Source organism: Acipenser ruthenus, chromosome 5 (genome assembly GCF_902713425.1).
Source record: "Acipenser ruthenus chromosome 5, fAciRut3.2 maternal haplotype, whole genome shotgun sequence".
Taxonomy (NCBI): domain Eukaryota; kingdom Metazoa; phylum Chordata; class Actinopteri; order Acipenseriformes; family Acipenseridae; genus Acipenser; species Acipenser ruthenus.
The window spans coordinates 58,491,516-58,774,015 of NC_081193.1; the positions used below are offsets into that span (position 1 = coordinate 58,491,516).

Below are 282,500 nucleotides of genomic sequence, written 5' to 3' on the forward strand. Positions count from 1 at the left end.
TCTAGAGCAGCAACATCCTTTTTGTAATGAGGTGACCAGAATTGAACACAATATTCTAGGTGAGGTCTTACTAATTCATTGTAAAGTTATAACATTACCTCCCTTGATTTAAATTCAACACTTATCACAATATATCCGAGCATCTTGTTGGCCTTTTTTATAGCTTCTCCACATTGTCTAGATGAAGACATTTCTGAGTCAACATAAACTCCTAGGTCTTTTTCAGTTCCCTTCTTCAATTTCAGTATCTCCCATATGATATTTATAATGCACATTTTTATTGCCTGCATGCAATACTTTACACTTTTCTCTATTAAATGTCATTTGCCATGTGTCTGCCCAGTTCTGAATGCTGTCTAGATCATTTTGAATGACTTTTGCTGCTGCAACATTGTTTGCCACTCCTCCTATTTTTGTGTCGTCTGCAAATTTAACAAGTTTGCTTACTATACCAGAATCTAAATCATTATTGTAGATTAGGAATAGCAGAGGACCTAATACTGATCCCTGTGGTACACCACTGGTTACCTCACTCCATTTCGAGGTTTCTCCTCTAATCAGTACTTTCTGTTTTCTACATGTTAACCACTCCCTAATCCATGTGCATGCATTTCATTGAATCCCTACTGCGTTCAGTTTTAGAATTAATCTTTTATGCAGGACTTTGTCAAAAGCTTTCTGGAAATCTAAATAAACCATGTCGTATGCTTTGCAGTTATCCATTTTCAATGTTGCATCCTCAAAAAAGTCAAGCAGGTTAGTTAGACACGATCTCCCTTTCCTAAAACCATGCTGACTGTCTCCCAGGATGTTGTTACCATATAGGTAATTTTCCATTTTAGAGATTATTATAGTTTCCATAAGTTTACATATAATAGAAGTCAGGCTTATTGGTTTGTAGTTACCTGGTTCGGTTTTGTCTCCCTTTTTGTGGATCGGTATTATGTTTGCAATTTTCCAGTCTGTCGGTACAACCCCTGTGTCAAGAGACCGTTGCATGATTTTGGTTAGCGGTTTGTAAATAACTTCTTTCATTTCTTTGAGTACTATTGGGAGGATCTCATCCGGCCCAGGGGATTTGTTTATTTTAAGAGCTCCTAGTCCCTTTAACACTTCTGCCTCTGTTATGCTAAAGTTATTTAAAATTGGATAGGAACAGGTCGACATGTGGGGCATGTTGTCTGTGTCCTCCTTTGTAAAAACCTGTGAAAAGTAATCATTGAATATATTTGCTATTATTTTTTCTTCATCTATGATTTTGCCATTTGTGTCTCTTAGACCTTTAACCTCCTCTTTGAATGTTCCCTTGCTGTTATAATATTTGAAAAACATTTTGGAATTGGTTTTAGCCCCCTTAGCAATATTGATTTCTATCTCTGTCTTGGCCTTTCTAACTTCCTTTTTGACTTGTGTTTGCAGTTCCAAGTACTCTTTCTGTGTACTTAGTTTTTGGTCCCTTTTAAATGCTCTGTAAAGTGCCTTTTTTCGCTGAATATTTTTTTTAATTGATCTATTAAACCATTTTGGCCATTTTATTTTAGATTTGTCTACTTTTAGGATGTAATTGTTTTGCGCCTCTAGTACTACATTTTTAAAAAACAGCCATCCTTTTTCTGTGGATGTTTTCTCTATTTTACTCCAATCTACTTCTGTTAGTCTCTGTTTCATACTTTCATAGTTTGCTTTTCTAAAATTGTAAACCTTAGCTTTAATCATTACTTTTCAAGTACACTCTTCTGTCTCCCATTTCAGTGAATACCCACACCCTTCCACAATGCTGTGTTGGCGTTCTAAAAGTAATGTTTATTTTAGATTTCTTATTGAAAGATCAGTTTTTTCAAAAAAAATTACATGTACATAATTTGTTAATAGGTTATGGTACATGTACACAATTAATAACTTTTGCAAACATTAACATGTGTTAAAAAAATATTTCTGATCTATATGTACAATAAATGTAATTTATTATTTTTTTTCTTATGCATAACAGCTATGTGACCTTTTAAGTTAAGCAGCCATCAAATTTTCGTAAATACTGTTAAAATGGGACACATTTATACGACTGAACCAGCAAAAAAGAGAAACTTGAAACCACTCCCTATTTGCCATATGGTGTCAGAGTGTGTGGGCGCCCCTAGAGACCCAAGTATGAACAGTTTGAAGGAGTTGATCGAGAGGATCAACCAGAATACAGCTGTGCAAAAAGAGCAGAATGAGAGATGGGAGAGAGAGCTGGGAGAGGCCCCGTTGGAAATACAGGAGCGGGAGCCGACCGAACTGGAACTGCTGCTCCAAAAGTGGGAGCAGGCGGGAGAAGCAGTGCTGTCTCCTGAGCCAGAGGGGGTGGAGCTGCCGTCCCGGGAGCCAGAGGAGGTGAGGGAGTTACCTCCACCACAGCCCCGACCACCACCCCTGGAAACCAGTCCGGTGCTGCCGGGTACGGTCCCTTACCCCTTGCTCCAGGACACCCTGCCGGTCTGCCTAGACCTTCCGGTGCTAGACCTGGAACCCAGGAGCCTACACCATCAGCCACAGTTCCACACCTGGTTCCCCACTCCGCTCTCCCCGATCACCCAGACGTCGCTGAAGCTCTCCCTGTTCGCTGCTTCGCTTTCCCTGGGTGATCGGACATCACTACGCCGGTCCCCAGGTGAAGACCTCTGCCCGCTGCTGCAGTCTCCAGTGTCCTGGTCGTCGCTGCAGTCGGCCCTGTCATCCCGGTGGGGTCCCATGTCGCCGGGTCGCGGTCCCTCCCTGGCAGCGCCGGAGGGACCGACCCACCCTCAAGCCTGCCTGTGGAAGATGGCGAAGATTCAAGAAATTGGACTTGAGGGTGGGTGGTCTTTTAAGGGTGGAGGGAGGTGGCCGTCGAATGACCGGTGTCTTGGAAAGACAAGGGGGGGATATGTAAGACAGCAGGGAGGGGGTTAAAATCCTACCTGCATAAAACACGTGCATATGCCCCAGTGGCTAATTGTTTTATTGTTTATTATCCCCTGCACCCGGTGGCTGTCCGGTCCGTTAGTTTAGGTTCCTGTGTGTTTAGTTAGTGCTCATTTAAGAGCTAGGTGTTTATTTTGTGTTTTGATTTGTTTTTTTAATTAAAAATAGCGCGTCAGCGCGTGAAAAATCCATTCTTACGCCCCGGGGTCTGATTTTAAAGGGGCAACGAACTGTGAGTGGTGCGAGTCGTTTTACAGTATCTTATTAGTTATTCCTGAGCTTAATAAAGCTATTGAACAAAATTATGCTTTGTAATGAGTCAGAAACTGTTGTATCCAAGAATTAATGAGGTCGCTATTGTAATGTATTGGGTATACATTATAATTGAACAGTGTTAGGCTGTAATGGTTAGATACTGACATCTAGTGGTTACTAGATGTAAGTTAGAGACAAGGGTTACTAGCCTGGGGTTCCGGATGTTGTATTCAGTTTTACTGAGAGTTAAGATGGCGATCACCAGAAAATAAACCATGTTGTGTTTATGCAATACCGTGTCGAGTAAATCCTTTAAGGTATTATCAAGGGTACTACATTTTGGCGACGAGGATGGGATAAAAGGATTGCAGAGATTAAGAGAAGACATAAGCCTGAAGTCACACATCAGAAGAAAAGTGAAAAAAAAAAAAAAAACGGGTCAGAAGAACAAGACGCTGCAAAAATGGCGCACATTGGAAACATTGTCGAATATAAAGAGTCACAGGAGGATTTTGAATCATATTTTGAACGACTAGAGCAATGGATGATTGCAAATGAAGTGAGTGAAGAAAAACAGGTTAGTGTGTTTCTCTCAGTAATTGGGCCTGAATGCTATCTTTGTTGAAAAATTTGTTAGTGCCGGATAAACCGAAGGTGAAGTCTTTTGCTGTGTTAACGGGGACTTTAGCAGCACATTACAAGCCAAAACCGCTTGTGATTGCAGAGCGTTTTCGATTTCAGAAGAGAAATCAAAAAGAAGGAGAATCGGTCTCTGATTATGTAGTAGCTTTGAAACAGCTTTCTACATATTGTGAGTTCGGGACTTTTCTAGAAGATGCGTTGCGAGACAGATTTGTTAGTGGGTTAAGAGTAGAAGCAATAGAAAGGAAGTTATTGTCGGAAAGGACTTTGACTTTTAAAACTGCTTGCGACATCACGTTTTCAATGGAGTTGGCTTCTAAAAATACAATCGAACTTTCAGGAAGGACAAAAGAAGATCCGGCCATGGTGAATAGCCTAACATTGGGAAAGCCTGCGTATGCAAAACAAGTAACTGAAGAGAAGCAGATGGAAAATGCAGTTAGAAGAAACATGCAGACAGATAAGCAGAGGCAAGGTAGAGGAAATCAACAGTGCTACAGATGTGGATGGCGACATTCTGCACAAGCCTGTAAATTTAAATTGGAAAATTGCCATTACTGCTCGAAGTAGGACACATAGCAAGAATGTGCCGGAGTAGAACATTATCACTACAGACACAGTATGTGGGAACTGAAACCAATAAAGAGGAAGATGAAATGTTCGAAGTTTTCACAGTTTACACTGCTTCAGATGGAAAAAAAGGCATTATGGTGAAGATGTACCTGGATAACAAAAACGTGGATATGCAGTTAGACACAGGCGCAGCTGTTTCCATTGTTTCAGAAACTCTGTATCGGAAAACCCTGTCGCATTTACCTCTGGGAAAAACCAACATGAGACTGATAACTTACTCTGGAGGGAAGATTCCACTGCTGGGACAGGTGAGAGTTCCGGTTAAATATGAAGATCAGAGTGCTACCCTACCCTTAGTAATTGTGAAAGGGGACAGACCTGCTTTGTTAGGTAGGAATTGGCTAAGGAAAATTTGCTTAAACTGGGCTAGCATTTTTTCTGTGGAACGTGCTGACGTGTCAGGCGACAAAGCAGTAGCAAGAGTAATAGAAAAGCACCAAAAAGTGTTTCAAGAAGGGCCCGGCACCATTAAGAATTTCAAAGCGAAGATTCGTACTCGTCCAGACGCTAAGCCAATCTTTCATAAAGCCAGACCAGTTCCATATGCGCTGAAAGAAGCGGTAGAGAAGGAGTTGTCGAGGCTAGAAAGTACTGGCATCATTTCCAAGGTAGACAGAAGTGATTGGGCTGCACCAATTGTCGTAGTACCAAAATCAAATAAATCAATTCGCATTTGTGGGGATTATAAAGTCACCATCAATCAGAGTGTGGAAGAAGAAACGTATCCGTTACCAAACACGCAGGATGTGTTTGCCACTCTTGCTGGAGGGACTTTGTTTAGTAAATTGGATCTTTCACATGCGTACCAGCAGCTCCAGCTGGATCCAGATTCAGAGAAATATCTGACAGTAAACACACACCGTGGGCTGTACAGATATCACCGTCTTTCTTATGGTGTTTCCAGCGCACCTTCAATCTTTCAAGCTGTCATGGATCAGATTCTGCAAGGCTTAGACCATGTTGTATGTTTCCTCGATGACATTCTTGTCACTGCAAGTTCCAAGGAAGAGCATCTGAAGACTTTAGATGAAGTGCTAGGACGACTGGAGCAATATTGTGTGCGAGTAAAACTGTCTAAATGTAAATTCATGCAAGAGAGTGTCGAGTACTTAGGACATCTGATCGATTGCTGAAGGTTTGCATCCAACATCAGAAAAAGTGAAAGCAATCACAGAGGCACCAAAGCCTAACAACCTGACGGAACTACGTTCATTTCTGGGTCTCTTGAACTATTATGGAAGATTTTTAGCAAACCTGTCAACCACACTGCGTCCATTACATGAGTTGTTACGGCGGGATGTACCATGGAGATGGACACCTGAATGTGACATAGCTTTTATAAAAGGGAAACAGCAGCTACTGAACAGTAAGGTCCTGGTTCATTATGATACAGGGAAACCTTTGAGATTAGCGTGTGATGCTTCACCATATGGAGTGGGAGCGGTTATATCACACATTATGGAAAATGGAGAAGAAAGGCCGATCGCCTTTGCTTCAAGAACGCTGACTGATGCAGAAAAGAAATATGCACAGGTGGAGAAGGAAGCACTTGCCATCATTTATGGAGTAAAGAAATTCCATAAATACCTGTACGGACGTAAATTCAACTTGCTTACTGATCACAAACCACTTCTGACAATATTGGGATCAAAATCATCAATTCCCACATTGGCAGCTTTAAGAATGCAATGTTGGGCTTTGATTTTGTTAGCATACACCTATGACATTGAATATCGCAAGTCTGCGGACCATGCCAATGCAGATGCTCTCTCCAGATTGCCAGGGCAAGACACTGCAAACACAGTGGAAGAAGGTAATGTCTTTTATTTTTCCTATGTTGAGGAGTTACCAGTAGATGCTAAACACATTGCAGAGGCCACAAGAAAAGATCCACTACTGTCTAAAGCGTGGGATTATACAATGCATGGCTGGCCAAATTTTGTGGCGGATGAAGCTCTACGCCCATATGTCACAAGGAGAAATGAGCTCTCAGCAGAGCAAGGCTGTATACTGTGGGGAATGCGACTTGTTATACCACCTGTATACAGAGAGGGATTACTAAACGACCTGCATGAAGAACACCCAGGTATTTGTCGTATGAAGGCTTTGGCTAGGTATTATCTGTGGTGGCCTGGGTTGGATGCGGATATAGAACGGACAGTACAGAGCTGTAGAACCTGTATGGCGGTACGCAAGATGCCAGCTGTTGCTCCTTTGCACCCGTGGAAATGGCCTACCAGAGTATGGCTTTGCAGAGAAGGACAAGGAGCATTTCTTGGTGGTGATTGATAGTCATTCTAAGTGGATGGAAGTTTTCCACATGTCAACAACCACAGCAACCAGGACCATTGAAGTGCTACGGGGACTGTTTGCTTCTTATGGCTTACCTGAAGAAGTAGTTTCAGACAGCGGACCGTAGTTTATCTCATCTGAATTTGAAAAATTTCTAAAGTGGAATGGAATTAAACAGACTCTAGTGCCTGCTTACCACCCTGCATCAAACGGGGCTGCAGAGAGGTCAGTTCAAACACTGAAACAAGCTCTTTTGAAGCAAGTGATCAATGGGGATCAAGGTAGGAAATCAGTTCCGTTACACCATCGCTTGGCGAACTTCCTGCTGATGTACCGGAGCACACCGCACACTGTGACGGGACGCTCTCCTGCAGAATTGTTTTTAAAGCGTCAGCTCAGAACGCTCTTCACCCTGCTTAAACCACATCTCGCTACGACTGTGGAAAACAAACAGGAGTTACAGAAATTACATCATGACAAAGGCACGTTGTCACTGAGAGAGCTTACACCTCAACAACAATTACTGGTTTGAAATTTCCGAGGGGGAAGAGAAAAATGGAATGGTGCAACAGTCATTAAACGCATGGGTCCAGTGACATACTTAATTCAAGAGGGACTGAGGAGACGTACAGTCCACATCGATCACCTACTAGTTAAAAGGGAGAATGTGCTTGGTAAACCTGCAAAGGCACTTGAGCAACAAACTGAGCTGCCGTTGTCTACGGAGTTTTCACTGCCTGAAGTAGTCAGTCAGTTACCAGCCACGCCAGCTGTTTCAGAGGAAATCGAACCTACTGTGCCGGTTTCAACACCAGAGGGGGAGGAACCAAAACATGCAACTGAGACTGTTGAACCTGTAGTAATTCCTAGAAGAACTCCTTCAACTTCTGAAGTAGCTGCGAGGGAAACCCCTGTTCACAGATGGCCAGGGAGAGTTAGGAGTGCACCAAAGAAACTGAATTTGTAGTATTTAGGCACTCCTATTCTGAACTTCTATCAAGAAAGGGGCAGAATAATCCCCTGGGCTTGTTGTAAGGCAGAGTAGTCTACCTCTACCTTACTAGATTTAAATTGGCAATTTAGAAAAACAATTATTAAACTGCTGTGTTAAGGGTTAAAAGTCTAAGGGGGAGGAGTGTAATGTATTGGGTATACATTATAACTGAACAGTGTTAGGCTGTAATGGTTAGATACTGACATCTAGTGGTTACTAGATGTAAGTTAGAGACAAGGGTTACTAGCCTGGGGTTCCGTATGTTGCATTCAGTTTTACTGAGAGTTAAGATGGCGATCACCAGTAAATAAACCACGTTGTGTTATGCAATCCTGTGTCGAGTAAATCCTTTAAGGTATTATCAAGGATACTACAGATATGGCATTCTTAATAACATAATGCTTGCAGGATTTTGTTCCCCTGTTGCAGCCTCTCACCATTGGTCACCCTTGAAAAACATTTCTCACACTAGGTAAGTGGTTATGTTTGTGTTAATTGGGGTGACTGCAGGACGTTGCCATACCACATGTGTATTAGTTTCATAACAGCATGCTTTATACCATACCTTTGTTAACCATTCTTTCTTTGTAACCACTGTCTGATATTGGTATGGGGCTTGCAAAGCTGATCAAACATAAGACCATCCTGAACAAAACATAACATGTGTTAATACCATATTTACATTATTCAAAAGAGTTTTACACTCTGTGCCAATAATGATGTCTTCCTCCAGTAGGGGTTGCATTATTGGGCACTCCCTTGGTTGGTCATTTTTGCAAGAGGTCAGTGTTATATTTCGAATTGATTTCCAAATGCAATTGTGACTGCTAGAGTACCATTATTTGACCATAGCCTTACCTCTAACTCCAAACATTGTTGGGTATACTGTTTAGTGTCATTGTTTACAATTGTGGAGGCAGTCTCTATGGTCAAAGTTCATGCTTGATTCATTTAGTATAAGGTGACTGTTTATTATTCTCTTGTTCTCCTTTTCTCCATTAAAGATGTGCTCAGGTTTTCATCTGGGTCTCCACGACTCCAGCCGCAGGATGCAAGTTCAAAGCCTTTTGGCCGTGCCTGTGGTCCCAGTGCACGCTTGAACTGCAATAGTACATATTGTCCTTGTTTAATGCACTGTGTCTTCTTCACCATGGTCGCAGGAGGGTCCCATCTGACTTCCGTTATTCTGTGGAGAGAGAGAGATTGAGTGTAGTTTCTACTGTTATGCAGTTCTTATAACTTTCACTTGTGAAATGTGATACCATTTTATTATTTTTATTTTTTTGATAATGACTCCCACACACACACATTGACCTTGTTGGTTACCGTGTATGGACCATTAATTTCAGATTCTTTAATTGTTGCATATTTGTGGTTATTTTCAGCTTGTTTTATTACCAGCTTCAATTTTGAGCTATGCTAACCTGTTCTGCACTTGTGCCAAGTATTCCATTTTTTAAATTTTTTTATTTGAGTGCCTACCAGGTCAGTTGGATTAGGATCTGTTGGTAGCCTCATTATTCTACCTGTATAATATAACGCTTTTTTTTTTTTTAATTAAGTTCAAAACTTTTTAAAAATGTGTTAGTATGATTAATACCACTCCATGCATTTTCAAAAGTTTACAAATTAATCTGTTAAGTTATTGAAAAATAAAACATTTCTAAAACTTTCCATATAATTACTGCTCTGTTTATTTCATACAAATAAAATAAATAATTTATTACAGATAATATTTATTACAGTGGTGCCGTTCAAAAGTAAGTGTATGCAACCTAATATTAGCTCAAACTATATACAAGAAGATGGGAATTACCAAGATAACCAACAGAACCATTGTTATATTAAAATACCCTTTTTAGTTTCTGAGTTAAGGAATTACAAGGTAACTATGGCATTACAGGTCCAACAGTATATGTATATATATATATATACAATTGTTACAAGATATCACGTTATTGTTACATACAATTACATTATTTTTTATACATTATTTTTACATACAATTACCCATTTTTACAGTTGGGTTTTTACTGGAGCAATGTAGGTAAAGTACCTTGCTTAATGGTACAGCAGCAGTGTCCCCCACCTGGGATTGAACCCACGACACTCCGGTCAACAGTACAGAGCCCTAACCACTACTCCACACTGCTGTCCAGTATACATACATATATACATACATTGTATGTATATGTGTATATATATATATATATATATATATATATATATATATATATATATATATATATATATATATATATATAATTTGTAACAGCTTGGAAAAATAACAATCTCTGATTGGTTAAACAGCATCTCATGACCGTGCATATATATATATATATAGCGTATAGAATGGCTTGCATACTAATGAGCCGCTTCACACTGAATAAATCACTACGCAGCACTGCATTTTAAATTCCATGACAAACTGCCATTTTATTTGTTATTAGTTACAAAACCACTGCCAAAAATGAGTGACATTCCACCTATTTCCTTTAATATATCTGGGGATGAAACTCCAGATAACTGGTACAACACCAACTTTCTGAGTGAAGACAGCAGTCCACCTGAAGAAAAAAAAAAAAACACAAATACAGTGCCTATAGAAAGTCAACACCCCCTTGAACTTTTTTCACATTTTGTTGTGTCAGTGCCTCAGAGTTTCATGCATTTAAATGAGGATTTTTTCTACACACCGTACTCCATACTGTTAAGGGGAAAAAAGGTTTTATTGAGAAAAAAATTATATATTAAAAATACAAAACTGAAAGATCATAACTGGTTAAGTCTCCACCCCTTGAGTTAATACTTGGTGAAAGCACCTTTGGCAGCAATTACAGCTGTGAGTCTGTTGGGATAGGTCTCTACCAACTTTGCACACCTACATTTGGCAATATTTGACCATTCTTCTTTACAAAACTGTTCAAGCTCTGTCAAGTTCCTTGGGGAGCGTTGATGGACAGCAATCTTCAAGTCATGCCACAAATTTTATATTGGATTTAGGTCGGGGCTTTGACTGGGCCACTCAAGGACATTTACCTTTTTGTTCCTTAGCCACTCCAGTGTAGCTTTGGCTGTGTGCTTTGGATCGTTGTCATGCTGAAAGTTGAATTTCCGTCCCAGTTTCAGCTTTCTTGCAGAGGGCAGCAGGTTTTCCTCATGGACTTCTCTGTACTTTACTCCATTCATTTTCCCTTCAATCCTGACAAGTGCCCAAGTCCCTGCCGATGAGAAACATCCCCATAACATGATGCTGCCACCACCATGCTTCACAGTAGGGATGGTGTTCTTTGGGTGATGAGCTGTGTTGGGTTTGCACCAAACATAACGCTTTGCATTTAGGCCAAAAAGTTCAATTTTAGTTTCGTCAGACCACAAAACTTTTTGCCACATGGCTACAGAATCTCCTGAGTGTTTTTTTGCATACATCAAACAGGATTCAAGGTGGGCTTTCTTGAGTAATGGCTTCCTTCTTGCCACCCTACCATACAGACCAGATTTGTGGAGTGCTTGGTATATTGTTGTCACACTTTGACCAGTCTTGGCCATAAAAGCCTTTAGCTCTTGCAAAGTTGCCATTGGCCTCTTGGTAGCATCTTTGATCAGTCTTCTTCTTGCTCGGTTATCCAGTTTTGAGGGGCGGCCTGATCTAGGCAGGGTCTTGGTGGTGCCGTACACCTTCCACTTCTTAATAATCATCTTGACCATGCTCCAAGGGATATTCAAGGCCTTTGATATTTTTTTTATACACATCCCCTGATCTGTGCCTTTCAACAACTTTGTCCTGGAGTTCTTTTTAAAGCACCTTGGTGCTCATGGTTGAGTCGTTGCTTTGAAATGCACTACCCAGCAGAGGGAACCTACAGGAACTGCTGAATCTATCCTGAAATCATGTGAATCACTACAATTTAACACAGGTGGAGGCCACTTAACTTGGTGTGTGATTTTGAAGGTGATTTGTTACACCTGAGCTAATTTAGGATTGCTATTACAAGGGGGGTGGACACTTATCCAACCAAGCTATTTCAGTTTTTATTTTTAATTAATTTCCTACAAATTTCTAGAATATTTTTTTCACTTGGAAGTTGTGGGGTAGGATGTGTAGATAAATGAAAAAAAATATATTTTAATGCATTTTAATTCCAGGCTATAAGGCAACAAAAGGTGAAAATGTTGAAAGGGGGTGTAGACTTTCTATAGGCACTGTAAGTGCACCAGCAGCTGTCAAGAGTAGACACATAACAGTAGATGAGGAACAGCTGAATGAAATTGAAGAAAAAAAAGATTGAAAAAAACTAAACAAAATGTAGTTTTCATTTTACGGAAATAAGTAAAAAAAAAAAAATCTCAAAAACATAAGGGAATTTTATGCCAGTGCAAAAGTTCAACTGGGGACCAGTATTCAGTCTCCAGTTTTGTAACGCAGAGCTGGACTAAACAGATATTTTAACAGTAGAAGTTTTAACATCTCTGCTGACAGAGAGTTTAAAACCAACAAGAACGTATTCCTGTCAGTCATGAAAACTTTTAGAAAAGCAGGTAACGACAAGGCCAGACGCCACCCTCCGGCCTGGATTTGAAACGTCTGCGGGAAAGTGAGACACTGTCCCCTGACACCGCGGTCGGCTTGGTGCGTAAAGTCTGGTCTGATCTTCAACTTAATCTGGTACAATTTGGACGCAAGGGTGTCCGACAACTAACAAAAACATATTTTGAGATCTGAAAGGATGAAAACGGACTTGAATATGTGTGCCTCGCTGTCACAAAGACGGCCGGAGTGGGTGGCGTCAGACCAGATGCAGGAAATAAACAACAGAGACTTGGGGTTTTGGTGAGGCTGAGCGCGTGATCGCGCTCAGCATTTAATAATTAACAGACAGAACAGAAAATAAAAGGTTTTAAACACAAAACAGGACACGGCACTTGCGCCAAAATAAATAGACAAACAAAACGTACTAAACACTTAACAAACGGTGCACGGAGAGACAAACAAACACGGTGAGTACAAACACTTCTAGATTTCACTTTACTACTTTTACGTTCTCCTTCTCTCTCACCCGTTCTCCACTCTCGAACACCCAACCCCGAGTGACAGAAACGTGCATCTATATATACTGTTGTGCTGGGATTCAATTACTAATTAATTATTCACTTGAATCCCAGCACGTGAATTAATTCTGTGCAACCCCGTGCTCACATATTACATTTAACCAGCACGTGAAGTGATTTGTGCCCTCCTCGTGCCTAAATACAAATCTACACTAAATATTAAATCACACGTGAAACACAGACCCGTTTATATCCTGTGTACCAATGACTATACACCAACATTTACACACGCACGCAACACACAACACATAACACACAAATACACACAGGGGCGGGGCGCATTGCCACATATACCCCCCCTTGTGCGCAGCACACATGGCCTCAATGGCCACCTCCCCCCTTAAAAATCCAGCAGTCCAGAACAAAGTCTCGGGCTGGGAAGGGAGGCTTCAGTGGGCCCATGGCTGGCCATGCTGTCAGCACCCCTGCCGGTAGTGGCACGGCTGACAGCCTGCTGGTCCACGCCTGCAGCGAAATTGCTGCGGGGGATGCTAGTCTCCTGACCTCTCCCCCGATCTCTGGCAGCGAAACTGCTGCAGTGGGAGCAGGTCTCCAGACCTCCTCCCCTTTCTTCGTGGCCGACAGCTCCCCTTTCTGGGGCTCCGGCCACCGTACTCCCTGTGGTGGAAGTACGGGAAGCAGAGACAGCTCCTGCTGTTCTGCTTCTGGCAGTGGCGGAGGCAGAGGCAGCTCCTGCTCCTCTGCTCTTGGTGGTGGTGGAGGCAGAGGCAGCTCCTGCTCCTCTGCTCCTGGAAGTGGCAGAGGCAGCTCCTGCTCCTCTGCTCCTGGCGGTGGTGGTGGTGGCGGAGGCAGAGGCAGCTCCTGCTGCTCTGCTCCTGCCGTTGAAGATGGTGGAGGTAGAGGCAGCTCCAGCTGCTCTGCTCCTGGCGGTGGTGGAGGCAGAGGCAGCTCCTGCTCCTCTGCTCCTAGTGGAGGAAGCGGTGGAGGTGGCGGAGGCAGAGGCAGCTCCTGCTGCTCTGCTCCTTGCGGTGGAGGCAGAGGCCATGGGGCTGATGCTGGCCACTCAGAGGGAGGCTGTGGCGGTGCTGGCTCCCTCTGCTGTGGCGGCCGGGCTGGCGAGCGCCGTGCTCCCTTCAGCAGCATAACTAGAGGCTGCTGGGGGACACCAGCATCCTGCCCTTCTCCCCCCCAGAACATTTCAGGGGGTTGAGCCTGCAATTCCTCCCCTTCTGGCTCTTGGGACGGCAGCAGCAGGTGAACCAACAGGTATTCTCCCTCTGCTGGCAGCTTGGGTCCTAGGGCTGTGGAAGCCCCGACTTCCCTCTCTTCGGGCTGTGGACGCACCGACTCCTCCCTTTTGGGCTGTGGACGCACCGACTCCTCCCTTTTGGGCTGTGGACGCACCGACTCCTCCCTTTTGGGCTGTGGACGCACCGACTCCCCCCTCTTGGGCTGTGGACGTTCGGGCTCCCCCCACTCAGGCGTAGGACGTTCGGGCTCCTCCCACTCAGACGTAGGACGTTCGGGCTCCTCCCGCTCAGGCGTAGGACATTTGGGCTCCTCCCGCTTGGGCTGTGGATGCTCAGGCTCCTCCCGCTTGGGCTGTGGACGCTCTGGCTTCTCCCGCTCGGGCTGTGGACGCTCTGGCTCCTCCCGCTCGGGCTGTGGACGCTCAGGCTCCTCCCGCTCGGGCTGTGGAGGCAAAACCAGCAGGCATTCTTCCTCTGCTGGTGGAGACGGGGACAGCAGGCATTCTTCCTCTGCTGATGGACCTGCTACCTGGGCTGCTGTTCCACTTATAATTGCCTCCAGGTAGCTGAGGACCAACCCCACACCTTCCTCCCAGGTGCTTACGGTCTGTTCCCTCTCGTAAGCCTCCCATCGTTCCCTATCCATAAACCGCAGGAACCGGACGACTACTGGTATAGACTGGGCCTCCAGCCCAGCATTTTCCAGCATCCAGTCCCGCACTTTGATGGCGTCTTCTGCCATTTTATTTTTTTTCCTCTTTTTTTTTTTTTAATCCAAAAATGCGGTTCCTGCTCTGGCCTGAGTCCTGGCGGCGCTGTAGATCCCACACAGGACACCACGTGTCACAAAGACGGCCGGAGTGGGTGGCGTCAGACCAGATGCAGGAAATAAACAACAGAGACTTGGGGTTTTGGTGAGGCTGAGCGCATGATCGCGCTCAGCATTTAATAATTAACAGACAGAACAGAAAATAAAAGGTTTTAAACACAAAACAGGACACGGCACTTGCGCCAAAATAAATAGACAAACAAAACGTACTAAACACTTAACAAACGGTGCACGGAGAGACAAACAAACACGGTGAGTACAAACACTTCTAGATTTCACTTTACTACTTTTACGTTCTCCTTCTCTCTCACCCGTTCTCCACTCTCGAACACACAACCCCGAGTGACAGAAACGTGCATCTATATATACTGTTGTGCTGGGATTCAATTACTAATTAATTATTCACTTGAATCCCAGCACGTGAATTAATTCTGTGCAACCCCGTGCTCACATATTACATTTAACCAGCACGTGAAGTGATTTGTGCCCTCCTCGTGCCTAAATACAAATCTACACTAAATATTAAATCACACGTGAAACACAGACCCGTTTATATCCTGTGTACCAATGACTATACACCAACATTTACACACGCACGCAACACACAACACATAACACACAAATACACACAGGGGCGGGGCGCATTGCCACACTCGCATATAACGAGTACACAAACTCACCTGATAGAGATACAGCTCCATGGCAGCTTTTCCCCTTACTTCCTCGGTGTCATCTGAAAGGATGAAAACGGACTTCCAGCATCAGTGTGTGTTCAGTCTTCAAGTTTCCAGTGAGATGCCACTTTCGATACAGAAATTCACAATAAACAGACATGTGCAATTTATTTGCAATAAGCGAACAATAAAGAAAATTTAATTAAATTAAATTTCAGACTATATTACAGTGCGGACGTATACAGAATAAAAGTTTCTGGTTTTGTCTTAATTTAAAATGTGTTTTAATTATTTTTCTTCTCCCAAATGACAGTTAGCCGTGTTATAAGCGGCATAAACCACTTCAGGGCTGTGCGGTTCCGATGATATATACCACTTCAGGAGTTGGTTAAAGGCACACTAATAGCATCTACAGTAAGTTTGAGCTGGAGAGATATTTGGAGGAAACACATACAGATCAAAAAAGGCAGGAGCCTATGTCAATTCTTTCAGACATCCCACCTATCAATCCACCAGAATACCAAATGGAATACTGTGCACCTAAGTGGAAAGAAGTAGAGCAAGCTGTGAAAAAAGCAAGGGCTTCATCATCTCCAGGGCCTAATGGAGTTCCGTACAGAGTGTACAAGAGTGCTTCAGGAGTTCTACGAATCCTGTGGAAATTGATGAAAATGGCATGGGAAAAACAGGTTGTACCAAGAGCATGGTGCCGAGCAGGTGGGGTCTTTATACCTAAAGAAAAAGATTCTACAAGCATCAGTCAGTTTCGCCCTATCTCCCTATTAAACGTAGAAGGCAAGATTTTCTTCAGCATTACTGCTCAGAGATTGTCAAATTACCTATTAAAGAATTGCTTCATTGACACTTCAGTACAAAAATCGGGCATTCCAGGTTTCCCAGGATGCTTAGAACACATCAATGTGATCTGGCAACAAGTTCAATCAGCTAAAAAAGAGAGGAAGGAGCTCCATGTGACATTCCTGGATTTGGTTAATGCATATGGTTTAGTGCCACATGAACTTCTTTGGGCAGCATTTGATTTTTTCAGTGTACCGATGACAATAACAAATTTAGTGAAAGCATAATTTTGGAGATTTGCAATTTAGTTATTCAACTTCAGAATTTAGCACTACATGGCAATGCCTAGAAGTTGGAATAATGGCAGGATACACCATTTCTCCACTGGCTTTTAACATGGCAATGGAAGTAATCATTAGGGCATCAAAATGGGTAGTGGGAGGAGAGCGCTTGGCTTCTGGAATGCCACTACCACCAATTCAAGCATACATGGATGACATGACAACCATGACTACAACAGTAGCCTGCACTAATCGGTTATTGGGCAAATTAACCAATAACATTGAATGGGCATGAATGCAATTCAAGCCCACTAAATCAAGGAGCATCTATAATTAAAGGTAAAGTAGTAGATAAATGTTCTACATTAATGGTGAGGCAATGCCAACAGTGTCTGAGAAGCCAGTGAAAAGTCTTGGAAGATGGTACGACAAGGATCGAAAGGACATAGTTTGTGTGGGAGAAGTTAGACAACAAGCAGTGGAAGGGTTGAAGAGCATAGACAGCAGCGCTTTACCAGGAAAACTAAAACTCTGGTACTTTCAGTTTGGTCTACGGCCGAGGCTGCTGTGGCCGCTGTAAGCCTTAATCAGTTCATACATCAGGAAATGGTTGGGAGTTCCATGCTGCCTCTACAGAGTGGGACTTTATGGTAAAGGAATACTGCAGCTACCAGTCTCCGCTCTAACTGAGGAGTTTAAGTGCGCCAAGGTCCGACTGGAAATGACATTAGTAGAGTCACGTGACAAATGCGTAAGGGAGGCAGCACCTGTGTTGAAAACTGGAAGAAAGTGGGCGGCAAAGAAAGCTGTGGAGGATGCAAAGGCTGCCCTTCGAACTGGTGATATCATAGGGCAAGTTCAGCATGGAAGAGGGGGTCTTGGTCTCAGTTCAGCTCCTCCTACATGGCACAAGGCAGCCCCAGCTCAATGGAGGAGTCAACGAGGTGCAAAAGCAGGAGGAGAGGATGAGATGCATAAAGGCCATTTCCCAGGCCAAGCAGGGAGAATGGATGAGATGAGAATGGATGATGTTCTCCCATCACCACAGAACCTAAACCTCTGGGTAGGAGAGGATCCCTCATGTCCTTTGTGTTCACCACCTGCAACATTAAGGCATTTTGACAGGATGTAAGGTGGCTCTTAGCCAAGGATGGTTTTACTTGGCGCCATGACCAGGTGCTGCAATGTTTGGCCTTAGCATTGGAAGACAAGCGTAACATGACCAATAAGTTGCCACCAGTTCCATCAAAACATTACACACAAAAGACAACATTCCTTGGTGTGTGTGTATATATATATATATATATATATATATATATATATATATATATATATATATATATATATATATATTTAGCTCAAAGAGCCAGCTCTGCAAAAAATTGAGAGACCACTGCAAAATTATCAGTTTCTCTGGTTTTACTATTTATAGGTATGTGTTTGGGTAAAATGTACTTGGCTTGATTCATGCCAAAGCTGCCCGATTCCAGCCTTGCTGAAGCACCCCCAGATCATCACCGATCCTCCACCACATTTCACAGTGGGTGCTAGACACTGTGGCTTGTAGGCCTCTCCAGGTCTCCGTCTAACCATTAGATGACCAGGTGTTAGGCAAAGCTGAAAATTGGACTCATCTGAGGGTGCTTCAGCAAGGCTGGAATCGGGCAGATTTGTCTTTGTGAAGGACGCATGAATCAAGCCAAGTACAAGGTTGTCCTGGAAGAAAACTTGCTTCCTTCTGCTCTGACAATGTTCCCCAACTCTGAGGATTGGTTTTTCCAGCAGGACAATGCTCCATGCCACACAGCCAGGTCAATCAAGGTGTGGATGGAGGACCACCAGATCAAGACCCTGTCATGGCCAGCCCAATCTCCAGACCTGAACCCCATTGAAAACCTCTGGAATGTGATCAAGAGGAAGATGGATGGTCACAAGCCATCAAACAAAGCCGAGCTGCTTGGATTTTTGCGCCAGGAGTGGCATAAAGTCACCCAACATCAATGTGAAAGACTGGTGGAGAGCATGCCAAGACGCATGAAAGCTGTGCTTGAAAATCAGGGTTATTCCACCAAATATTGATTTCTGAACTCTTCCTAAGTTAAAACATTAGTATTGTGTTGTTTAAAAATGAATATGAACTTATTTTCTTTGCATTATTCGAGGTCTGACAACACTGCATCTTTTTTGTTATTTTGACCAGCTGTCATTTTCTGCAAATAAATGCTCTAAATGACAATATTTTTATTTGGAATTTGGGAGAAATGTTGTCAGTAGTTTATAGAATAAAACAAAAATGTTCATTTTACCCAAACACATACCTATAAATAGTAAAACCAGAGAAACTGATAATTTTGCAGTGGTCTCTTAATTTTTTCCAGAGCTGTATGTATATATATATATATATATATATATATATATATATATATATATATATATATATATATATATAATGTGTGTGTTTCAGAGAAGGTTGAACTGCAGTGTACAAAAATGAAGGTTGATAATATGAAAAAATAAAAATAAAAAATAAAATTGAGTTTAAATAATTAAAAATCATGAATTTCAGGACGTTTCACCCTTCTTCAGCTGTGTAGAAAGAAAAGAACACAGTGCAGTAAACTTGTTTTAAAAAATTCTGAGGATGATGTTAAGATGATGTCAGAATGGAATGTTCATTCCAAGAGGCTCCAAAGTTCCAAGTTTGAAGATAAGCTCACATTCTCTTTGCTTCCGAGTAGAATTTGTAACAAAACACTGACTTATTCCACAGATGGTGATGTCTTCAGCAGCGTGCTGGAAATGTGAGGTGTTGATTCGAATGCTTCGTAAGTGTTCCACAAAACGATCTGCTAAACGTCTTTTAGTTTACCTAATGTATAATTGGTTGCATTTTGTGAAAATTATGCAGTACACTACTCCTTTAGAAGTACATGTAAAGGGCTGGTGGATGTGGAGTGATGATTTAGGGCCTCTGATCTCAGTTTGGGAGTTATTATATTTGCATGTCGTACATCGTGGTCTGTTGCATGGGACTGTGCCTTTTAAAGGTTCTGCAGAAGAGTGAATTTCACTGTGGACCACGTATTCTTTTACATTCTTGTCTCTTCTATAGGACATTAGTGGAGGATCGTTTAAAAAAGGTGCTGTAGATGGGTCTTGCTGTAGAATTTTAAAACTTCTTTGCACAATTTTCTGTACTTCTCTGTATGTGAAAGAGAAATCCAACAAATCAATTTTAACATACCTACAAATCAATCTAAAGAAGAACAGACTGCACTGCTGAACTTACAAAACCGAGATGACATTACAATAAAACCAGCTGACAAAGGAGGAGCTATAGTTGTCTGGAGTAAAGACCTTTACATAAAAGAAGCTCGGCAACAACTCTCAGATACCATCTTCTACACTAATAATGATAATGGTATCACTCAGAAATTACAAGACATTGTGATTTCCACTATTGATAACGCCATCCTAAAAAACCTGTTACCAGCATCTGCATGGAACCTCACTGTAGTAAACCCTTGCTGCAGACGTTTCTATTTACTTCCCAAAATCCACAAACATAACAATCCAGGTCGTCCCATAGTATCAGCCTGTTTCTGTCCCACTGAACTAATCTCCAAATTTCTTAATGATATCTTCAAACCCATTGTTGAATCACTGCCTACATCTGTAAAGGACGCTACACATTTTCTACAAATATTGGACAATTTCAAAGAACACTATCACTGTGATAATCCTATTCAGTTTACAATGGACATTAAAAGCCTCTACACTGTTATCCCCAACAGTGAAGGTTTATAGCTTTAAAACACTACCTTGATGAACGGTTAGTGAAGGAGTCCCAAACAGATATCCTTTTGAAACTAGCTGAAATTGTGCTCACTCACTATTTTTTTTTAAGGACATTTTTACACTCAAGTAAGAGGTGTCAGCATGGGAACAAATTACTATGTATAAGATTACAATTTATTTTCGGGTATTATTGTTTTACTGGGAAAATAATTATATAGCAATTTGTTACAAGTTATAACATTTCTTTCAAAAAACCCAAATCAATGCCTAATTAAAAAGATTTTGTTTCTTTTTTACTTCTTTTTTTGTCAGGTTCATTAATGTGAGGAAGTGCTTCTTGGGGTGCCTGGAGTCTTCACTTCAGTGTATGTTTTCTTTGCAGGTCCTCCAGCATTTTCATCTGCTTCATTTATTCTTTTCCTTCCCACAGCAAGATGACTGTATTTTTGTTTCATATGCTGCACTTCAGTTAGAGCGGTCAAAGAAAGTACTTTTTTAAATTTATTTTTCATACTTTCAAGAAGAGTTTCCTAAAAAAAAAAAACACACAAAAAAACCAAAAACAAAAAAAACAGCAGAGGTTTATCAAATCATTTTTGGAAAACAGTATTGATCCTATATAGAGATATATGATATTCAACTCATACAAGAGGTAACACTTGATCTATGTCTCTTATTCCAGTGTATTTTTACATGGCATTGTTCTTACTAGAAAAACAGTAATATAATTGTCAGAGTGTATTTTTACTTACATATCCAGTTCCACAACCTTGGTCCCTTAAAAATGTATATTTTGTGATAACATCATTCATAACGTCTCTGTACTGTGTAGCAGTTGGGTACCTACAATTTTTAACTAGCAATATAAAGCTATAGAGCAAACTAATTGTCTACACAACTTGTAATCTCTGTAAACTAAAACCCCTGAAGACTTGCTTTGCGTCTCCTTATCCTGTTTTGTCTAGCCACTGGCATACACTCTCAGTACTCCAGTTTGAAATGGCATCCATAATGGACCTGTAAAAGACTACATCTATGAATATCTATAGCAGAGGCTCATTGTGAAAAAAGTGGCACTTTTGGGGAATAAGAGCAGGAAGGCAGGGTCCATAGTCCAACTGCCCTGCCACCACACAGGCTATAAATACCAAAAAATAAAGCTTTTAAATTCTTAAGTTAACAACAGTAATAACAACATTGAACTATCAGGAACTATTCACTAGGATGACACACCAGGGAACACTATCTGCACTATCGCTGTATTGGCATTCTCACGATAGGCTTAGATTAAGCTCAATATGGGCGAACTTCCGTTTTGAATGACCAAGGCCACGAACAGTGTATCTCTGCTGCCTGGATCCTCCAGTGGTGCAGTCATGACGTCATCATTATACTGCCGAAGGCAAGCTCATTCATATTGTAACGTTTTTGGATTCCGGGCCTATGGACTCAGACAGAGGCAGTGATTGTAGTGAACGGGTGAGGTCAGCTTGTATTTATTTAGAATAAAGGATAGAGGGGTGAAAGAGCACAGGGTAGGCAGAAGTATGGGGGGGAAAGGGTCAAGCCACACACACACACTCACACACACACACACGCACGCTGCTCCACAGCCGTAACCCCTCGGGCTCGTCACTCGGACTCCAGTCCTGCTCCTTCCCTCTGTCATTAATTCCTTGGTGGGGGGGGGGGGTTAATGGCACAGTTGTAGTTGGGGCCCTTCTCACGGCTGGCAGTTGTAATGGTGGGTGGTTCTCTCGCCCTCTTATTATCTCCTCACTCCTTTCAGTTCGGCTATCACTTCAGTATACAGTTTGCACAACTCATTAAAGATGCCCTGGTGATAACTGCTTTTTTGTGCATTATTTGTTAGATCAAAACTGTATTAATGACATATGCTGCTAATAAGTTCTTAAGTAATGTAAAAAAAGCCTTTACTTCAGAATAGGGGCTGCAAAAGTCTTTATTAATGACCGGAATGGCTGGGCGGTGACGTCACGGCAGAAGCAGGAAGGGAAACTGACACCAGCGACTGCAGTTAAAGGCGGCGTTTACAGTTTTATTTTTAAATACAAAATATAAAACAAAAGGTTTAAACAAAAAGAAACTTGCTCACAGAGTGAAAATAAATATTTTAAATAAAACAAATCACAAACACAAAATATAAATAAAACACAGGTCAGGCTGGGCAGATTGCCTTCACTGTTCCTATGTCTATTACTAATTTAATTTTCGTTTTGTCTCGTTCCTCTCGCTCTCTCCACTCTCTCATACACCCCACCCCGAGCTGGAGAGCTGCAGGCTTTATATACAGGTGACCATCTCCAGATTAGCAGCAAATTAAATCACCTAATTAATTCGGGAGATAGCCACCTTCTGCACAAGCTTTCTAATTGCTGTGTGGATGGGGCTTCCCATCCACGCTACTTAATACAAAAACAAACAAACATTCGGCTACGCCATCATCTATAAATACAATAATAAACAATAACAAAATCTGTGGCGCTTTGCCGTCTTCTATACATAATAAATAAATCATAATCATAATACAAAACAAATACAAAATAATACAGGGGCGGAGGCGGACCCCGTTCTAAAATAAAATAAACAAATCGATGTACAGGGCTGCTCGTCCTGTTCCAGCTTCTAATAAGCTCTTAATTAATAAAAACGAAACCTTCACTTCAGAATAGGGGCTGCAAAACCCTTTATTAATGACCTATATGTTTCTCATAAGCTCTTAATTAATAAAAATGAAACCTTCACTTCAGAATAGGGGCTGCAAAAGTCTTTATTAATGACCTATATGCTTCTCATAAGCTCTTAATTAATGAAAATGAAACCTTCACCTCAGAACAGGGGCTGCAAAATGCTTTATTAGTGACCAATATCCTCTTAATAAGCCCTTTATTGGAAACAAAGTCCAACTCTGGGATAGAGTGTTATCCATGCATGGTCCACTTTGTTTTGCTGCTTTATTACCAAGGTATTAATCATATACAAGCAGCTAGTAGGACCTGATGTGACCAAGAACAGTCTTCACTTCAGTATAAGGCATGCAAATCCTTTATTAATGTCCAGTAACCTGTTAGTAAGGCATGTTTGAGAATAAGCATAAGTACCTAACAACCCCTTATTATGAGGCTATACATGATGTATTATGTGCTAATTAGTCACAAATAAGTACATAATAAATGCCTAATATGTAGTGCTTAAAATAAAGTGTTACTGATTTTGGATTCAAATAAGGTATTATATGATTACAACTTAAACTTGTCCAAATACAAATATACCTTGCACACTACAGGGGCTCAATAGCGGAGTCCCAAAACTAGTAGAATAGGAGCAGTATATTTTGCCGTAGTTGTCCTTTGCCATTAAGGAAAATGGGTGAAATTATAGCAAAGAATTGAGAAACATGGAAACAAAAGAAGATGTTCTTTTGGGCGAGGAGCTTAGAAGCAATCTGAGCAACTGGATTCAGCTCCAATTTGATAAAAAAAAAAAAAGTAGCTACCACATTCACAGTGCAGATACAAAAAATGTTAACTTCATGTCAGGAGAATGCGTGCAACATTAAACCCTGTGAGACTCTGTTGCAAATATGCAACAACACTTTGAAAAAAAAATTGTCACATAACCTGTACAATGAGTATCTAAACCAAACACATCTCCTGAGACCCACTGTTGCATGTATGCAACATTTGAGTGCTGTCATCTTGTGGACAGAATCAAAACAACATGGCTGCACCCTTTTGAAAAGTTTTGTCTCCCTTTGAGTTTGAATTTCTCAACATTTCAGGTAAGTGAAGTATATAAAAAAATAATCTTTATAGACTGGCAATCAGGCACAACTAATGATCCTTGCTAAAAAAAAAAAGGCTTTTGAATGGTATTTAGTGTGCGCTTTGTTTATGTTGCATATGTGCAACATTGGGACTCGTGGTCATCCTGTCCTATGTATAGACCATAGACTTGGAACTAACTAGATATGTTGTGAGTGATTTCAAGTGCATAATCAGACATTTATTATTTCTGGATGTCCAGTACTAATAAGAGAGTGGTGTACTCAGTGAATGATGTACTAAAAGCTATTCATAATGGTGATGAGAGAGACTTTGATGACTCAGATGGTGAAAATGACAGTGACAGTGATGGGGACTTTGAAGCAAATCCTACTGATGATAATGATGAAAATGACATGGACTCTGAAGCCAACGACGATGGTTTTAGTGACAGTGATGACGAGCCCCTCATAAGAAAATGCACTCAAAACAACCAGGCACGACAACAACAGTATCATTGGCACACGTAAGATTTTGCACCACCACTGGCGCTGACATTGTTGCACCTCCATGTGGTCAGCTGGACTCACCTCTGGAGTTTCCGTCAATTGGTGTCAACACAGATGCTGGATCATCTGGTGAAAAATACTAATGAATATAGCATCCAGAAATGTGGTACAACTGTCAACAGCACTCTCAAAGAGATCGAGCAACTTGTCGGCATGTACCTGAAGATGGGCAGAGTTCCAATGCCAGGCAGATGTCATAAGCTGTAATCATTTTCAGCTGTTGCTCAGTCTTACATTTTGTTTACAACCTGGCTTTGTCAGATGATGATAAAAAGGTTCAATTGTAGACCATGGTTTGATAGTTTCCAAGCAAACTGCCTATAAGTAGTACCGTACCTGAAGAGTACAACTCTGTGGATGAGATGATGATCCCCCTCAAAGGGAAATTCAGCGGCATAAAACAATACATGCGTGGTAAACCGCATCCCTGGGTCTTCAAAGTTTGGGTAAGGACACGATCTCTGGCATTTTGGGTGACGTTGACATGTATCAGGGTAGTGTCAATGGCAAAAGGGCAAAATCTGATCATGGATTGTCTGGAGATGAGGTGAGCTTGATCACAACTACTCTTCATGAAGTTAAGAACTACAAGATCTTTGCTGCCAACTTCTTCTCAAGTGTTTCCCTGATCTTCAAACTCCTTTTGCGTGGATTCCACTATGTTGGGAGAGTTAGGTCTAATTGCCTGCCCAATTGCAATCTCATAGAGGAGAAGCAGCTGAAGACACAGGGCCGAGGAAGCTTTGATTCAAGAGTGGAACAAACTCACGGTATCGCTGCAGTCAGGTGGTTTGACAGTCGTGCAGTCACACTTGCATCATCGTTCGTTGGACCACAGCCAACTGACAAAGTTTGTCACTGGGATCAAAGTCAACATTGACAGGCCCTCAATTGTAAACAATAAATTCATGGGTGGCATTGATTTGCTGGATTCGTACACTGCCAAATACAAATACCACATGAAATCCAAGTATTAGTACATGTACCTCTTCTGGCACTCCATCATATTGGGGGTTGTGAATGCATGGTTGTTGTACTGCCATGACTGTGAAACTCTCCACATCCCTAAGAAGAAAGTGCTGAACAGGAGACACTTTTAAGCACAAGTCGCATCCTCCCTCATCATGGTGAACACTGCGAATAAGAGAGGTAGGCCATCAATGAGTGAGGGGAACCTGCCAACTCGTCCACAACCACCAAAGAAGATTCACACAGGTCCTCCCATGGATGTCCACTGGAACAGTGGAACATGTAAGAAATGTGATGTGCTTCACAGACCTGAAGAATTGCTTCCTGGAGTATCACTCCTAAACTTCAAACATGACATCTGACATGTTAGGTCATGAGTTTGAGCTTAAAAACAGGACTCAAATGACCTAGGCATAACGTTTTAACTTTTGTTACATCATAGTTTCTTGTTCATGAACATGGGGTAACATTACAAATGTTCAATTTGTAACTTTGTTCTCATTATGAAAAATGACTACTTTGTGATACAATTGTTACTGGTGTTGTTTGTTTTGATTTGTGTATTTTCAGAGATGCTGAATGAAAAGACCTTGGCTTTAATTCTGACCTTTCAGTCCCATTGTTGCATATTAGCAACATTGCCACAAAGTGGGCCAATATATTCAGAATTCCAAAAATTCACAATTTCCATCCCCAGAGGTTTATTACTATTAGTTTTAAAAAATGTTTCTTTTTTTCTCATTTTGATCAATTCTTGGGTCTCACAGAGTTTTAAACAACAAAATAACCGGTTACAAGACAATGTTAAAAATCTTACAAGGTGAACAGAAAAGAATATCTGATGTAGCAGTTAATGCTGACATCCATTTACATTTTAGAAAAGAATATGAATTCAAAGAGTAAATGAATGATGCACAGGACGCCATGAAGTGCAAGGCAAAAATCGCGGAGCTGCACACACACACACACTAGAATCAGAGGAGGTATGGGATTATAGTCAGCCTCAGACTTGAGCTATCACTCTGCCTATGGCCGAGTGTAGTGCTTTCGCAGGATGAATGGAACTGGCAATTTTTTTATTATTTTCTCCCAATTTACCGCTACCACCCCTGCGCTGACTCTGGAGCGGTGAAGAAGAACACATGGTGTCCTCCGAAGCGTGTGCCATCAGCCGACCGCTTCTTTTCTTACTGCAGACTCACCATGCAGCCACCTCGGAACTACAGAGTTGGAGGACAACGCAGCTCCGGGCAGCTTACAGCCAAGCCCGCAGGCGCCCGGGCAGACTACAGGGGTCGCTGGTGCGCGGTGAGCCGAGAACTATTAACACCACATTCTACTTTTCATTTGTATGTGCGTTGGGCTTCTTGCCACGAGAGAGATAAGGAGTCAGAAAGAGATTGGCTCAGTAACTATGGCTAGCTACACTGATAAGCAAGTCTGCTGGAGGCATGAATTTGACTCCTTACAATTCCATTTGCAGTGGAGCAGATCATTTAGTGTGGTTATTGTGAGCAACGAGAAAAATTGTTTTGCCAACAGAGAAACAAATGCATCATATCTGTGATTTATAAAAGGGAAGCAGCACTCACTTAGAGATTTTGTGAACCATAAAAGGTGAAACAAATCATTGTTCTGAGTAGCTGTCTGACTTTTTTTCCATTACAGAAAAATAAAGAATGCTGATAACCACGGGCATAGAGATCACAATCTTTAGAGTTACTTTCAGAGTACAGGCCTAGGCCTGAGGCTCTCCAGGTCTACTTTTGGATTCCACCATGAGGGTTGCAAACTGATATTTTATACTATGATCACAATATTGGGGGACATACACTCTGGAAAAAAAAACAAGACAGAATTCGGCAGCCATTCTGGTGGTTATAAAGGAGTGAAGGACCCCATTGGAGGTCAAAGTGAAAGATATTAACAAAAGAATAAATACCTCACTTGATTTTCTTCCAGGTTGGTTCTGAAATGAAGTAATTGTTGATTCAGACGGTGATTCAAGCGTTGGGAACCAGGGCCTTGGCAGAGACAATAAAGCTGGCAACAAGGAGCAGGAACAGTCAACTGACCATACATAACTTCTCACTTACAGACAATGGGGTTTACAGGTCTGTGACAGGGTCTTACTCGTGTCACGTGTGTGGGTAACCGCTGTTTAGCAACACAGAGAGACATTGGGGGGTGGAGTTGAAACGCCAGCACAGGCGCACAGGATTTATTAATATAAAACAAAAACGAAAGTAAAGATGGTCATGTGATGTTACCAGCCATGGTAACGCACAGAGAACACATACAGCAAGCTGTACAAAAATACAAAATAAAACACAGTGCAAAAACTACAAATAAAAGGTGCCCCAGAGGGCGAGCGCTGGCCTTATAAAACGAGGCGTCCCGCTCCAGGAACCGGCTACACTACTTAACCCTCGCTATACATCACATGGAATCACTATCCCCTAAACTAACCTACTGATAAGCCGGTATTCATACCACGACTCCTGCTGCTTCATACGGCCTTGGCTGAGCATTGCCTCCACAAGCACCGCCTGGAGTCCCAGGGCTGCGCAGCTGTCGTTCCTGCAGCGCGGACCCTCTCCTCCCGAGTATACGCTGCTCCCCTTTGGCATGGCGTTACAGTCGCCCCGAGCCATCTCCCGCAGATGTTTTTGAACTGACGGACACTCGGTCAAGACCCGCCCACCTGCTGATTGAGGTCCAGTACAGCCAATGACTTGCTGCCCTTCCCCTCAACCAAGCCTAGCAGGCAGCAAGTCTCAATCGAGCGTCCGTCTGTAAACAATAATGTAATCACAAAAATCAACTCCAAAACGACACACAATAAACCCATTTCCCCATACAAATTATATCAACACTAATTTACACACATGCAGGGCAATCACCCTGCTACAAGGTCCCATTGTTGCAATAATTCAGTACCATATTCAAATGATGTTAAACATGCCTGTTTGTATGAACCCCAGAATGACTTGCCCCTCTCTGGTGGAATGTAGAAGGTAAGACCTGGGTCACCACCTAGACAACCTAAGCAACCTAAGACAGATGCATTGCCATTAGTGTTGAAGATACCCCAAGTGTTTGCACAGGCGTATACATGTAGTCCAGCAACAAGACAAGATAATGACTGCAGGTGATCTGAGTTAATTGCAAGGAGCAATGTACCTTCAAGTCACAGAGGAAGTTACTAAGTTGGTTGGCTATACATGGTGGGTGCAGCAGGAGTTTGGAACAAAGAAACTCCTACTGGGTATTCATTGCATAACTCATATCATATGTAAATGAAACAAAGGTTAATAATACTGTACAAGTGGTAAACTATGCATACAAAGGTAATTGAGAAGGGCAATACAAAACCCATTACAACTCCAACATTCTCTGTATGTTAACAACTCTGATAAGTTTGATTTTGATACTGGGATAAGATTGTCAAATAAGTTGTTTAGCTGTGGTTATAATTTTTAGTTTCAAAAGTATAAGCATTAAGATGTATTATATCTGTTATATTTTGTATTTTACTAATATACTACAACGGTTTGTGAATATGAAAGGTCGGAATACTGTTCTTTCCCTTTCAAGGTGTGTACAGTAGCATCTGGTATTTTTGACAATTTTAGTATTTGTAATGTACTTTTAATAATCATTTAATTGACTAACTATTTCTTGCTGATAACTGAATTAGTTCAATACATGTAATGGCTGCTAGGAATGGGTAAAAGTGCTAGTCTTATTTCCATCCTTGTGTGTGTTGGCATCGCAGTTTGTGTTTCAAATGTCATTAGTGGGGTGTTGTGTCATTCATAGTGAATAACTGTTTCAAGTAATTTATCTTATGACTTATTAATTATTTAAAAATGAACTCGGGGGTATAAAATGAAACCGACCAACAAGTATTGCAGATCACCATGGCTGAAAACCGGGGGAGATGTTATATATATATATATTCATTCAGGCAATACAGCATATAGGGGATCAGGTGATGCTGCATATACTACCCTGGCTTAGAAACCCTACCCGTCCGGGCTGCTGACAGCTGCTGAGGAAGCATTCAACACAACGCTTGGGCAAATACGGGTAGTGGGCACTTGAAAGGGAGGTGGTGGATACTGATGAAATGGACTGAAGTGCAGCATTAGTTTGTTCCCAAAATTGCCACTGCCTACTGTATCCTGCACAAACTCTTGTCAACAACATAATGAGGTGTTCAGGAATCAGTGGCTGCCTGTGAGACAGACGGGGAAGGTTACCAGTGTTGCCAAGTCTCACGAGAAAAAAAAGTGGCACAAGCCCAAAACAAGCACAACCCATGTTAGAGTATGGGTGTTTATGCAAATTCCAACACGCGACTCTCATAAAACAAGCCCAATCCCGCTTATTATAAGCAGACTTGGCAACTGTGAAGGTTTACCTCAGCTGCCAGTTTCAATTGGACAGCAGTGATCTGGAGGCTCGTGCTGTCAGAGATTCTCTCTTTTAAGTCGTGTTGGATTTACTGTTGTGGGCAGCAGTGTGGAGTAGTGGTTAGGGCTCTGGACTCTTGACTGGAGAGTCATGGGTTCAATCCGAGGTGGGGGACACTGCTGCTGTACCCTCGAGCAAGGTACTTTACCTAGATTGCTCCAGTAAAAAAAACTGTATAAATGGGTAATTGTAAAAATCATGTGTTAAAAAAAAAATAAATGTAATTTAATGTAAAAATAATGTGATATCTTGTAACAATTGTAAGTCGTCCTGGATAAGGGCGTCTGCTAAGAAATAAATAATAGTAATGCAGACAAATAAAACACAATCAATATGTTCATCTGCAATTTTATTTGGTCAGTTCTGAGAGGGCATCAACAGCTTGTGGGTATATGTGTTGTGCTGTTTTAGGCGATCAAGCTGGCTCATGACATCCAGTTCACCAACTATATTTATTAACGTGGAAGGCGGACATGCGTTGTCTTCGGACATAGCTGGGATGAAAAAAAGGATGGGAATTAATTCAGTTAGACATTTAAGCAGCTCACTTGCTCTTCGTTTTTAACTTTAGCGTAGTTTTTACAGCAAGGGTATTCTCAAACATCTACTTTAATAATATAACAAGGGCATAGCGCAGTTCATGGTTAGTTTTATACAGAACTGTAAACCCACAAGAGATATACAACATGACAGCCCAGACACAAAAAACAATAACAAAAAAAAAACGCCTGCATTATCATTAAGGTGAACTACACCACTGCTATCCATAAAACTGCTCATCAGCCACTTACTTTCTGCCGTCTTGGAATCCACAGTAACAACTGACCGGCTGCCTTGCAATATTTATAGTGATGTTACTTAGGGGTAAACAAGTTCATTCACATTTCCACGTGAAATGTGGGTTTCCATGCGAAACTGGGCGTGGATTTTCCCGTGTTTTACATCAGTCACACGAGTAAATGAGTTTTACCCTATCCCTCTCTTTGGCCGTTTTTTTCGTCCACAAACCTGATTTACAGGAGTAAGTCTCCCAAAAGTGCACGCGCATCGCCATTTCACATGTAAATTGCCCCGCATGGAAACCCCATGTTTCTCTCTCTCTCCCCCCTCTCCACCAGATCTGAGAACTGTTGGGGAAGGTGACATATGTTTTGTTAAGTGAAGAGTTGCTGATAAGGAGAGGGGGCTTGTCAAGGAATATGTGTGCTGGGGTGGGGGTTAGATACATTACATGTGTGCCTTATGTGAGGGTTAATAGATAAGTATTTTACTTTATGTTACTCTGTATCAGGGCTAATTCATAAACACTAGTAGTAGTGAATTTCTCTGTATAATTCTACCTGTATGTTCATAATAAAACCTGATTACTGTGATTTGAAATTGTTTGTTGTGTCTGGTAACTTTTACTCTCAGGTCTCAATATATTAAGAAAATAGTAGGCCTTGTTTTCTTACAGTAGTAAGAGTGTGATAAAAGTACTGTTCTGTGGAAACACTATGCTGAGAAAAGGGGAAGTACAATGTAGACATAGGAGGTAATTTTAGCATGCCACATAAGCTTGTTTATCTGTCAGTATAAACTGGGAGTACACACAAACCTTTTTGAGACGCATTCCATGCCCTCCTGGTAACCTTGAAGGCGTGTGCAGACACACTCCCAGAGGGACAGGTACTTGAGCTCTGTCTTTACTTCTATAATAACTAGTGCTACATTATTTTGTATAAAGATAATGTTTAAATACTATATGTGTAACTCTTGAATATTGGAATCAAGTAAAGGAACTACAGTACACCCTCACTAAGGATTGGTATGTCGTATGTCCCACTGCCCCCCCCCCCCCCTCCTACATTCATCCGACTTTGTAGTATACTGTAGTTTAAACCAAGCTTCTAAACCAAGCAATGATACTTGCAATCTTAGCAGTGTCTGAAGAAGATCATTTCAACCGATACAGTATTTTGATAATGGGCTTGAAGGAAACTGTCAACGGCGCCTAGAAGTTTCAATATCTCAATTAAAATCTGCAGCAGGATAGTTTACTCTTTCTCAAAGTAGTTATGTTTAATATTTACAGTATTCAAACTTTTTTTTTAGGTAAGTGAATATTTTTTTTTGTACAAACTCCATGTGTAATAGTCATTAATTGGAAGCTTACTTAACATCAAATAACATACATTTTTAGCATAAACTACATTTTAATGGTGTTCCTATACACTATTTTATTTATCCCGTGCCAAAAATAAACCACTCATCTTTGCTCTTAACTAATAGCCTGTATTGGTAAATATATTTGTATTTTAAGCAATATAACCGATCATTCTCTAATTGTGTTTACCACCAGCTGAAGAAAGTACTTTATTTATTTTACACGATACAAATTTTCTAACAAACTGCTGCACCACGTTGTTTTGTGCAAATTATAGATCTTAATAATAGAATAATTCATACTGTGGTATATATTGTGCAACTTTAGGGTTCTTTTAAAGTTTTTAAAAGTCTTTTAAAAAATACATAATATTGTTATGCCTTTTTTCAGCTTTTTGGTGTAGTAAAATATGAAATGCGAAAGTTCAAATCATTGTGTGAAAGGAAGTGTTTGACAGCGCCTGGATACACAATCATTACACAACAGAAGCACATCGGCTCGGTGTGCAGTACTGGAGTTATTCTTTTTAATGTGGTGGTGGGAACGCAAAGGGTCTTGTGCAGGGCTAGTTGTTTTAAAATATTTTATATATATTAAAAAAAAAAGTTCCCCCTTCATCAGGACCCCCCTTCGGGGCATTGGGCCCCTTCCAACCAGTTAAATGCAAGGCTACTTATACAACGTAAATACATAAAGAGCGAATAGGAAGCTGAGCGATTGGCATATATGGCATGTTTGCCTGCTGTTCTGCCCCAGTAAACCACGTTGGGCCGGGCTAAGTACAGGTGTAGCTTGCAGTGGGGGTGCCCCTAGTTAGGTACCTGCAGAGAAATCAGCGGGTCGACGTGATTTAACCAGTTAAATTCAAGACTACTTCTTCAACGTAGACAAATACATCCATGCACTAAAAGCCTGCGAATAAGAAGCTGGCGAATAAGAAGCCAACTTCAGCCTTGTCTTTAAAACCACAGACGTGTGAAACGTTCGTATGTACATGGCATGTGTGTATAGTAAAAAAAAAAAAAAAATAATAATAATAATAATTATATATATATATATATATATATATATATATATATATATATATATGTGCTCTATTCCTAAACAGCAGTGTTTATATCTCATTAGGTGTAACACTGGTGTTTAGTCATTTGGAACTCTAAATAATTGTTAAACATTATGGGTCAATTGCAAAGAACTTGCAGAGTTAGTACGGAGCTGCGAACTAAGTTGCGTACTAGCTAGTACGGTACTATCTCGGGATCATCACCAACTGCGTACTTAGTACCAATTGCATCGAAAAAACAAGCGGAACAAAGTTGGAGACTAGCTGATCCCCAGATTTAGTACAGTACTAGGGATCAAGCATTGTTGTTGTTACCAAACAGGAACTGAAGGGGTCCGTGTACATTCTGGCCAATCGTTTTTGCATTCTGAATCAGAAATCAGAAAAACAGAAAACGACTTGTTTTTTCTATTTCGGTTTTTCATAAAAACAAAAAATCGACCTGTTTTTCATTTTCCAATTTCTGAGTTTAAAGTACAAAAACTGATTTAGGCTTGTTTCCCATTTTTCATATTGCTTTTTGTAACAAAGTATTTGAAATGGAATAATCTGTAACACAAAACTAAACGATAGACCATTTAAAAAAAAAAGAAAAGTACTGATGAGTGCTCTACTCGTATCGAATGTGTCTCATTGTTATGACAGCAGTGTGGCGTAGTGGTTAGGGCTCTGCTACCTTGATCGGAGGGTCGTGGGTTCAATCCTAGGTGGGGGACACTGTTGCTGTACCCTTGAGCAAGGGACTTTACCTAAATTGCTCCACTAAAAACCCACCTGTATAAATGGGTAATTGTATGTAAAATAATGTGATATCTTGTAACAATTGTAAGTAGCCCTGGATAAGAGCGTCTGCTAAGAAATAAATAATAATGATGTTTTCTGCATCAATACATTTGATATCTATATCTATGGAGATGCACCCTCCAAGTAAAACAAATTGGGTACCCGTGAAAGGTGAGCTCTAAACATACGCGAGTGCCCTGGACAAATGTGCTATGATAATATAATCCAGTTAAGTTCATAAAGTTAATTTATAATGCCGGATATAAATATTAAGAACCGTACCTGGATTTTTTTTCCCTTTATGTGAAGGCTTATTATTTTTAGTATTATTATAATGCACTGTACCTGAGTGATACAAGGATGATAATTATATTAACTTAATGTAGCCCCACGGCTGTATTGTAATACAGTACTTTATAACAACTGCTAAATTAATTAATAAACAATGTTGGTAAACAGACAGAACACTTCCACGACAATAATCACAGGCACGAAATTATTGCATCGCCATAACAGCGAGACACAGAGAGCTGGCCGTATCTGACCTTTTTTTTTAAAGGTCTTGAAGGAGCTACATAATTTTTAAGATAGGTTATTAAATGTTGTGGAGTGTTTTCATGCTGCAGTGGGGGGTTCTTTTGTAACAGAATATGGTGAAGGGTGGGGGTGAATTCTGTTTACAGTTCCGCACTGTATCGCAGTTCCGTCTTTTGTAAGAGCTGCAAACCGCAGGGAGAGAGGACATGTTAGCATCTTACAGAGCTTGCCAGAGGATCACTGAAGGTGGCTGGCACGCTTGGTTGAATAGGTCTGTCCCTCTTCTGATACGTTAGTATATCTATCATTGTTTAAGTGTGTACCTGTTAGAGAAGCATTAACATATTTCCTGCGAAGTATTGTCTCTCCAGATATCTGCTTGAATAAAGACTACCTTCTTTATCACCGACTCTTGGAGATTGATTTCATTTTCCGTCCCTGCAGTCTGTTATTTATTTTTTGTATTAGATTATTCCATTTCGAATAGTTTGTTACAAAAAGCAATATAAAAAATGGGAAAACAAGTCTGAATCAGTTTTTGTATTTTAAACTCAGAAATTGGAAAATGAAAAACGGGTCGATTTTTGTTTTTATGAAAAACCGAAATAGAAAAATGAGTTGTTTTCTGGTTTTCCGATTTCCAATTTAGAATGCAAAAACGATTGGCCGGAATGTACACGGACCTGAAGGGGGCTGTGATAGAGAGAGAAAGGATCGATGCTGAAAATCTCCCTCCCGATTAGAAAGGGCGCTGTGTAAGGGGGAAGGTAAGCTGCCTCCTAGATCTGCCACCTCGGTGGTAGGTGGAAACCGGAAGGTGACCATATTAGGAGGGGCACGTAGCTGTAAGTACTCAGGACGATTCCATTGCGGTCAGCTGCGGGGCAGCCCTCTATTGGAGAAACCATGGCGACGCGCTGACTGCAGGGAGGAGTTTGCTGGGTACAAAGGGGAAGCAGCTACGTAAAAACCTCCCCTTGCGCTGAGAAAGTGAGAATGACCAGCTGGAGCTAGTGTTTTGTTTACCTTTGTGTTACGTGTCTGTTTGTGTTTTAGTAGAGGAGCAGGAGGATGGGAGGCTGTAGCCGGAGAGCCAGCATTCACCCCAGAGCACGCCCCTCATCACACAGCACAACACAGCACAGCGCACGCACCACGATCCCCGGAGGAAAAGAGCACAGTTTTCCTGCACCATCGATTGGTAGCGGGGCTTATTATTATTTCATTTTTGGATTACTTTTTGAACATTCTGTTGGATTGTAATAAATACTGTTATTATTAGGAAACAGCAGCCTGGATATTATACTCTTTTTGCACTGTACCAGTCATCCTTACCACAGTTGGTGATCAGAAGAGGCATCAGGGATGGACGCCGCCGCATTGGGAGCAATACTGGAAGCGCAGGAGCGAAGACATCAAGAGGGAATGGCGACCATGATGGAGCGGATGCATTCCATGTTCCTGGAGGCCAATCGAGGAGGGGGACCGGCGACCGAACCAACGCCACCCGTTCCCAGGATAAGGGTGGTGAAGATGTTGCTGGAGGATGATCCCGAGGCCTACTTAGTAGCTTTTGAAAGGCAGGCTACGGCAGCACAGTGGCCTCGGGATTGGTGGGCTACCCAGTTGGGCCCCAATTTGATCGGGGATGCCCAGGCAGCCTACCAAGCCTTAACAAACGAAGACGCCCTCGATTATGATCGTGTGAGGCAGGCCATTCTTCAGCGACTGGATATCACTGAAGAGACCCACCGTCGCCGGTTCCGGGAATACCAGCGACCCTCAGGACTGCGACCCCGCGTGGTGGCGCAACAACTAGTGGACCACGTGACCTGGTGGCTCTGCCCCGGCACCAATAGTGTGGAGAAAGTAACTGAGCTCATCGCCATTGAGCAGTTTAGGAAGGTGCTGGGGCCGGACACCCGGACCTGGGTCAGTCGCCACCGTCCCACCACGCTGGATGCAGCAGTTCGATTGGCTGAAGGGTTCGAGGGTGCCCTCCTTTCCGCTCCAGTGGTCACCCTACCTGCTCCTGCCTATAGTAGACCGCGAGCGGCGGCACCACCACCACCACCACCACGCTTCACCCCCACCACCCACGGACCAGCACTGCAGCGACACCCCATGGGCGGCCTCCCTCCAACACAATGGAGAGCGAGGGCGACCCCCAGCAGGGTAAGAGCAGAGTACCCCTCCCCGCTGCCAAATCGGCAACGGGACGCGCGACTTTAATTAGACGAGCTCTATTAAAGGGGGTACCTTGGTGGTCACGAGGGGTCGTGGTCATTTCCTGTATTCATGGGGATAACAAGGACTACCCCCTTACTAAATTAGATTTGACAGTTGGATATCATGGCCGTCGCGTAATCGTGGCTGTGGCAGACAATCTGCCCTATCCAGTTATTTTAGGTCGAGACTGGCCGCATTTTGATAGCATGATTAACAAAACGGTAAAGCCAGTCTCAGGTAAGACCATGGTAGCAGCAGGGGAAACTATTGGGAATATTTTCCTGCTGCACACCGATTTGTTCCATTCTCGATTTCGCCCAAAAAAAACAAAAAGAGAGCGAAGGGTTGAAAAATGGGAAGGAACATTAATGAAACAAGGCTGGGGTTTGATGGGGGAAGCCTCAGGATCTGTCAAATGTAAGGGAAAGGGGGTTGGGACCCAGTGTGACCTGCAGGGGCAGGTTACTGAGGCCCCCAGTGCTGAAGCTACCTTAGCTCCGCTCGATATCCCGAAGTTCTGGGACCAAGATGTGGACCTAGCGTTGGAACAGAAAAACGATCCTTCGCTGGCACACATCTGGGGGCAGGTTCGGTCTATCGAGGGGAAGGATGTAGAGGATAGCCGGCCGCTTACATATCCCCACCACATTATTGTCGGGCACTTGCTATATAGAGTATCCCAATCCTCGAGCACAAGCCAGATTGTAACACAATTTCTCGTTCCCCAGTCTTTTCGGCGTGAGATCATGCGGTTGGCTCACGATGTCCCCTGTTCGGGCCATTTAGATGTTGATAAGACTCGGGAATGAATATTGGCTCGATTTTATTGGATGAGAGTTTTTGGTGAGGTGGCGCGATACGTAGCGGAATGCCCGGAATGCCAGCAAGTAGCGCCGGGGCGGGTTCGCCCGGCCCCGCTGATCCCACTGCCCCTAATCTCAGTTCCCTTTGAGCGCATTGCTATGGACATAGTGGGTCCATTGAGCCAGTCTGACTCTGGATATACACACATTTTGGTAGTGGTGGACTACGCGACCAGATATCCAGAGGCAATACCATTGAGATCCACTAGTGCCGCAGCCATTGCTAAAGAGTTAGTGAATATCATATCAAGAGTAGGGATTCCAAAAGAAATCCTCACTGATCACGGAATGAACTTCATGTCACAATGTTTGAAAGAATTATACAAATTGATGCAAATTAAGTCGATCCGAACCTCCGTTTATCATCCGTAGATGGACGGTTTGGTTGAACGTTTTAATCAGACCTTGAAACAGATGCTGAAGCGGTTTGTCAACCAAGAGCAAAAACATTGGGCTAAACTCCTCCTTACCTAATGTTTGCAGTGAGAGAGGTGCCTCAGAGTTCGACCGGGTTGGGTTTTCTCTCTTTGAGCTGCTGTATGGGAGGCAACCACGAGGTATCCTTAATCTTGTGAAAGAAGGGTGGGAGGAGCAAACAAAAACCTCTAAAAACATAGTCAAATATGTAATTATGTTAAGAGACCGCCTAGCATTGGTTGGTCGTTTGGCACAGGAGAATCTAAAACTAGCTCAGCATTGCCAGGAGCAACAGTACAATAAACAAGCACGTATTCTGACTTTTCGGCCAGGTGATAAAGTACTGTTGCTACTTCCCACATCAGAATCTAAGTTGTATGCTAAATGGCAGGGGCCATATGAGGTGGTTCGGGAAATTGGTCAAGTAAATTATGAAATTAGACAACCCGTTTGCCGAAATAAAACCAAAATTTATCATATCAATTTGCTAAAACCCTGGAATGAAAGGGAGGCCCTATTTGTAGCTGGTGACAGTTTGGAAGAGGATTTTGGTCCCACTGTCAATCCACCAGCTACAACTCATATTCCAATGGGGGAACAGTTACTTCCGGATCAGAAACGAGAGCTCTACCAGTTAGTGGAAAGGTTTAAAGATGTTTTCTCTGACTTGCCCGGCAGGACTAATGTTATTTCTCATGCCATTATTACTCCACCAGGGGTCAGGGTCCGGGAGAGACCGTACCGGATCCCAGAGAGTCTCAGGGTTCCTGTTCGCAAGGAGGTGGAGGATATGCTCGAGCTTGGAGTCATTGAACCTTCCCGGAGCCAGTGGTGCAGTTCTATCGTGATGGTGGGCAAGAAGGACGGCTCCACTCGGTTCTGTGTGGAGTTTCGAAAGGTTAATGCCATCTCCAAGTTCGATGCATATCCAATGCCTCGGGTGGATGAGCTCCTCGACCGACTGGGTAAGGCGCGGTTGATTTCGACCTTGGACCTGACGAAGGGATACTGGCAGATTCCAATGACTCAGAGCTCGAAAGAGAAAACTGCTTTCTCTACCCCAGATGGCTTGTTCCATTTCCGGACCATGCCCTTCAGGTTGCATGGAGCTCCCGCCACCTTTCAGAGACTGATGGACCAGGTCTTGGCTCCCCATCATCAGTATGCCGCCGCGTACATTGATGATGTGGTGATTTTTAGCTCCACCTGGAAGGAGCATATTGTTAGAGTTTCAGCCGTCCTCCAGTTTCTGAGGGAGGCGGGGCTAACAGCCAAGCTGGGCAAGTGTACATTTGGTAAACAGGAGACCCAATATCTTGGCTACATTATGGGTAATGGCCGGGTGAGGCCGATCGCCTCCAAAGTCCAGGTGCTGGTGGAGACGGCGATCCCGAGAACCAAGTCACGGGTGAGATTGCTACTGGGGTTAGCCGGCTATTACCGCCAATTTATCCCCGAGTATGCCACCATAGTTAACCCCCTGGTAGATCTCACCCGAAAGGCTGCTCCAAAAATAGTTAAATGGACAGGGCAGTGTCAGGAGCATTTGATTTGATCAAGAAACAACTCTGTCAAGCTCCCGCTCTGATTTCATCAGATTTCAGCAAAGAGTTCATCCTGCAGACCGATGCCTCCCACATTGGTCTGGGGGCGGTCCTGTCCCAACAAGTTGACGGGGTAGAACACCCTATTATTTACCTGAGCAAAAAAATGGCTCCTAGGGAGATTAACTACTTCGTCATTGAGAAGAAGTGTTTAGCCATCAAATGGGCTACTCATGCTCTTTGCTATTACTTGTTGGGGCGTTCTTTCTCTCTTATCACTGATCATGCTCCTTTAAGGTGGTTACATACGATGAAGGACAATAACGCTTGGATAACTCGGTGGTATCTGGCGCTGCAACCCTTCCACTATACAGTGAAACATCGTGCGGGTAAGAACATCAAAATGCAGATTTTTTTCAAGGGAGGGGGGACCATTGGGGAATGTAGAGTTTGCCGAGTGTTCCTTCGGCATCACTCTGAGGGGTGAGATATGTGATAGAGAGAGAAAGGATCGATGCTGTAAATCTCCCTCCCGATTAGAAAGGGCGCTGTGTAAGGGGGAAGGTAAGCTGCCGCCTAGATCTGCCACCTCGGTGGTAGATGGAAACCGGAAGGTGACCATATTAGGAGGGGCACGTAGCTGTAAGTACTCAGGACGATTCCATTGCGGTCAGCTGCGGGGCAGCCCTCTATTGGAGAAACCATGGCGACGCGCTGGTTACAAAGGGGAAGCAGCTATATTATTATTTCATTTTTGGATTACTTTTTGAACTTTCTGTTGGATTGTAATAAATATTGTTATTATTGGGAAACGGCAGCCTGGACATTGTACTCTTTTTGCACTGCACCAGTCATCCTTACCAGAGGGACTCTGAATCATTCTTTCATTCATTATCAGAACTGCTTTATCCTTTTGCAGGGAGCCAGACACGGCGCAAGGTGGGATGGCTCTGAATCAGAACATTTGAAATATTTGTAACAGTAATGTATGTATTTTACGATATTATGAGCTAATAATCATTTTTACAATGTTACAAATAGACCGACATTTATACATAAATATTAATTTGTCTCTAACATATATTTATATGTGTGCACGTAATAATTTATTTTTTTATTTAAGATATATATGCATAGTAAAATATTCCATATCAGGGCACATGGACTGCCTATAAAATATTCAACCAAGTGAAAATAAATGAAATAAACTAGCAAAGCTGGTTTAATTTTGAATTCTGTTTTTGATTACAACATTAGCTTTATACATGATACAGACAGTTGCAGCTCGTGCGGTGGGGCCCAGGCTGTTTTAAAGGGAGTAAAGGATAACCGTAGTCAACACACATGGGCTGTTTCGACGCCGTTCTCCTTGGACCACAACAAGTACAAAACAGGGAAGGGGTGGTATTCCGAAGAAGTATCATAGATAATCATTTCTAAAAACACCCTGAGAAGAGCACTGTTTATTTTATTTTTCAATGTGCCCCCAGGTCCTACTACGTAAAATAACACTTAACTCACATTCTACCCACTGTGTCCCTACTCCTCAATATCCCTGCTCGCCCCTAAGAACCATGTTGAGTCCCCTCAAATTAAAGGGAATGAAAAGACTTGCTGCCCCCCCCCCCCCCAAAAAAAAAAAAGGTCTCTCAAATGTGAAACCTACTATCGTATACTACAGGCTCTGCATGCATGACTGTAATGCTGCCGACACCTTCCTTCACTATTAGTAGTTAACAGTATTGTAGTCGTAATGTAATTTTATTTTACTATTACAATATCCGTACAGGCAGCAGATGCTTCAAATATACTATAGTGACGACATATATATATATATATATATATATATATATATATATATATATATATATATATATATATATATATATATATATATATATATATGTGTGACTTTCACATGTCTTCCACTATTCCACTTAGTACGATACAAAAATTCTTAGTCCATAGCAAGAGTTATACTAAGTTAGTCCCGTACTTAGTATCCTCTAGAGCAGGGGTAGGCAATCCTGGTCCTGGAGTGCCGCAATCCTGCAGGTTTTATAGGTATCTCTTAATTGTCAATTGCTAAATACCTGGAACACATGGTAATTCTAACCAATTAAGCCAATCATTAAATCAATTAATTTATTAAGGGGTGTAGCAGGGCGGTAGAAAGCCCTGCTGTGTAAATGTATTTATTTATTTTTAGAACAGGGTTTCCCCCTCTGCCCCTGTGTTATTTTATATTTGTTTTGTATTATTATTATTATTATTATTATTATTATTATTATTATTATTATTATCGTTATGTATTTATGTATAGATGGGTATTGTTTTTGTATTTATTTATTGTTTTGTAAATATGACGGCGTAGCCGTGGTTTTGTTTGTTATTGTTTTATTTAAAATGTGTTCCAGGAATAATTAGAAAACCTCGTGCAGAAGGTGGCCATCTCCAGAATTAATTAAGTGATTAATTTATTGCTAAATCGGGAGATGGTCACCTGCATAAAAGCCTGCAGCTCGCTGCACTCGGGGTGGGTGTTAGAGCGCAGAGAGCGAGCGAGGAGCGAGAGAAAACGAAACTAAAAGAAAAAACGTAAAGGATCAGTGAAGGCTATTGCCCAGCCTTGAATCTGCAGTATTTGGTGTCAGTTTGTTTTGGTTCCTGCTTCTGACCTGACATCACGACTCTGCCAGCCTGTCACAAGGTGCTTGGGTAAAACAAAAATCAGAAGTGTCTGTGGCACTCCGGGACCAGGGTTGCCTACCCCTGCTCTAGAGGGCAGCAGCAGTTATTTTTAGGTTTGTTGCAATTGAGACCTTTTTTTAGTACGCAGCTGGGGACTAACTTCAGCCTCCAAGTTCGTTTCAATTGGTATTTAACTTGCGTACTAGTTTAGTACAGAGCTGTGTACTAACCACGGGATCATCCCCAGTTAGTACGCTGCTTTCAGTTCGTTGCAATTGACCCTAAGTGTTTAATCTGTGACATTTTTGCTAAGTTTAATGTTTAGATGTTAAACACCAGTCCTGTTATAAATGCGTATGAATGTTTAAAAAGTGTTACAAATCATAAACACGTCCAAGAGTTTATAAAATAAACACCACACGGTGTTTAAATCCTAAACACATTTAAAATCATAAACCCAGTGACGTGTTTTAAAAGTGTGACAAATAAGTATTTTACAGTGTAGCTTTTATACTTTTTGCTCTATTTCACAATCACAACATTTTACCCAAATGTATGAAGGTCAGTCACCTGGTTTTGCTCATTACACACTCCTATCTTAGCCACTGTACTATATGTGTGTGACGGGGTACTGCCCCGTCTTTATGATCATGGTTGGGACTGGCAGGGAGGGGGTTAAAATTCCTCCCTGCCAGGAAAACATGTGAGAATGTGGCTGGAGCCCTAATTGACTAATTAGCAATTATTGATTAATTGGGCTCCAGCCACAGGGAATAAAAGGCAGGGGAGAGGCCCTGGCTGGGGGGGAGAGTTGTAGAGGAGAGTTCTAGAAGGAGAAGCAAGAGTGTGTTTGTGTGTGCTGTTTTTGGTAATCCAGTGAAGGCAACGCCCAGCCTGGAAACCTTTGTTTTTGTAAGTTTTGCTTTTTGCTTTGTGTTTATTTTATGTTTGAAACCTTTTTGTTTGGCCCTTGTGCCTATTTATTTTGTATTTTTGTTTATTAAAAACTTTCTTTTTGAACTTTTAAACTGTCTCTGAGTCTCAAACCTCGGTCAATCCTGTCACAGTTGGTGTCAGAAGTGGGATAGCGCCACCTGGAGGCTCAGAGCAGTATTTTTTTTTTTCTTTCTTTTTTGGGAGTTTTTTTTTTTTTTGGAAACTTTATTTAAATGGGGAAAAAGAGCAGACAGCGGCAAAGGCAGGAGATGCAGCAGCCGAAGAAATGTAGGCTGCTGCAACAACAGCCACCCCAGCTGGAGGACCCAGCCAGCCTTTTTCCCTGGTGCTCTTGGTGCGGGAAGGTGGATCACCAGTGGAGGTCCTGTCCAGATGGGCCACCAGCTGACTGGTGTGGGCGCTGTGAGGTGGATGGCCACAACTGGGCAGGATGCCCCCACAATCGGGACCAGGAGCAGCTGCAAACCCCGTCCTCGGCAGCCACCCCACCACTGCCAACATCACCGCCTTCACCACCATCCCAGGAAATATGGGACTGGTTGATGCACCCTGAGGCGGACCTCTTCCACGACCTCCCTATAGTTATCAACACGCTGTGGCGTCGAGATGGGGGGAGGTGGGAAAAGTGGGAGGAACAGCATCACCCGGCGTCCTTCGCAGAGCTTGCCCTGATGGTTGTTAACTACCTGGCGGTAGATATGGGAGATGCACCAGTCATTCCAATAAAGAAGGTGGAGCTGTCGTCCCGAGAGCCAGAGAGGGGTGAGCTGTCGTCCCGAGAGCCAGAGAGGGGTGAGCTGTCGTCCCGAGAGCCAGAAGGGGAGGAGCCGCCATCCCGAGAGCCAGAAGGGGAGGAGCCGCCGTCCCGAGAGCCAGAAGGGGAGGAGCCGCCGTCCCGAGAGCCAGAAGGGGAGGAGCCGCCGTCCCGAGAGCCAGAAGGGGAGGAGCCGCCGTCCCGAGAGCCAGAAGGGGAGGAGCCGCCGTCCCGAGAGCCAGAAGGGGAGAAGCTGCCGTCGCCCAGAGAGGGGGAGCCCGAACGTCCACAGCCCGAGAGGGAGGAGCCCGAACGTCCACAGCCCGAGAGGGAGGAGCCCGAACGTCCACAGCCCGAGAGGGAGGAGCCCGAACGTCCACAGCCCGAGGGGGAGGAGTCGGTGCGTCCACGGCCCGAGCGGGAGGAGTCGGTGCGTCCGCGGCCCGAGCGGGAGGAGTCGGTGCGTCCGCGGCCCGAGCGGGAGGAGTCGGTGCGTCCACGGCCCGAGAAGGGGAAGCCCACAGGCCCAGGGCTGAAGGGACCCGCAGGGGAAGAATACAGGCTGTTTCCACCGCCAGCAGATGGGGAACAGTCGGAGCTGTCTATCCCTCCACCGCCAGCAGATGGGGAACAACTGGAGCTGTTTCTCCCTCCACCGCCAGCAGAGGGAGACGAGCTGCCGTTTCCGCCTCCGCCAGCAGAGGGAGACGAGCTGCCGTTTCCGCCTCCGCCAGCAGAGGGAGACGAGTTGCCGTTCCCGCCTCCGCCAGCAGAGGGAGCCGAGTTGCCGTTCCCGCCTCCGCCAGCAGAGGGAGCCGAGTTGCCGTTCCCGCCTCCGCCAGCAGAGGGAGCCGAGTTGCCGTTCCCGCCTCCGCCAGCAGAGGGAGCCGAGTTGCCGTTCCCGCCTCCGCCAGCAGAGGGAGCCGGGCCGCCGTTCCCGTCTCCGCCAGCAGAGGGAGCCGGGCCGCCGTTCCCGTCTCCGCCAGCAGAGGGAGCCGGGCCGCCGTTCCCGTCTCCGCCAGCAGAGGGAGCCGGGCCGCCGTTCCCGTCTCCGCCAGCAGAGGGAGCCGGGCCGCCGTTCCCGTCTCCGCCACCAGAGGGAGCCGGGCCGCCGTTCCCGTCTCCGCCACCAGAGGGAGCCGGGCCGCCGTTCCCGTCTCCGCCACCAGAGGGAGCCGGGCCGCCGTTCCCGTCTCCGCCACCAGAGGGAGCCGGGCCGCCGTTCCCGTCTCCGCCACCAGAGGGAGCCGGGCCGTCGTTCCCGTCTCCGCCTCCCGAGGGTCCGCTGCTGCTGCCGTCGCCTCCCGAGGGTCCGCTGCTGCTGCCGTCGCCTCCCGAGGGTCCGCTGCTGCTGCCGTCGCTTGGGGTCTTCGGGGATCCTGCGTCGCCTGGGGTCGCTACACTGTGGCCGGAGCCCCACGGAGGGGAGTTGCTGACCATGAAGAGGGGGAGGGAGGTCAGGAGACCAGCTCCCCCAGCTGCACTTTCGCGGCAAGATGGTGTGTGGCCGGAGCCCCGGAAGAGGGAGCTGCCGGCCACGAAGAATTGGGTGGTGCCGGACGTCCCACCATGGCCACCCCCATGGACACTGTGCTTCCCCCTCTTCCGGGACTGAGACTGAGGGGGGAGGTGGCCATTTAGGCCATGTTGTGCTTGGCACAAGGGGGGGGATATGTGACGGGGTACTGCCCCGTCTTTATGATCATGGTTGGGACTGGCAGGGAGGGGGTTAAAATTCCTCCCTGCCAGGAAAACATGTGAGAATGTGGCTGGAGCCCTAATTGACTAATTAGCAATTATTGATTAATTGGGCTCCAGCCACAGGGAATAAAAGGCAGGGGAGAGGCCCTGGCTAGGGGGGAGAGTTGTAGAGGAGAGTTCTAGAAGGAGAAGCAAGAGTGTGTTTGTGTGTGCTGTTTTTGGTAATCCAGTGAAGGCAACGCCCAGCCTGGAAACCTTTGTTTTTGTAAGTTTTGCTTTTTGCTTTGTGTTTATTTTATGTTTGAAACCTTTTTGTTTGGCCCTTGTGCCTATTTATTTTGTATTTTTGTTTATTAAAAACTTTCTTTTTGAACTTTTAAACTGTCTCTGAGTCTCAAACCTCGGTCAATCCTGTCACAATGTGCTTAAACAATTTTTCTGTTTTCTTGAATTATCTGAAGTAGTTTTTTTCTTTATATCAGTTTCCCCTGCAAAATGTCTCCAAAACCATTACTTTGGTTTAAATCGACACATTACTTTGGGGCCAGCAGTGTGGAGTAGTGGTTAGGGCTCTGGACTCTTGACCGGAGGGTTGTGGGTTTAATCCTGGGTGAGGGACACGACTGCTGTACCCTTGAGCAAGGTATTTTACCTAGATTCAGTATAAACAACTGGATAAATTGGTAATTGTATGTAAACATAATGTGATATAATTGTGACAATTGTAAGTTGCCCTGGGTAAGGGCGTCTGCTAAAAAATAAATAATAATCATTTAAATGCAATCTGCTGAACTATTTGCATTTGACTTGGTATTTGTATATTCTGAAATATAAGAATTTGCATTTGAATTTAAAATCATGGGAAAGCTTAAATATTTCAATTTCAAATGCATTTAAATACTTTTCAATAATAATGCTCACAATAAAGTAGAGAGACATTTCAGTATTGCTGGTAAAGTTGATCAACCTGAAAGATGCAAACTAGAGGACACTTTTGAGAACTTCATATTTATTAAACATAACAACAATCAAAACAAGTAAAAATAATAATTGTGCAATGCACATATATATAAATATATACATATATCTCATCATTTATGTCAGTTTTTCACAAACCTGGTCCTGCGGGCCCACTGTGTCTGCCGTTTGTGTTCCAACTGAGTTCTCAATTATTAAATTGATCCCCCAATTGAACTAACAATTAGTGACTTAATGCAATGTTAGAAACTCTTTTGGCTGCTTTCACAAACCTTGATCAGCACAAGTCTTGGACTACCTTACCTGAGTTACATTAGGTAGTCCTAGATTAGTGCTAATTGAGGCCTGTGCAGCCAGCCATTTAAGAGATACAATTAATTCAAATGCTCTGATTAGACCAATTATTCATTCAATTGAGGGTTTAATTCAGTAATTTAAAGCTCAGTTGGAACAAAAATCAGCAAACACTGGGTCCTCAGGACCAAGATTGGGAAACACTGTTTTATGTAACTTGCTTCCTATATTGGTACATACCTGTTAATTATTATGAACTATGTGATTACTGTGTTTATGTTGTTATTATATAAACTGTTTTCCTTGTATGTCATCTTGGATAAAGGCCTCTGCCAAATTCATGTTAATAAATTAACATTTGTTGTATGGGAAAGTATTTGAAGTCTATATGTAACATGCAGCATAATAAGGTTGCTGTCTACTACTCTTAATTGAGTGGTAGTATGCCTGGCCAGGCTATATTCGTATGTTCTTAATATATTCAATCCTGTTCTAATAATAAAACTCTCTGTGAAAATAATGCCTTCGTTGGTGTATTAATGTTGTGTATATATACACATATGTATAGGTAAAAGAAATCCATTTGGTTTTCTTCTGTGTTTTTTGCCTTGCTGAATTTCAGTGCTGTTTCTCTATCCTTTTTCAAACGCGTTTTGCGCAGGTCCTTCCCTGCTTTCCTTAGTTTGTTGTGATTTGATCTTTGCTTAGTGCCGGGTAGTTTAAAAGGATAGAGAAGATTTGGTAAGGAGATCCGATTTTCTTTTGTACACATGTGATAATTGGGGCTTTGCGATCTATCTTTTAGATTTGGTAAGGAGATCCGATTTTCTTTTGTACTCATGTGATAACGGGGGCTTTGCGTTCTATCTTTTAGAACTATGGTTTAGTTTACCCATTTATTTTATACAGCTTAATTTTCGTTAGTCTGTGGTTAGTTGTAAGGTCTAATTTAGTAGTCAAACGCATTTTCTTTTCTTTAATCCAAATTGGTTTGACTTCAGACACCTACGTAGCTTTGTTTTTTGGTTAATAAGTTTATTTTGTTACTTTCTTTATCAGTTCTGGATCAGTTTGTTCTTTTTTCTTTGATACTTTGTATTCTTTGTTACGATTTTTGGAATGGTTTCTTTTTTTTCGCTTCAATGGTGGATTACAGCAGTTTTCTCCATCAAAGGATCAACCACATAGCTGCCAGTTTACAGACCGTGGTGAGATCTACCTAATTGTTTTTTTTCCAATCTGCTGCTAGATTACACATTTTTTGCGTTGAATGGACATTCAGTTTTGGTTGTTTCAGGAGGTATTTTTGGTTTTTTTTTGTGAGGATACTCGGAACTTTAAACATTAATTTTGAACTTGTGGGGTGGGGGGTTGCATTATTTTTCAACGTGTTTTACAGAACTGCATTGTTTATTTTTATGTTTGTTTATTTCACCGCTGTGTGATGCTGTATGTTAATTCTGCTGCTAGCTACAATTTCAAGATATAAGTAGTTATTTCATTGGGTCAATTCAAATACTATTTGAGTAGTTAGAGTGTTTAAAATCACGGTCTTCTTTCTCAGTATGGTATATTACTATAGTGTGTTTTTGTATACTATAGTTAAAATTGGATGGTTACTTTAGGGAAACAGCCTATTCTACTATATGACACAGTGATGTTTTGTTTAGTTATATTTATTTATCTAATGAGTACTGTTGAAACAAAATTAAACAGAGGGTATTTAATTACATGTTGGGTGATTATTCTAGTAGGAAGCAAATAAAGCTGGCATTTATCAAACTTAAATGTTTTCTTTATTGCTGTACCTGGTTGCTTTATAAAGATTAAGCAATCTGTTACACATTTAGCATTTGTCACATATTTGCATTTGTATTTAGTTTGGCAGTAAATGTATCACATTTGCATTTGTATTAAGCAAATTCGCAAGAACATTGACATTGCCACTGGTCTCATCAATGGGGCAATAGGGAAGCTTCAAGCTGTTTCCTACTATCTGGAAAACACAAGTATGGTCATAACCATCAAATTTAACAATGGAGTCACCCATACCTTTCAACGTTTACGCTCAAAGTTTGAAATCATGGATAGAGTCTACATTGTTCAAGAGCAGTTCCCAGTCATTGGTGCTCATGCAATCACCATTCACAAATGCCAGGGGATGACTCTAAAAACAGTTATGATGGATCTTGGTAACTCAATTTTCTCCTATGGACACAGTTTTGTTGCACTTCCAGAGTTACTTCCTTAAGCGGTATCCACCTTATCAACTTTGACCCCACCTGCATTTACGCATGTCAAACTGCAGTTGAAGACTACCATCGGCTCAGAGGAATTTATTATCCTAAGTTGATAAGCTTGAAGGAGACTAACACGCACAAGGGACACAAGGTAAAAGATTGTGTGCATTTCATTCACCGAGCCATCATTAATGTTCAGAAACAGCAAAAGCCTCAGTCTTCTAAGAGAACATTGCACTTACACATCCATTCAGAGGCTTGAGCAACCCCAATTTCACCTCATGCTATGCAAATGCAACACTGCAGTGCCTTCTTCACTTGCAACCTCTGAAGGATTCATTAAAACACAGTCAACAAGAGGCTATTAGGAGCTTTGTTCACAAATATGATCACTTGTCATCCATTGCGTCTCTAACTGCTGTAGACATTTGTCACTTCTTAGGAGAACCTTTCAATAGAGATGAGCAGCAACATGTTGCAGAGTTTCTCACCAAATTGTCTGGAATTTGTCCTGAAGTATCTTGCATGGTTTCAGTCACAATAAGTCATGACATTCTATGTACTACATGTAACTACTGCTCATCAAACCGAGAGGTGTTGTATATTTATCCTCTACATGTACCTGCTGGTACAGATTCCATGTGTTTGGAAGAACTCATTTATAGAAATGACAAATGGGCAATGATTCCTGGTAGCAAATGTAGGCAATGCAAAACTTCTCCAATTGTGAAACGTGAACTTATTTAATCAGCAGGAAGAATGATTGCAGTACAACTTATGCTTTGGGAAACCAAACCAGACAGGACTGTTACAAAGCGAACTAATTAGCTTCCATTATCATACACCAAGGACAGGGTGTTACTTCAGGACACTATGTGTTTGTTCTTGCAGTGGATGCTACTGGAAAATGGGTGTATGCAAATGACACACTCATTGGAGTCAAACCATGGCCAAAAAATGCAAAGGACATGTATATGGCCTTTTATGAAGAGATCTAATGCTTTACAAATGCCTTACATTAGACTAAGTTCAATACATTACGATATTTTAAAGCACTGCCTATCAAAATATAATGCAGCATTAATGTCAGCAAGAAGTGCTTACTTCTCCAGTCTTACTGCAGAAAATAAGAACAATGCTAGAGTCCTTTTCTCAACTATTGTAAACCCATCTCCTTCACCTGAATATTGCATTGTGGCCTCACCTATCAAGTGTGAAGAATTCCGTAATCATTTTGATGGAAAAATACTTAGTATTAAGGATCAAATTCCACAAAATGATTTTGAGCTCTGTGTGCCACCAAAAATAATCGAAACAGAATTACATTATTTTTCTCTGATTAACTTAAAAGTCTTAGTTATGCACATTAAATCTTCTACGTGTCTTTTGGGTCCTATACCAACCAGTCTCTTGAAGGAGGTGTTTAGTAAGCTGTCCAATGATGTCCTTGATATAGTTAATAGCTCTTTATCATCAGGAAGGTTTCCTTCTTTAAAAACAGCCTTAGTGAAACCTTTACTTAAGAAAACAAATCTGGATAGTTCAGTTCTAAGTAATTTTAGACCTATTTCAAACCCTCCTTTTTTAGCAAAGGTACTTGAAAAAGTCGTTTTTAAACAAATTAATAGTTTCCTTGGAAATAATAACATCTTCGAGAAATTTCAGTCAGGATTTCGCACTAACCGTAGCACTGAGACTGCACTTGTCAAAGTGGTAAATGATCTACGTATAAGTACAGATGCTAAGTGTTTATCTGTACTGATCCTTTTAGATCTGAGTGCTGCTTTTGATACTGTGGATCACAAGATTTTAATTCTTCATCTTAGAGAAGGGGTGGGCCTTTCTGGTAGTGTCCTAAACTGGTTCATATCCTATTTAATGAATAGAGTATTTTGTTGCCTTAGGAGAATCTACATCTGGACTAGCTAATATTACATGTGGTGTTCCGCAGGGCTCCATTCTTGGTCCCATGTTATTTTCTTTATACATGCTGCCTCTCAGGGAGGTTATTCGTAAACATGGGGTGAATTTCCACAGCTATGCAGATGACACACATATTTATATATCTGTTAAACCAGGTGACACAAAAGCTATCAATGTCCTGTTCAAATGTCTAGCCGATAATAGAAGCTGGATGTCTCAGAATTTCTTAGTTAAATTCCGATAAGACAGAAGTCTTACTTTTAGGCTCTAATCAACAGATGGACTCGACAAATATTGATCTAGGTATGCTAAAATCAAATGTAAAATCTGAAGTGAAAAACCTGGGGGTTATTTTTCATTCCGCACTTTCCTTTGAACCACATATAAAATACATTACTAGAGTGTCCTTCTATCATTTAAGAAACATTGCGAAAGTTAGATCATTCTTGTCCTTTGGAAGATGCAGAGAAATTAGTACATGCTTTTATTTTTTCTAGGTTAGATTACTGTAGACTTACAAGTCATGCTATGTCATGTCTACAGCTAGTGCAAAATGCTGCTGCTAGAATGCTAACTAGAACAAAAACAAGGGCTCACATTACGCCTGTGTTGGCATCATTGCATTGGCTTCCTGTGCATTACAGAATTGATTTTAAAATTCTATTACTAGTTTTTAAAGCACTGAATGGACTATCTCCACAATATCTAAATGATATGCTAATTCATTATCAGCCTGAACACACTCTGAGATCTGCAAATGCTGGCCTTTTATGTATTCTGAAGGTGAATGGTTAAAGGATGGGAGAGGCTGCTTTCTGTTTTAATGCCCCCCACACTCTGGAACTCCTTACCCCCTTTTATCAGAGATTCACCTTCAATTGCAATCTTCAAATCTCGATTAAAAACATACCTTTTTAATATAGCTTTTCCATAACATTTTTATGTTTTATTCTGAGTTTTATTGTTACTTCTGTTTAATAACTGTACTCTTTTCTTACTGTTTATTGTATTTTTTTCTTCTGTATGTAAAGCGCTTTGAATTGTATTGTACATGAATTGCGCTATATAAATAAAGGTTTATTATTATTATTATTATTATTATTATTATTATTATTATTATTATAATATCAAGGAGAATAATGTTTTTTTCCAGCATTCAAATATGTTAGTATGCTACCCTTTAGCACTGACATGCATATGTACCTTTTTTAACCATTCATAATATTGTAGTTTTGTACCTACATAAATATCAATATATCAATACCTACCAAAATAGACATATTGTTTTCATCACTGATGCAACTATAAGAATACAATGTTACACTTTCAATACTGTCCAAAAGTCCCTTCTACCATTATTTTACTTTCAAATCTTTTCTCATTTCTCTTATTACTATCTTGTAATGTCTGTCTATTTACTATACACATTCTTGAATATTTTTCCCTCGATTTATTCATTATTTGATGAACTAAAAAAAGAAGTGATCTCTATAACAAAATCAACGTAAAAAAAAAAAAACAAGTTAGAAAAATGCAACAGGTGTTTAAAGGGGTGATATCAAACACAAAAGCCCAAGTTAGGAGAAGCAATTGGGGCAACCTTGTCAAGCATCAAGCAAATAGGCACAATTGGAAAGGTGCTGGGGACCAACATTCACACAATTGTTGATTCTAACTTGGCTTCTTTTTTTCATCACTCCACTTTACATTGAAATGCTACAAAAAATATTGACAATGCACAACCAAAAAAAAGGCTCCAGCACCCCAGCCCTGGATCTGCAATGCCTGCCCCATCAACTGTCACTTCCCATACACTTACCTTGCATTCTCATTATCCCTTGCACTCGTTATTGGTCTTGTTCATCATCTTAATTGTTGGAAATATACTGCTTCATGCTCTTTGAGGTATTCTTGTATGTATGGGCTAAATGTCTGTCCATGTGTGCCCTCATCTGCCTGTGCCTTACCTGCATGTTGTCCGTGTGTCTTCCCAAAGCATATTGTCTGCACCCGTGATGACGCCTTTCCCATTCCCTGTCTGTCTTTCTCTCTGTAGTAGTGCTTGTAAGGATAACCAAGAACACTTCAGTCTGTGTTGAGCACTTTCCTTGGCACATGTGTCTTAGCATCTTTATTCTGGTTAAACCCAGCTGATAAGGGAATGAGCATTTCAATGTAAAGTGGAGTGATAAAAGAAGCCAAGTTAGAAGCAACAATTGTGTGAATGTTGGGCCCCAGCACCTTTCCAATATGCCTCTAATGAGGGGGCCCAGTTTAATTATGAGGGCTGTGTTTTTAATGATGGGATTGCAGCAAGAAGAATCCTCACTCAAACCCATTGTGTGAATTGTTAGCATTGTTAGCATTTACTGCCTTTTTTATAGAGATTTTCTTGTCTGAATGTTGAAATTAATTCTATTGTATGTGCTGTTTTATCCTGTCACTGTATTTATATGTATTGTGTCTTAATTGACTGTTGTATTGTTGGTGTTGCTGTTACCTTTCTTGGCTAGGTCTCACTTGATAAATAGGTTTTAATCTCACTGTGAGGTATTGTCTAGTAAAATAAAAATAGTAAATAAGTGTCTTCAGGTTTTCGTTACAACTGAGCTGTTAATTATTTAACTAAACCCTTAAATTAACTAAAACCCTGATTAATGAAAATAACTTATTCACTGTGGCAAGAATGACTTGGAAAGGAAAATTATGATTACTCGTCTGAACAAAATAGGAATTTTGAATATAACACTGGAGGAAATATTGGGAAATAAGAATTATTGGGAGATTTATAAGTATTGTTTATGGGGATAGAATATAAATGAGGTATGACACAGGCCTGGTTTTTGGGATGGAACCGCATAACAGTCTCGCGTTTTGATTGGTCCATGTCTGTCACATGAATATGTCGTCACACGAGTGGAAAAGCTTGCAGGCATTTTTAAAATTGTAATCGGAGAGAGTGATCTGCTTTCCACAACCTTACCATTAAAATATAATTTGGTATTACGCTGTACTGATATAACAAACTATGGGTGATTACTTTATATGAATTATCATGTTATGCACGAATGTAAGAATTGGCTTTCTGTGGTGGTGTACTTTTTTCTTTCAAGTAGCATATATCTATAATCGTTTTTGCGATATATTTTAATATAAAATGTATACACTATTGCAGTTTTGTTAGAGGATACATTAGTTTATCGCTAATGTAATCACAGTTGTACATATAGACTGCCCCTGTTTTCATTTACGTCGCAAATTCTGGGCCGCTTTGCTTTTCAGATAATGTCCCAAATTCTGGGCCGCTTTGGTTTTTAGATAACGTCCCAAATTCTGGGCCGCCTTGGTTTTTAGAGAACGTCCCAAATTCTGGGCCGCTTTGCATTTTCGAATTCAGCCCAGTTTTGGGGACTCAGCTGACAGCGAGTTTCTAAGTCATCCATGCACAGTTTACCATAAACTGGATCGTGAATTCATTTGAGAGTAACCCTTAGTATATGAATCAAAGTTAATGTATTTTTAACTCTCCCCAGAAATTTTTTTTTTTTTTTTTTTTTTTTTTTTATGAAAAAACAAATAATGTAAATGTTAAAAAAAAAACGTATTTCTTATTACGTGAAGAAACTACATTGCACTGAAATAGATACATGAAAATTAATTAAAGCAGTCGTTTTCCTTTATTAAAGGCTAATATTAAAACACATTTTTGGGACGGAACATGGTATTCCGAAAAAAGGACATCTCATTTTCTTATGTAACGTCAATATATTGTAGTGTTTCAGGTTCTTTTTGGACAGAAATGAGACTGCAACTGTGAGTAGATGAAGGCCGTTTATTTTGACAATAATTAAATAATCACAAAATAAAATCATAAAGTGAGGGAAAGGAGACTGGGAGTCGAAAGTGAAAATAAATGATTGTAGTAATTTTTCTTTTACTCTACCCTTCCCAGTCTTTTCCCCGCCCCTCTTTTGCGCAAAACCTGAACTCCAATTCACCTCCACACACGTGTACCACCATGCAACCCCGGCACGCACACACCACCATGCACTCCCTGCACGCACACACCACCATGCAACCCCTGCACTCACACATCACCATGCAACCCCTACATGCACACATCACCATGCAACCCCTACATGCACACACCACCATGCAACCCCTACATGCACACACCAATATACAACCCCTGCATGCACACACCAATATGCAACCCCTGCATGCACACCATCATGCAACCCCTGCACGCACACACCACCATAAGACCCCTACATGCACAGACCACCATGCAACCCCTGCACGCACACACCACCATAAGACCCCTGCACGCACACACCACCATGCAACCCCTGCACGCACACACCACCATGCAACCCCTGCATGCACACACCACCATGCAACCCCTGCACGCACACACCACCATGCAACCCCTGCACGCACACACCACCATGCAACCCCTGCACGCACACACCATCATGCAACCCCTACATGCACACACCACCATGCAATCCCTGCACGCACACACCACCATGCAACCCCTACATGCACACACCACCATGCAATCCCTGCACGCAGACACCACCATGCAACCCCTGCACGCACAACACCACCATGCAACCCCTGCCCGCATACACCCACCATAGCAATTCTTTGCAAAATATATTTTCGGGTATTCAGCCCCATTCATGTCTATGGCAGTGTTAAAAAACACATTTTCAGTCATATCTCTCGAACCAGACCACCTATAACCACCGTTCGAAGGGTTCTAGACCAGCTTGAATGTAATATGCCCAGTTTCGTAGGAATTCTTTGCAAAAAATATTTTCAGGGCGTTCAGGGTGTTCGGCCTCATTCATGTCTATAGCAGGGTTGAAAAACACATTTCAGGCATATCTCTCAAACCCGAGCATGTAGAACCACCATTCAAAGTGATATAGACTCAGGGGAGCACCCCAAACCACCCCCTAAAACGGTGTGGTGGTTCACCCAAAAACTCATGTAATGACGGAAAAATTCACTTTGCAAAGCCGTCCTGGCATCTGAACCATGAAAATGTGACTCCTTGTGTGGGACCCCATGGGGCCCCGCCGCAAAAAAAAAATCAAGTTCCTAACCCCCACAGAACCCGAGATACGCCCTGTCAAAAATGTCCAAAAACTACCCTTGTCGGGGTCATATCTCCATGATCCTGGGGCCTAGAAACCGGGTTGAACTTCCTAGGGTCATGTATGGGGGCCCTCTTTCACAGGGAGCCACCCGTTTTCAAATGGTACATTTTCAACAAATTTACACATTTTCAGCATGATGGCATGTCAAGTTTGCATTTCCAATAGCTTTTGAGCTCCAGTTTGGCAAAAAAAGTCTAAACTGGTGTCCTTTCTAGCTGGGGACACGTCGCTTGGAGGGATCGACCGGGGCCCCGAGGTGGTCCTCCGTACCGATTTCCAAGTCTCGGGGACCCCCGGAACCCGAGATATAGCACCCTGAAAAATGTCTATGGGAAATCCCATTATAAAACCCCTTTGAGGCAACGCCCACCATCTGGCGGTGAGGTGGCGTATGAACCCGTGGCTGATGTCTTTCTTTAGCTAAGACTCTTGTGCACGCAAAGAGTGCCCTTCTGAGTTCGCTGGCCCAGGGGTCGTGGAGATACGGGTACGATAAGAGACCACCCCCTTCCGTATGGCAAATCCCATTATAAAAACACCATTGGGGTAAGGCTCGGCCAATGGCGGTCGTGGGTCATACGAACTCGAAGGAACCCATTTTCTTTAGCTAAGACTGTTGTGCATCTAAAGAGAGTACTAGCAAGTTTGTTGGCCCAGGATTTGTGGACTCATGGGGTACGACAGGAGGACCCCCCCCCGACCGCGATTTCCTATAACAAAATACATACAAAAAATGTCCATTATATATAAGACCTGAAATGTGCACATTTTGTAGTGTAATTATGCAACAGAAGCACCAATTTAAGTCCATTCCAAGTGTTTTGTGATCACAGTATCAGCTTGAGTGTATCGGAGCATAGCATAGTTTTGCACCAAAAGCGAGCAGAGGCGAAAAAAAGCACTATATACCCTATTCTTTAAAATATCACTTTGCAGTGCAAATTTGAGGAACACAACCACTTAGCACCTTGCAAATTGGTACTGCAATTTAAAGGCCTGTAGTGTCAGACTGGTAGTCCCTAACTGATTCAAGTGTTTTTGGAATGATTCCTGCAAAGACTGATTTATAAGAAAAAAGAGAGATTGACAAACAGCATTTTGCTTTATATGCAGAAACGGGCAACTACAAGAGGGTGTCAAACAAGCTGTGAATGTCCTAGGAGGCTACAGAGAACCTCTGGGTATGAATCCAGATTCTCGCAGTTCCTGTTCTTAGATGTCCGAAACCACTGTATCGCTGTATAACTGTATACCCTATAAATATCACTTTTTATTGTGTATTTGAGGAACACAACCAATTACAAACTTCATTTGAATTGCTGTGCTATCAGAACATCAGTGTATAACTTTGCTGGGTATTGCAGTGTATGCTGGGTATCAAAAAGCCTTCTCTTTTACAAAAGGCTGTCAGAATTTAAAAAAGGCCGTCAAAGTTACAAAAAAATAGGTGTGCTCCTAACCCAATTCTGTGCATCCAAATACTTGTAGTTAAAAGTTTTAAGAATTAAGCCTACTATTTGTTGTTCTGTCCTAAACCAGCAGTTTGTCACCCAAATTTATTAAATAAACGGGGGGGGGGGGGGGTCATCAGATTATTCTCCATTTTATTGTAACTGAGGTACCATTCAGTTGAGCGAAAATTGTAAAGGGGTACTCGAGCTGAAACCTCCAGATAGAAGGGCTACAGTTTCAAAAAAAGGCTGAAAACCCCTGACCTACAGTATAAATGATCAGGAATAGATAAGGGAAATGTTGACTAATACAATACAATAGGATTTATTTGAAGTTGTTGAAGGGCACTGGTCTCTTAAACCCAGAAGTTCTGATAAACCCCTATGCCTCACTATACATTTATGGACATTACATAAGCAAATGAGATGTATTTTTTTTTTTTTTTGGTATACCATGTTCCTAAATGTTTTCTGGGGAGAGTAAAAATACATTAACTTTGATTCATGTACTAAGGGTTACTCTTAAATGAATTAACGGTCCAGTTTATGGTAAACTGTGCATGCATGACTTAGAAACTCAGCTGTCAGCTAAGCAGAATATCTCAAAAACTGGCCTAAATTCGAAAATGTAGAATTCGGGACGTTATCTAAAAACCAGAGCAGCACAGAATTCGGGACGTTATCTGCAAACCAAAGCGGCCCAGAATTTTTGGGACGTTATCTAAAAACCAAAGCGGCCCAGAATTTGGGACGTTATCTGCAAACCAAATCGGCCCAGAATTTGGGACGTTATCTAAAAACCAAAGCGGCCCAGAATTTGGGACGTTATCTGCAAACCAAATTGGCCCAGAATTTGGGACATTATCTGAAAAGCAAAGCGGCTCTGAAAAGCAAAGCGGCCCAGAACTAACAAAACTGCAGTAGTGTATACATTATATATTAAAATATATCGCAAAAACGATTATAGATATATGCTACTTGAAAGAAAAAAGCACAGAAAGCCAATTCTTACATTTGTGCATAACATGATAATTCATATAAAGTAATCACCCATAGTTTGTTATATCAGTACAGCGTAATACCACATTATATTTTAATGATAAGGTTGTGGAAAGCAGATCACTCTCTCTCTCTCTCTCTGATTACAGTGTTAAAAATGCCTGCAAGCTTTTCCACTCGTGTGACGACATATTCATGTGACAGACATGGACCAATCAAAACGCGAGACTGTTATGCGGTTCCATCCCAAAAACCGGGCCTGTGTTATACCTCATATAAATTCAAAAGCAATCATGCATGTATAGCAATTCTTACTCCAGTCCTGTAGGTGACAGTAATAAACCAAATGGGTTTACAAGCAGCCATGAATATAAATAAGAAATCCCACCTACTAAAGGGCGGCGTTTGCACTGAGAGACAGCAGGAACTGGCAGTTGAGAGACTGAAGCAGCAGTTCGACAGAGAAAGGGATACGTTAGTATATGGTAATCATTTTACAGTAATGTTATTCGACAGGGTTGACGGAAATAAAAGTAACTTAATAAATTTCCATTGCTGAATTGTTTAATTTATCTCACCTGATAGAGTCCGTAAAAGATAAACTGTGACATACTTGGGAAATTCCTCCACACGTAGCCAATCTCAATCAGCGGTCCGCCCAGTGTTTTTGGTCTTTTCATTTCCACTTCTTTTTTTATTTCATCAACCGTCCTGTTTACCTCCCGGATTAACAGAGTTCACAGCTTCGGTGACCTTTGCTCAGGCTTCATTTTTCTCCTTAACAGTAACCGAATTGTTCATTTTACCATTAAGCACTGTTATGTTTTTGACACTAAGTTTAATATAGTAAGCTTCTCGGTTTCAGAGAAATGAATCTTTATTTTCCCGTTAACCATGATATTAAAAACCTATCTAATAGTAATATTAATGAGGTTTAAAATTAAAGTCAATCGAATAGTAAACAGTATCAACTAGTAGCCTATTTTGAAATCTGAAAGAAAATAACTGAAAAATGCGTGTGTAGTGATTCTATCACTTATTGATATTTCTACTGCGGAAAAACAGTACAGAAATGTGAAATTGTGTTCGTAGCCATTTATTATCACTTTAGATTTCCTGTTCAAGTCCGGCTAGATTGAGTCTTTGATATTGCAACCGTTTCTCAAGCCAGACTTACCCTAGCCCGACTTAACACAATAGTCAGATTTGTAAGTCCAGCATGCAGTCAGACTTCAAGACCGACTTTATTGCAACTGGCCCCTGAAGAAGACCAAAGAGCGAGTGAAATGTTTCGGAGAGTGACAAAGCGGCAGAGGTTACGAAAAGACAATACAGAGTGGACGTTTATAGCAAGTGGACACAACCGCTGAAATCCAGAAAGCAGGACTGTGAGTACACAAACTGTAATTAAAATCTAGGTGAGGATCAATTCAGGCTTTTAAGCAGAGGTACCAAAAGTACCGTACCTAAGTGAGAAGGCTGAGGCATTGCTTTAAAGCACGTGTGGACCTGCTTCAAAGAAACCAGTGATAGCAAGTGTGTAGTGAAGACTGCAAAACCAACTGAGAGAGGTTTTAAGAAGACTTAAGCTAAAAGAAGGTGATACTTACCTGTATGTGTGTTGCATATCGAAAAAACACACAGCCCTTAGAGAAATAAACGACAGCTGAAACAAACGTTTTAAAGTGTTTATTATTACTTACTGCATCCAACCAGGGCAGCAGTGTGGAGTAGTGATTAGGGCTCTGACAATCCCCGGTGGAGGACACTGCTGCTGTACCCTTGTGCAAGGTACTTTACCTAGATTGCTCCAGTAAAAACCCAACTGTATAAATGGGTAATTGTATGTAAAAATAATGTGTAAAAAAAAAAAATATATATATATTTATTTTTTTTCAAAGTTTAATATGTAATTATATGTAAAAAATAATGTGATATCTTGTAACAATTGTAAGTCGCCCTGGATAAGGGCGTCTGCTAAGAAATAATAATAATAATAATAATAATAATAATAATAATAATAATAATAATAATAATAATAATAATAATAATAATAACACCGTGTAACAACATTTTTTTTTTTTTGTTCCTGGGTAGTAAGTGTTATTTCCTAATTGCTTATGCCTCAAAAGTATAGAAAATGGCTATTATTCCCCACAAACTTTGCTTTTGTGACCAGGACAGTGATATTTTGAAATTTACCTATTTCCAATGAGAAAACGGGCAAATTTGTGTCTTTTAGTTCACATAAAGTCAGAAAAAAACAACATATGAATCCAAATTAACATGTATTTATACTAAAGTAATACAAAAATGACTATAAAAGATTTAGAAGTGAGTAGTTTTTCGAGATTTATGATTATACTGTAAATCACTTTCACGAATCAGCCCCCAAATGTAGTCTCCCATCATGTTCTCGTTATACTGTCCTTGGTAGCGGCGTTCAAAGTCCAGTATATCCTGGATGAAAGTGTGCAAGTCGCAGATCAGAGGAAGCGTCACCAAGCTTTTTCCAGCTTCTTCATCCGTCAAGATGGGCTCTGCTTCTGCCACAATGTGACCAGTCTGTTTGAGGCAATCGGAATCGCCTGTAACCAGAATGAGTGGCGCCTCTTCATTGACAGCTCATCCAGGAGCCTCAAAGCCGTGCTGCTCCATAATGGTAACAAGTACCCGTCTCTTCCCCTGGCTCACTCGGTGCACCTCAAAGAGGATTACAACAGCATCAAGACCTTGCTGGACGCCTTGAAGTATGATGAGTATGGCTGGGAGGTCATAGGAGACTTCAAAATGGTGGCATTCCTGATGGGTCTCCAAGGCGGGTTTACCAAGTTTCCCTGCTATCTTTGCCTTTGGGACAGCAGGGACACCAAGGCGCACTACCACAGGCGGGACTGGCCACAGCGGACCGAGTTCTCTGTGGGGAGGAACAACGTCAAGTGGGAGCCACTGGTGGACCCCCGGAAGGTGTTGATGCCACCACTGCACATCAAATTGGGCCTTATGAAACAATTTGTCAGAGCTGTAGATAAGGAGTCGGCAGCCTTCAAGTACCTTCAAGACTTCTTCCCTAAGCTGTCTGAGGCAAAGGTCAAAGCCGGTGTCTTCGTCAGACCACAGATAAAGAAGATCCTGGAGTGCAATGAATTCCCCAAGAAGCTCACTAGTAAGGAGAAAGCGGCTTGGAACAGCTTTGTCGCAGTGGTTCGGGGCTTCCTGGGCAATCACAAGGCCGAAAACTATGTGGAGCTGGTTGAGACTCTGGTGAAGAACTACGGCACAATGGGCTGTAGGATGTCCCTCAAAGTCCATATCCTAGATGCTCATCTTGATAAATTCAAGGAGAACATGGGAGCATACTCGGAGGAGCAAGGCAAGCGTTTCCACCAGGATATACTGGACTTTGAACGCCGCTACCAAGGACAGTATAACGAGAACATGATGGGAGACTACATTTGGGTGTTGATTCATGAAAGTGATTTACAGTATAATCGTAAATCTCGAAAAACTACTCACTTCTAAATCTTTTGTAGTCATTTTTGTATTACTTTAGTATAAATACATGTTAATTTGGATTCATATGTTGTTTTTTTCTGACTTTATGTGAACGAAGTGTCACAAATTCGCCCGTTTTCTCATTGGAAATAGGTAAATTTCAAAATATCACTGTCCTGGTCACAAAAGCTAAATTTGTGGGGAATAATAGCCATTTTCTATACTTTTGAGGCATAAGCAATTGGGAAATAACACTTACTACCCAGGAACAAAAATTGTGTTACATTAATAATAATAATAATAATAATAATGATAATAATAACCTGAGTGCAATTTCAGGTTTGGCCAGTAGAGGTCCTCAGAGGCTGGGATAAGGGTGACCAAAATACTTACATGCAGTACTTATATCCACCAGCGTGTCGCCAAAGAGACGGAACAGAACCTGTGGGACATTAAACAAGAAAACACTTCAAAGAAATGGAATCTCGGAAAAGAAGCAAATACATGAACTGTTAAATCACATTCTTACCTGTGAGCGTTCCGGGGAAGAGAACTATCTGGATTAATGATGTGAAGAGTCAGGAAAGAAAAACAACTGTTTAATTTTCTTTTGTTGTTACTTTTGTTTTGTGGTTTGGGGCACTTCAAGAAGTGACTTAGTGCCCAAAAACTGGGTTAGGTTTTTATTTTTGTACGTTTATTTTTTTCTTGTAAATAAGAATCCCTGTTTGGTCATTGGAAATACTGTCTATCTGGTTTCCTTTTGCAAGAAACCGGTCAGAGATCCAAACAACCCGAACTAACAGTTCACACTACCTATAGCCGTTTTTTGAATTCAGGGAGAAAAAAAGACGTGTCTTTCATATACTGTATGGCTACCATGAGTAGCTCATGTTTACTTGCAGAATACAGAGCTGCGACTTTCAGGGGAGCTGGGATAGATGTAGAAAGATGTACTGCTTCTAAAATTATTAATTTTAGCCCCAACAGATTTTTTTTTTGTGCCTTATGTCAATTTCCTATCTTAGAATGATCGTCTATGTGTGTGTAATGCATACGCTTCCAGCACTGTAAATTTAAAAGAGACATCTTTCATAGACTAGGCTACCACTATTATTGCGCAGCCCCTGTAGAATCGATGTCTGAGAGACAACTGGCAATTTGGAGTAAATGTGCCCCCTTTACAGAACTTTGAAACTTTGATAATGACGCTATTTGGATTGGTATTCATTGTTATACATTTTTCAAGCGGTGGAGTTTTTGAATTGTTAAATACTGTAGTGTATCAGGTAATAAGCAGGATGCTGTAAAGAATACAGTTATCAAGTACAGTGCTAGAAACTATTGTATTATACACACATACTATAGCCGCACAGTTTCATGAAAAATAAAAAAAAATAACTATTGGCTAAACAAATAAATATTTAGGGATAACTGAATAATTTTAAAAGCAATACACCATTTCTAGACCTCCCTCAGCTCTCCTACAACTCTCAATAATCTATTCTGCCAGTTAGCAGGAGCTGTGGTATGTGAAGAATGTATATTTTTGTAACCCTCTGAAGGCGGAGAGGGGTGCAAATGCACCCCACAACATGTCGGACAAGGACATTCTTGGTATCACAATAAAGGTAAGCGATTAAAGTTTAATCACATGTTAAGATTTCCCACGATCTTTAAAGGGTTATTATGTGCACCCTTTGCTACTGACACTACTGCAGATCTTACTCACCAAGCGCTATAAAAATATAAAAATTTTAACATTAGGTTACTTACCGTAACCCTGGTTCCCTGAAAGAGAAGACGACCCCCAATGATATTACATATGGGATATGCTGCTTTGAGAGGGGCTGTCCTAGGGTACGTATACTGTGACAAACAAAGAGCTGGTCAGTATGATGCAGAGCTCTTGTCTTATCCACGTAACACCTAAATGCCTGCACCGCGCAGAGGAAATTCAATCTCCTATCCTCCTCCGAAGCACACAGAGGTGGATGGAAAGACTCAAATTCCACAGACTGATTCAGGTGGAAGGCTGTAATCACCTTGGGGAGGAAAGCAGGGTTTGTACTCAGTAACACCCTGCTGCCATCGTCCCAAATACGCATACAGGACTCTATGGAGTGTATAGGCTCAAACGGAGCCTTTGTGAGAGCCTCCAGTACAACATCAAGGCAGCATTCGGGGAGAACGGCCCTCCTGGGAGGGCATAGCCACTGAGCACCCTTCAAAAAATTAGTCGCTAGTATATAAGCGCCAGGGACACTGAGTCAATGGGGACATGGCATACAGATATGACTGCTAGGTACACTTTCAATGTAGAGGTGGATCGACCCGCCTCTAACAGATCTTGCACAGCCGACTGAAACTAGAGCCAGAAGTGGTTTTAATAACCGGCCAGCGGCTGCACACAGTGGCAGTTTAAACAAGTTTCGCTGCCATGTGCAGAGGCAAAAACCTCAGGCTAAGCCAGAAGCCCAGCAGCAGCCCTAGCAGTTTGCTGCCACAAGCCCAGGGCCCCTTTTCATGGAGCCACCTGGAGTATTGGCGTCATTGCACCATAGACATCTGGGTGTTTATTACTGTTCAGACCGGCTATTCTTTGCAATTCAGGCAACGTCCCCCTCCCTTTTGGGGCATGACTACGTTAGACTGGGCTATTGCACGGTACACGCTCTGCATTTGATGGAAGGGTTCTACTCCAGGTACTTCCTGGTGCCCAAGCGGTATGGTGGCCTCAGACCAATCCTCGACCTCAGACAGGTCAACCTGTTTCTGAGTCGATGGAGCTTGAAGATGTTGACCATGCAACAGCTATTGCAGTCAATCAGGCCGGGCGACTGGTTCACCTCAAGGACGCGTATTTCTACATCTCCATAAGACCAGTGCACAGGAGATACATGCGTACGAGTTCCGTGTACTGCCATTTGGTCTCTCTCTAGCTCCTTGTGTCTTTTTTAGGTACATGGACGCTATCCTGGCCCAGTTGAGACTCAGAAGCATCGGTACTCAATTATCTGGACGACGCTCATTTGTGCTCAGTCTCCAGCACATGATGAGGCCCACATAGAACTTGTCACCGGCCACCTTCATCGGTTGGGCCTGTTGGTGAATCATGCAAAGAGCCAGCTCACACCTTCACAGACAGCGTTATATCTGGGAGTGTGCTTGGACTCCAGGTCCATGCTGTCCACTCTGTCTGATGAGTGCAGAGAATAGCCACCTGTTTGGAGCTTTTTCAGCTCAACAGAGCGCTTACAGTAGTGACGTTCCAGAGACTTTGGGCTTGATGGCAACAGCTTCCCAGCCCTTAGGTCTCCTGCGCATTCAACCTCTCCCTGCCTGGTTCAAGAGCAGGGTTTTCAGCCCATCTACGCCTAGGTGTAGTGCTGGGCAGCGTCACCAGAAGGGAGGTCACCAGAAGGGAGGTCACCAGAAGGGAGGTGTGGGACCCCCATTGGCAGGGTCTCCACATAAATATTTTGGAGCTGCAGACAGTATATCTGACCTTGCAGAACTTTTTGAAGGAAGTTCAAGTGAGACATGTGTTTGTCCGGACAGACAACACTACCGTGGTGGCTTATATAAACCACCAGGGTGGTCTCAGGTCTCCCAGTCTCCATCACGTAACCCGCAAGCTTTTGCTGTGGGCACACAAGAACCTCCTCTCAAGGGGAGTTCCCAGTGCCTCAGAATGGCGGCTTCACCCCAAGGTGGTGAGCCTCGTTTGGGAGAGGTTCGGGAGAACAGAGATAGGTATCTTTCCCTCCCAGGTATCGACCCCCCAGCCCCCTTTTGTTCTCCATAACAGGAGGCGGGGATCCGCTGGCAATAGATGCCTTGGCACACTAGTGGCCGAGGCAACTGTTATATGCCTTCCCACCACTCGCCCTGCTCCCACTGTGTCTGGAGAAAATCAGCCAGGACTGGGACAGGGTGCTATTAGTTGCCCCTTATTGGCCCAAGAGACTGGTTTTCAGCTCTGATGCAGCTCCTGAGCGGCCAGCCGTGGAGTCTGCCCAAACGGCACGACCTCCTCAGTCAGGCGCGGGGGACCTTTGGCTGCCCCTGAATGGCTGCATTGAGCCGTGTGGGGCTTTCTAATAGGGTCATTGACACCTGCAAAATGCCAGAGCAGTGTCCATGCGTTCCCAGTACGGGTACAAGTGGGGCGTCTTTCAGACGTGGTTCTTACCTCAGAGTTTTGACCCCATGACCTTTCCCATGGCAGTTACACTGCAGTTTGTGCAGGACCTGTTTGACGAGGGGACATCGCTCTCTACATCTGGCAGCTATTTCAGCTTGCCATGTCAAATTTGACTCACTTCCTGGCAGGGCAATTTTTTAAAGGAGCTGCCTATGAAGGATATTTTTCCTTGCTGGAGGCTTAATGTAGTGCTTGAAGCAATGATGAAGCCTCCATTTGAACCCTTGCATTCAGCAGAGCTGAAATTCTTATCGCTCAAAGCGGCTTTCTTGCTTGCAATCAACGCTAAGCGTGTGGGTGAGATGCAGGCATTCTCAATTGTGAAAGTCTGCTTCATTTTTGCAGAAGCCAGGACAAAGGTTACACTTCGTACCAATCCTGCTTTTTTGACGAAACCTATATCGGCATTTCACAAAAAAACAGTCTGTGGAATTGGAGGCTTTCCATCCATCTACTCTCCAGTTTACACTCTGACAGCTCTATACATTCTGCCCTGTGCGGGCACTAGCTTATTATGTTTACAGGACACAAAGTTGGAAGCAGACTGAACAGTTGTTTGTCTGTGATGGGGCGATGTCTCATGGTCAAGCCTTGTCTAAACAGAGGATATCTAAATGAATAACAGTCAGGACTGTCTATGAGCGAGCCAACTTGCCCCCTCCTGAAAATCTCTCTCTCCATTCCACCAGGGGCATGGCAACTTTGTGGTCTTTATTCCAGGGTCCATCTAGCAAGGACATTTGCAATGTAGTAGTGTGGGCTACTCCCCATACCTTTACAAGGTTCTATAGACTCAACGTCATGGATCCACAAGTAACCTTAGCATTTAAACACCAGAAGTCCAATTACCCCTTTTTCAACTTTATATTAGTGGCTGTGTGTGCGTGCTTGCTTGCTTGCTGGGCAGGGCTAACTTTTATGACTGTAGTCAAGAGTAACTACTGTACCAACATCACAATTTTTTTTTAAACCCTTTCTAGTTAGTTTCACATATCCGTTTATATTTTAGATTTGTTTTTCCATTTTTTGAACTTCCTCAGGAGAGAAGGCAAAACTAAATAGATCTATCACATGTGATGCAAAGTTAGGTGTTTGTGTATTAGCTCATTTATGTTTACTTTTTCGATTCATTATTTATCTGTAGTCATTATTATTATTATTAGCTATGCATTTATTATTATTTTTAACGTAATATGTTTGTATTCGACATGTAAAAGAATGAGGAATAATTATTTTGTTTTATTTTTTATTATTGGTTCAGTTTTTATTTGTACTTTGTGTATGTAGCCTATGTAAAGAATAAAGACATTATTTAGCTGTTCCATCAAAACATTACACACAAAAGACAACATTCCTCCGCCCAGGGGAGCAACCACCAAGAAAAGGTGTTAAAACCAATCCTCGCCCAGGACAACTGGAAGCTGCTAGAGACTGGAAAATGCTGGCAGATGTTGGTCAACGGCTTATTTTTCCACCTGAGATTGCCACCACTAACCTTCGACCAGATATTGTCTTGTGGTCTGGATCAGCACGCCTTGTTCACCTGGTAGAGTTAACAGTGCCATGGGAGGATGCTGTAGATGAGGCGTATGAGAGGAAGAAAATGCGGTATGCTGAACTAGCCACTGAAGTGGAACAGCGAGGATGGAGAGTCCGGGTTTACCCAGTGGAGGTGGGTTGTCGAGGATTTGTGGCACACTCTACAACCCGGTTTCTCAGAGACGTCGGATTCAGTAGCCAGGAGTTGCGTCGCACAGTGAAGAACTTATCTGAAGCAGCAGAGGAGCAGCAACTGGCTGTGGTTGAGACGGAAAGATTCTGGCTGGGGATCTCAAGCACAATAGAAAGAAACGCTGATGTACGGGTAAGTAAGCTGGGCTGAGTTGAGTGGGGGACGGAGGAGGGTGATGCTGGGACGCCAGAATCACCGTCGAGCCCTCTTGAGGTGTCGTGGGCTAGTCGACGAAGCACTGAGGATGGAAGGTGCCCACTTGAAGACCCCAGAGATGTACCCTACTTAGCTCAATCCAGACGGTTGTCATGCTGATGCGCTAGGGAGACCGCACAGTGGTTGAGCCCCGGAGCCAACATCGCAGCCGTTGTGTGTGCTGATACACCAGGGAGGCAAGAAGCTGATCCCTGGAGCCAGCATTACACTTCAGCCACCAACACCAGACAGAAGGATATCTACATCATCATATGGAAGGAAACGCAAATGGATGGAGACACAGATGGATCACATTAGTTTACTGTAAAGCTACGTCTTAGTTGGTGCTTATCTTGGCAAGAGCCGAGTTCAAATCAGCATGAAGTTTTAACATCTACTCTCGTGTAATGGAAATCATATGAAGACAAGCACAGAAACAGAACTTATATTTTAACATTACATTCTTAAACTCCGTGAACATGTTAAAACTTCAATGTAAAGCCATACAGATAAATAAAATTACGAAATGCATTAATAACACCGTGTAACACATTTTTTTTTTTTTGGTTCCTGGGTAGTAAATGTTATTTCCTAATTGCTTATGCCTCAAAAGTATAGAAAATGGCTATTATTCCCCACAAACTTTGCTTTTGTGACCAGGACAGTGATATTTTGAAATTTACCTATTTCCAATGAGAAAATGGGCGAATTTGTGTCTTTTCGTTCACATAAAGTCAGAAAAAAACAACATATGAATCCAAATTAACATGTATTTATACTAAAGTAATACAAAAATGACTACAAAAGATTTAGAAGCGAGTAGTTTTTCGAGATTTACGATTATACTGTAAATCACTTTCACGAATCAAATGTAGTCTCCCATCATGTTCTCGTTATACTGTCCTTGGTAGCGGCGTTCAAAGTCCGCACTGTGGTTGATCCCCGGAGCCAGCATCGCAGCCGTTGTGTGTGCTGATGCGCTAGGGAGGCAAAATAAGCTGATCCCTGGAGCCAGCATTACACTTCAGCCATTAACACCAGACAGAAGGATATCTACATCATCATATGGAAGGAAACGTAAATGGATGGAGACACATATGGATCACATTAGTTTACTGTAAAGCTACGTCTTAGTTGGTGCTTATCTTGGCGAGAGCCGAGTTCAAATCAGCATGAAGTTTTAACATCTACTCTCGTGTAATGGAAATCATTATTATTATTATTATTATTATTATTATTATTATTATTATTATTATTTGGTATTTATTTTAATGTTTTACGTGGGTGGGTGTAAGCCAGAAAATGGATGGAGACAATCAGCTCTAGCATCTGGTTCAGTCACTGAAGAGGAGGAGGGGGCCCTGACTGAGGAGGAGATCAAGGGCATGGACGCCATGGAGGCTGACCTCCTTGATGAAGAGCTGCTGCTGCAGGAGGATGAGGAGGAGAGTGATCTGGAGGAGCCCCAGCCCAGCACTTCAACTACAGGGTAGTTTTGAAAATAAATAAATACAGCACAATATGGAAGGGTTTTTTTTGTCTCCCTCCCTCCAAATAAAATTCTTAATCTCTTGTAAAGTTTTATTTGTAATATGCTTTTTTTTAAATAAAAAAATAAATAAAACATTTTACTTGATAACTTGTGTGTTGCTTCTTTATTTTTATAATGAAATATAATTGTATCTCAAACAGGGCAATAATGTTTCCAATCTCACTTTTTGGCAAGTCTTAGCCCTGGTCTGCCTTTGCCATTTCAGAGGTTGATTTTTGTAAAATACAATGCATTATAAAACCTTATCTAGCTCTGCAGCTGTTCAATTTATATTTATATTTATATTTCAATTGGAAATTGTGCATGTACAATATACCTAAAGTTTTTTTTTTATATAACACTTGGAAAAAGGTTGAAATTGGCAATTTTTAAAAATATTATTTATTATTTTTCATATTTCAATCATTTCTGGGGAGGTGTAGGTCATATAAAAAAAAAAAATCACCCCACAACAAAATACATCACTGGTGGAAAGATCTTCTTAATGCCTTTCTGTAGGTGTATTGGGTTTTAATTTCTGATTTAAGGTTCCAAAACTACAAGCGCTTAAACACAAAGTGTTCATATTTATGACCTAAACTGAGGCAGATCTGCCCTGGAATACTGGCCAAGACGCTGCAAAGCCTCTTGTGGTGACCAGTGAGCTTCTCCAGTGGGGACAGGTTGTCTAGATCTATGCAATCCTGACCATGTCTACAATCCACCTCGACAGCCATTGTTTAGACAGGGCTTGTGAGTGGAACTTAGACCCGAAGCAAATAAACAATTGCTCGGACTGCCACCAAACCTGGGTGCAGTCAACATAATACGCTAGTGCCCTACTGGACAGAGCATATGGAGCTTTCTCTTCCCTGTCAAGACTGGAAAGGAGGTGAATGGAAGGCCTCCAATTCCACTGGCTGGTTGATATGTAAAGCAAAAATGCTTTTAAGGAGAAAAGTAGGATTAAAATATATATATATATATATATATATATATATATATATATATATATATATATATATATATATAATAGTGGCGGGGTAACCCTAATTTCTGTACTTTAATAACTTTGACCCTGTTCAATGGATTTGCATGAAAATTTGGATGTGTGGTCTGTTTGGTTAGATCTCTTGATGTGGGCAATTTGATTCTGCTCAGATATGCGGATTCCGAGATCCAGATAGTGGAAAAAAATAGTTTTTTGCTGTTGTCTCCAGCTCCAAAACGGGTTGGAATTTTTGTTTGACAATTTTAGGGTACAAGGGGACTGGCCCAAAATAGTGCCTTTTCTGGTTTGGTGAAAAAATATTAATCTTTTCCTGAGTTATAGGGATTTGAATTTTTGGTTCTGAGCATGCTCAGTACAGCTCTTGCAGTTAGATGTTTGATCTCAAAAAAGGAATTGGCCTCATGACAAAATATCCTTCTTCACGAGGGCCTAATCTTCTTTCATGAGAAAAAAAAATCTTTGGCGGATATTTTGTATTCAGTTTACTTTTTTTTTTGTAATTCCTGAAACTCATATATCTTTAGCAAACCATGACATGTCTGTTTATATTTGGAACTCCATAAGATTACTGTAACGTTGTCTTTTCATTTTGTGAGTCAGAAATGTGTTTATTTTATCTTTTTAAATCTTTTTTTGGCACTTGTCTGACGAAAAAGGAATTATTCTCACAAAAAAAGCAGCTTTTCAGGCGAAAATAGACGTACTCTGGCGAAAAAAGAATGTGGACAGCCACCGCTGAGTCCTCAGGAGAGGTTTGTCTGAGACAGACAGCACTTCCCGGGGCAGCAGTGTGAGGTACCTCCCTTACATTTTAGCCTCTGTTCAAGTTAGAAAGACAAGAGATCCCTCATTTTGTTCCTCTGCTCTCCTGGAATATAGTTTTTTTTTTTTTCCAGAGAAAACCGAATCATTAACCGTCTCCGGGTCCTTGGCTAATAGCATTATAGTGTAGCGGTGGGGCGGCCATGCAGAAGGAGACCAGGGACAATGAACTATACTGATTAACTTGGGGAGGGAAAGGGGATTGGAGAACTTAGGAGCCCGTTATTTTTTTGGTTGAATGTGTGTGGTTGTGCTTGTGTGTTACTGCTCGCTCTGTATCTCTCACTACTCATTATTTGTGTGAGGGGATTACGTCACTATAGTGTAGGGGTTAGGACGATTTCGAAATGTCACATTTTTAAATGTCAGTTTTTCGTTAAGTATGGAAAACTACAAAGCGGTATGTAATTCAATATGTTAACGTAGCATTATTCCACAGGCTTCATTTGACTCTGTGAAGCAAAATCATTTAATTATATAGGGAGATGCAAAACTTTTGGCCATTGCTGTACAGGTGCACTCCACTTATAACAGATCCTGTTAGAACGGAGTTCCATTTACAATGTATTGAGGAGGCATGTCCCTGCCAAACAACATGGGTTTTAATGGGGAATTACTCTGGTTAAAACTGACTTGTTTATGACGCCTATACTGTTTAATACGTACAGTTTTCCTGTTCCATATCTGTTCCATGTCTTTTGCATTTAATACATGTCGTTTAATATATACAGTACTGTTTTTTTAATTAGATACAGTTTTCCTGTTCCACAGGCAGATGTTTTGCGTTTAATACAGTGCCTTGCAAAAGTATTCAGACCCCTGACCAATTCTCTCATATTACTGAATTACAAATGGTACACTGAAATTTCGTTCTGTTTGATATTTTATTTTAAAACACTGAAACTCAAAATCAATTATTGTAAGGTGACTGTGACAAAGATCGAATGAGTCTTAGTGTTAGATCTCCCTCTCGACCTGTGAGAGCACGGTATACGAGGAACAGAGTACCCTTAATGAAATGGCACGACAATTTATTCCATAGGGTAGATGGAAGTCGGTCAGTTCGGAAGGGGGCGGAGCCATGGCACCCGAGCTCAGTGACCCAGACGGTAAGCGGCGTGGCATCCGAGGACTGGAGGAGCGGATGCGCTCGTTAACCTCGGGGTCATGGGCGAGGGTATAAATAGGGGGCATGGCTTGAGTGATCTGTTCCTTTGCATATGGTTAAGTTAAATAACCGAGAAGGAGCCCGTACCGTGAATAAGCCGTGAGTGTTCTGTGTCTGTGTATTAACACTGTGTGTCTTGTGTGTTATTTGTCACAGAAGATTACTGAGCACGATCCGGAGCTGCAGCCGCAGGCCAGCGAAAAACCCGGACTTCACCACTCACCTTTCACTACCAACTGTCTTTGTGTTTGCACCTTTTAGCACTTGAATCACGCACTGTCTTTTGTGTTCGTGTTTAGTGTGGGTGTCGGAACGGGACTTTGGGGTTGCGGGTCAAACCCGCGGGATTATAAATTAGAAGTGATACACGCCGCTGTATCACTTCCAGCACTATTATTATTTACAGGTTTTGCCTTGAGGCTCTGGACATTTACAAAAATAAATAAACACCCTTGCACCTGTACTAACGTCTGTCTGTGTAATTATTCTGCACTGCACTCACCTGCACGTCATTACCACTTTGCCACACGTGGTCGTCAGAAGTAGGAGATGGACTACGCAACACTGTCGGCGCTGCTGGAGCAGCTGGACAGCAGACGGGAGGGGGAGGAAAGACGGAGAGAGGAGAGGTACACCGCGCTGATCGAGAGGGTCGGGCTGGCAATACCTCCCACAGCATCAGCGGAACGCGGCTTCATAGCGCCCAAAGCCAGGACGCATAAAATGACGGCGGATGATGATCCAGAGGCATACCTGGTGGCATTTGAGCGGCTGGCTACCACCGCGTCATGGCCCCGACAGTTCTGGGCAAGCCAGCTGGGACCCTGCCTGATTGGGGAAGCGCAGGCAGCATACCAGGCAATGGGGGATGACGACGCCGCTCAATATGACCTGGTAAAGCTGGCTATTCTCCGCCGTCTGAATATTACGGAGGAAACGCACAGAGTGAGGTTCAGGGAGTACAGGAGGTCCCCGAACGTACGCCCCAGGGTGGTCGCGCAGAAGCTCTGTGACCACATGATACACTGGCTCACCCCGGCGCTAAAAACAACTGCCCAGATGGGGGAGGCCATCGTTATTGAGCAGTTTTGTCATGTGGTTGGCGCCGAGACCCAAGGATGGATACGGCGCCACAACCCCGACACCCTGGAACAGGCAGTCAAGCTCGCTGAGGACTTCGAGGACTCCCTGGTATCCGCCCAGACCGGGCTACTCACCCCGCTACCTCAACGGAGCAGCCGAGCCCCACCTCCTCTCTCTGCTCCATCAGCCCCACCACCAGGACCGGGTCAACGACCTCCGAGAGCACCAACCCCAATGGGCGACCTTGCCTCCTCTTCATGGAGACCAAGGTTGGCCCCCAGCTGGGGTAGAGGTGCTGCCCCTGCCCCGTTGCCATACCAGCAGCGGGACAGACCATTTAATACTGTGCCCTCCTTTCCCCCTACCTGTTTTAGGTGCCGCCAGCCGGGACATCAGGCTAGGTCATGCCCATCTGCGATGGAGTGTGACGTGGCCGTCTGTAATCTGGCATCTGAAGCGGGTAAGCGAGGGAAAAATGGTCGGGAGGGGCCTTGTATTGTTAAGGTGATTTTTGGAAATGTGAAGACCCATGCATTAGTGGACACAGGGTGTGGTCAGACCTTAATTAGAGCATCTCTCTTGGGCGGTATGGTGTGGCAGCCACAAGGTCAGGTGGCGATCTCCTGTATCCATGGAGACACGGCAACATACCCCACAGTAAAAGCATATTTATCGGTCGGTCCGATGAAACGTTCCCTGGTAGTTGGGGTAGCGGAAAGGTTACCACATCCCATTATTCTGGGTCGGGACTGGCCCAACTATAAAGATTTATTGAAATTAAGGGCAGTCCCGGCCATACACGCAAATGTGGCAGAAAAAGTAGAAGGGGAAATAATTGGTAATGTTTTTCCCTTTCAAGCGGAAATGTTCTCTTCCCTGTTCCGGCCGAAAAAAACAAACAAAGAGAGAAGGCTGCGGAAATGGGAGGGAGCGTTAATGAGACAAGGCTGGGGGCTGGTGGGAGCCTGTTATAACGGTGAAAAACGTCAGTCGAAGGGGGTCGGAACGCAGTGTGACCGAGAGGGCGAGGTTACTGGGCCATCAAGGGCAGATGTTACTCCCGCCCCGCTCAATATACCGGACATGTGGCACTCGAATGTGAACCTAGTGTGGGAGCAGGACAATGACCCATCACTGGTGCACATTCGGGGACAGGTCCGGTCCATTGAAGGTAAGGATGTTGAAGGCGCTGGGGCACTAGTATTTCCACACTTCATTATCAAGGGGCAATTACTATATAGGGTAAACCTGGCCGCGGGCACAGGACATCCTGTAACACAATTATTGGTCCCCCCGTCTTGTCGGCTGGAGGTCATGAGGCTGGCGCATGATATCCCTTTTGCGGGGCACCTCGGAGTTGACAAGACAAGGGAACGGATATTGGCTCGATTCTTTTGGCCAGGTGTTTATAAAGAAGTGTCGAAATATGTAGCCACATGCCCAGACTGCCAGAGAGTAGCGCCGGGTCGAGTGCGCCCCGCCCCTTTGGTCCCACTGCCGATTATTTCCACCCCCTTTGAACGCATCGCAGTGGACATAGTCGGCCCTTTGCTACCTTCTGACTCCGGGTATACGCATATATTAGTGGTGGTAGATTACGCAACGCGATACCCAGAGGCAGTTCCATTGAGGTCCACTAGTGCTGCTGCGATAGCCAAAGAACTAGTGCAGATTATGGCAAGAGTAGGGATCCCCAACGAGATATTGACTGATCATGGAACTAATTTCTTGTCAAATACACTACAGCAGGTATATAAATTACTAAAAATACGTCCCATCAGAACGTCGGTTTACCATCCACAGATGGACGGTTTGGTGGAACGTTTTAATCAGACTCTAAAGGCGATGCTGAGACGATTTGTGAATCAGGAGCAAAAACATTGGGCATCGCTTCTTCCCTACCTCCTTTTTGCAGTGAGAGAGGTGCCGCAGAGTTCGACAGGGTTCTCCCCCTTCGAGCTCTTGTACGGCCGACAGCCTCGCGGCATTCTCGATCTGTTGAGAGAGGGGTGGGAGGAGCACAAAGGCTCGTCCAAAAATGTAGTGCAGCATGTGCTCCTACTGAGAGATCGCCTAGATTTGGTCGGTCGTTTGGCCCAAGACAATCTCAGATCGGCTCAGCATCGACAACAGCAGCATTACAATCAAAATGCATTAATCCGAACTTTTCGACCTGGAGACAAGGTAATGCTGCTACTTCCCTCAGCGGAATCCAAACTATGTGCTAAATGGCAAGGGCCATATGAGGTGATTCGGGCTATAGGAAAGGTGAATTACGAAATTAAACAGCCAGATCGCCGTAACAAAAAAGAAATTTATCACATAAATTTATTAAAGCCCTGGCAGGCAAGAGAGGTGTTATTTATAGCCCCAGGCAATATAGAGGATGATTTAGGGCCCGAGCTAGAACTCTCTAGCACAAAGAACATTTCGATGGGGGAACAGTTACTTCCTGATCAGCAACGTGAACTACGTAGGTTAATTGAGGAATTTAGCGATGTTTTTTCTAACACGCCCGGTAGAACTAACCTCGCTGAATATGACATTATCTCTTCCCCAGGTGTCACAGTGCGAGAGAGACCTTACCGGATCCCGGAAAGTCGACGGAGTGGCGTTCGCAAAGAGGTATGGGACATGCTCGAACTTGGGGTGATTGAGCCTTCCAGGAGCGAGTGGTGCAGTCCAATTGTGATAGTGGCCAAAAAGGACGGCACTAACCGCTTCTGCGTTGATTTCCGCAAGGTAAACGCTATTGCCAAGTTTGATGCGTATCCCATGCCTCGGGTCGACGAACTCCTAGATAGACTGGGGACGCCGAGGTTCATCTCCACTCTGGATCTGACGAAGGGATATTGGCAGATCCCGTTAACTCGTAGGTCTAGAGAGAAAACCGCATTTTCAACACCAGAGGGGCTGTTTCATTTTACAACCATGCCGTTTGGGTTACATGGTGCGCCTGCTGCCTTCCAGAGACTGATGGACCAGGTTTTACACCCACATCGTGAATATGCGGCAGCGTATATTGATGATGTGGTCATTTACAGCTCCACCTGGCGAGAGCATTTGGCTAGGATCACAGCCGTCCTTCAGTCTCTAAGGGCAGCCCGGCTGACAGCTAACTTGCGAAAATGTGCGTTTGCCAAAAGAGAAACACAATATTTGGGATTTGTAATGGGGAATGGCAGGGTGAAACCCGTTGTCTCCAAGGTCCAGGCCTTGGTAGACGCGGCAATCCCCAAAACCAAGGCTCAAGTGCGGTCGCTACTGGGGTTAGCCGGTTATTACCGCCGCTTTATCCCCGAGTATGCCACAGTGGTTAATCCCTTAGTTGACCTCACCAAAAAGAGCGCACCAAATTTAATTAAATGGTCAGAAGAATGTCAGGGGGCGTTTAATACTGTTAAGCAGAGACTTTGCCAGGCCCCTGCTCTCATCACTCCAGACTTCACTAAGAGATTCATCCTCCACACCGATGCTTCGGATGTCGGTTTGGGTGCAGTCCTGTCTCAAATGGTAGGCGGAGTAGAACACCCTGTTCTGTATATAAGTAAAAAAATGCTCCCTCGGGAGCGCAACTACTCCGTCGTCGAAAAAGAGTGTTTGGCCATTAAATGGGCTACTCACTCTTTAAGATACTACCTGCTGGGACACTCATTTGATCTTGTCACTGACCACGCCCCACTCAAGTGGTTAAGCACAATGAAGGACAGCAATTCCCGGATAACTCGGTGGTATCTGGCATTACAGCCCTTCATGTACCATATGGTACATCGTGCAGGGAAAGACCACCAAAATGCGGATTATTTTTCCCGGGAGGGGGGAGTAATGGGAAAGGTAGGTTTAGCCGAGTGTTCCTTCGGCTCCACTCTGAGCGGTGGGATATGTGACAAAGATCGAATGAGTCTTAGTGTTAGATCTCCCTCTCGACCTGTGAGAGCACGGTATACGAGGAACAGAGTACCCTTAATGAAATGGCACGACAATTTATTCCGTAGGGTAGATGGAAGTCGGTCAGTTCGGAAGGGGGCGGAGCCATGGCACCCGAGCTCAGTGACCCAGACGGTAAGCGGCGTGACATCCGAGGACTGGAGGAGCGGATGCGCTCGTTAACCTCGGGGTCATGGGCGAGGGTATAAATAGGGGGCATGGCTTGAGTGATCTGTTTCTTTGCATATGGTTAAGTTAAATAACCGAGAAGGAGCCCGTACCGTGAATAAGCCGTGAGTGTTCTGTGTCTGTGTATTAACACTGTGTGTCTTGTGTGTTATTTGTCACAGAAGATTACTGAGCACGATCCGGAGCTGCAGCCGCAGGCCAGCGAAAAACCCGGACTTCACCACTCACCTTTCACTACCAACTGTCTTTGTGTTTGCACCTTTTAGCACTTGAATCACGCACTGTCTTTTGTGTTCGTGTTTAGTGTGGGTGTTGGAACGGGACTTTGGGGTTGCGGGTCAAACCCGCGGGATTATAAATTAGAAGTGATACACGCCGCTGTATCACTTCCAGCACTATTATTATTTACAGGTTTTGCCTTGAGGCTCTGGACATTTACAAAAATAAATAAATACCCTTGCACCTGTACTAACGTCTGTCTGTGTAATTATTCTGCACTGCACTCACCTGCACGTCATTACCACTTTGCCACAGTGACATTGATTTTATGTTGGGAAATATTTTTAAGAAAAATAAAAAACTGAAATATCTTGCTTGCATAAGTATTCAACCCCTGTGCTGTGGAAGCTCCCAGTTTACACCGATGAAAGAAATTGCCCTAATGAGGACACAATTACCTTACCATTGGCCTCCACCTGTGAACCATTAAAGTTGCTGTCACATTTTCTGGATAAAAACCCCACTGTTGAAGGATCATTGGTCAGGCTGTGAATCTGAAGGAAAATGAAGACCAAAGAGCATTCTACAGAGGTTAGAGATAAAGTAATACAAATGCATAGATTAGGGAAAGGGTACAAAATAATATCCAAGTGTCTGGATATCCCAGTGAGCACAGTTGGATCAATAATCAGGAAGTGGAAGCTGCATCACACCACCCAGGCACTGCCAAGAAAAGGCCGTCCCTCAAAACTCAGCGCTCAGATAAGAAGGAGACTTGTGAGAGAAGCCACAGAGAGGCCAACAATCACTTTGAAGGAGCTACAGAGTTCAGTGGCTGGGAGTGGAGTAATGGTGCACCAGTCAACCATATTCAAGAGCTCTGCATAACACTGGCCTGTATGGGAGGGTGGCAAGAAAGAAGCCGTTTCTCAAAAAGTACCATCTGAAAGCACGTCTGGAGTTTGCCAGAAATCATGAGAGTGACCCAGCTGCGATGTGGGAAAAGGTTTTGTGGTCAGATGAGACCAAGATAGAGCTTTTTGGCCAAAACTCAAAGCGCTATGTGTGGCGCAAACCTAACACTGCCCATGCCTCAAGACACACCATCCCTACAGTGAAGTATGGTGGTGGCAGCATCATGCTGTGGGGATGCTTCTCATCAGCAGGGACTGGCCATCTTGTTAAAATTGAAGGAAGAATGGATGGAGCAAAATACAGGGAAATACTGCACGAGAACCTGCTTCATTCTGCTAAAAAACTGAAACTTGGGAGGAAATTCACCTTTCAGCAGGAAAGATGATCCCACGCACAAGGCCAAAGCAACATTGGAGTGGCTCAAGAACAAAAAGGTGAATGTCCTACAGTGGCCCAGTCAAAGTCCTGATCTCAGTCCCATTGAGAATCTGTGGCACTATTTGAAAATTGCGGTCCACAAGCGTCGCCCAACCAACCTGAACAACCTGGAGCAAATCTGCCAAGAACAATGGGCCAAAATCACTCCAACACTTTGTGCAAAGCTGGTACATACTTACCCCAAAAGACTTAAAGCTGTTATTGCAGCGAAAGGTGGCTCTACCAAATATTAATGTGTGGGGGTTGAATACTTATGCAAGCAAGATATTTCAGTTTTTTATTTTTCTTAAAAATATTTCCCAACATAAAACCAATGTCACCTTACAATAATTGATTTTGAGTTTTAGTGTTTTAAAATAAAATATCAAACACAACGAAATTTCAATGTACCATTTGTAATTCAGTAATATGAGAGAATTCGTCAGGGGTCTGAATACTTTTGCAAGGCACTGTATGTACAGTTTTCATGTTCCACATGCAGGTATTTTGCTTTGAATGCGTACAGTTTAATACATACAGTACCTTTTTATTAGCTATAATGCATTCTTCTCCTACATAAGCAGTGCCCAAAACACTGGCATGCAGTAGGCCTCATACACCTAGTGGACTATGATGATGGATGTCTCTTGTGTTATCTGCAGAGTTGTATGTTGTTCGTCTTAACTGATGATGGCTCTCTGTGGTTGCTTGTGTTGCCTTGCCCCTTCCACTGCTTGTCGGTGGGAGGGAATGCAAAGTTAGGCATTTCCCTACTTTTGTCATTTTAATATCAACCCTAATTGATGCAATAACTAAGTTTTTTGCAAAGAGTATATATATATATATATATATATATAGATAGATGAAAGGTGCTAGGAAGAATAATATCGACTCTCGAAGAGCCAAGCAGCAAGGGAGAGAGCATGAAAAACTTCAGAAAGGGACAGAATCCCGGGGAAGGGGCGGGAGATCAGCCTGCTTCGCACAGCACACAAGGCTGCAGTGGGAAATAATCAGAACCTAGGCTAAGATATAATTATACACTTAATATTAAAGCAAAATTATTTCAAAATTGAAATGAGAGAAGAAGTGAGATATAAACTTATCTCCGTAGTTTTGATTAAAAAGTCATAGCGACAGTCGTTGATATCTCCTGGGGGCGGAGACAACGCCTGATGCCTGAGGTGGGGCTCTTAAAGGATCAGCTTTGATATAAGTGCTCAGGTAATTCGGGCTATAAGAGATATACCCCATTTGGTAATGGTTATATTTTGTATGACTGCAAGCAACATGAGATGTACTGAATGAAAGCTGTATAGCGGCACCGATTGAGATAAATGTTGATTAAGAGAGGAGTTACTGGGGGGCTGCTGTGACCGCAAAAAATCCTGCTGGTGGCCCTATGCGGCCACAGTGACAGACTTTGAGAAACATTGATCTAGAGCTATACTAACTTAAACCCCAAAGCGGTTATTTTTTTAAATAATAAAACACGCTGAGTTAAACATAATTCTGCATATGTAAATCAAATAAAGTACATTGACATTAATTAAAATCCTACCATTGTAACTGCTGATATGAAAAAAAAAAAAGGTCTACTGGATTTCATTGACTAATACTAAAAATAAAAAGGTTCGAAGGTTTGTTCAGTAGCCAGGAATTCGAAGGTAGTTCTAAACCTTCTAAGGTTCGTCAGGCGGCATTCACACGCTGTCTGATATATTTTTTTCTGTTAAATGCCCAGTCGACACAAAAAAAGTTGAATGCAAATGGCTCTTGATGTATCATGGAGGCACAACCAATCTGCTGGGTCACCTGACAAGCGGAAGTTCATTATTATCGTTATTATTTTTATTAGTAGTAGTATTTTCATATTTGTATTTAAATAATAAAAACATGATTACTGTTCTATATAATGTATTTTTAAACAACTTGTTAATGTTTTATTCCATTTATATGGATTGCAATGTCCATATGGATTATATGGATGAAAATAGGATTTTCAATCAAATATAAACTAGTAGCTATGGTGACGTCACCAGTACATTATGAAAATTAGTAGAAGGTTCAGACCTTTGTTCGGAAATGTGTTCCGAACAGTCGAAGTTCAAAATGTACCCTTCGTTACAGCCCTACTGATAACTATTCTTTTCAACTTTAGGTGCTGAATAGCTTCGCATCGAGTGTTATAGAAATTGTATTGACTCATATAGCTCATTCTGATCAGTGCTGAAAGGGTAACTTAATATCATATTTTAAATTAGTTTTATTTGAAAACATATTGTAAAACGCGCCTATTAAATTTTCACATGAAATGTTATAATTATATGTAAATATAGAATGAAGAAAAATGTTATGGTGGTTTTACGTTGGCAATTGTTGCTAATCAATCTAATCTACACTTGTCGATTTATTGCTGGAAAAATTGCTTGTAATTTCATGGCAATTCAACATGCCACTGACAAATTCAACACATTTATATTGGGTATTTAGGTAATATACTAAATAAAAAAATGAAAAGCTCTGTACTGTAACTTAAATATTACAGCGGTTTTTTGTTGTTGCTTTTTCTACTTTAATGGTGGTATAGATGACCTCAACATGGAAATGTGCTGTTAGCAAAATAATTAAATCAACTAAGTTTAGTTAAGGGATTTTTTTTTTCTTCTCCATGTAAGATTTGCAATAACATTACACTGTCTTTATCAAATATAATTTGTAAAAACCACAATTAGACCAATGTACAACAACCCAAAAACATCTAAAATAATTTTAACTCGCTGTTGTGTTGAATTTTAATGTAAATTCAGAATATAATATTTCCTGCTCGCCTTTTTAAATAATTGCAGTTAATAATAATAATAATAATAATAATAATTACTCCCCTTACTTTCCTGTCCCTGCCATTCCCCTACACAAAGCAGAAGTAATCAGTTTCACCCTGTGGTCTCTACTAAAGTTGGGGATCAGCTGACCCCAAACTTTTTCCCAGTATTTATTTTGTTACAATTGGTACTATAGAGGTGTAAGGACTAAATTCATTGCAATTGACCACTACTGACCACATAAAATACTATAACTTACTTTTTTTTTTTTTTTTAAATAAAGAATACAAACCCATTATTAAGTCATCTCTCTCTTTCCCTTTTGGCTGTCAATGTTAGAATTGCCAGTCTTGTTGATTTACAGATAGATATAAAACATGAAACTCATACATATTATATAGTGATGCCAATTACACATAAAACATACTATTCATATGGATATCATGTGAATACTCAGCCAGTTCAATTGATGGTTCAGAATGATCAAGTGAAAATTGTTTCTCTACTACAGCTGCAATGGATTGATTGTTGATACCTGCTTTTGAAATGTATTCACTTTGGGAAAACATACTGTGTTTCTTGGCTCTGTGATTAGTAAATACTAAGACATTAAAATGATAAAATATGGAAATATCTATACAACATTGGATTAATAATTAAAGGAGCCAAGTTTACATTTATTTGTAAATATGTAACCACCTGCAGAAAATGATGGTTTTTATGTTATTTGAAATCTGTTTGCAATTATTAAACACAGGATAAATGTTTACAGAATGTTTTTGAGAAAGGTTAACCTTTAGAACCCCTAGTTACATTACAGACATCGTTAAGAATGCAAATGTATTCCATTAATTTTTTATTTCTTTACAAACTTCAGAAAAATGCATACAAAATATCAGCAAGACTTCAGACAGTACAGAAAATGTGTATCATTGAACAAACAATCATATTGTAGTTAAAATATCAGGACTTGGATTGTTAACAGCCTCAAGATGACATTTGATGCACCACTGGTACTTCATCATTCTTTATGCCTTATTCCTTTCCTTCGTGTAGATGGATCATTAACACAACATCCACAAGTCCATTTGCCTAAAAATTAAAGAATAAAAAAAAAGTTAATTATACGTTTTTGAAATTTGCGCTATTTATTGGGTGCACAACAATTTGGCCCTTTACTACGTGGACATATTTTAAGAATCATAATACAACATTCATCTGTGTATATAAGTAACAAAAGGTATTTTAATATGCCTTATTATTTGTACAGGGTGCTAGCACAAGAATATTAGCGAGGTGGCTTAGTGTATTGCTGATAACGTATCTCTTCTAGCCATTCATAAAACCTGCCCTGAGCAAGCTGGGAAAGCAAGGTCCATTCAGCTTGCACAGGCGCTGATAAGCAGACCCATGAGACTGCCTTCAAATTCCCTTTCTACTAAATCAAACATAACTACAAAACATCAAAGTGCAATACAAAAAATTGCACTTTGTTAATTTGGCAAAGTTAACTTCACAAAACAACAAACCCCTTATTTTAACAAAACACATGAATTTCTCTCTCAGTCTATTATCAAGTATTGAAGTGTTACATTCATAAATAACCCCCGCCCCAGGTGAACCGCTAAAAACAAACAGTGTCATCAACAAGACTAACTTGCTGGAATGAACGATCAACAATTTCTATATTGTTTCACAGTCCACCATTTTCAAAGTATATACAACCCCTATTTACCACCCCTCCCTCTAACACAGGGCTTGAAATCTATGCTAGTGATCAATTTCCGAATAACTGATGTTAAAGGAGTTAGTATAATAGCTGGTGAGGTCTAACTGTAATTAAAAGCTAGGAAATGGGCAGCTAAGGGGGGATGGTTTTAGCACAGGAGGTCAGAGGGGAGGAGCATTCATTTATGTACCCAAGTAGGAAGCTCCTTCCCCGAGAGCGTAATTACGTAACTATTGAGAAAGAATGGCTGGCTATAAGATGGGCCGAGGAAAGTCTCAGGTATTACTTATGGGGTTGCCGTTTCACACTCGTCACCGACCATTCCCCTCTTAGATGGCTATACTGTCAAAAAGATAGCAATCCGTGTCTTACTCGCTGGTTCTTAACCCTCCAGCCTTACTGTTTTTATATAAAACACCAGGCTGGTAAGGAACACGTTAATGCTGACGTTCTGTCTAGCCTGCATGATGATTTTGTTCTGTTTTCCAGGGATATGCAGCCAGAAAGGGGAGGGAATGTAAGCCAGCTCATAGGTTCACCACCAGGAGGCACTTGTAGCGGGCTAGGAACAAGCCCACAGGTGCTTCTGATAACACAACAGATAGACCTGTTAGAGTTAAAGTCAACAGACTAACAGGTCTGGTTAGGTAGGGGATCAATGTTCTCACCTTGTTAGGACTCATTAGCCTCAATTGGCCCACACCTGTAGCCTGTAATAGCCCAATTCCTGGATGTTCACCACCCCTTTAAAAAGAGAGCGCCTCTGCCGCCATTTGTGTCTGTCTTCTGACCTGAGAACCTCGCCTGGGATTATCTACGCCCAAATTTGAAATGACCCCTTTGATATCCCCTTTCCTTTGCTGGTGCTGTTGGAGCTACCTACCATTGCCCCGGACTGACCAGACAGAGTTGTACCTGCAGGGCTGGAGCCTGCGAGTGGAGGTTGGCTGCTCTTCGGGGTCTTGCAATGCGCTGCAGGCTTGGATTTCCACCCAAAGGCTGGAGACGGACTTTGCATGTGTTCCCCCCCCAGACTAGGGGGATTCAAAACTAACCTTGACTAAGGGACATTCTGGTGCTGTTAGCAACCTGGTGGATAACCAGCTGAAAAAACTCTTACCCACCAGCTGGATGTGATGGTTTACACTGAAGGGTCACCATCATTTTTATAAGACATTAAGTGTTGTAAGGGATTGTTTCTTGTGCTGCAGTAATGGATTCTTTTGTAGCAACAAGTGGTGAAGGGTGGGAGTGAATTCTGTTTACTACTAACATAAAACAAGTTCTGCTTTCGATATGATCAAGTATTTTTTATAAACTAAAATATTTTGTAATCTTCAGCTGAATCTTCTGCCTAGAGATAAATGATAGCTATGATTTGAATAAGCTGATTGATTATGCTTCTTAGTACCCAATTTGGTGCTAGCATCTTACAGAGCTTGCCATAGGATCACTAAAGGGGGCTGGCACGCTTTTATTGGTTGAAAAGGTCTGTCCCTCTTCCGATACGTTAGTATATCTATCATTGTTTAAGTGTGTACCTGTTAGAGAAGCATTAATCAGATTGCCTGAGAAGTGTTATCTCTCCAGATATCTGCTTGAATAAAACTATCTTGGAGATTGATTTCATTTTTCGTGCCTACAACATTCTTTTTTTTTCTATGAATCCTGTTTGAACTGTTCATTTTATTTTGTCCTCGTCTCATAAACAGTATTGTAGGCCTTTTCTTGGGAGTTTCAGGACCCAAATAAAACTTTGATTTGTGTTGTAAACTACTGTGTGCTTCATCTCTGTGCACCTACACACTCACTCTGTATACATGTAATCATTGCAAAAAACTATGTTAATGCAGCAGTTAGGGTTGAACTTATCGTCACAAAAGTAAGGAAATGTGGCGTTAGGGTTTTTAAACCTAACTCGCCATTCCCACCCCCACACAGCAGCCAAAGGAACCAGACAACACAAGCAACGGAAGACTGCCGTCATCAGGTAAGACATAAAACATCAACTCTTTCCAGAACACACGAGAGACATCCATCATCATGGTCCACCGGTTCTGTAGCAATGGATATACATGCACACTTCAACACATACACACCCACTTCATATACTGTTTGTGTGTCATTATAATTACATTGGTGCATTTTGTTCTGTAATCCGAACCTAGCAGCACTCTGGAAAACGCCAACTACTACACAGGTCTGTATCCTCCCCCCACCGCTCCTGCTCCCACTCCTCCCCTCCCACACTCTCTCTGGTGCCCTCTGGAACTGTCACTCTTCTGGTAACAAAGCTGATTTCATCTCTGCCTTTGCCTCCCACCTCTCTCTCTTGATTTCCTTGCTCTCACTGAAATCTGTCTCTCTCCTGATAACACTAACTCCTGCTGCCCTGTCCTCTCTCTACATCCTGTCCCATACTCCACATCTTACTGGACGGGGAGGTAGGACTGGTCTTCTCCTCTCACCCTCCTTACTCTCTTCTGTCCCCTCTGACCTCTCCTCACTCTCTGTTAACACCTTTGAATTTCACGCTGTCCAACTAACCTCTCCCTGTCAACTCCTGCTAATTGTACTGTATCGTCCCCCTGGACCTCTCGCTCACTTTCTCGATGAACTCGATCTATCTCCTCTCCTCCCTCCCCTCTGTCTACCCCAGCTGTCCTGTTAGGTGATTTCAATATCCATCTCTCCAACCCCACCCACTCTGCCGGATTCCTTCCTCTCCTTCAACTTCTCTCTCTCTCCATCCCCTCCTACCCACACCTCACTATCTCCAGGGCGTGCTGCTCCGCCACCCTCTCTCAATCCTCTGGACCTCTCTGATCACCATTTCATCTTTTTCTCTGTCTCTCCCCGCTCTCCCTACTCCACCTACCCCCATTGTCACCTCCCGCCATAACCTCTGCTCTCTCTCCCCCTCTGTCCTTGCCTCCACCACTCTCTCACCTCCCTCCTATCGACTCCTCCCAACTCTGTAGACTCTGCTACCTACACCCTCTTCTCCTTCCTCACCTCCTCCCTCGACTCCCTCTGTCCCCTCCCCTCCCCTTCCCAACCCTGTCTCTCCTCTGTGCTCTGCTCAGCAAACTGCGCTCTGCTGAAAAGAAATGGAAGCGAACCAAACTCCCTGCTGCCCTAGACCTCTACCGCTCCCTCCTCTCCTCTTTCTCCTCTACTCTCTCCTCTGCTAAGCGCTCCTATTTCCAATCTATTATCCAATCCTCCACTAACAAGCCCTAGAAACTATTCTTTACCTTCTCCTCCCTCATCAACCCTCCCCCACTCCTCCTCTATGTCCTCTGATGACTTTGCCTCTTTCTTCTCCTCTAAAATCTCTGATATCCGCAAACTCTTTCACACCTCTCCCTCCCCAACCCCTACTAACTCACCCTCCTTCTCACCCCTCTCAGACGGACCTCTCCTCTCTCCTCCCTCCTCCAGGGCCACAAACCCACTACGTGCGCCCTGGACCCTCTCCCCACTCACCTCTTTCAAGCTGCTGCTCCTGCCCTGCTCCCCTTCATCTCCTCCCCTCTCTCCTCTCTGGCCTCTTTCCTTCTGCCTTCAAAAAAGCCTCTATCACCCCCTCCTCAAAAAACCTACCCTCAACCCCCACCTCCTTCCAGAACTACTGTCCTGTCTCCCTCTTTCTCTTCCTCTCTACAACCCTCGAGCGGGCAGTACACTGCCAGCTCTCTGCTTTCTTGTCTAACCACTCTCTGCTCGACCCTCTCCAATTTGGTTTCCGCTCTGCTCACTCCACTGAAACTGCTCTCCTGTCTGTCACCAACTGGCTATACTCCATGCTGCCTCTCTCTCCTCTGTCCTAATTCTCCTCGATCTCTCTGCTGCCTTTGACACTGTCGATCACTCTATTCTCCTATCCTCTCGCTGACCTGGGAATCTCTGGCAATGTTCTGGCCTGGGTCTCCTCCTATCTCTCCGACCGTACCTACCAGGTAACCTGGCGTGGCTCAACCGCCACACCTCACCCTCTCTCAAGGAGTCCCCCAAGGATCAGTCTTGTGTCCTCTCCTGTTCTGTCTCTACACCCGCTCCCTGGGCCCCCTCATGGCATCCTATGGTTTCTCATACCATTTCTATGCTGATAAGGCTCAGATCTTCCTCTCCTTCCCTCGTATCTAACCCTGATGTAACTATCAACACTGTTATCTGCTCTTGAACTGCCCCGATATCAAATTGTACTGTGTTTTGTATTTGCTCATTAGGACTGAAGTCAAGACTGAAGTATTTTGTATCTTGCTCTAATTGTACTGTAATTCTTGATATGTATTTTTTGTATACAACTGTAAGTCGCCCTGGGTAAGGGCGTCTGCTAAGAAATAAATAAATAAATAAAATAAATAAACAAATAATAATAACAAAGTACTCTCCAAACTAATCCAATTACGTGCTTGTAGTGTCAAATAAAGACAAGGTGACAGCAGAAATCAGCATAAGGGTCCACTGTTTTAGATCCTTGAAGAAGAATGAGAAGCCGCATAGTTTAAGAGTAGGGTGTAAAGTTCAGAGTTCCAGTTCTGTTTTTGTTATTGCTCATTGCATTACCATAGGTATTTTGCCTAACGCTTCTACTAATACATATAATAATACGCAATAATAAACCATTTTATTTTACTTGTCACAAAACTGTTTAAGCACTAATGTTATGTTATACTATATTTGCATCCTGAGCCATTCGAAAAAAAGGCATAATACCACAGTAATGACGTAAAAAAATCTTTGTTCCTCTAGAGGAAAATATCGTTGAACTTTGACCCATTTGACTCCTCGAGACTATCACTTTCAATTCAAACACAAAATGTCTGGTTTCCAATCACTCGACAACACCTACAGTACAGAAATGTTCATTAAATGATCAACAAAATGAGAATACCTTAAAAAAAATACTCGTGTGTTTTTGGGGCTTGAATACAGTACATTTACTGACAGTTAACGAGAGCTTATTAGGTGAGAGTTGGGAGGTCAGGGGAGTACTGTACCAGCGAATCAGGAGTGTATATTGGTTGCTATGGGGCGGGACAAGAAGAGGAGAGAGAACAGTAGTTGAGTGTGATGCAGCTGTTTTTCTTAATGAAAAATATTACTTCTTTGATTTCTGTTAAAACTAAAGTCCTACCTTGGTAGGGCCGGTGTGCTACGCACAAGAGGGAGGATATGTGTCAGACTAGGGGGAGGAAGAAGAAAAGATGTAGTCAAGGAGAGGCCAAAAGACTACATCCCCCAGAATGCCACGGGAGGGAGCCAGGATGGGATTCATCTGGCTCTAAATTATAATGCATATCACCTGCCTGTGATTAGCAGGCAGGTATGTTAAGGAGCCAAAATGTTTGTGCAGAGTGGTCTCCAGTCTGTGTGCTGGGAGGCTGTCACAGTGAAGAAACCTGTGTGAATCTTTTTGTTTGCGCTTAAATTCACTGTGTGTTTTGAAACCGGTAAACAGCTTAGCTGTCCAGTTTGTATAGTTTAGGTTCCTGAAAAGTTTAGTTGGAGCTCCTGTGTGGAGTTAGACTTATTCTTTGTTTTGTTTAGTTTTATGATATATGATATTTTTTATGATATACATACAGTATATATATATATATATATATATATAATTATATACAGTCCCGTGAAAAAGTATTTGCCCCGTCTGATTTTCTGCATCTTTTTTTTTTGTGTGTGCCGTCAGCCGCCCGCTTCTTTACACTCTGCAGACTCACCGTGCAGCCGTCTCAGAGCTACAGCGTCGGAGGACAACGCAGCTCTGGGCAGCTTACAGGCAAGCCCGCAGGCGCCCGGCCAGACTACAGGGGTCGCTGGTGCGCGGTGAGCCGAGGACACCCTGGCCGACCTAACCCTCCCTCCCCCCGGACGACGCTCGGCCAATTGAGCGCCGCCCCCTGGGAGCTCCCGTCCACGGTTGGCTGTGGAATAGCCTGGACTCGAACCGGCGACGTCCAGGCTATAGAGCGCATCCTGCACCCTAGCGAGTGCTTTTACTGGATGCGCCACTCGGGAGCCCCCCGATTTTCTGCATTTTTGACACTGAATGTTATCAGATCTTCAACCAAAACCTAATATTAGATAAAAGGGACCCTGAGCGAACAAATAACACAAAAAATTGATACATATTTCATTTATTTATTAAAGAAAGTTATGCAAACACCCAATGCCCCCGTGTGAAAAAGTAATCGCCCCCTTAGACTCAATAACTGGTTACGCTACCTTTAGCAGCAATAACTGCAACCAAACGCTTCCTGTCGTTATTGATTAGTCTCTCACAGCACCGTGGAGGAATTTTGGCCCACTCCCCCATGCAGGACTGCTTCAACTCAGTGACATTTGTGGGTTTGAGAGCATGAACTGCTCGTTTCAGGTCCTGCACAACATCTCAATGGGGTACAGGTCTGGACTTTGACTAGGCCATTCCAAAACTTTAAATTTCTTGTTCTTCAACCATTCTGATGTAGACTTGCTTGTGTGTTTCGGATCATTGTCTTGCTGCATGACCCAGCTGCGCTTCAGCTTCAGCTCACTGACAGATAGCCTGACATTCTCCTGTAGAATTCTCTGATACAGAGCAGAATTCATGGTTCCTTCAATGATGGCAAGGCGTCCAGGTCCTGATGCAGCAAAGCATCCCCAAACCATGACACTACCACCACCATGCTTGACCGTTGGTATGAGGTTCTTACTGTGGAATGCAGTGTTTGTTTTTACCCCAGACATAAAATGGGGCCCATGTCGGCCAAAAAGCTCCACTTTTGACTCATCTGTCCATAGAACATTGTTCCAGAACTCTTGAGGATCACCCAGGTGCTTTTTGGCAAACTTGAAACGAGCATTCATGTTCTTCTTAGTGAGAAATGGTTTCCGCCTTGCTACCTTGCCATGAATCCCATTTAAGCCCAGTGTCTTTCTGATGGTGGAGTCATGAACACTGACCTTAGCCGAGGCAAAGGAAGCCTGCAGATCCCTGGATGTTGTTCTAAGGTTCTTTGTGACTTCCTGGACGATTTTACGCCTTGCTCTTGGAGAGATTTTGGCAGGATGGCAACTCCTGGGAAGATTCACTACTGTCCCAAACTTTCTCCATTTGGACAATATGGCTCTGACTGTGGTTCGGTGGAGCCCCAGAGCCTTAGAAATGGCTTTGTAACCCTTTCCAGACTGTTAGGCATCAACAACTTTTTTCCGGAGGTCTTCAGGAATTTCTTTTGTTTGTGGCATGGTGTGCCTCTAGAACCTGTGTGCTGACAACTTCACTCTGATGGTAAGGACCAAAGTTAGTCAGATTTATATTGGGCAGGGCTGGCCCAAATCAGGCCTGGTTGTTAACCAAAGTACTCAAACAGCTGACCCTAATTATCCCTTTAATTGGGTTGAGTTAACTACGAGGGGCAATAACTTTTTCACACCTGAAGATTGCATGTTTGATTATCTTGCACACTAAACAAATGAAAGAAGCACCAAACTTTCTCTCAGACTCCCTCTATATACTACTACAACCCACAAAAAAATCTGACGAAATACAATGTGAAAAATGTGCAAAAATGCAGAAAATCAGATAGGGGGCAAATACTTTTTAACAACACTATATATATACACACACACACACACACACACACACACACACACACATACTTTAGTGTGTTTCGTTACCGTGAATTTATCTATTTTTTATATATTTTTCAGCTAAATTTTCTTTTGCACAGGAAATTAATGAAAACTTACCTGTTGTTGACATTTAAATACTTTTGTAGTTATGCCTGAACTACAACTTTCAATTCAAACACAAAATGTCTGGTTTCCAATCACTCGACAACACCTACAGTACAGAAATGTTCATTAAATGATCAACAAAATGAGAATACCTTAAAAAAAATACTCGTGTGTTTTTGGGGCTTGAATACAGTACATTTACTGACAGTTAACGAGAGCTTATTAGGTGAGAGTTGGGAGGTCAGGGGAGTACTGTACCAGCGAATCAGGAGTGTATATTGGTTGCTATGGGGCGGGACAAGAAGAGGAGAGAGAACAGTAGTTGAGTGTGATGCAGCTGTTTTTCTTAATGAAAAATATTACTTCTTTGATTTCTGTTAAAACTAAAGTCCTACCTTGGTAGGGCCGGTGTGCTACGCACAAGAGGGAGGATATGTGTCAGACTAGGGGGAGGAAGAAGAAAAGATGTAGTCAAGGAGAGGCCAAAAGACTACATCCCCCAGAATGCCACGGGAGGGAGCCAGGATGGGATTCATCTGGCTCTAAATTATAATGCATATCACCTGCCTGTGATTAGCAGGCAGGTATGTTAAGGAGCCAAAATGTTTGTGCAGAGTGGTCTCCAGTCTGTGTGCTGGGAGGCTGTCACAGTGAAGAAACCTGTGTGAATCTTTTTGTTTGCGCTTAAATTCACTGTGTGTTTTGAAACCGGTAAACAGCTTAGCTGTCCAGTTTGTATAGTTTAGGTTCCTGAAAAGTTTAGTTGGAGCTCCTGTGTGGAGTTAGACTTATTCTTTGTTTTGTTTAGTTTTATGATATATGATATTTTTTATGATATACATACAGTATATATATATATATATATATATATAATTATATACAGTCCCGTGAAAAAGTATTTGCCCCGTCTGATTTTCTGCATCTTTTTTTTTTGTGTGTGCCGTCAGCCGCCCGCTTCTTTACACTCTGCAGACTCACCGTGCAGCCGTCTCAGAGCTACAGCGTCGGAGGACAACGCAGCTCTGGGCAGCTTACAGGCAAGCCCGCAGGCGCCCGGCCAGACTACAGGGGTCGCTGGTGCGCGGTGAGCCGAGGACACCCTGGCCGACCTAACCCTCCCTCCCCCCGGACGACGCTCGGCCAATTGAGCGCCGCCCCCTGGGAGCTCCCGTCCACGGTTGGCTGTGGAATAGCCTGGACTCGAACCGGCGACGTCCAGGCTATAGAGCGCATCCTGCACCCTAGCGAGTGCTTTTACTGGATGCGCCACTCGGGAGCCCCCCGATTTTCTGCATTTTTGACACTGAATGTTATCAGATCTTCAACCAAAACCTAATATTAGATAAAAGGGACCCTGAGCGAACAAATAACACAAAAAATTGATACATATTTCATTTATTTATTAAAGAAAGTTATGCAAACACCCAATGCCCCCGTGTGAAAAAGTAATCGCCCCCTTAGACTCAATAACTGGTTACGCTACCTTTAGCAGCAATAACTGCAACCAAACGCTTCCTGTCGTTATTGATTAGTCTCTCACAGCACCGTGGAGGAATTTTGGCCCACTCCCCCATGCAGGACTGCTTCAACTCAGTGACATTTGTGGGTTTGAGAGCATGAACTGCTCGTTTCAGGTCCTGCACAACATCTCAATGGGGTACAGGTCTGGACTTTGACTAGGCCATTCCAAAACTTTAAATTTCTTGTTCTTCAACCATTCTGATGTAGACTTGCTTGTGTGTTTCGGATCATTGTCTTGCTGCATGACCCAGCTGCGCTTCAGCTTCAGCTCACTGACAGATAGCCTGACATTCTCCTGTAGAATTCTCTGATACAGAGCAGAATTCATGGTTCCTTCAATGATGGCAAGGCGTCCAGGTCCTGATGCAGCAAAGCATCCCCAAACCATGACACTACCACCACCATGCTTGACCGTTGGTATGAGGTTCTTACTGTGGAATGCAGTGTTTGTTTTTACCCCAGACATAAAATGGGGCCCATGTCGGCCAAAAAGCTCCACTTTTGACTCATCTGTCCATAGAACATTGTTCCAGAACTCTTGAGGATCACCCAGGTGCTTTTTGGCAAACTTGAAACGAGCATTCATGTTCTTCTTAGTGAGAAATGGTTTCCGCCTTGCTACCTTGCCATGAATCCCATTTAAGCCCAGTGTCTTTCTGATGGTGGAGTCATGAACACTGACCTTAGCCGAGGCAAAGGAAGCCTGCAGATCCCTGGATGTTGTTCTAAGGTTCTTTGTGACTTCCTGGACGATTTTACGCCTTGCTCTTGGAGAGATTTTGGCAGGATGGCAACTCCTGGGAAGATTCACTACTGTCCCAAACTTTCTCCATTTGGACAATATGGCTCTGACTGTGGTTCGGTGGAGCCCCAGAGCCTTAGAAATGGCTTTGTAACCCTTTCCAGACTGTTAGGCATCAACAACTTTTTTCCGGAGGTCTTCAGGAATTTCTTTTGTTTGTGGCATGGTGTGCCTCTAGAACCTGTGTGCTGACAACTTCACTCTGATGGTAAGGACCAAAGTTAGTCAGATTTATATTGGGCAGGGCTGGCCCAAATCAGGCCTGGTTGTTAACCAAAGTACTCAAACAGCTGACCCTAATTATCCCTTTAATTGGGTTGAGTTAACTACGAGGGGCAATAACTTTTTCACACCTGAAGATTGCATGTTTGATTATCTTGCACACTAAACAAATGAAAGAAGCACCAAACTTTCTCTCAGACTCCCTCTATATACTACTACAACCCACAAAAAAATCTGACGAAATACAATGTGAAAAATGTGCAAAAATGCAGAAAATCAGATAGGGGGCAAATACTTTTTAACAACACTATATATATACACACACACACACACACACACACACACACACACACATACTTTAGTGTGTTTCGTTACCGTGAATTTATCTATTTTTTATATATTTTTCAGCTAAATTTTCTTTTGCACAGGAAATTAATGAAAACTTACCTGTTGTTGACATTTAAATACTTTTGTAGTTATGCCTGAACTACAACTCATCTTTTTTCTCTCAGAAATTAAACAAGTGAAAAAAAAACTACAGTGGAACACAGTTTATCCACGTGCTTGGGGGGGACATAGGTGCACGGATGTGTGAAATCCACGGATAAATGAGGTGTCATTGCGTGTGACTAGAATGCGGGAATAAAATACAGAAACTAGAAATGTAAACCAAATTAGCATTACAAAGACAGAAGAATGTTTTCAAATTATTGTACTTTGACAGTGTTAGTCCTAGCAAAATCTTTTCAAAATGCGGTACACCTCCAACACAGTTTCCCTCGTTTTTTCTGTTACCAAAAAAAATAAATAATAACAATAATAAATAAATAAAAATACTACAAAGCTACAAGATCATAAGACATTTTATGATGGGAATAAGCGATTCAGCCCATCAGAGCTCACAATTTTCCTGTAAACTAAGTCGTGTGTCTAGCAGCTAGAAATACCACAAGGTATTATTGCAAATTTATTCCACACATTAATATTAAATAACGGTAGCTAAGTGTTGCTGGTTTTCTGGGATTTCAAAGAAAATATACAAATCGATTATTATTATTTTTTTTATTTTTTTTACTTCAAAACTAAATAAACAAGCCTGCTGTGTAATTTGAAATTTTATTACATTTCAACAAAATACGTACTAACGAGGGTTTGTTTTAAACAATTCACTACTGCAAGTCACTCTTTTGAACCTTGAGAAAGTCAGTCCACCAGTCTTTTGTTTCAGTGAGGAAAAATAAGTTTGCTGGACTTTAAAGTATCTCCCTCAGGAGAACACATTTTACAGAAACAGCATCCTTCTGCAGTTCATACCAAGAAATTAATGTTTGTGTGTGTGCGTGTGTGCACCGTGGGCATTAAGTCTACATTGGCAATAACGTACTGTATTTGAGAGATAAAACTCGTCAGGGATCCGTGGATAATTGAAGTCATGGATGAATGGGGTGCAGATAAATGAGGCTCTACTGTATTTTAAAACCATTCATACAGTAAAGGAAAAGATGTAAACAACATGGATTTCAAATAAACCGCTCATTCGGCGGAAATTGAGATACCGGTATCCTGAAAAGTGGCGTCACTTGGTGCAAGTAAAGTATAAAATGGTTCAATAATACTTTAGTGTGTGGTGTTTCCCTACGAGACTCCCCATGATTGGTATGTACATGGTTTGTTGTATAATATAAAATACACTTGATAAAAGGTATGTTTCTATGAGGTATGTCTCTATGAGTGTAAATTAATTTTATTTTTTAATCCCACGATATTGCGATATGGAAAAATTACCGATACCGATATTTGTGCCCATCCCTAATAGGAAGCATTTTTCACAGTGTTGAGTGTATTGAATGGGTTCCTAGTTACTAGTAGTCCAAAAGCGGTCTGGATGAAGTTACAGGAGCAATTAGCTATTAGGAACTTGACATCGTGGGGCCAGATAGTCGCTTTTGTTCATAACATTTCTTACGTTAATTATTTTGCCCTATGTTTGAATTTACCTACATTTTATACCAAACCATTTCCTGGAAATTGTAAAACAGAATGCATGATTGTTGTGTATGTTGACACTTGATTAGTTCAAAATTAAATAAGACTGAAAATTACCTGTAGGAATACCTTTCAGTCCCACACAAAAGGTATGATATCCACGGTCACATTCATCACAGAACATCATCTCTTCTTCATGATGGGGCTGCTGACAAATCATGCATGTCTTACACTCCATGCACTGCCAGGGATAAGACTTAGTAACAGCTACGAGCTCTACAGTCATATCCAAGCATGATGGGTGACCTGAAATAAAAGTACTCTGTGAACTTCCATCGTAGACCTCAAATAGAGCCTGACACTGGTGTCTATGGAGTGGCATTTGTGCCAAAACTATTTATCAATCAATTAATCAATTAATTAATTTGCCAATTAATCAATTCATCAATTAATTCTGCAATCCAGCAATGAATGCATCAATTTGTGTAGCAATTCATGAATTAATTTTGCAATTCATCCATATGAAGGGCTTGACAGGCTTCTGGGTGAATCGACTGCTCCACGATTGACCTGCAAATGAATGAATTACCATTTCTAGATAATTATAGCAGGCACTAATATTTTAACTAATGAGAAACCATTCCTCAAGCAAAACTGCTTCAGTCGATAACCTTGCAGCTTACTATAAAAGGCATTTCAATCACCTAAGCCAACAGCAAAAAAAATAAATAAAGTACTTCGATGATGTATACTGAAGCCCTGAACCAAAGATGATAAAAACACCCAAAAAACTATTTGTGGAGCAATCGATTCACCAAGTCGTCCCATCAAGCCTTTCGTATGGATTTTTTCTGTGACGAATTCATTTATGAATTGCTGCAAATTAATGTATGTATTTCTTCACGAATTGGGACTTACTGAACTAAAACAGGCTTGCTATGAAAATGACATGTAGTTGACAAAAGTCGGCAATAGAGTGGGGAAATAATTTAAAAGGCTAGAAGAATGCTTGGTTTTATAAATTAAGGCCCTGTGAAAATCGCAGGTATAGTATTTCGCGGAATGTGCACAGAACTATTTTATAAATTATGTGCACAGATTATTATTATTATTTTTTTTAAAACAGCAAATGGAGAGATGAATGCACTGACATCATCAAAATCAACATCAAAGTTTTCAAGCACTTTACAATAGTTCTACTTAAGATGCATGTTCACCATTTAGGCCTTGCAAAACAAATACAATGTGTAACCCATACTGATCTTGGGCATCAGTCGACTCGTCAGTGACCACTCACAAGCAACCAGACTGTTTTACCAATTCCATAATCTCCTGCTTGTGATACTCGGCAACTTCAGGTAAGTATTCATGTCTCAGCTGGGCTGATGAAGAATCACTCCAAAGAAACGCCTCTGCCAGGTCAAAATGTAATGCGTTTTGTGCTTCACGATTTTCAGTGGATTTTTGGAATATGGAAGTCACCGTTTTTTGTTTCTTTGCAAGTAAAGCCGTCGCGGTACTGCTCTGGATTTCCGCCTTTCTCTTTCGATAAATACTTGAATCTAAATGTCTGTCAACAGACGATTTTCGGTAGTGACCTACAACGTACAGAAGAGCTTACCTCCATCGCTGTGTAAAACAACTCCTGGATACTGCTTTACGCAATCTGTTGCAGACACATTTCTAACCTTTTTAGGAGACATCCATTTTCTTGTTTAGTGTGTTGTATTTTAATTTCCCATCTAGATTGCATGTAGTTATATGACATAATCATTACTATGTGCATGGCAAACTGTACACGCAGGGACACAGCAGAGCTGTACAGTTTCGTTAATGTGATTTTTATTCAACAAAATACATATAAGAATTATGAAAATGTATTTTTATTTCTTACGAATATTTAAATAAAATAAAATAAAATCGCAGTATTGGGTTAATTTCACAATTTCCGCGCAGTCCGTGAAACTGCGATTTACACAGGGCCGTATTTATAATCAATGATGGGTTACCAAGCCATGTTGTTTCTGCCGAGTCACTGGGATCTTGAAACAATAAACTAGACAAACTTCTGGGATCAATCAGCTACTTGGAAACGGACAAGTATTCATGTATTAATTGTACTCTCATTTGTAACTTAACTTATACACAACAGTACATTTAATCCAACATTGTGCTGTACTTGCTGCAGTTTTGCAAAGAATCGTACAGTACCAGTGAACTTTATTTTATTTTTTTTATATCTTGAGCAGTATAGGAGTCAGCTGTGTAAGTTTATAACATGGTAGTGCTCTATTACTTTATTCTTTTTTTTAAACTTAATAATTCTGTTAAACAAAAGTTGCAAGTTTAGAATCACCAACTACATTTTTTTATTGAGAATCTCAGCATTAATATTACATGACCAAAACAAATAACTATATATTTTTAAATAACTTACCGCTGTTCCTGCACTGAGAGCAGTGAATGAGAGCTTCAGTCTTTCCTTTCTTGTTGGACTCCTTACCCTTCAGACAAATTCCACAAAGAGCATTTGGAATGACCTTAGGCTGGAATAGTAGAACAGGACTATAAAAGTTATGGCTAAAGATCTCAGTGCATGTTGTGACAATGGGTTCAGCAGGAATACACTACAAACAAAACAGCTGTACCATCATGCACAGACTTGTCAACTGCCTTATTTACTAAATACAAGACATTTTATAGGGCATCCTGTTAAAGCATATCTTTCGAGCAAAACATCTTTTTAGATATTGTCAGTGCAGAAAGCTTACAAGTCTGACCTTAAGACTGGACTCTAAAATGCCAAGTAATAGGGCCTTATATATATAAATGTGTGGCAATAAAAATGCTGAATTACAACAAGCTGCTTTATAAGACTGTAGCTGTACAGATAGATAGCTAGATAGAGATAGATAGATAATTATAGAAAGATAACTGAAAAACAGCAAACAGCTCTATATTGAAGGAGATTCAGAATCAAACAGGATATTCATCAATCACTAGAAATACTTAATGAAGAAGAAAAGTAACTGGTAAAGTTAAAACTCACTATTTCAATAATTAGCTACATTTTGGGCTCTCACATTCTTTAGCTAGCATGGTAAAAATAGCTAGCTAAACTGATGTTGTCTTAAGTTTGAAAATTGCACATGTTACAGACAGTTCTGAGGTGGAGTTCCAATCCTAAAAGGATGCATTGTCGTCCAAGTTCAGTCCATGAGGAAATACAGTCTTAAGCCTGTGAACCCAGAAATGTTCACATTTATCTAACATGTTAGGATTGTACGCTTCTCAAAACCAGAGCTTTGCTGATACATGCTCATTAACACCAGCAACAGAGAGCGAGCTGTCAAACTTAAAGGAGTTCCACAACAAGCAACACAGAATTAGAAAACAAAATCTCACTCTCTCGTGGTGCATGCAGGGTGTGTGGGTCCTGGAGTGAGTGTGAGACCTGCCCACAGGTCTGTATTCTGAACTTCTATCTTTCTTGCTATGGCCAGTTCGGGGGCAGACATCCTAACTACCCCCTTTGAAAAGCTGACCCGTAGATATGGAGTAAAGATTGCCCCAGAGCAGTTCTGTCCCCTAGAGAGGTGTGTTAGCGGTGGGAGAGGTGGTGGGCTATAAGAATATCATGTCCCGAATGAACGAAGTGATAGTGCTATTCCTAACAGACCGATTTAGTAAATAAGACTGTAGAAAAAGGAATAATATAGTTTTAGTAGAGTGCTACACCTCGCAGCCCCGGCACGGAAGATCACTCTCTCCAATGTGCGTCTGTGCTGTGTGTCTGTCCTGTCATGCTCTATACCTCACAGAGGTTTACAGTTCTGTATAAAACCATTTACAAATATACCATGAACTGCGGTTTACACTTGTTATAGTATTAAAGCAGCTGTTTGAGAATACCCTCGCTGTAAAAACTACGCTTAAGTTAAACACGAATAGCAAGTGAGCTTCTTAAATGTTGGTTACTGAATTAATTCCCAGCTATGTCTGAAGACAACGCGTGTCCGCCCCCCACGTTAATAAATATAGTTGGTGAACTGGATGTCATGAGCCAGCTTGATCGCCTAAAACAGCACAACACATATACCAACAAGCTGTTTTTGCCCTCTCAGAACTGACCAAATAAAGTTACAAATGAACACACTGATTGTGTTTTATTTGCTCGCATAATTAATATTTAACACAATGGTAAATCCAACACAACTTAAAAGGAGAGAATCTCTGACAGCACGAGCCTCAGATTGCTGCTGTCCAATTGAAACTGATGGCTGAGGTAACCTTCCCCCTGTCTGTCTCACAGGCAGCCAATGATTCCTGAACACCTCATTTTGTTGTTGACAAGAGTTTGTGCAGGATACAGCAGGCAGTGGCAATTTTGGGAAAAAACACCTCCCTTTCAAGTGCCCACTACCCGTATTTGCCCAAGCATGGTGTTGATTGCTTCATCAGCACCTGTCAGTCGTCCGGACGGATAGGGTTTCATAAGCCAGGGAAGTAGTATACGCAGCATCACCTGATCCACTATATGCTGTATTGCCTGAATGAAAGGGAAATATATATAACATCTCTGCCGGTTTTGACCCATGGTGATCTGCAATACCTGTTGGTCAGTTTCATTTTATACCTCCAAGTTCATTTTTATTTAATGAGTCGTAAGATAAATTAGTTGAAACAGTATTCACTACTAACGACATGACACCCCACTAATGACACTTGAAAAACAATTTGGGCAAGAGCAGTAAAACATTAAACAACTAGACACTAGGTATTTAGAAATCGCAGCTTAGATTTTCTCGTGTACCAGTTCTCTGTGTGCGCAAGGAAACAACATTTTCACGAGCCATCTGCGAAAACAGCACGAGAACTTTACCCATAGCTAATTTACATATCAACCCCCACCTTTCCCATTCATCTGCATGACGTCGGGTAAAAAGCTGTGTTTTCGCGAGTAAAATAAACTGAGCGAATGGAAACCTGAAAAAGCATTTTGCACAAGACATTTTTCTCGAGCAAATGTATCGAGCTAAAAAAAAAAAAAACATGCATGGAAACTCCACCACTGTTATAATGGAGGACTATATTTTGTAGAAGGTTCATTTTAAAGTGCTTATGTGGAAGGATACATACAAATAAATGAAAATGATCATTAATTGTGCTGTAAGATTGACGTACAAAAGCCTTTTTAACCTGACTCAAATGTAATTGTTTTTATCTATTTAATTGTGTGTTTTATCTATTATTCTTATTCCTGTTTCTTAAACAGTTTTAATTTTTTTATTTTATTGCTATTATTTATTGATATTGTTATTATAATAAATTATGTATGGTTATTTTCCTATTTTTTGATACGGCAGACTTCTTTCTGTTTTACCCGACATGCAAAGCACTTTGAGATACTGTGGGATGAAAGGCGCTACAATATATAAATAAATACAATTGCATTGAATTGAATTAAAATACGTATTGGGCACTACAAGTAAATACAAATAAATAAATAAACAAATGACACGACAGGTGACTCACAAGAACCCAACCAGGGGACGTCAACTAGCTAAAGCAACAGAAGCAACTAGCTGCGGACAACTTGGAGTCAGCAGTATTAGGCGCCCATGAGCTTTAGAGAATGAGGGTACTTGCAAAGCCTCATATCAAACACAGGGCGATTCAGAAATAACTTGACAAATGGGATGCAACACATTTATTAATGGATAAAGACAGACGTTCAAGATATAGTTCATAATGCATAACATGGACCCAACTGTCCTCAGGAGCGTAGTTGGAATAGATTTTTACTGAGGCAAAAATCTAATTGTCTAAAAAAAAAAAAAAAACGCTGCATATCCTGTTCATGAAGCCTGGAGACTATTAATGCAAACTGCAAAGTTATGCAAGTCGCTAACTCTTTTTACCCAGTGACCCACCTTGGATGATGTTTGAAATTTCATGACACATTTTTTTTTTTTAAACAAAAGAAGAACAGAACTTATAAATATGAATAAGTAGATGGGTTTATACCTTCATTGAGACATGCGTTTAGTTCACTGCTACTGAAGTTAATGTTGAGACTGGTGACATTGATGCTACAACTGGAACTGGTAAGACTGGTGCTGCTACTGCTGGAACTGGTGCTGCTACTGCTGGGACTGGTAAAACTGGTGCTGCCACTGCTGGAACTGGTAAGACTGGTGCTGACACTGCTGGAACTCGTAAGACTGGTGCTGACACTGCTGGAACTCGTAAGACTGGTGCTGCCACTGCTGGGACTGGTAAGACTGGTGCTGCCACTGCTGGAACTGGTAAGATTGGTGCTGATGCTGCTGGGACTGGTGCTGCTACTGCTGGGACTGGTAAGACTGGTGCTGCCACTGCTGAGACTGATAAGACTGGTGCTGACACTGCTGGAACTGGTGCTGCTCTGCTGGGACTGGTAAGACTGGTGCTGCCACTGCTGGAACTGGTAAGATTGGTGCTGATGCTGCTGGGACTGGTGCTGCTACTGCTGGGACTGGTAAGACTGGTGCTGCCACTGCTGGGACTGATAAGACTGGTGCTGACTCTGCTGGAACTGGTGCTGCTCTGCTGGGACTGGTAAGACTGGTGCTGACACTGCTGGAACTGGTAAGACTGGTGCTGCTCTGCTGGGACTAGTAAGACTGCTGATACTAGTGCTAAGACTGATCGGACTGCTGAGACTGTATGATGTCACAATTAAAAACACAGATTTAGAAGGCTTTACTTTAAATAGAGTCTGCCAATCCTCCTATGGCCTGATCTATCGAAATGCTGTAACACTTCCTCCTGGGACATGTCTCTGTGGACATACAGCAGGGCAAGGCCATTCAGTCTATTTTCACCCAAACTGCTGCAAGAGCAATCAAACATATCGAAACGATGCACTCAGTTAAACTGTTTCTCGTCATGGACAGGGACCCTATGAATCCGTTTGTTGCGGGAAATACAGATTGTCCATATGCTGTCGGAGAAGGGTTTTTTTTTGTTTGTTTGATAATCACACCAATACACTTATCATATATAATCAACACAGACAAAGTTGCTTTAAATTTACGGAAATATATTTTAAACTGCTTCTGGTGTAGAGGTCAAGGTTGAACGAGGCGCTGTGCTGTCACATTCATAAGAACATAAGAAAGTTTACAAACGAGAGGAGGCCATTTGGCCCATCTTGCTCGTTTGGTTGTTAGTAGCTTATTGATCCCATAATCTCATCAAGCAGCTTCAACAACACAGGTAGGATAACAACTTATGTGCCGAATATATAAATAAATGTATGTTATATATATATATATATATTTTTACATTACTTTTAGTAAAAAAAAAAATCGGTTTTACAGGTTTGTATGTACCAGTTTACACAATAGTGTTCACTGGAACTGCGTCTGTGTTTACAACACAGCTCCTGGATACAGGCACAGTCAGCTGGCAGACGCGCACGCTCCTCCATAGAGTACAATGCAGCCGTCATACCGGAAGTATTGTTATATTTTCTTTTTATGTAGTATTAGAAACAATGATTTCGGTTTTATAGTTTTGTGTGTACATATATCCGTTTACACCTGTACACGGGTATATGTACATACCTGTTTCTTTTGAAATGTATATTTTATTATATTTCTTCACTGTTTGTAGTCGTGCTGTATGCGCTCATTTTAAAAAGAAATGGTTAGTTTTTATGTTTAATGTTCCATTTAAATACGGTGTTTCTGCGATGCAAATGTTAGATATGATGTTCATGATAGTATGTCTTTCATTTTCATAACGAAGCAGTTTAGAAATGCATGGGTCAAAGTGACACACGTAGCGGTTCTAGGTTTAACGGTTAACCGATAAATAAGCGTTCAAAGTTAACGTATAATACAAATTGATAAAATGTGTTCAGCATTTTGTGTTTTAAAAGTAAATATCCAAAAAACGTGATCTTTAGGCACTGCCTCTGAACTCTGCAAGTCCTTTGCCTGTAACTTTTGTTTTATTTGGCAACACATGACGTCGAGTTAGGCGTGATCAGTCGACTGAAAACATCTATCAAACTAGTCTCAAGCTGTTGATTTCCAGTGTTCGTACGCGGAGCACAGCAGCTGGCGTCAAAACAGAAAAGGGAGGAGTGTAAAGATGGAGCAGTCAAAACGAAGTTATATGTTGAATACCTGCGAAATAAAAATAAAAAAAAACATTTTAGTTTAAGAAGCAGGTACGTTAATATATTACTATTATTGTCACTTTACTCAATTGTACCCCCAATTTTTATTCAATTGTAGTCCCTCGCCCTACCTGCCTTTGTCTGAAAGTTCTGAACTGGTTACCTAGCAACCAACTTGCCATGTCAGCCGGATGCACTTCTGTAGTCGCTGTGATTTTTGTTGTGATGGGAGTTCAAAAAGTTCATTTATAACTATCAAACAATTGACAGTTTTCTGAAGAAAAGTGTTGGAAACGGGAGTAATGAAGGGAAATCGAGTGGCACTGCAGCAAAAGAAGTGCCACAACAAGGACCCGATCAGCAGTTAAAAAAAAAAAAAAAAAAAAAAAAAAAAAAAAACCACGATAAGCTTGTGCTAAATGGCTTGCTTTGCATGCTTACCTGGCAGATATTTTTGATCGCTTAAATATTCTTAACACATCACTCCAAGGACAAGATATATTTGTCTTTTCTCTGACTGACAAAATCGAAAGCTGGATCAAGAAGCTGTCCTTGTGGTACGACCGCGTAAACCGTGGCAGCCTAGACGCCTTGCAATTTTTAATTTATTTTTTCTGTTGACTGTAAAAAATATTGCGTAGTCATTTTTATTGATAGAACTAGGGTTCACAGTGCAGCACAGTATCACAGTGAACCGCTGTTCTATGATAACAGGACATTTTGGTTCATCTTTGGCGAGTACATTGGTTTAATTTTTTTTTTTTTTTTTTTTAAACTAATATGTTTTAGTTCAGTAGTTGTGGGCACAGTTTGTTAAAGTTGCAATTTATCTGTGGTCATTTCAAGCAACGAAAAAAACTTGTCTTTTACGTACTTGCTTTTAAAATGGATTCATAGTATTAATTCACAAGAATCTTGAAAATGAATTGTTGATTGCTACGCTAAGTTTATGGGATAACTTTTTTTTTTTTTTTTTAATGGTGTTTTATTTTATGTGAAACCAGTGTCTCCTGTAGTGGATCAAGATTAGCAAGGAGATACTAGAAACTTAGAAAGGTGTATCGGTACACATATCTTTAATGTGATACAATCGTGATGCAATTAAAGAGGATTTGTGCTCTAAGCTGCCTCTTTTTGTGTTTGGTAAACAAATGTCAATGCATGACAAAGACTAAATGTATGTGGAAAGGGTATTTATTTAAAGGGTATTTATTGTGACAGCGTAGCTACGGTTAAATGGTTAACCGATAGAAATCAAATACTTTAAACAGATTTTTTATTAAACAATATTTACATCCCCTCAGGAAATGTCATACCACTCATAACTCAGCTGCAGCCAGGTTAGGCTTTTAGCATAGGTACTGAGATGTGATGGACAGGGTAGCATTCAATGATAAGCACAGCAGTGAAAATGGCAGAGGTAATAAAATGAATTTTAAAACCTTAGCAACACCTTTAACAAGGGAAAGTTCCACTAAACAATGATAAGGGGAGCAGTGAAACATTTTCAAATATTTAGCAACACAATGAAAAGTTCAACTAAGCAATAATGACCAGGTATTGGTATCAAGGGTGTAAATAACCTTAATACAATATTGCAGCGTTTCCCAACCTTTTCTGAGCAGCAGCACACCTGATACAGTTTTGTTATGGACACCAAACATATGTTTTATTACAACTTACCATTAATTTGAAACCTGTGCCTCCGTGAGTGAGCACAGTCTCTTGATCCAGGCTGGAACAGTCGATAAGGCAACTCTTAGGTCCTGCTCCACTGACCGAAGGTGCTCCCTTCTGTTGTTCTTTATATAGCCAGTTAACATGGAAAAGCCCAACTCACACAAGTAGGTTGTGGGAAAAGGCAACATAATTGAGATAGCACAGCCTGCAATAGCTGGATATTCTGTCGGCACAAGCAGCCGAAATGTGTCCAAAGGCATCTCTGCAAACTACATTTTTAATTCCTATGTTTATGTTCATAAAACAGTTTCTGAAGTGACGACAGGTTCTCGCACAACCTATTAATGCAAACCGCAGCTGAATGCATACCACCAAGCCGACAGAGGACGCTTTATGCCTGTTGACCCTCGGCACGTAATGGTTATTGGCATTACAGTCATCTCCGTGTATAGGAACACCTCCTAAGAGAACACTTCACTTAAGGGAACACCCTTGTGGTGAAATTGATTTTTCCCACTGCAAATACTCCGGCTAAAGGAATAGGAACTTTGCTTAAAACACCTTCTTGGTACTGATAGCGATTCGTTCACAACAGATACAGTACGGTTTTGTAACCTGATAACTCATCATCATTATCAAACTTAAATTAAAATGGTTTATTCAGTCTCTTCAAAAGCGACTTGTCATCGGGAGAATGTCTTGAGGCACACCGATTGGTTTATTCAATCTTTTCAGAACCGCCGTCATATCATTGTCTCGTTTTGTATTCCGATTTCCACAAGTGCACCTCATCGCTACAAGATGGCATGTAAACAAACGGCGAAATGTGCTGTTGTTTCTCTTGCTATAAAAAGTTGGAAATTGTTCAAGCTCTTGAGAAAAACCTGAATCAGACACAAGTCCCCAAGCAATTTGTTGTTTCCCGTTCTGGTGAGTTTTCTTACTGTTCTGTTAAATAATGTGCATGTCTTGTGTATTGATGCTGCATTTTTTAACGTGTGTAGGGGTGCGGTGTTAATTTAGTTTGACAGTTAGTTTATTAACGTTAGATTGTCTGTCACTTCATTATTATAGTTTATTAACATACACTTGCCTATTGCTTTTCTTTTACTTATTCAGTTCATTTCATATGTTGATGCACGTGCGTCATGACAAGCAATACATATTTATTTACTTATTGATTCATATTGTGTCTAGTGGCTAACTCCGTCTTGGAGAACACTTCGGCTATAAGAACACTTCACTTGCTTCCTGAGGGGTGTTCTCTTACCTGGAGACTACTATATTATTATTATTTTATATATTTATATTTTTTTTTATTTAGTGTACCCAATTATTTTACTGCCGATTTTCTCCCCAATTGCATTATAGCAAATGCACGATAGTATTATGTTCTGCGTGTCTTCATGGAACCGGAGACCTGAGCGGAGTCAGCGTGTTGTAGTGCGTTTTGTGATTCTGTATTAACATTAACAGGTTGCACGAGAATTGTCTCAATTTGTTGTCACTTTGGAAACGGTTATAGGATAAGAAGAAACAGTCCAACGGTTTTTGCCTCCCACCCGCGGGAGCGCCAGAGCCAATGTGACGCTCCCTCTGGAATTCCCAGTGAAGACAGATGACTTCACAGAGTGGATGTACGTACCCTGCACACCACTTTGCCATGCCTTTACAAGGTGAGCCACTAAGGGACCTGATTAGGTTTTAGTATGTTTAAATATCCAAAAACAATCTTTAACCCCTTTACAGCCAAGTGTTTTGTCACAGATGTCATCCCACAGCCAAGCCTTTTATGATCGTTTTCGCTGCACTGTCTTTAAAGTGCTATAAAAAACTTTCAGAGTAGAGTGAAAAAAAAGTTCTAGACCTTTTGACAGCACTTCTACATTTTCATCCTGACAAAACAAAAAAATGAACATTTAAAATACAAGTGATTCTTATTTTATTGTATTCTACCTTTAAAAGGAGGTATTTTTCAACAATAGAAATGTTTTAAATAAATGATATTACCTTAGGTACCCTGGGATAAACTAAAAGGGATTTTTCTCACAATTTTATATTCATTATTGAACCTACAGTATAGTTATTATACTCAACATAACATACAATAGTAACGAGGATGTACCGTGCAAACAGCCGCTTTTGTAGCAGGGCTGTCACCTACTGATACAGCACCACTGTATCTCGCCGGGCCATGACAAATGTTGTAGTCATACCCCAAAAGGGAGGGGGGGCGTTTTTGAATTGTAGAGAATAGCCAGTCTGTACAGTATTGAGCACCTAGGTGTCTCTGGTGCACCGACGCCAGTATTCCAGGTGACCCCCTGAAAAGGGGCCCTGGGCCTGTGGCAGTAAATTGCTAGGGCTGCTGCTTTGCCTGTGGCTTAGCCTGAGACTTTTGAATTTGCGCTGGCCATCGGAATCTAAAGTTTCCCCTTTGTCCAGAAGTGGGTCAGTTGTGAAAACCCCCTCTGGCTTTAGCAGGAGCTGGTTGTACCGGTCTCTGAGGTTGTTGGAACCTTGGCCACCAGTTTGCTGCTGGTCTGCGTACTGGAGGAGCCCGTTTAGGAAGCAGGTGCACCAGCTCTTTTGTAGACTCGCGAGTGGTGAGAGTGCTGCAGTATGTCATCCATTGCAGGGCCAAACGTATGTCCCCGTGTAATGGAAGCGCCCAGCAGTGGTGTCTTGTCCCCAGTCACTCGTGCTTGACACAGCCAGAGCTGTCTTCTGGCTGCTACTAAAGCAGCAGGGTTCATGCCCACTGCCTGCCCGTTAAACTTAGAGATACAGAGCAGATTCTTATTAACCAACCGCAGCTCTTTGAGCTGTTGTGGTGTGGATCTGTGGCTCTGGGACAGAGACTTTAACAAGCAGTTCTGGTATGCTACCAAGATACTGTTGTAATTACCCAGCCGTACGGCAAACGCACCGGCTGACTAAGCCCGCTTGAGAATGCTCTCTGAAACCCTGCACTGTTTATTCGGGCAGGTAGCTTCTTTATTTAGGAGTGCTAGTATTGGTGCTTGCACCAGCGAGGCAATAGAGGTATCTCCTAGAGGAAAGTCATCCAAGTTGAGTTTCTTTGCATCATTACGTTGTATAGTGTCCCCATGGAACGTGAAACAACAGGTGCTGTAGCCGGATGACCCCAGGATGAATGGACCTCAAAAAGAAAGTCTGGGCGCACTGGGGGAGACAGGAGCAGGATTATCCTCAAAAATGTAGTGCTTCCGGAGCTCATCTACCGACCACAGAAGTTTTAAGGTTTCAGTGGCCCTCTTAATCAGCGGCAAAAGCTCTGCTGATAAGGAAAGATGCACCGCTGGTATTGCGCTATCTGAGTTTCCCTCCTTAGAGGGGAACTCTTGATTGTCCATCTCCTCAGAGGCGGCGATAGATAACAGATCCTCTTGCTGCCATTCTGCATCCGCTACTCCCTGCTGCTCCAAAGGCGCAATGGGAGAAGGTGGAGCAGTGCGCTCACGCAGTAGCTTGGCTAGCACTGTGCCCTGCTGGAAGACCACTGCCCAGAGCTTATCCAGCTGTCCAGAGCTCTCCAATCTTAGACCGGTGGCTCTTTCTCCTCCTCTTCTTAGGAGGGGAAGCAGGAGGAGGCGAAGGAAAGCTAGAGGAAGAGGAAGGGGACCTACATGATGCTTTCCTGCTCTCCCTTGGCACAGAGCCGTCAGGTGAGGATGCAGCCCTCTCTCTTTGAGATGAGGATGGAGGGGAGCCCTATTCAAGTGGAATGGACGAAGATTGCTCCACAGAGCTGCGAGACATTCGCTTTTCCAGCATGTGCTTAGAAAAGGACGCACAGAACTCACAAGAGTTGCGGTTGACGAGTGCCTCCTTTGCATGCTCTGGACCCAAGCAGGCAGCACATTTGCTGTGCCTGTCCTCCATGGGGGGACCCGTCTTGCATAGATCGCAAGAATGAAAACCTGGCATAGTGTAATAGCAGTGGTGTAAAACAACCGCTCAGCTGTACTACTATAAATGGTACTTACTGCAACAGGTACAGTATACAGTACTCGTAACCAAAAATGAACCTTGCCAGCAGCAATGCCACTATGTGACAGGCAATAGAACCTTAATAAGTTAAATCCGGTATTGTATCCTAAGAGGGTGACCTGAACCGCTCCGAGTACAAGCCAATGCAGCCCTAAGACTGGAGAAGGTAACGTTGTTCGTTGTACAAAGTACTGGCGGGAACAGGAGCAGGCCTGGACCTACAGTTACATAAGAAGCAATATATAAAGATGCCCACCTATATAGCTTCTGGCTAGCCAACACAGCCCTAAAAGTGGAGGAAGCCCATTGTCAGAGCCTTGACAGCCCTTGCAATGGTACTGCAAGCAGAAACCAGAGCGGCAACGAGACACTGCCCAATATTTTTTTCTGTTTTCCTCCCAAATTTTAGTGGTGGCTAATTCTATGTACATCAGTTTCTCAGGTCGAGCTTCCTCCGGTCAGCCTGAGGAGCTCCAGACCGCCGGAGTCCTCCAAACCACGTGATCCTAGATTCTCTTTTTCCATCGGAAGACTCCAGGTGTTAGACAGTGGTTCATGGACAATAATGTTGAAAATCTGCAGTGGCTGATGCAGAGTGATAACTTAAACTTAAACATCAAACCACTGTGGGACATTAAATGCCACCTTAGGCATCAGACCACCAATCCTTGCTGAAACGCTCTGAAGAAGAACTGGCATAATATTCCACCAGATATCTTTCAAAATGTAGTGGCCAGTGTTAGTAACGGGGCCCAAGCTGACCTATGCTCTATTAGATAGTGGGTCCTGTCACATGTGACCCTATAAACCGTTCCTCCCTTGTACAAGGTGCAAGCACCTTTTTGAGTGAAAGGTGTATGCCGCAGAGATGCATAGCTCTTTGATAGAACCAGCTTAATTTCTTTGAAGTTTTCCCACTGATGATGGGAATGAGAATGCAAAGATGGGAGCCTGGCTAACAAGGTTTAAGTTTTTTTGCAGGTATCAGGGTTTTAAAGACTGTCGCCTACACATGTGATGTGCAGATATGGATAAATGGATCCTGTGGTGGCCGACAGACTCACTGAGAGCAGAACCTGACCCAAGACTGTAACTCCTGCTGGAAGCAGGACATTGTTGATACAAATTGAATATATTTGAAACTGCAACGTTAAAATATTGTAATAACTGTACTGTGTTTTAAAGAATATAAAGCCAGCAGAAATACTACTGCAGCAAATTATGAGCAAGATAACAGGATTCTAACTAAGAAACACGCTTATAAAAAAAAAAAAAACACAACAACATCTATGAAACAAGCTAAGCTTTTCTCATCTGAGAGCTACCGGCGTGGAAGCCTGTGTTAACCTTGAGAGGAAAGGAAGAAATAAGGATCTCATTTAATTGGCTTGAGAAAATGCTCATAGTGAAAGTTCTTAACAGAAAAAGCAGTAACTTTAATTAGTTTGTAAGCCAAAAACACAGAAGCCTCTTAGGTATTGCAATTTATCAAAAGAAAAACAACCTCTGGAGATAGAAAATACGTTTGGGTAAATTAAAATAGAATATTTGAACTAATACAAGTGTTTTACTCGTTTTAAGGTTTTGCTCTAAAAGAAAACAAGTATTGTAACAGAAAAGAGGACCTTATTTAATTAACTTGGAAATGTGTTCATAGTCAAGTTTCTTATTTAGAAAAATAGGTAAACACAGGTATTCTAATCTAATTGAAACAAAATATAAGTGTAAAGGTTTTACTGTAATAGAAAACAGAAGTATTATAACAGAAAAACTGTTAAGTCTACAAATTAAGTGCAAAATGTGACCTAATTAGAAACCATTGGTGGATGCATACAAGTTGCAAGCTATTATCAGAAAACGTACTGAAAAATTTTTGCTTGCACGAGGAGGGCAGCATTAGACCTTCAGAGATGGCCCCGACTCTCTGGAAATCTCTCCTAGCTTTAGTGTGTGCAGCTCCCACAGTCGCTTGCTTCAAATCAACTATCAAGACCCACTTGTTCTCTCTTGCTTTCAATGCTGTTTAAGCCTGATATCTGTTATTACCCGTTGTCTAACTTGCAGTTTCAGGTTTTTCACTCCATCTTATTCGTATGATTCTGTATGACACACGCATCCACAATGTTTAGAATTCACATCCTAGCCCTGTATTTAATGTAATATGCTTATAGTTAATGTATTTGCATTGTAATATGCCTGTATTTAATGTATTTGCATTGTTTTTTACTGTTTGTATTTAATGTACTATTCCCTGTATTTCACTGTATTATGCACTGTTCCTCACTATCTTGTAAAGCACTTTGTGATGGTGGTCGACTATGAAAGGCGCTATATAAAATAAAGATTGCTTGATTGATTGATTGATTGATTGATTGATTGGTTGGGAAAAAATATTTTGGCATTAAAACCAGGATTTTGCTGGTTATTAATTCTTATTTATTAAAGTAACTGGCTGGTAAGAAGGGCCCCTCTGAGCCTTTATCTATAAATTGTCCAAGGTCTGTGAAGCAGGGGATTTTTAGTTAGTGAGAGAAGCCAAGTTTGTCGAACAAGTTTATTAAAAATATACTGAGAAGTGGATTTTTACTGTTAAGGAGGAAGTATATTTTAGACGAAGGCTGGAATAATTAACAGAGCTGGTGTTATATATTAAAAACATATCTCTCTATTACACATATATATATATATATATATATATATATATATAATGTACACCGCCAGCTCTCTGCTCGACCCTCTCCAATCTGGCTTCCGCTCTGCTCACTCCACTGAAACCGCCCTCCTGTCTGTCACCAACTCACTAAAGTCTGCCCGAGCTGCCTCTCTCTCCTCTGTCCTAATTCTCCTCGACCTCTCTGCTGCCTTTGACACTGTCGATCACTCTATCCTACTATCCTCTCTTGCTGACCTGGGAATCTCTGGAACTGCTCTGGCCTGGTTCTCCTCCTACCTCTCCAACCGCACTTACCAGGTAATCTGGCGTGGAGCAACCTCCACACCTCGCCCTCTCTCAACAGGAGTCCCCCAAGGGTCAGTCTTGGGTCCTCTCCTGTTCTCTCTCTACACCCGCTCCCTGGGCCCCCTCATCGCATCCTATGGTTTCTCATACCATTTCTATGCTGATGATGCTCAGATTTTCCTCTCCTTCCCCACCTCTGACTCCACCATCTCCTCCCGTATCTCTACCTGTCTGTCTGCTATCTCCTCCTGGATGCACTCGCATCATCTCAAACTCAACCTCTCTAAATCTGACCTCCTTTTCTTTCCCTCCTCCCCCTCCTCTGATCTCTCTGTTCCTCTGGAATCTACCACACTCAAATCCCACCTCAGCCACTGACTCATTGTGTGACCCTGAGTAAGTCACTTAACCTCCTTGTGCTCCGTCTTTCGGGTGAGACGTAATTGTAAGTGACTCTGCAGCTGGTGCATAATTCACACACCCTAGTCTCTGTAAGTCGCCTTGGATAAAGGCGTCTGCTACATAAACAAATAATAATAACATAAAATGAAGAATGTTGTTACTTTATATAAAAATCAGTATGCCAAGAGAGCACAGACCAGTGAAGTAACGTTGTTCCCTTGTTATCATTCTTTTGTCTTAAAAAGTGCTTTTCCGGAGGGGGTAAGTTAGCTCGTTGTTAGACAGGGCTTGACCACTGGACCTCGCCCCATAACAGACAAACAACTGTTCAGACTGCCTCCAACTTTGTGTCCTGTCAACATAAGCTAGTGCCCGCACAGGACAGAGCGTATGGAGCTGTCAATCCCTGTCAAACTGGAAAGGAAATGGATGGAAAGCCTCCAATTCCACAGACTGGTTGACATGAAATGCCGAGATAGTCTTCAGCAAAATAGCAGGATTGGTATGAAGCGTAACCTTTGTCCTGGCTTCTGCAAAAATTAAGCAGGTTTTCGCAATTGAAAACGCTTGCATCTAACTCACCCGCTTAGCAGATGTGATTGCAAGCACTAAGTTAAGCCTCCAGTGAAGAACAGTATCCTTCATAGTTGGCCGAAGCCGCCGAGCTCCTGGGGAGACTGAATCAATTTTGACATGGCAAGCTGAAATAGCTGCTATAGACCTTTAATGTAGAGGTGGATTTCCCCTATCAAACAGGTCCTGCACGAATTGCAGCATAACTGCCATGGGACAGGTAGTGGGGTCAAAACCCAGAGGCAAGCACCACGTCTGAAAGACGCCCCACTTGTACCCATACTGGGAATGCATGGACGCTGTTCTGGCATTTTGCAGGGTGTCAATGACCCTATTAGAAGACGGCTCAAATGCCGCAGTTCAGAGGCCAGATCTAGAGCCGTAGGCTCAATGGATTGGGATGCCACAATGTCCCTCGCATCTGACTGAGCAGGTTGCGGCGTTTGGGCAGACTTCACAGTTGGCTGCTCAGGAGCTGCATCAGAGCTGAAAACCTCCTAGACCAGTAAGGGGCTACTAATAGTGCGGTGCGATTGTTAGGGAACCACACTAATCCTCAGACTTAAAGCTATAAAGGTAGGCTGAAATCCTATCTTGGGATTTAAATGCAGACAGAGTTCAGACAGAGGGAAGGAGACATTTCTTCACATGGCGTAGTGAGGGTATGGAATGGGTTACCATATTGTCATTATCATACTGACATTTCTAGCACCTTGTAGACAATACTATCATAGCATCAAAAGGTATGAATACTTTGAACTAGCATTTTTTGAGTTTTGCGAACAAATTGCTTTAATAAATAATTGTAGACATCTATTTCTTGAAACTTTTTTTCCTCATGCACAAAAGCAAAACTTTTGCTACAAAAGATTTTTCCTATAATTATTTATTTTCGAGAGATTTCTAGAAAGTATAACATTTCCATTGGGGTATGTAAACTTTTGACTACAACTGTATAATGGGGATTGATTTTATTCTTCATACAAGGGCAGTAAAACGCGACAGATGAGTATCTGAGTAACGGACAGCGAGTGCTGTCTGTCTGTCTGTCCGTCCAGGGCTTGAAACCAGAAACTCACTGGTTCAAGTCCCACCTCTACCACTGACTGACTCACTGTGTGACCCTGAGCAAGTCACTTAACCTATTTGTGCTCCATCCTGCAGATGAGATATTAAATCAATGTCCTATTGTAAGTGACTGCATATAGTGCACAGTTCACAGCCTACCTCTGCAACGCGCTTTGTGATGGTGGGCCACTATGAAAGGTGCTATATAAAAATAAAGATAATATTATTATTATTGTGCTAACATTTATATATCGTCAAGGACTTGCATATAGTATAAAAATAATTTTACATTGTATTTGGCAACCAGTATATGATCAATCCCTTACGACCGATTCTAAACAGCAACTTAACAAAAAGTATCCTACAGTACAGACTACAGCAGGTAACTCAGTAATTGCTGTGCCCACAGTTTTATTTATTGTTTTAGTGTAACAAATCTAAACAATTTTATGTATTATTTGTATTGGTCATGTGTATGATGCGCAAAAAAGATTGAAAGTAAATGGTAAAAATGTCAGTCTCTGTAGCAGTCTGAGTTTCTCCAACAACGCACTACCAACAAAAGATAAACTACAAGTCAATGCACTAGCAAAGAAAGGTAAACACTGATGATGAATAATTTTTTATCAACATCAGTGTGGTGCATTTACTTATTCAAATAATGAAACAATTAAAAATAAATACATCTTAGGTTAGGTCCTCACTCATAAATGCTCCCAAGGCTGCCATAAATGCCTGTGCTTTCTTCATCTGCTGCATTTATTTCTCCTATTTTAGTTATCACCTTTAAGAGTCATTGAATATTATGGCAGTTTTTAATTGCTGTTGGTACATAAACAACAACATAATATGAAGGGATAGAAAATAAAAATGTACAGTATCACTCTCCTGTGTATTGTATTATTTGGTGACATTTCACACTTTAAATAGGAGGTTTTGCACTGCACATATTGTTCCACTCAAAAAACAAAAAGAACAACATTTCTGAGAATAAAACTTGTATTTTATTTATGTTATAGGAGAACCTGCAAGGGAATAGGCTCAGAGTTGGTTGAGTTCTGGTGCCACAAACACATTATCTAAAATGAGAAGAGAGTGTCTGAACATAGTCCAAGTTCCAGTCGTCCTAAAAGTGGCCTACCCTCCCCCAGAGGGGGCTCTGTGACTGCTTTGGTCTGTTTTTTTGCCAGGTACACACGTTATCAAAGCTCCAACACAGCAGCAAACAGGCACAGACAACAGCAACAGGAAGCTGGCATTATTACTCAGACAACTCTGACAGAACGCAGAGGATTCTAAATTAAAAACACTTATATTTGTGCAATAATGTAAATATACATTTAATAATTCGTGTAGGATAAATGTGAAACAAGCCACATTTTTGTCAAATATAATTTTTCACATATCTACAAACGTAAGCTGTGATTGTATTTTGATACATAACAATATGAGGAAATGTTTGGTTTTGTGGGTACCTCTATGTAGAATTAAACAAATCATTACAGTAAAGTCACTATGAAAATGAAAGGTTTCCTTCACAGGGTGAATACAGTCCTTTGATTAAAAGTAACATGCTTTTAGACCTGGGCATAGCTCTTGTTTCATTATATGCGTCACTGCACTAACAATTATACAATTTAAAAAATAAAGCCGCAAGCTTGTGGAAGTTGAATCAATTTAAATGTTTAAGCTTTATTTTTCAAAAAGTATCATAAGTGTCATGATGTGAATAGGGTTAATAGACATCCCGGAAAAAATGGGATTGTCCCAGTTTTCAGCCTTAATTTTTGTCCTGGTCAAAAACAGTAAAATTGTTAAATTGCCCTGGTTTTGCATTGTATTAACATTTTTTTTTTTTTTGATGTTCAAAACAGTATCTATGCACCATACTCTATTCACAAGACAACTGCTTAACCTTCAACATCACACCCAGCTTGAGGTGGCAAAGCCCTCATAATGTGCGCTAATATGCAGGAAAAGAAGGGTGTGTGTATATATATTTCACAGCATAGCCTGTGAATGCCTACTTGTGTCAATCAACTTTATGTTGAAGAGAAATGCTCAAGCTTTAAAATGATACCCTACTTGAGGTGACACATCCAGAGTATCTATCTGATTTCCCCCTTAGAATGTGAGCTAATATTCAAAACATAACTGTGCGAATAAGTAACTAACCTCAGTCCTCGAATCGGGAATAATAACTAACTTCAGCCCGGTCCTTCTGTAAAGCTCAGAGCCCCCATCCAGAACTCGTCTGTTGAGTGTCAGTTTTGGGTTCCAACTAAAGTTAGCTGTGATTGGCTGAACGTGTCGGCAGCCAGCAAGAGCAAGCCTAGATTTCCTCGATGGAAGTGGGAGAGGCCGAGGGGAATGATTGACACTTTGTGCGTGCACAGTTCAAATAAAACATATTTAAATAAACTGGAGCAAAAGTACACAGCTCAAATAAAGATCTTGCGCACCCTAGCGTAAATTGAATTTCAATTTAAGGGAAGCTGTTTTTTTGTACACAGCTCAAATAAAGAACTTCTGCACCTAGGGTGAATTGAATTTCAATTTAAGGGAAGCTGTTTTTTGTCCTTGAGTAAATTGAATTTCCATTTAAGGTATACTGTATTGTTGTTTTTTTGTTAATAGATGAGTTTGTATTATATTAATTTACTTTTTGTTACTTTCACCTCGGTGTGCTCAGCAAGTTAACAACAGGGTAGTGTATTAGGTTGTGTAACCATTCAAAATAAAATAAGATGAAGATTACCTGCACTATAATTTGAACTCCACACACAAAGTGAACTCCCAGGTCTCCATGTTGCTTGGGTGAGGAGAAACAAACCAATCTCTTACCCTGAGATCATTGTGATATAACACTTTTTGGCTCCAAAGTCAGTGTCCTCCATACAAACCCACATCATTTCAGTATCACTGTCCATTATATATATATTAGAGTTCATTATACGAGGTAAGAAACCATATTATAGGTAATCTTTGACTTCTTACCTCGTATGACTAACTCCACACAGAAAGTGAACCCTACCATAGGATGTAGACAAAAGGGTGACATGTCAGAAGTGAATCGAAGAAGCCTCAGATAACACAGAGTGAACAAAGGTAGGCTGACAGCAAGACACATTTAAGTTATAATGTTTAATAAAGGTCTCGAAAGAGGCCCAGTTAGCAGCATTGCAGATGTCCTAAATTGGGACAGATTTAGATTTTGCCCATGTGGTAGCCACGCCACTTCCCGAGTGGGCTTTGATAGGTCCTAGAACTGGTTTCGTATCAAGGCTATAACAGAACTCAATGTGATCCAGTTAGAAATGGTCTGTTTAGATACAGATTTGTCCAGTTTGTGAGCTAAGAGAGACAGAAAGATGATGGTCTAATATTGATAGTCCTGTGAATTTAGAAATTCAGGGCTCTCCAGTCATCAATTAGGTGGTGTCTGGCCTACTCCTCCAATTTTTTTTAATTTTTAATACCTTTTTTGGTAAAAATCAGGAAATGTCATGACCTGATCCAGATGGAACTCTGCTACCACCTTTGGTAGGAATGGAGGATTAGGCCTGTAGACAATCCTACCCTTGAAAGACTGGAAGTAAGATGCATCAATGACCAGTGCTTGACCCTTCTTGCTGATGTCACTGCCAGGTAAGGAATCTCTCGTCACATCACCATGGGCTCAAACAGAGGTTCCATGAGTTTATGAAGTACCAGGCTGAGGCTCCATTGCAGGGGCCTTAAGTGGTTAACCTCCCTAACAAATCTAGACACCACAGGGTGGGAACCTACTGGGTGATCTTCCCACCCAGGTAAAATACTGGAGATTGCAGAGATATGCACCTTGTTTGATGATGGTAAAAGGTGGAAAAGGTGGCTGAGGTAAGATTTAGATAGAATTTAGATAGAGAGATATCTGTGTGGTGAAGGGATTCTGAATTGCACCAGAGAACAAATTATCTCTATTTGCCTGTATAGGCTTGGAAAGTGGATGGTTTCTTTGAAGCAAGTAAGATGTTAATTACTTGTTCAGATAGTCCATTAGACTGGCCTTGTCTCTCCTTACCTTCCTGAGCACCGCTGGGATTAGTGGCAGGGGCTGATTAACCATGAAATGGACAGATTGTCTGTTGCCATGTCTACTTTCTGCTGAAAACAGGTGCAAGAGTGGTAGCTGGGTGTCTTCTGATGTGACAAAGAGGTCTACCTCTGGGTGACCTAGTTTGTTGAATACCCAGTGTAAAACATCTTTATTATAGCCACAGGAGAATCTATATGGCCTGGATCCTTTGCCACATTGGAAACGGACCTGCCATCCAAAAGATGATTGAATTGGCCGATATCTGAAAGACATGTGCCTGTTAAAGTATCCCCTACAGGAGGATGCGCCTCTCCCGGCTGTCGAGCAGGATCTGATGACCTGTCTTGCTTCATATGCGACAAATCCTTAAGACCAGTGCTGAATAGGAGATTGCCCTGAAAAGGTAACTCCAGTACTTTTGACTGTGTATCAAAGGTTAAAGACACCACCTCGCAGAGACAACATTTGCCACAGCCCTTGCATTGGTGTCAATGGTAACGCACACCGCTTGCAGCTGGAGTTTTGAAGCATTCTTGCCCTTTTCTGCAAGCTTCATGGCCAGTTCTATGTTTTGAGGGGTAAGTGTCTGCAGGGAAGCAGACACCTGGCTCCACAGCTTGTGCTGATATTTGGCAGCATATACCTAATAACTGCTTATGCGCATGCTGCAGGTGGGAAGGATTCAATCTTCTTACCTGCCCGATCCAGGAAGCAGATATCAATCTTCTTACCTGTCCGATCCAAGAGGCAGGTAAGAAGGACCTGTAGGATGCACCCACAGCCGGTGTAGCATGGTATCCATATCGGGCTGTTTAAAAACAGGATCTTTGCGGCCTGCAGGCACCCTGTAGAATTTGTCTACCGTGTGGAAATGCGGTGCAGAGACGGCAGATCTTCCCCATATAGCCCCAACAAGCCTCCAGACCGCCTCATGGTTCGGGAATCAATGATGCTCAGGAAATCGTCCTCCTCGTTACAGGTCTGGGTATTTACACTGAGAGAGGATGAACTTCTCAAAACAACATCTGCATTTGTGTATAAAGGTCAAGGACCTTCTAAACCCACTGGAACACCATAATCAGAGGTGGAGTCCATGATGCATCCGCAGAATATAATTGCTCCTGTACACTCAAGGGTGTTGCGGTACCAGAATCCGCCACATGGGCTACAGCCTGTGGAGGCAGAGCCTCTTTTGAGTCCTCAAACTCTTTTAACCACTGAAAAATAATATTTGTGGTTATCGGTGGCATCATTACCTGAGCAGTCGGTTGAGCAGCACAGGCTGGAATTTCCGCAGTAGCTGTAGCTGTTTTTGCAGGCGCGTCTTTCTCCCTTTTGCTGTGGCAATGTGTGTTACACGACCGCTTCCACGGGGGAGACATGGTGGTGCCCCGGTGCTCCCTGGGGCTGCTCGGTCTTTTATTTGTTGATCTTGATGAGGATGAAGAGCGGGTCTTGACAGATTGCTGAGCTGGGGGGGACAGAGCCCCTCCCCTTTGTGTCAGCATGCCCGATATAACACACATTAAACATAAATCCCTATTAGAGGAAAGTGAAAGTGGGGAACCACACTGAGAACACACAGAAGGCATGGGGAAGACAACACACTAAAAGGGAAAAAAACAAGGAGATAACTAGTTGAAAGCTAGAAAGAGGAAAGAAATATTAATTTTTTTACAAACCCTAAACAAAACAAATAAACGCAGTACACGAACGCCTATAAGAAGACAGTACCCAAGCACACACAGAAGAAATGTGGACAACAAATGACAGGGGTTTTATGGAGGAGGACACTGTCTTTGGTGCTAAAAAGGATTATATTACAATGATCTCTGGGTGACCAGGGGCCATATTACAAAAGCATTGTGGACATTCTTATCTTATCTTAAGAGATAGAATGTCCTAACTACAAGTTTAAGAGAGTTGATATTACAGAAAATGCTCTACTAACTTATTTCCCTATCTTACTTTAAGATATAAAATAGCATATTACAGAACATTCCTAACTTGGTTATTTCCCAAGTTTCTTTCCTAACATTTAGGACTTTGTGGAACCTTTCTTATCTGTCGGTTAGAAAAAGACAATTGTTAGTTTGCGAGATCTGAACAAACCATGCAAAAAACAAAAAGAGAAAGTGATGTACATGTATTATTGTTGTTATGCTTTAGATTTTAAGTTTTCTATTGCACTAATATTCTATAGTGAACCATAATAATCCATTAGTATATTTTGGAATGTGTACCTTTAACAGCAAGCTACATGTAAGGTCTAGATCTAGATCTAGCCCCACCTCCTGTGAGAGAAGGTGGTTCATCGTGTGATGTACAGGACAGCATGGAGGTGGAGTTATACATGCTCACAAGTTACTGTCGGTTATTATGATAATTATAATTGATATATCTGAAACTTTACTAAGTAATAAGATATGCAGTATTCTGTGTTGATTCTGTCGTGTTATTGTATTACACAGCAATCTAATGTATCTTGAAAAATACAAGTTTGGACACAATTATATTACACACGTTCTTTCACACCAGAGGCACGAACATCACAGTACTTATTCTTAGCTTTACTTTAGCCTGTGAGATAGTGTTTGTTGGCATTCCTGCTTAAAATACAATGCTGTTTATGACTGAATTTGAATAAATATTGCTTATTTGTTTTTAAATACCAGTATTTATTTATTGTTGTTAACTAGATTTTACTGTATATTCTTCTGCAATTAAAACCTTATTCCCTTCCTGAGTAAAATGTAGAGCCGTGCATTTCTTTGTCACAACTGAATCGAGTTTAGACACTGTAACTTAAAAAAACAGGTGTATTCTGGTGACAGTAACCTGAAGCTTGAGCTGTAACCTGCTCTATTCAGACTCGATCAGTCGTTTACGGATAAGATTGGTATTAGATAGGATTTCCTAACTGTGTTATTATAGGATAAGACACTTAGAAAATTGTAGCCACTGTTGACTTAGAAAATGCTTTTGTAATACTAATTTAGTAAAATCCTATCCCAGCTATGAAAGATAAGAAAGGAAAGCAAGTTTGGAAATTGTTCTGTAATACGGCCCCAGGCGTTCACTTTGTGCGTGGAGTTCATCAAACAAGGAAAAAAACAAAATCTTATGCAGTATGTATAATTCTGATTAAGTGTATATCACATGTTTAAATGGCAATAGTTGATCTATTTTTCTAATCTGGCTGTTTGTACATTTAATATGTTTTGATTAGATGACAATAGAAATAAAACAAGTTGTTATGATCTGCAATAAATACACCCAATGTTTAATTATGATTGTGTTATTATATACTGTTATTGTAACAGCTTCAGAGTTCCTACAGTGTCAGTGAACTCAGTTTTTAAATCTGGTAACCCTACCCTACAAGCACTTTCAAAACACCCCTAGAAAGAAATCTTTTGATTTATGAAAGGCTTTATTTTTTAATTTGTATCATTGATAGCACTGTGATGCGTTGTTAGTATATGATGAATAAACTTGAGTTCTGGGGGGAAAACGTACAAAATTGAAAGTTTCTTTTTAGCTATTAAACAAATGAGTTTCACTTTTGCTGAATAGCAAAAATAAGTATTTTTCTTGGGTACAAAAATAAACGGGAGTTATTGTTTACATGTACATATAGAAGCTGCAGTCACGCCCCAAAAGGGAGGGGGACCATACTCGTACTTGAACTGCAGTGGAGTAGCTGGTCTGAACGGTAGTAAGCACCCAGATGTCTATGGTGCACGGACGCCAATACTCCAGATGGCTCCCTGAGAAGGGGCCCTGGGCCTGTGGCAGCAAACCCCTAGGGCCGCTTCTCACCTTGTGGCTTGGCCTGAGGCTCTTGCTAGTCCCTGAGGCTGCTTGCACAGGAATAAAAACCCAGGCATTATGCAAATAGCAATGTACAGTTGCTGCCTCAGCTTGCTATAGACAGCAACTGGACTGTCAACAAGGCCTGCTTGGTACCAGACTGGGGGCAGGTTGGAACTCGAACAGTACCGCAATGGTACAGGGTCGGTTTGGTACCGGTTCGGTGCCTGTAGCACCGGGTAGGTAAATTAGTGCACAATGGGGGTTACACGCCCCCACTGCCATTCTAGACTGGACGCGTCTGTTCAAGCAGCAACACCGCTGTGTAACATGGTGGGTGCAGTGTACTGTACTGTAAAAAGCGCTGCCTCAGTAAAAAAGATCCAAACAGGGTGAGTCAAGGCTCGAATCAAGTCTGCTGGTACTGGACCAGGGATGGTGCCACTGTTTAACCCTAGTAGGTGACTTTTGAACTGAGGTTGAAACGAGCAGACAGTAATTTGAACTGAGATGAATGGATTGGTTCGGTACCTGTACAGAGCACTGGTACGGTTACGGTTACATGTAAATAGCAATTACTAATACAAAGTTAATAATATCGCATAATATAGGTGTAATACACAAAAGGAAATAAGTAGAGAAAAGTAAATTGTTACTTATCTGTTTGTAGCTCTCACGTCAGATTCAGATGAAATGAAAAATGATGACAATGTCTGTGTGTGCAGTCCAGTTATACCATCGGGGGTGGGCATGAGTGCATCACAGGCTCTGACGAGCAGTCTTTGTTATATCTATTAAGGTTACAGGGTCTTTAGGAGATAAATACCCATGAGGTAATGGTTACATTTGACAGGGAGCCCTGCTATTGAACCAGGCCTGCAGAGGGTGCCTGCGGAGGAGACCCAATGGAAGGGTCTGGGAAGCCGCTGCCATCAGGCCCAGAAGTTTCTGGAATGTCACTACCGTCAGCATTCTGTTGAGCTGAAAAAAGCTCCAGACAGGCGGCTATTCGCTATTCTGTGCACTCTACCGTCCGTGCTGACCCTGGAGTCCAAGCACACTCCTAGGTAGGAGGCTGTCTGCAAAGGTGTGAGCTGGCTCTTCGCATGATTCACTGTAAGGCCCAGACGTTGAAGGTGGCCGGTAACCAGTTCCGTGTGAGCGTCTGAATGAGCTGGAGACTAGGCACAAATGAGCCAGTCGTGTAGATCAACATTTCTCAAACTGGGGGTCCCGACCCAAAAGAGGGTTGCAAGGCTATTGTAGGGGGCGGTTGCATGACCGCATAAAAATACTGACATAACCTTAAGATTAGGGCTTCTGATTTTAACTATCATTGATTTGTTCTGAATACTTTAAGCCCACCCAACTACTGAGTGGCAGCAAATTCTACATTTCTATTGGAGACTCCACTTGCGAGACTTAAAATGCGATTACAATTACAGTAGAAGGCTTGTTCGCAGGATTTAACCACCCAGCTGCTTATCCTGCGATTTCCACGTGGAGCGCAAGCGAGTCCAAATGTGTCACTCCCGTGAGAATAGCGTGCAGGGGGTTATATGTGCAGCTGCAAAGTTTTTGACGTGCTTCAGTTAATAAATAAGTTGACAACAGAGTAAAGTTGTCTGCAGTTTTGTTTTTCACTGGCAGACGGCAGCAGTCCCTAAGAAATGCATAAGTGACAAAGAAAACGCATAAGCATTTTGGAAAGTAACTGAAACAATACTTTCATACAGTATATACAAAGCGAAAGCCCCTGGGGGAAAAAAAAAAAAAAAAGTAGATTTACATAAAACTCGAAAATAGATAAAAATAAAATCACCGAAAAATGAAAAAAACTAAAACAAAACAGAAGCCCTACTTAAGATTATAAAGTGCTAGCGCGGGTCAAAACCTTTTTTTAAATGTTCAGGTTTTTTTGTGTTTCACACGGTTTCTCAATTTGCCACAATCCTGGACAATGTTATGATTATTGCTACAATCATTGGCAAACTCTGTTGGTTTGCAAGCACTGTTCTTCCAGCTCCCACAACTGCCTATGTTGGCTGCGAAAGGTTAGATGCACATTTTTCAGACAGTAACACGTGTTTCTTAACTGTCTACAGACCCCTGAAGAAAGACTTGAAAGTGGAACTTAAAGAAACAGGCGTTATTTACAAATCAGGAGTCTACAAGCAGACAGTACCGATACTATATGCACGTTTTCGATGATTCGTTCCATTTATGATGGCAAAATTAAATATTATTTCACACAGAACAACCACCTTGAAGCAAGTGACACAAATTACAGGTTTGCTGTTGATTTAAACACTTCTGACACATATTATGCCATGGTTTCATTTTGTAATCACGGTTTTTCAAAACTTTTAATCTGGATCAAAGTGATCCGGACTTTTCAATCCTATATTTTGTGATCGAGATTACTTATCAGGATAATTTTGATCCGGTTTTTCAGAAAGTGTCACTGCTGGATTACATTTATCCAGATAACAAATAATCACAATTACGAAATCCAGTTTTTTGAGTAGGCTAGTTCTTTATTTATTTATTTATTTATTTTTTAAAAAGGGGCCTTATTTATCCATCCATCCATCCATCCATCCATCCATCCATCCATCATCATTAACCGCTTACTCCTTTACAGGGTCGCGGTGAGCCAGAGCCTAACCCGGCATACACAGGGCGCAGGCATACACAAGGCATACACAAGGCGAGACTACACCCTGGACGGGACGCCAGTCCATCGCAGGGCACCACACACACACACACACTTAGTCACTCACTCACACACACACACTCACAGAGGGCAATTTAGAGTGACCAATCAACCTGGACAGCATGTCTTTGGACTGTGGGAGGAAACCGGAGTACCCGGAGAAAACCCACGCGAACACGGGGAGAACATACAAACTCCACACAGAAAGTACCCTAGGCCGGATTCGAACCTAGGACCCTGGCGCTGTGAGGCAGCAGCGCTAACCACTACGCCACCTAAATTTAAATTATTTTTTTTTTTTTTTACTGCAGTCAAGTAAGCTGCAGTGCATTTCATTTTTAATTCACTTCAGCAGTACACTTCGAAATTACAGTCCCAATTATTTCTATGCGTTCTGCTTTCACCTTAAAATGGTCAGTTTGAGAAATAAACTTCGTTTTCCCTGCAACAGCTGACCCTGCTTTAGTCCAAAACTCAGCTACATACTGTTTTCATTATGGTAATGTCTTAAATTACATGCATGCTTCTTTGGCTGAGATATTATCAGCTCAAAATCTAACTAGGGAATCTGCTGCACAATTAAATGATCCTTAAACTCCTGACGGTAAACAATATAAACCAAATCTATTGTACCTGGGATAGTTGTGGCTGCTAAGAAGATGCAACAGACTAAATAAATCTGTTCGTGTTGACTCAAAACTTTACTTAGGCACCCTAAGACTTGACTGGCGAAAGATAATGTTGGTTTATTAGAGTTCACAAATAATTTCTTTTCAGCTTGATACGGTAAACCTTTTCACGTCTTTTTTTTGTTTAATTAATCGAGCTTTTTGCTGCATTACAGCCCTTCATTAAAATTATTTTCATTATTTTCACTGCATTTTGTTAATGTCGCGTGTCCAACACACAAACCTTAAGTGTATTTTTATTTTTCACTGTTCTTGTTCTAAATTTCTTCAATGCAACTGTTCATTTTAAGCTACATTTTTACACAACAGTATTACTCACACACATTTGGTCACCATCGCAACTGTTGCAAGAAACTGAGGTTACTGTGCTGCTCCACACTTGCAAGCATTTGTATATCTTCAGCTGACAAGGGATCAGCTGATATCCCACCTTTTTTCTTAAAGACGTACAGCCTCTATACATGAACTCCCAAAATGACAAGTACCTATTGCAGGGGTGTCCAATCCTGGTCCCAGAGGGCCGGTGTCCCTCCTGGTTTTTGTTCCAACTGTGTCCTAAATTAATTAATTGGACCAATTAAGCTTCTAATAAGCACTTAATTGGTCCAATTAAGTAATTTAGGGTACAGTTGGAACAAAAACCAGGAGGGACATATTTTATAATATAATAACAAAATGAATATGCTTTTGCTGGATGTGTATAGCTATTATATACTATGTATAGCTTTTATGTATTATATCTTGCAGTGTGATAATAGAACAAAAAAATGTATAGTGAATGATAATACCCGAAAATAATCATAATATTTTTTAATAAAAGTAGCCAGTGCAAATATAAATTTTAGACGGTGGATTGCCCCGGTCGCCGGCTTATTTTGAAAACCCTTGTTTGTGTGTGTGTGTGTGTGTGGGCACGAACATGTCTCTGTATATAGCGTTGTATACTATTAGGAACATACTGAGTTTTGCACATCGCTGCTTGTATGTAGCCAGTTTAAAATAAACCACCTATTCTTCCATTAAAAAAGTTAACTTCTATTTATGCAACTACCCTGTTTTACAATAGCAACACCATGGGAACAGGTGTATATATATATATATATATATATATATATATATATATATATATATATATATATATATATACACACATACACATACATACATACATACATACATACACACACATATACACACACACAGGCTAACTTTATTATAACGAACCCTTCTTCTAAAGAACACCTGTTTTTAACAATCCCAACAGCAAGAACTGATTTTTTCAATGCAAATTAGCCCTATTAGAACGATCACGTACAGGATCGACCCGGATAGAACGATCTCATTACTGACTGACACTGAACTTTCTCCAGTGTCAAGTGTGTTATTCTTGAAAACAAGGACCAAGGTTGACTAATTCAAAGATAACACTAATTTAAAGATGACCTATTGTATTTCGAATCATGCATGACGAATGCAATCAGTGCCTGTCAGTCATCTTCAGACAAACTGCAACCAGGCTACGGGCGTGAGGAGCAATCTACGCTGGATAGTTTTTTCAAGAAAAAGGACATGTAATTACTGTATTCAGCATATAAGTGTACATTCTTTCCCTTTTCATTTCTTTACTGTTTTCTTTTAAACATACCTGTAGCAGGGTGATTGCCCTGAACAGGGGAAATTAGTGTTGGTGTAATTTATATGTGGAAATGGGTTTGTTTTGTGTGGTTTTTGGAGTTGTTATGTTTGATCAAATGATTGTTTACAGACGGATGCTCGATTGAGACTTGCTGCCTGCCTGTCTTGTATGTGTCCTCTGTGCGTTACCATCGTTGGTAGCGTCACATGACCTGTTTGTTTACTTTCTGTTGTGTTTAATAAATCCTGCGCGCCTGTGCAGATGTTTCAACTCCAGTCCCACGGCTCTCTGTCTTTCAATGCGGTTACCCACACGTGACACGAGTACCTTGCCACAATACCGTTTAAATGTTGATCAATGTGAAGGAATCTTCATATAAGTACTATATACTGATGTTCAATTCAAATTTGCTGTTTTGTCATTATTCTGATACAGAAAAATGCCAAACCCTATTATAGTGAACACACTGATATAACATTTATCCAGGTCCCATGGGGGTTCGTTATAGTGAAGTTAGCCTGTATGTATGTATGTATGTATGTATGTATGTATGTATATGTGTGTGTGTGTGTATATATATATACACTTATTTATCCCCATGCGGTGCATAGGCTGCAGTATAGTACTCATGTCTTTACTGTAGTTTAAAATAAAGAAGCAACAAAGTTAGGCCTATTAAACATTTGCCATATGGTTGTGCTTTTTTGTTTTCTTTTTGCAATTATTCAATTTACGTTAAGTACTTTTCTAGTCATTGCACATTGTGTTAGTATTTTTATTTTTTTATTTTACAAACTATATTTGTGTTTACGTTAGAAAACCAGTCATGCTTTGCCAGTGTACAAATTATTTTCAAAATGAAACCATGACGCAAGTTAAAAGCCTAAGTATACGGTTTAAAATTAATACTTACTGTAACTTCCCAATGTACGCAGTGCTCACACAGATCATGTTTTACTCACGCAGACAGTTCAGTGCTGCTTACTGCTCAGTGCAGAGCCACTTCCTGCTTCATTGGGTCACGGATGAGAATTATGATTATCGATAATAATTTTTCAAAGTGATAATTATCGCTGCAAAAAAGTTGTGATTATCGATATTATCGATTATAGTTTTGTGTGTGTGTGTATATATATATATTATATATATATATATATATATATATATATATATATATATATATATATATATATATATATATGATTTTCTCTTCATAATGCAGACTTATTGAAAGTCACGAAATATACAGTACATTATGTTTATATGCCAAAAATCAAATGTATTTATTGATTTGTTTGCTTGCTTACAGTGGTGGCCTTCCCGTGGATATATTGGGTTTCCATTTCTCATTTAAGGTTGTCAAACTACAAGCGCTAAAACACAGTTGTCATATTCATGCCTGTATATGGTAGTTCTATTTAGGAGGAAAAGGGTTAAAACACACTTTTCAAAACATTACTTTTGACTCTGGTGAAGCTCACTTCTCTATCTGCCACATCCTTCAGAAATATAGTATGCACTTACAGCACTGTACACCGCTGAGCTAATTTTCTCTCATTAAAAGTAAACATTTGGTGAAATATGCTGCAATTTCAATATTATTTGTCAAGACATGATAGTTTGTTTTACAAAAAAAAAAAGAAACATAATATTTGCAAAAAAAATAGTCCACATAACCAGAAACAACACAATTTGGACATTGACCTAATATAGCTCCCTAATAAAACACATTATTAGGTGCTTGTTTCTTTAAAATATTTCAGACATTTTTGCTGTGACCTGCTTTCTTACAAGAAAGACTGCAATCCAGAAATCCCTTTAGCATCTTGTAGGACTCCCTTCTGTGTATGCGGAGCTACAGTGGTCAATAGAGTAATACACTCACATACAGCTCATCGTTAAAGAAACAGCACCTAAATAATGTATACAATTCTAAAAACAGAGAAACAGGTTGGAAAGCAAACATTATTTCAAGCAAACTCCCAGGTCTTGTAAATATCTGTATTACTAACACAAAATACCAAGAAAAGGTATGGTTAAAATTGCTTTGTTACCCAAGCTGGAAGGAATACAGATATGCACTAAAAAGGTATCAGAGATATTAGTTGATTGTAGGCAGTACCATGTATCAAAGTATAAATGGCTATTACCTTCAAGGCATAGTACCAAGACTACTTAATGTTAGCCCTAATGACCATCAAACAGAACATACTATTCCATAAGCCCCTTTATTAAGTTGTATCTTTAGAAGTAGGATACATTGTTCAATTGTGTACAGCATATCACCTGATTTGGTGAGAATGCTCCACCAGGCTACAAACTGTTAAATGGGGTTTAAAACACTACCAGAACATTTTCAATTCAGACACAAAAGGGTATTTGTAGGACAGATTCATGACATGTAAAAAATACATCTATTTTTTTTTATGTTAATATCCATCAAGAGCAAACCCCCATAATATTCTCTGAAAAACATAGGCATAGCTAAAAAAAAAAATACATATCACTTTTCTGATATTGGCATACATATACAATGCTCAGAAGACATTTATAAAACACATTCTAAAATAAAGATTTTCTGTCAGAGTGCAATTTATTTCCTATTCAAAATGTTGCACTAGGAAACCAAAACATTATTGCTTTACAAAACAGCTAGAAGAGTGGTACCATTGTCTCGCCTTGACAGATTCTGTTGTAAATCCACTCCATAGTTAATGTTATAAGAAAGCCCCAGGTGGAATTAAGCAGAAGAGATCAAGAAGCAACCAGAGAAGTGTCTACTTAATTCTAGAAAGAACTGTTTATCATGTCAACAAAGTAAAATATTGAATAAAGAGAAAGGTTCTTTAGAAAGAATTTGAGTCAGGGTCTTTTTTCTTCTACCTTGTACCCGGGAACTGATTTTGGAGGAAAGGAACGCTTGGAACCATCTTTAGCTGTTCTTGGCTTCAGCTTTCCTTGTATGGTACCTTCTTGGATTTCTGGGTGGCTGTCTCCATCAGAGGTGTTACCAGAAGAGCTGTCCTGTTAAGACAACACACTGAATGTTATATTTTCATTAAGTTTGTCTACCTCTCCCAAAACTGCAAATCAGGCCCAATTTTGATCACAAGGCAAGGCACCAATTCTGACATAAAGGCCATTGCCACCTGATTATGGGGTGCAACATAGGTTCAAGAGGATACAGTATACTCTCTGAAACAATTTTTGTACCATGCTTTGTGTCTGTGGCCTTCTGGCTACCCGGGTCATAATCCCAGGCAGTGTGAAGCCACATACCTGGGTCGTACCCAGGTTAACCCTGGTCCCAGCAACCCACCTCAGGATGTGGGTCAACACACTTTGAACCGGGTTGAGCGAGACAAAATGCATTATGGCAGACGAAATAACAAACAGCCACGCCTGCGTGAAGGTTTCACTTTCGCAAGGAACATTTTTGTTTATTCTGTTTAGCCATATTTTTGTTGCTTGGAGACACACCATGAGCCAGATTGCAGCAGGGATGAATAAATGTTTGCTCTAATCAACATTTGGGCCAGGGATTCAATCCAGAGAAGCTTGGATGGAAGCGTCTGTAACAAGCTGCTTCCAGGGCATTAACCCTTTGCGGTCCTGTCGGACCAGGTCCGACATTACAATTTTCCCTTTCCTGTCCGACATCATCAAAAAGACATAAAAAACAGGTCTCTAGTCGTTTTTTTCTCCGGGAAAAAGCCGAGAAAACCATTCAGTTGTCCGAGTGAGACTGATAAAGAGCCGAGAGAAACTGGGGAAAAAAAAATAAAAAATAGGGGCAGATCTGAGCAATACACACTGCCCCAGCACCACAGAGATAACACGGACAAACAAACTTTTTGAGATGTTATAGTAATAAAATAATTACTTGGATCGCATTATCCAGATGATTTATCGGCATGCACGACTATGAAGAGGTATGTGAAAAATACAGCGAACAAGGGGTGGGGCAGGGCTGGAGATGCAGTGCTGAGTGTCCTGTTGATACGCAGTGCCTTTAAAACCGGTTTTACTGTGAAAAAACACTTTTAAACAGTGTGTATAAAATAAACTGCGTGTGTGAAAATAAATTGGACCTGACGAGCCTGAGACACGCAGAATAAATGGGCCGCAAAGGGTTAATGCGCGAATTGCTTACATGAGTCTGTCACCCAGGTCAACCCTGCTTTATGTAAAGCAGTAGTTATCTCTAAACTGCCCAGTATCTTCTGTTGCAGACACACTGCTAATGTCAGCTGTAGTAAACAGTGCAGTTCAGACTATGGGTCAAACCAATGTTTGTGTTTGGTGCGTTTTATTGTGTTTTTTTTGTTCTTTTATCAATGTAGGACTTCTGGCATCTTCTGAATGACTTTCCATTTAATATTACATTTTAAACGGTTTAAATGCAAAACCATAACAAAATGATAGTGTGTATACACTGAGCAAAAAAAATGAAAGACCAAAATATATACATGTAGTTTGCCTCCCCTGTGCCCAATGGGTTAGGCACCTACGGTCTCAATGAAGTTACAGTTCAACGAGAGGGGGGAAAAAAAACACAACACTCTAAAAGATCACAAAAATCAAGTAGTTTTCCACAATAAATACCCACCTCAAACACACACACTTATATACACACGTAGCCATCTCCGAATTAACAACAAAATTAATCAATCCGGAGATGGCCACATTCTGCAGGGATGGGGCTTTAACCCAATCCACCCTGCCAAACAATAACAAAAAAAGAACACTTGTTTTAAATAAACATAAAACAATACATTTTAAATCATAACAGTACATCCCCACAAACCATTCTTTTAAATACACCCCAAAACAATACATTAATAATAATAAAAATAATAATAATAATAATAATAATATATTATTATTATTTATTATTAGTTTTATTAAATAATAATAATAATAATAATAATAATAATAATAATAATAATAATAATAATAATTACAAAAAACAATTTGAATAGATTATTTTTAAATACACACAACCATACATTTATCAGCAGGGCTTTGCCCTGCCCCTATTTTCCCCCAGGGCTCTACCCTGCCACATATTCCCCCTCGCCCCTTGTGTGCAGCACACACAGTCCCAACAGCCTCAGCGATAGGGTACCAAGGCTCAGTGGATGGGACGTCGGGAGCGCAGACAGACAATCAGTCGGATGTAGCCCCAGGCAGAGGTGCAAGCCCAGGCGACCATGCAGCAACATCTGGGCTACCCGGGGGAGCAGAGCAGGAGACCAGCGACCACTTGTGCCTGGTGATGCAGCAACCTGGGAGTAGACCTGGCGAACAGGCATCCCCAGGCAATGCGGAACCAGGCAGGAGCAGTCTCTTGGGAGGCTATGGCAGGAGTGGACCCTCGGGAGGGGACGGTAGGTGTCCTCACACTCCAGGTCCGTGTCCGGGTTGAGTCGGTTTCCAGACAGCTTTCCTCCTCATGCCCATAGCACAGGTAGAAGGAGAATTGTGGGACAGTGGCCTGGGCCAACTGGGACTACTCCGCCTCTCGCTCCTGGTAGACCCAGTCCAAGACCTGGGACATTGCCTCCAAGGCCTCCATCAGCCCTGGATATCCTCTGCTGATCCCTTTCAACTGGACTTCTGGCTTCAGCCTGATGAAGTCCAAGAGGACATCCAGATGGCTGTCCCCCAGCAGATGTCTCCCCTCCTTTCTCATCCACAGGGGGGTGCTGGGTCCCTCTGCCAGCTCTCGTATCTCTCCATTTTCTTCTCTCAAACAAAAAAAATCCTTCCTATTCTTCACAGGTACTGGGAGTGAAAGCGTTGGTGCACATATTTATTAAATACACCAAAATAAATCAAAAGGATGTACAAAAACAACGCTCACCGAGTAAATAGAAGTATAAACAAAAACTGGTCTGTCCAGCACAAGTAGCAGTTGTATTTTTTCTTGTTACTTTCACCTTCTCCCGGCTCTCTCGCTCCTCCTTCCAAACACCCACCTCAAATACACACATTTATAGACACGTGGCCATCTCCGAATTAATAAATTAAATCAATCCGGAGACGGCCACATTCTGCACGAGTTTGCAGGGATGGGTCTTTAACCCCATTCACGCTGCCAAACAATAACAATTAAGAACACTTGTTTTAAATAAAACAGAAAACAATACATTCTTTAACCACTTCAACACCATGACGTATGCACGTACGTCAAATGAAAACCCACTTACAGTACCATGCCGTATATGTGTATGTTAAGTTTCCCATTCTAATATATGATCGGTTTCTCAGTCTAGCGTTTCAGGTTTCATTCTCAAATTACTGTGGAATGTGCAATGAAAGTCAGGGGAGGGTCAGGTGACATTTGTATCCAATTCCGTGTCATGTCGCGATTCCAATCTACCTGTGGGCATTTAGAAGACTGAGATATATTGCATAAAGTCATTCAACTTTATATATATATATATATATATATATATATATATATATATATATATATATATATATATATATATATACACATATACATACACACACACAGTGCCGTGAAAAAGTATTTGACCCCCGTCTGATTTTCTGCATTTTTGCATTTTTTTTTTTAAATTTAGTAGTTGCCAATTAGTTTTTATTATTTTCTCCCCAATTTGAAATGCCCAATTATTTTAGGCTCAGCTCACCGCTACCACCCCTGCGCTGACTCGGGAGGGGCGAAGATGAACACACGCTGTCCTCCGAAGCGTGTGCCGTCAGCCGCCCGCTTCTTTACACTCTGCAGACTCACCGTGCAGCCGTCTCAGAGCTACAGCGTCGGAGGACAACGCAGCTCTGGGCAGCTTACAGGCAAGCCCGCAGGCGCCCGGCCAGACTACAGGGGTCGCTGGTGCGCGGTGAGCCGAGGACACCCTGGCCGACCTAACCCTCCCTCCCCCCGGACGACGCTCGGCCAATTGAGCGCCGCCCCCTGGGAGCTCCCGTCCACGGTTGGCTGTGGAATAGCCTGGACTCGAACCAGCGACGTCCAGGCTATAGAGCGCATCCTGCACTCTAGCGAGTGTTTTTACTGGATGCGCCACTCGGGAGCCCCCCGATTTTCTGCATTTTTGACACTGAATGTTATCAGAGTGATTGTTGGCCTCTCTGTGGCTTCTCTCACAAGTCTCCTTGTTTGAGCGCTGAGTTTTGAGGGACGGCCTTTTCTTGGCAGTGCCTGGGTGGAGTGATGCAGCTTCCACTTCCTGATTATTGATCCAACTGTGCTCACTGGGATATCCAAACACTTGGGTATTATTTTGTACCCTTTCCCTAATCTACTATGTTGTTACTATGTTGCCTGGGTGCAAAAAGATGAGCAATGGTTTCAATGCAATGCACACAACGCATCAGACTGCCTAAAAATCTGCAGGATTCTTACATGATCTTTCTAGAAAGAGTGGACAGAGCCATACAACATGAAGAATAACTGCCCTCAGCACTACTGTAAAAAGTTGTCCCCACCTCTCCAGCCTCAGGTACAGTCGTTGCTGTCCCCCACCTCTTCAGTGTCCCTCAGGTGCATTCGTTGCTGTCCCCACCTCTTCAGTGTCCCTCAGGTACAGTCGTTGCTGTCCCCACCTCTTCAGTGTCCCTCAGGTGCAGTCGTTGCTGTCCCCTCTCCAGTCTCAGGTACAGTCGTTGCTGTCCCCACTTCTTCAGTGTCCCTCAGGTACAGTCGTTGTTGTCCCCACCTCTTCAGTGTCCCTCAGGTGCAGTCGTTGTTGTCCCCACCTCTTCAGTGTCCCTCAGGTGCAGTCGTTGCTGTCCCCACCTCTTCAGTGTCCCTCAGGTACAGTCGTTGCTGTCCCCACCTCTTCAGTGTCCCTCAGGTGCAGTCGTTGCTGTCCCCTCTCCAGTCTCAGGTACAGTCGTTGCTGTCCCCACTTCTTCAGTGTCCCTCAGGTACAGTCGTTGTTGTCCCCACCTCTTCAGTGTCCCTCAGGTGCAGTCGTTGCTGTCCCCTCTCCAGTCTCAGGTTCAGTCGTTGCTGTCCCCACTTCTTCAGTGTCCCTCAGGTGCAGTCGTTGTTGTCCCCACCTCTTCAGTGTCCCTCAGGTGCAGTCGTTGCTGTCCCCACCTCTTCAGTGTCCCTCAGGTACTGTCGTTGCTGTCCCCACTTCTTCAGTGTCCCTCAGGCGCAGTCGTTGCTGTCCCCACCTCTTCAGTGTCCCTCAGGTGCAGTCGTTGCTGTCCCCACCTCTTCAGTGTCCCTCAGGTGCATTCATTGCTGTCCCCACCTCTTCAGTGTCCCTCAGGTGCATTCGTTGCTGTCCCCTCTCCAGTCTCAGGTACAGTCGTTGCTGTCCCCACTTCTTCAGTGTCCCTCAGGTGCAGTCATTGCTGTCCCTACCTCTTCAGTGTCCCTCAGGTGCAGTCGTTGCTGTCCCCACCTCTTCAGTGTCCCTCAGGTGCAGTCGTTGCTGTCCCCACCTCTTATGTGTCCCTCAGGCGCAGTCGTTGCTGTCCCCACCTCTTCAGTGTCCCTCAGGTGCATTCGTTGCTGTCCCCACCTCTTCAGTGTCCCTCGGGTGCATTCGTTGCTGTCCCCACCTCTTCAGTGTCCCTCAGGTGCATTCGTTGCTGTCCCCACCTCTTCAGTGTCCCTCGGGTGCATTCGTTGCTGTCCCCACCTCTTCAGTGTCCCTCAGGTGCATTCGTTGCTGTCCCCACCTCTTCAGTGTCCCTCAGGTGCATTCGTTGCTGTCCCCACCTCTTCAGTGTCCCTCAGGTGCATTCGTTGCTGTCCCCACCTCTTCAGTGTCCCTCAGGTGCAGTCGTTGCTGTCCCCACCTCTTATGTGTCCCTCAGGCGCAGTCGTTGCTGTCCCCACCTCTTCAGTGTCCCTCAGGTGCATTCGTTGCTGTCCCCACCTCTTCAGTGTCCCTCGGGTGCATTCGTTGCTGTCCCCACTTCTTCAGTGTCCCTCAGGTGCATTCGTTGCTGTCCCCTCTCCAGTCTCAGGTACAGTCGTTGCTGTCCCCACCTCTTATGTGTCCCTCAGGCGCAGTCGTTGCTGTCCCCACCTCTTCAGTGTCCCTCAGGTGCATTCGTTGCTGTCCCCACCTCTTCAGTGTCCCTCGGGTGCATTCGTTGCTGTCCCCACTTCTTCAGTGTCCCTCAGGTGCATTCGTTGCTGTCCCCTCTCCAGTCGTTGCTGTCCCCACTTCTTCAGTGTCCCTCAGGTGCAGTCATTGCTGTCCCTACCTCTTCAGTGTCCCTCAGGTGCAGTCGTTGCTGTCCCCTCTCCAGTCTCAGGGGCAGGGATTTACCTTTTTCACATTTGATTTGGCGTCAATAAACCTGGCTTTTAAAAAAAACTTTACATACTTGGTGCGTGTCTCTCTCTTCTGTTATATTTAGTGTCTCAAGTTGTGTTTTCATCACTGCATGATGTGGCAGATGTGGTTGTTTGATTTTCCAGGATGCATTCTGCAAAACAATGGAAATTCAATGGCAAAAACTTTGTTAAAGTAACATTAAGGTTTCATTGCAAAAGTCCAAAAGGTTAGGAAATTACAAGTTAAGGTAGCCACACAACCTTAACTCTGCACCCTTGTGTATGTTTCCCATCACACTTGACATTGGCAATGGCATCACTAAGCACATGACAAATTCTCCCTGAAGACTGGCCATATGGACATAACACTGGGAAATCATAGTCCTTGTGATTGGTATCATGTTCAGTAACTGCATCAGCATTCCCAATGTTTGCTGTCAAGCTAATTATTTCACCACTGTTCTAAGTAAAACCAATAAATTCAGAATACAGTAGTGCTATAGAATAAATTAGGGAACTTCCATGTATTAGTTGAACTAATTCTTAGCCATTCTTCTTTCAAACTTTACAGTTGACTATGAATGCTTGCTAACATACTGTTATGGTGGAAGCCAATTATGACATTAAAATGTTTAGGTACAATTGCAGATTTCTGCAGTTCACCATTGTGAAAATTTAACAGTACATAAACAAGAGGTGGATTGTAATGCGTAGATGTTATGCTTACAGGAGACGTAAAACACTGTGTCATGTACCACAGCACATATGTAGCAACATGTAGTGTTCCGTGTTTTCAGTTTATTCCGAATTTTACCGAAAAATTACAGGATTTTTTTTTTTTTAACTAAACGTCGGTTTTTACTAATTTCTACCTGGTTTTTGTCCGTTATTCAATATTTTCCCAGTACTATTTTCTAGGAAACACACTATATTTTAATTAAAATGCCGTTTTATTTTGACTCCGACAGGATACAGCAGATGTTTATAGACGTCAGAGGATCAAATAACGTGGTTCTCTGTCACCTCACAAACACATTATCACCTCATTGGCGACGACTACAATAAATAATAATAAAAAAAAAAACACAACATCACCTGATTATGTTGGCCAATCAAAGTCTGACTATTATGGCAATTGCTGGGCGTAGTAAGTACTAGCTTGATTGAAATAAACTAAATTGAAATACTCACACGAAAATATTATTTTTAGTGGATGAGGAATGGGGAGAAAATGTAAATCAGTTTATGAATATTCATAAGAAAATGATTGTTTCTAAATATACAAAAAGCAAAAATAGCAGAAGTGGGTCAAATGAGGCAGAGGATGCATAGCGCTGCAAATACTGCTGCATTGAGGTACATGTTCATGCTGGCAATAAAAGAACATACTGAAAAATAAGCGACACATTAAACTAAAACAAGAAAGTGAAGTGAGAGACAAGCAATCAATTTATGCGGCTTTTACACATGCCTTAATAAAAAGAGAGCGCAGAATGACTGTGTTAATGAGTTTCGCTGTGCTTTGCTGGACAGCCACTGTTTATTGCAGAGGTATGTATTCTTAATCGTAAATATTTGACAGAAAATGGTGATGCATTAGTTAGTAAACTTGATATATGCGTTGATGTAAATGTTCAGTGTGATTTTTGACGCGTCTCCCGATGGCTTGCACTGCCCAGTTCTGGCAATTTTCTTTTCTTTTTATTATTTCAAAGCGAATAAACCTGGCATGTTTTGTGCTGACGTCATGTTCATACCTTCTGTAGATACTATTTCCGTCAGCACAGCGATTGCCCAAATGTTTGCAAAGTACCAGCTAACTTGGGAAAACGTGGCCTTGACTTGCACAGATTCTGCTTCATCATACATGCCAGGGACATTAAACTTATTCAGAAACCAGAACTGCTACACATCATATTCCACATGTAAAGTGTGTATACTGAGATTTTTTTCCCCGATTTTTACCGATGTTTCAATTTAAAGCTATTTTTTTTACCGATTTTATCCCTATTTTAATATATGTAAAATAAACTACGAAAAATTCCCATAACTTTTTTTTTTTTTTTTTTTAAAGATAAAAACCGAAAACGCGGAACACTAACCATACCGTACTATAGTAGATCCTTTTACCCTTTCACTGGCGCCTTTTCAGTGAAATGTATTGGCAAGTGTTAACACACATGTAGGATTTGACATATTGCATGTCCCATTTGTTTTCAGGTACTCCGTTCCAAAGATCTACTACTCATCACTACATACGTGAACATCAATTACACATTTCTGAGTACAAGGAATTCTGGTGTTCATTAAAGCACAGATTGACAGCATTGTAGGAATGCTAATGCAGTTACTGAACATGTTACCAATCAGAAGGACTAGTGTTATGTCATATGGCCAGTCTTCGTGGAAAATATGTCATGTGCTTAGTGATGTCATTGCCAATGTTATTGATGATTTCATATGTGATGTCAAGTGTGATGGGAAACACACACATAAGGGTGCAGAGTTAAGGTTGCGTGGCTACCTTATCTTGCAATTTCCTAAGCTTCTGGACTTTTGCAACAAAACCTTAACATTACTGTAAATTACGTTTTTGCCATTGAATATTATATATATATATATATATATATATATATATATATATATATATATATATATATATATATATATATATATATATATAGTGGCAAAGTGTGGGGCACTGTGGTCGAGGGAAGATATATAGGGCCACGTATGATGCGCAGCCTGTACCCTGTTAAAAAAAAAAAAAATAGTGAAAGGAAAATGTAGTCCTGCTGGTTAACCCTTTGCGGTCCTATGTCGGACCAGGTCCAACATTACAATTTTTCTTTCCCAGTCCGATCTTTCTCATTTCTGAAGCAGATCTTCCTTAAAACTATCTGCCCACGGAAAAACTACAGCCTGCACTTCCTCAGCATCAAGGCTGTCCGACATCATCAAAAAGGCATCGTACACAGGTCCCTAGTCATTTTTTCTCTGGAAAAAGCAGAAAAAAGCTTTCAATGGCCGATAGAAGCCGAAAAAAAATGGAGGCGGATCTGAGCAATATATGGTAATAAAATAATGACTTGGATCGCATTATTGAGGAGTTTGGTGATAAAATGAGTGATCAGGAGATGATTGATCGGTATGTACGACTATTATTATAATTATTATTATTATTTATTTCTTAGCATATGTGAAAGCTATAGCGAACGAAAGGGTGGGGCGGGGCTGGAGATGCCTAGTGAGTGCTTTGTTGATATGCAGGGCCTTTTAAACCCGTTTGACTGTGGAAAAAAAATACTTTCAAACAGCACGTCTAAAATAAACTGCGCGTGTGAAAAGAAATTGGACCTGACTCGCCTGACACACACTTAATAAATGGACCGCAAAGGGTTAACATTTGTTCAGTTTTCTTAATACAAATTGTCATTCTGTTCATAATTTGCTGCAATATTATTTATGCTGGTTTTATATTCTTTAAAACACTAGAACAACCGAGATTTCGGACTACATACAACCGCTGCTCCCGCAAAATGTGCGGCTCCATTATAAAACAGCATCAATATGAAAATAAAAAAACCAAACAAATCAAATACAACTTCATATTTATTTATGAACATAATACATAACATTTTCAGAGCAGAAACACCGTATTTACATTGAAAATTAAACTTATTTTTTTTCAAAAAGAGCACATACATAAACATAAAAATCTAATAAAATAAACTTTACGCAATAAACTTCTGTGTAAACAGGTGTAGAAAGCTGTATGCACATATAAAATTATAAAAGATAAATAACTAGTTATAAAAATAGCATAAAAAATATAACATAACTTATGCAACGTGAAAGCGCTTTGAGTCTGCCTGTTCAGAGTTCTATTACAGCTTTCTTAGTACAATCTACGCAGAAAACACGCTTTTCAACTATACCAGTGCATTTGCATGGACACAGACGTCAAAAGTTCTTTTTTTTTTATTGCACTTAGCAACCTGGCATTGTCTTTTATTCCATGTGCCAGTGGGCGCAGCGTTAGCTGAAGGTTGAGGGGCATTTGCCAGCCAGATTTAGTGTCTCTTATCAAAATGTTTCTGCCATAGCTCCAGGGCTAGCTGCAAAATGAAGTCCCTCCGAGTGATTGTGTTACCGGTGCACTCCTTGTACAAAACCAAAGTGTTGATGGCTGCCAGGTCCAAATCATTATAAAAAACAGCCACAGGCCACCTGCGAGTACCACCTTTGACAGAATACAGAAGTGCCATTTGATCCACTATATCCACGCCGTACTTCGTTGCGTTGTATAATGCAACAGTCACTGGCTTTCGTTTAGCATCAGTCCCGATGGTCACTGATCTGTGCAGAGCGCTTACAATGCGCACATTTTTTAATTTCTTTGCACCGTCACACTCAGGGTGGCACAGTCATTCTGCCTGAGAAATGTAGCGTAAATAATAATAATATGATGTGTAGAATGACTTTCATCAGTCTTTCAAGCACTCAACAGGATTATAATACGTTATTTCACAATGACTTTGATTTTATTACAAAGCCCAGACTAAATTGTTGGATATACTGTATTAATTTCAATATGCCGTATAAACTGCAGGTCTGGCGGTTGAAGAAGCAAGTGCTTATAACTTAATTTTTACGATTCTGCAGCTGAAACACCGTATGGGTATTTAATTCAAATATTTAGTAACAGTTAAGAACAGACATGCACGAGATATTCACAAAAGCCGTTCAAAAAGCGGCTATGGCGGTGCTAGTGTTAAAACAGTACAATTATTACAATATTCTGACAGTGTCAGTAAATATTGAACTTCTCTCATTTTTAACTAATATGTTCTTTCAACAATAATGATTTTATTGAACAGTTTTTATAACATGTATTTCTAATTCACATATTTAAATATAGCCATCTCAAATTGTAATTTTATTTTACTCCATTGACACAGAGGGCAAGAGCAATTTTTAATTAGGCACCTACTTGGTAGCAAATGCAACCTTGAATATTAAATGACTGCTTTACTTTGACATACACTAACATCCTCACACATTTGCTAAAGTTACTATATTAAGTTTCTTATTTTACAATCTCACAGTCTTCTATTTAAATACTTTTGTTTTTTCTCTTACTATAGTTGAACCATTCTGTTCTCACTGGATCAAAATGTTTGAGTAATTAAAATAGATGTTTTTGCCTGATAAGGGAGGTTTGGAACTTTCAGCAGGTCAGCCTGACCTGATACAAGGATCTCTCTTTTCAGACCTTACACATTCACTAATAATATGTGTGTGTTTTAACAATTTCTTTAATGTTTCTGCTGACTTTCACAAATGTTCAATTTGTATCCCAAAGATCAGCCTGCTTTCAGTAGCGGTGACAGTCTTGGGTCAGTTTCTGATCCCAGCGAGTCTGTCAAAACCACCACAGGTGTGGGTGACAGTCTTTAAAAGCCTGATACCTGCAAAAAACTTAGCTGGGCTCCCATCTCTACATTCTCATTCCCATCATCAGAGGGAAGACTTCAAATAAATTAAGCCGTTTCTATCAAAGAGTCATCCATCTCTGCCGCATACACCTTTCACTCAAAAAGGTGCTCGCACCTTGTGCAAGGGAAGAGAGGTTTTAGGATCACTCGCAACAAGCCTCTCGGTTAGGAGAAAGTCTGCATCTCGCTCAACCGCTTTGCGAAGACGATAGCAAGCAAACAGTCACTTCAGCGATAATATTTCAGCTCAGCCTTCAAGAGTGCATTGAGCATCACGTTGCAATGTCCTATATAGGCGGACGAAACTGCCGAATCCCTTTCCAAAAATTGCCTCGTCAGGAAGCTCAACTCCTGGGGAGACCGAGTCAGTTTTGACATGGCAAGCCGAATGGCTGACAGACAGACCTTTAATGTAGAGGGAGATTTCCCCTCATCAAACGGGTCCTACAAAAATTGCAGTATTACTGCCATGGGACAAGTCGAACCCACAAGGCAGTCGCCACGTCTGTAAGACGCTCCACTTGTACCCGTACTGGGAAACTGCTGTAACTGGTGTACCAAGGCATCTAAATCGCCAGCGGGTCCCTGCCTCCTGTTATGGAGAACCAAAGGGGACAGTAGGTCAATCCCTGGAAGGCAAATAAATCTCTGCTCTCCCGAATCTCTCCCAAATGAGGCTCCCCACCTCGGGATGAAGCCTCCACTCTGACGTGCTGGGAACTCTCCTTGAGAGGCGGTCCACCGCCCAGTTTATCACCCTGGGCAGGTAACTCATGCACCCAGAGCAAAAGCTTGCGGGCAATACAATGGAGACTAGGAGACCCGAGACCACCCTGGTGGTTTATATAGGCCATCGCTGTTGTGTTTTCCTTATGGACAAGCACATGTCTCCCTTGAAGCCAGTCATCCAAATAATTGAGTACTCCGATGCCTTTTTGTCTAAATGGGGCCAGTAAAGCTTCCATGCACCTCAAAGGCATGGGGAGCTAGAGAGAGACTGCAGTAATGTCTTTCTGCATAAGGTATTAATCATGTAACAGATTATTGATTAATAAGTTTTTCATTATGTTTAGATTGTGTGTTCAAGTTGTTTTAATGTGTTTACTAATTCAGTTGCTTTATGCTTTTATATTTAATTTATATGCAGTATTGTTTAAGCTTCGAGTTTTTTCATTTCCCAGGCAAAACCAGCTATGTGCAGTTTTGCATAGCCTAACATGACTCAGTCACAGATGGGTGTCTGAGCTAAACACCAAAAGGCACAAGACTAACAGAGATAGTGTGAGATGGGGGAGGGGGAACTGAAAAGACAAGATGGATGCAGCCTGCTATGTACAACTTGGTATGCAACACATCATGGACAGAGCGCAACCCCCCCCCCCCGTTCCCCCGCAGAGTGAGTGTGCAATGATAGAGTGGAAACCCTACCAATGGACAGAAGAAAGACAAATGGGAGTGGAATCACCAGTTGCTTACAGAGGTATAAATATCAAATCTTGTAAAAGTTTGTTAGTCTTTTCATCTCTTTTGAACTGACTCCGTGGATATCTGTGTTTTCCAATACAAACATATGCACTAAGGCCTGGCCCGAAGTCAGTTTGTAACTCGCATTGGAGGTATACTTTTATTTTATATAACATGTTTTTTTTAATCAAAAAACATTTGTCAGCTTATTTTTCCACTAGAAGGCCAAACAGCAAGACCCGGAACTCATACGCTGTTCCCTGAAAAGCGAACCGCAGGTACTTCCTGTGCACCGGTTTTATAGGGATGTGGAAATAGGCATCTGAGGTCTACCATGGTGAACCAGTCGCCAGGGCTGATTGACTGCAACAGCTGTTGCATCGTCAACATTTTGAACCTCCTTCGGCTCAGATACAGGTTGATCTATCTGAGGCCGAAGATTGGTCTGAGGCCACCTTCACACTAGCGCACCAGGAAGTACCTGGAGTAGAACCCTTCCTCCAACTGGAGGAGGTGTGCCATATGAATAGTGCTTTTGCAGCAGACCTGCTAACTCCTGAGACACCACTGCGGCGTCTTGCGGGTCTGTGACTGATGCTGGAGTCACGCCCCGAAAGGGAGATGTACCGTGCTTCAACTGCAGAGAGTAGCTGGTTTGAACGATAGTAAGCACCTAGATGTCCATGGTGCACCGAAGCCAATACTCCAGATGGCTCCCTGTAAAACCTATTATAGGCTCCGCGGCAAACACCACCTATGGCAGCAGGCTGTTGGGGCCAGGGACGCCAGTTTGCCGCTGGTTTGCGCACTGGGGGCAGTGGCTTTTTTGGAAGCAAGCGCACCAGCTCCTTCGTGGATTCCCGCACGTGGTGATAGCACTACAGCATCTCATCCACCGCGGGACCAAAGGCATGCCCCCGTCTGACAGGGGCATCCAACAGTGGCACTTTGTCCCCATCAGGCACGCGTGCCTGGGAAAGCCAAAGCTGCCTGTGTGTGGCTACCAGCACAGCCAGGTTTCTACCCACAGCCTGCCCGTTCAGTTTAGAGAGACGAAGCAGGTTTTTATTAACTAGGTGCAGCTCATCAAGCTGTAGCTGTGATGGCTTGTGGTTGTCAGAGAGGGAGCGCAGCACATGTGACCTGTAGGCTACCAGAATGCTGTTAAAAGTTGCCCAGCTGTGTGGCGAACGCACTGGCTGAATAGGCACTCTTGAAGATCGCCTCCGAGACCCGGCACTGCTGGTTGGGGCAGATAGCGTCCTTGGACAGGAGAGCTAAATTAGGCGCCTGTACCAAAGCGACAATTGAAGCCTCCACTGGCGGACATTGGGCCATGCCCAGCTTCTCCACATCATGCACCCTATAAATGGGTGTCCATCGCCCGGGAAACAGCAGGGGCTGTAGCCGGGTGACCCCAGAGAAAAGAGTAAATCCAGGTGCACTGGGGTGGGGGAGGGGGAAGCGGGAGAGGTGGTAGGCTCGTCATTGAAGATTGACTGTCTTGCCTCACCTTCTATAGACCAAGCAGCTGCAAGACTGCAGTGGTCCTCTTGATCAATGGCATAAGCTCTGCTGGCAGGGAGAGCTTAAAGTCCACGTCACCTATTTCACATTACAATAGGATTATATTTTAACTACACTATAATAGTGTTCTAAAAATATATATATAATTTCTACTTTTGCACTGCAACTAAGAAATTTACAATCTAAAGCTTGTTGTGAGTGCTTCCACCAAAAAGCCCTGATTTCGAATCTTGACATTTGTGATGTCACTAGGGGAAATCACAAACCATAAAACAAGTATGCATATGTCTATGGCATAAACAAAACTCACACATACAGACCTATTTCACGATGGTTAAACGGTGTCAAAAATATATTTCACCTCTGGAGAGGAGCAATGGAATGCATTGCATGAAAAAAAAAAAATACTGTATTCTGTGAGTAAAAATCAACAAGTTCGTCAGTGCACAATGCAATAATTACTTTGTACAACACAGAACATGGAGGCTAAAGCTTTTGTTTGTTGGTTTCTGGCAGGTACAAATTTTATTTTTTCTCTTTTGTAAGACACTGGTACACAAGTTCACAAACACACGCAGACCTTTACAAAGACAGTTTATCACGAAGACTATCATCAAGTGACCATTGATTCATTTTCCCCTGACAACAGCGGAACCATTTATACTTTTTCGTACTGTTTACTTGTATATCAAAAATACATTTTTAAATAGCTGCATCTATAAGACACTTCACACAGATATAAAATTACCATAGATTTTTTTTTTTCTTACCCTGTGCACTAGTGCTCAATACTACTAGGCTATCCACTGCGCATAATCAGTTCTCTGCAAGTGTTGCATTTGTTTTTTCAGGACGTCAGATATTATTATTATCATAATTATTATTATACAGTTATCAAATAAACTCTGTGGCACAAAACTACCCAAAGAAAATAAACATGAGCATGGCTTTCATATTGCTGACTTAATAAAAACAGTAACGTCAGAGTATAATAAACCAGTACAAACACATTGTGTGCTCAAGATTTCTGATGCAGAAATCAAAAGAATGAATCCACTTTTTTAGGTAAGCTTTTTTAGGTAAGCTTTCGATTTTCAATTTTATCTTTAAGGTAATGTTCATATGGGCAGCAGTGTGGAGTAGTGGTTAGGGCTCTGGACTCTTGACCGGAGGGTTGTTGGTTCAATCCTAGGTGGGGGACACTGCTGCTGTACCCTTGAGCAAGGTACTTTACTCCAGTAAAAAAAAAAACTGTATAAATGGGTAATTGTATGTAAAAATAATGTGATATCTTGTAACAACTTTAAGTCACCCTGGATAAGGGTGTCGGCTAAGAAATAAATAATATGCACATTACTGGGTAAGGGCGTCTACCAAGAAATAATAATTAATTACATGCAGTTCACAAGGAGGTTAGGCCTATTTAATTTCACTAAATCTTGGAAAGCATAAGTGTTTATTTCATGAATGAAGTTGAAGAGCTATACGTGACCATGCAAGTCATCTCGGCTCTGTAATATTCAGTGCTTTATTTTTTAAGTGGATGGAAAAGGGTAAACACTATTTGCAAGATATAAACGGTAAAACAAACCAAATATAGAAATACACTTTTTTTTTTTTATTGCCATAAATAAACTGCTAGCTGGAGTTAACTGTATACAAGAACAACATTCACAATTGCCGACCTGCAGACAAGGGGGCTTGTCGCTCAAATCACTTATTCTTCCTCCCCACAATTTCTTTCATTACACCACACTCCCGCTGCCCTTATTGTAATACAGACTACTCAAAACGTCTGAGAAATTCGTAATGATTGCTTTCACAGTCTGAAGCCATGTATATCTCTCAGCTGTTCCTGGTATGTGTTCCCCTAGTGACGTCACGCCAACTTTGTGCATCTCCGGTGCGTTGCCGGTATTTTCCGGAATTATTTATAGTTTTACGTCTCTCAGTGCTCTAAAATTGATCATGGAGATTTCAATTTCTTGCTCATTGTGAAAGTAAACCAAGTATGACCCCAAAGCCAAAAAAATATTTTCTATGTGAGATATGGATTTTAACCGCAGGGAATGTGTTGTCTGACTCCACGTCCTCAGGATGGGAACACCAGCTCCTGTTCGCCGACCTATTCAGAGGCAACGATGGAGAGCATGTCATCCTGCTGGCAATCTGCACTCCCCTGGGGCAGGCGGTGCCGAAAGTTCATGCAGCAACTCTGCGAGAACAGTTTCCTGGTGAGAAACTGCAGCCTAGAGCTTCTCCATTTGCTCCGAGTCCGCTGATCACTTGGATCGGTGACTCTTCTTGCTCTTCAACCGGGAGGAGGAGAGGCAGAGGAGGATGAAGGAGACTGAGGACGACTTCTTGCAAGGGCGACTTTCCCCGTGCGTTGTCCGCTCTCCCTTGGCACAGAGCCAGGTGGGGAGGATGCAGCCACCTCTGTAACAGAGGGTGATGGGGAAAGAGTGCTGTGCAGGAGTGAGGGACGCAGAGCGTTCTGTAGAGCTGCGGGAGAGACGTTTCTCCAGCATATGCTTGGAGAAATGCGCAAAAAACTCGCAGAAACTGCGGTTCACCAGAGCCTCCTTTGCTTGGGTCGGTTCGGTACTTGTTTGGCGCCTGTAGCACCAGGCTGATCCAGTCGGAACCAGGATGGGACCAAGACAGTTCCGGTTCGGTGCCTGCAGCACCGGGTTGGTACAGTACGGTACCACCGGTATGGTACGGGGTACAGACAGTACGGTACCGGTACGGTTTATTCTGCACCGTACCGGTGTGCGGGTCTACTTGGTTTGATGTTACTGTGGGTAGCACTGTAGAGGGATGCCCACCAGTGCAAGCTACTGGCAAAACTACTTAGTTAGTACTCACATGAAACTGAGGGAAGCCTGCTTGTCAGTAAACTAACAGCCCTCGTAATGGTGATGCGAAAGGTGTCATGAAAACGGCATCAAGATGCTGGGGGGTGGGATTCCCGAAGTAGCTTCTTGGTCCTGCGCAGCGCTGCTGAGCTCAGCAGCTGCTCTCACTACACGCATGCCACAGCACACAATGCAGACAAGCCTGCGCGTGCTATCAGTGAAAACAGAAAAATAGAATGAGAAAAGAAAATATTTCTCACATACAGTAATACAATTACTTGAATTATACAAACCATCTCGTAATTTTGACTGAAGCCAAAAAGAGAATAAAATAACTCGATGCCGGAGCTATTGTAGCCTGAGAGGTGTAGTGTATGAGGTATATTTGTATTTGGACTAGTTTAAGTTGTTATCATATAATACCTTATTTGTAGGACCCACCAGTACTGACAGAATCAGTCTGGACAATGCTTCTAGTGAATATAAAGGAACAGTTTTATTAGAAATAAAACTAAATAAAGGGAAAAATAATAAAAAGGTACAACAACTAAACTAAAGTAATACAGAAAGGAAGAATTAACTAAACAATACAGAAAAGAAATTTTAAACAACGACACCCCACTCCCGATAGTTGACAACCACACTCCTGATGGTTATTTTAGTATTAACAGGGGTATCGTTAGTAACACAAATATTTACTTTTATTAATATTTGATAATCAAAGCATCGTTAAAATCTGTCTCATTATATATATATATATATATATATATATATATATATATATATATATATATATATATACACACATATACACACACACACACACACACACACACATATATATATATACTGTACATATATAAGTACAAGGTTGTCCTGGAAGAAAACTTGCTTCCTTCTGCTCTGACAATGTTCCCCAACTCTGAGGATTGGTTTTTCCAGCAGGACAATGCTCCATGCCACACAGCCAGGTCAATCAAGGTGTGGATGGAGGACCACCAGATCAAAACCCTGTCATGGCCAGCCCAATCTCCAGACCTGAACCCCATTGAAAACCTCTGGAATGTGATCAAGAGGAAGAGGGATGGTCACAAGCCATCAAACAAAGCCGAGCTGCTTGAATTTTTGCGCCAGGAGTGGCATAAAGTCACCCAACATCAATGTGAAAGACTGGTGGAGAGCATGCCAAGACACATGAAAGCTGTGCTTGAAAATCAGGGTTATTCCACCAAATATGGATTTCTGAACTCTTCCTAAGTTAAAACATTAGTATTGTGGTGTTTAAAAATGAATATGAACTTATTTTCTTTGCATTATTCGAGGTCAGACAACACTGCATCTTTTTTGTTATTTTGACCAGTTGTCATTTTCTGCAAATAAATGCTCTAAATGACAATATTTTTATTTGGAATTTGGGAGAAATGTTGTCAGTAGTTTATAGAATAAAACAAAAATGTTCATTTTACCCAAACACATACCTATAAATAGTAAAACCAGAGAAACTGATAATTTTGCAGTGGTCTCTTAATTTTTTCCAGAGCTGTATATATATATATTGTGATAAATAGATGGTTATCGGGTGTTAGTCCCGATAGAAATAGTAGGGATTTCTATTTAAAGAACAGCGATAACTGTACTGTTTGTCACAAGATTTTCTTTTAGTTTGTTTTAAAATGGCCACCGCTTAAAAGACTACAATTCCCCTAGATCCTGGAACTCAGGGGCTCTGTAACGGCGGGATTCTGGGTAATAAAAAGGGGAGTGTTTTGTAGCAAGAGGTGGTGGTACGGCAGTGAGGCCCGAGTGTTGGATTGTTTTTTTTTTTTTTTTTAAGCGTTATAAAAAAAACCCTAGCAGGACGTGCCTGTTAAGGCCAAAGAGTGGAAAATATTGTTAGTACTAAACTGAACGGTGGCACGGTTATACAGCGAGCAGAGGCTGTAAGGGACAGTCTTCAAAGGACGGTGAAATACGAAAATACAGCAAGGGGCGCTGTTTAAAAATAAGCGTTTGGTGTACGCAATTCAACGCAAAGGACAGAACAGTAATACTGAAGACACTGCTCTGAAACTGGATATAAACTTACCTGCAACGCTACAACAATCTGTGAGTACAAGCACTACAACCGGAATACATATTCCTATACTTAATTGGTGGAGTGGCTGGCAAGCCAACGTGGTTACCCGGGAACAAGAAAGAGATGCTGTGTTTTCTTTTTTTTACTGGACTAAGTGCACCAAGTGTGGACAATTAAAAGACTGAAAAGAAAATGGTGCATGTACCAGTGGACTTAAAGTAAATCTTTATGGGATTTAATTGCCTTATGTTTGTGTGTACAGTTCTTCTTTATTATTATGGTGTGGATTAGCCACTCCCTAATCAATAGTCAGGGCTTGAAAAAGTGAGTTAGTGCCTAGACCTGGGTTAGTTTTTATTTTGGTGCTTATATTTAGTTTTGTCTCTAGTTTTGTTTTCTTTGTAAATAAAATCTCACCTATTGGTTCGCCATTTCTGTTTCCGACTCCATCTTTAGAATAGCATATTCAGTCAGAGTCTTACAAAATAGAGCACTCTTGCTCACAATATACATTATATATATATATATATATATATATATATATATATATATATATATATATATACACACATATACATACATACAGTGCCTTGCATAAGTATTCACCCCCCGTGGACTTTTCCACATTTTGTAGTGTTACAACCTGGAATTAAAATGGATTTAATTAGGATTTTTTTGTCACTGATCTACACAAAATAGTCCATAATGTCGAAGTGGGGAAAAAAAATCTACATATTTTTCAAAATTATTTACAAATAAAAAACTGAAAAGTATTCACCCCCTTTGCTGTGACACCCCTAAATAAGCTCTGGTGCAACCAATTGCCTTCAGAAGTCACATAATTAGTTGAATGGAGTCCACCTGTGTGCAATTAAAGTGTCACATGATCTCAGATTAAATACACCTGTTTCTGGAAGGCCCCAGAGTTTGTTAGAGAGCATATCTAAACAAACAGCATCATGAAGACCAAGGAGCTATCAAAACAAGTCCGGGATTAAGTTCTGGAGAAGCACCAATCAGGGTTGGGTTATAAAAAAATATTCCAAACTTTGAACATCCCCCGGAGCACCGTTAAACCCATTATTAAAAAATGGAAAGAATATGGCACAACCGCGACTCTGCCTAGAGAAGGCCATCCACCAAAACTCAGTGACCAGGTAAGGAGGGCATTAGTCAGAGAAGCAACCAAGAGGCCGATGGTAACGCTGAAGGAGCTGGAGATCCACGGCTGAGATGGGAGAAAGCTGGGCTTTATGGAAGAGTGGCGAGAAGAAAGCCATTGCTGAAAAAACCCCATATCAAATCCCCTTTGGATTTTGCCAAAAGGCATGTGGGTGACACAGCAAACATGTGGGGAAAAGGTTCTCTGGTCAGATGAGACCAAAATTGTTGGCGCAAAACGCTATGTGTGGCGCAAAGCCAACACTGCTCATCACCCTGAGAATACCATCCCCACGGTGAAGCATGGTGGTGGCAGCATCATGTTATGGGGATGCTTTTCATCGGCAGGGACTGGGAAACTGGTCAGGATTGAGGGCAAGATGGATGGAGCCAAATACAGGGAAATTCTAGAGGAAAACCTGTTTCAGTCTGCAAGAGACCTGGGACTGGGGCGGAGGTTCACCTTCCAGCAGGACAATGACCCTAAACACACAGCCAAAGCTACACTGGAGTGGTTTAAAAACAAGAACCTGAATGTCTTAGAATGGCCCAGTCAAAGCCCAGACCTCATTCAAAACTGTCTGATTTTACCTCTGACGATCCTGCTGGTACCACAGGACTTACTCAACGATGGTGAAGATGTCCAGTATTTAGTTTACGACTCTTTTTAAAAGCATTCTTTGTCAGTGGGGGAGTTTGTGTCCAGAAACCAAGTAGACACAGAGAATGGCTTAGGACCCCCCTCTATATATTCCAATTCTGTTAATTTCATACACAGAATGATATTATGACCCACTCTGACGTGACAGGGGAGAGCACAGTCAGCAGACTTACGTTGCTTGATCCCTGGGAAGGGGCGACTCAAGCCGCCAGGGTGGGTATTGGGAACGAGGATCTGTATTGCAATACTGAAGACAATATTGCGATACATACTGGAATTCAACGCCGAAGGATGTTGATTTTTTGCTACCAAAATAAATCTACAAATATAAAACTGTGCTTTTTGTCCTTTTTATTGAATTTAAAGTATTATAATGTAATATGACAATTAAACTCTCAAATGAAATGCCCAGTAACACATTTATGTTGGATCCTTTGAAGTACGTGCATGTGCTCCCAATTTGAAAAACAGAAAAACAGTGCTGGTTTGAAAGCTAATTAAACTTCTCTAAAAACATTGATTTTAAATGTATTTTTTATGTTTATTATAAATATCTATTTTCAATATGTTTTTCAAAAGTGCATCCTATCACTGGCTGTAAACACGTGTTTTACTGATACAGTTCTTAAATTGGTGACAAATAAAAAATACTGAGCATTTATGTAATTCGTAATTTTATTGGATGCAGAGCTCCAGAAAAGAGATGGGGGGGAGGACGTGATATACTATACAGGGCATTGTTGTGATTGAAGTTCTGTGCTGGAGATGACCTCATAATCAAAAGGAATAGGAAAAAAAAAAAAAAACACATGCATGATAAAAAAGTAAAAAAATAACCAAACCACCAAAGACAACATTTACCTGCAAGATGCTTTCAAAACAAGCCAAATTTGGCTGGAAAACCACCAATCTGGCAGCACTGATCAAGGGGAGTAGCCTAAAAGTTGCATGCGAGACGCATGCATTACCTATTAAATCTTACCTCAAGTTCAATGTACACAAAACGTGCGTTAGTATAATTTGTTTTAGAAAACTCAATTTTTTAATTGGCATTCCGGTACATAAAGATGTAGGCCTGCACCACTGTATGTAAGGTTGGTGGTACCGCCAGCATATTTGACTTCAGCCTTGCATAAACAACATTTTTGTTTGATGCTGTACAGCCGCCCTTTTTAGATTTTTTTATTAGGAAATGATTCCACACATGTGACTTTGATTTGCAGAATTTAAGCAGCTCAAAATTTCTGTGTGCTTCTGCCATATTTTCTTTTGTGTTAGCACTGCTGCTCACACTACGAGTTCTCACGGGAAATGATTCTCTCAAGACAACAGCTGACATTTTCCAGTAGATGTTTCCCTGAATCAGTTTAACCAAAAATACCGGTATTGTTGTTCAAATACCGGTTATGGTATTGACTGATGAATATCGCAATATACCGGTATATCGGTATTATCGTGCACCCCTACAATATACATGTAATTAATAAAAAAAAGTGTATTACAGCATAAATAGTTGCATAAATTATGTAAAACACAATAATTCACAAATATTATACAGGTCATAAGCAACAAGTACTTATCTATAAGCTCCTCCTGTCAGGTCAGTCTTGAAAAGAAAAGATGAGATCTGTGCGTGCAGTTTATGTCCTTGGGGGCAGGACATGACTACGTCACAGACTCTGCGAGCAGCGTGGATATATCTACTCAAGTTTCAGGTCTTAAAGAGGTTAATACCCATACAGTAAGGATAACATTTCTATTTCAGGGAACCAGGGTTATCATAATTTATATTTCAGGGAACCAGGGTTATCATAATTTCCCTTAATTTGAATCTCCTGCCATTTTATTCAAAAGAAAAAAGAGAAACAGAAATTAATTTGCCACAAACTTTTAGAGGCTCCCGCTCAATTCATGAGAGGCCTACCTCACGAACTTACGTCTCCCGGCTTTTTGACCAAGACAAAAAGCAACAAATTATCATGGAGCCTGGGCGCTGGGCAGAGATGCTTTTAAATGACATTATCTGTTATAAAGAGGTTAGTACCCATACGGTAATGGTTACATTTGGTACTTGAAAGGGAGCAGACATTTCATGCTATTCATAAAACGTTAAGTCTCCAAAATTGGTTCATAAGACTGAATCCAATATACTACCCATAAAATTGCTGAATTTAATTTTTTTTTTTTTAATATATCAAGTCCTGCACCTGCTTAGGAACAGTGTCATTTGGAACAATCCGATTTGCCAAGCCATTATACCGTTATATTTGAATGAATGCAAGATACAATCTAAACGAGAAGTAAAACGAAATAAATTATATACACAGACGTGCTCAAATTTGTTGGTACCCTTACAGCTCATTGAAATGATGCTTCATTACTCCTGAAAAGTGATGAAATTAAAAGCTATTTTATCATGTATACTTGCATGCCTTTGGTATGTCACATTTGTTGGTACCCCTTAGAAAAGATAATAAATAATTGGATTATAGTGATATTTCAAACTAATTAGTTTCTTTAAATTAGTATCACACATGTCTCCAATCTTGTAATCAGTCATTCAGCCTATTTAAATGGAGAAAAGTAGGTCACTGTGCTGTTTGGTATCATTGTGTGCACCACACTGAACATGGACCAGAGAAAGCAAAGGAGAGAGTTGTCTGAGGAGATCAGAAAGAAAATAATAGACAAGCATGGTAAAGGTAAAGGCTACAAGACCATCTCCAAGCAGCTTGATGTTCCTGTGACAACAGTTGCAAATATTATTAAGAAGTTTAAGGTCCATGGAACTGTAGCCAACCTCCCTGGGCGCGGCCGCAAGAGGAAAATCGACCCCAGATTGAACAGAAGGATAGTGCGAATGGTAGAAAAAGGACCAAGGATAACTGCCAAAGAGATACAAGCTGAACTCCAAGGTGAAGGTACGTCAGTTTCTGATCGCACCATCCGTCGCTTTTTGAGCGAAAGTGGGCTCCATGGAAGAAGACCCAGGAGGACTCCACGTTTGAAAGAAAAACATAAAAAAGCCAGACTGGAATTTGCTACAATGCATATTGACAAGCCACAATCCTTCTGGGAGAATGTCCTTTGGACAGATGAGTCAAAACTGGAGCTTTTTGGCAAGTCACATCAGCTCTATGTTCACAGATGAAAAAATGAAGCTTTCAAAGAAAAGAACACCATATCTACAGTGAAACATGGAGGAGGCTCGGTTATGTTTTGGGGCTGCTTTGCTGCGCCTGGCACAGGGTGCCTTGAATCTGTGCAGGGCACAATGAAATCTCAAGACTATCAAGGCATTCTGGAGCGAAACGTACTGCCCAGTGTCAGAAAGCTCTGTCTCAGTTGCAGGTCATGGCTCCTCCAACAGGATAATGACCCAAAACACACAGCTAAAAGCACCCAAGAATGGATAAGAACAAAACATTGGACTATTCTGAAGTGGCCTTCTATGAGTCCTGATCTGAATCCTATTGAACATCTATGGAAAGAGCTGAAACTTGCAGTCTGGAGAAGGCACCCATCAAACCTGAGACAGCTGGAGCAGTTTGCTCAGGAAGAGTGGGCCAAACTACCTGTTAAACAGGTGCAGAAGTCTCATTGAGAGCTACAGAAAACGTTTGATTGCAGTGATTGCCTCTAAAGGTTGTGCAACAAAATATTAGGTTAGCGGTCCCATCATTTTTGTCCATGCCATTTTCATTTGTTTTCTTATTTACAATATTATGTTGAATAAAAAATCAAAAGCAAAGTCTGATTTCTATTAAATATGGAATAAACCATGGTGGATGCCAATTACTTTTGTCAGTTTCAAGTTATTTCAGAGAAAATTGTGCATTCTTCGTTTTTTGTGGAGGGGTACCAACAAATTTGAGCACGTCTATATATATATATATATATATATATATATATATATATATATATATATATATATATATATATATATATATATATATATATATATAATCTCAAACCTTACCGAAGCTTTGTGTTTTCTATTTTCATCGCCACGCTCATAATCTGCATCATCAGAGTCTCCATCACTGTCCAGTGCAGGTAGCTCTGGGTCCAATGGAGGTTCATACAGAGCTGTGTTTAAAGGTAAGTAGCGTAACTCATTGGGAGAGTACCTGTAAAAAAAGAAAACAGGACATTACTTTTTATCCGCTTCACTCACAAATAGAGAATCACTTATAAAGTGTCTACAGAAAGTTTGTAGGTGCTGATCTCATTACACTCAAATCCCCCATTAAAAAGCAAGTAGCTTCAAATTGTTTATTTATTTATTTACCAATTTAGCCGTACGACCTGGGAAAGTTCTTTGAACTGTCCTAAATTTAATCTCTTGCACTTCTCCGGCAGTGAATTTCTATGGCTACCTGTAGCATCCCTTGAACCCTCAAATGTTGTGGCTCTAAAGACACCGCTTAAAAAAAAAATAGAGTCATAGCCCTAGCATTATTTGCTTTGAGGTTGTGTAATTTAATGGCTAACAGAATACTTGGTTGTATAATAAAAAGTGTGGAGTACAAAATCAAGGCAGTTACTTCAGCTGGTTGCTCGAAATTTAAATAGAGTAATGGTGTGATTGTTGTTCTGCCAGTTGCAGTTTATTATTATTTATTTATTTCTTAGCAGACGCCCTTATCCAGGGCGACATACAATTGTTACAAGATGATTAAACTATTATAAAAGGGTTCAAAATGTATTTTGAATTCTGTCTACACCAGTTGTTTTCAAATTTTATTGCCCATACCCCTTTCCAAATTATCTAGTCTATCGCTTACCCCCATCTGAGATAGGGTCATAATATACCTATGAAAACAGGAAAACATGATCTTTTCTAATTAATAGATGAATTACTGTAAATAACTGCTGTTAAACACGAACAAAATAAAATACAATTAGTTAACCACGGTGCAAATGCACTGAATAAAATGCCATGTAAAATTATTTCAATATCCAGACTCCAATAAATAAGCCAAAATGAGTTCAAATTGAGTCCAAAAAACAGGTTAGACTTCTGAAAAACAAAACTAAGGTTCCAATTTAAAACAAAATCAAAAAGCAATTCAACAAAACACATGTATTTCTTCAAAGAAGTGTAGAAAGAAGAGAGATTTATTTAAAGTAACTCGAATTTTATCATTGAACACTTCACCGGGGACAATGTAAAATGCTATGTGTGTCTTGTGTGGTGTCGAATCCAGCCAGAATAGCTCATTGTTTTGAAGTGAATATTTCCAAAAGCTAATTTGTTGAAAGTAGAAAGGAGATATTTATATCAGCCAATCAAAAATGACTTTTAGCAAAACGCTTACATGTTAAGTGTTTAGTGCAGTAGTCTGTTCGTGCTAATCAGTAGCTGCTACGGCCAAATCGTACCCGCTGGCATCTCTGCTGTGACCCCGGAACACACTCCCCGATGCCACCGTCGCATCTCAATGGAGGAGGTCACGTCACAAAAAAGAAATCTTTGTGAGCGGGCATCACACACTGCCCGATTGAAATCACTGGAAGGGACGCAAACTTGTGATTTTCTTCCTGATGTTTCCATGATTTATTCTTACATGATGTAATGGTGTTCTATATATTGTGACATCATTGTTACTTCTATCTTTAAATCTGTACTAATTATAATTAACATTAGAAAACGACTGAGTGCGAACAGCCAGTTAGCTTCCAGATCTAGCGGGCTTCGATTTTGCATAGATACCCGCTGGAACTTTGAAGTGCTTAACTGTGAATTAAATTTTAAATCAATCTGCGCATAAATACTGTCTTTTTCCCTTAACGTTCTAATCTACAATTACTCTGATAACATAAAAAGCTATTTAAAACATTGATACCATGAAGGTCAATTTTGATTTATTCAGAAATATCAATACTGGAGTGGGTCCTCACCGACTACAAACAATCCAGCTGCTGAATGTCTACAATAACAAATCCCCAACACTAAAACGAATAAAGAAAGACAAACGTACAGGAACATGAGCTTGAAAACAAATCCCCAGCACTAAAACTAATAAAGAAAGACATATCAACGTACAGGAACATGAGCTTCAAAACTTAGAACTGCCAAAAAATGAACTAAGAACAAGACAACAAACTAAATGGTCAGTATTGGTTTTTAAAAACTGGTTAGCTGAAAAGCACCATAATACAGAATTTGAAACGGATAGCGTGACACTGTTAAATGAGCGACTGTGACGGAAATATAATGAGTTCTGGTTGTAAATCTCCCTCTCGACCTGTGAGGATTCTAAGTAGCGAAAGGGAAAGGCTATGGACAGGTTGGTCTGACAGTTTATTCTCTGGTTCGGGAGGTCAGTCAGCCTGGAAAAAGACGAGACTCTGGTGCGGGAACGTATTGACCTGGAAGGTAAACGAGGTAGCAGCTGCAAGCAATAGAGTCAGCTGTAATCGTTTACCAAGGGGTTATGCATAAACGCATAAAAGGGGCCGGAGAATTGTAAATCTTTTCCTTCACTTGGGTTTCAGTGTTACGAGGAGACTGGAAGGACCGGGAGATATCCCCAAACTGAAATAAGGAGTTTGTGAGTGTTTTGCTGGTGTTTTCTGTTTAGTAACGGTCTGTGTTTGTTTCGTTAAATAGCACTAGACGGCTAAACAAATCCGGAGCTGTCACCAGGGGCCAGCACAAAGCCAGATCACCACAGCACGTAATATATTGTACTTCACCACAAGCACCGAGAGCACTCAATTTGGACCTGTGATCGTGTGTGTCTAATTGTGTGTGTTTTGTACCGTGTTTATTGTTTGCGGGACTGCACCCCTTTTTTTATTATTGCCAGCTCATTATTGTTTTCTGGCTGGTCATCAGACAATTGGATTTATAATCATTAAAACCCTCATTTCACCCGTACTTTGTTGTCTGTTTGTTATTTAGAATTACTGCATCCGCACTGCACCTGCTATACACCTGCTACTAATTACCACTTTGCCACAGCGACTCATGCACTTTTATGCTTCCATAAGAAATGCCAAAGGAAACCAATACAATGTGCCAAGTTACATCTCAATCACGGCAGGCATTAATAGGCATCTTAATAATCCCCCCATAGCAGAAATGTAAACATTACACATGATGTTGAGTTTACCACAGCAAACAACGTTTTTATCGGGGTGATTTAAAAAATGCACATGGGACGGAAAAGACAAATCCAAAAAACATGAATTCATCTCTGAACCTGACCTACAGAAACTTAACATCTGGCATCTTAACTACCGATGAACCAAGAGGGCTTCTGTATAAAGTGCGGTTTGATATAGAGCTACACTTTGCGCGTCGAGGCACAGAAGGTCTTCGAGCGTTGCCCGCAACCACTTTCAAAGTAAATAAAGCCAAAAATGGTTTGAGATATGCAATTCTAACCTACAACGAACACACAAAAAACCACTCTGATGCAACTGAGAGAAATAAAGCTATGCTTCGAGGCAGCGTGTTTGAAAAGCCTGGTGACCCAATGTGTCCAGTACAATCCCTCGTTAAAACTGCATATCCCTCGTTGAAGCTGCAACAAGATGCACGATAATGGCCTTCAACAAACAACTAGTTTTCTGCTCACGGGCCAGATAATTATTGTGTGTGTGTGTGTGTGTGTGTGTGTGTGTGTGTGTGTGTGTGTGTGGACACAACATGCTAGATGGATAAAAAGTCACATATGATTTCTTCTTGTTTCTCCTGTTCTTGTTCTTCAGATTATTTTGTATAGGTTGATTCGCTCAAGTAGCACGATGTTATGTGGTTTTAAAACGTAATATATAATTTAGTGTGTGTCAAGAAAACCACAAAGTTTTGGTTTTGTCACTTGCACTTAACCCTGTTTTTCAAAGTCAGCATAAGTATAAACTAAATGCATGTTTTAATGCATTTTAAGAATACAAAATTAGAAAGCAATATGATCAAATATATACACAAATAAAAAACAATAGGAAAAGCTTTGGTGCATTGACCTTCTGAGCAAAACACAAAAAACAAAAGCCCAAAACCAAGTATCAGAAAACACACACACATTATTATATATGGATTGTGCAATATTCACCCATTCTTCTTGGCAAAATTGTTCAAGCTCTGTTGTTGGTGGACAGCAATCTTAAAGTCTTGCCACAGATTCTCAAATCGGATTCACGTCCGGGCTTTGACTGGGCCACTCTAGGACATTCACTTTCTTGTTTTTAAGCCACTCCAGTGTTGCTTTGGCTGTGTGCTTGGGGTCATTGTCCTGCTGAAAGGTGAATCTCCGTCACAGTCTTAGGTCTTTTGCAGACTGAAGCAGGTTTTCCTCAAGGATTTGCCTGTATTTAGCTCCATCCATTTTGCCGTCTACCCTGACAAGCTACCCAGTCCCTGCCGATGAAAAGCAACCCCATAGCATGATGCTGCCACCACCATGCTTCACAGTAGGGATGGTGTTACCTGGGTGATGTGCTGTGTTGGGTTTGCGCCAGACATAACGCTTTGCTTTTAGGCCAAATAGTTCAATTTCTTTTTCATCGGACCACAGAATCTTTTGCCACATTTTTTCAGAGTCTCCCACATGCCTTTTTGCAAATTCCAAGCAGGATTTTACATGGGCTTTTTTCAGAAATGGCTTCCTTCTTGCCACTCTTCCATACAGGCCAGATTTGTGGAGTACCGGAGCTATTGTTGACACATGGACAGTTTCTTCCATCTCAGCCATGGAACGCTGTAGGTCTTTCAGAGTTGTCATTGGGCTCTTGCTGGCTTCTCTGACCAATGCCTTTCTTACCCAGCTGCTCAGTTTGGGAGGACTAAGCTCTAAGCAGATTCTGGGTGGTGCCGTATACCTTCCACTTCTTAATGATCAACTTGACTGTGCTCCAAGGGATATTCAATGCCTTTGAAATCTTTTTATACCCCTCCCCTGATCTGTGCCTTTCCACAACTTTATCCCAGAGTTGTTTTGAAAGCTCCTTGGTCTTCATGGTAGTATCTTTGCTTTGAATGCACTATCCAACTGTGGGACCTTACAGAGACAGGTGTATTTAATCTGAAATCATGTGAACCACTTTAACTGCACACAAATGGACTCCATTTAACTTATTGTGTGAATTCTGAAGGCAATTGGTTGCACCTGAGCTTATTTAGGAGTGTCATAGCAAAGGGGGTGAATACTTATCTAATGAAGACTTTTCAGGTTTTTATTTTTAATTATTTGTTTTTTTCACCCCCCCACCCCATTTTTTCACACATTGAAAGTGTTGAGTAGGTTGTGTAACTCAAAGGAAAAAAAAATCTAATTTAAATGCATCAAGATTTCAGGTTGTAACACAACAAACTGTGAAAACGTCCAAGGGGGGTGAATACTTACTATAGGCACTGTACATATACACACACACATATATATATATATATATATATATATTGTGATAAACCTCAGGGCATGGTCCTGAATGGGAGATATGTGAGGGCAGAGATTTTGTTAGGACTTTGTCCGTTCACAAAATGGAGGTCCCAATAGGACTACAGTTTCCAAAATGGTCGCCCACCACAAACTACACTACCCAGGATCCTTACCAGGTAATTAAGGTATGTCAGCACACCTGCAGGTGATCAAGGGTAATGACCAGCCCTATAAAAGGAGCAAACTGACAGCACCATAGCGAGAGGGGAGTAGAAGGAGTTTGGTGCTGTGTGTTGAGAAGATTTCTGTGTGTTCTATTGATTTCTGGATTGCTATATTGTGTATGACCCTGGACTGTTTGGATAACCCTGTTGGCTTTCTTGACCCTATTTTGGATGACTACCTGATTGTTGGCACACTCTGGATTAACATTACAACTCTGATTATTGGACTTCCCTTGAAAATAAACACGCAGGTAACATCCTGTTTAAAATAAACTTACACTTGTTGTGTCTATTGTGTTGTCCCCGCTCATACTTGTGAACAAAGTACGCAAAGAAGGACTAACTTTGTCACATTTGGTGGAGAATGCGGGCACTCTACTACATTTGACAACACAAATACAAAATTGAAAAGAGCAACTGAGACTCTGTGAAAGCAAAATGGAGGCAGTTGTACAGGCACTGATGCAAGCTGTTACAGCCCAGCAGGAGGCAACCAGGGTCCAGCAGACGGCGCATCAAGATGCCATGCGGATGCATCAGGAGGCGCTACAGATCCAGCACACCACAAACCAGTTGCTGCGGGAGGAGCAAGAAAAAGTAGCTAAAGAGTTGAAAACAAGCATCCAGGAGCTCGCCTCCAGGATTGGACCAAAACCCCAGCCTGTAGCACAACAGATACGCACAAACCACTATCTGCAAAAGATGACTCTGCAGGATGACGTAGAGGCGTATCTCACCACGTTTGAGAGAACGGCTGAGAGAGAAGGGTGGCCAAAAGACCAATGGGCAGGGTTCATCGCACCTTATCTTGCCGGAGATGCACAGAAAGCCTACTTCGATCTGGAGGTCGAAGACTCAAAAAATTATGACAAACTGAAAACAGAAATAATGTTGCGGCTTGGAGTGACCAATGCAGTGAGGGCTCACCGGTTCCATAAATGGTCCTATCAACCCGGACAACCCCCCAGAACCCAGATGTTTGACCTCATCCATTTGGCTCGAAAATGGCTACAGCCTGAGGCCCACTCATCAGCTGAGATCGTTGAGGCCGTCGTCCTAGACCACTACCAGCGATGTCTGCCCAGGGATGTTCGTCGCTGGGTCGGGCAGAATGAAGCTCTTTCTGCTGACAACCTGGTCGGTCTGGTTGAGCGATATTACACAGCAGAGTCCGGTGAGCAGTGGCAGGATGACAGACATACGTTCCCCAGGCCCTGGCGAACCAGCGGACAGGGTAAGTCTGTTCCTAGGAACTTGGGGGAAGATGAACAGCGGAGCGCTGTAAAGACAGTACAAGACTTGGGGGTAGAAACAAGGACACTGGCAAAAGTTGACAGTAAAGGGCCGGTGTATAGAGGGTCATGGCCCCGACCTACTATTTGTTATAATTGTAACAAAGTTGGACATATTGCTGCACACTGTCCTCTTAAAGAAGAGCCCATGCAATGCAATATGGGTAATGAGAATGAAGCAGACACTGTCTTGTATTCCTGTCCTGTTGTAACTGCTGTTTCTGAGAGAAAAAATCCCAATCATGAACATATGTGTACTGTGAAGGTTGATGGGAGAGAGGTGACAGCTTTGCTCGATTCCGGAAGCATGATTACACTGGTTGCCGAAAATGTGGTGCAGACCCAAAAATTGGATAAAGATCAGGGTGTCAGTATTACATGTATACATGGTGACACACGCCAATACCCCACCGCATTAGTACATATTCAGACAGATGCAGGGTCTCTTGATTATCAGGTTGGCGTTGTACCCTCCATGCCATATGATGTAATACTGGGGCGATATTTTCCTAATTTCACAAAATTGGGGCCAAACAAGGGCACATTGGAACCGCCCACCACAATTCTAGAGGGAGGTTTTAACCCTCAGAGCCAAAAGCAGGCAGCCTCAATCCCACAACCTAAGGGAAAAAATGGTGTGGACTTTGATGAGCCACGTGTAAAGGTTTTAGTAGGAGACAATAATGATAAGGAGGAGCTTAACGCCCCTGGGCCTAGTACCAGTAGTGACCCAGGTACGGGTGTCAATCAGGAAGAACCCAGTACCAGCACTAGTAGGGAAGGCATTAACCCCTTGTCAGTCCACCCAGTAGTTGAGGACATTGATTTTCCTGACTTGGAAGTATCGTCCATTAACTTTGGGACGGCGCAAGCACAGGATCTTAACCTATATCATGCAAAAGAAAATGTGAAGGTAATTAATGGGACCCCCATACATACAGAAAACATGCCTACCAGTTATCCCTACTTTATGATGAAGAATAATTTGTTGTATAGAGTGGATAAAATAGGATTAGAAATAATTGAACAATTGCTGGTACCTGCTGGTTTCAAAAAGACAGTACTTGATTTGGCCCATGGACATATATTAGGGGGTCACCTGGGGATGGAAAAAACTCGGGAGAGAGTATTAAGAAGGTTTTTTTGGCCAGGTGTTTATGGAGATGTGTCCCAGCATTGTAATTCATGCCCAGAATGCCAACAGACTGCCCCTAAACCGGCATTTCGTAGTCCCCTAGTTCCTCTTCCCATAATAGAAACACCATTTGACCGGATAGCAATGGATTTAGTGGGACCATTACCGAAATCCTCCAGAGGGCACCAGTACATTCTGGTTATTTTGGATTATGCCACTCGATACCCTGAAGCCATCCCGTTGCGTACCATGGCCTCTAAAGGCATAGCAAAGGAGCTTATGCTCATGTTTAGTCGGGTGGGCATCCCAAAAGAAATCCTTACAGACCAGGGCACCCCATTTATGTCACGGGTTATGGCGGACCTTTGTAAGCTCCTTAACATAAAACAGCTACGTACTTCAGTGCATCATCCACAGACAGATGGCCTAGTGGAGAGATTTAACAGAACCTTGAAATCTATGCTACGTAAGGTGATTGATAAGGATGGGAAGAATTGGGACTTCATGTTACCATATTTGATGTTTGCCATACGTGAGGTTCCACAGTCATCACTGGGATTTTCACCCTTTGAGCTAGTGTACGGGAGGCACCCACGGGGGATATTAGACATAGCACGGGAAACCTGGGAACATGAGTCCACACCCTATCATAGTGTGATCGAGCACATCACTAACATGCATGATAGGATAGCAGCCGTCACCCCAATCGTGAGAGAACACTTGAGACAGGCACAGGAGCACCAGCGTTTTACCTATAACCGACAGGCCACACTACGGGTGTTTCAACCCGGGGATCGGGTGTTGGTTTTAGTCCCGACTGTTGAGTGTAAATTGCTAGCCACATGGAAGGGACCATATGAGGTGATAGAAAGGGTAGGGGAAGTGAACTATAAAGTCCGACAGCCAGGCCGAAGGCGGCTTGAACAGATATATCATGTCAACTTATTAAAAGCTTGGAGAGACAGAGATGTTTTGATGGCGATCGAAACGTATCCCATCCCACCGGTAGGAACACCTGAAATCAACATAGCACCTACACTTTCCCCAGAACAGGCACACGAGGTGAAAGGTTTTGTGGGAAAAAATAAGAGGGTGTTTTCAGGGATACCAGGTAGGACACAGGTGGTAGCGCATGACATTATCACGACACCAGGGAAGAAAGTGAATATGAGACCGTATCGGGTCCCCGAAGCTCGTAGGGAAGCCATAAGGGCAGAAGTAAAGAAAATGTTGGAATTAGGGGTTATTGAGGAGTCCACCAGTGAGTGGTCAAGCCCTATAGTTTTGGTTCCCAAACCGGATGGCTCGTGGCGGTTCTGTAACGATTTCAGGAAATTAAATGAGATCTCAAAGTTTGATGCTTACCCTATGCCAAGAGTAGATGAACTATTAGATCAGATAGGGAAAGCCCGTTACATCACCACCCTTGACCTTACAAAAGGATATTGGCAAGTCCCCCTAACTACTAGAGCTAAAGAAAGAACAGCTTTTGCGACCCCTGACGGGCTGTTCCAATATACTGTATTACCATTTGGCCTACATGGCGCCCCGGCCACCTTTCAACGACTTATGGACCGGATATTGCGGTCCCATCGGGCATATGCGGCAGCCTACCTGGACGACGTGGTAATTCACAGTCCGGACTGGGAGTCACACTTGCCTCGAGTCCAGGCCGTACTTGACGCCATTAAAAAGGCCGGGCTGACAGTTAACCCAACCAAAAGCAGTATAGGTCTAGAAGAGGCCAAATACCTGGGGTATAAGGTAGGGAGGGGAATAGTCAGACCCCTGATAACAAAGGTGGAAGCTATAAAGGGTTGGCCCAAACCTGTCAACAAGAAGCAGGTGAGGGCATTCCTGGGTATTACCGCAGGTTCATACCAAATTTTGCCACAATAGCAACTCCACTTACTGAAATGACTAGGGCCAAGGGACCCAATATGGTTATGACAAGGCAGAACAGGCCTTCAGTAGCCTCAAGGAAGCCCTGTGTAGTGATCCAGTCTTGGTTGTCCCTGATTTTGGAAAAGAGTTTATATTACAGACAGACGCCTCTGAGGTGGGGCTAGGGGCCGTACTGTCTCAGGAGATAGAGGGGGTTGAACATCCCGTTCTCTTCTTAAGCCGGAAGCTGGAACCCCGCGAAAAGAACTACGCAATTGTTGAAAAAGAATGCCTAGCGGTCAAATGGGCTTTGGAGAGCTTACGGTATTACTTGCTAGGCCGTCAATTTACCCTAATCAGTGACCATGCCCCCCTTACCTGGATGCACAGGTCCAAGGACAAAAATGCCAGGGTGATGAGGTGGTTTTTGAGTTTGCAGCCTTACACTTTTACACTCAAACATAGGGCAGGGAAAGACATGGGAAATGCAGATGGATTATCCCGTGTCCATTCTTTTTTTGCTGCTGTCGCTCGACCCGTGGGGTCGATGCTGGGGGGGAGGATATGTGATAAACCTCAGGGCATGGTCCTGAATGGGAGATATGTGAGGGCAGAGATTTTGTTAGGACTTTGTCCGTTCACAAAATGGAGGTCCCAATAGGACTACAGTTTCCAAAATGGTCGCCCACCACAAACTACACTACCCAGGATCCTTACCAGGTAATTAAGGTATGTCAGCACACCTGCAGGTGATCAAGGGTAATGACCAGCCCTATAAAAGGAGCAAACTGACAGCACCATAGCGAGAGGGGAGTAGAAGGAGTTTGGTGCTGTGTGTTGAGAAGATTTCTGTGTGTTCTATTGATTTCTGGATTGCTATATTGTGTATGACCCTGGACTGTTTGGATAACCCTGTTGGCTTTCTTGACCCTATTTTGGATGACTACCTGATTGTTGGCACACTCTGGATTAACATTACAACTCTGATTATTGGACTTCCCTTGAAAATAAACACGCAGGTAACATCCTGTTTAAAATAAACTTACACTTGTTGTGTCTATTGTGTTGTCCCCGCTCATACTTGTGAACAAAGTACGCAAAGAAGGACTAACTTTGTCACATTATATATATATATATATATATATATATATATATATATATACACACACACAAACACACACACATAATTGAGTGTCTACATAACACTATGAGCTATTTGACTTGCAGGAGTGACTAAAACTGTGAAGTTTGGAAATAAATAAATAAAATAAGTGTTTCATCTGTCTGTCCAAAAGCAAATGGCTCCTTATGTACATAAAAGGACTCTTGGTTTCTCACTCTGATCATAAATGTTTCCCAGGCTGCCATAAATTACCAAATTGTCCACTGTTCCCTCATTTCCTTATCCTATTTTAGTTTTCACTTTTAGTTTTCAACTGAGGATTAACCAATAGAAGTGTTCTATTCCAAAAGTGTCCTGTTCCTGTGTTTAAAGTATTGACTACCGTTAATTTTGTCAACTAATCCTATAAGTTCCAAGACAAAAAATGTTTAAACTAAATAGATTAAGTTCCCTCAAACTCAATCTTTATAGCGCATTCCTTTAAACCCTGTGAAAAATAACAGCACACCAAAAGGAACAGGGAGCAAGAAAAGGCAGGGCAAGGTACATTTCTATTTAAGTCAAGAGAACAATCAATATTTTCTGCCTTGGTTAAGAAAAACAAAACAAACATGTACCTTTTATAATACTCCTGAAACTGGCCAGGAATAAGGGCTACTGGGTATGGCCCCGCTTTTGTTCTTTCTGGGGTTAGAACTTTGTATTTTCCTTGTGGCACCTGGATAACCTGAAATAAAATATCATATAAAACAATTAATACAATTGAAGCAACAGATACATTAACTTCCAATATTAACTTTTACCATTAGTCTGTACAAAAGGTAAATAACATTCCTCAAAAGTGAGTCAATCCAAGTCAATGAAGTTTTACACACAATTTTAAAAGTAAGTTCTGCATCCTATTAATATTCTAACTGCAAAATAATTAAAGGCTAGGGGAGTTTTCCCCAAATTCATACTAAATTAAGCGTCCACATGAGGAAGAGTTTACAGATCCATCATCACCTACACAACTGCTAATATCTCAAACAATTTCAGCTTGCAACGTCATAATTTTCAACGTTAAGAAACATACTGTGCAAAATCTAATGACCAGTGACCTAAACTAGCTACTGTATCAGGGTCAGCTATCCTCTGAACACAAAAACCAACACCAGCATTTGTGAAGCAAAAAAAAAAAAAAAAAAAAATACAACATTTGCATAAAAAGCAGAAATGCTGACTGGAAAGAATTAATAGGAAGATTGTGAACAATAATCTGAAATGTGTCTGTTAGAGCCTCATACTTACATGTGTCTGGAGATCAAAATAAGCTCTTCTTTCTTCCATCCGCTCCCTGTTAAAATTACTGTTGAACTCTGCAGCTTTCTTTGCAGCTTTCTTAATATATTCCGGCACTTTACTGGGTTCAACTTTCTGTGGGTTTTGCTGTTGCATTTGCTTAAAAAAAAAAAAACATTGATAAGACAAGTAAATCTCACAATAATATCCTTTGATATTTTTTTCAAAAAAATATAATTTTTGAAGTAGTTAAGCTATTTTATAATTATAAATGCAAGAAATCTTAAAAAATACTGCAGTGTTACAGACCTAGAAAATACATTTTTCTGATTGCCTAATGCCCCGGTCTCTTTTTACTTAACCCAAAACATCTCTGCACACCCTGACATTTAAACTCCTGTCGTATGAAAACAGGCCTGTGAGGGAAATATCCTTAGGAAGATGATGGCCAAAATGTAATGATTTATAAATCATTAAATTTGTGGAACTACAGTACAAATCAACTCCAATGCTGGGCTAGGAAATTGCTAGTCATGGCTGTATGTAATATAAAAATTATTCCTCAATACAAATAAACTGTCAGGGTTACTTGCTGCAGCAGGAACAATATGTCTACAAACTATTACAGTCTGTAGCAGAAGTGGAAAATGAAAAAAAGTAAAGTTTGTTTTCCTTGACTGTGACAACAGGGTCTTTGCTTATTGATTTTTGTATGTAATAATTCCTTAATGGGCTGAATAAAATGTTGCTTTTGAATTACTGCCAAATATTAATTAGTTTTTAACTTCTGTCCTATCGTCTCATGCCCTGCTCACCCCTCCCCTCACCAGCCCTGGCTATCCTCTACACTCTGCTCATCTGGTAATGATCTGCTGAGCAGAGATAGAAGAGATCCAAGCTACCCCCTGACTTAAACCACTACTGCTCCCTCCTCTCCTCCTTAAAAGGGCACATCAGCACTACATGAAAAATAAAACAAACTATCCCACCTTGCTGTTCCGAATGTATTTGGTCATTGTATAATAATCCCTATGCACCCAAACATCTGCATAATGCCACACTGCTATTTCCAAAATCACTGGTCTCAAGCATCTCTTCTGAGACAAAAAACATGATTTCCGTCTGTACCCTCACATGTGCTCTGAAACGTACCAGCGCATGCCCAATGAAGCGTTGTATAAGTACATTACCTCTGTGTGGAAACACACTGTGTGACAAACATGGTTAATTTAATTTTCCATAAGGAAGGAACTTGTGCCTGCTTTTGTGTTGTGTAGTGGGTATCTTTCACATTGTACATGTTTGCAGGGAAAAGAAAACCCAAGACGGAGTTGTTCTCTTTCCAACTAATGAAGGGACCTACCCACAATTATAGCAGCACTGTGCTATTTCAATATACATCCTCAAAGTCTTAGATACAGCTCCAGCTGATTCGGAATGTTTGCAGAATGGACACGTATCAAATAAACTAGCAAATGAGATTCGGAAACGATATATTTCCTTTGGGAAATGGGTCTTTGAGGATGATCCGACCTCCAAAAAGAAATACTGCACTGCTAAAATTATGGGTAGGTCCCTGCATTAGTTGGAAATGAACAACTCCGTCTTGGTTTCCTTTTCCCGCAACCACTTACACAGCACAGACATTTTTTTGTGTGTGTTTGTTTTATCGAATGCAACATTAATCATAATAATACACCAACATACAACATGTGAAGGAAACATGTACAGTGTGAAAAATGAAAGCTTCCTTATGGCACACAGACTAGTGTGTTTCCACAGAGGTATTATTTTTTTTTTAAAACCTTTATTTTACTAGGTAAGAACATTGAGATTTAAATCTTTTACAAGTGTGATTTAGCCAAGAAAGGCAGCAGCAACAAAAACACAGATACAAAAATAAAATACAAATCATAATAATACAATCAACAATCAGTGAAACAGTCAACAATCAACAATCAAATAGTAACAAACAGTAACAAGTCTACTCAACTATTTCAAACATGCACAACTCTCAAGTAGATAATCGTGCAGATTACTCTTAAATTATATTAAAGTAATTCGGAACTGCAACTTAAGTACAGCTTGTAAATCATTCCAAGACCAAGGAGCAAAATAGGCAAATGATCTTTTAGCAGCATCTGTACGCACTTTCGGAACCATGAAATTAAAAAATGTATGCGATCTAATACTGTTACAAAAAGCGACTATAAAAGTATTCATTTATATGGAGATAATTTACAAAGAATAGCCTTATATAACAGAATATACCAGTGCTTCAACCTTTGCAAAGCCAAGGAGGTCCAGCCATCCAAACTATAAAATACACAATGATGAGTACTGTAACTTGAATTCGTGCATGATATAGGATCTAGTTTGCTTAATGTTAAGGGCGATGCAAACCTATAGACTGCGTCCCCATAATCCCCATGAATTTCAATTTTTTTGCAAGATTATCAATAGGGGCCTTAAAATCGAGATTACTATCCAACCAGATACTTATACTTATCACTTCTCAATAACTTTGTTATCTAAAGTAACTAAAGATAATTCTTTAGTAGTGTGGAAGGGTGGTGGGCAATTCACTAACACGGAGACAGACATTTGTAATGCAGCTCAGGTGCACCGATTTATTTTTAACCGCAGAGGGCGCTGTTGTCTGTGGCCTGAATACTGGCAACGGAAAACAGGACCACAGGGTTACCAATACTGGTATACAGTCCAGTGCACACACAAGTCCTCAAAAATAATAATGAAAACAAAAGGCAAAAGAAAAAAGGGAAAATAAAACACAGTAATAAAACTACAAAATAAAGGTGCTGCACTCTGAAGCATTACCCCGACCGTCGCTATCCGCACGGCACGGGTCTCCATCCTATGCTCACCAGTTCCATCAACCTGTGCATACTGTTCGGGGTTCTGCCAAGTTTTCCCTGTTACTAAAAATTCCTTTTCTTTAATTAATTTACTGTTGTGCTCGTTCTTCTCTGGCCATGATCGGTCCGGCAGCAGAGCTTCCGCCAGCTGGCTTGTTTCGTCTTAGAGGGGCAGGCTGAGGGAACAACAGAGCGTTATCTTATAGGGTCAGCAATCCCCCAAGGCCCACCTCTCAGCCACTCAGAGAGAGGGAAAGCCAACACACTCTCCTCCCCACCTCTCCGTATCACTGCCATGACTGACAGGCGGATCTATGAGGCTGCTGCCCCCTTCCTGCAGCACCATGCATGAGTCAGACAGTCAGCACAGATCACCCCTGTTACAAGTAGCATTTGTCCTTGTAGAAGAAATTACCATAGCTTTCGTCTTGCTAGAATTTAGGAACGGAAACAGATATGAGTATGGAGAGTAGTTCACAAAAGACTAGTTCAAGATCTGCAGTTAGCAAAGACATGGAACTCCAGGTTTGTGTCTGCGGCTGGAGCAAGGCGACAACGGTCAGGGGTTTGAAGATTCATCAAGGGAGAATGAAATGCTTGAGGGAGAAGGGACAAGGGCCTTGCATTGATCAGTACTTCTTACAAGGTCAGTCAAGTCAGTCGAATGAAATCCAGCGACAGGAAGCAAACCACAGTTTGCAGGATATCAGCACCCGTCATAGACGTGAGGGGGACTTGCATGGATACAGCTAGTGATGAACCTAATGATCCTTGTGAACCCGGTCAGACAAACCAGCATAAGAGAGAAAAGAACCTCAACGGGCAGATCTCTGTTTTGTGTTAGAAAGGTTAAGTGGAACAGTTGAAAAGAAGCTGAATAAATTACACATATGGAAGTGAGAGGTTTGGAGTTGAAAAAGGAAGGAAAAAGTACAAACTATTCCTGGAAAGTCTAGATGGAAGCAGGAGATTGAACACTTAGAGAAAGGAGACAGCTGAGGAAGCAATGGAGAAGAGCAGAACAAAAGTCAGAAGGAGGGACTCAAGCTTGCAACATTGCGCAGAGCTGAGCGTCTACGGAAATGCTACAAAAAGGAGGAGTGTGCAAGAACTAACTTTTATAAAGACCCATTCAAATTTGTAAAGAAGTTATTCACCAGTGAGAAGAATGGCACACTAAAAACATCTAAGTTTGAGCTGGAGAGATATTTGGAGGAAACACATACAGATTCAAAAAGGCAGGAGCCTATGTCAATTCCTTCAGACATCCCACCTATCAATCCACCAGAATACCAAATGGAGGACTGTGCACCTAAGTGGAAAGAAGTAGAACAAGCTGTGAAAAAAGCAAGGGATTCATCATCTCCAGGGCCTAATGGAGTTCCATACAGAGTGTACAAGAGTGCTTCAGGAGTTCTACAAATCCTGTGGAAATTGATGAGTGGCATGGGAAAAACAGGTTGTACCAATAGCATGGCGCCGAGCAGGTGGAGTCTTTATACCTAAAGAAAACGATTCTACAGTTTCGCCCTATTTCCCTATTAAACATAGACGGCAAGATTTTCTTCAGCATTATTGCTCAGAGATTGTCAACTTACCTATTAAAGAACTGCTTCATTGACACTTCAGTCCAAAAAACGGGCATTCCAGGTTTTCCAGATCAGTGTGATCTGGCACCAAATTCAAATCAGCTAAAAAGGAGAGGAAGGAGCTCCATGTGACATTCCTGGATTTGGCTGATGCATATGGTTCAGTGCCACATGAACTTCTTTGGCCAGCATTTGATTTTTCAGTGTACCAATGACAATAACAAATTTAGTGAAAGCCTACTTTGGAGATTTGCAATTTAGTTTTTCAACTTCAGAATTCAGCAGTACATGGCAATGCCTAGAAGTTGGAATAGTGGCAGGATACACCATTTCTCCACTGGCTTTTACCATGGCAATGGAAGTAATCATTAGGGCATCAAAATGGGTAGTGGGAGGAGAGCGCTTAGCTTCTGGAATGCGACTACCACCAATTCGAGCATACATAGATTACATGACGACCATGACTACAACAGTAGCCTGCACTAAACGGTTATTGGGCAAATTAACCAATAACATTGAATGGGCACGAATGCAATTCAAGCCCACTAAATCAAGGAGCATCTCTATAATTAAAGGTAAATGGTGAGGCAATACCAACAGTGTCTGACAAGCCAGTGAAAAGTCTTGGGAGATGGTACGACGGGGATCTAAAGGACACAGTTCGTGTGGGAGAAGTTAGACAACAAGCAGTGGAAGGGTTGAAGAGCATAGACAGCAGCGCTCTACCAGGCAAACTAAAACTCTGGTGCTTTCAGTTTGGTCTACTGCCAAGGTTACTGTGACCACTGACTGTGTACGAGGTTTCTTTGACAACAGTAGAGAAGCTGGAAGCTTTAATCAGTTCATACATCAGGAAATGGTTGGGAGTTCCACGCTGCCTCAGCAGAGTGGGACTTTATGGTAAAGGAATACTGCAGCTACCAGTCTCCGCTCTAACCGAGGAGTTTAAGAGCGCCAAGGTCAGACTGGAAATGACATTAGTAGAGTCACGCGACAAATGTGTAAGGGAGGCAGCACCTGTGTTGAAAACTGGAAGAAAGTGGGCGGCAAAGAAAGCTGTGGAAGATGCAAAGGCTGCCCTTCGAATTGGTGATATCATGGGGCAAGTTCAGCATGGAAGAGGGGGTCTTGGTCTCAGTTCAGCTCCTCCTACATGGCACAAGGCAGCCCCAGCTCAAAGGAGGAAGCTGGTAGTCAACGAGGTCCAAAAGCAGGAGGAGAGGATGAGGTGTATAAAGGCCATTTCCCAGGCCAAGCAGGGAGAATGGATGAGATGGGAGAGTGTGGAACAACGCAAGATTGGCTGGCAAGACCTATGGTCAATGGAACAGAGCAGGATCAGTTTCCTCATCAGGTCAACATATGATGTTCTCAAATCACCACAGAACCTAAACCTCTGGGTAGGAGAGGATCCCTCATGCCCTTTGTGTTCATCACCTGCAACATTAAGGCACATTTTGACAGGATGTAAGGTGGCTCTTAGCCAAGGACGGTTTACTTGGCACCATGACCAGGTGCTGCGATGTTTGGCCTTAGCATTGGAAGACGAGGGTAACATGACCAATAAGTTGCCACCAGTTCCATCAAAACATTACACACAAAAGACAACTTTCCTCCACCCAGGAGAGCAACTGGCAAGAAAAGCTGTTAAAACCAAGCCTCGCCCAGGACAACTGGAAGCTGCTAGAGACTGGAAAATGCTGGCAGATGTTGGTCAACGGCTTATTTTTCCACCTGAGACTGCCACCACTAACCTTCAATCTGATATTGTGTTGTGGTCTGGATCAGCACGCCTTGTTCACCTGGTAGAGTTAACAGTGCCATGGGAGGATGCTGTAGATGAGGCATATGAGAGGAAGAAACTGGGGTATGCTCAACTAGCTGCTGAAGCGGAACAGCAAGGATGGAGAGTCCAGATTTACCCAGTGGAGGTGGGTTGTCGAGGATTTGTGGCACACTCTACAACCCGGTTTCTCAGAGATGTCAGATTCAGTGCCAAGAGTTGCGTTGCGCAGTGAAGAACTTATCTGAAGCAGCAGAGAGGAGCAGCAACTGGCTGTGGTTGAGACGGAAAGATTCTGGTTGGGGATCTCGAGCACAATAGAAAGAAATAAACGCTGATTTACGGTAAGTAAGCTGGGCTGAGTTAAGTGGGGGACGGAGGGGGGTTATGCTGGGACGCCAGAATCACCGTCAAGCCCTCTTGAGCTGTCGTGGGCTAGTCGACGAAACACAGAGGATGAAAAGTGCCCACTTGAAGACGCCAGAAATGTACCCTACTAAGCTCAATCCAGACTGTTGTCATGCTGATGCGCTGGGGAGACCGCACTGTGGTTGATCCCCGGAGCCAGCATCGCAGCCGTTGTGTGTGCTGATGCACCAGGGAGGCAAAATAAGCTGATCCCTGGAGCCAGCATTACACTTCAGCCATCAACACCAGGCAGAAGGATATCTATATCATCCTATGGAAGGAAGCGCAAATGGATGGAGACACAGATGGATCACATTAGTTTACTGTAAAGCTACATCTTAGTTGGTGCTTATCTTGGTGAAAGCCGAGTTCAAATCAGCATGAAGTTTTAACATCTACTCTCATGTAATGGAACTCATAAAAGAAGCTTTAGATTAATTAAGGCTTGTTGAATGGAATCAAAATCAGCCTGCAAATTATTGATTGCCAGGGAAGGGGAGGGATTACATGAGTATAAAATAGTATCAACTGCATAAAGATGGTACTTACAGTGTTTAATGTTATCACCAATGTTTTTAATATGGGATGAACAATAAAGGGCAGAGAATAAGGAACACCCTTATTTAACAAAACAGGATTTGACATCATATTTGCATGTTTGACAATATCTGATCTATTAGTAAGGTAATTTTGAAACCATCCAGCTGCTTGCAACCAACACCAGCACACAATAATCTTTTATTGAGTAACGCATGATCAACCGTATCAAAAGCCTTGGAAAGATCAATAAACATGTTGATTTTTTATCGAGTCATTTTGATATCATCCATAACTTTCAATGCTGCAGTCACAGTACTATGACCTGACCTAAAACCAGACTGCAGGTTGTTTAAAATGTTGTTTGCATCCAAGTAACATTTCAGTTGATTACTGACCATAGATTCCAAAAGTTTTGCCAAAACTGACAAATTGGAAATTGGTCTGTAATTGTTCATGTCAGATGGATTTCCAGCTTTTAATAGAGGAGTAACATAGGCTGATTTCCAGACATTAGGCAGTTCATTTGACTCAATTGAAAGACTATAAATATAAGGAATAGGTTCTGCAATAACTACAGCAGCAATTTTTAACAAAGACGGGTCTAGGTCATCAGGACCGAACAGCTTCTTACAGTCAATAGCTTGTAGAGAATTTAAAATATAAGTTACTTGAAAAGAACAAAATGGAAAGCTGGATGAACATGGGGAGGATAGACTATCGGAGTAGCATAGAAGTTCAAAATCAGAGGCATCACTGTTTTGATCTTCAAAAATATGACCTGCTTTATAGAAATGCTCATTAACGGCATTCAATATATTATTCTTATCAGAAATAATTGAATTTCCTGATACTATTTGCTGAGGAAAAGCAGATGAATTTTTACATTGCAAGTTTGTTTTCCAGCATTTAGTATGATTATTAAAATCTTCAGGTCGTGAGTTTAAGATAGTAATCTGGAGTAGTGGTTAGGGCTCTGGACCGGAGGGTCGTGGGTTCAATCCCAGGTGGGGGACGCTGCTGCTGTACCCTTGAGCAAGGTACTTTACCTAGATTGCTCCAGTAAAAACCCAACTGTATAAATGGGTAATTATATGTAAAAATAATGTGATATCTTGCAACAATTGTAAGTCGCCCTGGATAAGGGCGTCTGCTAAGAAATAAATAATAATAATAATAATAATAATAATAATAATAATAATAATAATAATAATCTTTCTTAAGAAGGTAAACTTATTCTGAGTTCTTTAAATTCACACCAGTCCTGTGTGTTCTTATACAACGCTTCACTGGGCATGCGCCGGTACATTTCAGGGTACATGCGGAAGTCATGTTTTTTTGCTCAGGAGAGATGCTTGAGAACAGTGATTTTGGACATATGCAGATGTTTGGGCACATAGGGATTATTATAGAATGACCAAATACATTCGGAACAGCAAAGTGGGATAGTTTATGTTTGATCTTTCATGTAGTGCTGATGTACCCTTAACAGCCCTCACCCTCTGCCCAACACTCCTGATATCAATCTATCATCCTGTCCTCCAACAACCCCGCAGACTTTTCTCCACCTTTTCCTCCCTCATCAAACCCCCACCCCCTCCTTAATTCTCCCCCTTTACACCTGATGACTCCAAAGTAGAGGACATTCAGAAGCTATTCTCGTTCCCCCTCCCCACCTGAACACATCCCGTCCCCCTGCACTCCCACCCCCCCTTCATTCTCAACTTTCATACCACTATCTGAAATGGACCTTTGCTTTTTGCTCCTGGATTCCAGGCCAACTACTTGCGTCCTGGATTCCCTTCCTACTTGCTTCTTCCAATCCATTGCCCCTGCTCTTCTTCCTTTATCTCTCTCATTAACACCTCTCTAGTCTCCTAAACATTCTCTTTGCCCTTCCTCCGTCCAGAACTATCGCCCTGGCTCTCTCCTCCCGTTTCTCTCAAACTGTCGAGCAAGCTGTACACCGCTAGCTGGCATCCTTCTTCTGCTGAAGGTCAAGCACTCTCTGCTTGACCTTCCTCAATCCGGGTTCCATCCTGCATTCTACGGAAACTGCCCTCTCTGTAACCGACTCTCTTCTCTCTGCTCAGGCTGCCTCCCTCGCCTCCATTTTAATTCTTCTTGACCGCTCCTCTGCCTTTGACACTATTGATCATGCTACTCTCCTGTTCCCTTTCTCTGACCTGGGGATCTCAGGCACTGCTCTTGTCTGGTTTTACTCCCATCTTTCTAAGCGTTCCTTCCAGGTTTCCTGCCGTGGCTCGCTCTCTCCTCTCTACAGGTTTACCTCAAGGATCTGCCTCTTCTCACTCTACACCCGCTCGCTAGACACTCGTCTCCTTTTTTGGCTTCTCCTACCACCTTTATGCAGATGATGCCCACATCTACTCCTGCATCTCAGAATGCCTCTCGGCTGTCTCAACTTGAACACATTCTCACCACCTCAAACTCAACCTTTCTAAATCTGACCTCTACTTTCCTTGTTTTCTCACCCTTCTCTGATCTCTCCATATCAGTCTTCCTTGACTATCACTCTTTCTCCATCTCCTTCTGCTAAAAACCTAGGTGTCACTCTTGACCCCTCCTTCTCCTTCTCTCAACACATCTCCTCCCTGTCACACACCTGCCGCTTCTTTCTTAGCAACATCAACCAAATCCATCCTTTTCTCACTACTTATTCCACCCAACTCCTGATTAAAGCTCCTGTACTCTCCAGAATGGACTACTGTAACTCTATCCTTGCTGGTCTCCCTGCTTCGGCTATCTGCCCCCTTAGCGCATTCAAAATTCCCCCCATGTCCTGCTGTGTTGGAAACATACAGTAAGGCAATATTTAAAGTATACTTACTATCTGTTATGGATTACTGATTTTAAATCATAGAAAATAATGTATGCATCCTAACAGAACAATCAAGTGCAGCCGTTACAAAATTGTAACACTGACAGAATACCGTATTCCTTCGAATAAATTCCTTTTTTTTGAAAAAAACTGCAGCTTAAATTCGAGTACAGCATAATGATGTGCGTATTAAAAATCAGCAACAGAAGTCGTGACTGCCCGAGTACACAAACAGCAACGTGACTGACTGGCAGTTGAAGGGTTCTGTAGTAGTTATCCTGGAGAGTGGACGCTCTCCTCTTCAATGTAAACAAAGCAAGCTTTCGCTCAGCGCCAGCTTGTGTAGCTATGGCCGTGGTGCAGTAGCCTCGAAACGGCGATTCTGTCATAAGCAGGTGTAGGCTCCCCGGGCACGCCCTCCAGCCAGTCAGGACCTCCCGATCAGCTCAGCTCCAGGCAAGCCTTCCTGTTTACCACGGCAGTTATTAGGCTCAGTTCTAATTACACCTCCGTATTTTTCTACTTGCCAAGCAATACCACAGTTCACAAAAAGAGAGAAAAACATGTGTGAGTAATCACAACTGGAAATGAGAAGCAGCGCATAACTGCAATGCTATGTGTGACAGCAGACGGCTGCAAACTGCCTCCATACATTGTTTTCTTGTATGTGTACATGCATCTTTGCAAATGCATCTTTATTTGATTTTTTCCTCAAGTTGAGGGTGGGAAATTTGGCCTGCATCTTAAATTCAAAGGAATACGGTATATGAAGTATTTTCAGTTGCAGCTGCAGATTTACTTCATTTACTTAACTTATCTTACAGGGATACTTTATTATGGAATAAGAACACCTTACATTTGTCTTTAATGTAGGCCATTCATCATATTAAATGAGAACAACCTGCAACACATATCTGATTTTATATACTTACAGAGTACTCTTTTGTGATTCTCTGACGCTCTCTTTCTTGTAGAATAACTGAATATTCACCATGTTTAGCCGGGTACTCTTTGATCATGAGGTCGATTACTTCATCGCTTCGAACAGCAGTTAGCCCTAGAAAAATAAAAAAATTATAATAATTAAATGAAGATACACGGGTCTGACCAATAAAACAAAAATTTACAAATGAGGAGGCCATTCAGGCAGTTCCTAGTAGATGACTGATCTCACAATTTGGTTAAATTAAATTGTAGCTAACAAAATAGATCCATATATTTTCATGCACATCCATCCATTACACAGGTCTTATATGTGCAGTTTTGAAAGAAACACGTTATAGCAAACATGTATTTTAATTTTAAAACAGGGCATCTGTTAGTACTAGTACCAAGAACTCTACAATATTTTCTCAACAATATCTGTTACCCTATCACTTTAATAATGTATTGATAATTATGTAACAGCCAGACACTGCTCTCCCATTGTTTTCTATGGAGGTCAGATGTTCCATTATTGCTCAATAACAGAAAAGACTACACAAACTTATGGCACCGGTTCTAAAACCACTGCTAACGGATATAAACGCCCCACACAGACGCTTGAGTCCTGCTTTCAAAAAGTTCTCCTTTCAGTGGACTACAATGGTTGTTTTAGACAAACAAAGGTAAATGAACAATTTTAAAAGGAAAAGTTCATGACCGTACACAAGTATCCACCAATTAAAAGCAAACCACGAGTTTCTGTACTGCATGTCAATTTCCCTGTAAAAAGAACACAGAATGGGTATTTTTGTAGCTTTTCTGTCTGCTCCCTGGTCTCTCTTGCCTTCGATGTATTTCACCATGACAGATGCTTTGCTGTTCTGTGCATGAGATTCAGTTGTCGCATGACAGAGGTGCTGATGGGTAGCCTGTTTCTCTATATGTTAAACAAGGGCTTTGTTTTAAAGAACATAATGTAATGATTATTGCACCTTAAAACTAATTTAGAATAATCAGGACCACAGATGCAACTTTTTTTGTCAATACATGTCAAATTTCCCTTCCTTAAGAATAATAATTAAACTGGCACTTCGTTGAAGTGTAACTGGGTGAGATCTTGTCTTTACGAACTAGCCAGCGGAGACCATAACTGCATCCACACACTGCTCTGCAGCGTGTGCAGTTCAGAGCCAAGTCATTTCATCAGGTCTTAAATTAATAGAATATACGGGTAAATAGATTTTGTATATGAGCTGGTAATTTTACAGTAGTACCTAGTCATGCCAACATTGTCGCTTGTAATTACTTCATATTCACAGCATAATTACAAGAGTTGCCAATCACCTTCAGGATAACATCTATTCAGACATGAAACACACAAAAAAAAAAGAAAAAAAAAAAAAAAAAATCAAGAATAAGGAACATTGCAAATATGGCAGCAAGATGTTTTCTTCTGTGGTGCAAACAGATTTGTTGAGTGCTGCCGAGTTAGGGTTACCAGGCGTCCCAAGACTCCCCCAGTTTTCAGCCCTGAACCCTAACCCTATGCAGACTTCTTGAGACAGACAATGTTTACTGTAACACGATTCAGTTTGTATTAACAAGGTACCTTTCTTAATTTTTTTATTATTCAATTACATTAATATACCGCCACAAATTTGGTGGAAATGGCAAAAGTAAGGCAATTTTTAATTGGATAATTTATAAGATGTACTATTTTCTTTAAATTCATTGGGTCTTATTCATAAAAGATGCCGATAATTTCCAGCCATTAAAAAAAAAAAAAATTACCAGACAGCATTTAACGCGATTTATAAAAACTACTGCCTGGTTATTTTATCAGCCAGTAATGGGTTTAGATGTGACTTATCATCAAGGATTGTTACCACGAGATTTGATCAAACCAATAGTCAGAGGTATACAAATGAGCCGTATCCCCTACTTAAGACGTCAATGGCATACACTGTCTGTTTACACTGTCACGTTATGGCTACAGAACATGTCTGGAGACAGGCTGGTTGTCAGAAATAGAGATGTCAGTTTTAAAAATAATAATAATTGCACATACAGCTTATATGCACATGCCTTCTTGAAAAAAAAACTGTAACCACCAGAAATGTGATGTGTTGTCACAGTTCATGAGATTTAACTTGGTTGAGAAGGAAAGCAAAGCACACGTTTCCTTTGCAGCGCACAAAAAGGTACAGAAGGCACTGGAGCGTCAGCAAACTCTGGTTATTTTTCTCATAATAATACATTTAAATCTTTCGTTTGAATTACAAATGGCACAGAAAGACATCACCACACAGTTACATTAAAATACAATGACTTGTTAAATGGTAGAAAAATCACCTATGTTTTTATTTGTTACTGTATTCCTCTAGTTTGCAAATACTTGCACAATCCATTCACATACAATATATACAATAACATCTCAAATCTGTTTCTCATACAAACAGATTTGAGAGATTTACAAACCAAACAAAAAGTTTTTTTTTTTTAACTAAAAGAAATTAATACAGCTAACTTGAAAAATCCTGCCTGTCATACAATACTACTCATTTTCATAGCGAAATTGGATTAGAAAACACTACATATGTATTGCAATTTATTTGTAGTTATTAAATACAACTTCTTGAAGGTCAGTAGTTGAACTAACTAACAATTCCGTTTGACACGAATACTGTATGTATTTTTCAATATACAGCTATGGCCAAAAGTTTTGCATCACCTAGAATTTTAGCATTGAGACAATTTAAAACAAAAATCTATATGAACATAATTTAATACTTTATTTAACATCTTGTAATCAAAGAGACTACACAATGATGTCACAAAAGTCTACCAGAAGCCATATAATAGTAGTATAGTATTTCATGTTAGACTTCAGAATGTCATTTTTCAATTTGTCAGTTTTTCGTTAAATAGAGTATATGGGAAAACTACAAAGCGGTATGAAAATCTATGTTAACGTAACATTATTCAGCAGGTTTCATTCATTATTCAGCAGGTTTCATTCATTATTCAGCAGGTTTCATTCATTATTCAGCAGGTTTCATTCATTATTCAGCAGGTTTCATTCATTATTCAGCAGGTTTCATTCGACTTTATGAAGCAAAATTACTTAGTTCGTTCTATAGGGTGATGCAACACTTTTGGCCATAGCTGTAAATAGTAAAACACACATAGGTGTTGGGAGGCTTAATAATATATAAATTATATAATTTACTTTAAAATGACTTGAGCTGTCTATCGGTAAATGTAATGCTATGAAAAACATGTAAAGCTAAGTAGTCTAGCTTTCTGCGCACGGCAGTGATCATTATATAGGAACGAAAAGTAGTGAGTTTACCTGCAAAACTCACCAACATAAGAATCCTAATCATGCACCGAGTTAATACACATTAATATGTGTGCTCCTGTTAAAACGATACCTGCTACGAATCACATCATCAGAGTAATCCAGAGCAAGTCGCAGCTCAAATCTGCAGGGTCTTCACTCTTCTGGGAGGATCATGTTCCAAGATATCTCCCTTCTCCTGATGTACAGTCCACACAAGCACACCAAGCCTGGCATTTTCTACAAACGTGATTTCCAACCAGTAAGTAGCCTATCCTGTTCAGACGAGTTAACAATGCAATTTAACGTATGCGTTTCAAATTAAAAAAACCCTTACGTAATTACGTAATTATTGGATAATTAAACAGACGTTTTTTATTAATAGCATTGGCTTAAATACTGTTAAGACGCATCTCATTCTCACATATCTCGGTCAACACACTGGGCTCAGCAGCTGTGTGTTGACCGAGATATGTGCTTCGGCACAGACTGTTTGCAGTCTCTCCTACTGTATCTCGTCGTCGTTTTGGTGCCTGCTTGCAGCACCATTAAGAAGGCTGTTAGGGCCTGGGTTTTATCCCTGTGACATATGCAAGGCCAGTCTCCCAGTTGAGGATAAGCACAGCAGGTGCTCTTCCTGCCTGGGGCCAGAGCATGCCAAACAGGCACTCACTGATCGTAGCTACTGCGAGTTTTGTGCAAGTTTCTCTAATATTACACTGGAGAAACGTGTGCCTCTGCAGAGCGCTCCATGTTCATTCCACCAGGACAGGGCTATCCCCCGTCGTCTGTTAAAGAGGTGGCTCCGTCCTCTTCAGATGGCTCTGTGCCAAGGAAGAGCAGCAGAATTGCCTGAGGAAAGAGCTCACGTAGAAAGCTGTCTTTACAGTCTTCCTCATCATCCTCTGCCGCTCCTTCTCCTCCTCCAAGGAAGAGGAAGAGAAAGAGTCACCGGTCCAAGGGATCAGCGGACTCCGAGCAGCTGGAGAAACTCTGGGCAGCGGTTTCCCATCAGGGCACAGTACTTGCCGAGTTGCTGCGTGAGCGCGAAGAGGAGCTGGTTTTCTCCTCCGAGGAGGTGGATTCAGACAGCGCATTACTTGCAGTTAATCTCTTCCTGTCGGCAGAGCTTCTGCCATTGATTAAGAGGGCCACTGCAATTTTGCAAGTGCCCTGGCTTGCAAAGGATACAAGGAAACAGTCCATCTTTGAGGATGAGCCTGCTCCCTCTCCCGAGTCCCCACAAATGCACCATTTTCTCTATGAAGTCCCATCGTCCTGGGGTCAACCGGCTACAGCTCTGGCTGTTTTACAGGTTGACGGGGGTGGTGTACTGCCCAATTTCCTCCCATAGAGGCTGCAATTGCCTCTCTGTTGCAGGCGCCTAAACTAGCGCACTTGACCAAGTACGCTAGCTGCCCTAACAAGCAGTGTCGGGTCTCATAAATCATTGTGAAGCAGGCTTATTCAGCTGGTTCATTCGCCGCAAGGCTGGGTAATTATAATAGTATACTGGTAGCCTACCAGGCCTGTTTATTGAAGGCTCTTTCTCAAGAGTCACAGACCCTCACCACAGCAGCTACAGGAGCATAGAAACTTGCTCCGTATCTCCAAGCTGAACAGGCAGGCTGTGGGCAGGAATCTTGCTGCTCTGATAGCTGCAAGATGGCAGCTATGGCTTTCCCATACACGAGAGTCTGATGGGGATAATGCACCGCTGTTAGACGCCCCAGTTACACCAGGGCATACCTTTGGTCCTGCGGTGGATGAGATGCTGCCGCATTCTCACCGCACGTGGGAGACCACAAATGAGCTGGTGCATCTGCTTCCCAAGCAGCCACCCTCAGTGCGCAAATCAGCGGCGAACTGGCGCCCAAGGCCCCAGCAGTCTCATAGACCGGCACAGCCGGCTGCAACTACAGCCAGAGGGGGTTTTCATAAGTTCCGCCGCCAGGCGCAGAGACAAAAGCCTCAGGTTAAGCCACAAGCCCAGCAGCAGCCCTAGCAGTTTGCTGCCACAAGCTCAGGGCCCCTTTTCATGGAACCACCTGGAGTATTGGTATCATTGCACCACAGACATCTGGGTGCTTATTACTGTTCAGACGGGCTATTCTTTGCAATTCAGACACAGTCCCCCTCCCTTTCGGGGCATGACTACAACGTTAGTAACAGATGCTGCGGTACTGTATCAGGAGGTGGCAGCTCTGCTGCAAAAGCAAGCTATTTGCATGGTAGACCCTCTCCATTTGAAGAAAGGGTTCTACTCCAGGTAGTTCCTGGTGCCTAAGTGGTATGGTGGCCTCAGACCAATCCTCGACCCGAGACAGGTCAACCTGTATCTGAGTCAACAGAGGTTCAAAATGTTGACCATGCAACAGCTGTTGCAGTCAATTAGGCCAGGCAACTGGTTCACCACGGTGGACCTCAAGGACGAGTATTTCCACATCCCCATAAGACCAGGGCACAGGAGGTACCTGTGGATTGCATTTTCAAGGAACGGCGTACGATTTCCGTGTACTGCCATTTGGCCTCTCTCTAGCTCCCCGTCTCTTTTCAAAGTGCATGGAAGCTACCCTGGCCCTAATGAGACTCAGAAACATGAGAGTGCTCAATTACCTGGACACCTGTCTCATTTGTGCCCAATCTCCAGCACAGGCAGAGGCCCGCACTGAGCTCATCACTGGCCATCTTCCTCGGTTTGGCCTGTCCTTGAATCGTGCAAAGAGCCAGCTCACACCTTCGCAGAAAGCCTCCTATGTGGGAGTGCGCTTGGACTCCAGGTCCATGCTGTCTGCTCTGTCGGACGAGTGTGGAGAATAGCCGTCTGTGTGGAGCTTTTCCAGCTCAACAGAGCACTGTTTCAGGGTCTTTAGGAGGTAAACACCCATTAGGTAATGGTTACATTTCTATTTCAGGGAAACAGAGTTAAGATAATAACCTAACGCTATATAGACTTACGGACAATCGTAAGTGGACAAACAAAACATGCAGCATACTATTTCTGATAGTATTTATTACTGACGGGGCATCAGAATAAGACAAACAAGGTGTTTCACGGGATAGTACTGAGGACCTACTCTATTGTAGTTTAGTTTTACCAAATATTTTCAGTTAAACCAATATACAAGTAATTGAACTAATATACTCCCACATACAATCCGAGGTACTTTTAACAACAGGAAAAGTAGCGCTCACCTGTGCTGCGCTACAGAGCTTGAGAGAGTGGATTAAAGTAAAAAAGGGGGTTAGCGCCTGCAATTCATAAACTTGGCTGAATGCATGGTGCTTCATTGGAAAGCAAATACAAGGCTTCACAAAATGTTGCTGAGCACAGAAAGTTGAAAAACATGAGAAAATAGATCAAATCTGAAACAACAAAAAAAACAGAAGCAGCTCATGGTTTGCATTGAATTGAGCGATACTCTTATGCTACCAGAAACCTTTCCTTTAAAAAGCTGTAGTATAATAGTGATAATGGCCTTGCTGTGGTGTGTTCCTCTATAATAATTGAATTCCCTCATTCAAATACATCTATTGACTCAACATGCCACAGCAAGGCCATTCTCCCTTATTCTTAAACTTTTTTTTTGTTTGTTTTTTTTCTTAATATTTATCCTACCTTACGCTATTAGACAAATAAATGACCGGATAGCTAGGCTTAAATTGCACTGGATCACAAAATTAATTTGTTTTACCCAATGTACACTGTGTTTCTGTAATGACATTCAGTTCTCGAAGGTATAGTTTCTCTTTATGGGACAGATCTCTTCTTTCCAAATCTGAAAGAAAAGAGTTAGTATAGTTAGTACAAAAGTTACAGTATATAAAAATAAAGTCATCAGACACACGTCTCTTTTCTCATCATCTTTGTGTGGAATAAAGCCTTGTCCACTGCACAAAACAGCCAGGCCAACGGCAAAAATTCCTTGTTACATTTCCAGTACAGGGACTGTGTAGAGCTCTTAAATCTGACATTACATGTACAATACATTTTGAGGAAAACAGCAAACGTTTCTTATTAATTTATATAAAAGCAGAAGTAGATCAAGAGATCATAGCACACCACAAGAAGTCAGTAGATGCACCTTTTATTCTCACTCAAGAGTTCTTCCAAGCTAACTTTTACACCCGAGTGTCGTTCTCTTACACTGACAAGGTGGCAGTATTTGACAGAGTGGGTAATCTACGGCAGTGATCACTTAAATCTTGCTTCCTGCAGTCTTTTGAAAACAAGCTTGGTGTTACTTCAAGTTGCAATTTGGCGGCTGGAATTGTAAATAAAAAATGAACGAAGAATTTGCTCAAGAAATGAGAAAACAAGAGAACAGCAAAACATAGCCCAAAAACCTTTTAAGGTACGGCAAAATTTTTATAATTGAAAAGGAATGGATGTATAACACTATGAAGGTAAAAGTATGACTCTGGATCTAAGTAAAAACAAACATTTCTAACACTTCCATGACCTTGGTGTACAACAGCTTTACAACTATTAATAAGATATGGAGATCTGTAAAACACTGAAATAAAGATGCGACTGTACCTCAGGTTTAGGTAAAATATTTCAAATATTTCTGAACCCAAGTGGTGGTGGTGTGTTCAATTACAACACAAGTACACAAAATGTTCCTAATCAAGTTCCCTATAAAAGTATTTGAAGTTACCTGGATATTTGCGTTTAAATGATGTCACTCCCAGATATTCACTGACTTGTTCCTGTAGCATATAATACTCTCCAGTGTCATCAGCCGGCCATTTGTATTCTATTAGATTTTCTGCTGGGAAGTATGTAGAGCTGGGAACAAAAACAAAAAAAAAAGGATTGCCTCAAAGACAAAAAAAAAAGAAAAAAAGAAGAGACAGAAACAGAAACTGTTCATGCATTTAAGTACATTGTTGTTTCACTAATATTTAATTTGTTACCTGCTTAATCTGCTTCGGTCATTAAAGGCTGATAAGAGTCAAGAAATCAGAATTGGATTCGATTTTGTAGTGGAATTGAAATTTTGTAGAGATCACATGGTTATATAGCTGAGTTCCTATAATCTAACTTGGCTGTTCTTGTGTAGTGTTTTGGCCAGAAATTGCAATTTTTTAAATCTTGACCTGGAAGCATGGGTTCCTGTTCCAGACTTGCTTTCCTCATCCCCTACACATCAATAAATAAATAAAGTATGTTTTGTGTACCTTTGGTCTTGGCTGGAAGTGTCACAGCTTCTAGAGCTATCCCCTGACCCCATCCGTCGACGCTTTGGTGCCTGGCTTCCATCATTGGAATTTTCTTCATTTTCAACCTAACAGAATAATAATTAACAAAATATTATCATACTAAATTTTTTGATGTACAAAAACAGGAAAGATGGAATACTGCATCAGCCGTTATATATCAAGAATTGGGCAGAGAACCTTGGATGGAAGCGTCTGTAACAAGCACGCCATCTTGAAAGCCTGAACAGCTGAAAGCGTGGTCACGTGAACGTTGCTGCTTTCGGGGCATTGCGGACGAGCATTGTGTACCTGCTTCTGTCACCCAGGTCGACCCTGCTTAAAGCAGTGTGAAATCACGTAGCCCACCCACATGACACCAGGTTGCGACCTGGGTAGGGTCTGACCCGGATACAGCATGCCAGTGTGAAAGGGGCTTTATTTACTTGTAATATTTAAAATATGAAACTTAGAAACTTTGTTACATTATGCATTTAAAAATATGTTTAACATATAAACAGCAAGCAGGGGTGTGGACCTTTTGGAAAAAACTTATTGTCCAGAGACAAAATGCTAGAAAATCTACTTGTTCTTCTTTCCCCCTCCCCATTGCAAAAAACACATACAAAAAAGTAGAATAAGCAGGATTTTGCTTTTATTTAACAGTGAACACAATCAATCAATTAACAATTAATAACCATTTTGCTTCATGAAATTTAAGATAAAAAGTGGCAGTGGCAGACATCACTGGCACTAGGTTTACACAGCTTTTTCATAGTTTTCTTTCTTTATCCTGGCTTTTTTTACCTGAGGCATGGTTAAAACTAGTTATTTCCTAAAGATTTATTTAAACATGATCCGTTATTATAATCAAGCAGCTGCCTTAGTTTCAGGAATAACGTATCACTTTAAATAATAAACCATGCAGCCTTTTAAAAACACGTGGGAATACGAACCATTCTCACTGGCAGTCTGTAGTTTGTATAAGGCATGGTATAAAATGCTTTGGAGAGAAGGACACATCTTGTCTTAATTGGATCCCCCCCCCCCCCCCCCCCCCGAGTGATATTTATATATCTATGGAAGCACATAGAAATATAGTGTCAGATAAAATGCCAGAATACCGTTCCCTATCAAACGGAACGCAAACTATTTGTCTTCACTATGCTCCGTATATTGATGTCAGTAAATGGGGCCTGTCTTTCAATAACAGGTTAAACCCTAGGCTAACTTTTTCCATACCTCTGCCTAAAAAAAAAAAAAAAAATGCACCGACACCACAATTGTTTGCATAATTCCGATAAATTTAACATGAATCTATAATGTTTATCATAATATCTATGGTAAATGCATTATTTTGCAGACACGACACAAAGGTACTCTAATTACTTAGATGTGTTTTTTTAAAAGTTAATAAAAATGTAACTTATTTAAAAAGTGTCTGAGTCTGAATTCTTCCTCCGCTATCCCCTCTTGTTAAAGTTTCAGTTGTATTTTCATCAGCACTCTCCTCCTCAACTACAGAAACCCCAGCTGACTGGCAGAGTTCCAAGCATGTTTAGCAAGCGCACAATATCTAACAAAGACATTTTATTTACACGCTGAATTTTCGTGCTGATGGTTTTTCTCTTTCCAGCCATGCTTGCTGTTGCAACCAGTGCTGTTTTTTTCAAACTATAAAACTGCGTACAGGGATTAAATAGCCAAAGTACAGTACTGGGATAATCGCTCAGTAACGAGGTGCAAAAAGCTGACTGATCGATCTGTCAAGCTTTAACTATAGTAAAGTGCTGCCTTTTGTATTGAAATCTATCTGGTGGATTAGTAGGAGCGATTACTACAGTAATAAGCAGTGCATTTGTTATTTAAATCTATGTGAATGGCACACAGACATCCAAACAGCTGAGTTTGGCCGAAATACATGGAGTGCTTAACACGGTATAAACAATGCCTTTGTTATTGAAATCAATGGGAATGGCAAACGCTATTTGTCCGACAGACGGCAGTTAGTTTTTAAACGCTGTGACTTTAGATGCCTTTCGGTGACTTTCACACAATTTGATTGGCTCTTGTATTCCGATTACCCATAATTCTACAGCTACTGCTTTCTCTCACCTTCTCAAAAGCTACTTTTTATATTATATATATAATATATATATATATATATATATATATATATATATATATATATATATATATTATATACACACACACATATATATATATATATATATATATATATATATATATATATATACATATATCTATCTATATATACTAAAAAGAGCTTGTCCGATTAATTGGACCGAATAATAAACTAAAGAGTTGATCACAGATTCATTTTTTTTTTTTTTTTACAATTTAATCATGCATAATTTTATTTTTTATATAAAATAAAATCAACCTATAGAAGATCTGCATTTTCTCTGCGACAGTCCAATCATAAGTGAGTGGAGGCAGGACAAACATTTGACAGGCTTGAGTAGGTTTAACCAATGGGAGAATCAAAGATCTGCCCCTTGTTATGCAGGAGTCCAATTATGAGTGAGTAGAGGCGGGACATACACTGTTGAAGGTATTCTCCATTTCAGTTGAAGGTCTTGTGAGTTTAAACAATGGGAAAGTGAAAGATCTGCCCTGGTTATGCAGCTGTACAATTATTAGCAGAGGCAGGACATAAATATGACAAGGTGCACGGTGTAAGAATAGCTCAATTTCATGCAATAGTGCTAATATTATGGAGACTGTTATTGAGAATTATATTGAGAACTTCGAAGTAATATTTAGAATTGCTTTTACAAATTAAAAAAGTCATCAAATGAATTGCAAATCAATTTAAGAACAATTTTTCTGAGAAAGTTGAGATTGTTAAAGGGAGGTATACCCGAATACCCGAATTACACAGGAAGGAACTCACCACTTCCAACATTCACATTTTGAAAGGTAGCCGTGGCTTACCGGTAGCTGTCAATTAAAGTATACTGCTGAAACGGTCCTTTCCGGAATCCTTCCGATACTATTTTCATAATGGTGGAAAAATGTGATAAATGATATTAATGTAAAATTCAATTTAAAAAGATGTTAAAGACCAAAAACAGCATAACATACCAGATCTAAATGGGCGCTTCCCTGCTTTCTTAGCGGAAGTTGTTTAGGCATGCGCGAGCAAGTGCAGTGTGCTGAATAAGTAGGCCTACCACTTTTTAACTCATACCTGAAAACAACACTACACCGGTAAGAAATTCAAGTTACTTTCACCTCTGACTCATCTACTTTAACTTCAATACGGGTAAAATCTGCCAATCTGATTTAGACATTGCCGGAACTGTATATATACCGTGTTCTTAAATAGTAAATTTAGTATTATTTTTTTTTATTGTTTTGCAAAACAGAACCGTTATGTTTCACTTCCGTTGCATTTGAACTTATAGGTTCATAATGGAATAAAAAAAAATTAAGTTCACAGACAGATTTCTAGGTTGACGCTGCACAGCGTATTGTTAATGTGTTTTTCCCGCATCCATAATAAATTATTTTCATTTTGGTAAATTAAGTGGCATTAAGTTATTCTGTCATTCTTTTTTATATCAATCAGTCCTTCTGTCAGACTTTAGTGCCTAGTTTTACAATGAAAATTGACACATTTTTGCATGGTTTAAGCATGTGCTAAGAGGGAAAGTGGACACAGGTGCATAAGTTTAAATCTTCTGGGGTGGAAAAAAAACATGTGTTACTCAACATAAGGCATGCCTATTTTATAAAATAATAATTCCAGTGTGACTATCCAGTGTCTACTTTCAGCCTCTTCCACAGAGTTTTTAAATTTGCTGCTGTATCTGGCCGCTTCTCACGGAAGGCAGCATTAAATCCGCTTACAGGTGTATTCCAAGCAGTTGTGCGATGCAGAATTGCTGTGGATCCTTTCGGCCTACATAGTTTCAATTAAATATTTTGTACACTATGAAATAAAGTTTTTGTTCCAGTGTATAATTTTGCACACGACTACTGGCCATGATTGCCTTCTTATGGAAATTAAGCTTTTAGGCTATACCTGAAATATGTAATAAGCAGTTCTGATTCAATTTACACCTTTGGTCCTATAAACGAATGTACAGTATGTGTTTTGTGTGTGAATTAAATAAATGAGGACTAATACAAGTTGTGTTTATCCACTAACGCAGCTTCATTAATTTCGGTGGTGTTTTAGGAAAATTAAGATTATACATGTGAATTTGGTTTAAGAAAACGGGAAAATAATATTCTTATGCAATTTAGCCTTAGTATTTACTTTCGTGCGTAAACACATTTCCGTAAATAATTCTTAACCAAAAATAAATAAATAAAAAAGGAAAATAATAATAATAAAAATAATAATAATAATAATAATAATAATAATAATAATACTCTTAGAAATACAATTAGCTGGAACCAGATCACTCAAGAGTTTTCCCTCTACTTGTTTCCTCAGAATATGAACTAAACTACGCGCGAAATGTTTACTTCCGAGTGGTGTTGCCTTGTATTAGTCCGTTTCCTATGTGCAAAATGACCGAGTCCAACAACTGTTTACATTGAGGTTTAGCAAGCGAACCAAACCCTCTAACTGATTCAGTGTGAACACAGCTTAAGTCAAATCAGTATGCTATCGCGGCCCCATATGTGTTGATCACTGAAGTTGTACAGAACTTTCTGGCAGTTAATGAAGGAGCAGTGTATATATATATATATATATATATATATATATGCATGCAATATATACATATGTATAAGCCGTATTGCACCGCTCTAGTCTAATGCTTCCTCTGTTACGTATTCCAGTTCCATCATATTATCAGACGGCTGCACTATATTTGCTTATTTATAAATTCAAAATAGTCAACTTAAATTCAGTCAACATTGTGTTACGATACCTAAAGATACATTGATAATACAAACATCTGATTATTTTATTTTATTAAACAAATAACATTAAAAACCAACTGCAACGCTTAATTTCCCCGCCCTATCTCTCTGCACACTACTGTATTTTGTACTAGTACAGAGTAGTACTTAATATCTGACATAGCGGAAGACAAAAGGAAAATACATAAAATAAGCCGTTCTTTATATTTTAAAGATTCCACGAATTACCTGCCCAAAATGTGCAAACTGAGTCTGAAACTCAAATTAGTGGGTAATTAAAAAAAAAAAAAAAAAGAACTTGGAACAGCTCGGTCATTCTGTCAAAACTTTCACACTTGTTTTCACTTTTCATCTACGATTAATTATTTTAGACAAACTAAAGACATAAATATAATTACGTTCATGGTAATTTTACCTGTATAGGCTGGGTTCCTGGAGTGGCGGGATTGCTATCACAAGCTTTAGAAAGAATAACTGCAGCCATATTTAATTGTCCACTGCGTTTGTCCAACACAAAAATATCTCCCACAGAAACAAACATAGACACAAGAGGTTCCAGGTTCCATGTTGTTCGTTCGTTACCATAAAACCCCACACATTTTTAAGTACGCATGAGCCCCAATGGATGAAAAGCTAAGCTTCGGTTAACAACGTTGATAAAAGACTATTTAAATATACGTAGATTGATTTTTAATGAATATTAAAATTTTTCTTTCTCTTTCCAAACCCATACATAAGGGTACTCATTCTGTATACTGTATATAATGTGGTAAAGACACGCCCAATAAGTGGATGTGATTTTGAGCACATTGACGCCGAGAGAACGGATCTTTGTGCTGAGAAATGCTTTGAAGTGTTGATAATTACTAAGATGTTACAATTACAAAGTAGCATGTTTGAAATTTCAATCCTAACAGGACACCACCGTTATTGTTGGATTCTTTTCTATTAATAATAACAATAAACAAAAAAAAAAAAGCTTTATGTATGGGATTAAAAAAAAAAAAAAAAACGATAAGTGTTGAATCAGTAAAAATAATTATCTGGATTGCTTTCTTACCGATTCACCACTTTTAGTGGTTTATGCCATATAAAACATTTCTTCCGAAAAATTACCTATATGGTAACAATATCCTGGGAGACAGTCAGCATGGTTTTAGGACGGAGACTGTGTCTAACTAACCTGCTTGACTTTTTTGAGGATGCAACATTGACAATGGATAATTGCAAAGCATACGACATGGTTTATTTAGATTTCCAGAAAGCTTTTGACAAAGTCCCGCATAAAAGATTAATTCTCAAACTGAACGCAGTAGGGATTCAAGGAAATGCATGCACATGGATTAGGGAGTGGCTAACATGTAGAAAACAGAAAGTACTGATTAGAGGAGAAACCTCAAAATGAAGCGAGGTAACCAGTGCTGTACCACAGGGATCAGTATCAGGTCCTCTGCTATTCCTAATCTACATTAATGATTTAGATTCTGGTATAGTAAGCAAACTTGTTAAATTTGCAGACAACACAAAAATAGGAGGAGGGGCAAACACTGTTGCAGCAGCAAAGGTCATTCAAAATGATCTAGACAGCATTCAGAACTGACACATGGCAAATTAAATTTAATAGAGAAAAGTGTAAAGTATTGCATGCAGGCAATAAAAATGTGCATTATAAATATCATATGGGAGATACTGAAATTGAAGAAGGGAACTATGAAAAAGACCTGCAGTTTATGTTGATTCAGAAATGTCTTCATCTAGGCAATGTGGGGAAACTATAAAAAAGGCCAACAAGATGCTCGGATATATTGTGAGAAGTGTTGAATTTAAATCAAGGGAAGTAATGTAAAACTTTACAATGCATTAGTAAGACCTCACCTGGAATATTGTGTTCAGTTCTGGTCACCTCGTTACAAAAAGAATATTGCTGCTCTAGAAAGAGTGCAAAGAAGAGCAACCAGAATTATCCCGGGTTTAAAAGGCATGTCGTATGCAGACAGGCTAAAAGAATTGAATCTATTCAGTCTTGAACAAAGAAGACTACGCAGCTATATGATTCAGACATTCAAAATCCTAAAAGATATAGACAATGTCGACCAAGGGGACTTTTTCAACCTGAAAAAAGAAACATGGACCAGGGGTCACAAATGGAGATTAGATAAAGGGGCATTCAGAACAGAAAATAGGAGGCACTTTTTTACACAGAGAATTGTGAGGGTCTGGAACCAACTCCCCAGTAATGTTTTTGAAGCTGACACCCTGGGATCCTTCAAGAAGCTGCTTGATGAGATTCTGGGATCAATAAGCTACTAACAACCAAACGAGCAAGATGGGCTGAATGGCCTCCTCTCGTTTGTAAACTTTCTTATGTTCTTATGTTCTTATGATTGATACTTGTTTGATAACGAGATTCAATTGATTGTTAATTTGGTAATTGGATTTGGTTTTCACTCCTTTGTTAGCTTAAACAGTTAAAATGTTTGCCCCTCACACTGCAATGTTGTCATGAGTTTGAGTTTGAAATCCCAGTTACAGAGAAATATTGTCAAAGGGAGATACATAGGACCCGAAATAGCTATATGCAGTCTTTACCCTGAAATGCAAGGTAGGCATTAAAAAATGTGTGCAAGTAGTTCTTGCTGTTTAAATGAGGAATGAAAAACTACATCTTCCAGAGTGCCATATCTATCCAAGAAGACCGATTGACTGGAAATCAGTTAAGTTAATACACCTGTGCATAATTTAACAAGCCAGGCATGTGTAAAGGACAGGTTTCAACGACAATATCTGTATGTGGGAAAGTAAGGACCTGTGTATAGACCTGAATACGGTTTACAGTAAAACAGAAGTGTATTAAATTTGTGAATAATATTGTAGCGTACCAGCCTTTCATGAACAGAAGTAGTAGAAGAGACAAGACTAGACAATGTAGCTTTGGTCCAGAATGACAATTATTTATTCAGTTGACAGGACTTTGACAGCTTTACACAATCTCACAGCAAACTTCCCCACACTGCCCCAAGGAGCTCGCAGGCTCCCTTAAATAGCCCACATCCCGCCAACAACAATGCAACAAATGTAACACAATTTCCCGCCCCCGGACGAGGGGTCACTGCTGGTGTAGAGGTGCACCAATGTTGGTCTATGGGGGCCAGTCCGTGGGAACCCCTGCAGACTCCTGCTCCCACTCATGCCACACGGGAGCGATCGCAAGCAGCCTCCTTGCACCGCTTCCCTGCTCCGTGCACGCAGGAGCTCAATGCCCTGCAGGGCTGGTGTTGCTGCTGGTGAGACTGGACCACAACAGTGCAGCCTCAGTATCCCGGACTGCACACGCCGTTACACAGCCCACCCCCTTAGTCCTTCTCATCCCCGAGAAGGGTTACAAAGTCCCGGAGCCGACAAAAGGGTTACGCTGCCGCTGTCACCGTCTCAAATTGGGGGCTGCAGTGGGGGTGATGTAGGGCGGTCACCAAGGCTGTCCCCAGCAGGCCACTGGGGTGAGTCCCTGGTTGGCGGTGTAGACATCCCAGGTGATGGTGGGTCTGGGTCCTCCACCCTGGCTGTGGTCTGAACAGTGCCCCACCCCCGGTATGCAGTGAACCAGTCTTGATGGAGTACTGTAAGGAATGGAAATAGCCAGGTGGGGATTTAACATTGTATTTCCCAGGCTTCATACCGGGCCCACCTCCCCAGGTGAAGTGCATTTGAGGTACTTTATTGGACCAATTAAAAGCCCTATAGAGACAGAGACAGTCAGACAGACAGACAGGTGCCGCGGAGAGTTTGGAGTGGACGGCTGGGAGCAGCCAGCAACAGGAAGACGGGGACCGAGAGACAGAGATAGTAAGGAAAGGCAGGGAAATGCTGGCCAGAAGCCTGGAGAGAGCAGCGTGGGGCAGCCGACGCTGCTGCAAGAAGAGAAAGATGGGGACCGAGAGACAGAGACCATAAATTCCTCCTTGTATGCGCTGACGAGAAGACGGTGGAGTAGACCAGCCCTACGAGAGGGGGACGGCACGGATCAGGAGTGGTGCACTGCACCTCAATGCTGGGCTAAATGCCTCCTATGTTAAAGTATCAGTGGCCTGCTGGGAAGGCACATTAACTGAGGCTTTAGCCAAATAGAGGTGCAGCATGTACATAATGTATCAGAGGCATTGCACTGGGCAGTATCTACCTGCAATGAGGGCTGTGTTGTGTTCCAATTTTTTGCAGAAAGGCTGTGCCACGAGCGGGAGCTGGATTAGCCGGGACAGGCTGCAATGGAAGAGGAGGAGCCATCGAATGCTACAGGAGGCACAACAAAGCCAGCCGTGATAGGGCTGTGAAGAGAATTGTGCGGGACTGTAGTGGGGCCGGGGGAGTTAAGCCCGGAACGCAAAACAATTAAGAGTGACCACGGATCAGCTGAGTTGGACATTGCACTTTATAAGGCTAGGTTTGGAGAGGGTAGGGGATATCTTGGAGTGATCCACTTCCGAGAAACTGAGTTATATTGCTGTTTTAATCTGCCTGAATATAGTGATTATTTAGTTGTTATGTATTTTGGAACATATTTATTTATATAATGTAAGTGTAGCGATCCTGGTTCCCGCAGGCAGGCGCATCACACAGGGCGTGGCAATGCACACACAGGCGGAGGGCGGGCGCGAACCCAGGACCTCTCGCACTAAAGCATAGCGCCGATACCGCTATACAAAAGAGCCGGCTTCTTTGCAAGGAGCATATATCAGGCTTATGTCTTTGTGTGTGATTACGTCACCTACCAGCCCTGCTGCTGCCTTCCCCCGTGCACGCTACATAAGCACGCATAATTTTAGTTATTTAACCAATTAGATGTGAAATGACCAATTAGTATATATTGCACGGTGTTAGAGGGGGTAATTGTGGTTTTAGGTATTTATTGATGGGAGGGATTTTTAGTGTGTAACACTGTGAATTGCAATGTGAGGGTGCTGTTCAGCCCGGGGAATGGTATATTGCAGGGCAGCAGTATGGAGTAGTGGTTAGGGCTCTGGACTCTTGACTGGAGGGTCGTGGGTTCAATCCCCGGTGGGGACACTGCTGCTGTACCTTTGAGCAAGGTACTTTACCTACATTGCTCCAGTAAAAACCCAACTGTATAAATGGGTAATTGTATGTAAAAATAATGTGATATCTTGTAACATTGTAAGTCGCACTGGATAAGGGCGTCTGCTAAGAAATTAATAATAATAATAATAATAATAATATATTGGTTATGAGTGTTCATGATATTGTCTTGTGTGCTAAATAAAGTCTTGTAAACCTGACACGTGTGTGGTATACTGATTTCCCTGCCAATCGAGTCACATTGGGATCCATGCGCCAGTGGTCATGGGTACACAGGGGCCACTGCGCAATCTGGGATCATTCGGAAAACCCCAACAGTACCACCTTCCGATCCCTGGGTGGAAGCTGTACCCGGTAGACCATCTCCCCAACATGCTCCAAGACCTGGCAGGGGCCAATCCAGCTTCGGGCAGGGACTGTAGACCCAGGCTGGTCCCAGATGCAGGTGGAGCTTGTTGAACTCTACAGGGTCACCCTGGAGGGGTTGGCTGGTTCTTCCAGTTCATCCACAGCAAGGGCCTGGCCCTTCTGGCGGTAGCACGCTGGGAGGTTGGATTGAGTAACCCAGACTGCACACACTGTTACAATTTATTTATTTAAGTCAGTAAACCAGACTAGCGGTCTAACTGAGTTAGGGATCCTGTTAAGCTTAGTTAGCGCTCCAAAACAGGAGCTATGATTATTTATTTATTTTTGTATTGTTTGTTAAAAGAAGCCATGTTCCCACTGGAAAAGGTACATTCCGGAACAAAAACATACAGGTACCATCCTGTTTAAACCCGTCCTTTATTGTCGAGAGTGCTTTATCCACCAAAGACAGTGTTAAGACTAGTCTACATGTTGTTAGAAAATGTATAATTAAATCTGTTGCTTCTACATTGTTGCTTCAAATTTCAGGGGACACTACAGTATGTATAAATTGATAGAATGTTGATGGACAACAGAGAAGACAATACATAGATGATATCTCCTATCAAAAAGTTTATTGGTGTTTTTTAGTGGCCACATAATTGAACAGCATTTTTTTTCAATATAATAAAATAAACTTTATTCTTAAATATGTATATATAGGGTTGTATTAGTAATATTTACCATTACCCTCATCATTTTTGTTCTGAATGTGTTATGTTGTTCTGTTTTATTTGTGTAAATAAACATGTAAATAAAACTAAATGTAAATAGATAGAAGTTGAAATGTGATTATTGTTATAGTTTTTTTTTTCTTATTATTTTGAACAGAATTCCTAATTATGCCAGATGATGATTTTTTTTTCTTCTACAAATCAGAGATCGGTAACTTTGCAACAATATTTGCAAGTTGCGTGTGCTGAACTTCAGGTGACCAGACATCCCGTTTCTGATCTACTGGCCCAGATCTCTGCTACAATGCTTAGGTGCACTGCTCAAACCATTGCTCCGAGTCAGGCAGTGGTTCTTCCACAATGGAAACACTCATGGGTCATTCCGATTCACAAGGAAGTGATTCAGGATTGGTTTCTAATTATAGGCCAATTTCCCTTTTCCTATTGTCTCTAAGGTTCTGGAGAGGATCGTGTACAGCTTTTGTGATAAATACCTTTCTTTTAACCAGATTTTTAAATACGGGTTTGGTGAAGGCATTTTGAGCTGGTTTTCTTCTTCTTACGGGGCGATGGCAAAGTGTTGCTGTCCAGTGACAACTTTCTTCTAAGTTACCAGTGATATCTAGTGTTCTTCAGGGGTCTGTTTTGGGTCCTTTGTTTGTTATTTAATTTGTATGTTAATGATTTGGCAACTATACATTTTTAGAATGTACCAGTATGATTATGTTTGCAAATGACACTACATTATATAAAACAATTAAAAATACAAAAAACAGGGGAACGACACAGCCTTGGGGTTCTGGAATGCCCTTCCAGATGTTTCAATATATTTATATGTATTTGTACGTGTGTGTGTGTATATATATATATATATATATATATATATATATATATATATAATGTGTGTGTGTGTATTTTTTTATTGATATTACTTTGGATGTATAGTAATTGTTGTATTGTTTATTACTGAGTATGATCTACTTACATTTCTCTTTGCATTTGTACTGCACTATTGAGATTGTACCTGTGCTGGCTCTGTGCACAAAGTGAATAAACTAAACTAAATCTTATTTAGAATTTTCAGCTGGGATGGGGGAAAATAACAAGCACTAACATGCTTGTTATTTTATTTGTAATCATTTTTGTATTATGTTTAATTTGTTGCCATTTCATGCTGTTAGTCTACCTCTCAGTATTTTAAATTTAAGCAAGTACAGACAGCTGTTTACTCGCTTTTCTGTGCAGTAGTATCCTTGGAAACATGCAATTATGTCAGACTAGATACAATTATGTAAGCATATCACAGAAACACTGCCTGTTGAGACCATGCCACATGCTTTCTTAGTTGGGTCTTACTTACACAGTCTGTAATGCAAAATAGGTGTGCAGCCCTGATTAACTTCTGAGCCTTCTTAAATACACTCTGATTTTTTTTTATTTACATTTTTTTTGGGAAAAAAAAAACCTTTAGAAAACAAAGTTTCTTTATTTTGTTGTTTCCTCCTGTAAACTGATCCATTTACAAGGAATGTCTTAATTAGCTGTATAGGTTTGCATTGTTTTTTCAGCATACATTCATTTTAGACATTACTAAAACAATATTTCAAGTATTAGTTTAAGAATTCCAATTAGAATAGTCCAAATTACTGTCTCTTCATCCTGAAGTTCCTCTTCGGAGGACTGACTGTGCCTCTCATGTCTCTCCATGTCTTCAGCAAAGTAAGAAGACTCTTCAACTGTCCAATCATAGTAGACTTTCATTTCAAAACTACTTTCTTGATAAGATGGATGCCCATAAATGCCTATTCCCACAGGTCGCAGAAATTCCACTGGCACAACTACAACATCTTGGCCACAGGTTGCTGAGTGGAGTTTATAGCTGTCAAAGCTGGGGTGTAAGGTTTTGTCAGAAACATACAAGTCAGCATCACCTTTAAGAGACTGCATGTAAAGTATGATTTTTCCGCTATGGTTAAGCCTTAGATAGCTGTAGTTACCTCCACCAACATGGCCTTGCACCACATGAAGCAGGGTCCATTCCTCAGGAATTGGTTCTTCAAAGCTTTGTATGAGGCATAGGGCCTGTGAAAGGAGTAGCACTGCGAGAAGTTTACTTCTGTGCAGAGACATGGTTAGAGCCAATCATCAGTCACAGGGGTTGTCATCTGTATATTTCCTGTAATAAAAATGCAACATTATTATTTTAGATTGACGTACAACATGTCCATTTTTAAACCTATGTTGGCTATTGTTGTGAAACCAAAACATGAAACATTTGCAGTTGGGCACGTTACTGAAAAAAAGTAACTTATTACTAATTTCTTCAGAAAAAGGTAATATAATGTCCTTACTTACAACTTAATAAAAAAAATAGTGCGTTACATTACGTGTTATATTTCTTTCTCTTGTCTTGTTCTGCGAAACAGTTGTTGTGACTATTGTTTACTTTTTAACTATACGTCTGGTAAGTCATATATATATTTTTTTGAACAAGTATTTTTATTAATTTCAAAACTGGGAGAAAATCGGAAATGTCCAATTACCTATTATTTAACCTGGCTCACCGCTGCAACCAGCATTAACTCGAAAGAGACGAAGATAATCACACAAGTCCTCCGAAATGAGTGCCGTCAGCCATCCACTTTTTTTCGCTCTGCAAGTCCGCCGTGCAGCCATCTCAGAACTTACAACGTCAGAGGACCACGTAGTTCTGAATTACATCAGGCAAGCCTGCAGGCTCCTGGTCAGCCACAGGGGTCGCTGTTGTGCGGTGAGCCAAGGAATCCCCAGCCGACGTAACCCCTCCCTGCCCAGGCAGCAATTGTGCGCCGCCCCCTGGGAACTCCCGTCCACGGTCAGCAGTGGCATAGCTTGGATTCGAACTGGTGATCTCAAAGCTATAGGGTGCAGGACCTTTACTGGATGCGCCACTTTATTTAAATAAATAAATAAATAAATAAATAAAAATAAATGGTACGTACAGTCAAGTACGCACTCCTATCGATCTTGTCCCAGTATTAAACTTCAAAATATGCGGTGGTAGACGTATGGCATTTTTGAAGTGTATCATCAAATTTGGCCAGTAGGGATACACATTTTGTTTTCATCCTAGTGCCTAGCCTTATTCCAATACATGGCTCAGAAAAACTGCCCCATGGCTTCTTACTGCTGTGAGACATCCCACAAGAGAGATAGCATCATCTGTGCTGAGGCACCGACATTAGAGCAGTCTGTCGCATCCAGGTTCAAAAAGAAGACCACTAATGTAAGTGTACAACACAGAAAAGGTAATCGGACGAACGTGTTTCTTTTTTGCGGAAAGTAACTCCCATTAAAAATCTAACCCATTATATTACCTAGTTATTGACAAAAGTAATATTATTACAGTAGCATATTACTTAAGTAGCTAGTTACCACAACTGTGAACATTTGTCAAATCATTTGAAGATCACTTTTATTTATCCAGCTGAAATGTCCAGGTTATAAAGCATAAAAGGAAACATCCAATATGTTAAAACAAACCACATGAACGGTTACTGGAAATAACTAAATCTCATTAGTTAGGTCAAATTTGTTCTTGTTGGGGCCCCAAATGAAGTGAATTGGAGCTCAACCTATGCAGAAAAAGACATTCAAATCACTACATAAGAAATCAACACAGGGTACAAATGTCACATCAGAATTACCCAAAGGTAATTGGTACTGGCCCAGAATATTTCCTTTCGCTGGTTTGGTGAAATAATATTTATCCGTTCATGAGTTACAGACGTGCTCAAATTTGTTGGTACCCTTACAGCTCATTGAAATAATGCTTCATTCCTCCTGAAAAGTGATGAAATTAAAAGCTATTTTATCATGTATACTTGCATGCCTTTGGTATGTCATAGAATAAAGCAAAGAAGCTGTGAAAAGAGATTAATTATTGCTTAATTTTCATTTGTTTTATTATTTACAATATGTTGAATAAAAAATCAAAAGCAAAGTCTGATTTCTATTAAATATGGAATAAACAATGGTGGATGCCAATTACTTTTGTCAGTTTCAAGTTATTTCAGAGAAAATTGTGCATTCTTTGTTTTTTGTGGAGGGGTAGCAACTGTATATGGATATAAAATGTTGGGATTTGAGCATGCTCAATACAGCTTTTCAAGTTAGATGTTTCAGCACAAAAGAATTGGCCTCACGACAAAAGATTCTTTCACGAGGGACCACTCTTCTTTCGTCAGAAAAAAATCTTTGTTTGTGAGGTGGCCATCTTGTTTTCAGTTTAACTAAGAAAAAAAGCTCAACTTTTTTCTTGTTATTTAAGGCATTCTGAAAATCCCCTGCCCCCTTGTCATTAATATATTTTGTTGCCGAGGCGACGCTGTGCAGTTAAGACAGTAAAAACAGCACACCATTTGGCCCATCAAGGCTGGTCCCTTGTTAGCACATCATTCTCCCCTTCTGGGGGATCGAATTTAATTTATTATTTTTTTTTTTAATGTTCCGAGTGTTTTAGATCCTACTACGTCACCTGTTAGGCTATTCCATACATTGATAACTCTGCGTACAAAAGTGCTTCCTACCTTCTGTTCTAAACTTACGTTTACTCAGCTTCCACGTAGGCCCTTTTCCTACTTTCTTTGCTAAATTTGAAGTAGTGTCTTGGGTTAACTTTATCTACACTTATGATTTTATAGACCAATCAAGTCCCCTCTTTCCCTTCTTTTTTCCAGGCTGAAGAGACATCATTCTTTAGCCTGTCCTCATAGCTCATGTCATTAAGTCCTGGGATCAGCCTAGCTGCCCTTCTCTGTACATTCTCGAGTGCAATGGTGTCTTTTTTGTAGTGAGGCGACCAAAACTGCACACAGCATTCTAAGTGGGGGTCTAACTAATGCATTGTATAATCTTGGCATAACCGCTCTAGACTTGTATTCTGTTCATTTTATACTTATAACCTGGATTATTATGATGGGATTATTATTTTTTGGAGTGCCTTTGTAATCTAATTTCTTGTATCTTCCCTTCATTTCTTTTATTATTTACTGAAAATATTATAAAAAAGATTATCTAATCGAAAGTTTTACATTTGTTTGAAATTAATTCTCTTTGCATGATGTGCTTTTAAGCAAAATATAGGCCTAGTCAATACGTACTTTTGAGCAAACTACATGGTGTAGCTTTCAGGCAACAAAACCGCACAAACGCTCACACTTGCATTCAGCAACTCCGGCTGAAGAAAATTGTGAACCCGCTTACTTCTTTCCTCAGGACTGGTTAATATGGGGATTCTAACACATGATTGACACACATATGCATTTGACCAGGGTTATTGTTTAATTGCAAAATAAGGGGAAATAAAAAAGTCACCAATTTACTTTTATTTTATTTATTTATTTATTTATTTATTTATTTTTTAAATTTAGTCGTTGCCAATTATTTTTTATTATTTTCTCCACAATCTGGAATGGCCAATTATTTTTAGGCTCAGTTCACCGCTACCACCCCTGCGCTGACTCGGGAGGGCGAAGACGAACACACGCTCTCCTCGTGTGCCGTCAGCCGACCACTTTTTTTCACACTGCGGACTCACCATGCAGCCACCCAAGAGCTACAGCGTCCGAAAACAACGCAGCTCTCGGGCAGCTTACAGACAAGCCTGCAGGCACCTGTAAGCTGACTACAGGGGTCGCTGGTGCGCGGTGAGTCGAGGACACCCTGACCGACCTATCCCTCCCTCCCCCGGGCGGAGTTCGGCCAATTGAGCGCCACCCCCTGGAAGCTCCCGTCCTCGGTCAGCAAAGGAATAGCCTGGACTCGAACTCACAACGTCCAGACAATAGGGCACATCCTGCACTCCACGCAGAGAGCCTTTACTGGATGCGCCACTCGGGAGCCCCCTAAATTAGAATAGATTTTTATCTGGTCGACAGTTCTGGACAATTAAATTTTGTACTACATACTGAATATTTTTCCCTTGAACCTACCGCATTTGATCTCATCAAATTGTGAGAAATGTTTGTTTTTTTGGAGAAGAAGAAGAAAAAACAAAACAAACAAGCAAACCTGATGAATAAATAAACAATGGTTTACCTGCATTTTCTTTTTGCTTCTTTTTGAGTACTCCTGAAGATGACCTTTGTTGAGCAAAAACTGCAGATAATTCATGAACTGGTGATTACTGCACATTTGAATGACTTGTTTCTGCAGTTATTTATATTCACTAATTTGTAATTTGGTTTATCTGTTTTTCAGGCTATTGTATAAACCTCACTGCCTTGTTTTTATATGTGCAGTGGGGGGGGAGGGGGAAGGGGGGGTCACATACCTTGGACACTGAAATAAATGAGTTGCAGTGGAGGGCGGGGGCGGGGGGGAGAAGGTTGAGAATCACTCCGCTAGATGCCTCCAAAACAAGCAAAATTTGCCTGGAAAACTGGCAATGTGTGCTTCCGATGTAACCTCTGACCCGTGAGCTATTTGCTTCGTGGCCCGCCTAAGCACACTAAAAAAAAAAAAAAAAGAAGAACAAATAAATGACACATTAGGGCGAAATTACAGGCATTATTGCAGAGAGAGTACTTTTAACATGAGGTACTGTAGATATATTAAGTTTACAATCAGGCATGCTTACAATTCAAAAAGTAGAGCACAGCACACAGTCACGATAAAGAATTAAGAAGTGCAGTTAACATATTTAATAGGTTTCAAAGCTGCTGCAGTACGTCCACTCACTGTTTTGTCATTTCAAATCTTTTCACAAAACAAACATTAAACTTTAAAGCTGCAGTGTCCCTGTCCAGTGCAAAACCACATCATGAAAAACTACATTTGTAGGTGAACATTAAAATAAGTCTTTACATTTAAAAATATATATATAAAACACATACAATTCAGTCCACTAAAATAAAAGGCTTTACATAATCTCTGCACGTCCAGTGTGAAAACACAAAATAATAAATTAACATCCAAAGCAGCACTATAGCATTCAAATGTTCAGTACAAAAAACAAACAAACAAAAAAAAAATGGATTGTAGCGCAACAGGAAAGTGTAATCAATCAAACAGACTGTGGAGTCTGCATCATCTGATCCGAAACTGCCGAACTCCACGTCTTCATCATCTGAACCGAAGATAACCCGAACCCTGAATCATTATTTATATTTCGCCTTAGACATTATTTGAGCATGGTTTTTAAAAAATAAAATATTTGACCTTCAGCTAACAGTTGAGGTGGGGCGACTGTTTAAACCGGGTCACTGACTCGTCAGAATCCGGTATACGCAGTCTCCGCGTACAGGAACACCTCCTAAGAGAGTACTTCGGCTTACATACATACATACATACATACAGTAGTCTCTGCGTACAGGAACACCTCCTAAGAGAGAACTTCGGCTTACATACATACATACATACATACATACAGTAGTCTCCGCGTATAGGAACACCTCCTAAGAGAGCACTTCGGCTTACATACATACATACATACAGTAGTCTCTGTGTATAGGAACACCTCCTAAGAGAGCACTTCGGCTTAGGGAACAACCTTGAGGTGAAACTGAATTTTCCCATTGTAAATGCTCCGCCTAAAGGAACAGGAACTTTGCTTAAAAGAACACCTTTTTGGCACCGATAGCGATTTATTGCTAACCAATTAAAAACTGATACAGTACTGTTTTGTAACCTGATCACTCATCATCATCAAACTGAAATTCAAATTTTTAAATAACTGACTTCATCGCGAGAGTAATCTAGAGCTGCTGCTGCTGCATTTTCTAACGTATGTAGGACGGTGCTGTTAATAACCATTGATAAAATTAATTATTGTATTCATAATTACTGCTGCTGCTGCATTATTACCATATGTAGGGGTGTTTTATTAATTTACTGTATAATTTTTATATATATATATATATATATATATATATATATATATATATATATATATATATATATATATATATATATTCTTCATCATCATCATCCTTTTTCAATCCACTGCTAAATGAAGGCCCCCCCGAGATTCTTCCACAAACGCCTGTCTGCTGCGTCCCTCATCCATGTTGCTCCAGCGTGTTTCCTAATTTCATCTTGCCATCTTCCTGGAGGTCGTCTTCATGGTCGCTTTATATCTCTTAGGATCCAGTCTAGTATCTCCTTGGTCCAGCGATGTTCTTTTCTTCTTGCTACATGTCTGGCCCACTGCCATTTCAGTTTTTTTGCTCTTATAGTGACATTGCATACTTTTGTTTGTGCTCTTATCCATTCCTTCCTTTTCCTGTCTCTTCTAGTTATTCCCAGCATGCATCTTTCCTTACTTCATTGAGTCGTAATGTAATTTTGAGTCATTTTTGCATTGAGGGTCCAGGTTCTGCATCTGTAAGTTAGCACTGGCAGCACGCATTGATCAAAGACTTTCATCTTGAGGCATACGGGTAGTTTCCCTTTCAGAACCATACTTAATCTTCCAAAGGCACTCCAGCCCATTTTTGCTTGTCTGTTGATTTCGCACATTTGGTTCTCTGTTGACGAAACTAACTGTCCTAAGTATACGTAGTTATTGATTTCTTCAAGCTTGATCCCATTGACTTCAATTGCCTGTGGAGTGGTATATTTATTGAAAACAACTTGAGTCTTCTTCCGGTTCAATTTCAAACCTGCTTTAATGCTAGCCTTGTGTAGTTCTTGTATTCTTGTTTGTAATTTTTCTGGGCACGTTCTAAATATGATGATGTCAGCAAATCGTAGGTAATTCAAGTAGGCTCCATTGATCTTCTTATTTTCCCAATGCAGTGTTGTAAAAATTTCTTCTAGGGTGGCCATGAAGAGCTTTGGTGAAATTGTATCTCCTTAAAACTCCTTTTTTAATCTTGATTTTGTCACTGTTTTTATGGAGTCTTACTGTATATGGTGCTGATCAAGTCTCTGTATGTTTTCTCAACTCAATTCCTTGTTTTTTCACAAAGCAGATCACCACCCCAGGCGTGGTATATATCATGGGAACTGCACGGCCCGTCGTGGTTTATACCTTACATATGTGTATGTATACATATTATATATATACAGTATATATATACACACAATATATATACAATATATATACAGTATATATATATATATATATATATATATATATATATATATATATATATATATATTATATACAGTGCCTTGCGAAAGTATTCGGCCCCCTTGAACTTTGCGACCTTTTGCCACATTTCAGGCTTCAAACATAAAGATATGAAACTGTAATTTTTTGTGAAGAATCAACAACAAGTGGGACACAATCATGAAGTGGAACGAAATTTATTGGATATTTCAAACTTTTTTAACAAATAAAAAACTGAAAAATTGGGCGTGCAAAATTATTCAGCCCCTTTACTTTCAGTGCAGCAAACTCTCTCCAGAAGTTCAGTGAGGATCTCTGAATGATCCAATGTTGACCTAAATGACTAATGATGATAAATAGAATCCACCTGTGTGTAATCAAGTCTCCGTATAAATGCACCTGCACTGTGATAGTCTCAGAGGTCCGTTTAAAGCGCAGAGAGCATCATGAAGAACAAGGAAAACACCAGGCAGGTCCGAGATACTGTTGTGGAGAAGTTTAAAGCCGGATTTGGATACAAAAAGATTTCCCAAGCTTTAAACATCCCAAGGAGCACTGTGCAAGCGATAATATTGAAATGGAAGGAGTATCAGACCACTGCAAATCTACCAAGACCTGGCCGTCCCTCTAAACTTTCAGCTCATACAAGGAGAAGACTGATCAGAGATGCAGCCAAGAGGCCCATGATCACTCTGGATGAACTGCAGAGATCTACAGCTGAGGTGGGAGACTCTGTCCATAGGACAACAATCAGTCGTATACTGCACAAATCTGGCCTTTATGGAAGAGTGGCAAGAGGAAAGCCATTTCATAAAGATATCCATAAAAAGTGTCGTTTACAGTTTGCCACAAGCCACCTGGGAAACACACCAAACATGTGGAAGAAGGTGCTCTGGTCAGATGAAACCAAAATCGAACTTTTTGGCAACAATGCAAAACGTTATGTTTGGCGTAAAAGCAACACAGCTCATCACCCTGAACACACCATCCCCACTGTCAAACATGGTGGTGGCAGCATCATGGTTTGGGCCTGCTTTTCTTCAGCAGGGACAGGGAAGATGGTTAAAATTGATGGGAAGATGGATGGAGCCAAATACAGGACCATTCTGGAAGAAAACCTGATGGAGTCTGCAAAAGACCTGAGACTGGGACGGAGATTTGTCTTCCAACAAGACAATGATCCAAAACATAAAGCAAAATCTACAATGGAATGGTTCACAAATAAACATATCCAGGTGTTAGAATGGCCAAGTCAAAGTCCAGACCTGAATCCAATCGAGAATCTGTGGAAAGAACTGAAAACTGCTGTTCACAAATGCTCTCCATCCAACCTCACTGAGCTCGAGCTGTTTTGCAAGGAGGAATGGGCAAAAATTGCAGTCTCTCGATGTGCAAAACTGATAGAGACATACCCCAAGCGACTTACAGCTGTAATCGCAGCAAAAGGTGGCGCTACAAAGTATTAACTTAAGGGGGCTGAATAATTTTGCACGCCCAATTTTTCAGTTTTTTATTTGTTAAAAAAGTTTGAAATATCCAATAAATTTCGTTCCACTTCATGATTGTGTCCCACTTGTTGTTGATTCTTCACAAAAAATTACAGTTTCATATCTTTATGTTTGAAGCCTGAAATGTGGCAAAAGGTCGCAAAGTTCAAGGGGGCCGAATACTTTCGCAAGGCACTGTATATATATATATATATATACACACACACACATACACACAGATACATGCAGTGGTTTGCAGAAGTATTCACCCCCCTGCAAAGTTTTCACATTTTGTTAGCACCTGAGCGTACTCCACGACGCTTTCAAATTACACTTTACATGTAGAATCTACACAAACTACTCCACACTGATAAAGTTCAAAAAATGCTAGAATATAACTAAGTAAGATTACAGAGAAAAACAGATTAATCTCAGTATAAGTATTCAACCCCTTTGCTGCTGCAGCCCTAAATCAGCTCAGGTGCAAATTATTTGTTTGAAAGGTCTCAAAACTAAAATGGTTTCAGCCTGTGTGTACTCAAAGTGGTTTAACTTGTATATAATTTCCCTCAGGTATATAAAGACTTTCAAGCTGCAACTCGCATAGTGATCCAACAAAGCAACCATGAAGACCAAGGAGCTTTCGAAACAAGTCAGGGATAAAGTGGTAGAGAGGCACAGAGCAGGAGAAGGGTACAAGAAAATTTCAAAGGTGCCGTTTATCCCCCTCAGCACAGTGAAGTCCATCATTAAGAAGTACCCAGATCAGGTCACCCTCCCAAACTGAGCTGCCGGGTAAGCAGGAAACTGGTTCGGGATGTCACTCTGAAGCCAACAATGACCTTGAGAGATCTGCAAAGTTGTGTCCGAGATGGAAGTCAGTGTTCACACATCAACAATAAGCCGGTCCCTACACAAAGCTGACCTGGACAGGTGGCAAGAAAGAAGCCATTACTCAAAAAGCCTCATCTTAAAGCATGTATGGAGTTTGTGAAAAAGCATGTAGATGATACTGCAGACATGTGGGAAAATGTTTTGTGCTCAGACGAGAAAAAAATTGAACTTTTCGGTCTAAATTCCAAGTGTTACGGCTGTCGCAAGCCCAACACTGCACATCACCCAGTCAACACCATTCCAACTGTCAAGCATGGTGGTGGCAGCATCATGTTATGGGGATGCTTCTCTTCAGCAGGGACTGGGAAGCTTGTCAGGATAGAGGGGAGAATGGATGGTGCATACAGGCAAATCCTTGAGGAAAACCTGTTTGAGTCAGCCAAGACTCTGAAACTGGGGAGGAAATTCACATTTCAGCAGGACAATGATCCGAAGCACAAAGCCAAAGCCACACTGGAGTGGTTAAACAAGAAGAGAATTAATGTTCTTGACAGACCCAGTCAAAGTCCTGACTTGAATCCAATCGAAAATCTATGGCGAGACTTGAAGATTGCAGTCTAGACGATCCCCAACAAACCTATCAGAACTGGAGCAATTTTCCTGTGAAGAATGGGCAAAATCTTCACCATCCTACTGTGCAAAGCTAGTAGACACCTATCCAAAAAATCCAAATTGCTGCAAAAGGTGCTTCTACCAAGTACTGACTTAAGAGTTGCTGAATATGCAACCAGTAAATTTCATTTTGTACATTTTCTTTGCAGAAACTTTCGGTATTATAAACTAAATGTACTTTTTAGACATCAAAATAGATCAAGTGAAAATCTAATTATTAACACTTTAGTTATTATTTTCCGTTTTGCTATTAGGCCTATTTTTCGTTGATATATGTGCTATTTAGCCTCATCAAAAGGTATAAATGAATTCCTTTTTAGAACTAATACTAACACAAATTTTTTTAGCCCAATTGCTTGAAAACTTATTTCGTAGGTCGATGTTTAATCTTTCATGTTTTAGTGTAAAACATTTGAACAACAATTTAATGTGGTCAGTTTCAAAGAAATTGCTATTAACTTGATCTATTTTGTGTTTTGATGTTTTTATACTGTTTTGATGTCTAAAAAGTACATCTCATTTTAATACCGAAAGTTCAACGCTGCATAATGCAAAATTCAGCATGACACCAGGACCCCTGGGCTTGCCAGGGCGTAACTTTCTTACTTATGAAAGTAACATTTATATGGATTACCTGTAAAATAATAGGATTTTCAATCAAATATAAACAACTAGCTATGGTGACGTAACCAGTAAATTATGCAAATGAGTACCATTGAAGACTCGAACCTTCCTTCGGTAATGTGCTCCGAACCTTCAAAGAGCAAAACGTACCCTTCGTTGCAGCCCTAAAATAAAAATACATGTTTATTTACACGTAATTGATACTGCTTGCGAGTAAACTTGCATTGCAGCAGCACTAACTGCAGTGGACTTTGGCAAAACAAGCTTTATTTAACAGTCACCGTTCCAAGCAGGTTATCAGTCACAGCCACATTTTACTGCTACTACTAATAATATGAACTTACGATTGTAAAATGACCCCAGAGATTGGATGTGCCTCCATAATACATCAATCTCTGGTTAACACGAGCTGGAGGGGGGAGGGGCTGACGGTGTTCAGTTTTTTCTAAATTAAAATTATTAGTGTTAGCATATATTTTGTATGTTTCAAACATATTCTACCATAGCACTTCTCTTAAACTGTCTTGTACACTAGGTACTCAGTACATATTTTACTGAAGCACTACAACCACTATAGGTACCCCCCAGTGCTTTGGCATAATAATACACCCTGCCTCATCCATGACAGCAGCGCCATATAGAGTTGCTACGTATAACGATTTGGTAGTGAATTTTAATACAACAACTTTTGTTTAAGTAATATGCATTATACAAATCAAAAGATCGAATTTTGCATGAGAGTGACTGTTAATATGTGAATTACTGTATTTACACATTGTCAAACAATAAAGGCACACACACAGAGGCCACATCCACGGCCCCCTGCCCCTGCTGCTGTGCTGTCTCTGCCTGCATTCAGAGCAATATAATGGCTTTTATTAAAAACTTTTTGAAAAGCGAACGAATATCCGAACAAATATTTAAATTATGAGCGAATATCCGAACATGAAAATCCTGTATTCATCCAAGCACTATTTCAAACATATTCTACCATAGCACTTCTCTAACACTGTCTTGTACACCAGGTATTCAGTATATATTTTACTGAAGCAATACAACCGCTATAGGTATCCCGCCAGTGCTTTGGCATAATATACCCTGCTCCAATGCACGGCAGCAGCGCTTGAGTTTCTACATCTGCTAAGAAATAAATAATACGTAAAACTATTTGGTAGTGGATTTTAATACAACAACTTTTGTTTTAATAATATGCATTATACAAATCAAAAGACTGAATTGTGCATGTGAGTGACATTTAATGTGTGATTTATAGTATTCACACATTGTCAAACGTTTCCATTAACAGAGAAAAAAAAACATATAGTGCGTGCACGCCACCTGACAAACCTTCAAAGGTTTAGCACTATCTTCAAATTGCTGGCTAGCGAAAGAACCTTTGAACACAGCCATGTGCTTCATGTATCATCAAGTTATGCTAAGAAGTGTTCAACAGAAAATTACTTTTCTGCCTAAAAATAAAATACAGAATTAAGTTTGGTAGTAGTTCATTTTCATATGGTCCTAAGTTAAATGTGGAATACACTGAATTATTAACATATCACAGATCTGGTTTCGGAGTTATGGGTTGGACTGAGTTAGTGGTTCCCAATCCTGGTCCTGGTCCAACTGAACTCTAAATTACTTAACTAGACCCTTAATTGAACTGATAATTTGCTTAATTAGACCTTTTTAATTGTTAACAGCTCTTAAACAGTTGTAGTTCAGGTTACTTATAAAATATTATAGCTATGCAGCAGACAAAGGGGTCCCCAGGCCCAGGACCAGTCTAGTGGAACTTCTTGTTCCCACTCTGAAACTCTGTTTAATTTTTTGAGGCGGTACTTTGAAGCCTTAACCACTTACGCCGTTTTCACACTAACACCATCCAAACCAGGGTCGAGTCGCCACGGGCGGCCCCGGCGTGACTCACCCCTGAGTTCAGCCCTGCGTGCATTCACATTTGTCTTGCTCTACTAGTCTACGGGGTGAGATTCGTCCCGACAAGTGTGTAAAGCCCTTTAGCAATCGCTCAAAAAGTACACCGTTGTTTATTGCTAAGACATACTACTTTGAATTATTAACACATCGTGTGTGGTTTCGGAGTTATAAGATTGGGAATTGATGCGCTTTCACGTTTGACTGGCCCGTCTCAGCAGCAGATGTTGTTCTGTAACTCATGTGTGCTACTGTGACTTTGCAACCTCCAAATAAATATTAGTAAAAACAATATAGCACTTATAGTGTTGCGCTTAAGAGACAAATTCGTTTACTTTAACAAGCACTTAATAATCATTTTTTTATATATGTTGTAAACAGAAAACTGCCCTTCTATGACTCCTAGGCGTTTTTACTGCAGTGCACTGAGCAGCTGCCGCTCAGTTTTGACAGGTGGCAGTGGGAGATTGGGTTTCTGGAGGCACTTACTCATTATACAACCAAGACAACGATTTACCATTTTAACAAACAAAATTTTAAAAATGCAGCACACGTAAATTGTTTTATTTGAATGGTTATGTTATTTTAACATAATCATTTTTATTTGTGTAACTATTGAAACTCAGTTAGTTCAGCGTGCACAGTAAATCCAAGATTGACTTCTGGTTCAAACCAATAATAAGCTGATTTTTGCGCATTAAAAGGCTTTTTTGATGGTTTAAAAAACTTTTTTTGTTTGTTTCAAATATCGCTCAGTTAAGTTAAAACGGATTTATTAAAATCAATTTATATTACTTTATGTTTAAATCTAAAAATACGTTTGACCGCCGCAGCAAAGCTGGAGCACGGCCAACCCCAATCGTGCGTTTGAATTTCAAATCTCTAAACTAAAGTGATCATGTTTGACCATACACACTGCTCTCCAAATGCAATCACTTATCGAGTATTTGTTTGTAAATTGCCAGCTGATCATATAATTTGCATTGCTTTGGGTGGCTGTTATTTTACTTAACTCTGGGTGTAATTATTACAGTTAAAAAAAATTAAATACATAAATAAAACACACAGTACAGGAAAAGTTAAGACGGGTGATCTTACTAGTCTCGGTAGTACAGACAGTACTTGTTTTAGCACGTCGAATGCACAATAAGATAAACATATGAGCAGCCCAAGAAGAATAGTTTTGAGAAACTTACCCTTGCTTTACTAAACCCAAATCCTAAATGAGACAACACGAACTCCATTTAGAAGAAACTAAGGTGTAGCCAGGGCAGATCTCGCGAGAAACAGTGTAGTCCAAGAATAAAGTTACTACATTCCTGTGAAGTCGGTATAGTACTAAAGTATGACTAAAGTATCCAAATTAAATAGAAAATAAACAATATTAAATTGTAATTGTTGGTACTAATACAAATAGTAAGACTACGGATTTCACTAAAACCGAAACAAACACGACTAAACCTTTTCATTGACATTAATTCCAAGTTCCACCTTCTCTTACTTTGGCTGTGTAGCCTCACGTCATATCATTGCGCCGAAAGGGAGCCTAGAAAATTACACTGTGCACGCAGGGCTGCAAAGGTGCTGATCACAGCATAATTCAGTGTTGTAGGTCCGAGAGAAATGTTTACTTTCATAACAGTGGTGTATTTTACAACAGTATCTGAGTATAAAAGAGTAAGCCACGTTAGGAAGAATAACTTAACTTTTTTTTAGTTTTTACGGAAGTTTGGGTTTATTTGCTTCCGTTATAAGCTGTCACTGATTATGAGTGATTTATGAACTATTTTTTTATTTTATGTTTTTTTTTAACAACAACGGTTTAGATTTTTAAAAACAAGCATACATAAGAAGGCAAATGCATATTACAATCACACGTATCAGCTGTAGTTATTGATCAAAAATATATAATAATAATAATAATTACAATGGAAATTATGCGTATTAATTAAATGATATACCGTACAGGACATGTTGAATGTTTTGGGGCATCTAGTGATGGGAAAAGTTGTGCCTTGTGAATCATTTGGCAATTTATCTTTTAAAGCCTATATTTTAACACTGATAATCACATGAGCGGGGCGTCTACAACCGATCGTGCTGCCAAAGGTTACTTCTGCTTTAGTGACGTCGTTGGGCCCTGCAAGCAGCAGAAAGAATCTCAAAGAACTTCTTTCTACACAAGACGGTCAACTCCGCTGATTAAACATTGGAACTTCCGTCCGTGCCTTGGCAAGTGCATCATGGGAATCCAAAGAGTTCCGGTCTGCCTCATTTCCTATTCCAAGCCTTCTCTTTTTAAAACGATTACATTTTTAAACATGATTCACCTACATTTATTTAGAGACACCCCTCCTTAAACCATTCGTGTTATTATTTCTACGATCGATGTTTTCATCTGAGCTCTTTATCGCCGAAGTGCTGTCAGAAATTACCACTGTCATACATATTCATGAGCAGTCAACACTGGGGCGTGGTTTGGTTGTCAAAGGATAGATAAGTACTATATGTCTCGGAGGTTCTGGCAATATTGAAAAAAATAGTAATATCTCCCTTTTCATTTTTTCTCGGGATGATCTTTTTAATAATATACACTATTTTTGAATAATAGAAATTATTTTTAATAGACACGTTTTGATAATGCGTAAACAATGGATTATACATATAAGGAGAAAGGATATGAAACAGACTTCAACCTATGACAAGCTTCTTAAAGAAATACATCTATTTAAATTAAGCAGTTGCTATTAATTAATATACAGACAATAAATAGACAATGCATATTTAATTGTGCATTTATACAATAGATGCCGCTTATTAGCAACTCTGATAAAGACAACTTTTGGTTGACATTTTTACAGGAACCAGTCTTATCCTATGGTTTTTCGTTTATTAACTTTCAGATAATGACAACTTTTTGATGGCTACCAAACAGTATCTACTTTATGTAAATAATAAGCTGAATTCAGGAGTTGTAAAACTTACAAAAGATCATCCCGCGGAAAATTGAAAAAAGAGATATTACTATTTTTTTTTTTTTTTTACTGTGTTGCCACAATTAAATGCGCAGGTGCCCATCAACCACAGTGATTATTGGTGCGCGGTGAACCATGGATTCCCCTGCCTACCTAATCCCTCCCTTATCAGCATAATGTGTTCAGAAATGGCCAAATAAGTTAGTTTCTTATTATGAACCGATTATTGAATTATTTAAAAATACTGCACCATTGTGCTGAAATGAACTACCTAGTGAAATTGCTGCAGGGCATCTCATTGACAATGGCATGGGGCCGTCCTCCCCAAATGCCTGAGGGGCATCACTGATAATGGAATGGGAGCATCCTCCTCTAGAATGCCTGAAGGGCATCAAACTAAAAGCGTCTCAGGGTATCACCCACCTCTGCATAAGAATGCACTAGTGAAATTGTTCCAGGACATCTGTGGCAAAGTGGTTAACTGTGTGCAGGTGCAGGAGTGATTAATGAACAGTTAGACAATGATAATCCAGGTGCAATGGTGTTTTTTTATACAATCCAATTGGTCTGATGACCCAAATACAGCAAATAATAATGTTAGCAAGCAATACAGCGGTGTGTATTGCTTTGTTGTAATCCACGGGTTTGTCCCGAAATAATAACAGTCCCATACTTAAACACCCACACGTAACACAAAGCACATACACAAGTCCATAGTGCGTGCTAAAGTGCTTGTGGTGTATTTACAGTTTATTCGTGACACATTTGTTTAACACAATTAGACTGTTTTAAGAAAAGGTTGCATGGCAAGTAGGTTTCTTAACAGAAATACATTAAAAATGTAATCTTTTTTTCTTATATTTTAAATGGTGCAGGAATGCAACTGTAGTTCTCAAAGTGTTATCAATATAAATAGTGTCATACATTTGCAGTGATGTCCGGGTAAGTGCTGGCCTTTGGCGAGAGCTCAGGATCGTTCAGCCATCTAATAATAACAAACAGTGTATTTTTTAGACACGACAGAACCAAAACAAAACAAACACGGTAACAATTCTCCTGTTCTCCTTTCGGTTCACCATTAACCATACAAAGAAACAGATCACTTCGCTCCGTCCCTTTTTGTACCATCAATCATGACCCCTTGGTTAACGAGTGCAACAGCTCCTTCAATCCACGGCTGCCACATCGTTTCCCTTCCGGGTCGATGATTAAGTATACTGGAGCTCCGCCCCGGAACTTCCGCATAACCCTGGGAATTAATTGTCTGGCCATACAGTCCAGGGCACTCTGTTCCCTTTACACAGCGCCCTCACAGGTCGGGAGGGAGATGTATCACCAATAATCATTTTGTCTCTGTCACAGCATCTCATGGCATGGGGGCATCCTCCTCTAGAATGCCCGAGGGGCATCAAACTAAAAGGGTCGCAGGGAATCACTGCTTTGCTAGGGAGGGTTTCTTGTGGATATTTTTTTTCTACTGTGCATAAGAATTCACTGAAGTGCACCCTCTTGTAAATTTTTTACACGGTATCACTTAATTGTTTGTTTGTTACAGGAAGAAGAGCAAACCTTTGGATGCCTATGAAAAACAAAAAAAGTAACAACCAAGGGTAATGGTAATGTTTGCCATCATTTGCCATGTAATTATTATATTAAGTTTCTGGCACTCTCCAAAGGTAGTTTGATGTTCTTTACACTTGAAACAGAAATGGGTTAATGATACAAATGTTATACATTTTTATAAACATGACCTGACCAATGTAAATGCCAGCTGATTAATCTGTAAAAGGTGCAAGTATTATGTTAAGTGTTTAAACTGTTACTTAAACAGCTTGAACCCGATTTAGCACAAATCTTCAAATACCTAATGTTGCCTTAGGTAAAGTAGACCAAGATTACTGCTAATAGGGCTCTGTGAAACCAGCCAAAGTTGGAACAAGGCAATGTTTTGCTAGTACATGTTGCATAGTAGATAACTGCATCATAGTAGAAAGCAGTTTAGAATGGCACTTCCTGTTCAATATTTTGTTTATTAGTGAAAATGGATTCTCTTACTGAGTTTTCATAAAGCAGGTACAAGAAGATGCTTAGAAGGAGCAGAGATTGAAGTCATTCCTTTAAATAACATCAAGGATGAAAATCAGTTTGTGGCAGGAAAGTGTTCCTTTTCTCTTAGTGTTTTACATGAATTGCATGTGTGGCATGTTAAAGTCATCAATATAATTAGACAATCAATGATTTGCCTAATTTGACAATTTTCTAGGATTTTCAGTTAGTTAGATTTTATATGTACAACAAAACAAAACTACAGAAGCAATGGGGGGTTCTAATAAATGTGCGCACTACTGTAGATGACCAAGCAAAGCCTTTGTTGAACCACTGAAATGTTCATATAAAAAAAGGTCACCATGACATTTATTTCCAATGCGTTGAATAAAAATGTAATGTATCAAACCAAAGCTGTAGTTTTCTAATTGCTTTCTGTGTGTGTTAATAAAGTGTCCATGATGGAGTCATTAAATAGATTCACACTGCTGTTGGAGGCTATTAGAAAAACACACCAAATGGGAAGTATGTTACTAAAATATATGATCTAAATTATTATTATAAACCAGTAAATACAAATTTACTGTGACCTTAGAACCTCTGGCCTACCCAATCACTAAACCTAATTATAAAATTATAGAAACATATCCGTTTTACTTGTTTCAATAAAATAACCATTACAAAAAAATTCACCAGGTTCCATGTTTATATATCATCCTGCTGTAAGTGTAACAGATGATTGTGCTAAAGACAAACAGCATAATATATGACTACAAAGGGAAGCGGAAGTGAGTATCTGCAAAAGGAATTATTAAACTAGTGCTCATTTGAAGGGCCTGACTGCAATGGAGATGGAGTCGCCTTATTTGCCAATATAGCTGGTTGAATTCAAAAAGCTTTAACATGCCAGTAAATGGTTTGCAGTCCTATGCATTTGTCATGCTAATGTAGACCACATTTATGGTGCCTATCTATAAAAATGGTAAAAGCTTGCTTAATTGATTTTTATGAGCAACACAATATGTATACAGTGTCATAAGAAATGTTTAATCTATTAATGAACATGCACGTTGATTTAACTGATTTATTGAAACAATAGTGTACATTTGCACATTACAATACAGCACATTCTAATATTATTATTATTTATTTTTTAGCAGAGGCCCTTATCCAGGGTGACTTACAACTGTTACAAGATATTTTTACATACAATTACATTATTTTTTTACACATTATTTTTTTACATATAATTACCCATTTATACAGTTGGGTTTTTACTGGAGCAATCTAGGTAAAGTACAGCAGCAATGTCCCCTACCTGGGACTGAACCCACGACCCTCCAGTCAAGAGTCCAGAGCCCTAACCACTACTCCACACTGCTGCCCTAAAATATTGCTTGATTATTTAGACTTCAGATTTTCCATGTCATCTAAATAAATTCCTGTCCAGCTCCATGAGCGACCATGCTGAATCCCTCAGTGTTGTACTTATATTTCTAATATGTTAAATAACACCTTACTGAAATCAATAACACATCAAAATTAGACAATGGGCCTGTAACAGGGTGAGGAGCCCTGTACAGTGTTTTTTTTTATTTTATTTTAGAACGGGGTCTCCCCCTCTGCCCCTGTGTCTCATTTGTGTTATTTTGTATTTGTTTTATGATATATGTATTTACATGTCGGCAAAGTGCCGTATGTTTTGTTTTATTTAAAACGTGTTCTGGCAGAGGCGAGATTGGTGCTCGTCCTCTGCCAGGAATAATTAATAAACTCGTGCAGATTGTGGCCGAGGGGGTTAAACTGGCTAGTAATTATTCTATTACCCCTCGGCCACAATCTGCACGAGTTTATTAATTACGATATAAAAGCCTGCAGCTCACAGGGTTGGTGTGTTAGGAGCGAGAGGAGCGAGAGGAGCGAGAGAAAAACTAAACTTAAAAACGTACAGGATCAGTGAAGGCTGCTGCCCAGCCTGACCTGTATTGTTTAATATTTTGTGTTCATGACTTGTTTTTGTTTACTGTTTTATTTTCGCTCTGTGAGCAAGTCTTTCCTTTTGTTAAAATATTTTATTTATTTTTGTTATTTAAATAAATGGCGCCCAGTGTCTTTTTGAACTGCAGTACTTCCCTGGTGTCAGTGTTTCCCTTCCTGCTTCTGACCTGACGTCACCGCACAGCCACCCTGTCACACGTGATGTCCTGCGTGGGATCGCCAGCGCCTCCTGGACTCAGGTCGGAAGAGGATACTACAGTTTTTTTTCATTTTTTTTTTTCTAATACGTGTGGAGTGAGAAGGAGAATGGGAAGAAAGAGGAAGGGGAGGAAGGAGGAAGAGCTGCAAGAGGCAGCAGCAACAGCTGCCACCGGGGGACTTTGGCCCGATCTACGTAGTAGATGAGTGGTGCCCTGGTTGTGGGGAGTTTGGACACACAGTGGCCATCTGCCCCCACCCAAACAGCGGTGAGGAGGAGGCAGAGAGGAAGGAAGGAACGTGAGGAAGAGGAGTGGTGCACCAACTGCATGCGGGATGGGCATGAGGAGCACCACTGCCTGGAGGTCTTCCAAGACACGGACCTGGAGTTGGAGGAGCCTGAATGTCCTGCGCCCAACTGGGAGGAGCCCGAAAGTCCTGCGCCTGAGTGGGAGGAGCCCGAACGTCCTGCGCCTGAGTGGGAGGAGCCCGAACGTCCTGCACCTGAGTGGGAGGAGCCCAAAACGTCCAGCGCTTGAGTGGGAGGAGCCCGAACGTCCACAGCCCAAGAGGGGGGAGTCGATGCGTCCACAGCCCAAGAGGGGGAGTCGGTGCGTCCACAGCCCAAGAGGGTCAAGGCCGAACGTCCACAGACCAGGTATCCGCCAGCAGAGGGAGAATACCTGCTGGTTCCACCTCCACCTCCGTGGGGGGAATGTGTGTCACTCCCACCTCCGCCAGCAGAGGGAGAATACCTGCTGATGCCACCTCCACCGCCGTGGGAGGACTTTGTGTCACTCCCACCTCCACCAGCAGAGGGAGAATACCTGCTGGTTCTGCCTCCACCTCTGTGGGAGGACTGTGTGTCGCTCCCACCTCCGCCAGCAGAGGAAAAGTACCTGCTGGTTCTGCCTCCACAGTTGTGGGAGGACGACTTGCCGCTCCCACCTTCACCAGCAGAGGGAGAGTACCTGCTGGTTCCACCTCCATCGCCGCCACCAGCAGAGGTAGCATGCCTGCTGGTTCCCCTGCTGCAGCCAGAAGGGGAGGAGCCCCTGCCGCCTTCGCAGCCAGAAGGGGAGGAGCCTCTGCCGCCTTCGCAGCCAGAAGGGGAAGAGCCCCTGCCGCCTTCCACCAGTCCTGCGATACAGCAGGAAATACTGTGGCTGGAGCCCCATAGAGGGTAGCTGCCGGCCATGAAGAAGGGGGGGAGGTCAGGAGACAAGCTCCCCCCGCAGCAGTTTCACTGCTGGATAGTGTGTGGCCCCGGAAGAGGGAGCTGCTAGCCACGAAGAAGTAGGGGGCGGTGGACATTCCACCATGGCCGCCCCCAGAAACACCTTGCTTCCCCCTCTTCCGGGACTTTGAGACTGAGGGGGGAGGTGGCCGTTGGGGCCAAGTGTGTGTTGCACAAGGGGGGGGGGGGGGGGCAGGGGGATGTGTAACAGGGCGAGGAGCCCTGTACAGTGTTTTATTTATTTTATTTTAGAACAGGGTCTCCCCCTCCGCCCCTCTGTCTCATTTGTGTTATTTTGTATTTGTTTTATGAGTTATGTATTTACATGTCGGTGAAGCGCCGTATGTTTTGTTATTGTTTTGTTTTATTTAAAACGTGTGCTGGCAGAGGCGAGATTGGTGCTCATCCTCTGCCAGGAATAATTAATAAACTTGTGCAGATTGTTACTAGCCAGTTAAACCCCTCGGCCACGATATAAAATCCTGCAGCTCTCTGCACACAGGGTGGATGTGTTAGGAGCGAGAGCGGAGAGAGCGAGAGAAAAGCGAAACTTAAAAACGTACAGGATCAGTGAAGGCTACTGCCCAGCCTGACCTGTATTGTTTAATATTTTGTGTTTTGTGTTTTATTTTCACTCTGTGAGCAATTCTTTCTTTTTGTTATTTTTGTTATTTAAATAAACGGCGCCTCACGTCTTTATGAACTGCTGTACTTCCCTGGTGTCAGTGTTTCCCTTCCTGCTTCTGACCTGACGTCACCGCACAGCCAGCCTGTCACAGGGCCCTATTGGGAAGCAAAGGCACATTTTCTGAGAGGAATACATTTAGCAGAAAACAACTTAGTTTCAAGAAGAGGGCGTTCAAATATTGATCCAAGTAGTTTCTTGGTAGTTTTGTACCACTAAAATTCTTTAATTTCGCTGAAAAATTGGTCCTTGCACTTAATCTAAAATCGGGACCTTAAGCATGTACACTAAGAAAGACATGAAAACCTCCTCATAAACCTCAGTGCTTTTACACATATTACACAATATTCTAGTTAAGGGGGGAAAATCAAAGGGCTTGGTGACCACACTTTATACCCTCCTTCTCCAGGCATCATACAAACCTATGGTGATAAATACTGTTTGGAAAAGGGACTTATCCTTTGTAGATAAAGAAATATCTTGGGTCACAGTATGAAATAATTTAAGGACAGCTTCTAAGAATCCTAATCATCAGCTTATCCACTTCAACTTTCTTCATAGAACATACTTAACACCTCGCAAAAGATTTCATATGAAACTGGCCCCTACTCCCCTCTGCATGCTCTGTCCCCAGGGTACCGTAGGTACATTCTTACATATGGTCTGGGAATGTCCTGATGTGCTTGTGTTCTGGAAGCAGGTCGCTACAACCCTATCTGTTATTCTTGTTAGTGAGATTCCTTGTTCACCTAAAATATTATTATTAGATGATGACTCTTCACTTGATCTTTCTGTTAATCAAAAACGGATCTGGTTAGCCGGCATCACTGCAGCTAAAAAAATGATAGCCCTTCGCTGGCAGCCCCCCCACTCCCTTCCCTGGCATCAATGGATTCTCTCTTTCCTGGACATTGTTCATTTGGAGCTTTCCACCGCTCGGATCCATGGGGCCGGGGAGGGGACTGTGCGGGCCTGGGGGTCGGCTTCAGACTTTATCAAGACCTTCCTGGACAGACCTTCACCTGTTATTGACTGAATTCTGCTTCTAGGGTCCTTCTTGGCGTGGGCGGGGCGGGACGGGTTGGATGGGGGGGGGTTCTAATTGTTTTGTGCATTGTATTGTTTTCTTTAATTAAATAAATAAAAAATTGATCACAAAAAATAAAAATAAACCTCAGTGCTTTTTAAATTAATCTCTTCTGCTTGACAATAATTTGTAAAATGGTACATTGCTCTTTCTCCATCTTTTTCAATAAGCTTTCCATTTACAGTGATTCTTAACTCTAGTCCTGGGGATCCACTAATGGCCCAGGTTTTTGATTCAGCACTGTGACAGGCTGGCTGGGCGGTGACGTCAGGTCAGAACCTGGAACTAAAAACTAACTGATTCCAAGTACTGCAGATTCAAAAATAAAAGACGCGGCGGCGCCATTTTATTTAAATAATACAAAAAATAAATAAAAGGTTTTAACAAAAAGACTTGCTCACAGAGCGAAATAAAAAGGTTAAACAAAACAACTCTCGAACACAAAATAATAATAAATGATCCAGGTCAGGCTGGGCAGTAGCCTTCACTGATCCTGGATTTTCTATTTAGTTTAGTTTAGTTTAGTTTTCTCTCACTTCTTGCTCGCTCTCTCTGCACTAACACCCCCCCCCCCCAAAGGGGTTTAGCTAGCTGGCAATTATTCTATTACCCCTCGGTCACAATCTACATGAGTTTATTAATTATTCCTGGCAGAGGACAAGCACCAATCTCGCCTCTGCCAGAACACGTTTTAAAATAAAAACAATAACAAAATACACGGTGCTTCGCCGTCATATTTAAATACAAAACAATCACAAAACCTGCAGCGCTTCGCCGTCATATATAAATAAATCATAACGATAATAATAATACAACAAAAGAATAAACTGCACAGGGGTAGAGGGGGAGACCCCGTTGTAAAAATAAACAAAATCCATGTACAGGGCTCCTTGCTCTGTTACAAGCACCTAATCATTTTGTTTTTGTAAATCTTCATTGCTTTACATTGCATTTAAAGCACTCAAATGTTCTGGGACCTAATCAACTTTTTCATTGTGCACCCCCAGTCTACAACATAATACATTTTGAGAACTTGTCAAAAGCAAAAACTTGGGTTTGAGTTGGGAAAAGTAACTTAAATGGAGCTATAAAAGAAGGAACTGTGTGAAATCCATTGTCATGGAAGCACTTACATTCATGAATTGATGTCTATAAATAACAGTACAAAAAGTTAGACACAGAATACACATAGTACTAACCGTGCAGTGATTCTCTGAGCTGCATTAAATCACTTGAAGCATGCAGCTCTGCAATTTTTCCAATGTTGCAAAACCTCACAGCAAGATTTTCAGTATGGCACAACAGAATTTTCACATCATCTAAAAAAGGAGGCGTGATTGAACTAGCTATCGCAGCGGCCGTGACTAAGGGTATAACAGGGTTTGTGACAATGCAATCTGTTCCTTTTGATGTGGTACTGAAAGGACCTGTTAAGGAAACGGAAGTAATTAATTATCGTCAGACCAACATCCTAGTGTTTCGTATTTTGTTTGTTTGTTGTGCTAACAGTTTGTCATTTGTCTTTGTTAGAAGACTAAGCACTAACTGTGAGCTGTCGCTACAAGCCAGCACTAAACCCGGACTACACTACACCACTGTTTCACAAACCGTTTGTCTTTCACCACAACTGCAAAAGAGCACTCACTATCGGGAGAAGTGACTGTATATGTGTTGTGTGTTAATTATTAGTGTCTTATTGTTTCGGGACTGAAACCCTTGATTTGCACGGAGCAATACACCTTGCGCCGAGACCCGACCATGGCGGCGATGGCTGGCCCCCAGCTGGGGTAGATTCAATGCCCCTGACCCGCAGCCTTATCAGCAGCGGGACAGATATGTAACCCCAGTGCCTTCTTCCCCTCCTGTCTATTCCAGGTGCCATCCCACAGGACATACCGCCCGGCTGTGCTCCCCAGCAATAAAGTGCAACATGGCGGCATGTTATTTGGCATTGGAAGCAGGTAAGAGACAACAAGCTGACTTGTTTTCTTCCCTTTTTCATCCTAGAAAGAGAGACGGATCAAAAAATGGGAAGGTGCATCAATGAGACGAGGCTTGGGTCTGGTGGCTTGGATGGTATCAAACGCCACTCAAAGGGAGTCAGTACACAGTGTGACCGAGAGGGCGAGGTTACTGGGCCAACCAGGGCAGGTGTTACTCCGGCCCCTCTCAATATACTAGACATGTGGGACCGAAGCATGGACCTAGTGTGGGGCCAGAGCAACGACCCCATTCTATTGAAGGTAAGGATCTTGAAGGTGCTGGGGCGCTAGTATATCTGCACTTCATTATCAAGGGGCAATTACTGTATAGGGTAAACCCTGCCATGGGTACAGGACAGCCTGTAACACAATTGATGGTTCCCCTATCTTGTCATGAGGCTGGCGCATGATATCCCTTTTACGGGGCACCTCCAAACTGATAAAACAAGGAAACGCATATTGGCTCCATTTTATTGGGTAGGGCTTCATAATGAAGTGTTGAGATATGTAGCCACATGCCCAGACTGCCAGCGAGTAGCACCGGGTCGAGTGCGCCCCACAGAGTTTGACAGGGTTCTCCCCCTTCAAGCTCTTGTACGGCCAACAGCCTCGCGGCATCCTCAATCTGTTGAGAGAGGGATGGGAAGAGCACAGGTCGGTTGTTTGGCCCAGGACAATCTAAAATCAGCTCAGCATCGGCAACAGCAGCATGACAACTAAAATGCATGTATTCTGACCTTTCAACTAGGAGACAAGGTAATGCTGCTTCTTCCCACATCAGAATCCAAATTGTATGCTAAATTGCAGGGGCCATATAAGGTGATTCGGGCTATAGGGAAAGTGAATTATGAAATTCGGCAGCCCGATCGCCGCAATGAGTGGGAAAATTACGTTATTTATAGCCCCAGGTGAGGTAGATGATTTTGGACCCTGTATAGAGGCCCCTAGCATACAGAACATTCCGATGGGGGAACAGTTACTTCCAGATCAGCAGAGAGATCTGTGCAGGTTAATTGAGGAGTTCAAGGATTTTTTTTCTGACGTGCCCGGCAGAACTAACTTTGTTGAATATGACATTATCACTCCCCCAGGTACTGCGGTTCGAGAGAGACCTTACTGGATCCCGGAAAGTTGACGAAGTGGCGTTAGCAAAGAGGTGTGGGCGTGCTCGAACTTGGGGTGATTGAGCCTTCCAGGAGTGAGTGGTGCAGTCCGATTGTGATAGTCACCAAAAAGGACGGCACCAACCGCTTCTTTGTTGATTTCCATAAGATAAACGCTATTGCCAAGTTCAATGCCTACCCCGTGCTTTGGGTGGACAAGCTTCTCGACATAACGGCAAAGTTCATCTCGACTTTGGACTTGACGAAGGGATACTGGCAGATCCCCTTAACCTGCAGATCACGTGAGAAAACTGCATTTTCTACCCATGATGGTCTGTTTAATTTCATAACCATGCTGTTTGGGCTACATGATGCGCCTGCTGCCTTTCAGAGACTAATGGACCAGGTCTTACGCCCACATCGTGAGTATGCAGCAGCGTATATTGACGATGTGGTTATTTACAGCTCCACCTGGTGAGAGCATCTGGCTAGGCTCACAGCCGTCCTGCAGTCTCTGAGGGTAGCCCAGCTGACAGGCAACTTGGGTAAATGTACATTTGCCAAAGTAGAAACACAATATTTGGGATTTAATATGGGACATGAAAAGATAAAACCCGTCGCCACCAAAGTCCAGGCTTTGACGGACACGGCAATCCCAAAAACCAAGTCCCAGATGAGGTCTCTCTTGGGGTTGGCTGGTTATTACCGACGATTCATCCCCGAGTACGCCACAGTGGTCAACCCTCTAGTAAACCTCACTAAGAAAAGTGCACCAAATTCAATTAAACGGTAAGGAGAATGTCAGGGGGCATTTGATACCATTAAGCAAAGACTCTGCCAAGCCCCTACCCTTATCACACCAGATTTTGAGTAGGAATTCATCCTCCACACTGATGCTTTGGATGTGGGTCTGGGGGCAGTCTTGTCCTAGCAGGTCGACGGAGTAGAAAACCCCATCCTATATATCAGTAAAAAGATGCTTCCCTGGGAGCATAACTACTCCGTCATAGAGAAGGAATGTCTGGCCATTAAATGGGCCACTCAGACCTTATGCTACTACCTACTGGGGCATCTCGTCACTGACCACGCCCCGCTCAGATGGTTAAGCATGATGAAGGATAGCAACGCCTGGATAACTTGGTGGTATCTGGCGCTGCAACCCTTCACGTATTTCATGACACACTGTACAGGGAAAGATCACCAAAATGTGGATTACTTTTCCCGGGAGGGGGGTGTAATGGGGAAAGTAGATTCAGCCGAGTGTTCCTTCGGCTCCACACTGAGCGGTGGGATATGTGACAGAGAGCGAATGAATCCTAGTCAACAATCTCCCTCCTGACCTTTGAGGACACTGTATAACCAGAGCAGAGTGCCCCGTAATGGATGGATTGGCAGTTCATTCCAAGGTCAGTCGGAAGCCAGTCATCCAGGAAGGGGGCGGGGCCACAATACCAGAACTCAGCGCCTTAATGCGGTAGGCAATGTCAGTCACAGATTGGAGGAGACGTGATTGGCCGCACCACCGAAAGAGGGTGTGACGGAGGGAGGCTGTGTGGTCCAGTGGTTAAAGAAAAGGGCTTGTAACCAGGAGGTCCCCGGTTCAAATCCCCCCTCAGCCACTGGCTCATTGTGTGACCCTGAGCAAGTCACTTAACCTCCTTTTGCTCCGTCTTTCGGGTGAGACGTAATTGTAAGTGACTTTGCAGCTGATGCATAGTTTACACACCCTAGTCTCTGTAAGTCGCCTTGGATAAAGGCGTCTGCTAAATAAACAAATAATAATAATAATAATAATTTAGGAGAAGTGGCCCCAGTGATCTGTTCCTTTTGATGTGATTACCACTAGGACTGAAAAGGGAAACAATTTATTGTCGTAAGTGTTTCGTCTTGTATTTGTTTGTCATTTGTGTTGTCAGACGGCTAAGCACTAACTGGGAGCAGACCGTGTCTGTGTTGTGTGTTAATTAAAGTGTCTTATTGTTTTCAGGACTGTAAACCCTTGTTTTTCACAGAGCGATACACATGGCTGTGTAGTGCCCATGCTTATTATTTAAGTGTTGTTGACACGCAACCCAGCCAAATAAAGGAGCTGTTTTATTGAACTTTCACTGTCTTGTGTGTGTTATTCCTGAGCACTGCACCAACTACACCTGTGCACTACAAACCACTTTGCCACAGTCACTTATTTCAAAGTTGATTCTCACAGGGGAGGAACCCCTCTGTCACTGTGGCAAAGTTGTTTGCAGTGCAGGCTATGCTACGGCCTGCCAGACCCCATCTCTCTACTGCAATGTTTAACTTTTCAGCAAGGTTATCTGCCTGTGACAGAGACAGAATGATTCTTGGTGATAAATCTCCCTCCTGACCTGTGAGGGTGCTGTGTAAAGGGAACAGAGTGCCTGGACTGGATGGCCTGACAATTCATTTCCAGGATTAGGTGGAAGTCGGTCATTTAGAAAGTGGTCTCAGCTGCAGTACATTAAGTCATTGCCCTAGAGGGAAAGCGATGTGGCAACCACGGATTGGATGAGAAACTTGTGTCGGGTACATTGACTTCACTTGTGTCAGGTTGTGACAGGCTAGCAGCAGGGATGACGTCAGGCCAGAAAGAATCACACACAGACAGACAGTACTGGGGTTGAAACTGAGACGCAATGGCTGCGCTCAGTACGTTTATTGCAAAATAAAAGGTTTAAACAGGAAACAGGACACAGCACTTGAGGCCAAAATAAATAGACAAACTAAACGGATTAACACTAAACAAACAGTGGACGAACAGACAAACAAACACGGTGAGTCTAAACAACTTATATTTACTTTATTTTACTTTTATTTTCTCCTTCCTCACACCCGTTCTCCACTCACCGAACACACAACCCCGAGTGAGTGCTTTGTGCATCTATATATACTGTTGTGCCGGGATTCAATTACTAATTAGTTATTGACTTGAATCCCAGCACGTGAACTAATTCTGTGCAACCCTGTGCTCATATATTACATACTTTAAATGCACGTGAAATGCAATCCCCGTGCCTAAATACAATTATACATTTTAAATACTCGTGCTCATTACCCACATTATACTCTGTGTACCAACTACAATACACCAACATTAATACACGCAACATACAACATATAACACACAAATGCACACAGGGGTGGGGCACATTGCCACACAGGTACATTGACTTCACTTGCACTATCAGCTCATTGGGGTTCTTTTTTTAAAATTCTGTTTATTGGTTTTATAATAAATAATTTTACAGTTGTCCCGCGTTATACCGCCCCCCTTTATAACGCCACCCTCGCATACCGCCAGCTATTCTCTCTGAACAAATGTCACCAATATAAAAACAGTGCTATTTTTACCCGTTATATCGCCACCCCGCCGTCCGCCATCCGACAACTACAAGCCAAGCAAACATAAATATAAGCATTGTAGTTTCCCTCATTGTAGCGCCAATGAAATAATCATGGCCAACTAAAACAACAAAGGTATGCAGTTAACCTTTGACTCGCTTTCCTAATTCATTGATAACTGAATGTTCATACCAATGTCATCAACACTCTCGCTCCCAAAGCAAAAGAGAAAGTACAAAATGCTGAGTCGACCCTACATTTAACACCTGAGGAAAAGAAAAAAATCTGCATGTATGCATCTGAAAATAAGAAAGCAAGACATTGCAAATGTTTTCTCACTTAAGTGAGGCATAGTGTTAATCGAAGGACAATTGGAGACATTGTAATGGATAAAAACAAATGACTTTCCTTGATGGAACGGGTCGATTTGTTTAACCTGAAAAAGGCTTGACGCAGTCTAATAAGTGACTTTTATAAACCACAGTAAAAAAAAACAAAGTACGGTAAGAGGTTTGTTTATTTATGTGCACATTTTGCACAAATAAGGCTAACTTAATCTAAAGCTGCAGTTTTGTAAACAGCAGAATAGTAGTTTTTTATTTTTACTTTTTGTTTAAGAAAAGTGTTTGCCTGTACATATTCAACGTTTTTTGGTTTTTTTTTTTAACTGCTTAAAAAAACAATCCTGTTGAGCTTAAATTGCTTTGTGAAATAAATAGATGGCATCGTTCAATGGGGGATAGTATTCAGCAGGCTTACAGTCAAACATTCAAATGACCAGTACAGTAAAAAAAATACATTAAAAAGAAAAAAAAAAGAAAAAAAAACCTACACTTTGTTTTTATGGAATTGTTGTTTGGGTGATTTGACAGTAAATGAGTGTTTATTTTTTTATTTCTATTTTTTAAGTATAAACTTTTCCTCAGAAGTAACCATGAATGTTTTATACAGATAGGAAAAGATGATAAAATGTCACTAGTACTGTTGTGTTAAGAACTAGTACTGTAGTTTTAAAAAAAGATGATTTTTTTATTAAAATGGCCTGGAGATACTGTAATTGTATAACTAACAAAATAAAATGTTTGGTGCAGAGTCACATGATGCTTGCTGAGGGGAGTAAGTCAGAAAAGCTCTCTCCTAGACTTTTAATTTTTATTCATTTAATCCTAATAAACTGCTATAAAGGGTACTAAAGTACATTTAACAGTTGTATAATGGATACTAATAACAGATTAAAACTCAACGAGTCAAAAATTCCAACCTCTGCAAAGAAAAGAGCAAAGTTAGATTCGCCGACAACAAGCCAAGATGGCGACGCGGATACTAGCAGTCTGTCAGTTATGATGCGTGAATTCAGTGACATTAAACAAATGTTACAAAGCTTGATAGAGTCACAACAGAAACTCCAAGAAAATATAACTAGTATTGAGAAAAGGGTTACCGGTACAGAAGACAGAATATCAAAACTGGAAGATAACGTGTTTCATCTTGAAAACCAAGTGAAGGAATTAAGTTCTGAGGCAACAAAAAACAACGAGAAAATGCAGGATTTGGAGAACCGTTCCACACGCAACAACATCAGGATTATTGGCGTGACCGAAGGACTTGAAGGGAATAATTGTTCAGAATATGTAAGACGTCTTTTATGCGAATTGCTTGGTGTAGACATTTTGGAAAAAGAAAGGCCATTGGAAATTGAACGTGCCCACCGCTGTTTGGCGCCAAAACCTCGGGTAGGGGAGCGCGCACGACCACTTATTGTCCGGTTGCTCAGGTTTCAGGACAGGCAAAAAATTCTGGACTTAGCTCGCTCACAGCTACCTAAGAAGATGTCGGGAAAACTCATCTCCATATACCCTGACTTTTCAGCAGAGCTGCAAGCTGAGAGAAGAAAATACACCCCTATCAGGAAGCTCCTGCGAGAGAAGAATGTGAGATACGGCTTGATCTATCCAGCAACATTGAAAGTGACCTATGGAAATCGTTCTGTGCTTCTTAAAACAGTGGAGGAGGCCAACGCATTTATATTCGAGAATTTCAACGTTTCACTGGAGGAAAACGATAAAATGTAAGACTGTAAATGTAGTTTTGAAATCTGTAGTTAAAATGACCAACAATAACTATACTGGAGATCCTCCGTGACATTTCGAAGAGAAGACCTTATTTTTATGATTATGTGTATGTATGCATGTATGTATGTGTATATGTATGTGTGTATGTATGTGCATGTTGTGTGTACATGCTTATAAATGTGTATGTAGGCTATATGACACGTATTATACATTATTTCATTAATTAATTTTTTTATTATTTATTTACCCATTTATCATAATTTTGATAGGATATAGTACCGGTATGTCTTCTTATGAAATATTAATTGAGAATATTATTTTATGCAATGACGTCGGTATTGAAATGTATGTACAACCACTTTGTCATTAATTTACTAATTTAAATAATACAAAAATTTAGTTATTGTATAGAAAACAGGATTTGAATCAATTACTTTTTAAATTAGTTAACATAATTTTAGTCTGGGAGGGATGCTATGACGAGAGATATGGCATCAGGACCAAAACGATGTTTGTTAATGGGGTTTGTGTTTTTTGCGGTGTTCGTGGTTAGTGTTATTCATTCCCATTGTTTTGAGATCTCAATGACTGCTTGTGGCAATGTGCCCCGCCCCTGTGTGCATGTGTGTGTTATATGTTGTATATTGCGTGTGGTTTGTTAAATGTTGGTGTATTGTAGTTGGTACACGGGATATAAATGGGTGTGTGCAGCACGAGTATTTAAATTGTATAATTTAAATACTCGTGCATCACTTCATGTGCATTTAAAGTATAGTATGTGAGCACGGGGTTGCACAGAATTAATTCACGTGCTGGAATTCAAGTGAATAATTAATTAGGAATTGAATCCCAGCACAACAGTATATATAGATGCACGTTTGACTCACTCGGGGTTGGGTGTTTGAGAGAGAGAGAGAGAGAGAGAGAGAGAGAGAGAGAGAGAGAGAGAGAGAGAGAGAGAGAGAGAGAGAGAGAGAGAGAGAGAGAGAGAGAGAATAACGTAAATATAAGTGTTGTATTCACCGTGTTTGTTTGTCTCTTCGTGCACCGTTTGTTAAGTGTTAGTGCGTTTTGTTTGTCTGTTTTATTTTGGCGTAAAGTGCCGTGTCCTGTTTTGTGTTCTGTCTGTTTAAACCTTTACTTTGTTAATAAACGCTGAGTGCTACCATTTGCACTCAGCTTCTCATCACCACCGTCTGTCTGTGTATTCCTCTCTGGTCTGACGCCACCCACTCCGGCCGTCTTTGTGACACTGCTGTATTTCGGTCTAGAGATCATTCTAAGTTATCATCTGCGTTGGTAAATTTTGAAATAAGACGGATACATACACTTAAGGTTACAACTCTCTATGGCATTTCTCTTATATCAGTCAAATACATGGAACACAGTAATATTACATGCATTGTATTTCTAATATATACTAATGCCTCATGATATTCCATTCCAGTTGAGGGTAGTTTCATGGAATGTTAGAGGATTCAAGAATCCTGTTAATAGAGATAAAATATTAACCACTATCTAGGTATCACTGTAATATAGCACTTATTCAAGAATCACATCTTACAGAAAATGAGATTATCAAACTCAAAAGAAGATGGGTGGGCCATGTTTTTCATTCGTCATATACGTCTAAAGCTAGAGGAGTTTTAATACTAGTAAATAAAAGATTACATTTCGATCTATTAGACACCATTCACGATACAGAGGGAAGATTCTTAGCCATTAAGATAAGATTTGGAGGAAGGGAATTGGTCATGGCTAGTGTGTATGCCCCAAATACCAATCAGTCTGATTTTTTCAGTTACTTAATTAATAAACTATCAAATTGGAATGATTTGTCGCTGATTGTTGGTATAGACTGTAATGCTGTAATGGATAACTATCTTGACAGAACCCCCAATACCCCCAAAACTTTCACTAAATCCACTATTGCATTGAATAATCTATCTAAAGAGCTAGGTGTTGGAGATGTTTGGAGATTAAAAAATCCAACAGGCAGAGATTTTACATATTTCTCTGCTGTACACAAAACCTTTTCAAGAATTGATTATTTTTTCATTTCTAAATCATTAATTAAAGCTGTTTATAATACAACTATTGAGACCATTCATATTTCAGATCACGCCCCTGTTACTGTGACACTTTGTATTTCAGCTTCTCCCATAATAGAACTTAATAGATGGTGATTTAATAATTCTCTCACAAAAGATAATAACTTTACTTCTGATATGACGAAAGAAATTGAAGAATATATTAAAATAAATAAAAATGGCGAGGTTAATCCAAATATTCTATGGGATGCTTTTAAAGCATTTGCGCGAGGTAGAATTATACTTCTGCAAAGAAAAGAGAACAAATGGTTAAAATTAAAACTTTAGAGGAACAAATAAATATTGCGGAGAAGCAAATAAGAAAAAATTCTAACCCTAAAACATATACTGATCTTATTAAACTTAAATATCAACTAAATAAACTTTTATCTGACAAAGAAGTATTCAAAATCAATAGAACTAGAAGGATATGTCATGAACATGGGGAAAAGTCAGGGAAAATGTTATCATATACACTTAAGAAAATGAAAGAATCCCATATAATTCCCACAATTAGAACAGAAACAGGCGAAATTACTACTAATCCTGAAATTATTAACCACACATTTGCGTCTTATTACAAAAAATTATATACCTGTAATGAAAGTATTGATGATGAAAAAATTAAAATCTTTTTAGAAAAGATTAATTTAAAACAACTAGAACCAGGAGATAAAGAACAATTAGATTCTCCAATTACATCCATAGAGATAAAAGAAGCCATAAACTATTTACCCAGTAATAAAGTACCAGGGGAAGATGGTTTTAGTTCAGAGTTTTTCAAGTCACATAAGGAAATATTAACCCCAGTTCTTCTAGATGTTTTTAACTATGCCTTCATAAATAAGAAACTACCTAAATCCATGCAACTAGCCTATACAAGTCTTATCTTAAAACAAGATAAAGACCCTTCACAATGTAGCAGTTATTGGCCAATTTCACTCCTCCAAACGGATTCAAAAATTCTATCAAAGATTTTAGCTACTAGACTTCAAAAGGTTATTGATAAAATTATCCACAATGACCAAAAAGGATTTATTCAAGGTAGATTTTCACCAGATAATGTTAGACAATTAATGACATTACAAGTACTGAACTGGGATAACCCTGATCCTGCAATGGCTGTATCTATCAATGCAGAGAAAGCATTTGACCGAATAGAATGGAAATGTCTGTAGAATATTTTAGAAAAGATGGGTTTTGGTGATTATTTTGTGAATTGGATAAAGACGCTATATTCATCCCCATCTGCAACAGTTTATACTAGCAGTGTTCTCTCCAGCCCATTCAATCTACACAGAGGAACTAGACAGGGTTGTCCCATTTCACCTCTTTTATTTAATATAGCAATCAAACCTTTAGCAGAATCAATTAGGCAAACAGAAGGTATCCAGGGTATTGGTTATAAAGATGTAAAGAGTAGAGTAATGCTATATGCAGATGACATTTTAGTTACATGCAAGAATCCCAGTTCTTCTCTTCCATGCCTTATGGATATAATAAATCAATACAGTGATATGTCAGGATATAAAGTAAATTTTTTAAAATCGGAAGCTATTCCCCTGTCTAAAAATTGTTTTAGTACTGCATATCAAAACTATCCCTTCAGGTGGCCTGCGCAAGGCTTTAAATATTTGGGGATTAAAATTTCCAAAAATATCAAAGATACTGTTAAATTTAACATGACACCACTGATTGATAAGATTGCACTTAAATTACAGTCCTGGAATAATTTACCATTATCCTTATGGGGCAGAATAGAGACCATCAAAATGTCAGTTATGCTGATGGTGGCATACTGTGGCAATGTGCCCCGCCCCTGTGTGCATATTATGTGTTGTATGTTGCGTGCGTGTGTTAATGTTGGTGTATAGTCATTGGTACACGGGATATAAATGGGTGTGTGCAGCACGAGTAGTTAAATTGTATAATTATATTTAGGCACGGGATTGCACTATCACTTCACGTGCATTTAAAGTATAGTATGTGAGCACGGGGTTGCACAGAATTAATTCACGTGCTGGGATTCAAGTGAATAATTAATTAGTAATTGAATCCCAGCACAACAGTATATATAGATGCACATTTCTTTCACTCGGGTGGTGTGTTCGGTGAGTGGAGAACGGGATTGGAGACGGAGGTAATAATAATAAAAATAATAATAATAGTTAAAATCTGCTCACCGTGTTTTGTCTGTGTAGTACGTTTTGTTTGTCTTTTTATTTTTATAGTGCCGTGTCCTGTGTTTTGTGTTAAAACCTTTTATTTTCTGTTCTGTTTATTAAATGCTGAGCGAAAGCATTCGCTCAGCTTCACCAAACTCCAAGTCTGTCTGTTTATTTCCTGCTTCTGGTCTTACGCCACCCACTCTGGCCGTCTTTGTAACACATACACACTGGCCATGCTTCCACTTCATAACCCATTCTCTTATTTTAACCAAATTAATGTACTCTTCAGTAAGGCTATAAGAAAGCAAGGAATAAAATCAATAAATTATATAATAGTCATAATAAGGGAGGTATGAATGTTCCTAATGCATATTGGTATTATTTGTCTTATCAAATGAGACATTTTAGAGATTGGTAGGGTAAAATCAAATAATCCCCCAATGTGGGTAACAATTGTTGAAAAAATGGCCTCCCCCTACAGTTTAAAAAACTTATTGTTACATGGCCCTCCATTTGCTATGCAGGGTAGCTCTATTTTTAGATTTGCACATAACATTTTCAAAAGATCAGCCCTACTTTTAAGAGCCTTTAAAATAATTTATTTCAGTTCAGGTCTCTGGAATAATCCCAAAATTTTGTATAATAGGAAACCACTATTAATCTCACATGGAGTAAGTCAGACATTAACAAGGTTGGTGATTTATTTGAAGAAAGTGTATTCTCTTCTTTAAGATTGATAAACGATAGATATCACATCCCGAGTGGAGAAACAAGAATTTACCAACATATAAAAAACTCTTTAACCAACTTAATCCCTCAACTTCGCTGTCCTAATCTGACTAAAATGGAGATATTTCTATTAAATCCATTGAATTTAGAAGGTTTTGTATCCAAGTTTTAGAAACTATTAAAAGGTCATTGTTCATCTAATAACATTAGTTTGAAGTCCAAATGGGAGAAAGAATTAACAACTCCAATAATGGAATCATCCTGGAATAGGATCAACAAGAACATAAAACTATCTTCACCAAATGCCAGACTGAGATCAATTCAGTACAGAATTATAAACCGAATTCATTATACTCCTGTCCGATTTTTAAAGTGTGGTTTGAAGCAGGATGACAAGTGCTGGAGATGTGACTCTGTAAAAGGCACACTTTTACATATGTTATGGAGTTGCAACAAGCTTAATGATTATTGGACTGCAATTTATAGACATATTTCAAATAGTTTACAATTACATATCCCCTACAATCCTTCTATTGCAATCTTAGGAGACTTATCAAATCTTCAGCTTAGAAAATCACAGTCTAAATTACTACTTACTTTACTCCTTATAGCTAAGAAAGTTATATTAACTTCCTGGAAGGACAGAGAACCCCCCATTGTGGCACTTTGGATGAATTCTGTACTAGATGTAATTAACTTGGAAGAATAACCTATGCTTTTTTAGATAAGGATTCAGAATTTACTGAAATATGGAATAGAGCTACCTCCTATTTTATGAATACAGATTTGAACTAAATTTGAGTTATACTATACCAATGGACATGTATACCTATGAACTACACCTGTATATGTATGAACTACCCATTGTTATTGTAACCTTTGATTCTGACCACTTTTCCCTTGTTCCAACTAATTTAATATATATCTGGAATGTATGAGAGTTTAATATGGATCTGTCAATGACATTTGTGAATCATTAATGTATTATTTTAATATGTATTTATTGCACGTATGCAGATGAACTGAATATGTTTTCTTACAAGATTGTACATTTAAAAAGAAAGTAGTAAAATATTAATGGAAAAAAAAAAATAATAATTTGTGTGTGTGTGTGTGTGTGTGTGTGTGTGTTTTTTGTTTTTTTTTTACCCCCACGCCACCCTCGCTTATTGCCCATTTTTGCCAATGGCCCTTACCAGGCGGTATAAAGAGGGTTGACTGTACCATCAATTACAGAAGTCAGCAAATAGTTATAAGAGACAAGAGGGCAAAGAGAGAAAGGAGAAAGGGAAACAGTAGGTGTTCTAAGTGCGAAGTAGAGAAAGCATCAGCCAACCAAAACGGGAGCATCAAGAAAGGGATGGGAGCTAGAGACAATCAAAATAAGATAAGAAAGGTTGCCATGCCATATAAAATTTCTTAGTGGAGCCACGAAGAGTAAACTTTTTTTTTCTAATTTGAGAGGACATGTAACACATCTGTAATCCATCAGATGTGAGTGGGCGCGGCAGCCCGCTTCCAATCCAGCAAAATTAAGCGTCTAGCCAGGAGAGTTACAAATGCCACGGTGTCTGATTTTACTTTGGGCAAACAAACAGTTCTGGGTACACCAAACAAAGCAGTAAGCGGTGCGGGGTCAATGTGCAGCTGCAAAATGGGTGAAATAGTGTCAAAAACAGAGGACCAATAAGAGTGTAGCCGGGGGCAGGATCGAAACATATGTAAAAGTGTGACAGGGTGTCACAAAGACGGTCGGAGTGGGTGGCGTCAGACCAGAAACAGGAACACAAACGACAGAGAGATGGGGTTTTGGTAAAGCTGAGCGCGTGATTGCGCTCAGCATTTAATAATTAAACAGAACAGAACAGAAAATAAAAGGTTGGAACACAAAAACACTGGACATGGCACTTGTAGCCAAAATAAAAAGACAGACAAAACGGACTAACACTAAACAAACGGTGCACGGAGAGACAAACAAACACGGTGAGAACAAACACTTTACGTTTACTTTTAATGATCTTAACTCTCCTCTCTCTCTCTCTCTCTCTCTCTCTCTCTCTCTCTCTCTCTCTCTCTCTCACCCGTTCTCCTCTTCCGAACACCTAACCCTGACTGAATGAAAATGTGCATCTATATATACTGTTGTGCTGGGATTCAATTACTAATTAATTATTCACTTGAATCCCAGCACGTGAATTAATTCTGTGCAACCCGTGTTCACATATTATATTTTAAATGCACGTGCGTGATGTGCAATCCCGTGCCTAAATACAAATATACACTTTTTAAATACACGTGAAACACAGACCCGTTTATATCCCGTGTACCAATGACTATACACCAACATTAACACACGCACGCAACACACAAATGCACACAGGGACGGGGCACATTGCCACATGTACCCCCCCTTGTGCGCAGCACACATGGCCTCAACGGCCACCTCCCCCCTTAAAAACCCAGCAGTCCAGGACAAAGTCTCGGGCTGGGAAGGGAGGCTTCAGTGGGCCCATATGCTGTCAGCACCCCTGCCGGTAGTGGCACGGCTGACAGCCTGTTGGTCCACTTCTGCAGCGAAACTGCTGCTGGGGAAAGTGGTCTCCTGACCTCTCCCCCTGTCTTTGTAGCCGGTAGCTCCCTTTGGTGGGGCTCTGACCACAGTACTGCCGGCAGCGAAGAAGCTGCAGTGGGAGCAGGTCTCCGGACCTCCCCCACGATCTCCGGCAGCGAAACTGCTGCAGTGGGAGCAGGTCTCCGGACCTCCCCCACGATCTCCGACAGCGAAACTGCTGCAGTGGGAGCAGGTCTCCGGACCTCCCCCACGATCTCCGGCAGCGAAACTGCTGCAGTGGGAGCAGGTCTCCTGACCTCCCCCACGATCTCCGGCAGCGAAACTGCTGCTGGGGTTGGTGGTCTCCAGACCTCCTCTCCCTTCTTCGTGGCCGACAGCTCCCCTTTTTGGGGCTCCGGCCACCGTACTCCCTGCGGAGGTACGGGCAGCAGAGGCAGCTCCTGCTCCTCTGCTCCGGGCGGTGGCGGAGGCAGAGGCAGCTCCAGCTCCTCTGCTCCTGGTGGTGGTGGAGGCAGAGGTAGCTCCAGCCCCTCTGCTCCTGGTGGTGGTGGAGGCAGAGGCAGCTCCAGCTCCTCTGCTCCTGGCGGTGGTGGAGGCAGAGGCAGCTCCAGCTCCTCTGCTCCTGGCGGTGGTGGAACCAGCAGGTATTCACCCTCTGCTGGTGGAGGTGGGAGGGGCCAGCAGTCCTCCCACTGCGGTGGAGGTGGAACCAGCAGGTATTCACCCTCTGCTGGTGGAGGTGGGAGGGGCAAGCAGTCCTCCCACTGCGGTGGAGGTGGAACCAGCAGGCATTCACCCTCTGCTGGTGGAGGTGGGACCAGCAGGTATTCACCCTCTGCTGGCAGCTTGGGTCCTAGGGCTGTGGAAGCCCCGACTTCCCTCTCTTCGGGCTGTGGACGCACCGACTCCTCCCTTTTGGGCTGTGGACGCCCCGACTCCTCCCTGTTGGGCTGTGGACGCACCGACTCCTCCCTGTTGGGCTGTGGATGCACCGACTCCTCCCTGTTGGGCTGTGGACGCACCGACTCCTCCCTTTTGGGCTGTGGACGTTCGGGCTCCTCCCACTCAGGCGTAGGACGTTCGGGCTCCTCCCACTCAGGCGTAGGACGTTCGGGCTCCTCCCACTCAGGCGTAGGACGTTCGGGCTCCTCCCACTCAGGCGTAGGACGTTCGGGCTCCTCCCGCTTGGGCTGTGGACGCTCAGGCTCCTCCCGCTTGGGCTGTGGAGGCAAAACCAGCAGGCATTCTTCCTCTGCTGGTGGAGACGGGGACAGCAGGCATTCTTCCTCTGCTGGTGGACCTGCTACCTGGGCTGCTGTTCCACTTATAACTGCCTCCAGGTAGCTGAGGACCAACCCCACACCTTCCTCCCAGGTGCTTACGGTCTGTTCCCTCGCATAAGCCTCCCATCGTTCCCTATCCATAAACTCCAGGAACTGGACGACTACTGGGATAGACTGGGCCTCCAGCCCAGCATTTTCCAGCATCCAGTCCCGCACTTTGTTCGCGTCTTCTGAATTAATTCGAATTAATTCTGTGCAACCCCGTGTTCACATATTATATTTTAAATGCACGTGCGTGATGTGCAATCCCGTGCCTAAATACAAATATACACTTTTTAAATACACGTGAAACACAGACCCGTTTATATCCCGTGTACCAATGACTATACACCAACATTAACACACGCACGCAACACACAAATGCACACAGGGACGGGGCACATTGCCACACAGGGGCATAGGAGGATGTGTGGTCCAGTGGTTAAAGAAAAGGGCTTGTAACCAGGAAGTCCCCGGTTCAAATCCCACCTCAGCCACTGACTCATTGTGTGACCCTGAGCAAGTCACTTAACCTCCTTGTGCTCCGTCTTTCGGGTGAGACGTAATTGTAAGTGACTCTGCAGCTGAAGCATAGTTCACACACCCTAGTCTCTGTAAGTCACCTTGGATAAAGGCGTCTGCTAAATAAACAAATAATAATAATAATAATAATGTTTACATCTGTCACGTGTTGGGTCAGTTTCATGGTAAATCTTGGAAAGTTTAAGCTTAAATGAATACGATGGAAAATGTTAAACTGTATTAGCCCATGCCATAGAAGAGGAGTGTATGTGGTACAGCATTGCCTCCCAGTCCTCATCTGCAATATCTTGTCCTAAATCTTGTTCCCAGAGTATTTTTAATGTGGACAGTGACGGGCAATGTAAGGCAAATATTTTTTAATAAATTTGGGATATTAAGATCTTAGAATTTAGAATCAAATTAAGAATTGAGTCAGTTGGGGAATTTGGAGGTAATGTGGGAAACTGGGGCATCCTGTTACATACAAAGTCACGTGCCTGGAAGTAGCGAAAAATGAGTTTGAGGAAGGTCAAATTTATGAGAAAGCTGTTGAAATGATGCAAAAGTGCCTTCAACATACAAATCTTTGATGGAATTAATACCATGGTTATGCCAAATATGGAATGCTTTGTCTTGCAGGGAAGGAGGGAATAAATGGTTTGCATAAAGAGGGGAGATTACTGAGAAGGACTGCAGACCGAAGTGTCGTCTAAACTGCGTCCAGATCCTGAGGGTCAACCTCACCAGTGTATTGGTGGTATCGGGTGAGGTTCTGAGGGTCGACTTCACCAGTGTATTGGTGGTGTCGGGTGAGGTTCTGAAGGTCAACTTCACCAGTGTATTGGTGGTGTCGGGTGAGGTTCTGAGGGTCGACCTCACTAGGGTATTGCCGGTGTTGGGTGAGGTTCTGAGGGTCGACTTCACCAGGGTATTGGTGGTGTTGGGTGAGGTTCTGAAGGTTGACCTCACCACGGTATTGCCAGTGTTGGGTGAGGTTCTGAAGGTCGACTTCACCAGTGTATTGGTGGTGTCAGGTGAAGTTCTGAGGGTCGACATCACCAGTGTATTGGTGGTGTCGGGTGAGGTTCTGAGGGTTGACCTCACCAGGGTATTGGCGGTGTCTGGTGAGGTTGGTAGGGATTGGAGAATATATCAAGGTGGATAAAGAGGTAGGGGAGCAGGAGACTGACTCCATGTGTAGCCACGCTGGGACTGTTTGCTGGGGGTGGATGTGCAGCCAGTGTAAGACATTACGGATATTAGCTGCCCAGTAATATAATTGAAAATTGAGTAAAGCCAGGCCTCCTAATGGTCTCTGTATAAAGATTTTACGAATGTGTGGAACTTTTTTATTCCAAATAAAGGCTGAAATGATTTGATCAAGTTTACGAATAAAGGATTTAGGAATAAAAACTGGAATGCACTGAAAGAGATAGGAGAATTTAGGAAGCGTATTCATTTTAACAGAATTAACACAACCAGCAAGCGATAAAAACCAGCGTTTATCTTGTTCAGTGCGTGCTAAAAAAGAGGAGTAAAATCTGATTTAAAAAGATTAGTAAATTTACCTGTAACACAAATGCCCAAATAGGTAAAATGATCATATGTAATCTTAGAGGGTAAGGTATTTAATGAATATTGACGAGCAGCTGCATTAATTGGAAATAATTCACTCTTATGCCAATTTAGCTTGTAACCAGAAATTACACAAAATTGTTCTACAATGGAAAGGACATGGGAGAGAGAAGCAGCAGGGTCATTTTTCAATATCAAGGATATGGATCTTACAAAGAGTTTGGGGAAGGGACGATGATATAAATGATACTGAAAACAAGGAAAACAGCAGAGGGCTGAATTTTTGGGAATATTTTTATATAACTCTATAGGGAAACCATCAGGTCCAGGACACCTTCCACTCTGTATGGTCGTAATAGCCTGAGTTACCTCCTCTAGTGTAAAGGGCTCCTCCAGCATGGCTTTAGATTGGATGTCAGTGTTAGGAATATCAAGATTTTGGAAAAAAAAAGAGTATATTAATGAGGTGTCAGACCGGGATTCAGATATATAAAAGGGAGGTGTATAAATCTTTAAATTGGTTATTTATTTCCCTCTGGTCTACTGTTGGGCCTACTTGTGTTCAGATCTGCATAATTAAATTTGAAGATGCTGATTGCCGAAGTTGGTGTTCTAGAATTTTACTAGCTTTGTCTCCATGATCATATAAAGCATGCTGTGATTTGTGCAACATCTCTTCTGCCTGATTGATGGATAATAAATTAAATTCTGTCTGCAATGTAAGTCTCTCTTTGTATAAAGCAGGAGAGAGTGAGTTTGCATAAAGGTTGTCTAATTGTAAAATAAGTGTTGTTAATTCTAGGATATAATCTGTCCTCATAGGTAGGCTTTCAAACCCTCCCACAGGGTGGAGGAGGAGATATCAGGTGCAGCATTTGTACTAATGACAAAATCTATTTGTGAGGAAATGAATTGTACAACATTTTGGTCAGAAAGTAGCAGTGAATTAAAGCGCCAAGGAGGATGAGAGTCTGCCTGATCTGGAATCGCTAGTTCCATAACAAGAGGTGCATGGTCAGAGACCACAATACTATCATAAGAACAGAAGTGAACAGAAGAGAGAAGCCTGTTAAAAAAATAGTCAATGCAGGAGAATGTATGGTGGACAAAAAAAAAAAGAATAGTCTTGGGCTGTAGGGTTAAAGAAATGCCAGAGGTCAGAAAATGCACAATTATCAAGCAAGGACTGAATAGCAAGGGCGGATTTTGAGGGAGTGTGACAGGGTGGCTGGGTGGTGACGTCAGGTCAGAAGCAGGAAGGTAAACAAACTGACACCAGGAGTACTGCAGTTCAAGGTGGCGTTTGCCGTTTTATTTTTAAATAACAAAAATAAATAAAAGGTTTAAACAAAAACACACTGTGCTCGCAGAGCAAAATAAATATTTTAAATAAAACAAATCACAAACTCAAAATAATAATAAATGATCCAGGTCAGGCTGGGCAGTGGCCTTCACTGATGCTGGATTTTTTTTTAGTTTTGTTTTCTCTTGCTCCTCACTCGCTCTCTCCGCTCTAACACCCACCCCTAGTGCAGCGAGCTGCAGGCTTTTATGCAGGTGACCATCTCCCGATTTAGCAACAATTAGTCACATAAATACAAATAAACAATACCAAAACATACGGTGCTTCGCCGACAAAATATACAGTAAATACAAATACAATAATAAATCATAAAACACAAATTACGAAATAACACAGGGGTGGAGGGGGACCCCGATGGCGAACTGGCATCCCCAGGCGATGCATGACAAGGCAGCAGCGGTCCCTCAGGAGGTGACGGCAGCAGCGGACCCTCGGGAGGCGATTCCAGGAGGGGAGACAGGACCAGCGGTGGTGCTGGGGTTGGCCCTCTTCTCAGCCGCTGCAACCCCGCGGTTTTCCCCCTTGCCCTGCTTAGCAACCTATGCAAGGGCCGCTGCGGACTGGCAGCATCTTGTCCCAGTCCGTCCTGTCTTGAAGGGCGAGACAGCTCCTGCTCCTCTCCCTCAGGTGGTGGTGGTGGTGGAGGCAGAGATAGCTCCTGCTCCTCCTCTTCTGGCTGCGAAGGTGGCAGGGGCTCCTCCTCTTCTGGCTGCGAAGGCGGCAGGGGCTCCTCCCCTTCTGGCTGCGAAGGCGGCAGGGGCTCCTCCCCTTCTGGCTGCAGCGGTGGAACCAGCAGGCATGCTCCCTCTGCTGGTGGTGGCGATGGAGGCGGAACCAGCAGATATTCTCCCTCTGCTGGTGGAGGTGGGAGCGGCAAGTCATCCTCCCACGACGGTGGAGGCGGAACCAGCAGGACCTCTCCCTCTGCTGGCGGAGGTGGGAGCGACACCCAGTCATCCCACGAAGATGGAGGCGGAACCAGCAGGAACTCTCCCTCTGCTGGCGGAGGCGGAACCAGCAGGTACTCTCCCTCTGCTGGTGGAGACATGGGCTGTAGACGCACCGGCTCCTCCCTCTTGGGCTGTGGACACACCGATTCCCCCTCTTGGGCTGTGGACGCACCGGCTCCTCCCTCTTGGGCTGTGGACACACCGATTCCCCCTCTTGGGCTGTGGACGCACCGACTCCCCCCTCTTGCGCTGTGGACACACCGACTCCCTCCTCTTGGGCTGTGGACACACCGACTCCCCCCTCTTGGGCTGTGGACGCACCGACTCCCCCCTCTTGGGCTGTGGACGCACCGACTCCCCCCTCTTGGGCAGTGGTGGGCGTGGGCACAGCAGGCGTTCCTCTGGTGGAAGGGGGCAGTTCGCTGGGAAGTGCCCCCACTCCCCACAGATGCAGCAATACTGCACTCCCATGCTGTGGAGGACGGCTTCCCAGCCATCCTCCTCCTGTGGCTGTAGCCCTGGTTCCACCTCCTCTTCCTGAGGTGGAGTGTGGTAGCAGTCGGGCGACACGTGGCCGACCTCGCCAACTTTAAAACACCACTCCTCCCCCCTCAAGCATGTCAGGGAGACTTGCTCCGGCTGTTGCTGCTGCTTCCTCCAGCGCCTCCTTTTTCCTCCCACCTTTCATCTTCTTCCTCCCATCTTTTCTCCTCTTCCTCCAAAAAGTTATATACAAAAAAAATGAAAAAAACTGCAGTACCCTTATCCTCTGGCCTGAGTCGGAGGCTGTGGTTTATCCCATGATGACACCACGTGTGACAGGGTGGCTGGGCGGTGACGTCAGGTCAGAAGCAGGAAGGTAAACAAACTGACACCAGGAGTACTGCAGTTCAAGGTGGTGTTTGCCGTTTTATTTGTAAATAACAAAAATAAATAAAAAGTTTGAACAAAAACACACTGTGCTCGCAGAGCAAAATAAATATTTTAAATAAAACAAATCACAAACTCAAAATAATAATAAATGATCCAGGTCAGGCTGGGCAGTAGCCTTCACTGATCCTGGATTTTCTTTTAGTGTCGTTTTCTCTCGCTCGCTCTCTCTCTCCGCTCTAACACCCACCCCAGGCTTTTAAGCAGGTGACCATCTCCCGATTAAGCAACAAATTAATCACTTAATTAATTCAGGAGATGGCCACCTTCTGCACAAGGTTTTCTAATTACTGTGGATGAGGCTACCCATCCACGCTACTAAACAAATACAATAACAAAACAAAACACGGCTACGCCGTCACATAAATACAAATAAACAATACCAAAACATACGGCGCTTCGCCAACAAATATAAATACAATAATAAATCATAAAACACAATTTACGAAATAACACAGGGGCGGAGGGGGACCCCGTTCTAAAATAAAATAAACAAATAAATGTATAGGGAACCTCGCCCTGTCACAGAGAGCAATAGATTTTGTGGAGGAGCGATCAAGTGTGGGGTTTAGACAACAATTAACGTCCCCCCCAGGATCAAAATGTGGGAATTCAGATCAGGCAAAGATGACAAGAAGCTGGAAATAAATTGCTCATCATCCCAATTAGGGGCTGTGGAAGGGTGGTGGGCAATTCACTGACACAAGGAGACAGTACTTTATTTGTAACGCCGCTCAGGCGCACTGATTTATTTTTACCAGCAGAGGGCGCTGTTGTCCGTGGCCTGGATACTGACAACAGTAAACAGAACCACGGTGTTACCAATACAGGTACATAGTCAAATGCACATACAAGTGCTCGTAAATAATAATGAAAACCAAAGGCAAAAGAAAAAAGGAAAATAAAACACAGCAATAAAACTACAAACAAAAGTGCTGCTTACACAGTGCCCCCACTGCCGCTAAGTCGGTCAGAACGGGCCTCCGTCCTACGCTCAGTTACCCTATACACTGGGATGGCCGGAGTTCCCCGTACAACTAAACACGTCCCCTCGGGTACGACATTATTTCTTTTATTTATTTTCTCTTTAAATTATTTTAAGGCCGGCTGTTTACCCCAGCCAGGCTTGCCTCGTTCTTGTTTTAAAACTGATGTCTTCTGTCAGTGTCACTGTGTTCCCAAACACGGCCACCCAAATGCACAACCAAGCACAGTTCTTATGGGCCGAGCAATCTCCCAAGGCCCGCCTCTCAGAGAGAGGCCAAGCCCACACACCCTTTTCCCCACCTCTCCGTGTCATCGCCATGACTGACAGGCGGATCCTACGAGACTGCTGCCCTCTACCTGCAGTAATACGCATGTGTCAGATAGTCAGTCCAGATCTCCCCTGTTACAGGGACGTACACATTTGCTAGGCTCAATGGAGTGTTATATAGACTTTAACTGTGACAATGATATAGCGGCCATTTGAGTCTGCCATTACTTAACTTGCAACAAAAGGTATGAACTTGTTTATTAAGATAGCAGCTCCCCTGGTTTTGGTATGTAACGCAGAGTGAAAAAACTGCCCCACCCACCCTTTGTACTTTCTGAAGTTATCTGATACACGGAGGTGGGTTTCCTGAAGAAAAGCAATATTGACACCTAGCTGCCTAAGTTGAGACAACACTTTATTACGTTTAACAGGGTGGTTAAGCCCCTTCACATTCCAGCTGGAAAATTTAACTAAATGCTCTCCAGGTCTCCCCCTTAAGTTAGCTCGAGTCATGGTGGTTTAGGAGATTGAGAAAAATGATATTCATACTGACAGTTGGCTAGAATAAAATGTAAAGACAATATAGAGGCCTCTCCTGTCTCACATCTAGCCCCAACAACACAACAGGAAGACCAAAGAGAGATAAGGAAAATAGTAGGAAAGAGACAAAGAAAAAGACAGACCCTCCACCCCCAATAGCATCTCCTCAAACGAGGTGCATGCAAACTCACAACATGGAAAAACATTTGCACAGTGCATTTCACAAAACATAGTCTCCAAGGTCTAGATACATGGTAATAAATAAAGTAGGCAATCTTATTAATAGTAGCCAGGTAACTAAATACATCACAATTAAAAAAAAAACAATAGCACCAAACCTACTAATAAGCTACTGCATGGAAAAATAAATAAATAGTACTGCATTAATAATAATAAATAAAGAAAGACATTATTGTTATGTCAAGCGATTTTGATTAGCATACATTGTTCTTGAAAAGTACAGTGTTAATAGCATTGACCCTAGTTATAATAGTAATTTATTATCAAAAGAAAAAAAGATACCAGTGACAGTAACAGTCATCAAAACCCTGTTAGTAATAAGCATTGAACTCATCTTCCAGATCTTTATTCTCCAGTAAAACATAGTCCGGTCAGGATCGGTAGTCATTTCTGACAGGGCTAATCCATTGCTACAGTCCACCTGCTGCTGTGGAGGCTGTCGGCGCCACCCGCTGTTCAATGAAAGCCATTGCATCTGTAGGAATGTGCACTGGGCTCTGTTGACTGTAAGCCTGAGGCGTTCAGGGTAGGTACATCAGGCCAAATTTAGCATCATGGTAGTTACGCATCACATGTCCAAAGGCAGCTCTTGTCTAAACGACAGCAGCAAAGTCAGGGAAAATAAACACTCTCTTTCCTTGGAACGACAGAACCCCCACCCCCACTGTAGCTTGGTGGAGAATCTGATCTCGTACATGGTACAGGTGGACCCTGATAATAAACGGGCACGGTCTCTGTCCCTCCTTTGTCTTCGGCTGCAGTGATCTATCAGCTTTGTCTAGAACTGACTTATCCTTTAAGTTGAGTATATCTTGCAGACGTTGGGCACTGTATTCCATGGGGCAAGGGCCCTCCTTCTTCAATCCCAATCAACCTAATGTTATGTCTCCTCGACCTGCCTTCCAAATCTTTACATTTCAAATATAATACCTGAACCTCTGCTGAAAGCTTGCCGACTTTAGATTCCAGAGGCGCTATGGCTTCAGTACATTGCATTGCAGAATCTTCAAGCTCTTTTAGCCGATTTCCATGAATTCAGATGCAGTTTGTAAAGTTGTTACAGATGACCTTAGCTCCTCTCGGACTCACTGCGTAACTCAATGGTCACGGTGTCAATTTTATTAAAGATATCAGATTTTAACGACGCGATAGCTTTGGTGAAGGTAGCAGCCGTAAGACACTCCAGCCCAGGGCTCTACTAACCCGCAGCCCGCATCATGTCGGCTGGAAAGGTCGCCGCGCTGCGACTCACCTCTGGTGCATCTTTTTTAGTGCATGGTCCAGGCATTAACAGTGTGAGCTAAATAAACGGATTACAGCAGTGAAAAAGCCCTAACTCAGACCAAAAAAAAAATACAAGTTGGTTAAGTTATGCCTATTATTTAATTAAATTTGAGTGTGACCTCGTGGAGCTTAAGACAGATGCGTCTTACATGTTCTGTGCTCAGCAGCGCCCCCATTGGGGTTCTTTTTAAGGTCCGGAACATAACTGAGCTGTGAAGAACAAAGAATGTAATTAATAATTAATGATTAATAATTAATAATTAATGAAACATGTTTTAATTTGTTTTATTGCTTTATACACTACCAATGCGTTTTATGCTTCATGAGTTTTGAAACTCCAACAAGCTCTTCTAGGGTGTTGTAACAGGGAGAGACCTGGACTGGCCGTCTGACGCATGCACGATGCTGCAGGAAGGGGGCGGCAGTCCTGTGGGGTCTGCCTGCCAGTCATGGCGGTGACACGGAGAGGTGGGGAAAAGGGTGTGTGTGCTTTTCCCCTCTCTGAGTGGCTGGGAGGCGGACTTTAATGGGATTGTTAATCTATAAAGTAACACTGTTGTTTCCTCAGATCTGCCCCTTTAGACTGGAACAGCGAGCAAAGCGGTCTCGTTTTGACTACCGAGGGATGGGAGGATAACAAACGCCCGGAAAGAAAAATCAAAGAAAATAATTTTAAAGAAAGAAAGGGAAAAGTGGGGGATCGTTGGGCAGCCCCAGTATTGTTGTGCAGTGAGTTGGAGACAGCAGAGTGTAGGACGGAGTCCCGGGTCGTACGGGTAGCGGCGACTGGGGAGATTCCCGCTGCGAAGTGCAGCACATTTATTTTGTAGTTTTCCTTACTGTGTTTTATTTTCCCTGTTTCTTTGTGCCGGACTGTACCTGAGTATCCTGCCGTGGTATTCCCCGTTGGTTCTGGATACCATAGCTGGTAGCCAGACCACGGACCACAAGCGCCCTCTACGGGCTCAAAGAAATCAGTGCACCTCACCAGAATACAAAAGAAAATAATAAAACCGAGCACCTGTGTGGTGTTGTCAGATACCATTTCTGTCTCCCGTGTCAGTGAATACCCGCACCCTCCCACAGGTGTATATTGTCAAATCTTGTCAGAGCATCACACTGCTTCCCGCACAACTCTGGTCCCATCCATACCTGTGGGAAGGGGAAATTATAGAGTTTAGAAAGAGACATCTCTAATAGAAACTAGTGGGTAAAGGAAAGAAAGAAGGTGAACCATGCTGTTTTCTGGTATACAAATTAAAATGACCTTTCTTACAAGTCTTAGTTTCAACATGCATTGATGATAGTCCTGTGAAATGAGCTGAATCTGTGTTTGAAAAGATCATGTAGGAAGGATAAAAAAAATTAACTACATCAACATTACTTGAAGAATCCTAAAGATTTGTTTTATGCACAGTCATAAACTACTGAAACAATTACATACAAAAAATGGTACATAACAGGCGAGGTTTCACTGCACTGCACTGCCTGTCCATTGCGATGGTGAATGATATTTCTCATCAAGAATATGTGCGTTGATGGACACATGTTGTTCATGAAGTAGTTGTTTTTCTTCATGCTGGAGAACAACTGCTCTGCTACCTGACTATTAAGCCAGCCAGCTAACTCAGGTACAAGATGTATTTGCCTCAGTACATCTTTTTGATCTTTAGTGTTGACCTTGTGCAGTGTGTCGTACAAGGCATAATGATGTGATGATCCTGTCACTGGGGTGACCGGTGCGACTCTCCCTCGGTTGCTGGAGACAGGTGTGGCTCTCCCTCAGTCGCTGGAGACGGGTGTGGCTCTCCCTCGGTCGCTGGAGACGGGTGTGGCTCTCCCTCGGTCGCTGGAGACGGGTGTGGCTCTCCCTCGGTCGCTGGAGATGAGTGTGGCTCTCCCTCGGTCGCTGGAGATGGGCGGGGCTCTCCCTCGGTCGCTGGAGATGGGTGGGGCTCTCCCTCGGTCGCTGGAGACGGGTGGGGCTCTCCCTCGGTCGCTGGAGATGGGAGGGGCTCTCCCTCGGTCGCTGGAGACAGGTGTGGCTCTCCCTCGGTCGCTGGAGATGGGTGTGGCTCTCCCTCGGTCGCTGGAGACGGGTGTGGCTCTCCCTCGGTCGCTGGAGAAGGGTGTGGCTCTCCCTCGGTCGCTGGAGATGGGCGGGGCTCTCCCTCGGTTGCTGGAGATGGGTGGGGCTCTCCCTCGGTCGCTGGAGACGGGTGGGGCTCTCTCTCGGTCGCTGGAGATGGGCGGGGCTCTCCCTCGGTCGCTGGAGACGGACGGGGCTCTCCCTCGGTCGCTGGAGATGGGCGGGGCTCTCCCTCGGTCGCTGGAGACGGCTAGGGCTCTCCTTCGGTCGTTGGAGACTGGCGGGCCTCTCCCTCGGTCGCTGGAGATGGCTGGGGCTCTCCCTCGGTCGCTGGAGATGGGCGGGGCTCTCCCTCGGTCGCTGGAGATGGACGGGGCTCTCCCTTGGTCGCTGGAGACGGCTGGGGATCTCCCTCGGTCGCTGGAGACGGCTGGGGCTCTCCCTCGGTTGCTGGAGATGGATGGGGCTCTCCCTTGTTCGCTAGAGACTGGTACAGCTCAGGCAACACTGGTTCCTCTGGCACAGGCCATACTTCCCTTTCTGGTTCTTCATAGAGGTTCCAGTGCTTGTAAAACCAGTCCTCCCAGTCTCACACACTATTGTCAGCCACCGAAGGCACATTTGCCTGAGCCTGGCTTGCTCATGGTGGGATAGACAAAACAAAATTGAGCAGCATCCTCTGCTCTGCGGACATAGGGAACCTGGCTAGGTTCCAGTTATTCTCCATTTCTTTTTTCTTTTCTACAGGGTGAGTCAGCAGGGGCGTTCTCAGTTTCTGACACCGTATGTGGCGAAGATGGCATTATTTTTGGTTTGTGCCCCCATATAAAATGTGACCCAGAAACTGAAACTTGATTTTTTTGTGCTTTAACTGTACACTTTTATTTTAAACAACAAATATAATCAGAAACAAACAAAACAAAATAAACACTTAACTCTTCCGAGCACTTACTACAGATTTATGCAGGTTCCCTGACTAACGTACAGGCCAGCTAAGCTGTTACTTGGCCTAAAATACCAAAACAAACAGTTTTACAACAAAAGGTTCACACAGTAGCTTTTCACACAGAATACGACACACAGTCGGGCTCTTCACACAGTAGCAGCCTAGAATGAACTAACTCTGGGGTTTATATGCCCCAGAGAAACAGGTATAGGCAGCTGGCTCTAATTTAACAATAATGAGGTCAACTGCCAAAACAATAAAATAATTACCAATTACTAACTAAACAATGAACACAAATTAAACACTTTTAGGCTGGCAGTGAGGCTTTTAACCCTGTCCCTGCCACAAAATACACATATTTACACTTGCAGGACCCCTGCCCTGCACACAGCATTCTTCAGACTCACAGACAATCTGATGACTTGTGCCCCAGGTTTTTTTTTCACATGAAGTGGTACACAAGGACCACGAAATGCTTTGCCAACTGCAAAAATGCCGCTGGTTACATCAAGACACTCACTGGGGTGATGTGATGTGCTGGTAATATATTTTAAACTTGTGTCGTTATGTTTTTGTAGAATATGTAGACAAATATTACTTCTTTTTATAGAAACTGCACAATGTAGACACTGCAGAGTCACACATTTCCCCTGGAGGGCATGCTGGTTCCCTAGGGGAACAGGGGTGCCTTGTTGTACAGCACTGGGTAAAGGCAATGATGTTAAACTGAATGTGCTCTGTGTTGTAATAGAGCTTGTTACCATCTTTTGTTGGCACATCTGAATGTGGTTCAGGAAATCTTTTGTATCAGTGTCTTTTGGCACCTGATACAGTGAAAGTGACCAGCTTGCTGGCAACCTAAGTTACACTTGCATATTTAATAATCTAAAGAGAACAGAGAGGAAACTTGTGTAAAAGACATGCCATGGATCCTTATATTTCCCTATAAACTAGGATGAATCACTTAAACATTTCAAGCAATTTTTAAATGACTTACTTTTTCTATAATAACAATGTTATTGTATAAATACTTTCCAACAAAAACATTTATGATGATATATAAATGAAAATTGCATCTTGATGTTTATTCAACACATTTTTAAAATAGAATATTTACCTTAACTGAACTGGAGATTACATCTTTCTCCATTTATTTTCCATGTAAGAATTATGAATAAAAAAATATTAAACCAACTGTAACAGGGGAGATCTGGACTGACTATCTGGCACACGCTTGGTTCTGCAGGAAGAGGGCAGCAGTCTCGTAAGATCTGCCTGTCAGTCATGGCGATGACACAGAGAGGTGGGGAAGAGGGTGTGTGGGCTTTCCCTCTCTCTGAGTGGCTCAGAGGCGGGCCTTGGGGGATTGCTCAGCCCATAAGAACTGCGCTTGGTTGTGCATTCAGGTGGCCGTGTTTGGGAATATGCAGTGACACTGACAGAAGACGTGAGTGTAAAACAAGGACCAGGCAAGCCCGGCTGGGGAAGACAGCCTGCCTTAAAATAATTTAAAGAAAAACAGAAGAAATAATTACGTACTCGAGGGGACATGTTTAGCTGTACAGGGAACTCTGGCCATCCCAGTGTATAGGATAACTGAGCGTAGGTCAGAGGCCTGTTCTGACCGGCTTAGCGGCAGTGGGGGCACTGCGTAAGCAGCACTTTTGTTTTGTAGTTTTATTACTGTGTTTTATTGTTTTCATTATTAGTTTGAGCACCTGTGAGTGCGCCAGCTTTTAACTGTTTATCAGTATTGGTATTCCTGTGGTCCTGTGTACCGTTGCCGACAACAGCGCCCTCTGCGGGCTAAAAGAAAAAACATCTAAAATAATAAAACTGGACACCAGTGTGGTGTTTTCAAATAAAACTTCTGTCACCCGTGTGTGTCAGTGAATTGCCCACCACCTTTCCACACCAACCTACATATTCTACTGCTTTTTCATGTGCACTTCCAAGTGTAGCTTTACATAATAAAGATGCCTTGGTTTGTAAGTGGAGGCCTTGCAAAAGGGGCAGTGATACTGATTCCAACAGCTCGTGCACCCTAATATTTCAGGAACCGCTCCCTTTTTTAGGACTGTAATATGTAACTGAAATAAAGAGAGAAATGTTACTAACCTTGTAATGGAGAAGTCTTTAGTAGTAGGTTAAACAAACAGTGTTCTAAAATTACAATCTGGTTACTGTCAAATGAAAAGCAAAATAAATGTTTCATTAGCACTGAAAGACAGCTGGTCCCTGTAATAAATTCAGCCAAGTAATGTATACACAAAGCAAACAAATTGCTTTGTTTGGCCCAAACCCATTAGCTGTACACTACAAACATTCCAAGGGGTCTCAAAAAATATCAGTCCTCAAAAATATTATATTTAAAAATGCTAGCCAAAAAAGAAGTATATAACTGCTAAAAAGGAAATAAAAACAAATCTGCAAAATGTGTTGTTTTTTTTTCAAAAATAAAATGGGATGGCCTCAGCAAAGTGCAGAGGAGCTGTGAAAAGCTCAGCAAGATCAACATGTGACTGCACACAGCTTAGTAGTAAACAGACAGGAGCAGTGCTACTTCTACGAAGGAGCTGGCTTCCTCATGCAAGTTTATTTCCATTGCTAGATTTGAGTCAAATGTTGGCTGTTTTAGCTTTTTTATTATTATTATTTAAACTCAAACAATGCAGAAATAAAACACTTTCATATGCACTCAAAACTGACCAACCCTAACCCACCCTCACCCACTGGACCAAACCTAACCCACCATCCCACTGAACCAACCCTAACCCACCCTCCCCCACTGAACCAACCCTAACCCACCCTCCTCCACTGAACCAACCCTAACCCACCCTCCCACTGAACCAAACCTAACCCACCTTACCCCACTGGACCAACCCTGCTGGACTGTGTTTGCCTTGATGTTCGTTTGTCTTGTCTTGTTTCGTGTTGCATGTATTGTACGGGAACGGGGCATTCCATTAGCATTAGAGTACTTAGTGTGCGTGCGTGCATGCGTGTGTGTGTGTGTGCATATGGTGGGCGGAACCATCCCCCGAGGCTGTAAGTGGGGGGGGGGGCTGCAAACGGGAGAAGGTGCGTAGACCACAAAGAAAGTCTAGAGCGTGCAGTGAAGAAGGAAGAGTGACAGTGAGTGGAGGGAGCAAAAAGAACAGAGAGCAAGTCACAGAGTTCGTTGTTTTATAATTTTTGGCTTGAACCCCGGCCCAAACAGGGATTCTCTGTTATTTTATTTATTTTGGTTAATAAAAATGGCAAGTTTGGAATCCCATCTGGTCTCTCCGAGTCCCGTTTCACTTGCAGACGCGACAAGAGCGTTACAATACTTAGAGAAAAATATACATTCAGCTGTGAAATTCTGCCGGTACTCAGTACTGGGTCTTATTTTGATGCCGGTACTGGGTATCCACTCACATAGTCCACTAGCGCAACGTTTCTCAAATGTGCTTCATTGAGCACAGTTCATGCTATTGCCTTCTGTTTCCTCATACGGCTTCTGTTTCTGTTAGCTGCTATTGGCCATTAACGTCAGTATAATCACTGCATGTTGATTTGCCGAGCTTTCATTCTGATCAGATTTCATTTCGGCATGAGTCACAAATTTTGTCCATTTCACTTTGTGTCAGTGCTCATTGGCTGATCAACGAGAGAAGACTTTAGCAGTGAGATGTGAAAACAGTGTGTGACCGAGTGCTGTTGAGTGGCGTGTGAGTGGTGACGTCACGGACCAGAAACAGGAACCAAAACAAGGAATGGTGGTGGGTGAAACTGAATGCTACGGCGTTCATTGCTTTTATTAAATAATAAATAAACAAAAGGTTTAAACAAAACGAAACACTGAAACAAAAGGGCACGTTGGCCAAACAAATAAACAATAACGAAACAAGTATACTTTCAATATAGCAATTGTTTCTTTCTCTTCGTTCTCTCCGCTCTCCCGTACTCTCTCTCCTCTGTACACTCCCCTGAGGGTAGAGAGCTGCAGGTTTATATACAGTGACCATCTCCCGATTAGCAACAATTAAATCAATGAATTAACTCGGGAGATGGTCACCGTCTGCACGAGTTTTGTAAAGATGCGTGACTGTCAGTTAGTTAAATAAATCAGTAGCTGATCAGTCACGCATCCTCACAAGGTTTCTAAAATCTAAAACAATAACGAAATACGTGGCGCTTTTATCCGCGCCACAAACAATACAAATAATAACAAAATAGTGCATATATATATATATATATATATATATATATATATATATATATATAGGGGCGGGACACTCCGCCACACAGTGCTATGGAGTAATTTTGATTATTATGAAGTAATAATTATTTTCTTTAGTGTGGTGGAGAAACTATCTGAAATATTCGAAACAAACAAAAAGCCACATCAGTGTTCACCATAAATTACATAGTTGATAAATATTAGAATAATTATCATAATGCATTTTGCTTTGCAGAGATTTACAACATTGCCAGAATTTGCATGAAACTTTCTGAAATGGCAAGTGATGTGTGGGACAGTAGGGATTAACATTAAAAAAACAGGATCAAGAAAGTGCAGCTTCAGATTTTAATAAGTGAGTCAGAATCGGGATACAGATGTAGGTGTGCTTTGCACTTTTCAAACACAGGCCCAACTTGCAAGGTACATGTTAAGTATAGTGATCAAAGTTTTGTTTTGCTGTGATCCTAGGAACAATGGAACAGAGCAGGATCAGTTTCCTCTTCAGGTCAACATATGATGTTCTCCCATCATCCCAGAACCTAAACCTCTGGATAGGTGAGGATCCCTCATGTCCTTTGTGTTCATCACCTGCAACATTAAGGCACATTTTGACAGGATGTAAGGTGGCTCTTAGCCAAGGACGATTTACTTGGCGCCATGACCATGTGCTGCGATGTTTGGCCTTAGCATTGGAAGATGACCAATAAGTTGCCACCAGTTCCATCAAACATTACACACAATACAACATTCCTCCACCCAGGAGAGGAACCGCCAAGAAAAGGTGTTAAAACAAAGCCTCGCCCAGGACAACTGGAAGCTGCTAGAGACTGGAAAATGCTGACAGATTTTGGTCAACGGCTTATTTTTCCACCTCAGATTGCCACCACTAACCTTCGACCAGATATTGTGTTGTGGTCTGGATCAGCACGCCTTGTTCACCTGGTAGAGTGAACAGTGCCATGGGAGGATGCTGTAGATGAGGCGTATGAGAGGAAGAAACTGGGGTATGCTCAACTAGCCGCTGAAGAGGAACAGCAAGGATGGAGGGTCCAGATTTACCCAGTGGAGGTGGGTTGTCGAGGATTTGTGGCACACTCTCCAACACGGTTTCTCAGAGACATCGGATTCAGTGGCCAGGAGTTGCGTCGCACAGTGAAGAACTTATCTGAAGCAGCAGAGAGGAGCAGCAACTGGCTGTGGTTGAGACGGAAAGATTCAGGTTGGGGATCTCAAGCACAATAGAAAGAAAGAAACGCTGATATACGGGTAAGTAAGCTGGGCTGAGTTGAGTGGGGGACGGAGGGGGGTGATGCTGGGACACCAGAATCACCGTCGAGCCCTCTTGAGGTGTCGTGGGCTAGTCGACGAAACACCGAGGATGGAAGGTGCCCACTTGAAGACCCCAGAGATGTACCCTACTTGGCTCAATCCAGACGGTTGTCATGCTGATGCGCTAGGGAAACCGCACTGTGGTTGATCCCCGGAGGCAGCATCGCAGCCGTTGTGTGTGCTGATGCGCCAGGGAGGCAAAATATAAGCTGATCCCTGGAGCCAGCATTACACTTCAGCCATCAACACCAGGCAGAAGGATATCTACATCATCATATGGAAGGAAACGCAAATGGATGGAGACACAGATGGATCACATTAGTTTACTGTAAAGCTACGTCTTAGTTGGTGATTATCTTGGCGAGAGCCGAGTTCAAATCAGCATGAAGTTTTAACATCTACTCTTATGTAATGGAAATCATTATAATTTTGGACTTGAATTGTATATATTTTTGATCGGGACTGCACTGTATATATTTTTGATCAGGACTGATAAATGTATAAATATTGAAAACAGTTTTGTTCCACTTTTGATTACCAGGAGAAAGCAAAGTTTACATTGACTCAGGGCTCTAGCTAACTAGCCAGTGACATTTAGTTTTATTCACTAACTGACAGAGGAAAAACAATTGAGTTACACTCTAATGGGTTTGTTTAAAGAAGGTGGTGAAAAGTGACTTTTATTTAATTTAATACATTGCTTTGATGGGAATACAACCTGCATGTTGCACTTCATATTTATATTGCTCATGGTTTATGATTAGTATTATTTTTATTGAGTGAAGTGTGAGTGAAAGCATTTAATATTTCTGATATTTATCGCCTTTAACCAACTTTTTTCCCTTCATCGTCCTGTGGAATAAAATCTGTTATTTGTATTGCACCTGTGTTCATTTGTATATTCAACTCTTGTTATAAGAAGTTACATTTCTCTACTGTATTACACCTACAGAATTAGCTAAATTATACTAGTGGAGGCATCGCTTTGTAATCTATTGCTTCTAGTTAGTCGTGTGGTTTTAATTTGTACAAAAGTTTAACTAGTTAAACAGACTGAATTTTACACAGGTACTCAGACTTGATAGGGAAGCTGACCATTCTTATTTCAACTAATTATAACCTATGAACCCAGGTCTTTGGCTCAGAGGAAGAGCCCTGAGTGATAGCCTTAGCAGAGAAGTGGGGTTACATATAAAACATATTTGTAGCCTAATTAACTTGAGTCTCATCTGAAAAAAGCAGCGGTTCTCAAACTTTGCTGTACTGCGACCCCTTTCTAGCAATAGCAATGACTTTGCAACCCCACTGCCCTGTGTTACTGCAGAAGAGTTAGTATTTATAAGTAAAACATGCATTGCAAGGCAATATCAACAACATTATTATAGTAATGACTTATTCTTACAGCCAACAGTATAAAAAAACAATATATTTAAAAAACATTACATTAGTTACCCAATGGGAGGGGTGAGCTTGCATGGACGAACACAAATGCTTCAATATGGGACAGGATAAGACATTTAAAAAAACAATCATTGCAGGGTTAAGTAGATTGTATTTTATAAAAAAAAACAAATTATTTATCTCTACTAAGAATGGTGCACAATGTATAAAACTGTGTGACTGATATCTGTTTTAAGACTCTAAGTTTGATACATCAAGGCTATGTAATCAGTAATATCTTATTATATTATCTCCTGTGTGATCTGAACTTATATATAAGGTTAAAAATAAGGCTTTATTTGGTTACTGGGTCTGCATGCCACAGGTGCAGATTGCTTAGCTTTAAAAGTTGCCTGTTTGTCCTGTTTTGGTAATTTTGTTATCGTATGATTTGTAAAAAATATAGGAAATAATCAAAGAAAATACTCCCTTAATAAACTGATTTTTAAGTTTTTCTCTGCAAGAAAACCCCTGGCCCCTGGCCCCCCACTAAAGTTGCCCTCCCTACTGAAATCTGAAATGCACCCCTGCCTGTCACTGGCTTCTAGGTGCATCCCTGTCAGCAGCACAAAGGAATATCCACTAGAAAGAGTCCTGAGGGCATTTTCAATGTTTCAGTTTAGGGTTAGGTATTCGGTTAGGGTTAGGTTTTAGCACTGGGATTGCTTAAGGTTAGGGTTGGGTTAGGTACAGGATGGGTTGATTTCATAGAGTTGCCGAGCTCTGGAAGTGAAAGGTGGGAGTAAATGGCAAATGCCCTAGAATCATCTGATGCCCTCAGGACACTTTCTAGCAGATATTCCTTTACGCTGCTCCCTGTCACTGCAGGATTAGCTCAGACGCTCTGTGGGAGACACATTGCCAGGCACCCGATTGACATAATAGAGTATTACTGCAGCCTGCAGCTGCTGTCTTATAGTTGCTGTCTCATAGTTGCTGTCTCATAGTTGCTGCCTCATAGTTGCTGTCTCATAGTTGCTGTCTCATAGCATAATTTGAAGTTGTCACATGGCATGTAGTATGTAATGGGTGGTATGGCAGTTGTATAAACAAGGAATAACCAACAGAAATGCATTCATCATCACGCTAATTCAAAATTAATGTGTAACGTTAAAATTCTGTTGCACTTTAGCATCCATCTGAATGGGGTATTTAATGGGGTAATGATATGTGATATGTCATGTTTCAAACGCCTGTGCTGGTATTTCATGTCATTGCTTTTAATGTATGCTTGTTTTTATCTAAATACATTTTGTACCATATATTGTTTATTTTGGTTTACTTCCTCTGGCAGATGCTCCTTTGCTCACTTACCAATAAGTACTATAGTATACTATAGTACTTTATAGTACTACTGTAGTCCATCATATTTGTACTATATTACTTTATAGTAATACTATATTACTTTATACTATACTATAGTACACCATTGTAGTACTTTATAGTAATACTATAATAATGTATAGTATTTTATAGTAATACTATAGGACATCATAGTAGTATGATAGTATATTTTAGTACTGTATATTAATACTGTATGTCATAGCATTTTGTAGTAGTACTTTAAGTACTACCTGTACTTTAATGCACTTCTTATTAAGTGTTTCTGGGTTACCTGCACCTCTGCACCTTCATCTACCTTACATGAAAATCCTTCACACCCTATAGCAGGTTCACGATCACCAACTGCAACACACTTACTGGTCAAAATTTGTATATGTATGAAGAAACACATGCAACATTGCTGCTGGAATTGCATTTACAGTAAAGTTTTACCTTGACCAAGGACATTACGTCAACAAATCTCCCATTCTCTAACTGACCTGCATGGTTGATTCTCTTAGTGGCTCTAGTGTAGTTCACAGAATGATACAAAGTGTGATTAACAACAAAGGGGGCAACATATTCGCTTATTGTATTTATTAAGATTGTATTGGAAGCATGTTCTACAGCTAGTCAATGAATGACAGACATACCATTGTTAAAAACACTTTCCAGGGGTATGATTTTATGACCTGTGATAGTTGGATCCAATTTAAGGAACAAGGTGTAGGTGTTATTTCAGATGGAAGTTTAATGTTTACTAACATATTGTCTAATTTCCCCATATATCTATAAAGAATAAGGTTTTGATGAGCTAGAAGGATCAAACCAAAGATTAACTAACTGCTGTACAACCCCTAGCAAAACACAGTGCATGTAATCAAGAATGATATAAAAGTTTGGAATGAACATCAAACCACTAGGCCCCTTAATTCCAACAAAATTAAATTAAAAAAACTGTAAAAATAATAATTAATGATTCAAAATGATGCCTGAAAGCATTTAGGTAACTCAGGGAGGTGGGTTAACATGTGTTAGCCACATTTAGTACAACAGTTGTATTGACAATTTTTTTTTCCTTTAACAGACAACTAAGCACACAGTAATATATATATTTTTTTGCATGCAAGGCAAAGGAAGTAAATACAGCTTCAGGACTAACTGATTAATGAAGAGAAACTGCTTGCAAGGAGTGTCACTTTATTAATACATTAATAAAAGTTCTGAACACAATGATGCATGAAAAATCTATTTTTTGAGAGTTTTAGTTTTCTTTTATTTGTAATAAACCAATACTGTGCCATGCATTGCACAGTACAATGGTAATTGAATTGTAGCCAACTACTAATTGTAGTACAGTACCATAGTACAGTATTTTTATTTGTATTACTATAGTATTCTCATTTTACTTTAGTACTATAGTATATTTTTATAGTAATACTAGAGTACTATAACGAAGGCTATAACATGTGCCCGATTTAAATGAGCCGTTACGACACCCCCCACCTCCCCACCAGAAAGCAGGATGGGATTTGTTGCAGTACCCTTCAAGACTAACATTTCCTATGTAGATATATGTGACAACTTCAACTTCCGCTATGAGACAGATGCTATGAGCAAGAGTATAACACTGCAGAACGAAGGCTCCCACAGTGTAGCTCCCACAGCGTAATGCTGCATGTGCAACTCGTAATTTACATAGTGCTTCATGACCCTCAACACCCCTACCACGTGACCATAATACCCCATGAACCTGCTGTGTGTATTTAAAGTTACAGCCAATACCCCACAAACCTTAGGTTTAGGGTTTAGGTTATTGTTATCAATTAAACTTCGTTTTAGTACCTAAATGTATCACCCTTATCATGTGATCTGGATGTAGCATATAATGATGACGTCTATTACGAGTTGCGCACGCAGCACTACCCTGTGTGAGCTACCCTGTGAGAGCTACTCTGGGGGAGCCTTCGTTCTGCAGCAATACCACTCACGCTATCAGACAAGCCGCTATGAAACAGCAGCTACAGGCTGCAGTAATATCCTTCTCGATTGACAGGGAGACTCAAGCGGGAGTTTGGTTGACCCGGAGTCCGATTGGCTGGAGGGGCGTATCCCAGGGAGCGCCCGACCAATGATAAAGAGGCTGTTCTACACATCCGTGTTCTTCCGAGTTCAGAAGTATGGTGATTTGACTGCTTGATAGAGAGAAATCGAGAAAGTGAGAGAAGGCAGCAACCGGCTGAAAAGCAATAGAAAGAAATTTTGGCGCTGAGGAGAGCGTACTTACAAAAGCAAGTAAGCCCGGTTACTTTTATAATCTGTACACCCGGGACACCGTGGTGACATCAGGATTGATAATTGTTGTAGCAATAGGACTTGTTTATGGGTTCGACACTTTGTCCCCAGTCAGTGTAGAGAGGGTGTGTAGCGAATGTAATCTGTCAGCGGGATCCACCTTTTAGTGAAGGTAGAGCTCGGCCCTTTGTTTCAGACAACTTTTATTTTTTAGCTGTGTTTGATTTTGTTTTTATTGCTGGATGTATACACCCTGTGTTTACACTCCAGTTTGTGTACATGTGCCTGTCGTCTTACCAGTGTTGGTACGGTCACGTGGTTCCCTGTTTGGTTTACCTTGCCTAGGGGGCCTAGGCACTACCGTTGCTGGTACCCTAGTGGCGGCCACAGGAACTACCACTGAAAAGGAATTATAAATTACACCTATGTCAATTTATAACATAAGAACGTTTACAAACTTTCTGTGTCTGTCCTCACTGCCCCATGACCAACCCACACCCACTTTCACAGATTAATTCGTACAGGGAGAGGTGTTGGGGTGCAAGCAGTGACAATAATACCATTCTTAAGAACTGTACATTCCAAATCATAAGTTTATACGAAGTAGTACTGTAATAGTGATACCTTTACAATCATGTATTCCACATCATATATGAAAAAAGTAGCAGTGTTTGCAGAAAAAGAAATTAAAAGCAACTGCAGGACAAAAAAAAGTAAAGTAAAATATGACAGTAATTTGACAGACTTCATGTTTTGTTCTTTAGCCTCTGGATATATTCTCCAGCCACAGACCCGTACAGCTTTGCCCGTGCTTGCTTGCTCATCTTTGCTGGTGTCGAGACACATGCACATCTCCTTCTTTGCCTCCGCTTCCAAGTCACTCAGCTGCCTAGTAGCAAACATGAACATGAACATCCCTGGCAGCGGACTGTGTCTCTGTCTTTAGCACACACAAGAACTTGCAGAATGGATAAAACTGTGTTGAGAATTAAGAAAATGTCAGTGCATTATATTTTGCCTGACTAAAAATGGTAAATTCTCAGACAGCATGCAAGAGCAACACAGTATGAGATTTTAAACTTTAATAAGTAAGAAGATTACGCCCTGGCCAGCTCTGACATATATAGTAAAAAAACTTCCCAGTATGGTTTCCGTTGCATTGTTCCTTTAATGAAATGTCATCTACTATTTACTGGGAGATGTGTAAAACACGTAGGGTCAATTGCAACGAACTGAAAGCAGCGTACTAACTGGGGATAATCCCGTGGTTAGTACGCAGCTCCGTACTAAACTAGTACGCAAGTTAAATACCAATTGCAACGAACTTGGCGGCTGAAGTTAGTCCCCAGCTGCGTACTAAAAAAGGTCTCAATTGCAACAAACCTAAAAATAACTGCTGCTGCCCTCTAGAGGATACTAAGTACGAGACTAACTTAGTCTAACTCTTGCTATGGACTAAGAATTTTAGTATCGTACTAAGTGGAATAGTGGAAGACATGTGAAAGTCCCAGAATGTACTGGCAGTTTATTTTTGCTGAAATAATAATGTGTGCATATAAAATACACACACACACACATATATATGTTGTCACTATACTATATTTGAAGCATCTGCTGCCTGTACGGATATTGTAATAGTAAAATAAAATTACATTACGACCACAATACTGTTAACTACTAATATGAAGGAAGGTGTCGGCAGCATTACAGTCATGCATGTAGAGCCTGTAGTACGCGATAGTAGGTTTCACATTTGAGAGACGTGTTTATTTATTTACAGTGCCTTGCGAAAGTATTCGGCCCCCTTGAACTTTGCGACCTTTTGCCACATTTCAGGCTTCAAACATAAAGATATGAAACTGTAATTTTTTGTGAAGAATCAACAACAAGTGGGACACAATCATGAAGTGGAACGAAATTTATTGGATATTTCAAACTTTTTTAACAAATAAAAAACTGAAAAATTGGGCGTGCAAAATTATTCAGCCCCCTTAAGTTAATACTTTGTAGCGCCACCTTTTGCTGCGATTACAGCTGTAAGTCGCTTGGGGTATGTCTCTATCAGTTTTGCACATCGAGAGACTGCAATTTTTGCCCATTCCTCCTTGCAAAACAGCTCGAGCTCAGTGAGGTTGGATGGAGAGCATTTGTGAACAGCAGTTTTCAGTTCTTTCCACAGATTCTCGATTGGATTCAGGTCTGGACTTTGACTTGGCCATTCTAACACCTGGATATGTTTATTTGTGAACCATTCCATTGTAGATTTTGCTTTATGTTTTGGATCATTGTCTTGTTGGAAGACAAATCTCCGTCCCAGTCTCAGGTCTTTTGCAGACTCCATCAGGTTTTCTTCCAGAATGGTCCTGTATTTGGCTCCATCCATCTTCCCATCAATTTTAACCATCTTCCCTGTCCCTGCTGAAGAAAAGCAGGCCCAAACCATGATGCTGCCACCACCATGTTTGACAGTGGGGATGGTGTGTTCAGGGTGATGAGCTGTGTTGCTTTTACGCCAAACATAACGTTTTGCATTGTTGCCAAAAAGTTCGATTTTGGTTTCATCTGACCAGAGCACCTTCTTCCACATGTTTAGAGGGACGGCCAGGTCTTGGTAGATTTGCAGTGGTCTGATACTCCTTCCATTTCAATATTATCGCTTGCACTGCTCCTTGGGATGTTTAAAGCTTGGGAAATCTTTTTGTATCCAAATCCGGCTTTAAACTTCTCCACAACAGTATCTCGGACCTGCCTGGTGTGTTCCTTGTTCTTCATGATGCTCTCTGCGTTTTAAACGGACCTCTGAGACTATCACAGTGCAGGTGCATTTATACGGAGACTTGATTACACACAGGTGGATTCTATTTATCATCATTAGTCATTTAGGTCAACATTGGATCATTCAGAGATCCTCACTGAACTTCTGGAGAGAGTTTGCTGCACTGAAAGTAAAGGGGCTGAATAATTTTGCACGCCCAATTTTTCAGTTTTTTATTTGTTAAAAAAGTTTGAAATATCCAATAAATTTCATTCCACTTCATGATTGTGTCCCACTTGCTGTTGATTCTTCACAAAAAATTACAGTTTCATATCTTTATGTTTGAAGCCTGAAATGTGGCAAAAGGTCGCAAAGTTCAAGGGGGCCGAATACTTTCGCAAGGCACTGTATTTTGGGGGGGCAGGTGGGGGTAGCAATTCTTTTCATTCCCTTTAATTTCAGGGGACTCGACACTGGTGGTTCTTAGGGGCGAGCAGGGATATTGAGGAGTAGGGACACAGTGGGTAGAATGTGAGAAGTGATATTTTACGTAGTAGGACCTGGGGGCACATTGAAAAATAAAATAAACAGTGCTCTTCTCAGGGTGTTTGTAGAAGTGATTATCTATGATACTCTTTTGGAATACCACCCCTTCCCTGTTTTGTACTTGTGGTCCAATGAGAACGGTGTCGAAACAGCCCGTGGGTGTTGAGTGTCAAAAACTAGCTTTGCCAGTTTATTTCATGGCATTGCACTTGGTTGAGTATTTTATAGGCAGTCTGTGTGCCCTGATATGGAGTATTTTACCATGCATATATATCTTAAATAAAATAAAAAAATATATATTACATGCACACATATAAATATATGTTAGAGACAAATTAATATTAATGTATAAATGCCGGCCTATTTGTAACATTGTAAAAATGATTATTAGCTCATAATATCATAAAATACATACATTACTGTTACAAATATTTCAGATGTTCTGGTTCAGAGCCATCCCGCCTTACACCGTGTCTGGCTCCCTGTAAAAGGATGAAGCGGTTCTGATAATGAATGAATGAAAGAATGATTCAGAGCCCCCTTCAGTTCCTGTTTGGTAACAACAACAATGCTTGATCCTTAGTACCGTACTAAATCTGGGGATCAGCTAGTCTCCAACTTTGTTCCGCTTGTTTTTTCGATGCAATTGGTACTAACTTAGTACGCAGCTGGGGATGATCCCGAGAGAGTACCGTACTAGCTAGTACGCAACTTAGTACTAACTCTGCAAGTTCTTTGCAATTGACCCGTAGCTACTACTATTTGTATACTGTATGTATGTATTTATTTATAAAAAAAGGCGAATGTCTGTTCGAAAGTGCTTACACTGTTTTATTTGTCCCGATTTTATTGTGTGTGTTCAACAGGATATCTGTAATTACACAACAACTTATAAATTAATTGAGCTGAACCGGGCAGCTGTGAAAGGGAGGGACGCTGGGAAATTCACTTCAATGCGGAAGCGCAGCTTTCCTTCAGTTCTGATGTAAAGGAAGGAGGTATGACACAGGCCCGGTTTTTGGGATGGAACCGCATAACAGTCTCGCGTTTTGATTGGTCCATGTCTGTCACATGAATATGTCGTCACACGAGTGGAAAAGCGTGCAGGCATTTTTAACATTGTGATCAGATAGAGAGAGTGATCTGCTTTCCACAACCTTACCATTAAAATATATTGTGGTATTACACTGTACTGATATTACAAACTATGAGGAATTACTTTATATAAATTATCATGTTATGCACAAATGTAAGAATTGGCTTTCTGTGGTGGTGTACTTTTTTCTTTCAAGTAGCATATATCTATAATCGTTTTTGCGATATATTTTAATATAAAACATATACGCTATTGCAGTTTTGTTACAGGATACATTAGTTTATCTCTAATGTAATCACAGTTTTACATATAGACTGCCCCTGTTTTCATTTACGTCGCAAATTCTGGGCCGCTTTACTTTTCAGATAATGTCCCAAATTCTGGGCCGATTTGGTTTGCAGATAACATCCCAAATTCTGGGCCGCTTTGGTTTTTAGATAACGTCCCAAATTCTGGGCCGCCTTGATTTTTAGATAACGTCCCAAATTCTGGGCCGCTTTGGTTTTTAGATAACGTCCCAAATTCTGGGCCGCTTTGATAACATCCCAATTTCTGGGCTGCTCTGGTTTTCAGATAACGTTCCGAATTCTGCATTTTCGAATTCAGGCCAGTTTTTGAGATATTCATATTAGCTGATATATATTAGCTGACAGCCGAGTTTCTAAGTCATGCATGCACAGTTTACCATAAACTGGACCGTTAATTCATTTAAGAGTACATGAATCAAAGTTAATGTATTTTTTACTCTCCTCAGAAAACATTTAGGAACATGGTATACCAAAAAAAAAGAAGGTCATCTCATTTGCTAATGTAATGTCCATCAATATATAGTGAGGCATAGGGGTTTATCAGAACTTCTGGGTTTAAGAGACCAGTGCCCTTCAACAACTTCAAATAAATCCTATTGTATTGTATTAGTCAGCATTTCCCTTATCTATTCCTGATCATTTATACTGTAGGTCAGGGGTTTTCAACCTTTTTTTGAAACTGTAGCCCTTCTATCTGGAGGTTTCAGCTCGAGTACCCCTTTACAATTTTCGCTCAACTGAATGGTACCTCAGTTACAATAAAATGGAGAATAATCTGATGACCCCCCCCCCACGTTTATTTAATAAATCTGGGTGACAAACTGCTGGTTTAGGACAAAACAACAAATCATTCCAAAAACACTTGAATCAGTTAGGCACTACTAGTCTGACACTACAGGCCTTTAAATTGCAGTACCAATTTGCAAGTTGCTAAGTGGTTGCGTTCCTCAAATTTGCAGTGCAAAGTGATATCTTAAAGAATAGGGTATATAGTGCATTTTTTCGCCTCCCCTTGCTTTTGGTGCAAAACTGTGCTCCGATACACTCAGGCTGATACTGTGATCACAAAACACTTGGAATGGACTTAAATTGGTGCTTCTGTACTCTTTTTAGATGCACAACAATCTTGGCTAAAGAAAATGGGTTCCTTCGAGTTCGTAAGACCCACGACCGCCATTAGCTGAGCCTTACCCCGATGGTGTTTTTATAATGGGATTTGCCATAGGGAAGGGGGTGGTCTCTTATCGTACCCGTATCTCCACGACCCCTGGGCCAACAAACTCAGAAGGACATTCTTTGCGTGCACAAGAGTCTTAGCTAAAGAAAGACATCAGCCACGGGTTCAAACGCCACCCCACCGCCAGATGGTGGGCGTTGCCCCAAAGGGGTTTTATAATGGGATTTCCCATAGACATTTTTCAGGGTGCTGTATCTCGGGTTCCGGGGGTCCCCAAGACTTGAAAATCGGTATGGAGGTCCACCTCGGGGCCCCTGTCGATCCCTCCAAGTGACGTGTCCCCAGCTAGAAAGGACACCAGTTTAGACTTTTTTTGCCAACCTGGAGCTCAAAAGCTATTGGAAATACAACCTTGACATGCCATCATGCTGAAAATGTGAAAATTTGTTGAAAATGTAGCATTTGAAAACGGGTTGCTCCCTGTGAAAGAGGACCCCCAGACATGACCCTAGGAAGTTCAACCCGGTTTCTAGGCCCCGGGGTCATGGAGATATGACCCCAAAAAGGGTAGTTTTTGGACATTTTTGACAGAGCGTATCTCGGGTTCTGTGGTGGTTAGGAACTTGATTTTTTTTTGCATTGGGGCCCTATGGGGCCCCGCACAAGGAGTCACCATTTTCATGGTTCAAATGCCAGGACGGCTTGGCAAAGTGAATTTTTTCGTCATGACATGAGTTTTTGGGTGAACCACCACACCTTTTTAGGGGGTGGTTTGGGGTGCTCCCCCGAGTCTATATCACTTTGAATGGTGGTTCTACGTGCTCGGGTTCGAGAGATATGCCTGAAAATGTGTTTTATAACACTGCCATAGACATGAATGGGGCTGAATACCCAAAAGTATATTTTGCAAAGAATTGCTACGGTGGGTGTATGCGTGCAGGGGTTGCATGGTGGTGTGTGCGTGCAGGGGTTGCATGGTGGTGTGTGCGTGCAGGGGTTGCATTGTGGGTGTATGCGTGCAGGGGTTGCATGGTGGTGTGTGCGTGCCAGGGTTGCATGGTGGTACACGTGTGTGGAGGGGAATTGGAGTTCAGGTTTTGCGCACAAGAGGGGCAGGGAAAAGACTGGGAAGGGTAGGGTAAAAGAAAAATTACTACAGTCATTTATTTTCACTTTCGACTCCCAGTCTCCTTTCCCTCACTTTATGATTTTATTTTGTGATTATTTAATTATTGTCAAAATAAACGGCCTTCATCTACTCACAGTTGCAGTCTCATTTCTGTCCAAAAAGAACCTGAAACACTACAATATATTGATGGACGTTACATAAGAAAACGAGATGTCCCTTTTTTCGGAATACCATGTTCCTTCCCAAAAATGTGTTTTAATATTAGCCTTTAATAAAGGAAAACGACTGCTTAAATTAATTTTCATGTATCTATTTCAGTGCATTCATTGTCGTTTCTTCATATAATAAGAAATGCGTTTTTTAACATTTACATTTTTGTTTTTTTCATTAAAAAAAAAAAAAAAAAAGATTTCTGGGGAGAGTAAAGAATACATGAACTTTTAAGGGTTACTCTCAAATGAATTCACGATCCAGTTTATGGTAAACTGTGCATGCATGACTTAGAAACTCGGCTGTCAGCTAAGCAGAATATCTCAAAAACTGGCCTGAATTCGAAAATGCAGAATTCGGAACGTTATCTGAAAACCAGAGCAGCCCAGAAATTGGGATGTTATCAAAGCGGCCCAGAATTTGGGACGTTATCTAAAAACCAGAGCGGCCCAGAATTTGGGACGTTATCTAAAAATCAAGGCGGCCCAGAATTTGGGACGTTATCTAAAAACCAAAGCGGCCCAGAATTTGGGATGTTATCTGCAAACCAAATCGGCCCAGAATTTGGGACATTATCTGAAAAGTAAAGCGGCCCAGAATTTGCGACGTAAATGAAAACAGGGGCAGTCTATATGTAAAACTGTGATTACATTAGAGATAAACTAATGTATCCTGTAACAAAACTGCAATAGCGTATATGTTTTATATTAAAATATATCGCAAAAACGATTATAGATATATGCTACTTGAAAGAAAAAAGTACACCACAACAGAAAGCCAATTCTTACATTCGTGCATAACATGATAGTTTATATAAAGTAATTCCTCATAGTTTGTTATATCAGTACAGTGTAATACCACATTATATTTTAATGGTAAGGTTGTGGAAAGCAGATCACTCTCTCTATCTGATCACAATGTTAAAAATGCCTGCACGCTTTTCCACTCGTGTGACAACATATTCATGTGACAGACATGGACCAATCAAAACGCGAGACTGTTATGCGGTTCCATCCCAAAAACCGGGCCTGTGTCATACCTCAAAGGAAGCGATGGAAATGGAAGCCATACTTGGAAGTCTGTGCAATTGGCGCGTAACGGCTTCAGGATTCCGTTCCTGGTCTTCTGATAGCAAGTAGAAAATCTACCAATCACAGTACCCATTAGTGTACGGTTACAGCAACTGTTTTATGCTACACGCAGAACATATAGTAAAATGACGTGCCAAAGTTTATTCAGTTATAATTTGGATGGTTATAGATAGGTGCGTATGTCATCTGGGGCCGGTTATTCAAAATTTTGGTAATCGGATTTCTGCGTTTGATCTGGATTATATTGTGCAATTGGGTTTTTCAAAACATCAAAATGCAATCGGGATTACTGTGATCCAGATTGCGTTTTGGTAATCCGATTGCACTTTTAATCACAATTAAATGTTGCAATTGGGTTTTTCAGAATTTAAAGAGGAGATCAAGATTACTTTGATCCAAAGTACCAGGATTATTGTGATCCTACTGCAGAGGTGGATTTAGCTTTTAAATGATCATAGAACATCGATATTTTGTTTGAATTGTCATAGCAAACGCACACTATGTCAAAATCGAATGTTATCATATTTATGTATTTATTTAAATTTTGTATCCATGCAAGCAAAAAGGAAAACACGTATTTAGAGGTATAATTTTAATTTAAAAGAAAAAAAAAACATACTCATACGCCTTCACATACGTCTCCTTAAAGCTCATCTGAGATGCTGGACTCCCGACAGACAAGGAAGACGATGAAGATGTCTAAAAACACATACTTTTTCAAAAGTTTTATTTATTCAATTTAGATTTAGTTATTTAATTTCTGTTAAGCAGGCATAAATAAAATAACAGTTGTTTGCATGTGTTATATGTGCACTAACATTAAAAGTGATTTGTGTGATTTTTGTTACAAAATAATCTAAAACAACTTAAGTAAAGTTGTGTATTACTCCTTATTACCACAATCTTATTTTTTTTGTTAAATTAGGTTATATCATAAATAACTGTACACTATTAAGAACTAGCCCACTTCAAAAAACTGGATTTCGCAATCGTGATTATTTGTTCTCTGGATAAATGTAATCCAGCAGTGACATTTTCTGAAAAACCAGATCAAAATGATCCAGATAAAAGTAATCTCGATCACAAAATATAGGATTACAAAATCCGGATCACTGTTACCCAAATTAAAAGTTTTGAAAAATGTTTGATATTTGCAGATAAAATAGCTGCGTTGTTTTACAATGTTTAGTGAATGTTTGTGAAAGGGTTTCCGGCCATCTTTTTAGCACAGAAAATAAATACTATTACTGCCATTTGATTTGTTTTTAATAATAATAAATTAAAAATAAAGGACAACACTGGATTTTTTTTTTATTTAACTAGGAAAAGATTAAACCACCTCACATGCTTGTCATGAAAAGTACTATCGTATTAAAATATTTCCTGACAATTTAGATGAGGAAACCTGCAGTTTTTGTGTCATCTGATACAGTACGCTACAAAAATAATTCTAGGAACAATGCATTTCAGTGCTAGTTCAGTGTCACCAGCAAAACAAATTTCATACAATAGTAAAACTAGATTATACATCACATACTGTAATTAACTACTGTACTCGCTAGTGGCCCTGAATTAATTCTTACTGTACATTGTTGACTTTGTCACCCTTAGGAAATGTGGTGTTAAGAAACCCATTCATTACGTTTCGGTCTTAAATGTGCACACAGCTGCACGATAAGTGAAAGTAACTGAAGGTGTGTTTAATTACAACTACTGTAGGTTGCGTAAATACACACAAAAAATGAAACCTCAGATGAGAAGCGGGATCTTTATTTGCTCTGCTTGCTGTTGGTGTGCATACACATTAACAACACATATCGTTTACTATTAGGCAACAATTTAGCCAAATCGATTGTTGTTCAACTTATGTTAAAATTCCTGGCGGTTGCTTATTTTTTTCCCCCATACGTGCTCTGTCCCCAGAGCACCTACTAACAGCCTTTATGGTTCATTTATATAACATCATCAAAACTATTTTCATTTGGGCTGTAGCATGCTGCATTTATCTGTCACATTTAGTTCAACAGCTTCTAGACCTCCACTCTTATACATTTGCTGAAGACATTTAACCTCAAAGTACATGTTACCATTTACCTGTCCCCATACACCAGGGCTTCCCAACCCTGGTCCTGGGGACCCCGTGTGTCTTCTGGTTTTCATTCCAACTGAGCTCTCAATTACTTAACTAGACCCTTAATTGAACTGATAATATGCTTAATTAGACCTTTTTTAATTGGTCTCTGCTCCTAAAAAGTTGCAGAGTTCAAGTTACTTCTAAAATGTTATAGCTAACTTGAAATCTGCAACTGTTTTAAGAGCTGAAAACAAGTAAAAAGGTCTAATTAAGCAAATTATTAGTTCAATTAAGGGTTAAGCAATTGAGAGCTCAGTTGGAATGCGAACCAGAATACACATGGGGTCCCCAGGACCAGGGTTGAGAAGCCTTGCCCTACACTCTGTCACGAGTGGATGTATCATAGAAGCAAAGTGGTATTTCTTACAGACATACAGGTTAATGGGTACACTGCGGTGTACCCATTTGTACCTGTACTTGAAAGTTAGACATGGTCCTGAGAGCTAGAGTGAAGCCACAAGGGTACTTTGAACGTATCGGTTTTCACCAGGATGTGATGGCGGAAACAGAAAAGGATACACGTGACTCTAAACAAGAAGAAAACATTAGTTACAATAACTCAGGCATTTAATTGTGTTGATCTTTTAATGTCCAATATAGTCTGTAACCATCTTTTTGAAATCAAGCTTACAAAAAAAGCTGCTCCCTACTCCTATAGTTTTATCTGGTTATAAAGGATCTCCATGAGCTTGTATGAATGAGCAAATCTACAGCTGCAGCTTCTACAACTTCTTAGAACTCGAACCATTTCAGCTAGCAACTTCATATTTGAGTGTCTATAGATTTCAGATAGTATTATGTGATTATGTAAAACAAGTTTCCATGTTGTTATTTTATAAAGCTACTGCAGCCACCTAAGTGTCCAAGCCTCATATCTCAGAAACCATTTGAGGAAGTGACTTCATATTTGCACGGTTTCATACTGTAGGGCTAATTTTGATCACAGGGTAAGGTACTAAGGTATAGGTTGTTGCTGCCTGATTATGGGGCGCCAGGTAGGGTTGGACGATAATGACATATTCAGCTATCGATTATCGTCTGTAAATTATCACAATTATCATAATTATCAGCCGAATAAATAAAATATGTAAAATTCTTGTGATTTATTAAATTTATACTTGAGCAGCATGACAACTGCCAGTCTAAGTCACTGAGTTTAAAAGAAAAAAAACTAGACTATATATGCAGAGTTTTAACATTTCTGGTGGGTGCCCAGAACAAATGTGGGTATAAAAATACACCTATTGTAATTTGTATACTAATAAATTATGTAGTTTTCCTGTAAAATAATACATATATTTCTTATGGAAATATTTTATGTTAATTCGAGAACGTTTTACTTTCATAAAAAAAAATGCCACCAAATGTATTAATATAACAAAAAAAATTGCTAACGTTACCTTGGAAGCATTGGTTCTCTTACTTGTGTGGCGAATTTTCCATTAAGAGAATCGAACTAGGTTTGTGTCTGTGTGTGTCTCTGTATATAGCGTTGTATACTATTAGGAACATACTGAGTTTTGCACATCGCTGCTTGTATGCAGACAGTTTAAAATAAACCGCCTATTCTTCCATTAAAAAAGTTAACTTTCTATTTATGCAACTACCCTGTTTTACAATAGCAACACCATGGGAACAGGTGTACATATACATACATACATACATACATACATACACATATACATACATACATACACAAGGGTTCTGAGCACCCGCTTATTTATCCCCATGCGGTGCATAGGCTGCAGTATAGTACTCATTTCTATACTGAAGTTTAAAATAAAAAAGCAACTAAGTTGTTCAGGCTATATTAAATGTTTGCCATAAGGTTGTGCTTTTTTGTTGCTTTCTTTTTGCAATTACATTCAATTTACGTAAAAAAAAATAAAAAGTAAATATTGTGTCAAAATGTACTTTTCTACATTAATTTTACAGTGGCCTAGCGTTTTTTTTATTATAAAAAAACATTTATTTTTGTTAGAAAACCAGTCATGCTTTGCCAGTGTACAACTTATTATCAAAATGAAACTATGATGCAAGTTAAAAGCCGAAGCATATTGTTTAAAATCAATACTTACTGTAACTTACTGTACAATACTTACTGTTTTACGCCTCACGCAGACAGTTTGGTGCCGCTTACTGCTCAATGCAGCTGCTTCATTGGGTCACGGACAGTAATTATGATTATCAATAATTTTTGTATGAGATAAAATCACTGCAAAAAAATGTGATTATCGATATTATCAATTATTGTTCCATCCCTAGCGCCAGGTGGGCACAAACGGGTGCAATCGGACTTTGCCCTGTGACGTGATTTTGGTTCCCTTTCAATTCGAAGACGACCACCAAGACATTACGTATGGGATATGCCTGCCCATTGGTTAGGTATTGCTGAGCTCTCTATACCAGAGCTGCCAATAGGCCCCTTCCTGTGATGATGCACTCGGTCCCGCCCACTGAGGGGGTAAAACTTTTTTATTAACAAGTGTAACAGGGCGAGGTGCCCTGTACATTGATTTGTTTATTTCATGTTAGAACGGGGTCCCCCTCCGCCCCTGTGTTATTTTGTAATTGGTGTTTTATGGTTTATTATTGTATTTATATTTGTCGGCGAAGCGCAGTGTGTTTTTGTTATTGTTTCTGTATTATTGTTTTATTTAAAATGTGTTCCGGCACAGGCGAGAGCGGGTACTCGTCCTCTGCCAGGAATAATTAGAAAACCTTGTGCCGAAGGTGGCCATGGTCACCTGCATAAAAGCCTGCAGCTCGCTGCCCTCAGTGTGGGTGTTAGAGCGGAGAGAGCGAGCGAGGAGCGAGAGAAAACGAAACTAAAAGAAAAAACGTAAAGGATCAGTGAAGGCTATTGCCCAGCCTGATCGTGTTGTTTGTGTTCGTGATTAGTTTTGTTTAACATTTTTATTTTGATCTGTGAGCAAGTGTTTTGTGTTAAATATTTATTTTATTTTTGTATTATTTAAATAAACGGTGCCGCCGTGTCTTTCTTTTGCAGCTGCAGTTACCTGTGTGTGTTCTTCCTGCATCTGGCCTGACGTCACGTCTCAGCCATCCTGCCACTACAAGTAATAACATTTTTTCTCAAAAAGATAGGTGTCAGAATTATTGGCACCCCTAAAGAGTCTTAGAAATAAAATCAAACAAAATTAAATCTGCATTAACATTCTACTTTTTTAAGTTCACCTCAGTCTTAAGGAACTGTATTCATCTATAATTTTTTGCAAACTTTAAGCTATTGCCCTTGTGATGTTTTCCTAAGAGTGGCTTTTTCCTTGGCCTGCGACCACTGAGACCTTCACCATGCAATACTCGACCTATGGTTGAAATGGAAACCCCAGTCCCATTTGCAGCCATTTCACTTTGAATATTCACTTTGGCAGTCAATCTCGAATTTAACCTTCCTCACAATTCTTCTACTTGTTCTTGGTGAAAGTACCTTCTTTCTTCCAGACCAAGGGAGCGTTGTGACAGTACCATGAGTCTTGTACTTCTTGATAATAGAAACAATAGTTGAAATTGGGATACTCAAATGCTTGGAAATCTTCTTGTATCCTTCTCCAGCTTTATGACAATAAATAATTTTCTGCCAAAGGTTTTCAGATAGCTCTTTACTTTTTCTCATATTGACTTTTGGTAATGACAGCAATCATCCCTTGCCTAACCCTTTTATACTCTCTAAGAATGTTCACCTACAATCCAGCATTTTCTAGACTTTTTTCTAGAATTAGGTTCTGCATTATCATATTGCTGCTCTTATTCAGATTCTGGATGTGTTATGTGAATCATGTTGTGTCAGTCATGGCAGAGATTTGATGTTAAAAACAAAAAAAAGACCCTGCAGCGTTTTGCTAAAACTGCCCCAAAATAGACAACCCATCTAGCATCATTTTCTCCCGCAAAACATAATTTAAAAATAGCCCAATTGGCAGCACTGCAGCTGACATCCGACGGCCCAGACGAAAGGCTCACTCGTGGTCCACCAATTGAAGAACGCTGCTTTCGAGGTTATGGACTGTCCAGCCAAAAGTCTCCTCCGTGGACGACCAGGAGTTGGCTGCAGCGGTTCCTTCCCCACATCCCGGATATAACTTGTTCTATCTTTGTTCACTTCTCTGGACGTCTGGGGTCATCTCAATTGTGTTCCTGGGATTCTTCTTTAAAGGGGATCCATCCTGAGTTTACCTGTGTTCCAGGACAACTCCAGCAGAGGGAGCCTGTCTTGTACTTACCTGTGTTGCAGGATTACTCCAGCAGAGGGAGCACGTCTTGTACTTACCTGTGTTACAGGACTACTCCAGCAGAGGGAGCCTGTTTTGCACTTACCTGTGTTACAGGACTACTCCAGCAGAGGGAGCCTGTCTTGTACTTACCTGTGTTACAGGACTACTTCAGCAGAGGGAGCCTGTCTTGTACTTACCTGTGTCACAGGACTACTCCAGCAGAGGGAGTCTGTCTTGTACTTACCTGTGTTACAGGACTACTCCAGCAGAGGGAGCCTGTCTTGTACTTACCTGTGTTACAGGACTACTCCAGCAGAGGGAGCCTGTCTTGGACTTAACTGTGTTACAGGACTACTCCAGCGGAGGGAGTCTGTTTTAAAATTACCTGTGTGGCGGAACTACTTCAGCAGAGGGAGTCTGTCTTATACTTACCTATGTAGAAGAGTTACTCCAGCAAGGGGGAGCCAGCTCTGTGTTCACCTGTGTTACAGGACTACTCCAGCAGAAGGAGCCCATCCTGTACTTACCTGTGATCCAGGACAGCTCTAAGGAAGAGAGCTGGACCTGTTCTTACCTGTGGACTGACTCACTTCGGCAGAAGGAATCTCTGTACTGCTCTCCTGTCTCCACGTCTACAGTGGCCAGTGTGGTTCGCTCCAGTGGACTCTGTCCCATCTAAGTGGATCTTGCACAGGCCAAAGCCTGTAGAAGTGTAGTAGTCTTGAAGTAGCTTAGAGAGGGTTGAAGAAGTGAGTTAGTCAGTGGCCCGTACAGGGCATTAGCCTTTGGCAGAACTTGCTTATTGTGTAAATATTGTAAATAAAATATACTTGCCTGCAAACGTATCGAGTCTGTGCCAGTGATGGGAGCGGGAAACCAGTGATCAGCAGCACTACACTACTGGATCTGTTACACTACTTAAATATCACAAGTACATGGTGATTTAAAATGGTCTGTGTTGGCTACAAAAAAAAATGTAAAAGCAGACAAAATAGATTTTTTAAAAACAACCTTGAATGACATTCATCAACGTTTAAGTTTTGTACACCTCTAAAATGTATGTTGACACATTAATTAATATGACCGTGTTTTTTTTTTTTCTTAAAAAAAACAATTTTTTTTTTTTATGAAGTTTTAAAACCACAGACAATGTCAAATGTATTAGTAAATGATATAACATGCCACTGGAGCCTATCAACCTAAAAAAAAACTAAACAAAAAAAAACAAAACAAAACAAAAAAACATCGTATACGACTAAGCATAGACTGTTACATTGTCTATTATTACAAAAGCAGACACACAATTGAAATCAATGCCATTCTTCACAAGCGCCTTAATGATATCCTGACCTACTACTGTTGTGTGGTTAGAGTCAAGATGCAGTGTATCTATCAAGTTCCTCTTAAAGCTGTAAAGCTCTGTGGGATGAAAATAATGTAAAACACAGTTGCCTTGATCATCATTGTCCTCATCGCATACAACGCAAACAGACTCAGAATTGTTCATTTGGCCATTTTAAATATTCCTTGTGTGCTGCATACAGTCACTGTTAGGCACGGCTCCACAATTCAGGATTTTTTTCATAAAAAAAACTTTTTTTTTTAGTATTTCATTGACCAGCTAAGTCAAACATGTTGACATTACGTGTTTCTCCACTTTCTGTGCTCTTTTTAAACAATCCTGTGATTTGTGACCTGCTTGTTTGGTAGTTGTTTAGCCTGAACTTCAAGTTTTGGTTTTCTTGTTTTTGTGTACTGCGCTGTCAAGATGCTTGTCAATGGTACCTTTTCTTAGATGATCCAAAGACACATTATAAGTTGAGCAAAACAGAATCCCAGCATCTGTATGCAACGTCCCCTTTTCATAGCTCTGAACACGATCTGTTGAAATGAATTTTTAATGTTAATCATACACTGCAAGCTAATAAATCAACACTATCTAAACAACCATTTTAAACTTCCCGTCTCTGAATCGCATGGTATCTCATTGTACAGTATGAGGAATTCACCAATCATGAAGCTGGTATTTGTTTGACCCTGTTGCCGTAGTAACCGGCATTGACGCCGGACCGTGTACAGCTACTGTAGCGCTGCATCTACTTGATAAAAGTATGAATTCAACAGGGGAGGTGAAGAGTAATTAAAATACTGTAAGGAAAATAAAATGCATATTTTTCACAGAAGGCAGTCAAATACATGATTTCTATGAAATTTGTGATACCATTAATTTTTCTGGGACCCTACGTATAAGGCTAGTATGATCTGTGCTCAATCTGTATCTAGTTATTGCCTCCTCACATAGCCCTAGTACCGTCTGCCTGGTCTGAAATACTCTCTCCCTGACTCTTCTTCTCGCTCTCCTGTGCAGCTCTTCTGCTGGTTCTGTGACACCACCTGGTTTCAATAAGCGGTACTTTTAACACGTGTTGAGGCACCTAGTAAAGTTAGCGCCCTGAAATGAATATGGTTTGCATATCAGATACCTCCCTCGCAGTATTTTGTGGCATAATTTGCATACATTTCCACACATTAACATTATTGAGTATATTTAAATGACTTGAACACGATACTTTTTCCATGCACTAGGTTGCCTGCCACTGATTAGTGAATACAGCAGGTGTACGAAGCATGCAGTAAAGGGGCTTACTGCATGCAAAACGTTACCGCTGTTTAATGAATGAGGCCCATAGTGTTCGTCAGTGTTGTAACCCTCCACGTGACAGGATACCAAGCTTATAGGCATTTTTGTTTTCTATAGGTCTCGTGTTCAGATGTGTGTCACTGATTAATACATTGGTGTGTAAAGAGTGCTCCCTTGAAGTTTGCATTGTTGCTACAAACTGTTTTTGAGTAGTGTATGTGTGTATAGGTAGATAGATGGATAGATATAAATAAAATATTACTTTTTGAATAACAAAGCACAAAACTGTGAGTACATTTTTATGCAGTCATTCTGAGTGGATCTAGGTTTGGTTGCTCCAACTCTTGAGTTTTTATAATTTCTGTACTTTATCTGCCAGGAGATGCTGTCTGTACTGAGCAGTCTTCCTCATTAAAATTGTGATTCTTTCAACACTGCTGGCTCCATCTACTGTGAACAGAGCTGAATGGTCACAATCAGAGAGCTTGTTTTTACAGTAGTGGCAGAAGATGACACTGACATATTTGTTTTACAGATGAAACGAGATTAGGACACTAACGTAAATAGATTTGCTTATGATATCTTCAAATTGCTTTAGTATGCGAGTTAGTAAATGTAAACTATTATGT

At 41.4% G+C, this 282,500-nt stretch overlaps 4 protein-coding genes and 1 pseudogene across 19 annotated transcripts in view; 3 read left to right on the top strand and 2 right to left on the bottom strand.

Moving 5' to 3' along the window:
- The first annotated feature begins 2,942 nt into the window (after positions 1–2,942).
- On the top strand, positions 2,943–5,606 carry LOC131737149 (uncharacterized protein K02A2.6-like). Its single transcript, XM_059024333.1, has one exon. The coding sequence runs from the start codon at positions 4,425–4,427 to the stop codon at positions 5,604–5,606; it is 1,182 nt and encodes a 393-aa protein (XP_058880316.1). The 5' UTR covers positions 2,943–4,424.
- Positions 5,601–9,356, top strand: LOC131737150 (uncharacterized protein K02A2.6-like; annotated as a pseudogene).
- Positions 9,357–83,578: 74,222 nt separating this feature from the next.
- Positions 83,579–194,532, bottom strand: phf10 (PHD finger protein 10). 3 transcript variants are annotated; one of them, XM_034004268.3, is made up of 13 exons: positions 194,213–194,532; positions 188,878–188,984; positions 188,355–188,485; positions 187,389–187,472; positions 180,362–180,486; positions 169,404–169,553; positions 168,731–168,840; positions 157,046–157,196; positions 137,868–137,969; positions 131,409–131,549; positions 99,165–99,273; positions 96,845–97,033; positions 83,579–83,831 (listed from the first exon to the last, which is right to left on the bottom strand). In XM_034004268.3, the coding sequence occupies exons 1-13, from the start codon at positions 194,336–194,338 to the stop codon at positions 83,761–83,763; spliced, it is 1,596 nt and encodes a 531-aa protein (XP_033860159.1). In that variant the 5' UTR covers positions 194,339–194,532; the 3' UTR covers positions 83,579–83,760. The 3 variants fall into 3 exon arrangements, with proteins under 3 accessions (XP_033860159.1, XP_033860161.1, XP_033860162.1); XM_034004270.3 differs by lacking the exon at positions 137,868–137,969 and having other exon boundaries at positions 194,213–194,526; XM_034004271.3 differs by lacking the exons at positions 96,845–97,033; positions 99,165–99,273 and having other exon boundaries at positions 194,213–194,530.
- A 5,324-nt stretch (positions 194,533–199,856) lies between these two features.
- On the bottom strand, positions 199,857–216,207 carry c5h6orf120 (chromosome 5 C6orf120 homolog). 6 transcript variants are annotated; one of them, XM_034003821.3, is made up of 4 exons: positions 215,813–216,111; positions 212,771–212,845; positions 206,284–206,460; positions 199,857–202,146 (listed from the first exon to the last, which is right to left on the bottom strand). In XM_034003821.3, exon 4 carries the CDS (start codon positions 202,098–202,100, stop codon positions 201,561–201,563), a length of 540 nt encoding a protein of 179 aa, XP_033859712.1. In that variant the 5' UTR covers positions 202,101–202,146; positions 206,284–206,460; positions 212,771–212,845; positions 215,813–216,111; the 3' UTR covers positions 199,857–201,560. The 6 variants fall into 6 exon arrangements, with proteins under 6 accessions (XP_033859712.1, XP_058880317.1, XP_033859711.1 ...); XM_059024334.1 differs by lacking the exons at positions 212,771–212,845; positions 215,813–216,111 and adding an exon at positions 216,118–216,207; XM_034003820.3 differs by lacking the exon at positions 212,771–212,845.
- Positions 216,208–264,408: 48,201 nt separating this feature from the next.
- Positions 264,409–282,500, top strand: part of LOC117403094 (endoplasmic reticulum membrane-associated RNA degradation protein-like) — a 144,196-nt gene continuing 126,104 nt past the window's right edge. For 6 of the 9 annotated variants that reach the window (XM_034005017.3, XM_034005024.3, XM_059024335.1 and 3 more), the window contains exons 1-2: positions 264,409–264,549; positions 278,006–278,075. The gene's annotated coding sequence lies outside the window, so the exon portion shown is untranslated. The remainder of the gene's footprint in view (positions 264,550–278,005; positions 278,076–282,500) is intronic. The other 3 variants (XM_034005019.3, XM_034005018.3, XM_034005020.3) reach the window with 3 other exon arrangements.

What these genes read in the sequence shown, in the direction of transcription:
- LOC131737149 (XM_059024333.1), top strand. Translation starts at nt 4,425, where the DNA reads ATGTGCCGGAGTAGAACATTATCACTACAGACACAGTATGTGGGAACT.
- phf10 (XM_034004268.3), bottom strand. Translation starts at nt 194,338, where the DNA reads ATGTTTGTTTCTGTGGGAGATATTTTTGTGTTGGACAAACGCAGTGGA. An exon ending in ATTTAAACGCAAATATCCAG is followed by an intron (nt 187,473 to 188,354) that starts GTAACTTCAAAT and finishes CTTTTCTTTCAG; the next exon opens with ATTTGGAAAGAAGAGATCTG. An exon ending in TTTCAGGAGTATTATAAAAG is followed by an intron (nt 157,197 to 168,730) that starts GTACATGTTTGT and finishes CTTTTTTTACAG; the next exon opens with GTACTCTCCCAATGAGTTAC.
- c5h6orf120 (XM_059024334.1), bottom strand. Translation starts at nt 202,100, where the DNA reads ATGTCTCTGCACAGAAGTAAACTTCTCGCAGTGCTACTCCTTTCACAG.